The sequence below is a fragment of the Pongo abelii genome, chromosome 10 (assembly GCF_028885655.2).
Source record: "Pongo abelii isolate AG06213 chromosome 10, NHGRI_mPonAbe1-v2.0_pri, whole genome shotgun sequence".
NCBI classification, from domain to species: Eukaryota; Metazoa; Chordata; class Mammalia; order Primates; family Hominidae; genus Pongo; species Pongo abelii.
The window spans coordinates 54326034-54610306 of NC_071995.2; the positions used below are offsets into that span (position 1 = coordinate 54326034).

General features: G+C 45.6%; 8 protein-coding genes, 3 non-coding genes and 1 pseudogene across 59 annotated transcripts; 4 read left to right on the top strand and 8 right to left on the bottom strand.

Annotated features, from left to right (window-relative positions):
• Positions 1-5241: 5241 nt before the first annotated feature.
• Positions 5242-37336, bottom strand: TIMELESS (timeless circadian regulator). Of its 4 annotated transcripts, none has more exons than XM_024257266.3 (29): positions 37186-37336; positions 22039-22196; positions 21738-21891; positions 21503-21617; positions 21346-21408; positions 20990-21091; positions 20343-20498; positions 19445-19578; positions 18849-18936; positions 18082-18198; positions 16867-17084; positions 16530-16633; positions 16216-16385; positions 12975-13112; positions 12722-12873; positions 11757-11854; positions 11535-11667; positions 11225-11426; positions 10800-10945; positions 10059-10144; positions 9852-9969; positions 9680-9762; positions 9305-9447; positions 8917-9088; positions 8767-8835; positions 8523-8641; positions 6261-6486; positions 6034-6135; positions 5242-5913 (listed from the first exon to the last, which is right to left on the bottom strand). In XM_024257266.3, the coding sequence occupies exons 2-29, from the start codon at positions 22133-22135 to the stop codon at positions 5843-5845; spliced, it is 3576 nt and encodes a 1191-aa protein (XP_024113034.2). In that variant the 5' UTR covers positions 22136-22196; positions 37186-37336; the 3' UTR covers positions 5242-5842. The 4 variants fall into 4 exon arrangements, with proteins under 4 accessions (XP_024113034.2, XP_002823445.3, XP_009246183.3 ...); XM_002823399.6 differs by having other exon boundaries at positions 18082-18258; XM_009247908.4 differs by having other exon boundaries at positions 18082-18258; positions 20343-20495; positions 37186-37304.
• Positions 37337-37458: 122 nt separating this feature from the next.
• On the bottom strand, positions 37459-42507 carry MIP (major intrinsic protein of lens fiber). The gene is made up of 4 exons (XM_002823400.5): positions 42125-42507; positions 41462-41626; positions 40943-41023; positions 37459-39352 (listed from the first exon to the last, which is right to left on the bottom strand). The coding sequence occupies exons 1-4, from the start codon at positions 42482-42484 to the stop codon at positions 39167-39169; spliced, it is 792 nt and encodes a 263-aa protein (XP_002823446.1). The 5' UTR covers positions 42485-42507; the 3' UTR covers positions 37459-39166.
• A 13859-nt stretch (positions 42508-56366) lies between these two features.
• On the top strand, positions 56367-58838 carry SPRYD4 (SPRY domain containing 4). The gene is made up of 2 exons (XM_002823402.3): positions 56367-56530; positions 56890-58838. The coding sequence occupies exons 1-2, from the start codon at positions 56446-56448 to the stop codon at positions 57426-57428; spliced, it is 624 nt and encodes a 207-aa protein (XP_002823448.1). The 5' UTR covers positions 56367-56445; the 3' UTR covers positions 57429-58838.
• Positions 58839-58955: 117 nt separating this feature from the next.
• Positions 58956-76535, bottom strand: GLS2 (glutaminase 2). 4 transcript variants are annotated; one of them, XM_002823401.6, is made up of 18 exons: positions 75742-76533; positions 68097-68196; positions 67589-67710; positions 66861-66990; positions 65989-66068; positions 65739-65902; positions 65466-65524; positions 63759-63791; positions 63446-63504; positions 62869-62935; positions 62671-62721; positions 62384-62560; positions 61305-61436; positions 61070-61162; positions 60533-60594; positions 59964-60040; positions 59625-59688; positions 58956-59493 (listed from the first exon to the last, which is right to left on the bottom strand). In XM_002823401.6, the coding sequence occupies exons 1-18, from the start codon at positions 75921-75923 to the stop codon at positions 59337-59339; spliced, it is 1809 nt and encodes a 602-aa protein (XP_002823447.2). In that variant the 5' UTR covers positions 75924-76533; the 3' UTR covers positions 58956-59336. The 4 variants fall into 4 exon arrangements, with proteins under 4 accessions (XP_002823447.2, XP_063567902.1, XP_063567903.1 ...); XM_054528086.2 differs by lacking the exon at positions 59964-60040 and having other exon boundaries at positions 59360-59493; positions 75742-76535; XM_063711832.1 differs by lacking the exons at positions 65739-65902; positions 65989-66068; positions 66861-66990; ... (1 more) ...; positions 68097-68196; positions 75742-76533 and having other exon boundaries at positions 62869-63008; positions 65466-65632.
• Positions 76536-90434: 13899 nt separating this feature from the next.
• Positions 90435-92704, top strand: LOC100937764 (60 kDa heat shock protein, mitochondrial-like; annotated as a pseudogene).
• An 11757-nt stretch (positions 92705-104461) lies between these two features.
• RBMS2 (RNA binding motif single stranded interacting protein 2) lies at positions 104462-199529 on the top strand. Of its 19 annotated transcripts, none has more exons than XM_054528117.2 (16): positions 105730-105991; positions 122908-122977; positions 123066-123199; positions 146318-146484; positions 153995-154053; positions 154919-155010; positions 156714-156871; positions 166139-166218; positions 166354-166463; positions 166788-166834; positions 167010-167103; positions 171805-171882; positions 172511-172616; positions 173248-173328; positions 173885-173971; positions 174093-180572. In XM_054528117.2, the coding sequence occupies exons 1-16, from the start codon at positions 105926-105928 to the stop codon at positions 174194-174196; spliced, it is 1533 nt and encodes a 510-aa protein (XP_054384092.1). In that variant the 5' UTR covers positions 105730-105925; the 3' UTR covers positions 174197-180572. The 19 variants fall into 19 exon arrangements, with proteins under 19 accessions (XP_054384087.1, XP_024112412.1, XP_054384092.1 ...); XM_054528100.2 differs by having other exon boundaries at positions 123069-123199; XM_054528102.2 differs by having other exon boundaries at positions 173885-173967; positions 174093-174556.
• Positions 173472-173575, top strand: LOC112135892 (U6 spliceosomal RNA). The gene has a single exon (XR_002917126.1). It is a non-coding gene; the product is annotated as a U6 spliceosomal RNA (small nuclear RNA).
• BAZ2A (bromodomain adjacent to zinc finger domain 2A) lies at positions 180937-221576 on the bottom strand. 25 transcript variants are annotated; one of them, XM_009247920.4, is made up of 32 exons: positions 221437-221566; positions 220892-221003; positions 215406-215495; positions 211651-211748; positions 202359-202496; positions 199973-200566; positions 198910-199095; positions 197971-198189; positions 196718-197191; positions 196518-196578; positions 195391-195499; positions 195094-195195; positions 194716-194926; positions 191596-191696; positions 191209-191274; positions 190792-191025; positions 190028-190282; positions 189537-189751; positions 189168-189242; positions 188454-188634; positions 188293-188352; positions 187648-187792; positions 186469-187127; positions 186103-186325; positions 185866-186021; positions 185604-185755; positions 185123-185412; positions 184885-185038; positions 184624-184770; positions 184051-184280; positions 183790-183933; positions 180937-183704 (listed from the first exon to the last, which is right to left on the bottom strand). In XM_009247920.4, exons 5-32 carry the CDS (start codon positions 202492-202494, stop codon positions 183539-183541), a joined length of 5745 nt encoding a protein of 1914 aa, XP_009246195.1. In that variant the 5' UTR covers positions 202495-202496; positions 211651-211748; positions 215406-215495; positions 220892-221003; positions 221437-221566; the 3' UTR covers positions 180937-183538. The 25 variants fall into 25 exon arrangements, with proteins under 25 accessions (XP_009246195.1, XP_054384072.1, XP_054384068.1 ...); XM_054528097.1 differs by lacking the exons at positions 211651-211748; positions 215406-215495 and having other exon boundaries at positions 199973-200087; positions 200178-200566; positions 221525-221576; XM_054528093.1 differs by lacking the exons at positions 215406-215495; positions 220892-221003; positions 221437-221566 and adding exons at positions 208077-208182; positions 213309-213371.
• Positions 221577-222870: 1294 nt separating this feature from the next.
• On the bottom strand, positions 222871-231520 carry ATP5F1B (ATP synthase F1 subunit beta). The gene is made up of 10 exons (XM_024256647.3): positions 230825-231520; positions 230166-230348; positions 229776-229950; positions 228834-228955; positions 228400-228584; positions 227669-227827; positions 227444-227566; positions 224718-224930; positions 223827-224028; positions 222871-223119 (listed from the first exon to the last, which is right to left on the bottom strand). Exons 1-10 carry the CDS (start codon positions 230949-230951, stop codon positions 223019-223021), a joined length of 1590 nt encoding a protein of 529 aa, XP_024112415.2. The 5' UTR covers positions 230952-231520; the 3' UTR covers positions 222871-223018.
• On the bottom strand, positions 228677-228747 carry LOC112135968 (small nucleolar RNA SNORD59). Its single transcript, XR_002917184.1, has one exon. It is a non-coding gene; the product is annotated as a small nucleolar RNA SNORD59 (small nucleolar RNA).
• LOC112135967 (small nucleolar RNA SNORD59) lies at positions 230022-230096 on the bottom strand. The gene has a single exon (XR_002917183.1). It is a non-coding gene; the product is annotated as a small nucleolar RNA SNORD59 (small nucleolar RNA).
• Positions 231521-247792: 16272 nt separating the features above from the next.
• PTGES3 (prostaglandin E synthase 3) lies at positions 247793-272636 on the bottom strand (the record flags this gene model as incomplete). Its single annotated transcript, NM_001133615.1, is given in 8 exon segments — positions 247793-248937; positions 249217-249241; positions 250642-250704; positions 254674-254763; positions 256167-256265; positions 257156-257225; positions 257368-257481; positions 272357-272636. Coding segments are annotated over 8 exon segments (483 nt in total). The 3' UTR covers positions 247793-248917.
• Between the last annotated feature and the right edge of the window lie 11637 nt (positions 272637-284273).

Genomic DNA, 284273 nt, shown 5'->3' on the forward strand with positions numbered 1-284273 from the left:
GCATGAGCCACCACATCTGGCCAGCATGTTTTTTACATCTGGCCAGCATGTTTTTTAATCATTGTATTTTTCATCATTGTGTATCCTGTGGATATCAGGTGATGTTTATTTTGGATTTTGAACATCACATATACAGCTTGCCAAAAAATTAGAATTCATCCCTTCTATTCCTATCCAATTTTCCTATAGCACAAAACTCCCAGCCCCAGGCTCTAAGCTATGGCTCTTCAGCGAGACTCACCTCTAGCAAAGAGAACTATCTCTGACCCATTGGCCTTGTCTGACTAGTTCTATCTGAGCAGCACAGTACAAAGCTGTGCCCATTTATAGTAATGTCATGGGATTCTTGGGATGTCACTTTTCCAGCTGGAAACCTCTGTGGCCCAAGTGTTGCTCGGGCTCACTGTGCTTGTTCCACCCACTTGGCCTGGCAGGCTGTGCTCTGCTTGTGCTACTGGCCTGGATTCCATGCCTGCCACGGGTGAACCAGATGTGCAGCAGCAAGGGGTGTGTGAGCACAGGGTCTGGCCACACTGTGCACAGCCAGGCATGCTAGCTGCAGCAGGCAGGCAGCTCCAGGCACCGGCTCCATGTGAGGTTGTGGCTGGACCAGACATACTGCAAGCAGCTTCCACTGCAGGCACCAGGGAATGCAGTGGCACCTGGGAGCTTGGAAACACCAGGAACCGCAGAGCCCCAAAGAGGGTGTCATAGCCCTGGTTCTGGGAGCCCCTGGGTCTGGGCTCCTCAAAGAGCCACAGCTCTTCTCTTCTTCTAGTCGCCCACATAGTGGCAAGCAGTGGAGTGACAGGGCCGGGGGAAGGGGGGGGGCGGCGGGCGTGTTTCAGCCCTGTTTGTGTTACAGCTCTTTCAGTTCCACCATTCCGTGGGTCCTGAGTTCTTGTCCACATCCAGGAAGAATGAGGTACACAGACAACTGGAGGGTAGGGCAGAGAGGAGCTTCATTGAGAGACACAGCAGCCCTCAGGAGACTGGCAGTGAGTAGCTCCTTTCCACAGGCATGTCGATTCAATGTCTCTGTGAGTGGCTGAGTCCAAGGTTTTCATGGGCTTCAGAAGGGAGGAAGTGCATGCTGATTGGGCCATGGACGGCCCAGAATAAGCATCATGAGTTCTCATTCTGGGTGATGGACTCCACCCAGAAGTGACAGTCAGGCACCCAGGCTTCAGGCTGTCCCTGGCTTGAAGGTGGGACTTCACTGGACCCGCACCTTTCCACCCAGGAGCCTGCCTTCTGCCACCATCAATAATGTCATCCACGGGACCCAAGCTGTTCCTGCTGAGGGGCACTTGACTTGCAGGCCCCTGCCAAGTCACCCTTGGCTCCCCCTGAGCCTCTCTCTCCCTCCCATGCTTGTCAAAGTTTAGAGGGGGCCAAGGTGGCAGGGGGCTGGTGTGTCAGCACCGCTGGGACGGCGTGCACACATGGCCAGGTCACAACAGTGCTGGGCTTGGCCTCAACTTTGCTCTAAAAACAGAGTGGGAAGAGGCTAGGCAGTGAGAGCAGGCACTTCTGAGCCTGCGGGGGCAGTGAGGCTTCATAGACCCCTAAGAGCATAGGGATGCCTGGATCCACAGCTGTGGCTGTGCTGCTGTAGCTGCACCCAGGAGGGTGGGGACCCGCCAAGTGGAAAGGGGGCGGGGCTCCTGCCTGTTCCTGGCTCTCCCTGGTTCCCTGGAGCATGCAGCCCCCACCATACCTCCCCGGCTGCAGCTGGCGTCTTTGCAGTGACCACTCCAGATGGGCTGCCACTGCCAGGAGTAGGTTCCCACTCCTGGCAAAAACTGGAACATATTGTGCTCAGGATATTCCTGCCCCTGCTCACAGTACTCAGTGGGAAAGACACATCTGGCTTTTCCTGGGTCTGACTGAAGCCTATCTTAACACCTGCAGAACAGAGGCCATGGTATCACCTGGCATGCTCCTCCTTACACCACTGAAATTCCAGAATCCTTGGAGCTGGTGTGTATGGGACTATGTGGCTTTCACACATCCCACCCTGTATAGCCAAATCTTCAGGGCCTGGCATCAAGTTTAGTAGTCAGCCTGCTCCAGGGCTTTCCTTAGTGCCAGGCCTACTAGATCCTGGGTAGAGAGGACATATGGAAGAAACCAGGCAGGAACTTTGGAAGCCAGGTCTGGCAGAACCAGGGCTCTGCAAATACGAAGCAAGGGACATCAGAGCCTTAGTCTGGGTTCCATATGAAATGGCAGCCAGAGTGTGTGCAACATGTAGCAGTAAATGATCAGCTGAAGTGGGAGTTAGAAAACAGACCGTTTCACTCACCCATTACCTCCAGGCTTGTGTTCATTTTAGGTTAAAGCCCAATTACATAGGAAATGGTACCCCACTGATCTTATTTAACTTCTCCTATTCCCTGGTCACCAGGGCCTTCCTCTGCTTCACTTTCTACTTAAATATTTGAGAGCCCCAAATTACCAGAGGGTAGTCAGTGAGAGGTGGGCTTTCCCAGGTAGGTTGTTCCAGTCCCAGTTCTCTGTCTCATGAGAGGGGACAGTTGCTTGTCTCTAAGGTCAGTAAGGGGCACAATTTTGGCAAACATTTGCCTATTTGCCCTGTGGTGTTCTGCTCAGATCTCCCTTCAAGAGAACACAGAGTGAACATTCTATTTGGCCGACAGCCTTAGGCTTCCACTCTTTAGAATGTTCTGCAGTGATCACAGCAGCATCCCTCTCTACAGGCTGCTCTGAGACAATGACTGGTGGACAGTGTTAGAGCCCAGCCAAGTCGGCCAGATATGGGACTCCTCAGTCATGTAATCTTCACTCTGGGGCTCTGTATCAACTTGGCCAAGATTTTCTGAGTAGCACTGTAATTTTTCTCTTTCTCCCTTTCATACATGTATGACCATCATCGTGATCTATAGGTTCTCCCAATCTACACCTGAATTGATATGTACTGACTAATCAGAGCTTGTTTAGGTGTCAGAAATGCCGCAAAAGCAGTATCTACCTCTTGCTCCCACATTCCCAGCCTAATCCAAGAGACCCAGAAGAAGGAGAAATCAGATGGCTGTGATTCAAATATGTAAGAAATAGCTTTTTACTCCTCTTCTCATTTAAAAATTTCCAAAGGGTAAATAAACGGAAAAGGACAAAAACACTTCTTTTGCCTAATACATAGTAAATTTTCTTTTTTTTTTCTTTTTTTGAGACGCAGTCTTGCTCTGTCACCCAGGCTGGAGTGCAGTGGCACGATCTCAGCTCACTGCAACCTCTGCCTCTTGGGTTCACGCCATTCTCCTGCCTCAGCCTCCTGAGTAGCTGGGACTACAGGTGCCCACCACTGCGCCTGGCTAATTTTTTATATTTTTAGTAGAGATGGGGTTTCACTGTGTTAGCCAGGATGGTCTCGATCTCCTGACCTCGTCATCCTCCCGTCTCGGCCTCCCAAAGTGCTGGGATTACAGGCGTGAGCCACCATGCCTGGCCAATACATAGTAAATTTTCTATGCTGATAAATACTGCTAGAAGAAACTGGGGCTGGAAATTTCAAAGAGGATGGAAAGTCAGGGTCCAGTTCTGGGCATTTCTTAGAAAGGCAGCCATGGCCGGATGCGGTGACTCATGCCTGTAATCTCAGCACTTTGAGAGGCCGAGTTGGGAGGATCATTTGAGGTCAGGAGTTCCACACCAGCCTGGTCAACATGATGAACCCCAATCTTTACTAAAAATACAAAAATTAGCCAGGTGTGGTGGTGCATGCTTGTAATCCCAGCTACTCAGGAGGCTGAGGCAGGAGAATTGCTTGAACCCAGGAGCCAGAGGTTGCAATGAACTGATATTGTGCCACTGCACTCCAGCCTGGGCGACAGAGTGAGATTCCATCACAAAAGAGAAAAAAAAAAGAAAAAAAAAAAAAAGGCAGCCGCTAGGCCAAGCACGGTGGCTCACGCTTGTAATCCCAGCACTTTGGGAGGCCAAGGCAGGTGGATCACCTTTGGTCAGGAGTTCAAGACCAGCCTGGCCAACATGGTGAAATCCTGTCTCTACTAAAAATACAAAAAATTTGCTGGGCGTGGTGGCTCGTACCTGTAATTCCAGCTACTTGGGAGGCTGAGGCAAGGGAATCACTTGAACTTGGCAGGCAGAGGCTGCAGTGAGCCGAGATCATGCTGCCACACTCCAGCCTGGGCAACAGAGCGAGACTTCGTCTCAAAAAAAAAAAAAAAAAAAAAGGCAGACACTGGGGACAGCAGGACACAGCAAAGGAGCAGCACAGCCCGGATCATGGTGGGACAACAGAGCAGCCCTGCTGGAAGGAAGCAGTGCTCAGGTTGCAAAGTGGAGAAAGGCTCAGGATAAAGAGACACCAAGACTGGCCAGAGCTAGAAAGTGTCTAGCCCTTGGAAACTTCAATTACCATGGAAATAGCTTCACTCCCACCTTTAGAGGCTATGGGAGATCCTCATCTTTTCAGGAAAAAATAAAAATAAAAAGTCAAAGCAACAGGACAATCCAAATCCATCCTTTACTTAGAAGTCTTCCTGAGCTGAATGGCTATTTTCTCAATCTCACCTTTGCCCTACCTCAGCTGGAAGTACAGGGAGCAAGAAAGCTGACGTTTCCAAGAATGGGTAAGAACATAATATTTGCAGTATTTATCCATCCTTTTCATGCCTAGATTTTGTGCTTTTCTATGCCCCATGCCAACAAGCTGGCTTCTCTTCCTTTGTGGCTCCCCCTCCTTCGTGCTGCACACTCTTGTCACCCTAAGAACTTACCCTAGACAAAAGGATCTAGAGGCAAAAATGCTTCTCTGTGTCTTCTGTAGGGAAAGTGGAAGAAAAGGGAAGGTTGTTGTTCTTTTTTTTTTTTTGAGACAGAGTCTCGCTCTTGTCGCCCAAGCACATGCACTGGCGTGACCTTGGCTCACTGCAACCTCTGCCTCCTGGGTTCAGGCAATTCTCCTGCCTCAGCCACCCGAGTAGCTGGGATTACAGGCGCGTGCCACCATGGCCGGCTAATTTTTGTATTTTTAGTGGAGACGGGGTTTCGCCATATTGTCCAGGCTAGTCTCAAACTCCTGAGCTCAGGTGATCCACCCGCCTCAGCCTCCCAAAGTGCTAGGACAACAGGTTTGAGCCACTGTGCCAGTTTGTTGGTCTCTTTTTACCCTAAAATTTTTAAGTTCTTCTTTCAAGAGCACAGCAGGGGAAGGGCTGGGGAACTTAGACATATCAACAAGTCAGACTGAGATCAGAACTTCTAATCTTACATGTTTAATACCAAAAACAAAGCAAACACGTTCATCATCTAGAGTACTATATTCCAACCCTATCTCAAATGCAGGAATGGGGCTCTATCTGGTATCTAGAGGATGATCATAGGAAAGAAAATGAGGACAGAGGCATCTGGTATCTTCTAAAAGTGGTACAAAACTCCCACCTGTCATGTCATAAAGCTCCCCATCTGGTGCTGCGACCCACCTCCAAGAGAAAGCCAAAAGCCAAAAGGAACAGACCAATAAGAGGGGTGCAGGGTGCTTTCTCTATTTCACTCACTCCTCTTATTTGCTAAGGAGCTCCAATAACCAAAAGAAATGGTTCCTAGAAGAAGAGGAATAAATCTCCAGAGAGCTGCTGGGGCACACTGATAAAAACTGGGAGAAACAAAGACTGACAGCAGAGAAGTCCAATACTGCTGCTGAAGTTTCTCAGCCTAAATCCGTGGAAGAGCCCGGGATTCTACTGCTCTGTCCAGTAAGAGGAGTTTCTGGGTCCTGTATGACCCTTCCAACTCTGACTTAAATGCACCATCTAAAAACGTGTCTATCTCTACCCCTAGGCTTCTTAGCTCTTCAGTCATCCTCATCATCCTCAATCTGATATCGTTTCTTCTTTTGGATTCCTGGAGCTCCCAACTCTGGTGCTGTGGGAACGATGGGGGTGAGAGAGAGAGTGAATATCTAAATATGTTAAGGGGTAAGGACGTGGTAGAGTTTGTCTTCAGGATTAGAGAAGAAAAAGAAGGTCCCATCAAATTCCCTACCTCTGTTCCTGCCCTCATCTTCTTCCTGTTCCTCGTCACTGTCCAGCAATTGTCGTTTCTTGGGTGCTGCCTTCAGCTGCCCTTTACCAACAGCGTCTTCCTCTGCAATGACCATAAATGACACAAAATTAGGAACTTGGTCCTCATATTCTCAAAATACCTTTCCTGCCCTCTAGACCAACATGGCTGACACGTTAATATTCAGAAGATGGCTGTCGCACTATTACCCTCTGGGGATGCCAGGCCCGCTTTCTTCTTGTGGGCTAGCAAGAGGGCCCTCAGGGCTTGTGCTTGGTGCTCTTTACAGTGCTCCTCATCAGAGCCTTGCTCTCCAGGGACTTCAGGCTGTAGCTCTGGCTGCAGCTTCTGTTCCTCCTCTGGTTGACTCAAAGAAGCTGCTACCCTCCGGAGCTGGGTAGGACTCAGCTTAGCTGGAATTCGCCAGAAGGTTTCCTACAGGGGCCAAGAAGTTGAAAAGGGAGAGGACCAGCCTCTTGTTTCCCAGAGTTTGATATTCATTGAATATATATGACCCAACATTGGTGAAGATCCACAAGGGTTGTGAACTCTACTTATTATAATACTTACTTATCTAATATATACCCAATGCCTAGCACAGTGCCTGCTACATGGTCCACTGTAGTCTCGATCTCTTGGGATCAAGCTATCCTCCTGCCTCAGCCTCTCAAGTAGCCAGGACCACAGGGGTGCATGCTACCATGATGTCCAACTACTTAATAATTTTTTGTAGAGACAGGGTCTTGCTGTGTTGCCCAGGGCAGTCTCAAACGATCCTCCCACCTCAGCCTCCCAAAGTGCTGGGATTACAGGCATGAGCCACTGCACCTGGCTAGAGTTGTCAATTGAATAAATAAATAAATAAATCCTGGGGATGTAAAGGTGAATCAGGTATGATCCTTGCTATCAAATAACCCACAATCCAATGGGAAAAAGAACAAATGTACCGTAATATCACAGGATTTTTTTTTTTCTTGAGGCAGAGTCTCACTCTGTTGCCCAGGCTAGAGTGCCATGGCAAAGCAATAAAGGCTCACTGCAACCTCACCCTCCTGGGTTCAAGCAATTCTCCTGCCTCAGCCTCCCAAGTAGCTGGGACTACAGGTGCCTACCACCACACCAGGCTAATTTTTGTATTTTTATTAGAGACAGGGTTTTGCCATGTTGGCCAGGCTGGTCTTGAACTCCTGACCTCAGGTGATCCGCCTGCCTCGGCCTCCCAAAGTGCTGGGGTTACAGGCGTGAGCCACCATACCCGGCAGATTCCACAGGATTAAGGCTGCATCAGGGGAATGAACAAATCACAGCTGCAAAAGTGATTATTTTTACTTCAGGGGTTGAAAGAATGACAAGGACTGCTTCTCTGACAAGGTGACAATTGAGCAGACTCTTGAAGACTGGGTAGAGGTCCATCAGTAAGACAGATGGAGTGTGTGTGTGTCACCTTGTGTGCATGGTTGCAGCCTTCCAATAGAGGGACTGGCATGATTAACCATTTGGAGGCACGAAAAAGCCTGCCAGGGTGACTATGATGTAAAGTTGGTGTGTGAGTGGTGTGGCTGTGAGGCTGCAAAGGTTGGCCAAGGATGGGGATGCCATTTGGAGTTTGTGGATTCTGTCCTGCAAGCAGTAAGGAACCATCAATGGCTCTGGACAGGGGACTTGACCCTCCATATCCACAAGTTCTGAATCTGTGGATTCAAATCACTGTAGATCGACAATATTAAAAAAAAATTAACAATAAAAAATAACAATACAACATTAAACAATAATACACAGCCTGGGCAACATGGCATAACCCCATCTCTACAAAAAATACAAAAAATTAGCTGGGAGTGGTAACATAGGCCTGTAGTCCCAGCTACTCAGGAGGCTGAGGTGGGAGGATCACCTGAGCCTGGGAGGTTGAAGCGACAGTGAGCTGAGACTGAGCCACTGCACTCCAGCCTGGGCGATGGAGTGAGACTCTGTCTCAAAAAATATATATATATATACATATATATATATTTAAAATACAATATAACAATTATTTACCTAACATTTACATTGTATAGGTATTATATGTAATCTAGAAATGACTTAAAGTATACAGGAGGATGTACCTAGGTTATTTACAAATACTACAAAAAGGGACTTCAGCATCTGTAGATTTTGGTATCTGTGGGCAGGGGGTCCTGGAACCAATCCCCTCTCAGATACTAAGGGACAACTGTAATCAAAACTATATTTTAAGATAAATCTGGGGGCAGTCTGGAAGATGGATCTAGGGAAAGGGGAGATTATAGAGAGGAAAAGAAGACTAGCAGAATGGCTGCTGCAGGAATCTTGGTCAGAGATGACAAGACAATGAGGAGGACCGAGATGACGATGAGGATGATAAGGAGGACCACCGTGACAGTGAGGAGGAGGAGGAGATGTATTTGGAAATAGGACTAACACGCCTTGGTTGACACTGTAACTGGCATATTTACCTGCCCAGAGGCGGGGGGACGAACCCCTAGCTTGCGCAACAGCTGCTGAAACTGTTCGTTTTCCATGGCTTCCTCATTTTCCTCTGTGAGTGGCACCAATGGAACGGCCTGGAAGCAGCCTAAGACAGGGTCAATAGTCATATGGTGAAGATATAAGGGAAGAACTGGTCCTCCATCCCATGACCAGGTAGGTCTCCAATAGCCTCCAGGGCTCTCCTCCTAAAAGTGCCATCTGTCCACTCACCATCCTCTTCCCGATCATCAGCTGCTCGGATCAGACAGTTCTGGAGCCATAGGAGTGGGGTAGAAAAGCCTAAGGAAATGAGGGAAACTTACATTTGACGCTACTCCCAAGCCCTCCACCTGAGACATCTCTCCCAGCCAAAGTCCTCACCTTCCTGATGCAGGCTTTGACCAAGGTTTGCAGTTGAAAGGACTAAGCTACCCTGGACTTGTTCTGCTTCTGAGTCCCCTTCTTCTTCCTCTTCGCTGTCTTCCTCAGGCAGGTTTTCCTCTTCTTCCAGATCTTCCTGGCAAAAATCTTTCAGGCACTCCGCTCCATTTGGCTAAAATTCATCGGGGGTTGGGGGAATGAAAATGAAGGCAACACAAGGAACTTAGTAGAGTCTCCTCATTCCTGACCGCTGCACCCCGCCACGCCTGCTCTCTCGGAAGGACCTGGTCAGAACAGCCTCAGGCAGGAAAAATCCGGGTGGACTGCTCCTAAGGAGCACTTCAAGGGGAGTGGGCCCATGCCAGCAGAGCTAGGGTCAGATTGTTACCAAGATGGAGGATGCCAACTTTTTCCGCCGTTTCTTGTACAGCTCCCGCCGCTCAGCCACCAGTCCCAGAGCCAAGAGTTTATCCACTATTCGGGCCCGTGAGCGTTTGGCTGTGATATTCTTCATGATATGACCCAGGACATCTATAAAAAGCAAGCATGTGAATACCCAAGGGCAACAGGGAAGAGATGAGTAAAACAAATCAGAGGTCTCTGGAAAGAGGGTACCTCAATTCATCCAAAAATGACACTTACAAATATAGTAAGTGAACAGAAGGGATGGGAGAATCTTTGCTTGGGAATAAAAGGCAGCCCCCAAATACATGGATAGCTTGGCTTTCATCTCAAAGGTCCCCTGAGTTTCCACCTCACTCACCATCTGAGTCCTGGAATTCCTCAAAAAGCCGCTGCAGCTCCAACTCCTGATCCCCCGTCCACAGTACAATATGGGTTCCTTTCCTGATTAGGAAGGTGTCAGTGGTAGAGGAAGCCCAGGAAGTGATCACGAGTCCCCATCCCAATAGCCTCCAGAGCATGTGCCTCTCTACCTTTGGAAGTCCTTGACACTGTCAGCCAGCCCCATCTGTACCAGATGGTGGATGATCTGCTTGCGTGTTCGAGGAACAGTATTCAGGTGGGCCAAGATGGCTTCCACCACATCCTGCCCTGGCGTGGGGAAGGACTAAGGCAGTAAAGAAGGTCCCACAGCTCAGGCTGCCCTCCTCACAAACTCTCCAGATCCCAAAGCCTCTCACCTTCCACGTCCTTATGGGCGAGGTACAGCTCCCGAAGATGAGCCTCTTCTTCGGGGCTCCATGTAGGTGTTCTGCGACTGGAAGACCTGAATGGTGAAAGGAGAAAGGGAGCATATAGCTTCTTGGCCCAAAAAGAGGAGACCAAAGGCCTTCTCTGATCAGTTCTGAAAAGAACAGGAAGGACGAGGCAGGTAACTGAAAGAGGCCGGCCAGCAGAAGCCTACAGTGTGCCTCCTTCCCCTCACTTTCCTTCCACGTAAGAACCTAAAAGTCAAACTAAGAGATTTTCCAGGTTGGGCCAATGGAACCCTGACCATTCTGACTCTAGGGACTGAGAATATTATGGGAAAAAGAGACTAAGTGTGAAAGGAGAGGGGCTGAGATACTAAGGGAAAGAGGACAAACATTTCTACAAATCCTCATGGTTTCCCAGCACATTTTGGGACAGGTCGCACACGGACTCTCTCTGGGCAACCACCCAGCTCCCAACAGTGACCACCTCTGTGGAGGCTGGTGATGGAGAAGGAAACTAGATACACAGTAGACTTAGGCTCCAGTCCCTGCTCCTCTCTTGGATAACCTTAGGTAAAGCATTTCACCTCCTGAGCCTGTTTTCTCACCCATGATAGGGAAAGAAACAGTAGGCTAAATGACATGCAAGCTCTTAACAGCTTTGACATTCTGTGACTCTGCATCAAACTTCCCCTACCCCCACCCATCCTTTGCCAACTTCAAGCTCACCTGTCATCCAGGGAGCCATAGCCCTCAGTCATCTCTCGAACCACAGCTGTGTTCTTCCAGAACAACAGCTCCACAAAGGCTTTTTGGTTGACTGCAGCCAGTGCAAAGAATTTGCCCAGGATGTATTTGGCAAAAGTCACTAGCTCCTGTAGGAGAAGGAGGTTACTATGAGGCCTCTGGTCCAATGCAGACCCGAACCTGGCCCTCTAGGTATTTTCTCCATAGCTGTTCCCAGCTGCCCCCTCCTCACTCACTCTCTTCTGTCCTTCTCCATGCAGCTCCCTCAACCTGCCTGTCTACTCTCTCTTTGTTTTCCCATCTCCCAGCCCTTGACACCTCTCAGCACCTTCTATCTCCTGAAGATTATTTATTTACCTGAGGGTTCCCATACCCTTCTAGAACCCCATTCCTTGTTATCCCCTCACTTTGTAGGCTCCAGCAGCAGGGTCACTAAGCAGACGATTGAAGAGGCAGAAGACTGACAGCTGAAAGAGTAGGGCTTCCATTTTGAGGTCATGGGCCAGCCGGTGCAGCATCTTCACAATGCAATGGTTAGTGTGAGTACTATTCTGCTGGTAGCTCCGTAGTAGCAGCACATAGGCTCGAACGACAGTTGAACATGCAAAGCTGCACCAAAACAAGGAGGGAGAGGATGTCAGCATGAGGAAGACATAGCTCATCCTCACAGCCGCACAATCGCCACTCTAGGACCAACTCAGGTCTCTCAGCCCGCACCGTTTCAGGTAGTCCAGAAAATTAAATTCTTTCTCCGACACCTGGACCACTTGCAACTCCTCCTCTTCCTCCTCCTCCTCCTCCTCCTCCTCTTCTTCTTCCTCTGCCCCACGTTCCTCTGGGCCCTGCTGCCCTATAGACAGAGGGAGGATTACTGAGTCTCTTTTATCTTGGTGCTAGAAAAGAGCTGGAAGGAGACAGATGTGAAGGGTGGAGACTCACGGGGAAGTGGAGCAGAGAGGATTTGTTTCAGCAACTGGATCTCTTCCTCTGGAGAAATGTCTTGAGAGCCAAATACGTCTCCTTCAGGCCACACCTCCCTGGAGCACAGATAGAAAAAAGGCTCTACCCAGGGGAAATCTGGCTTTAAATTTATAATTCGAAGTAGAAGAAGGAATTTAGACTTATTTCTTTTGTTGGCCAGAAACAGAATGCAAACTGTTACCTCAAATGAAACAAAGACTCCAGGGGAAATTTTCCTCATAAGGCACAATTCAATAAAAATCAGGTAAGAACAAAATGCAAATAATCTAGATGTTTGACACCTGGTTGAACAAATGTACATATTCACACAATGGTGTTTTAAAGCCATTAACAATTACAGAAATATATCTGATGAGAAATAATGCTCATAATATACTGAGAAGTGAAAAATTACTATAAATCAGCATGTACAGTATTTCATTTTTGTAAAACAAGATATATATGATATTTTTTACATGTAACAGAGCAAAAAAACCTCTGGATGGTTACTCATCAAAATGTTAATGATGCATATCTTTGGCTACTAGAATTAAAGTAAGTCCGCCCTTAATGTCTTTAATAGGTTCTTGGATACTGCCACTTTAAGTGAAACAATGTTTAACAAAACCAGTTTTTTTTCTCTTAATGTTATAAGAAACATGCTGTAGGTCATTTCACTCAAAGCTGCAATTACCAAGGACTTATTGATGATGTCAAGTGAGGATTTGCTTTCTTTATTTTTTTCTCAATTAACTATGCTTTTTTAATGTTTTTCAGAAACAAAAAAACCCCACAAACCAATCAAAATGCCCCAGGAGTCAGTTGGTATACAGTCCCAGAGCCTTGATGAGATGACTCTCTTTCGAAGACTGAGAACCCTGTACCGCAGTGATGGCCTCCTCCTTCCCCCAAAGCCCAAGAGGATAAGCAGGCAGGGTTCTTACCGAGCGGACCTCAGGAGAGTCACGGCCTGTGGGGCCTGGCCAGCCAGGAGACAGTCTTGGATCCGTACCATAGCTTCTGCCCGCTGCTCCTCCACTGGCACCTCTGAGGCCGCATCAAAGGGAACCACGGAGTCCACGCTGAGCTCAGAATTCTAGAGATGGATAAAGTTATGGGAGTGAAGAGAGTGGAAAACCCAGACTGTATACCCTGAGCACTATTCTCAAAAAAGACAGGGTTTCTGTAACCACCTACCTGGGCACAGCACTGTAGCTGCTCAGCCAGGGCTGGCCACACAGCCTCTACTTCTTCTGGGCTAGATGGGACATTACCAGAAACAATGGCCTGGTCTAGGACCTTCTTCTTCTTCTTCCTTCTCTTCTTTCGTTTGTTCTGTGGGGAAAGAATTGTATTAGGATGTCAAGAGAGCTAAAGAGGCCTTTTCTCCATCAGTGTCTTTTCTATTACAAAACTAATTAACCGGACATTCACAGAGTGCCCATTATGTGCTATCCATTGGTAATAGAAAGCAATAGTGAACAGCATATTTCCTTCCCTTTGAGGAGCTTACTCTAGTGGTGGAGACAGGAAGTAGAAAGGTAATTACACTAGAGTGTGGATAAGAGCTATAATGTGAGTGAGCATAAGATGCCATGGCAAAACTCCTGACCCATTTCCTGAGTTCAGAGGTTTGCCAAAAGCAGTGCTATCTCAAGAGGTCTATAGAATAAGCAGACACTATGAGGATCAAATAAGACACATGGAAAAGCTTCATAAAATGCAAAGCACTATGTAAATAAAGTCTCTAATTTTTTCTCCTGAAAAGTAGGACAGCCAGGCGCAGTGGCTCACACCTGTAGTCCCAACACTTTGGGAAGCCTAGGCAGGTTGATTGCTTGAGGTCAGGAGTTCAAGACCAGCCTTGGCAACATAGCGAGACCCTGTGTCAATAAAAAATACAAAAATTAGCCAGGCGTGGTGGTGTGTACCTGTAGTCCCAGCTACTTGGGAGGCTGAGGCAGAAGAATCGCTTGGGCACGGGAAGGAGAGGTTGCAGTGAGCTGAGATTGAGCCACTGCACTCCAGCTTAAGTAACAGAGCGAGACCGTGCTTAAAAAAATAAATAAGTAAATAAGAAAAAAAGAAAAAAAAAGAAAATCAGGAGAGTGAGTCAATACCCAAATCCTGCTTCTCCCAAGTCAGGGCTGTGAACCAGTCTTTGGTGTGGGTACTCAAAAGTCAAATGGGATGAACTGAGAGGCCCCTGAAGGTCATGCTCCATTAAAGAACTTACAATCAAACACACCAAATCTTAGGAGCATGGAGTCCAGCAGATCTGGATTTGAGTATTGAATTAGTATTACTAACAAGACTTTGGACAAGTTGCTTAACCACTTTGGGCACATGTGCTACTGTGAGGATTACATGAAAACATCAGCACAGTGTCTGACACATAGTAAATGCTCAATAAATGATAGTACCTAGTATTACAGATAATACCACAGAGCCCTGAGTGCAAAAATACCCTTTAGCAAAGTCTCATTGGTACTACTGCATCTTTCAAGTCCAGTTATGACAGAATTTTAAGCTGTAGCAACTAGAGTTATAGGAAGGTTCTGGTACAAATTCTTTTTTTTTTTTTTTAAGACAGAGTTTCACTCTTGTTGCCTAGGCTGGAGTGCAATGGCGTGATCTTGGCTCACTGCAACCTCTGCCTCCTGGGTTCAAGCGATTCTCCTGCCTCAGACTCCCAAGTAGCTGGGATTACAGGTGTGTGCCACCACGCCAGGCTAATTTCGTGTTTTTTTTTTTTTTTTTTTTTGAGACGGAGTCTTGCTCTGTTGCCCAGGCTGGAGTGCCATGGCATGATCTTGGCTCACTGCAACCTCCGCCTCCTGGGTTCAAGTGATTCTCCCACTTCAGCCTCCCAAGAAGCTGGGATTACAGGTGCACACGACCATGCCTGGCTAATTTTTGTATTTTTAGTAGAGACAGATTTCACCATGTTGGTCAGGCTGGTCTCGAACTCCTGACCTCAAGTGATCTGCCCGCCTCAGCCTCCCAAAGTGCCGGGATTACAGACATAAGCCACCATGCCTGGCCCAAAATCTGTTTATACAAAGCAAAGTCTCTGTGTTTCCAGCATACAAATTCCTTGGAGTTTTCATTTTGTCCCGGGGTTTTTTTTTATTTTAATGTGAACCAATAATTTTATTTTTCAGAGATAGGGTCTTGCTCTCGCCCAGACTGGAGTGCAATGTCTCAATCACAGTTCACTGCACCCTCAAACTCCTAAGCTCTAGTGATCCTTGTGCCTCAGCCTCCTGAGCAGCTGGGACTACAGGTATGTGCCACCATGCTGGTGAATTGTTTTTGTTTTTGTTTTGTTTTGTTTTTTTTTGAGACAGAGTCTTGCTCTATGGCCCAGACTGGAGTGCAGTGGCATGATCTTGGCCTACTGCAACCTCTGCCTCCTGGGTTCAAGCAATTCTCGTGCCTCAGCTTCCCAAATAGCTGGGACTACAGGTGCGTGCCATCACACCCAGCTAATTTTTGTATTTTTAGTAGAGAAGGAGCTTCGTCATGTTGCCCAGGCTGGTCTCAAACTCCTGGCCTCAAATGATCCACCCACTGTGGCCTCCCAAAGTGCTGGGATTACAGGCATGAGCCACTGTGCCCAGCCTGTCCTAGGCTTTTCACTGATTCCACTTTGGGTTCATGGACAACTGTTACAATCCCAACTTTATGGATTTGGAGACCCACCCGACCAGCTTGAGCTTATTCCAATAATAACCAATACAGGACTAGATTCCAGACTTTCTAAAGTTCAATTTAAGGCTCTTTTTGTGTTGCTGTTGAGACAGAGTCTCACTGTGTCACCCAGGCTGGAGTGCAGTGGCATGATCTTGGCTCACTGCAATCTCCACCTCCTGGATTCAAGCGATTCTGTCTCAGCCTTCTGAGTAGCTGGGATTACAGGTGTGCATCACCACACCTGGCTAATTTTTGTATTTTTAGTAGAGATGGGGTTTCACCATGTTGGCCAGGCTGGTCTTGAACCCCTGACCTCAAGTAATCTGCCCACCTCGGCCTCTTCAAGCGCGGGGATTACAGGTGTGCGCTACCATGCCTGGCCACAATTTAAGGCTCTTTCCACCTCAACACAATGCTTTCAAGGTATAACCAGAAAATGCTACAGCATAATTATTAAACTCTAAAATTATGAATCCCCAGGGTTTTTGTACTTGGCACGTGGTAGGTGTTCAATAAATGTTTCCTGACTGAACTAAAATATTTATGGCAGATCAGAGATTATTCTAATGGGAGAAGGAAACTGTAGTAGACTCACACTGGCCAACACCCACAAACCTCTTGCTGTCGTAGTCCAGAGCAGGTTTAACAGATGAACTTAAGCTGTACAAACTGTGAGAAGAAAGAGCCCCCCTTCCTTAACTCTCCCTCACAGCTCTTTCTACATTGTGGGGCTGTCCAGTACCTGCACCACCAGGTTCCCACGGCTCCGACAGAATCGCTCCAACATTTTGAGGAAGAGGTGGGTGGTCTCCACCAGGTCACGAAGGAAAGAGCGGGGCTGGCATCTCTCATCAAACTTTCGAAAAAGTGCCAGGAATAGTTCTCGGTACTCCATCACATAGAAAATATTGTCTAGGAATGGGGAAGAGAAAGGGATGGAAGGGCTATTCTGGAAAGCTTGGAAAAGGACAGATGGATGAAGCTGGGACTGGGAAGAATGAGGTTCTCATCACAAGACAGGACAGGCTGGGATCGGGGACCAGGCCAGGGCCTCACTCTTGATGATGCGGCTGCTCTCCCTCACAGCCTCATCTGGAGATATGTCCATCTCATTCACTGTTGCCAGCAGCTCCTGATAGGCCTTCAGAGCCAAATGCATCCTGAGAGTTGAGGGGAAAAGGTGAAATGGAGGACAACTTAGGGCAATGGCCCATGGAAACAGCAACCTCCCACAGCCAAAAAAAAAAAAAATGTGCCACCCAAACCAAATTTCCCAGCCAGTCCTTGCTCCCCAGACTGACCACCTGAACCCTGAATCAGGAAAAAAGAACCAGCCAGAATTCAAGCATTCAGATCCCTAGCTCACTCTATCTCCAGTAACCATCCCACTCACCGGCGTGCCCAGGAGGCAGCTTCCTTGCGGTCAGTCAGCATCATCTCATAGTAGTTGGTGAGGTTCTGCTCAATGAAGTGGAAGGTACGGACACTGAGGGTCTCAGAAACCAGGCCTGGCCGGAAGGAGGCAGCTCGGTTGAAGGCCATGAAGAAAGCCAAGGCCCACATATAATAGGTCTCATCATGCTGCTGAGCTTTCTCCCGAAGCAGGTGATCCTAACATTTAAAAAAGAAAAAAAAAGATCACCATGACTTCAGGGCTTCCAACTTCTTCCTTCCTGTCCTATGATGATGGAATGGATGCTGGACACCACTGTCATAATTTTTTTTTTTGAGGCGGAGTCTCACTCTATTGCCCAGGCTGGAGTGCAATGGCATGATCTCGGCTCACCGCAACTTCCACCTCCTGGGTTCAAGCGATTCTCCTGCCTCAGCCTCCTGGATAGCTGGGATTATAGGTGCCCACCACCACACCCAATTAATTTTTTGTATTTTCAGTAGAGATGGGGTTTCACCATGTTGCAGGCTGGTCTCAAACTCCTGACCTCAGGTGATCCACCTGCCTTGGACTCCCAAAGTGCTGGTATTACAGGCGTGAGCCAGCGTGCCTGGTCTTTTTTTTTTTTTGACAGTCTTGCGCTGTCATGATGAGGCTGGAGTGCAGTGGTGTGATCTCGGCTCACTGCAATCTCTGCCTCCCAGGTTCAAGTGATTATCCTGCCTCAGGCTCCTGAGTAACTGGGATTACAAATGCACACCACCATGCCGGCTAATGTTTTTTGTTTTTTTTTTTTGTATTTTTTTTAGTAGAGATACGGTTTCACCACATTGGCCAGGTTGGTCTTGAACTCCTGACTTCAAGTGATCCACTGCCTCGGCCTCTCAAAGCGCTGAGATTACAGGTGTGAGCCACCGCGCTGGGACACCGCTATAATACTCTAGGATCCACAATTTCCAACTCTCTCCTGTTCTCCCTTTCCTCTCCCTCTGAGGCAATCTTTCCAGAGCCTCTTTTGTCATGCCAGGAACCCACTCGCTCCTGGCATTTTCACTATCTCTCAGGGACATCCTAACTGTATATCCTTCCCACCTATGAGTCCACATTCCAGGGGCAGCCTCCCCGAGCTCCTCCCCACTTCTTACCCACCAACAGCTGCATCATCACCTGTCTATTCCATTCCTGATTATCTCCATATCCTTCACAGGTTCTCACCTTTACTGATCCCATGAGCCGGTTGTAACAGTTCTCCAGGAACTCAGAGCAGAAGTCTCTGAGGAAGAGCCTCACATTGAGGGCAGAACGGCGCTGAATGGACAGCTCTCGGGCGGCCTGGCGACGTTTAGGCACCTTTTTCAGCTGCTTTCCCAAATCTGAACTGTAGTTTCGTAGCTGGGTGTGTCAGTTGGGGGATTAGAATTACTCCTAACTACCACCTTCCCCTTGCAGCTCTCATCAATTTTCTCAGAAGAAACTAATTTTTGTTTTTGAGACAAGAACTTGCTCTGTCACCCAGGCTGGAGTGTAATGATGCAATCATAGCACACTGGAGCCTTGAACTCCTGGGCTCAAGCAATCCTCCCACCTCAGCCTCCCAAGTAGTTAGGACCACAGGCGGGTGCCACCACGCTCAGTATTTTTTACTTGTTGTAGGGACAGGGTTTTGCCATGTTGCCCAGGCTGGTCTCGAACTCCTGGGCTCAAGCAATCCTCCTTCCTTAGCTTCTCAAAGTGTTAAGATTACAGGCATGAGCCATTGTACCCAACCTTTAATTTAATTTTTTTTTTAGAGTCAGGGTCTTGCCATGTTGCCCAGTCTGATCTTGAACTTCTGGGCTCAAGCAATCCTCCTGCCTCAGCCTCCCAAAGTGCTGGGACCACAAGTGTGAGCCACCAGGCCCAGCCAAGAACTCTTAAGATGATTACCCTGCTTAAGCTATGCAACTCCACTACGTTCCCACTCCAGATGTAAGAATACTCACGTTGTGAAGGCCTTTGTGAAAGATGAGGTCCCTCTCCCCAATGGATTTCAACCCCTGGACAATAAAGGAGCCCCCAAATTGAGAATGCCTGCAGAAACAAAAAGGTCCAAGGTGATTTTTCAGTTCTCTGGAAACTTTATCTCCATTCTCTATCATCGGTACATTGGAGGAAGTTAAAACTACAAAATGTTGGTCGGGCGCAGTGGCTCACGCCTATAATCCCAGCACTTTGGGAGGCTGAGGCAGGCGGATCACCTGAGGTCAGGAGTTTGAGACCAGCCTGGCCAACATGGTGAAACCCCGTCTCTACTAAAAATACAAAAATTAGCCTGGCATGGTGGCATGGACCTGTAGTCCCAGCTACTGGGGAGGCCGAGGCAGGAGAATCGCTTGAACCCAGGAGACAGAGGTTGCAGTGAGCAGAGATAGTGCCAGTGCACTCCAGCCTGGGCGACAAGAGCAAAATTCTGTCTCAAAAAACAAAAACAAAAACAAAAAAACTAAAATGTTATTCAATCACCCCACCTTAGAATTTGCCTTCTATGCCCTCAGCATTCCATGATGCAGGAAAAAGAACCTGCCTCTCTGTCACTCACCTGTTGCCTCGCTGGAGGGCTCGAGTCTTCTTTTCTGCCATCTCTCGCTGGCGCAACACCTCCAGTTCTGCAACATCTGCGCTCCGCTCCTGAGCTAAGCGTCCCTGCCCTACTCCTGCCAGCTGCTCGGGGTTCTAGATTGGAACAAAGAGGGAAGAATCAGGAGGACAGTCATTCCTTATCCTGAGTTCATGCCTACTGGGGATGTAAAGAGTGAACAAAATAGAACCCCATTAATGGGGCATTGTGCCGTCGTTCTCCCTTATCTGAGGGGGAAATGTTCTAAGACCCCCACTGGATGCCTGAAACTGCAGACAGTACTGAAATGTATGTATGTATATATTCGTATATATATATATATTTGTATGTGTATACACATATACATAGAACATGTACGTTCTATGTTTTATAGAATGTATATATGTGCTGTATATATACGTTATCAGAAAACAGAACATGTATACATATATATATACACACACACACACATTCTATTATGTTTTTTCAATTTGATAACCAAGATGGCTAGTACGTGACTAACAGGCGGGTATACAGTGTGGATATGCTGGGCAGAGGGATGATTCACATTTTGTTTAGGACAGACAGGGACAAAAGATTTCATCACACTACTCAGAACAATGTACAAGTTTAAAACTTCTAAAATGTTTATTTCTGAAATTTTCCACTTAATATTTTCAGACCACGGTTGACTGTGAGTAACTGAAATCAAGGAAAGCAAAACCATGAATAAGGGGGTACTACTGTACTCAAGACATGGCTACTCCTGCTGTCGCCTGCCTTCCCCAAATAATGCAGCCATGATCACAAGAGCAATTCTGGCTGTACAGCAGAAAAGTACATGGGCAGAGGGGACTAGGGCAATAGGCCAGGGTCTCACCTGGTCACGAAACATAAGGGAGACAATCTCTAGCACATGTAGGCTCCATTGCTGCTCAGCAGACGAGCTGGCCAGAAAGAGGAGCAGATCATCCAGGCCGCTGAGGTGAATCGCCCAGAGGAGCTGGTCATGGGCACTGGCGTCATCATCAATCTTCTGAGCAGTGAGTGGTGAGGGTAGAAAGGGAGCTCATTCAATCCCACTGCCCTGCCTTGAAGCTCTCCAACTCATTCTTTGACCAAGCCTCCTCTCCCAGACTTGTCAGAGGACAGAATAGCCCGAAAAGGGCAGCTTGGCTGGGCGCGGTGGCTCACGCCTGTAATCCCAGAACTTTGGGAGGCCAAGGTGGGTGGATCACGAGGTCAGGAGATCGAGGCCATCCTGGCTAACATGGTGAAACCCTGCCTCTACTAAAAATACAAAAAAAAAATTAGCCAGGCATGGTGGCGGGTGCCTGTAGTCCCAGCTACTCAGGAGGCAGAGGCTGAGGCAGGAGAATGGCGTGAACCCAGGAGACAGAGCTTGCAGTGAGCCGAGATCGCACGACTGCACTCCAGCCTGGCGACAGAGCGAGACTCCGTCTCAAAAAAAAAAAAGGTAGCTCAACCTAACCATGCAAAATAACATAGAACACCCAAGACCCTCACCTTCTCCTGATCAAGGTCAGCTGGGACATGGAGAATATTTCTGACCAGCAGTAGGATCCGCTCAATCAGCAAGTTGTCTTCCTCCTGCCGTTCCTCCCAGCCCTAACCAGAAGAGAGTTAAGAGGAAGAGACTCCCTGTGGAAGGCAGGCAGTATGTACTCTGGCTGGAAGACCCAGGCACAGAAGAGAAGCAGGATTAAAAAGAAAGAGTTCAAACAGTACTGAGGCAGCCAGAGACTATGGATTGGACTACCACATCCCCAAGGACTGGGACCATATCTCAGCATCTCCTCCTCTGCCTGGAGAAGGTGCAAAACGCTGTCTCATGGGATCCTGTAAGGTGAAGACTCACTCACCAGCTGCAGCAGCTCATACAAGGTTTCACTGAGGACTCCAAAAGCCTTCTCACTAGCAAAGGCCTGTGAAATAGGGAACCTGATCTTAAGTAGCAGTCATCCACTTCTTCACCACTGCCCCATATTCCGCCCCGGGGACTCCAAAGGAAAGCCTCACCTCTTTGTAGGCCTGCAAATAAGTTAGCACCTGCAAAAAATGGTGCCGAAAGCTGGGCTCCTTAGGCAGATTGCCAAAACAGAGCAAGGCTGGTTGTGTCAAGTTCACCATCAGTCTGGGAGACAATGAAGGAGGGAGAAGTTGTTAAGTTTGCTTACCAGCTCAAACGCCAAACCTATCAGCTCAAACACCAAAGCCTGGCAGGTGGCGAAAGTTTAAAAGCTAGGGAGGCAACCTGATAACAGCATCAAAGAGAGGCTTGTCCTGGCGGTGCTGGGTGAGGATGGGCAGAAGGTCACTCTGTAGGATCTGGGCTGCCCCCAGCTGCTGCCGCACATCTCGTGTCTCATCCTCATGCCTCAAATAGCGGATCAGATCCTTCACACTCTCTTCAGAGACAGAACAAAACATGCATGTGGAACCTTGGAAGAAGCTCCATCCAGACCCACATCTTTTCACACCCATGGTTTGAGAAATTCAACAGACCTCCTTAATTCAAGCACATTTTTTTCCTGTTTCCTCAAAAAGGTACTCACCTAAGCAATCTGGTTCCTTGTGGTAAGTGTCTCCCTCCAAGTACCCAAGGGCACTACATGTGGCTAGAAGTTCACAGTTCATCATGTGCAAGTCCATATATCAGTGGACCAACCAATAGAGAAGGAAGTGGAAAAACAGGAGACAGAAATGATGAGGCCTGGAGAGATACAGAAAGATAAAAAATGTAAGTTCCTCTCCATGAAAAGAAGATAGGAACAGGACAAGGCCCTAATGCTCAGAATATTCTGAATAAGATCCTCAAATGTTTGACTTTTGTCACAACCAAAAGTTCTGCTCTCAGTCCCAGAGAAAGTTTTAAATAATGGCTTCTACCTGATCAAAACCAAAGAGGCTCCAGCCTATGAATTAAGCACCTACCCTGGCCAGGCGCGCTGGCTCACGTCTATAATCCCAGCACTTTGGGAGGCCAAGGTGGGTAGATCACCTGAGGTTGGGAGTTCGAGACCAGCCTGACCAACATGGAGAAACCCTGTCTCTACTAAAAATACAAAATTAGCTGGGCGTGGTGGCGCATGCCTATAATCCCAGCTACTCAGAAGGCTGAGGCAGGAGAATGGCTTGAACCCAGGAGGCAGAGGTTGTGGTGAGCCAAGATCATGCCGCCGCACTCTGGCTGGGCAACAGAGCGAGACTCTGTCTCAAAATAAATAAATAAATAAAATTGTTAGACCCTGGCTGGGCACAGTGGCTCATGCCTATAATCTCAGCATTTTAGGAGGCCAAGACATGATGATCATTTGCCCCAGTGTTCAAGATTAGCCTGGGCAACATTGTGAGACCCCATCTGTAAGACCCCATCTGTACAAAAAGCCAAGCGTTATGGCACACACCTGTCATCCTACCTACTTGGGAGGCTGGCTGAGGCGAAAGGACTACTTGCGTCTAGGTGTTCGAGGTTGCGGTGAGCTGTGATTGCACCACTACACTCCAGCCTGGTCTACAGAGTCTCTGGAAAAAATAAATTGCTCAACCCTGTCACCCTCCACTTTCTGTGGCTCTTCCACGCAGACACAGCTCTGATGTACCACAGGAATTAAAAAAACCGAGCTCTGGCCATACAGTGATTCCACCAAGGATCTAATACATCTCAGGAGCCCTGAGGTTTCTGAGATACTGCAAATGTGTAGAGAAAGGTCCTTCACTCTCCTCTCCAAAGTTATTCTTAAACCTTGGTAATCTCAGTAGAAATCAGCATCTAACAGAACAGGAGAGGAAATGGAGTGAATAGAAACTGGTACATTCCCTATCACTCTCTCCCAAAGAATCATCTTCCTTTAAAAAAAAAAAAAAAAAAAAAAAGACAGGGTTTCACTCTGTTGCCCAGGCTGGAGTACAGTGGCATGATCACAGCTTATTGTAACCTCAAATTCCTGGGCTCAAGCAGTCGTCCTGCCTCAGCCTCCTGAGTAGCTATGACTCTGGGCATGTGCCACCATGCCTGGCCTTTTAAAAAATTTTTGTAGGCCAGGTGCGGTGGCATCCCAGCACTTTGGAAGGCCAAGGCAGGCAGATCACCTAAGGTCAGGAGTTCGAGACCAACTTGGCCAACATGGTGAAACCCCATCTTCTACTAAAAATACAAACATTAGCTGGGCATTGGCGGGGCACGGTGGCTCACGCCTGTAATCCCAGCACTTTGGGAGGCTGAGGCGGGTGGATCATGAGGTCAGGAGATCAAGACCATCCTGGCTAACACGGTGAAACCCCCTCTCTACCAAAAATACAAAAAATTAGCCAGGTGTGGTGGCGGGCGCCTGTAATCCCAGCTACTCAGGAGGCTGAGGCAGGAGAATGGAGTGAATCCGACAGGTGGAGCTTGCAGGGAGCAGAGATTGCGCCACTGCACTCCAGCCTAGGCAACAGAGCGAGACTCCGTCTAAAAAAAAAAAAAAAAAAAAAGAAACAGCTTGTTTAACACTCCGAAAAAGTATACAGTATATGATATAATCTCAGCTATGTCCTTTAAAATCCATAATCACTATGAAAAACTCCATACTGTCTATGGAAAAATCAAATTCTGACAAATATTTAAAGAGACTTATTCTTAGCCAATGAGTAACTGCAGTCCAAGAAAACACTAACTTAAGAAGTCTTGGCTGGGCGTGGTGGCTCATGCCTGTAATCCTAGCACTTTGGGAGGCCGAGGTGTGTGGATCACCTTAGGTCAGGAGTTCAAGACCAGCCTGACCAACATGGTGAAACACTGTCTCTACTAAAAATACAAAAATTAGCTGGGCGTGGTGGTGTGCACCTGTAGTCCCAGCTACTTGGGAGGCTGAGGCAGGAGAATCGCTTGAACCCGGGAGGCAGAGGTTGCAGTAGGCCGAGATCATGCCACCACACTCCAGCCTGGGCCACAGAGCAAGACTCCATCTCAAAAAATAAATAGAAATAAATAAAAATTAAAAGTTGGAGTCAGTAGAAAGGAATGTTTAATATCAGTGTAAGTTAGTTAAGGAAGTCTGCTAACCACCGTGTGATTGATGCTATGCCAGAGTCAAGTTATGAGAGCAAGCTGTAACATACTGGGTCCAAGTGACCTGTTTAGCAAGATGGATGGGCTGCGGACATGGCTCTCTCCAGGCTCCTCAGGAAGGAATTTAGAAAATCGAACAGTGGTCAGAATTCAGTAAGAATACATTACCCTTATTTTTCTCATTTCACTTCAGATGGATGGAAATGTCATCATATATTAGTGTTCTTCTAGCATTTAAAAATCATTGATTTGTATAATAAAAATTGTAAACCAGTCCAACAAAAGGAAAGCTCCATGCTGCAGGGCTTCATTTTGTTTTGCTCATTGCTGCATTCTCCAGTGCCTAGAATAGAGCTTGGCATACAGCAAGCATGCAATTTTTTTTTTTTTTTCTGAGACAGAGTCTCATGCTCTGTTGCCCAGGCTGGAGTGTAGTGGCGTGATCTCAGCTCACTGCAACCTGTGCCTCCCAGGTTTAAGTGATTCTTTGCCTCAGCCTCCCAAGTAGCTAGAATTACAGGCACACGCCACCATACCAGGCTAATTTTGTATTTTTAGTAGAGACGGGGTTTTACCATATTGGCCAGGTGGGTCCTGAACTCCTGACCTCAGGTGATCCACCCACCTCGGCCTCCCAAAGTGCTGGGATTACATGCTTGAGCCACCGCGCCTGGCCGAGCATGCAATAAATATTTGCCAAATTTTGAATCAACAGATTATCCTGGGTCATACCTTTGAAACAGTAAACTCATTTCAGAAAATATAACCCAAGAAAATAATTCATAAAAGAAAGGAAATCATCTGTACAAAACCAAAAATAGTAATACCTTTTCCTAGTACAGTCAAGTTTGCAAAATGATTTTATAGCTTTTGGCACACAGGCTGGCACCCAGGAGTGCAGTGGTACAATCACAGCTCACTGTAACTGAGGAAGCAGAATAGGGAAAATGAGGCAGGATAATAGTAAAGGGAATTTAAAGTTGGATAAAGGGCAGAATGAGTAAGAACATGAGAGCAGAAGCAAGGTGAAGGGGTAGGTGAGCAAGAAGCAAGATAAAAGGCAGAAGTTAAGCAGGCCAAAACAAAAAGTAAGCTAAGAGAAGCAAGCAAGGACCCCATGGCCCGCAGGATCAAGACCAAACCAGCAAGGGGCAGCTCTTCAGGGCAAGGCATATGCATCAAAGAGAAAAAGTGTCCTTATCATGACCCCGTATGATAATCAGCTCATCAACGCTCATGCATATGGACTGCATATCATGCATGTACTTAAAATTATGGGATGGAGGCAGCAGGCAAGCACTAAGCAACACACCCATCAATCAAAAAGGCAGACACTGACTAGAGATTAGGCAGCCAAAAAAACACATAAAAAGACCCAAACTACACCAAACTCATGCTGATCTCATTTTGTAGAGGTCAGTCTGCTCTCTCGCTCCGAGAGTGTTAATACTGGGCTTGATTAACTTTTTTTTTTTTTTCTGAGACGGAGTTTCACTCTGTCACCCAGCCTGGGGTGCAGTGGCACGATCTCGGCTCACTGCAACCTCCGCCTCCCTCCCGGGTTCAAGCGATTCTCCTGCCTCAGCATCCCAAGTAGCTGGGATTACAGGCACGCACCACCACACCCAGCTAATTTTGTATTTTTAGTAGAGACGAGGTTTCTCCGTGTTGGTTAGGCTGGTCTCAAACTCCCGACCTCCAGTGATCTGCCCGTCTTGGCCTCACAAAGTACAGGGATTACAGGCGTGAGCCACCGTGCCCGGCTTGCCCAGCTAATTTTTTGGTATTTTTGGTAGAGACAGTGTTTCACCATGTTGCCCAGGCTGCTCCAGAACTCCTGACTTCAAGTGATCCTCCTGCCTCCTAACTATGCTAACTCAAATTTGAAAGTCTATATTTAAAAAGGGCACAGCCAGGCTCAGTGGGTCATGCCTGAAATCCCAGTACTTTGGGAGGCCAAGGCGGGAGGATCACTTGAGCCCAGGAGTTTAAGACCAGTGTGGGCAATATAGTGAGACCTCGTCTCTACAAAAAATTTAAAAAATAAAATTATCCGAGTGTGGTGGTGTGTGCTTGTGGTCCCAGCTACTAGAGAAGCTGAGGTGGGAGAATTACTTGAGCCTGGGAGGTGGAGGCTGCAATGGGCTGATATTGCGCCACTGCACTCTAGCCTAGATGACAGAGCAAGGCTCTGTCTCAAAAAAAAAAAAAAAAAAAAAAAGGAATGGAATACTGACTGATACATGCCATGAAGTAGATGAAACTTGAAAACATGTTCAGTGAAAGAAGCCAAACACAGCCGGGTGCAGTGGCTCACACCTGTAATCTCAGCACTTTTGGAGGCCAAGGTGGGCAGATCACCCTGAGGTCAGGAGTTGAGACCAGCCTGGCCAACATGGTGAAACCCCGTCTGTACTAAAAATACAAAAAAATTAGCTGGGCATGGTGGCGGGCGCCTGTAATCCCAGCTACTCGGGAGGCTGAGGCAGGAGAATCGCTTGAGCCCTGGAGGTGGAGGTTGCAGTGAGCCCAAATCGCACCACTGCACTCCAGCCTGGGCAACAAGAGTGAAAACTCCATCTCAAAAAAAAAAAAAAAAAAAGAAGCCAAACACAAAAGGTCATATATTGTATGATGGAATTTATATGAAATGTCCAGAATAGGCAAATGCAATAGGCTGATATGAGCACAGTGGCTCACGCCTGTAATCCCAGCACTTTAGGAGGCTGAGGTGGGCAGAAATGGTTGTACAACTCTCTGAATATACTAAAAAATCACAGAATTGTACAGGGTTTTCTTGGGTTTTTTTTTTTTTTTTTTTTGAGACAGGGTCTCACTCTGTTGACCAGCCCAGGCTGGAGTACAGATCAATCATGACTTGCTATAGCCTTAACTCCTTGGCCCAAGCAATCCTCCCACCTCAGCCTCCCAAGTAGCTGGGACCACAGGCGTTCAATACCACACCTGGCTAATTTTTTAAATTTGTGTAGAGCTGGTACCTCCCTATGTTGCCCACACTGGTCTCAAACTCCTGACTGTCCTCAGCAATCCTCCTGCCTTGGCCTCCCAAAGTGCTGAGATTACAGGTGTGAACCACCACACCTAGCCTGAATTGTACACTTTAAAAGAGTGAATTTTACAGTATATGAATTATATCTCAAACAGCTGTTATAAACAGCACTCCACACAATTACTATACACATTCTGTTTCTACCATTTTAACACCAAAAAAACTATAGACAAAAATCTCAGGATAAAATACTGTCCTTTAAATTTAATAAATATGACTTCATGAAAAAATTCATTACATTGACTTTATTTTCACATTTCATCACAGACCAGGTGAGAACTTTGTCAAACACCACAGAGCCAGTGGATTTGGACATTTAAAAGGGATGTTAGTTACTTTTCCTACTCAACTAAGTATCAAGCAGTTCAGATGAAGCAATATGCATCTGAAATCAATGCTTGGAGGCATTAAAATGCAAGAACCAAAAGAAAACAACAGATAAAATATTAAATGTATTTGCAATTCAAATTAACTTACTTTTTTTTTTTTTTTTTTTTTTTTTGAGACAGAGTCTTGCTCTGTCGCCCAGGCTGGAGTGCAATGGTGCGATCTCAGCTCACTGCAACCACCGCCTCCTGGATTCAAGCAACTCTTCTGCCTCAGCCTCCCAAGTAGCTGGGACTACAGGCACGCGCCACCATGCCCAGCTAATTTTTGTATTTTTAGTAGAGATGGGGTTTCACCATATTGGCCAGGCTGGTCTCGAACTCCTGACCTCATAATCTGCCCACCTCAGCCTCCCAAAGTGCTGGGATAACAGCCATGAGCCACTGCGCCTGACCAAATTAACTTACTTTTTGAAGACGAAACAAAACACTCTACCTGCCCCAAACCAACTCTGCCCCAAGGATTCTCTTTGATATCCAGTAGTAAGAACAAAATGACATCTAGCACTTGAATTCCAATTCTGTCTGGTACTAAATTGGTGAACTTGAGCAGGTGGCTTAACTAAATCTCTTTTCTTATCAGCATACTGAGGAAATAATAATAATACCCACCCTCACGAGATATTAGGGAAGTGTAAATGAGATCATGTAAAGCAATGCTACTCAAACCTTGGTCTTCAGACCATTGCCAATCCACTAACCATTAGCAGTCTGCATCAAGGTAAGTACAGAAAGAAAGCATTAGCACTTAGAACATCTTAGGGCAATTTGACAGGCAGTTTACAGTTTTGTTTTGAGACAGGGTCTCCCTCCGTCACCCAGGCTGGAGTGCAGTGGTGTGATCTTGGCTCACTGTAATCTCCGCCTCCCGGGTTCAAACTATTATCGTGCCTCAGCCTCCCAAGTAGCTGGGATTACAGGCCTGTGCCACCATGCCAGGCTAATTTTTTTGTGTTTTGTAGTTGAGATGGGGTTTCGCCATGTTGCCTAGGCTGCTGAACTCCTGGCCTCAAGTGATCCACCCACCTCGGCCTCCCAAAGTGCTGGGATTACAGGCATGAGCCACCGCACCCAGCCAATGTTTGCTGAATCTAATAATGATAATAATAAAAAGCCTGTATTCTCTATGTCTTTTTAAATGTTATTTTTCTAGTAATTTTATTTTACAGAAGTGCTTTTAGAACACTACTGATCTGCAACAGCTTGAAGGAAAAATCTACCTGGTCCTTTACGAAGACAGTTTGAGAAGCAGTGATATTAAGCACTCTACCCAGTGCTGAACACAAAGTAAGAACCCCTGGCTGGACATGGTGGCTCACACCTGTAATACTAATACTTTGGGAGATTGAGGTGGGAGGATCACTTGAGTTCAGGAGTTTGAGACCAGCCTGGGCAACATAGCGAAGCCCAGTCTCTACAAAAAATAAAATACAAAAATCAGCCGGGCATGCTGATGTATACCTTTAGTCCCAGCTACCCAGGAGGCTAAGGCAGGAGGATTGCTTGAGCCCAGGAGGTTGAAGTTGCAACAAGCTGAAATTGTGCCACTGCACTCCAGCCTGGGTAACAGAGTGAGACCCTGTCTCAAAAGACAAACAAACAAAACAAACAGAAAACCACCCCCAAATATTAATTTCCTCTCCATCTGTCAGACTCTGTAGTCAGTTACTAAATGCTTAGGGAGAACCTTCCTGGCAAAAGATAGTGTGCAGGTGCAATGGTAGTGCTAAAGAAATTTAAGAAATGTAGTTGCAGAGGCCAGGCGCGGTGGCTCACACCTGTAATCCCAGCACTTTGGGAAGCCAAGGCAGGTGGATCACGAGGTCAGGAGTTCAAGACTAGTCTGGCCAACATGATGAAACACCGTCTCTACTAAAACTACCAAAAAATTAGTCGGCTGTGGTGGCGGGTGCCTGTAATCCCAGCTTCTTGGGAGGCTGAGGCAGAAGAATCACTTGAACCAGGGAGGCGGAGGTTACGATGAGTCGAGACAGTGCCATTGCACTCCAGCCTGGGCGACAGAGTGAGACTCCGTCTCAAAAAAAAAAAAAAACAAATGTAGTTGCAGAAATAAAATCCACAAATATAGAACAAACAATGTGAAAGATAAGGCAGTACAAGCTCTAAATACATGATACTGAAAAAAACTAAAAAACTAGTACTCTTTTCAGGTTAAAGTGGTCAAGGCGGTTTTGTCTGAGGAAGCATGATTAGAACTGGGCCTTTGAAAACTGCATAGGATTAAGGCAGCTGGGAATAGGAGGGGCATTTAAGCAGAGAACTGCCAGTGCAAAACCAAAGAGGGAGGCATTATGAATAGATGAGTCCAACAGGAAAGCAATGGAAAAGCAGCTGGAACCAGCTTTATGGGAAAAACCTCATCTTTGTCCATCAGTTCAAAGATTTAGAACCTAAGCCAGGGAGCCACTGAAGATTCCTGAGCTAGAAAACAAAATGATCAAACCAGGGTCACACATATCCTACTACTGTATCACTATATACATCAGTTTGGCCATTTTCCCATGTGACCTCTATCTCTTTTCCCTTCAGTGCACTCACCCTGCAAAAGACCATACATAACCTCAGATCAATGCAACCATCTGCTTCCTAGACTTCAATTCAAATCTAGGCCCAGATGTGCTGGAGAAAACCAAACAACCCTGTATAGTGATATAAGATAGATGATGTTGTGGGAAGTCAGGGACCCCGAATGGAGAGACCGGCTGAAGCCACAGCAGAAGAACATAAATTGTGAAGATTTCATGGACATTTATTAGTTCCCCAAATTAATACTTTTATAATTTATTACGCCTGTCTTCACTGCAATCTCTGAACATAAATTATGAAGATTTAATGGACATTTATCATTTCCCCAATCAATACTCATAATTTCCTATGCCTGTCTTTAATCTCTTAATCCCATCATCTTCATAAGCTGAGGATGTATGTCATCTCAGGATCCTGTGATCATTGCGTTAACTGTATAAATTGTTTGTAAAACATGTGTTTGAACAATATGAAATCAGGGCACCCTGAAAAAAAACAGAACAACAGCAATTTTCAGGGAACAAGGAAAGATACCATAAGGTCTGACTGCCTGGGGGTCGGGCAGAATAGAGCCATAGTTTTCTTCTTGCAGGGAGCCTATAAACAGACGTGTGAGTAGGAGAAATATCACTGAATTCTTTTCCCAGCAAGGAATATTAATAATTGATAACCCTGGGGAAGGAATGCATTCCCAGGGGTAGGCCTATAGATGACTGCTCTGGGAGTGTCTGTCTTATTTGGTTGAGATAAGGGATGAAATATGCCCTGGTCTCCTGCAGTGCCCTCAGGCTTACTAGGATTGGGAAATTCCAGCCTGGTGAATTCTAGTCAGACTGGTTTTCTGCTCTCAAACCCTGTTTCCTGTTAAGATGTTTATTAAGACAATGTGTGCCCAGCGGGACATGGACCCTCATCAGTAATTCTAATTTCGCTCTTGCCTTGTGATCCTGCTCTGCCCTTTTGCCTTGTGATCTTTTATTGCCCTTTGAAGCATGTGATCTCTGTGATCCACTCCCTATTCGTACCCCCCCTCCCCTTCTAAAATCCCTAATAAAAACTTGCTGGTTTTTCGGCTCAAGTCGCCATCATGGTCCTACCAATATGTGATGGCACCCACGGAGGCCCAGCTGTAAAATTCTTCTCTTTGTAGTCTTTCTCTTTATTTATGAGACCAGCTGACACTTAGGGAAAATAGAAAAGAACCTACATTGAAATATTGGGGGCTGGTTCCCCCAATAACATGTATAGCCTGCAACCTGAGCAGGGCCTTCAGCCTGGTCCAGCAAATCATTTCGGTATTCTTTTTTTTTTTTTTTTGAGACAGAGTCTTGCTCTGTCATCCAGGCTGGAGTGCAGTGGCACAATCTCGGCTCACTGCAACTCTGCCTCCTGGGTTCAAGCGATTCTCCTGCCTCAGCCTCCCAAGTAGCTGGGCTTACAGGTGCCCGCCACCACGCTTGGCTAATTTATGTATTTTTAGTAGAGACAGGGTTTCACCATGTTGGCCAGGCTGGTCTGCCTGCCTCGGCCTCCCAAAATGCTAGGATTACAGGCATGAGCCACCGTGCCCAGCCTCATTTCTGTATTCTTGGTCCGCTTCATTGTCTCTTCCCAAAGAACCACTATTCCTAACTTTCATCATTATCCTCAAGCCCCTTCACTCTACTGCTTCCTTGCCTCCCACCTGGTTTATCTGCTTCCTTCCTGTTAGGAACAATTGAGGTTATCAGACATGAACTCTTTCAACTCTCTCCACCCAAGCCTAAAAACATACATATTTCAAACACCCACCCTTAGTTCTTTGCTTCTAATCTAAGTACTCTGTGATCCTCATTAATCACTTTCTGTCCCTTAGTTGGTTATTCCTTATTTCCAATCTTCCCTTTATACTAGCCCCATCCCCATATATTATGAGTTGCTCAAGGCTATTCCATCTGTTTTTTCTTTTGAAACAGTGTCTCAAAAGTGTAGTGATGTGCAGTGGTGTGATCTCGGCTCACTGCAGCCTCAAGCCCCCAGGCTCAAGCTATCCTCCAACCTCAGCCTCCCAAAGTGCTGGGATTACAGGCATGTGCCCCCACACCTGTCCTAGCTCATCTTAAGGGGGGAAAAATCCAACATAAAATAAAACTTTTCCCTTTGACCTCTTATTGGCTGTTCCTCCTCCTACTTAAGTGCTGATTTTCCTTAGGCCTGCATCTTTAGCCTTCTTCCCTTCTCACTGTACACGGCCTGATTGGGCAAACTCACCCTCTCCCATGCACTTCAACTACCATCCAAGCCAGAAGCCAGCAAATCTGTATTTCTGGCCCCTCTGAGCTCGAGCTGACAATCTCATATGTTAAACTGACTAACTGAATAGCATTCTCTACCTTTATGTCTCAAAGATACCTTACACTCAATAGGTCTAAAGCTGAACTCATCTTCCCAAGTCTGTCTCCACTTTGGCTCTCTCAAGGACTGACACTATCTCCTCAGTGAAGAAGACTAAGAGTTTCACCTTATTAAAAGAAACCCAGGGCCAGGCGCAGTGGCTCATGCCTGTAATCCCAGAACTTTGGGAGGCCAAGGTGGGCGGATCACCTGAGGTTGGGAGTTTGAGACCAGCCTGATCAACATGGAGAAACCCCATCTCTACTAAAAATACAAAATTAGCTGGGTGTGGTGGCCCATGCCTGTAATCCCAGCTACTTGGGAGGCTGAGGCAGAATTGTTTGAACCCAGGAGGCGGAGGTTGCGGTGAGCTGAGATCGCACCATTGCACTCCAGCCTGGGAAACAAGAGCGAAACTCCATGTCAAAAAAAAAAAAGAGGCTGGATGCAGTGGCTCATGCCTGTAATCCCAGCACTTTGGGAGGCCGAGGCGGGTGGATCACCTGAGGTCGGGAGTTCAAGACTAGCCTGACCAAAATGGAGAAACCCTGTCTCTACTAAAAATACAAAATTAGCTGGGTGCAGTGGTACATGCCTGTAATCCCAGCTACTCAGAAGGCTGAGGCAGAATTGCTTGAGGAGGAGGTTGCAGTGAGCTGAGATCACGCCATTGCACTCCAGCCTGGGCAACAAGAGCGAAACTCTGTCTCAAAAAAAAAAAGAAACCTAGGGGTCATCTTAGCTCCAACTCACTTAACTTCCTTAAGTTCTTCTATCAGTTGCTGTCTATCCTTCTATCCCAATTGCTACTGCCTTAGTTCAGTTCCTGAGTAGCTCTTGCTTAGGCTACTCAACCTCTTCCTACCCTCTTTCTCTGCCTCCAGACTTTTTTTCTTTTTTGAAAGAGGGTCTCGCTTTGTCACCCAGACTGGAGTACAGTGGTGCAATCACAGCTCCCGGCAGCCTCCACCTCCCAGGCACAAGCAACTTTCCCACCTCAGCCTCCCAAATAGCTGGGACTATAGGGTACATCATCACACCCTGCTAATTTTTGTATTTTTTGTAGAGACAAGGTTTTGCCATGTTGCCCGGGCTGGTCTTTACTCCTGGGCTCAAGTGATCCACCCACCTGGGCTCCCAAAGTGCTGGGATTACAGGCTTGAATGCAGCTGCCTCCAGTCTTGTTCAATCTAGCCTCACTATGGTTACCTGATTTAGGCATATAACAATCCTGCTTAAAACACTTCAGTGGATACATAAGAAACTTCATAGTGATCGTCTCTGAGAACTAGGGGATCTAGGATAGGAGAAATATTTGTCTTTCCCTTTGGTACTACTTGAATTCTTTACTATTAGCATGCATTACTATACAAAACTAAAGTTTCAGTGACCCCCAGTGCCTAAATACAAAGTCTTTCATGAATCTCTCTCCAGTTTACCTCTCAGGCTTCTCTCTCAAGCCACTACTCTACCTAGAATGGCCTCCCATCCAAATATCAACTTAGCTCTGAAGACTCTGTCCAGACCAGGCGCAGTGGCTCACGCCTGTAATCCCAGCACTTTGGGTGGCCGAGGTGGGTGAATCGCCTGAGGTCAGGACTTCAAGACCAGCCTGGCCAACATGGTGAAACCCTGTCTCTACTAAAAATAAAAAAAATTAGCCAGGTGTGGTGGCGGGTGCCTGTAATTCCAGCTACTTGGGAGGCTGAGCCAGGAGAATCGCTTGAACCTGGGAGACCGCGCCACTGCACTCCAGCCTGGACAGTAAGAGCAAAACTCCACTTAAAAAAAAAAAAAAAAAAAAGACTGCCCAAAAGGGACTTCCTCCAGACTTCTCTATACAGAAGTGACCTCCTTTTCCTTGATGTCTACTGTGCACCATATTCAGACTTCCAACATGGTACTTACAATTCATGTTGTATATAATAGTCAAAATCAAAGTCTATCTCCCTCCATTAGCCTTAGATTCCCTGAGGACAGGAATTCTTCTTTTTTTTTTTTTTTTTTGGAGACGGAGTCTCACTCTATCACCCAGGCTGGAATGCAATGGTGCAATCTCAGCTCACTGCAACCTCCACCTCCCGGGTTCAAGTGATTCTCCTGCCTCAGCCTCCCAAGTAGCTGGGATTACAGGAACATGCCACCATACCCAGCTATTTTTTTTTTTTTTTTAGTAGAGATAAGAATTCTTATTCACCCTTGAATTTTCAGAGCCTTGTTACAGAATCAGAATTTCCACAGATGGGGCTTAGGCAAGTGTTTTGACAATGTTCCTCAGGTGATTCTAACTATACTATGTTAACTGCACTAAAACGTAAACTCTTTCACATCAGGAATCATCACTACGCAGCACAATGTAAGTGCTCAATAAATGCTTTACTAAATTGAACTGAAACAGACAAGTCTGGAAGATGAGGGAGAAGAGTTTGGAGCTAAAGATTTGGAGGCATCAGGATGTAAGATGGTGTGAGTGCAGTGAGAGGAGGAAGGAAGCCGGGAAGGACTTCTTGATGACCCTTTCACTGTAACCACAGAAGACTCAATTACACGTGTTTTCCTTACGACTTGAGTTCCTTAAGGGACGGGAACTCTCCGTCCTACTCATCTCTGTAAGCCTGGCGCTAAGCACAGTGCATGGTACATGTTAGGAGCTCAGTAATCTTTTACTGATCTTTTATTGAGCTGTATCAGTGCCCCTGGTAATAGAGGGGGGTAAAAAACTTCAGGGACACACAGGAAGAAGTGACTAACTTGGCATAGGAGGCTGGATACATTGATTTTCAGAGGGACAATTAAGCGCAGTCTTCAAAGAGAAGTTCGTTTGGCAGAGCAGTGTCAAGAACTTCCAAGCAGAAGGAACAGCAGGAAGGTAAGTACTGAGATACGAAAGAGGGCAGCCACAATCCTTCCACGTGGCCAGGAGTCAGGTACGTAAGAGATTTACAAAATGAGATTGAGAGGGTTAGGGCCAGACTGAGAGGCCACAGACACCCACCTACAGATTTAAGGCTAACTGTAGGTGGTCAAAGAGGAGTTTTAAATTTAACATCAGATGATCTACCTTTACTTTGTACAAAGTACTAGTAGGGCCAGGCGCGGTGGCTCACACCTGTAATCCCAGCACTGTGGGAGGCCGAGGCGGGCGGATCATTTGAGGTCAGGAGTTCGAGACCGGCCTGGCCAACATGGTGAAACCCCATCTCTACTAAAAATACAAAAATTAGCAGGGCGTGGTGGCGGGCACCTGTAATCCCAGCTCCTGGGAAGGCTGAGGCAGGAGAATCGCTTGAACCGGGGAGGTGGAGGATGCAGTGAGCCGAGATCGGACCACTGCACTCCAGCCTGGGCGACAGAGTCAGGCTCCATCTCAAAAAAAAACCAAAACAAAACAACCAAAAAAACAAAACAGGCCAGGCGCGGTGGCTCACGCCTATAATCCCAGCACTTTGGGAGGCCGAGGCGGGCGGATCACGAGGTCAGGAGTTTGAGATCATCCTGCCCAATATGGCAAAACCCCCGTCTCTACTAAAAAAAATACAAAAATTAGCCGGGCATGGTGGCGCGCGCCTGTAATCCCAGCTACTCAGGAAGCTGAGGCAAGAGAATCGCTTAAACCCGGGAGGCGGAGGTTGCAGTGAGCCGAGATGGCGCCACTACACTCCATCCTGGGCGACAGAACGAGACTCCGTCTCAAAATAAAATAAAATAAATAAAAAATTGAAAGTACTAGTCGAAGCACGAAAGGCAAAGAATTGAGAGACTCAAGGAAAAAAGCTTCATTAGCGGCTGAGGTCCAGGTGACAAACCCAAACAAGGCAACGAAGGGAAGGGAGTGAGAAACCCATTCCACAAAACCCACGATACAAGTAAAGCGGCCTGTGAATTCCGACCCCTGCTGACTGCCAGGCCACACGCCGGTTTTTTTCAGGTCTCAACTAGATGCTAAGCTCCGAAGTGGAACTCCCCCAGGCACTTTCTGTTCTAATTCAGGAGTTCCAAGCCCCTTTCCATCACAACCCCATCGCGCGCGGGAAGCCCAAGCTGTGCGGAGAAACGCAGGAGTAAGCCCGCGTCCGGTGAGACCCGGGAACGCGGCGCGGGAGACTGAGGCGCAGAGTACAGAACTGCGCGTGCGCGCCTGTAGCACGAGCCCCGCCCCCTGGCTCTAAACCGGGTGGCGGGAAAAGGGATTCAGCGTCTCCCGAGAATGCCCCCATAGCTTCGAAAGGATCCCCGTGTCCGCTCAGCGCCCTCTCGCCACACACTCACTCACCCGCTCCCTGCGGGTCCTCAGAAGCCCGGAGGAGCCAGCGGCCCTCTGGAGCGCGGCCGCAGCCTTTCCGCCACCAGGCTCAGCTGGACCGGTCCCCGCCTGCGCGGAGAGCGAGGCGGAGCGAGCCGGGCTGGTCCACGTGACTCCGAGCGAGCTGGGGCGGAGATTGGTGAAGAAGGAAGGAAAAGGGAAGCGAGTGCAGGGACTGTTTTATGTGAGATCGATCTAAAAAAATCACAGCGCTATGAATTTTCTGCTGAATTATAGTAGAATCAAAGTCCGATTAGAGGTGAATTTACAAACATTCTTCCCCTTCTAGTCAAGCGGACTATTCGAAGTCTTAAATAGTTAGTTAGAAAAGTTAGGTTTTATTTGGGAGGAAGTAAAGAGCTGAAGTACAGGGAGGAATGGTCTTCTGGGATAGGGGATGTCCGTCGTATTATAGGTATAAGTTTAAAGCTTTCAAAGTATGCAAGAGGCTCATAAAAGGAAGAAAGCAACCGTAAATATTCATTGAACAGTTGAGGGTCTCTTCTGGCCTCTGCTGAGATGATCTTGTCAAAAGGAAAAGATAATAGGTCTCTGCTCTGGCCCCCTGTAATCCCAGCTACTGGAGAGGCTGAAGCAGGAAGATCGCTTGAGCCCAGGATTTCTAGACTGTAGTGTGTGATGATCGTGCCTGTGAATATCCATTGCACTCCAACCTGGTCAACATAGTAAGACCCCCCCCCACCTCAAAAAAAAAAAAAAAAAAGAAGAAGATAGGGCTCAAATAATAATCTCCTGAATTATTAAGCATTTGAATAGAAGGAATCAATTTCTGGGGTATGAGGGAGTTAGAAGAGATTTGCTTCAAGATGAAAGGACAGATGACAGAGAAATGAAAATACACAGACACAAAACAAGAAAAAAACACAGAACTAGTGATAAAAGCAGAAAGATGCCATTTGAGGAGTGTTTTGATTTGCTCTAAATAAATTAGAACAGAGTCAAAGTCTCTCCCCTCATGCCCCCTACTACCACCCGTTCATTTATTTTCTCCAGGAATCAGATTTCCTGTGTTGGCCTCAGGGAACAATTATGGGGCTTAAATACCATCTGCCAGGCAGCCACAACAGTGGATGTCAGGCTGACCGGTTAAGCTGCTTAATTTTTCTAGATTCTAGGCTTGCCCAAGCCCTATTTAGGTTGGAAGCTCCTTGGCCCAGGACCTCTGAAGAGATCCATTATGCCAGAATGAACACAACCAGCCAGCGGATGTAGACAGGTTTACGTGGCTTTACAGAACAGCTAAATCCTAGTGTTCACTTTTCTCAGAGCTACTTCCCCACCCAAGTCCCTGGGGCAAGCATCCCTGAGATAAGTAGGCTATATATTCCCATTAACTTCCCCCAAATTCTTTGGTACACCTACATCCTGATCTGGGGCTAATACCTCCATTTTCACCACCCACCTCCCTTGAGTCCCTTCTCCTAACCTTGGAAGCCTTGTCTCCTCCACTTCTCTCCATCTGCCTCGTGTGAGGAGTAACTCCCTGCTTCTCTGTTCCCTCAGAAATCAAGAGCCACACACTTGACTGGCAGCAGGGTAAAGGCCAGAAACTTAAGGTGTCGGTTACCCAGTACTCACCATACTGGGTCGAGGAAGGGAGGTATAGGATGGCACCTCTTTTTGCTTCCTTAGCTCTCATGCCCCAAAACTCAGACACAGCCACACTCACATTCATATGCACAATCAGCATACACGGCGAAGAGTGGTGGGATGGGGAGGAAGGGAAGTTTGCACCAACCAGCTCATGAATGCAACTTGAAAGATTTCACACAGCAAAAGGAAAAAAAAAAAAAAAAAAAAACCACATACATAAGTTAAAAAATAAAGAAGTACATGCCCCTCCCCACAGTCTCTTTCTTCATCTAGGGGCTGGCTCAACCCCTCCACGTAAACTCAGAAGCTTTCTACTCCCTCTATTCAGCTGGAGCTTCTACAGGGCCTGGGTGTTCAGTTCAACAGCTTCCCCTGTGACCTCTGGTTGTCCGTTGGAGTCATCGGGTTTGGCACCCTTGAGGACAGACAGTCTCTCAGAAATACTCTTGAGCCGGGGGAAGAGAAGAAAGTCGTACAGGAGGCTGCCCAGACCCCCTCCAATGATTGGGCCTACCCAGTACACCTGTAGGAAGAGAAAAGGAATACTCAGGCTTGGGGAGGGGACAGAGCAGCAACGCTGCTCTTTTTCCAGCCACCTTAGTGGAAAACAAGATATTGTACACTTGATACCTACAATAAACTCATCATTTATTTTCTGATTCATCAAATTACTCCTTTATCCCACACCTTAGCATGTGTATATTCTATTTGTTATCAATTTGCACTAGTTTGTATGTTGCTTTCAAAAAAATTTTATAAATTGTGGTAAAACACATATAAAATTTACCATATTAAATATTTTTGGACAGGCGCAGTGGCTTACGCCTGTAATCCCAGCACTTTGGGAAGCTGAGACGGGCAGATCACAAGGTCAGCCATTTGAGAACAGCCTGACCAACAGGGAGAAACCCCATCTCTACTAAAAATACAAAAATTAGCTGGGCGTGGTGGCAGGCACCTGAAATCCCAGCTACTTGGGAGGCTGAGGCAGGAGAATTGCTTGAACCCAGGAGGTGGAGGTTGCAGTGAGCTGAGATCCTGAGATCAAGCTCCACTGCACTCCAGGCTTGGTGACAGAGGGAGACTCCGTCTCAAAAATATATATATATGTTTTTAAGTGTACAGTTTAGTAGTGTTAAGTATATTCACATTGTTGTGCAACCTATATCTAGAACTTTTTCATCTTGCAAAACCGTAACTCTATACCCATTAAACAACTGCCTATTCCACCCCACCCCCATCAGCCCCTGGTAACTATCCTTCTACTTTACGTCTATGAATTTGAGTACTCTAAATACCCCATATAAACGTAATCATACAGTATTTGTCTTTTTGTGACTGGCTTATTCACTTAGCATAATGTCCTCAAGATTCATCCATGTTGTGGTATGTGTCACAATTTCCTTCCTTTTTATGGCTAATATTCCATTTATGTATATACCACATTTTGTTTATCCATTCATCCACTGAGGAACACTTGGGTTGCTTCTACCTCTTGGCTATTGTGAATAATGCTGTTATGAAAATGGGTGTACAGCTTTGAAAAAATTTTAAATTATTTCCATATGTTTGGCTTGCACAACATCAACATAACCAATATTTATTGAGTGCTTACTTTATATCAGATTCTGTGCTAAATGTTTCTCACATATAACTTTCACACGTTTCTTGTAATGTCCCATTTTCTAGTAAAACAAACTGAAGCACAGAGTGATTATTTGCCCATGGTCACACACAAAGCCGATAACGTATTAGAACTGGAATGGGGCTGAGGCCCATTTGTGCTCACAACACATCTTGATCTCTGAGAGCAGAATTTATTCTGCTCATATTTAGTTGTCTCTCTTCATACCCCCTAGTTCAGCAACCAGTGAATACTCAGTGCATACTCCCTGACTAACCAGAGAAGGAAAAATATGAGCAAGAGCCTCTCCTTCTAGCAAAATCATGAATCCTGCTCACACAGGCATGCCAAACTCTCTGACAGTCCTCTTAGCTGAGTGCTGGTAGAGCAGCCAACACACGCAGAAGGAAAGCAGGAATCCAGCCTGGAACCTGCAGTCCACAACCATCCAGAAGGGCTCCAGGATCTTGCCCCTCTCCCTTCACTCACCCAGTGGTTAGTGAAGTTCCCAGTGAGAATGGCGGGAGCAAAGGAGCGGGCAGGATTCATGCCTGCACCAGTATAATACATCTGCAAAAGAGACAGTTGTAACTGAGACACCCCCCTACTGCACCCCAGCTTCTCTCCCCACATCCCACATTGCCCCTGAGAGCTGGCATCTTTTCTCCAGCCAGCAGCAAGTGGAGAGGGACAGCCTGCATGACTCTCCAGGGGTTCCTGCAATGGGGTGAGGGCAACTGATGCCCTGTCTGGGAACAGACTATGGATCCATAGGCAAAACCCATGTCTAGCCATGATGCATTCATTTCTACCTTGGGGTCAAGAAGGACTAGATATAGCAGTCACAAGAGAGGGATAGGGCAGAGTTGATTCCTTTGTGCCAGTTCAGAGTGTGATGGATAATGTTCATGTTTTACAGTGAAGTAGGCAGGAAGAACCCTTAAAAGTTGGGAAAGATTTAGGGGCCCTGGAATCCTTGAATGAGAAGTTGCTCTCCTTCCTGCTTACCCCAAAGAGGTGCCCCAGGGCAAGGGAGAAGCCAACGGCCAGGGCCACGGAGCCCAGTTGGCCATTCCGCCTCTCGTCGTATGTGGCAAAGATGCAGAGCACAAACTGGAGCGTCAGGAAGATCTCCACTGTGGTTGCCTGGCCCACGCTCACCGCAGGGTGCAACTGCACAAAAGAAGAAGAAGAGAGGCAGCTCATGAGGGCTGCCACAGTGTTACCTCCTCAAGTCTTCCCCGGCAAGGATCTCCTTATGGCATCAGGTCCCTGGAGAGGAAGGATAATACAACCCCCTTCATAATCATTGTATTTGCATCTTAGTATCTCCTAACAGTGCTCCTTCATGATGGAAATGATTGCAGCCACTTACATGTATGAGGAAACTGAGACCTTGAAAGGTAAAATAAGTTTCCTTAAGAACCTGCAAGGAGTTGGAAGGAAAGCTGAAACTCAAACTCAGGTTTCTTAATTCTCAGTCCAGGGCCCTATGCCTTCCTTAAAGATCTAAAGCACCTGTCAATCCTCACCACTTCAACACACACATGCTCACACATGCACATATTGTCCCAGACCCCACGGGAGCTGATTCACCTGCACCAGTCAGGGAGTCAGGGCAACAGAGAGTCAGGACACCAGGTTCCCCATCCCCTCTCAGCCAACCATTACCGTGTTGAGTGCTAGGTTTCCTCGGACGGCAGGTGGGGTAACGCTATACAGCACAGCGGCCCCAGCCACAGCTCCCAGGAGCTGGGCTGCCATATAGCAGAAGGCACGGAGCAGGGACATCTGGGAGCCCACAAGGAAAGCAAAAGTGACTGCAGGATTGACGTGGGCTCCACTGATGTGGCCCACAGACTGCACCAGTGTAGCCAGGGCCAAGCCAAATGCCATAGCCACCTGCAGAACATGCAGGGGTCCAGGAGCCCAGCGCAGTGAGGACCCCAGCCCGAAGAAGACATAGAAGAGGGTGGCAAAGAACTCAGCGAATATGGCCCTCCAAAAGGAGGCTGATCGCAGTTCCCACATGGCAGGGGGGGATGGGCACAGTGCCTGGGTCCCTGCTACCCCCATGGCCTTGTCTGGGTGGACAGTCCCCTTTATAGAGGACTCTTAATCCCTGGGAGGGGCAGGCTGAGGTAGCTGGCCCAGCCTCTTAACCCCTTCACAGCTGTGGAGGGCTAAGTCCCCTCCCATACATGGTAAAGATGCTGGATTTTCCCGCCTTTCTCAACTGGGAGATGAGCCGAGAGAGTCATGGCAGTGAGGGTGGGATTGGGGTCAGAGCAAGAGAGACTACGAGAAGTGGGGGTGAGGAACAGCAGGACTGGAAGAGTCTGCCCTTCTGTGTGTGTCAAAATTGGGGTTCATAGTCCTGATTGACATCAACATTAGAATACTCTTCAGCTCTCTTTGGAAGGTCCATCAAGCTGAGCTCACTTCATGGCATTTGGGGCTGAGCTCCTGGGGGCCTCAGCCTCCTCTGAGTCTGCCAGGGGTAAGGGTGGGGGTGGGGTAAGGAGTGGAGTTCAGCAGGGAAGTTGGATAACTAAAGAGAATTCTTTAGTTCCCAGGGATTAGAAGCCTTTCTCCCATTGGCTAGTTTGGGCTGGAATCTGTGGACCCTGCAGCTCTGGGACAAAATAGTTCTGCTGCGTCTGGCTTTCTCTGAGCCCGGGTTCCCTACCCCCAGTCCATGACAGCACCTCCCTTTTCAAACCCTAGGCCTGACTTTTTAAACCACAGGGACTGACAGAGAGAAGACACTATCATCCCTGCATGGGCTGGGGGTGGGGTTGGAGGGATAGGAATAAGAAGGGGACTCGTAGTTAAATCTTAGAGTCAGCTTATATTTCATCTTTCCTAACTCACATGGTCATAGCAAGAAGTACTGAAAGGAGGGAAACTGAGTCATGGCTATGAAGGAATGGGAAGGTCTAATGTCCTCTAATACAGCCATGATCAGCTGGGGATCAGCCTTGATCCCCAGGGAAAGGTATGGGTGTGCTGGGATCAGATCTGGGGAAACAGCCGGTCAAGGAGAGGGAAAAGGATAATATGGGGAAAGAAAGTTTGGGGAAAGAGGTTCAGTTGTGCTTGGGCTTGGTGAGGGACTTGGGACCTAGGTGTGGGGTTGTGTGGTGATGGAGAAGGTGGAATGGGACATACTGATAGGTTCTACCATCTCCACATAGTGGCAAGTCATACCGGCCACAAACTTTTCTCATGAAGCACCAGAGAACAGAAATTTGAGGTGAGGCCTGCAAGAATGGTGCCCAGCATGGGTCCTACCCAGTACACCTGTGGGGAGAGAGAAGGAACACAGATCAGGGACTGTGCTTTCTCCTCATAATACCCAGCTTGGGGATGGACAGAAAGAGAGTTATAGTGAAGGTAGAGGGTCCATCTAACTTATCCACTGGCAGGAAGAGTTGCTGAGAACAGGTCAGAGAGCACCCAAAGGGTTTGGAGCTCTCAATTACATAGAAGAGAAACAGTCCACCAGAAGTCACTGGAATCTCCTATATTCTAGAAGCCTCATCAGTCTCCTGACTTAAGGCCCTATAACCCTCAATGCATCTCACCCAGTAATGCTCCCAGATGCCAGTCACCACTGCTGGCCTCAGGAAGCATGCAGGGTTCACGCTGCCTCCAGAAAAGTTCCCCTGGATAGGATAAAGAGAGAGGGTAGCACATCATGGTGTTAAGAGCAGAGATTTTGGCCACAGATACTCTGGTCCAATTAGGTGAGGATAAAAAGTGACAGAACCAGCTGGGTGCAGTGGCTCATGCCTGTAATCTCAGCACTTTGGGAGGCCAAGGTGGGTGGATCACCTGAGGTCAGGATTTCGAGACCAGCCCGACCAACATAATGAAACCCCGTCTCTACTAAAAATATGAAAAATTAGCTGGGCATGGTGGCGGGTACCTGTAATCCCAGCTACTCGGGAGGTTAAGGCAGGAGAATCGTTGGAACCGGGGAGGCAGAGGTTCCGGTGAGCCGAGATCACGCCATTGTACTCTAGCCTGGGCAACGAGAGCGAAACTCCATCTCAAAAAAAAAAAAAAAAAAGACAGAACCAGTTACAACTGCTGGTGGGAGTATAAACTGAGATATTACTTTTTTTTTTTTTTAGACAGGGTTTCGCCCTGTCACCCATGCTGGAGTGGAGTGGTGCAATCACAGCTCATTGCATTTTCAACATCCTGGGCTCAAGCGATCCTCCTACCCCAGCCTCCCAAATAGCTGAGACTACAGGTGTTTACCACCATGCTCAGCTAACTTTTTTATTTTTTGTAGAGATGGGGTCTCACTGTGTTGCCTAATCTGGCCTCAAACTCCTGGGCTCAAGTGATCCTGTCACCTCAGCCTCCCAAAGTGTTGAGATTACAGGCGTGAGGCACTGTTCCGCACCTGAGATAATGACTTTGGGACACAGTTTAACACCTACTCATAAAGATGAACAAATTACATAATTTCTTTTTTTTTCTTTGAGACAGAGTCTCACTCTGTTGCCCAGTCTGGAGTGCAGTGGCACAATCAGCTCACTGCAACCTCTGCAATTTTTATGTCTCAGCCTCCCAAGTAGCTGGGACTACAGGTGCCCGCCACCATGCCCAGCTAATTTTTGTATTTTTAGTAGAAACGGGGTTTCACCATGTTGGCCACGCTGGTCTCGAACTCCTGACCTTAAGTGATCTGCCCCTCTCGGCCTCCCAAAGTGCTGGGATTACAGGTGTGAGCCACCACGCCAGGTCAAATTACATAATTTCTGACTCAGCAACTCCACTTCTCACTTATATACCCAGGAGAAACTTGGGTAGCACATCATGTAAATTTATGTAATTGTCGGCTGGGGGCAATGGCTTACGCCTGTAATCCCAGCACTTTGGGAGGCTGAGGCAGGCGGATCACCTGAGGTCAGGAGTTGGAGACCAGCCTGGCCAACATGGTGAAACCCCATCTCTACTAAAAATACAATAATTAGTCGGGCATGGTGGTGGATGCCTGTAATCCCAGCTACTCGGGAGGCTGAGACAGGAGAATCGCTTGAACCCAGGAGGTGGAGGTTGCGGTGATCCTAGACTGTGCCACTGCACTCCAGCCTGGGCAACAAGAGTGAAACTCAGTCTCAAAAATAAAATAAAATAAAAGTAATTGTCAAGGTTCTAGTTTTTCTATTGGATGGATGGTTAGAAATGATGCTTAATCATTATTAAAAACAAATAAGTGGGAGCCATATATAGGCCAATGAGGAGAGGATATCATGAACAACAAAATATTCTGTGTACCCCAAATTAATTAAAAACAGCAGTGACAACAATATATGCTTTACCACTTTCTAGTTGGGCAAGTTATCCCCGCTATATATAGGTTCCAGGAGGGCAGGGACCATGTCTGATTTTTCACCAGTGCAAACCTGGTGCTTAACACACAGAAGGCAGTAAATAAATATTTGTTGAATAGATTAGATTAGCTTAGATTAGCATAAGCTTGCTTGCTTTTTTTTTTTTTTTTTTGAGACAGAGTCTCACTCTGGAGTGCAGTGGTGCCATCTCAGCTCACTGCAGCCTCCACCTCCTAGGTTCAAGCCTCCCAGGTAGCTGGGATTACAGGTGCACGCCATCACACCTGGCTAATTTTTGTATTTTTAGTAGAGACAGGGTTTCACCACGTTGGCCAGGCTGATCTCGAACTCCTGGCCTCAAGTGATCTGCCCGCTGCGGCCTCCCAAAGTGCTGGGATTACAAGCCTGAGTCACTGCACCTGGCCAGATTAGCATAAGCTTTCTGAGTCTCAGTTTCCTCTGTATCAAATAAGATAATGTAGGTAAAGAGCCTAGTACAGTGTCTGGCACAGAATAAAGCACTTAAAAACAGGAGCTACATGCACCTGTAGTCCCAGCAAATCAGGAGGCTGAGGTAGGAGGACTGTTTGAGCTCAGGAGTCAGAGAGCAGCGTGGGCAATATGGCGAAACCCCTCCTGTACAAAAAATACAAAAATTAGCCAGGCACAATGGCACACACCTGTAGTCCCAGCTACTGAGGAGGCTGAGGTGGGAGGATGACTTGAGCCTGGGAGGTAGAGGTTGCAGTGGACTGAGATGGCACCACTGCACTCCAGCCTTGGTGACAGAGTCAGGCCCTGTCTCAAAAAAAATGGAAAATTTGGCTGGGTGCGGTGGCTTACACCTGTAATCCCAGCACTTTGGGAAGCTGAGGTGGGCGGATCATCTGAGGTTGGGAATTCGAGACCAGCCTGGCCAACATGGCAAAACCCCATTTCTACTAAAAATACACAAAAAAATTAGCCAGGCATCATGTTGTTCACCTGTCATCCCAGCTACTTGGGAGGCTGAGGCAAGAGAATCACTTGAACCCAGGAAGTGGAGGCTGTGGTGAGCTGAGATCACACCACTGCACTCCAGCCTGGGAGACAGAGTGAGACTCCGTCCCCCCCCAAAAAAAAATTATAATTAAAAAATTTAAAAAGTAAACAGAAGCCACTCAATGGGGTTTTATTAACAGGAACGGGTTATCTCTACCCACCAATCCTGTAGCCTCTTATAATAAGAGATGGAACAGCAAAGGGCAGTTAATTCAATCTCTTATAGACGACAAATAAAATGGCTAGCTTTCCTTATCTGCAGCTACCATCCTCTTGCCTTTATTCTTCATCAAACGTCGACAAGAATTCCATGGAGAACTAAACCTCAGCCCATTTCCTTTGACATCAGTCTCCCCACTTAGATAAATGCCAGCCTGTTTCAAACCTAACTAGAGATGAACTCTCAAAAGCTTACTTGAGTTTTTGCATAGATTTACATACAATTAGTATGCTTCTTGTTTTCTACTAGCCTAGCCTTTTATTTTTATTTTTTTTTACAGACGTAGTCTCACTGTGTTGCCCAGGCTGGAGTGCAGTGGCGCGATCACGGGTCATTGCAGTCTTAAACTTCTGGGCTCATGTGATCCTCCCACCTAAGCCCCCTGAGTAGCTGAGACTACAGGCACGTGCCACTGCACTCAGCTTATTTAAAATTTTTTTTTAGAGATGAGGTGTTACTATGTTGCCCAAGCTGGTCTCAAACTCCTGGCTTCAAGCCATCCTACCGATTCTACCACCTCAGCCTCCCAAAGTGCTGGGATTACAAACATGAGCCATAGAACCTGGCCTTGTTTTTTTTTTTTTTGAGACGGGGTCTTGCTCTGTCTCAGAAAGGAGAGACTCCAGGCTGCAGTGTAGTGGCGCAATCTCCTAGGCTCAAACAATCCTCCCACCACCTCAGCCTCCCAAATAGCTGGGACTACAGGCATGCACCATCACATCTAGCCAATGTTTGTATTTTTTGTAGAGATGGGGTTTTGCCGTGTGACCCAGGCTTATCTTGAACTCTTGGGCTCAAGCAATCTGCCTGCCTTGGCCTCCCAAAGTGCTGGGATTACAGGCGTGAGGCACCTCACCCAGCCTTAGCCTAGCCTTTTTAAACAAAACAACAACAAAAAACAAATACAATCCAGGTGCAGTGGCTCACGCCTGTAATCCAAGCCTTTGGGAGGCTGAGGCGAGCGGATCACGAGGTCAGGAGATCGAGACCATCCTGGCTAACACGGTGAAACCCCGTCTCTACTAAAAATACAAAAAATTAGCCGGGCGTGGTGGCGGGCACCTGTAGTCCCAGCTCCTCGGGAGGCTGAGGCAGGAGAATGGCGTGAACCAGGGAGGCGGAGCTTGCAGTGAGCCGAGATTGCACCACTGCACTCTAGCTTGGGCGACAGAGCAAGACGTCATCTCAAAACAAAAAACAAAAAACAAAAAAAGGCTGTGTCTCCCTTCAGAAGTGGGATGCACCTGTGATCCTAGTTACTTGGCAGGCTGAGGCGGTGAGCCGTGATGGTGCCACTGCACTCCAGCCTGGGCAACAGAGTGAGACCCTGTCTCAAAACAACACCACAAAATAACCAGGCCTTAGCCTGGTTCACTGAGCCCATGGAGGTTGAGGCTGCAGTGGGCCATGATTGCACTACTGCACTCCAGCCTGGACCACAGAGTGAGACTCTGTCTTAAAAAACAAAACAAAACAAAAACAAAAACAAAAGAAAAGAAATCTGCAAAGGAAGGTGACTTTGGAGAATTGCCTAGGAATAAGGGGATTTCTGGGGTCTAACCCTCCTGGGTGATGCCAGGACACACTCCAATTCATCTTCATCTTTTTTTCTTGTTCACTTGTTCCCCCCTCTGCTATTATTCTGCTTCATTCTCATATTTGGGGTTCTTTTCAGGGGTTGCAAAATGTTTTTAGCTATAGATTCTCCACCTTTCTTTTCTTCTGGCCTTAAGTAAGTATACAAATGTTTTTGAAGTTTTTTCCAACAGGAACTATGAAAATGGAGAAAGGATTTGTAAAATAACAAATTTGAGTAATTACAAAGTTATTATAAATCTTAATGGCTCCTAGCAGTAATCACCCTGAATTCTCACTTATCTCTACACTTAACTGAGTTAGCTCTTGATTACTAATGATCAGTCTTTCAAACTTTAGGACAGAGACAGTGATCCTAGCTTACTTCCCACTTCAGTAAGGAAGGTTCCATTGCTTAGTCCCAGAGAGTGCTATACAACCATAATCCATAGTAATAGAGAGCAAGTGGGTCTATATAGCTTAGGAATTCTGCAGGCAGAGCTATTTTTCTTGCTGTGTTCCTCCACAGTGGGTCCCATGTGATTACCATAGTTACCTCGAAGGATGTCCAGGACTGACTCACCATCTTACTGCAGCTACTCCCTAGCCAGCTCATATTATCAGGACCTGAAGAATATATCAGGTTTGAGTTCCATAAACAATCTACGCTGGACAGGTGTGGTGGCTCATGCCTGTAACCTCAACACTTTGGGAGGTCAAGGCAGGAGGACTACCTTGTCAGGAGTTCAAGACCAGCTTGGGCAACGTAGCAAGACACTGTCTCTATAAGAAATTTTTAAAAATTAGAGGATGTGGTGGCACGTGCCTATAGTCTTAGCTACTCAGGAGGCTGAGGTGGAAGGTTCACTTGAGTCCAGGAATTCAAGGCTACAGTGAGCTATGATTATGTCACTGCATTCCAGCCTGGGTGACAGAGTGAGACTGTGTCTCTTTAAAAGAAAACAAAATAGTATTTTGTTGCCTATCCAGCCAGATTGTAAAAATATAAATAAATGTAAATATATATAAATAAATTATATATATAAATTATATATAAAATAAATAAATAAAATGTAAAAGGAAAAATAGCCAGTCATGGTGACTCATGCCTGTAATCCCAGCACTTTGGGAGGCCAAGGCAGGAGGATCACCAGAGGCCAGGAGTTCAAGGCTGCAGTAAGCTTATGGCACCACTACACTTCAGCCTTGGCAACAGAGGGAGACTGTTCAAAACAATAAATAAAGACCAGGCGCAGGGGTTCACACCTGTAATCCTAGCACTCTGGAGGCCGAGGCAGGCGGATTACTTGAGGTCAGGAGTTCATGACCAGCCTGGCCAACATGGTGAACCTGTCTCTACTAAAAATATAAAAATTAGCTGGGCATGGTGGTGTATGCCTGTAGTCCCAGCTACTTGGGAGGCTGAGGCAGGAGAATGGCTTGAACCTGGGAGGTGGAGGCTGCAGTGAGCTGAGATCATGCCATTGCACTCCAGCCTGGGTGACAGAATGAGACTACGTCTCACAAAATAAATAAATAAATAAATAAATAAATAATAAAAACAAAATAAAATAAATAAAAATAAATGAGCTGGGTGCAGTAGCACATGACTGTAGTCCCTGCTATTTGGGAGCCTGAGGTTAAGGATTGCTTGAGCCCAGGAATTTAAATCCAGCCTGGACAATGTAGGCAGACCTGTCTCTTAAAAAAAAAATCAAAGTATAAATGAATTGACGTGTGAATCACATATAAACATAATTTATTATTATCATATATTGAACATCCTCTCTAGTGATTTCATTGTGGATGAATGGAGATGCAGTCCTCAGGAACTAGGTGACTATCCATCTCTGCTTCCACCATACAGAATCTCTATCCCAGCCCCATACTCAGAATGCCAGGTCAGCATGTAACCCAGCTCCATTGTGTGGACAGTTTCAGCAGGACAAAGGCCCCAGCATAGCACAAGCCAGCCCAGCAGCCCCTTTGGCTAGCTCCTGAGGCCCTCCCCACCCCCTGCCCTTCTCTCTCTTTCTCTGGTTATGCTTTGCTGACTGCTGACTACTGGCAAAGTCCAGAACAATCACCAAGCACTGAGTGCATCATCTTTCTCCCATCCATAGTTAAGGGATCCAATCAGCACTTGGATCAGGCCAGGACTCCCACGAATTAGAAATGGGGTAATCCAAGAAATCAAGTAATAAAGAGATTAGCCCACCTTGCCTCCTCCTTTCTTTTCCTAGGGAGTCAGATACAACTTTAAGCCAGGCAGACCAATGTTCACTATGGTCAGGTTCTGTTCTAAGCATTTTATATTTATCTCATGTATCGGTATTTTTTAGGGTTGTACCTTCCGTTTATTCCCTACTTACCCTATACCCTCTCTTTGGATGACCTCATCTACATCTACATCCACCTCATCCTTGAGATGTGTATCCATATATCTATAGAACATTTCATTTAGCCTGTCCAAAACTGAACTGATTATCTTCTCATCCAAACATGCTTCTCCTTCTGCATTCCCTTATTAAGTCAGAAAGTCAGAAACTTATGAATCAGCTTTGACACTTTCCCTCATCCTCTCACTTCCATCTAATGTCACCAAAGCTCCCAGAATTCTACCTCTCAGTTAACTGAGTCTGCACCACGTTTCACCTGAGAACTTTAGTGGTCTCAGACCCTGTTTGTCCCTGTTTCTAGTCTTGTCCCTTCCAATTCATTCTCCATATTGCTGCCAGCTTTATCTTTATATGGTACCCATAATTTGTAACTTCTCTGTGTTCCCTTCAACAGTTCCTGAATGCCTGAAAGACAGTCTAAACTCCATCTCATGGCATGTAAGCCACTTCATCATCCAGCCTCAACTTTTCCAACCGCTTTCCTTGTCTCCCCAACATGAGACTCTGGCAATATTTTGTTCCTTGTGGTTCCTTTCAATACTCTGTTCTAAATTTCATAACCCAGTGCGTTAGTCTAAGCTGTTCCTGTTGCCTCAATGTCTTTCCCGTTTTGTCTGTTAAGTAAAATTCTATCATATTCTAATTATTTTGCATTAAAGTTAAGAATTATAGGCTGGGTGTGGTCAGCACTTTGGGAGGCTGAGGTGGGCGGATCACTGGAGGCCAGGAGTTCCAGACCAGCCTGGGCAACATGGCGAAACCCCGTCTCTACTAAAAATACAAAAAATTAGCCAGGCGTGGTGGTATGCATCTGTGATCCCAACTACTTGGGTGGCTGAGGTAGGCGAACTGCTTGAACCTAGGAGGCGGAGTTTGCAGTGAGCCGAACTGCACTGCAGCCTGGGTGACAGAGCGAGAATCTGTTTAAAAAAAAAAAAAGAATTATAATTACAATGAGCAACGAGGCAGCTAAATCATCTGAATGAGGAAGGTGAGTTTATCAAATGAATGGTCTGCCTGTAAAAGTGAAATAATACAAGAGATGACAAGCAAGGCTATTCCCTGGATAAGGAATAAAGTAATGGATGTGTCTTAAGTGATGGTGTGAGGGATGTGTAGTGATTGCTTCAGCTCTCTCAGGAACTAAAGGGGAAATCCTACAAAAACACAATCCTGGAACTTTCCCATTACTACCAAAATGCAAAGTATTGACAGAGCAGGACTTTGCTGAAGGAAATCCCTAAGCTCTCTTCTCATGTTATTTAGCTGACTGAAAAGTCTGGGCCATGCTGACCCCTGGTGGAGACAATGGGCCACTGCACTCCAAACTGGTGGCGAGGCCAAGCGGGAGGCCGAGGGGCAGATCACTTGAGGACAGGGGTTCAAGATCAGCCTCGCCAACATGAGGAAATCCCGCCTCTATTAAAAATACAAAAAATTAGCCAGGCATGGTGGTGCATGCCTGTAGTCCCAGCTACTCGGGAGGCTGAGGCAGGAGAATCGCTTGAACCCGGGAGGCGGAGGTTGCAGTGAGTTGAGATCACGCCACTGCACTCCAGCCTGGGCGACAGAGCCAGACTCTGTCTCAAAAGAAAAAAAAAAAGAAAAAAAACTGGTGGAGAGAATGAGCCACTGCACTCCAAAAAATGTGGGAACAAAACTTTTTTTTTTTTTTAGACAGGGTCTCACTTCGTTGCCCAGGCTCACTATAGCCTCGACCTCCTGGGCTCAAGCAATCCTCATGCCTCAGCTTCCCAATTAGCTGGGACTACAGACGTGCACCACCACACCTGGCTAATTCTAAAATTTATTTTGTAGAGGTAGGGTCTCCCTGTGTTGCCCAGGCTGGTCTCGAACTCCTGGGCTCAAGTGATCCTCTCACCTCAGCCTCCCAAAGTGCTGGGATTACAGGCATGAGCTACCATGCCCAACCACCCTCTCCTTTTATACTCATTCATTTTAATGAGCACATATTCTGTGGTAAAGGGAACACTAAGGCCCTGGGGCACAGAGAACACAGTATTTAATCACCTTTCTTAAGAATTCACAACCTAAGCTGGGAGCGGTGGCTCATGCTTGTAATTCCAGCACTTTGGGAGATCGAGGCAGGTGGATCACAAGGTTGGGAGTTCAAGAACAGCCTGACCAAGATGGTGAAACCCCGTCTCTACTAAAAATACAAAAAAATTAGCCAGGCGTGGTGGCGGGTGCCTGTAATCCCAGCTATTCAGGAGGCTGAGGCAGGAGAATCGCTTGAACCTGGGAGGCGGAGGTTGCAGTGAGCCAAGATCACACCACGGCACTTGAGCCTGGGCAACAGAGTGAGACTCTGTCTCAAAAAAAAAAAAAGAATTCACAACAACCTAATGGGTGATATAGGTTTCACTCAGCAGCACTGGAGAGAATGGAGACAAGTTAGAAAGCTGATGCAGTTGATGGTGGGGGCTGGGTAGGAGTAGGGGGAATGTGATAGGGATTCAGTGACAATCAGATATGTGAGAGGAGACAGACAAGCCAAGGACTCCATGGTTTCTGAGCAACTGGCTGAATATGGGTTGCAATTCATGAGATTCCCTCACTTGCTTAACCATTTCTGCTTTTCAAGCCATAGCTATGGCTTTTGGGAAGTCTCTTCCCACCACTCTCAAATATACTAAATCAGAGGTTTCTCCTTTGTTTCCTGAACATCCTGTATGACTTCAATCATGGCACCTAGTGAATTATGCTGCAATGGCCCTGTGAACCCTTGAAGAAATCATGTTTTGTGAAAATGAACAAAGAAGGTAGGCAGCAGTCATATCATGTAAAGCCTTGTGACCATGCAAGGGAATTTGAGGCAGGCACATTAACAGATTTAAGCAGGGAGGTTGCATGTCTGACTGTAATGCTGACATTGAATTAGAAGCAGACAGATAGAAGCTGGCAGATCAGCTTAGAAGCTACTCACATTTCTACATTGAAATGAGAAAGCCTTGGCCGGGCATGGTGGCTCATGCCTATAATCCCAGAACTTTGGGAGGCAGAGGCGGGCAGATCACCTGAGGTCAGGAGTTTGAGACAAGCCTGGCCAACATGGCAAAACCCTGTCTCTACTAAAAATACAAAAATTAGCCAGGCGTGGTGGTGGGCGCCTGTAGTCCCAACTACTTGGGAGGCTGAGGCAGGAGAATTGCTTGAACCTGGGCAGTGGAGGTTGCAGTGAGCCGAGACTGTGCCACTGCACTCCAGCCTGGGTGACAGAGTGAGACTTGGTCTCAATTTAAAAAAAATAATAAAATAAAATAAATAAATAAAAGAAATGAGAAAGCCTTAAGGCCAAGGATGACAGTGGCCTGAACTAGGGCCATGTGCACCATTCAAGGCAGTTACAACTCTGGGAGAGGAGGAAGAATTTTTGGTTAATTATTTAGGCTTTTAAATATCTAGGCCAGAAGCCAGGTGTGGTGGCTCACGCCTGTAATCCCAGCACTTTGGGAAGCTAAGGTGGGTGGATCACTTGAGGTCAGGAGTTCGAGACCAGCCTGGCCAACATGGTGAAACCCTGTCTCTACTAAAAATACAAAAATTAGGCAGGTGCAGTGGCTCACGTCTGTAATCCCAGCACTTTGGGAGGCTGAGATGGGTGGATCACCTGAGGTCAGGAGTTTGAGACCAGCTTGACCAATATGGTGAAACCCGTCTCTACTAAAAATACAAAAATTAGCCGGACGTAGTGGCATGCGCCTGTAGTCCCAGCTACTCAGGAGGCTGAGACAAGAAAATTGCTTGAACCCGGGAGGCGGAGGTTACAGTGAGCCAAGATCGTGCCACTGCACTCCAGCCTGGGCAACAGAGTGAGACTCAGTCTCAAAAAAAAAAATTAGCCAGGTGTGGTTGGCGGGCACCTGTAATTCCAGCTACTCAGGAGGCTGAGACAGGAAAATTGCTTGAACTCCAGAGGCAGAGGCTGCAGTTAGCCAAGATCAAACCACTGCACTCCAGCCTGGGTGATAGAGTGACACTCTGTCTCAAAATATACATTTTTAAAATATATATCTAAATACATTTTAAAAATATATATCTAAAATCCTTTTTTGAGGGGTGGGATGTATGTTGCTATTGCACTGGCCAGCAGAACCTTGAGAAGTGGACTGATTAAAAAAATGTAGGCCTGGCATAGTGGCTTACACCTGTAATCACAGCACTTTGGGAGGCAAAGGTGGGAGGATGGCTTGAGCCTGAGAATTCGAGAACAGCTTGGTCAACAAAGTGAAACCCACGTTTCTACAAAAAAGTTAACCGGGCATGGTGCGTGCACATGTGGTCCCAGCTACACGGGAGGCTGAAGCAGGAAGATCGCTTGTGCCTCGGAGATGAAGGCTGCAGTGAGCTGTGTTTGCGCCACTGTGCTGCATGCAGCCTGGGTGACAGAATGAGACCCTGTCTCAAAAAATAAAATAAAATGGAATGCAGATCGAAATGTTAAATATAGGCTGTCCATAATCTCCTACCTCATACCCTGAACCAAAATATTGCTACTTTTAGTTAAGTTCAGAAAACTGAATGCTGAGTTAAACCATCCGTTCCTAGCCTTGAACATACAAAATCAACATTAACGGTATTTATGTATTTACTATTAATTATAAACAACTGTGAATTACCCAATGGTTGCTATTTGCCTATATATCTAGATTATTATTATATTATATATATATTTTTTGAGATGGAGTCTTGCTCTGTCACCAGGCTTGAGTGCAGTGGCAGGATCTCGGGTCACTGCAACCTCCCACTCCCTGGTTCAAGCGATTCTCCTGCCTCAGCCTCCCGGGTAGCTGGGATTACAGGCGCGCACCACCATGCCCGGCTAATTTTTGTACTTTTGGTAGAGGCGGGGTTTCACCATATTGCCCAGGATGGTCTTCATCACCTGACCTCGTGATCCGCCTGCCTCGGCCTCCCAAAGTGCTGAGATTACAGGCGTGAACCCCTGCGCCCGGCCTAGATTATTCTCACTTAATTATTACTAAGGTCTGTATATAATTTCTATTTTATAAATGAGAACACTAAGGCTCAGAAAAGTGGAGTGAGTTGCCCAAACTCACACAGTGAAGCTGGGATCAAAGCTAATTACAGTACTGTCTAATTTTAAAATCTATACTTCTAAGCATCTGGCTACACTATATCTCTAAAAGTTTTACGTAGTTCAAATGTGAGCAACGTTCGTCTACGCAGAAAAACTGAATGAGGAGCATCAACCGCGGGTAGAAACAGAACAGAAACCACTAACGTGGCGGCGCCCCTCCCCCGGGCGTCACTTACGTCATAACACTGCGCGGCCGCCCCTCGCGCACCACGTGCTAGGGGAGCAGGCGGGCAGATGGCTGAGTCTGTAAGCGGGAGGCGTGCCCGGTTCATCCAAGGCGCAAGATGGCGCTGCTTTTTGCACGTTCTTTGCGCTTGTGCCGCTGGGGAGCCAAACGATTGGGAGTTGCCTCCACAGAGGCCCAGAGAGGTAGGGTTATCTCTTTTTACTCTTTTACCTCCAGAATGGCTTCCGTCTATTCCCAGACCCCACTCCGAGAAGCAACTCCAACCCTCTCGGGTCTTTTCCTTCCCCACCTGCCTTGGTCTCGAGATTCCAAACCTGTGACACCATTTGGTTTCTTTAAATTCCGGGACTTCCTCAATCCGAGTTTTTCAGCTCCTTGAGCTATCCATAGTAAAGCGAGCTCGCGACTCTCTTGCCCGCTTGGCATTCTGACTCTTCCCTAGTTGCTCGTGTCTCATGACTGCCTGCCTCAGATTTGAATATATCACCAGCCCTAGGGTTCTAGCCCCTGTTATTATCCCGTCTTTTTGCTCTGCCTGCAGGCGTCAGTTTCAAACTGGAAGAAAAAACCGCCCACAGCAGCCTGGCACTCTTCAGAGATGACACGGGTGTCAAATATGGCTTGGTGGGATTGGAGCCTACCAAGGTGGCCTTGAATGTGGAGCGCTTCCGGGAGTGGGCAGTGGTGCTGGCAGACACAGCGGTCACCAGTGGCAGACACTACTGGGAAGTGACAGTGAAGCGCTCCCAGCAGTTCCGGATAGGAGTGGCAGATGTGGACATGTCCCGGGATAGCTGCATTGGTGTTGATGATCGTTCCTGGGTGTTCACCTATGCCCAGCGCAAGTGGTACACCATGTTGGCCAACGAGAAAGCCCCAGTTGAGGGTATTGGGCAGCCAGAGAAGGTGGGGCTGTTGCTGGAGTATGAGGCCCAGAAGCTGAGCCTGGTGGATGTGAGCCAGGTCTCTGTGGTTCACACGCTACAGACAGATTTTCGGGGTCCAGTGGTGCCTGCCTTTGCTCTCTGGGATGGGGAGCTGCTGACCCATTCAGGGCTTGAGGTGCCCGAGGGCCTCTAGTATGTCCATTACTGGAGTCCCTAATCGTGCCCTTGGTCAGCCTCCTTTTGAAAGTGTCTGAAGCCTTTTTACTTTGCCTCAAGCAACCTCTAGCTCCCACAATTCAGTGTTGGGTTCTCTGTGCAATATCATAATCATCTTCCTCATCCCCTACCTTGTGAAAGCTAGGCACACAGCCAAACCCTTCTTTTCCCCACCCACCAACTACTGCCAATTTCCTAGGCTACCATGGGTGTATCTTCCCTGACCTACTTCCTTCAGTCCCTCTGCCTCCCTTTGCCCAGGCCTTTCTCAGACTGTATTCCATCCTGGGGTCTTATCATTCAGCTTTGTTTGAATTTATTAATCACCATGATACCTCTCCCTCCCTTTGTCCACATGTAACTTGTTCTTGGGGCTCTACCAGATCGCTGAAGAGTAAATCGTTTCTACCTCTGGCTGAAGGAGTGGTGCAGTCAATGACTTGGCCCTTTTTCTACAGCACATTTAGAGTTTGGGCTCTGGCTCCCTCAGTAAGTGCTTTATTAACTCAGTGTGTCAAAATGAAAACAGAGCCCTCCTTCCCCAGTAGCTCAGTGCCACAGACCTTCAGCCCCACACAGCTGTAGCTATCCTTACCCTGAGTCCATCTACCTTAATCTGTACCTCTGACACCCAGCCAGTCTGTCATAATCATTATCCCAGTTATAACCTTGACCAAAGGGGAAGAGAGACACTTGGGAGATATCTAGGGGATGAGTGCTAGAAACTATTTATTTATTTATTTTTTGAGACAGAGTCTCACTCTGTCACCCAGGCTGGAGTAGTGGCATGATCTTGGCTCACTGCAAACTCTGCCTCTTGGGTTCAAGCGACTCTCGCACCTCAGCCTCCTGAGTGGCTGGGATTACAGGTGTGTGCCACCATGCCCGTCTAATTTTTATATTTTCAGTAGAGATGGGGTTTCGCCATATTGGCCAGGCTGGTCTCGAACTCCTGGCCTCACGTGATCAGCCCACCTTGGCCTCCCAAAGTGCTGGGATTTCAGGTGTGAGCCTCCACACCCGGCCAAAACTGTTTATTCTTGAGAAGTTCCATCTTCATTTCTGCCACAGTTGGAACTTCCTGAGAAAGCAAGGAGGCCTGAGGTTTTGCACAATCTGTTTCAGAACCTGTTTAGACTCAAACCTACACTTCCTTTGGCAGCAGAATACACTTAACCTAAAGCAGTATTTGGAGTTGAGAAAAACCTGGTGGGGTAAGTGAATATGTACTGTTTGGTAGGGTAGGTAGAGAAGCTGTGCTCTGCCCCTGTGATTCCATCTTTTTCTACCTTCTGTGATGGTGATGAAGCTAGATACCCCTAGGGAAGAAAGAAGGACTGGATTTAGCAAAAATGATTTGGTAATTAAAGTTTATTTGAACACAAAATACTTTCTCTGTCTATAAAATTGGCTGTTAGCAGTAGCAGCAGCATGTCCTGGCCAAGGGGAGTAGATCTCTCCAGACTACTAAAGCCATGTATATAGCCATTCCCACGTCCCATATTCTGTGGATATGTACATGTGCATGGTAGCTAGAGTCCCTCCACCAGAGTATCTCTCGCATGATGGTTTCTTCAGGGAGAGGAAGAGACCTGGGTGAAGAGCTGGGATGGTTTTGAGTGGGGCAAGCCATTAGGCTGTACCTTGAAGCCCATTCTCTCTGGATAGCTCTACTGCAGGTGTCCTCTGAGGCCCTTCTCTGTACTCTGTCTGCTGAGGGAATGGGGTATTTTGACTCCCATAGAAAGCACTAGCCTAAGTCACCAAATGACTGCTTGGTCCCCACTGAAGCAGTGTAGCTCTCCATAGTATTTTTGGTGGTTATGGATTACATGTGTGGCCAGCTCATGCTTTTTCTTGAGCAGGGGCTCTCCATGACCTGTGCTCATACCATGCTTTCTAAGTTCTCTTTGGACAGGGCCTCAGCTGCTGCCTCAGCCTGAGTCTCAGAGAGTGTGTAGGAGTCCTGGTAATCTTGAAGCAGTTTGACCACCTCCAGATGGTTGAACTGCACAGCATCATCCAGGGGAATGTTGCCCCACCTGAGAGGAATAATGATATGATCAGGCAAAGGAGACGTGGAGAGTGTGGTGGTTGTATATATTTGCATGGTGGCTGGAGGGTAGGTGGAGAAGCTGTGCCCACCCTCCTCCACTTTTAGCCTATTCCTCACCTGTCCTTGACAAAAGGATTCACTTTGCAAGCCTCGATCAGGAATTTAACAACTTCGATGTGTCCTAGGAATACGGGCAGAAGGAAAATGAGAAGGCGCAGGTCTTGAACCCTTTGGTGCAGACACTTAGCCACTGGTCTTTACCAAGACGGGAGGGGAAAAGGCCTCTTCCCATTTTGTACCCTGCAGCAACTCAGTAATAGTCTAGCTGCAAACTGAAGGGTGTCTAGATAAAACTAGCTGCTGCCCCTATAACCTTGAGGGCACATATAATGAAGGTACTTTTGGTGAAAAAGAAAGGGTCTTATGATTACACTTCCCTCCTTAACCCTTCAGTACCTTCAGCTGCAGCAACATGCAGAGCTGTGCGCGAGTCATAGTCTTTCTGTTCCATATCCATGGCTGACAAGGCAAACCTGAGGGTAGTGGGAAAGCAGCTAGAGTTGCCTAGATCAGACTGGAATCACAGGTGTTCTTTGTGAACTGGTGTCAGACTGGATGAGTTTCAGAGAAAGTGAAACAGCCTATACTCAGATTTGTAGGCTCTGAATAATCTTTTTTCCATACCCAGATGAGACTGTTATACCCATATTAGAGAGATGGGAATGTGATCCTTCCAGAAATATCACTCACTGCCTACCTGTGGTAAGTGCCCATTTGAGGCAGGGTACCTACTTCCTAGGACACTGCTCTTAACAGTCAATAACAATGGCTAACATTAATTATCATAGAGCAGGCAGTTTACTTTTTTTAAAAAAATCTCTTTTTAAAAAAAATTTCATTTAAATGCAATCTATATCCATTCTAATTCCAAAGCTGAAGCACTTAACTATTTTGTTATGCTGCCTCCTAGTAAAATCTCTGACCAGGAGTATTTTATTGTGTATATTTAGTCACAGTAGCATTACCTTCGAAGAGCTGAGACATCGCCACTATAGGCAGCAAATAACAGGTTGACCACAGTCTTGTTCTGGAACACAAATCATACCCACACAACATTAATTGAACTCACCTATGCCAGCTGTGCCCTGTGACCCTCCTCCAGGGATGCTTAGTCCAAGGGTATTGCTGAAGTGTTATGGAATGTGCTACTCTGAAATATTCTTTTTTTTTTTTCTTTTTTGAGACGGAGTCTCGCTCTGTCGTTCAGGCTGAAGTATAGTGGTGTGCGATCTTGGCTCACTGCAATCTCCGCCTCCCGGTTTCAAGCGATTCTCCTGCCTCAGCCTCCCAAGTAGCTGGGACCACAGGCGCGTGCCACCACGTCTGGCTAATTTTTTGTATTTTCAATAGAGATGGGGTTTCACCATGTTAGCCAGGATGGTCTTGATCTCCTGACCTCGTGATCCGCCTGCCTTGGCCTCTCAAAGTGCTGGGATTACAGGCGTGAGCCACCGCACCTGGCCTTTGAAATATTCTTACAAGCCACCTGGAGTTTTCCTTACCCGAACTTCTGCCCCTTCACGCCGTGGGTCTAACTTCCGAGCACAGTGCCTCAGGTTGTCATAGTTGTGGAAATTGAAGAGAGACACCAACTTCTAGAATTGTAAGCCAAATATATTGTTTATTTACTCCTTACACTTAGTAGGAGCTCAAAATTGCTTTATTATAGTAAAAGTGGTACCATTAAACAAATTTATTGCTTCAAAAATATTAAGTACTATATGCAAAGCATCTCACCTGGCAGAAGCTGGTCCCCCTGTGGCTGTTCCCCAGCTTGTCCAATGGGGGTGACAGGCACATCATTCCCATGACATTGGGTACCACCAGGAGGATGGCTCCTGATACAGCTGACTTGGCTGGCAGGCCCACCTGGGGAACAGAACTGAAGCTGAGGATGACGTGGGTGTGCCCCAAATCAGAAAATAAACAAGTTAGGCTATACTCTTAACAAGTTTACAAATGACTGCATGACCACAATCCACCTCAACCTTTTGGCTTGTTAATTAGCTTCTTTTATTACTCCTGTCCTTTCCTTCTCTTAAATTCATTGATTCAGCTAGAAAATATTTTTTGAAATACTTACAGCATTCTGTGCTGGATGCTGTGCTAGAACTAGGATCTTACATTCTGGTGTTAGGAGATAGGTAATAAACAGGTAAATAAATAGACACGTAATTTTTAAAGTAATTGTGATAAATAGTGAGAAGTAGCGTGCTGTAAATAGAGGTAGAGGGTGACCACATGAGATACGGTGGTCAGAAAAGTCTTTCTTTGGAAATGACCTCTAAGCTGAGACCCCAAGGAGAAGCGCCAGCAATGTGAAGCACAATTCAGGAGCTGCAACACCTCTGGTTGTTGTTTTTTTTTTTTTCTTTTTTTGAGATGGAGTTTTGCTCTTGTTGCCCAGGCTAGAGTGCAATGGCACAATCTCGGCTCACTGCAACCTCCGCCTCCCAGGTTCAAGCACTTCTCCTGCCTCAGCCTCCCAAGTAGCTGGGATTACAGGTGCGCACCACCACCCCCGGCTAATTTTTTGTATTTAGTAGAGATGGGGTTTCACCATGTAGGTTGGGCTGGTCTCGAACTCCTGACCTCAGGTGACCCACCTGCCTCGGCCTCCCAAAGACATCTCTTTATATATTCGAGGAACTTCGTGTTTTTGAGAAACTCGCCTAAGGAGTCTCAACCTAATTGCCTTCCTGGAAGTTAGTGAATGAGAGGCAGGAACAAGCTTCCACCTCTATCTTGAGAGAGTCATTGTTCTCTCTTCTTAGCACTGGGCTCATGACAGATGGATAGCAGAGCCAGAAACTCACGTGGAAGGCAAACTGGCCAGAGAAGTCATACATGCCGCAGGAATGCATGAGGCTGAGGGTGTTGCGCACTGCTTCAGCACTCAGCACACTCTCGCCTGTGATGGGGCAGATCCCACCATTGGCGAGGGTGGCTGCCATGACACTGCCTGATTCACAAGTGACCTCCACAGAGCACAGCTATGAAAACAAAGAATAGGTGAAGATGTGACGTGAACCTGCACATGGTACCCTCGGGTGTAGGGTAAGAGTCTGTCCTGTTCCCTCGGCCCTGAGCAGTGTTTTCTTACCTGGAAGTAGAGATCAAGGGCAGCCATCATGTCCACCCCCTTAGGAAAGCACTGCAAGGAAGAGAGGAGAGAGCATTTCTCTTCAGGACATCAGCCCTTTCACACTGTCAGGGTCTCAGCTGAAGCCCCCAACCCCTACTGCCCTTCCACTAGCAGCAGAATTCCCAGGGACTTTCTCTTCCGGCCTCTTCTGGTTACCTTCTTTTCCTTGAGATAATAGCCGATGGCATAATTCCGATCCCCTGTTTCCTTCTCTGACTGGAATCTGAAGCAAACACCCAATTTAGTACTTGAAGTTGGAGGAGTGGGTGTTGGGAGAAGGGGAAAAATTACCTTCCCTGGAGAGACAGAACTACATCACACCACAAACTAAATGAACCCCTTTATAACTTCTCACAGTAATATTAGAGGAAATTTCTGAACCTGAGCAAACACTCAGCATAGCTTTGTTATAAAGTAAACCCAAACCAAACACCCCAAACTGTCTAGTCATCTAGGAAAATTGGTGAAGTTTTTGGCTTTGAAAGTCTTGGCAAGAAAGGGCTTAGGCACAAACCATCACACTGCCTCTCTCATTACGTACTAATTAGAAATGGAACAAATTATTTTACAAGATAAGCAAATGTTAATGAAGGGACTCAGATGAAGCTGGAGGGCCAAAGTTCCCCTGGGATTTCTTCCTCCTAAGATTCTCTCTCCCGCATTCCTCTTGTCCCCATCCTAAGTACACCATACACCACAATGCTTTCAGTCAGTCCTCTGAGTAGGGACTTACGTGGCATTGCTGAAACCCATGTATTCATTCCCAGCCATTTTGTTGAGATACTGCAACACCTGGAAGAGAAAAAGGGACATTGAGGCTCCACTTGGCTAAGAAGCTCTATTAATACCTCACAGGTTGACTAGCCCTTCTGAACTCAGGTCTTGTCAAGAGGCTTTCCTCTCTGAGGCCAGCAGATTTCCACACTTCTGGAAATAAGGCTTCTAGTATGGGCTGGTGCACCTGGTTAGAGAGCCACTGGGGCAGCTGGAGAGGACAGCATGCCATGGAGAAATGCAGCCAGGGGCTAAGTAGCAAGAGAACTTACAAAATCAAACTTCTCTGCTTTGTTACAGTCCATCTGCAGAGAAAGAGAGAGATGTCAGTATTCTAAGCCTAGGAGGATGACAGAGGGAAGGGTCAGAAGGATCTAGTGGAGTTCTAGTGTTAGTCTGGTCCTGCTGCTGCAAATGTGTTCCATTTTATAATGGCCCTTTTTTTATCCTTCTGAAAACACCGCACTTCCATTGGCTCCTCTCTTTCTCTTTTTTTTGAGACAGTCTTGCTTTGTCACACTTGTCACCCAGGCTGGAGTGCAGTGGCACGATCATGGCTCACTGCAGCTTTGACCTCCCATGCTCAAGTGATCCTCCCACCTCAGCCTCCGAGTAGCTCTGATTACAGGCATCAGCCACCTTGCTGGGCCATCCCACTTCCATTCTCAATCCAAACCCTCATCCCTGACTCCCACTTTCATTTTCCTGACTCAAATCCTGTCTCCTAGCCCCACCCTATCCCTGATCTCCATCCCCATTCCTTACACCCCGTGCTGGAGCTTTACTCTATCCCATTGGCCAGCATGATGGTTCATGCCTGTAATCTCAGCAATTTGGGGGTCTGAGGCAGGAGGATCGCTTGAGACCAGGGGTTTGAGACCAGCCTAGGCAGCATAGGAGAGACCCTGTCTCTATTTTTTTTTTTTTTTTTTTGAGATGGAGTCTCGCTGTGTCGCCCAGACTGGAGTGCAGTGGCAGGATCTCGGCTCAACTGCAAGCTCCGCCTCCTGGGTTCATACCATTCTCCTGCCTTAGCCTCCCGAGCAGCTGGGACCACAGGCGCCCACCACCAAGCCTGGCTAATTTTTTATATTTTTAGTAGAGACGGGGTTTCACCGTGCTAGCCAGGATGGTCTCGATCTCCTGACCTCGTGATCTGCCCACCTTGGCCTCCCAAAGTGTTGGGATTACAGGCATGAGCTACCGCGCTCGGCCTCTATATTTTTTAAAAAAGATCCTACTTAGATGGGAATGGGATGAGGCAGGTCCCAGATACAGGTTTGTAGATGGAGCCATCACAGAACAAGGGGAGAGACTCAGCCTCGTTTCCTCACCCAGACTCATTGCTTACTCGTGTCAACTACAGAGTCAATACCACAGGGACTCTGACACCTGAGTCCCTGAGGGGAGGATTCCTAACACCACCTTCCCCGGGAGGGGCTGTGATTGGCTCCAGGGTGTTGCTGCCCAGCTGCTCCCAGGTTCTTGCTCAAGCCCTGGGAGACCTACAGCTGATGGGCTAGTCTGACACCCTGTTCAAGGCCAACTCACAGTTCCAGGTGACGTGAATAACTGCCCTGGCCTGGCCATTCACCCTTCCCTGCAGGTGTCCCACACCTAGAAGTGGCCAATCAGTGCCCAATAGTGCTGTCCTCCCCTTGTCTCTGGCATTTGGCCCTTGGTCTTAGGCAGGGGTCAGGACCTGCTCACTTCTCTAAGGGTCAGAAAGCTCTAGGCTCTAGACTCATGGGTGGGGGCAGGGAACAGTACTGAGTGGGGGTGAGGGAGGTGGTGCAGTCTCTTTTACTGACATCGTCAGCATAACATGTGGGTCCCTGCTGTGCCTCATGTGCCTTCTGGGGACCCTCAAAGGAATCAGAGCCCCACCAGTCTCCCCGGAGAGCTGAACAAATATTAGGGATACAGGAACACAGGAGCTTAGAGGATAATACCTATCAGAAGGTTAAGGTTGCACTGACCTTGATCAGGGAGCTGACAACAATGGCACCAGCATTGACCATGGGGTTATGGGGGATTCCTGGGGAAATACAAACCACCAAGAGTCTTAGCCACTGAACAAAGCCTCCCTGACAGCCCACTCACTTTGTGGGTTAGACAAGAAAGACTGCTAGGGAGAAAGGCATGACAGGGCTAATCAGGAAGGGCAGAGAAACAAAAAAGGCTGGGAGATGGGGTGGGGATAAGGAGAAGGGGACGGCTATAAGTATGGTCTGAGCCTTGGTAGTGCTCACCTTCCTCATTGAGGGAGAGCTTGTTGTAGCGCAGGCCACTTGGCTCTTTGCCCACAAACTTGTGCACGTAGTCAGTGCCTAGGGTGCTTATGGAGATGGCATAGGTGAGGGGCTTCACACAGGACTGCAGGCAGAAGGGGATCTTTGTGTGGCCCACAGAGTGCCTGGAGGCAGACAGATGCCGTGAAAGGGGTTGGCCTGTGTTCGGCACCTGTGCCCAGCCTCCCCTTCCTCTTGCCCAGCATCTCACCGCTGACCATCCACAGTGCACAGGGAGACACCCCACAGGTCTGGGTTTGACTTGGCCAGCTGAGGGATGTAGGCTGCCACCTGGACATGAGTGGGTAGAGAAAAGGGAGATGGATGTGGAGAAGAGGAACAGAGTTGAGGTTGAGGGTCAAGAGAATCTTTTAGGTAAAACCTAAAATTCTGTCTTCTGTAGGGCAGAAGGGTTCCCTCCTGCCTGTTGCTCCCAGAAATGCCCGAGCCTTAAGTCCTAGAAGGCCATATCTTTCTGTATCCCCAATCCTGTAGAGATAGCAGTAAAGCCGATGGAAGTTAAAAAAGGAGAATTCTGAGGTAAACTTCTCCTTTTGGTTCTTAGGCTCAGTTACCCTATAAATCCCTTTGAAGGCTCTATTCGATCTTGATTCCCTCACCTGCTCTAGGAATCGTGAATAGAAACACATGAAGCCATGTCACCATTTACAGAAGTTCTGCTTCTCATCTCTCATTCATAGGATTCCCAGCCCCAGGAAATCTCTGACAAGCGAGATATATCTAGGTGTGGTGGCTCATGCCTGTAATCCCAGCACTTTGGGAGGCCGAGGTGGGTGGATCACTTGAGATCAGGAGTTCGAGACCAGCCTGGCCAATATGGCAAAACCCCATCTCTACTAAAAATACAAAAATTAGTCGAGCATGGTGGCGTATGCCAGCTACTCGGGAGGCTGAGACAGGAGAATCGCTTGAACCCGGGAGGTGGAGGTTGCAGTGAGCTGAGATTGCACCATTGCACTCCAGCCCGGGTGACAGAGCAAAACTCTGTCTCAGGAAAAAAAAAAAAAAAAAAAGATATCTGGCCCAGGTCCCTGACCCCTCCCTTAGTCCCCTGACTCTCACTTTGCCTCCAGTGAGCTCTTTGGCATCCTCAAAGATGCGATCCACATGGCCCGTGAACTCCTCAAAATCAGGAATGACAAACTTCTTTCGGAATGCCTGGGTCAGGAGCACAATGTTGCTGCTCACACACCTGGATCCCAGACACGACTGGATTAGGGGGCTAGAGAAATGCAGCTGGGACTCACTCTGGAGCCATGGAAATTGGGAATAAAGAAGGTTGAGTGGTCTTCAGGTTTGGGATCAACAGCTCTGTTACCTTTGGCAAATCAGTTTACCTTTCTAGGTCTTAGTTTCCTTACCTCTAAAATGAGGGGTTTTAATGATGTGGAAAGACACTATGTCTTGGGATATGAGAAAAAAAATAAATACCAGAATAATATGTATGTATGTTACCTTGATATTTAAAAAATCCTAAATCATAAAAGTATATTTATATATATTCATGTATGTATGTCAGTACATAGGACATTATCTAGAAGATACCTACTAATCTGTTAATATTTACTTCTGGGAAAAGAGGACAGGGATTGAGTAGGGAGGGAAAGGAGAACATGTATTTCTATATTGTTTGAACTCTTATGATGAGTATTCATGTATAACTTATGTAATAAGTAATAAAATAAAATGAGGAATTGAACTATACAATTCTCAAATTACTCCCTGCTCTGAGAGTCTATGTCCACAGGACAGTTTTCAGAGAGCAGTGCCCTTGTTTCTGGGGCCCTCACTTTCGGAAGAGATCTCGGTCCAAGAGGCCACCACTACTGGACTCTTGGACCACGCGGTGCATCTCGCTCATGCAGTCTCGGAGCCGAGGATCTGATGTCTGCAGTCCAGTGGCCTTTAGTGCCTTTAGAGGAAAGAAGAGGCCAGAAAGGTCAGCTACAAGGACAGTGATATACTCCTCATAATCTTTCCCACTGGATACCCAATTAGCTGAACCCCAACCACTACAATAGGTGGAATAAATGGGTTTAGAGAATAAGAAAGGAGGGGATGGAGTAGCTCTGAAGGCTAACAAGGGTTTCCTGTCCTTTTTCCAGAGGGTTTAATCTTCTGACCCTGGGGCAAGGATGGGCTTGTCTTGTCAGCCTAGACATCTGGATTCTCATCCATCTGTATGCTTCACCCTCATGTAGCAACCCATTAGCTGCCCTACACTTGTCATACCCTCCTTTCCCCACTTTTCAGAGATCTTAAGGAATTAGGGTCCTGAACAGGTAGAGAGCAACTTACAGTGGTGAACTTGTGGATAGGGATTCGTTCCTGTCCTTCAGCAATAGTGTAAAAGAGCAAATCACCCAGGCGGGACAGCATGCCACTTTCTGATGAATCACTGTTTGGGGGGCAGAGAATGGGGAGGAAAGTGGGGCCTGAGAACTGCTGCCTACTGCTCCTCCTTCTGCAACATGGGCTTATAAGTAGGTGAGTGTCCTCATTCTATGCCTCCTCCTTAAGCCATCTGATCTATCCCTATAAATCTAACTTTCATGTCTGTCCTAAGAAGTTGTAGATCTTTTCTCTAGCTTTTACTCCTGACCTTCAGATCTTTATTTTTAGCTCCCTTCTCACACTTCCACCTATAGGTTCCCCACAAGCACTGAAAAATATGTCCAAACCTGGGTCATCTCACTTCCTTCCCTCTTCTTCTCCTCTTGTTTCCCACCTGGGTTAACAGCATTACCACCCACCTGGGTGCCAAGCTGGAAATGTGGCATCATTTTGATAGTTGCCACACCTTAAGTCCATGCTTAGTTGGTCACCAACATTGGATGAATCTGCCTCATAATGTCTCAAATCCACCCTCTCTTCTCCTTTTCCCTGTGCCAGCATGGTGTAGTAGACCAGAGTTTGCCCCTTAATAGCTGTGTGATCTTGAGCAGGTCGCTTAATATTGCTGAACTTGCTTCCTATCTGTAATATAAGGGTAGTAATGTCTACTTCACCTGGGTGATGTGAGGCTTAAGATAATATTCTGTGAAAAACTGCGTGACACAAAGTAAATGTTCAATAAATCATGTTTATCATCAGCTCTTTATTCCCTATTACCTAATTGCCACTACGCTCTCTTGACTTTCAATCCATCTTTTTTTTTTTTTTGAGACAGAGTTTTGCTCTTGTTGCCTCAATCCATCTTCTAAAATGTGCCAGTGATCTTTTTCTTTTTCTTTTTTTTTTTTTTTTTTTGGAGACGGAGTCTGGTTCTGTTGCCCAGGCTGGAGTGCAATGGCACGATCTCGGCTCACTGCAACCTCCGCCTCCTGGGTTCAAGCGATTCTCCTGCCTCAGCCTCCTGAGTAGCTGGGATTACAGGTGTGCGCCACCACACCCGGCTAATTTTTTTGTGTTTTTAGTAGAGACGGGGTTTCACCATTTCAGTCAGGCTGGTCTCGAATGCCTTACCTCGTGATCCGCCCGCCTTGGCCTCCCAAAGTGCTGGGATTACAGGTATGAGCCACCACGCCCAGTCAAAATGTGCCAGTGATCTTTCTAAACTCAAATGTAATTTCTCTACTCAGAAACGTTTGGTAGCTCCCCAGTGCCTACAGAATAAGCTCTTGAAATAAGAAGTAGGCTGGGCATGATGGCTGACACCGGTAATCCCAGCACTTTGGGAGGCTGAGGCAGGTGGATCACCTGAGGTTAGGAGTTCGAGACCAGCCTGGCCAACACAGTGAAACCCCGTCTCTATTAAAAAATACAAAATTAACTGGGCATAGTGGCACGTGCCTGTAATCCCAGCTACTCCAGAAGCTGAGGCAAGAGAATTGCTTGAACCCGGGAGGCAGAGGTTGCAGTGAGCCGAGATCACGCCATTACACTCCAGCCTGGGCAAAAAGAGCAAAACTCCATCTCAAAACAAACAAACAAACAAAAACTTGGTAGGACATCAAAAGCTCTTTAAAACCTGCCAATTGGCCGGGCATGGTGGATCACACCTGTAATCCCAGCACTTTGGGAGGCCAAGGCGGGCAGATCACCTGAGGTCAGGAGTTCGAGACCAGACTGGCCAACATGGTAAAACCCCGTCTCTACTAAAAATAAAAAAATTGGCCAGGCGTGGTGGTGGGCTTCTGTAATCTCAGCTTCTTGGGAAGCTGAGGCAGGAGAATCGCCTGAGGCAGGAGAATTGCCTGAGCCTGGGAGGTGGAGGTTATAGTCGGTTGAGATTGTGCCACTGCACTCCAGCCTGGGTGACAGAGTGAGACTTTGTTTCAAAATAAATAAATAAATAAATAAAACCTGCCCACTTAACTTTCCTATTCCCCATCATGCCCACACTCCAGATATAACAGGCAATATAGATGGTTCCCCAAAATGGGCCAGGAACTGTGAGGCTTCCTGGCCTTTGCTTATGCTGTAACTTCTGCATAGAATGACCTTTGCTTAGTATGGTCCTGCTCATTCTTCAAGGTCCAGATCAAATGTCACCAACTCTGTAAAGGCTTCCCCAAATCTCCAGATATTGCTTATGCTGCCGGTTTGACAAAACACACCATCTTACTAACAGAAGAATCTCCCTTGCTCCACTGTTAGGTCTTTGTGTTTTATACATCTTTGTCTTCCTAGCACTCAGCAAAGTCCCTAGCACACAGTGGGTCTTCAATAAGAATTACTAAATTGTATTGCTAGCAAAGTCCCTGTGTCCCAAAGTATCTCTCTGGCTTATAACACCTAAAATTCCAGGTACTGAAGACTTCTTAGTTTTCAAGATTTCCATTAATATGTTAAAATATTTAGAAGAGTTATTGTTTTTTTAAGTAGAAAAGGGGTCTCACTATGTTGCCTAGGCTGATCTCAAACTCCTGGACTCAAGTGATCCTCCCACCTCAGCCTCCCAGAGTGCTGGGATTATAGGCGTGAGCCACCGCACCCAGCCAAGCGGAGTTATTTTATCAATTATTTCCAAATATGACAGCTAGTTGCGATTAAGACTCTTCAAAGATCTTTGACCCAATAATTTGACTTCCAGTGATTTATCCTACAGGTATACTTACACACCTCAAAAATAACATATTTACAATTATTCATCACATTGTTGTTTTTTCTTTTTTCTTTTTCTTTCTTTCTTTTTTTTTTGAGACGGAGTCTTGCTGTGTCACCCAGGCTGGAGTGCAATGGCATGATCTCGGCTCACTGCAGCCTCTGCCTCCTGGGTTCAAGTGATTCTCCTGCCTCAGCCTCCCAAGTAGCTGGGATTACAGGCACGTGCCACCATGCCCAGCTAATTTTTGTATTTTTAGTAGAGACGGGGTTTCACCATGTTGGCCAGGCTAGTCTCGAACTCCTGACCTCGTGATCCGCCCGCCTCCCCCTCCCAAAGTGCTGGGATTACAGGAGTGAGCCACTGCACCCGGCCTTCATCACATTGTTAGTAATAGTAAGATTAGAAACAACTTGATGTGCAACAATAGGGAACTGATTAATTATGGTATATTCGTATAATGCAATATTATGCAGTGTAAAAAAAAAGAAATGGGGGTGTGCTCTAAGAATTGATATGGAATTATCTCTAAGATATAATATTAACTAAAAGAAGTGTGTTGTAGAACAGTATAATATTAACTAAAGAAGCGTGTGGTAGTATTTATGTTTGTTTGTTTGTTTTTAGAGATGGGGTTTAGCTGTATTGCTCAAGCTGGCCTTGAACTCCTGGGCTCAAGTGATCCTTCTACCTCAGCCTCCCTAGTAGCTGGGACTATAAGTATATGCCACCATGCCCAGTTTTATTTATTTTTATTTTTTAATTTATTTTTTATTTCAATAGGTTTTTGGGGAACAGGTGGTGTTTGGTTACATGAGTAAGTTCTTTAGTGCTAGCTTTATTTTTTCATTTGTTTTTTCTTTTTTTTCTTATATCAGTTTTCTCAGGTTGAAGCACAGGTTTAAAAGGGAAAAATATATATGTGTTTGCTTATTCAGGCACAGAATATTTCTGGAAGACCATTTAGGTAGATATAGGTAAGACTGGCCAGGCATGGTGGCTCATGCCTGTAATCCCAGCACTTTGGGAGCCTAAGGTGGGCGGATCATGAGGTAAGGAGTTCAAGACCAGCCTGACCAACATGGTGAAACCCCATCTCTACTAAAAGTACAAGAATTAGCCGGGTGTGGTGGCGCGCGCCTGTAATCCCAGCTACTCAGGAGGCTGAGGCAGGAGAATCGCTTGAACCCAGGAGGCGGAGGTTGCAGTGAGCCGAGATTACGCCACCGCACTCCAGCCTGGGCAACAGAGCGAGACTCCATCTCAAATAAATAAATAAATAAATAAATAAATAGGTAAGATTGATTCATCTCCTTCTATAGAGATGACATAGGTGCTGGGAAAAAGGGATGGGAGGATACTTCTCACTATCTTTTGTATATTTTGAATTTTGAACCATACAGAAAATATTATCTATTGAAACAATGAATTAAAAAATAAGACTCAAACAGCTTGGCATAGACTAGGCATGTGTGTGTTTGGAGTCGGGAGGAGTACCAGAAGAGGGAATACCCGAAGAGTTTTCCTGCTTCTGGGGAAATCCGGTTGTCACAATGAAGCTAGTGCCTATAGCAGGGAGAGGAGGAAAAAAGCTATCTGAGGGATAACTCAAGAAGGAAAGTACATAGGAACACTTTGAAGGCAGGACTCTGCCTGGAAGCTAACAGAAGACAGGAAATAATGCTATACCACTGAATGTATCACAAGCCTAAAAAAACTGCATATCCCTCAGATATGGATGGATCACCAATGTAATGTTGAGGGAAAACAAGCAAGGTACAAGAGCAATGTGTATAGTATGATACCAAAAAAGCAAGGTATAGGAACAATGTTTATAGGATACCATTTGTATAAAAAAAGGTAAAGTAGTATCAGCATGTATTTTATGCATAAAATATCTCTGGAAGACTATACATGATATCAATGACATCAAATTATCTCTGGGGGGCAAAATTTCCTTGGAATTTATGAAATAATTGAACAAGTGTACAAGACTATATAGTAACCAAATTGAAGACTGGTTATATAAACTATGATACCTCAAACAATGGAATCTTTTAAAATGACAAAATGACAATGTCATACACATTCAGTGATATTAAAAGCTGTTCATAAATGAAAAAGATAAGTTCAAGAATATGACTATTATCCCATTTTTGTTAAATTACATATACATATATAGGATATATATGAATATATCACAGTATTAATTGGTTAACTCTAATACTGGGATCTTTTTAAAATTTTTAAGTAATAAACTTATTTATTTATTTTTGAGACAAGGTCTCACTCTGTTGCCTAGGCTGGAGTATGGTGGTGCAATCATGGATCACTACAGCCTCAACCTACAGGGCTCAAGTGATCCTCCCACCTCAGTCTCCCAAGTAGCTGGGACTACAGGCATGCACCACCAGGCCTGGTTAATTTCTGTATTTTTTTTTTTTGGTAGAGACAGGGTTTTGCCATGCTGCCCAAACTGGTTTCGAACTCCTGAGCTCAAGTGATCCCCTTGCCTTGGCCACCCACAGTGCTGGGATTACAGGTGTGAGCCACTGCGCCTGGCTCTAAATTTATATTTTTTTAATTTGAAACATAATTGTACACGTTTATGGGATGCATAGCGATGTTTCAATACACAGAATTATAGTGATCAGATAAGGGTAATTAGTATATCCATCATCTCAAACATTTATCATTTCTTTGTGTCGGGATATTTTCCTCTTGATACTCTTGTTTTTCTTTTAAAGTCATAAATATGGCCTGGCACGGTGGCTCACGCCTATAATCCCAGCACTTTGGGAGGCTGAGGCAGGTGGATTATCTGAGGTCAGGAGTTCGAGACCAGCCTGGCCAACATGGTGAAACCCCATCTCTATTAAAAATAAAAAAATTAGCCAGTCGTGGTGGTGGGTGCCTGTAATCCCAGCTACTCAGGAAGCTGAGGCAGAGGTTGCAGTGAGCCGAGATCGCGCCACTGCACTCCAGCCTGGGCGACAAAGAGACTCTGTCTCAAAAAAAAAAAAAAAAAAAGTCATAAATACAGCTAAATAGCTAAATATTAAACAAACAATAACCTGAATAACAGCGCATTTCCTCTTTGCTGCTCTCTTTCCTCCCCCAAACACAGGAACCCCACCCCATCATGGTGTCACACTGCCAGAGCAGATCACTCTCCAGTGCTCTCAACCCTTTCTGCCTGGGGAGCACCAGTCCAAGAATATGATAGGGGGTTCCCTGGGCAGAAGAAACAAGGTTCCCTAAAAACACTTCCATCACCAGACTCCACTGGATAAGGAGGTGTGTGTGGGGGGAACCAGGGATACCTCTAGTTCCCTACTCTGTAGAAGGCGGACAGATGAGGGAAGTTCACCCTTTGCTGTATCCTACCATTATTTCTCCCATGGTGAATACCTGGGGGGAAGTTGGGGTGGAGACTAGAACAGGAGGGAGAGGGCTTATCCTTTAAATGTTCTGTGTCTCTTTGAGAAGAAGCTGATGGGAAAGTACTGTGTAATATGGATAAGCAGACACCATCACTATGAAAAAGAGAAAAGGGCCGGGCGTGGTAGCTCATGCCTGTAATCGCAGCACTTTGGGAGGCTGAGGCAGGCGGATCACCTGAAGTCCTGTTCAAGACCAGCAGGGCCAACATGGTGAAACCCTGTCTCTACTAAAACTACAAAAAGTAGCGGGTTGTGGTGGCGCGCACCTGCAATCCCAGCTACTCGAGGTAATCCCAGCTATTCCAGAGGCTGAGGCAGGAGAATTACTTGAACCCAGGAGGTGGAGATTGCAGTGAGTCGAGATGGTGCCTCTGCACTCCAGCCTGTGTGACAGAGTGAGACTCCGTCTCAAAAAAGAAAGAAATAAAAGTACTGCATAATGTCATTAATAATAAATAATACCTATTGGTGTCCCTTACGACAGAGACTCGAGTAGTGGTGAGGTAGTGTTGTGTCAGTCTGGCTACTTTACTGATGGTGTCCATGTTTCTGAGTGTCATCAGGGAGATGGCAGCGACGAGGGAGATGGCCCATTTCCTGTTTCTGCTACAGTAGAGCAGGGGCTCTTTGGACAGTGTCTATGCTGGCCCTCTGGGGAGGACAAGATTTCCTGCTCAGCACCCTCTGCGTCTCGGAGAAAAAGGCTCAGCCACCAAGTGTGTCCTAGGCGGTGGGGAAGATAAAGGTTTGGCATCCTGGGTGGAAGAAACACCCAAAGGAAGAGAACCTTTTAGATTCTGGAGCCTGGGCAGCACAAATAAAGGCTCTGACTGGCTCTGGTTTGGGAAATCTGCATCTTAAAGACTTTTCCTCCATTACAAATATTCTCCCCATTCAACAACCAGTTTGGAAATTCCCCCCAATTCTGCTGTTCAGGGAGCACTGCTACGCACACACCCAACATTTATGCACGTACCTGCGCACCAATAATACACGCGCATCACACATTACCTGCCGAGGACACGCAGAAACACAACACACAGACCCCAGTACACCTGGGCCGGAGGCAGGAGGCTGTTCCACACCCACGCATCTCCTAAAATACACACGGGTACTAGGGAAGGTGAGGACTGGCGGCGTGCGCCCGGCCCTGCACTCAGACACGTGAGCCAAGCAACACTCGGCGCGCATCTGTGATCCGGGTTAAGTGCGCACCTTGGACAGGCGCCATCCCCAGGAACCGCTTGCCGGAACGCACTCCCAGGCAGATGGCAGATTACCGCCCAAGCGCGGCGCACCCAAAGCCCCACATCCAAAGGAAAAGGCATCGAGGGCTAGTGAGCGAGGAGAGGGGAGATGAGGGGCGCTGCCTGGGGAAGGCACTCGGGAACTAGCGAGAACCACAGTGGGAGTGGGGGCAAGCCCGTCCCCTGCCCTGTCCCAGGAGCCTTACTGATCCTGGTGCTGCGGCTGGTGGCTGTGTGGCGTCTCTCTGCCCTGCGCCGCGGCCTCACTGAGGTGGTGCCGGACGCCCCCGCCAAGGAGGGGGCTCCGGCTCAGGTGACCCCAGCCTCCTCGCCCGCAGTGACTGCCGGCCCGGCTCAGGGCCTTCTGCAGAGCCTTCATGGAGCGCATGCCCCCAGCAAGCCGCCGGCTCTGCAGGTGCGCCCAGGACCTCCAGCTGTGGCTGGGAAGGAGGGGCGGAGCGAGCGAGACAAGGTGCGGGGGAGTTCTGTAAGGGGGCGCTGGGCCTGGAAGACGGAGAATGGGGGCCCGGTGGGTGGGGCTGGGGCAGGAGAAGGGGCCTGCCCCTTTAAAGCTGGCTCTAGGGTTAGGAGCACCCTCAGGACAGGGGCTAGGTGAGGAGCGTTGGGGATGAAGGAGATCCCGGGTGGAGTTCTAGTGGGTGGAGAGAGGGTGGTGCCTGGGAGCTGGAATGGACAATGCCCAGGTCCAATCACTGAGGAAGCAAAAACATTGAGGCGGGGAAAGGGTAAGGTTGCCCAATGAGAGCAAGACGGTGGGACCTTGCGACAGCCTGCGGATGCTTCCGCGTGGGCCCCGCGAGCCCGGGTGTCCGCGGATGCTGAGGGCGGGAAAGGCGAGGACAAGCTGAGGCGAAGCCCGTGGGGGCGGGAGGCGCTCCCCGGAGACACCGTGGGGCTGTGAACGATGGAGTTCTCGTGTAGAGAGGAGGGTGCTGCTTCGAGCGAGGAGGCTAAGTAAGAGTGAGCCCAGTTCAGGAGGTCACTTAGAGAGCCTCGACCTCCGAAGGCCAAACCAGCGCCCAGTAAGCCGGCGGGTAGCGTGGCGCGCGGCCGACGTGCGGTTGTGCTGAGTGGAGAGTAGGATGGCTGCTGGGTACCCCGGGCAGAAGCCGCCGACCAGCACCTCAGGGAGGCATTGGGCGGCGGGAAGGTCGCTCTGGCGGTTAGGATGCCTGGGTTCCAGTTTGTGTCCCTCTACCATTTATTTGGTGTAGGACTTGTTTTCAAATCTGGGAAGTGAAGACATTAAAATAAGTTGGCACGCAGAAAAACATTTTACAAACCATGAAGTGCTCCCCACATTTTTCCTATTTTAATTGTTTGCCCTTGTCCTCCTCACGGGTAGAAAAGAGGCGATGTACAAAAAGCATTTTGAAATCTAAGAACATTCAGGACTTTTGCCATTTGCAACTAGAACTTTCACCTTGTATCTCAGCAGCGCCTAACCCAGCATCCATATTTAGCAGGGACTTATTATGTAAATGATAACTATTACTGAGTGCCCATGGTGCGCCAACCACTTAGTTTCTCTCTCCCCCTTACCAGAGACCTACAAAGTAGTTATTAGTCTCAATTTGAAGGTGAGGAAACTAAGACTAGGAAATTATGAATTCCCGCATAAGGTAACCCAGCTAGTAAGTACCAGAGCCAGAAATTAGACCCGTTTTTTTTTTTTAACTACAAGTCTCTCCTTCATGCAGCCCTTCTCAAAAATTAAGCATTGAATTGAATTATCCCAGGAGAAATGACCCCATCCCTAAAGGAGGTATTTTATGTGGAAGTATTATAATACAGTACTGGGAGTCTTTTCCTTGTGATAGTTCTTGCTGTATCACAAAATAGTAGTTTTTGTTTGTTTGTTTGTTTGTTTGTTTTTGAGACGAAGTTTTGCTCCTGTTGCCCTAGCTGGAGTGCAATGGCTCAATCTCGACTCACCGCAACTCCGCCTCCTGGGTTCATGCGATTCTCCTGCCTCAGCCTCCCTAGTAGCTGGGATTACAGGCACCTGCTACCTCGCCCAGCTAATTTTTTGTATTTAGTAGAGATGGGGTTTCGCCACGTTGGTCAGGCTGGTCTCAAACTCCTGACCTCAGATGATCTGCCCGCCTCAGCCTCCCACAAGTGCTGGGATTACAGGCATGAGCCACCGTGCTTGGCCCATAGTTTTCATTTTTGGATTAAAGTGAGTTTCAAGGGTACGCTGGGAAAACAAATGCTGAAACCAGTCAGGTGTGTTCTGTGGAAAGGCAGTTCTCCTTTGCCTTGGTTAGGGTTGGAGGGCTTATTTGGCTTAAAACCAGATGGAGTGACATTTGTTTTTGCTTGTTTTTGTCTTCTGTAGTCATTCTGTGTCTGCTGCATCTGTTCTCCTGTCCGTGGAAAGCCCTCTAATTCTGGGAGGGCTTGCTGCTTTATGCTTGGCTTTGCCCAAGAGGCAGAGTTCTGGGTCTCAATACTTAACGTAAACTCAATCCTGCATTAGTTTTTTTCATACATAACAGACGAATCTTATCCTTGTTTCATAGGAATATTATTTATCTGAAACGTTTTGATCTGTTCAAGAGAAAAATACCATCTGTTAGGGAATTTCTAAACATTACCCAGAAGTAATTTGCTTCCTTTTTTTCCTATTTCTGCCTCTTTGAATTAGCTTTATACTCTAATGAGTTCCTTACTCTCTTTCTCCCAGCACTCTTCCACTAATAGGAACTGGTTGGGTAGTGAAGAAGATCTATGTGTGGAAGCAGAGGTTCTTTGCTTAGAGAACTAGCTCCAGCTGCACTTGGACCTTTGGACTAACTGTCTCCAATACAATATTGCTGTCTTTGCATGAGGATGGAGCATGAACTGGTGACTTGGGAGGCCAATGGTACTGTGTAAAGTATAAGATGCTGGAGAAGAACAAGTTTGTTGTCCCAGGTGGTTAAAGCTTGGCAGTGTCAGGTCCTCTTTTTGTTTCTAATTTGAAAAATACTCATCATCTAGTTTAATTTGTGCAAAACTATTAGCCAACTATGACAAGGGCAGCTAGAAATGAAGATTTTCATAACTGAAAGAAAGTTCTTTGTGTCTGTAATAGTGGGCTTTTAGGTTAGTCCATGGCTGTGCCAGAGTTTTGTGGTATGTGAGAGAGGATTAGACTTAATGATTTTGAATCCTTAATAAAAGCTAAATCCGGGCCGGGCACGGTGGCTCATGCCTGTAATCCCAGCTGCTCAGGAGGCTGAGGCAGGAGAATTGCTTGAATCTGGGAGGCGGAGGTTGTGGTGAGCTGAGATCGCACCATTGCACTCCAGCCTGGGCAACAAGAGCGAAACTCCGTCTCAAACAAAAAAAAAAAAAAAGAAAGAAAGAAAGAAAGAAGGAAAAGCTAAATCCTCTGTGATAGGAAATTGATGTTTGGAGTTTGTTTATTTCTTATGATTTAGAGACTCATTTGTTCTACTCTATTTTGTGTGTGTGTGTGTATGTGTATGTGTGTGTGTGATGGAGTCTTGCTCTGTCGTCCATGCTGGAGTGCAATGGTGTGATCTCGGCTCACTGCAACATCCGCCTCCCGGATTCAAGCAATTCTCGTGCCTCAGCCTCCCGAGTAGCTGGGATTACAGGCACCCGCCAATGTGCTCGGCTAATTTTTGTATTTTTAGTAGTGACGGAGTTTCACTCTGTTGGCCAGGCTGGTCTTGAACTCCTGACCCCGCGATCTGCCCGCCTTGGCCTCTCAAAGTGCTAGGATTGCAGGTGTGAGCCACCACACCTGGCCTGTTCTACTCTTTAGACTGTAGCTAGGATGTTAATTGGTCCAAGTAAAAGATTAGTTCATTTTTTTCTTTTATTAATCTTTGTTAATGATACTATTGTTACAAACTCCTTTCTGCCTTAGTTTCTCCATTTGTAAAAGATAAACTTGTATTTTACTGGGTGAAATGTAAGTACTTGGGGCTCTGACATAATCAGCTTCCATTCACTCAATCAATATTTATTTGTTGGCATTCAGTGTGCCAGGTCCAGTGCTGGAGAATCCAGAAATTTAAAAATTTAATAAACCAGTTTCTACTGGGAGAAATGAGAAAGCTTATGTTTAAAATTCCTAATGAAAAATGCTGTGATGTAGAGACATGCAGAAGAAAGTATAAAGAGGGGACATCTAACTAAGCTGGGGGTGAAGGGGCCACTGGAATAGAAGAGGAATGTTGACTGACAGGAGCTGGTTTTTAAAGCATGAGAGGTGTTTCAGACAGAGGGCTCTACAAGAATAAACATAGCCTGAGAGGAATATTCGAGGGACTCTACCTCTAGTTTGGTTGGAATGAAACATGGGTATAAGAATGTGGACCAGCCGGGCGCGGTGGCTTATGCCTGTAATCCCAGCACTTTGGGAGACTGAGGTGGGCAGATCACAAGGTCAGGAGTTTGAGACCAGCCTGACCAACATGGTGAAACCCCGTCTCTACTGAAAATACAAAAATTAGCCAGGCGTGGTGGCATGCACCTGTAATCTCAGCTACTCAGGAGGCTGAGGCAGGAGAATCAGTTGAACCTGGGAGGCAGAGGTTGCAGTGAGCTGAGATCACACCACTGCACTCCAGCCTGGGTGACAGAGCGAGACTCCTTCTCAAAAAAAAAAAAAAAAAAAAAAAGAATGTGGACCAATGAAACTGAGGATGTAGGTATGGGATGCATGTTTTAACTTGACGCTAGACTTTCATGGAGTAAATGAAATTTAATAAAAGTTTAAGCGTGTCTGTGATCTACTCCAGTGTGCTTTCCTAATTCTTCTTTGGTTTAGCAATAACAAAATGAAAATTTATAGGACTGAAAAAATATAAATATAAGCCTATTAAATATCATCACACTGGTCCATTTACGATGCCTAACATGCATTTTCTCTATTTTGCCAAATAATATCTTCTATAATCTGGGTTCTCCAATAGCCATTAAAGTAGATTCTAGCAAGTCTTAATCAACGAAATATACTAAAATAATGTAGATTTTGCTAGAATTCCTAAAAAGGATTTAGAAAAGTCTGTAGGCGAAAGCCAATTTGAAGGAATTTGAAAGCCTTTGCCGACACAGCAAAAAAAAAATACCTTCAGGGTTTGATTGATAGCATTTTCTTTTTTCCCTTCTCCAAGTTATTGCTAGAGAAATAGTATTTTAATACTTGTTTTTCTTTGACTTAAAGACTATGAAAGATGTCAGAATCTTGTATTACTCTATAGTGAACAAATGAGACACTTCTCTAAAAGACTAGGTTAAATTAACTTTTAACCACATTTACCTAAGTGAAACACTCCATAAGCCATATTTTATTAAGATTTTATATAATTTGAAATTTTTTACATCACCTACTTTGACCTGTCAGTTTGCAAAAAAACTGTTGTTCTGGTTTTCTGATTTTCAGGAAAGTTTTAGATAATACAATTTTAGATCATCAGGTAATTTATGTAACTACCACTCAGAAAAGAGATTTTTGGTGCTAAGTATATTTACTCCCTTGTTTGCATTTCTTATTCCAATTTAGTTAATTTAATTAGATGAAAATTCACAATAAAAAGTAGGTGAAGGTGCCAAATTAAAGGAATAATACTACACATAAAATTTCTGTGATAATTACTAACAGTACTGGTACTTGATTTCAGATTTCTCTGAAATATCATCTTAGTTTTGTTTTTGAATTATTATTAAACAAGTCCCTTACTGGTAAATATTTGTGTTATTTTCCTCTTTTTTTTTTTTTTTTTTTTTGAGATGGAGTTTCACTCTTGTTGCCCAGGCTGGAGTGCAATGGTGCGATCTTGGCTTACCACAACGTCCTCCTCCTGGGTTCAAGCGACTCTCCTGCTTCAACCTCCTGAGTAGCTGGGATTACAGGCGCCTGCCAATATGCCCGGCTAATTTTTGGTATTTTTAGTAGATATGAGGTTTCTTCATGTTGGTTAGGCTGGTCTCGAACTCTCGACCTCAGGTGATCCACCCGCCTCGGCCTTCCAAAGTGCTGGGATTACAGGCATGAGGCCACTGAGCCTGGCCTCCATTTTTTATTATTGCTAGAATCACCATATTTCCTAGCTTGCCTGGAACAGTATGAAACATATTCTTATGTTTATAGCAGAATTAGGCCGGACGCAGTGGCTCACGCCTGTAACCCCAGCACTTTGGGAGGCTGAGGCGGGCAGATTACCTGAGGTCAGGAGTTCAAGACCAGCCTGGCCAACATGGTGAAACCCCGTCTCTTCTAAAAATACAAAAAATTAGCCAGACGTGGTGCCGCACACCTGTAATCCCAGCTACTCGGGAGGTTGAGGCAGGAGAATTGCTTGAACCCGGGGAGCAGAGGTTGCAGTGAGCCAAGAGCATGCCACTGTACTCCAGCTGGGCGACAGAGTGAGACTCTATCTAAAAAAAAAAACAAAAAAAAAAAACTGCTTAAAGAACTTTATAGAATCACAATATTTAACAGAATTATTATTATTATAGAAGCACAAGCAGGGAAAAAATATGTCATCAAAATTTTCAAGTAGTCAACTCATTATTGGAGCCATTTTATTTTATAATTTTATTTATTCAGCTGGTTCAGAATTCAAAAGGCATGTAATGAAGTTGCTATCCTGCTTCTGTTTCTGTTTCCCAGCTATCCAGCTTCCCTCTCTGGAGGCAAACAGTGTCATTGGTTTTCAATATATCCTTCCAGATATATGTTGTCCCTATCTAAGCAGTTATATTTATTCTTACTTCGCATAAATGGTAGCATGCTATAAGCACTGTTTTGTATTTTGCCTTTAACAATTTTTATTATACATCTTGGAGAACTTTCCAAATCAGTACATAATGTGCTTCCTTTTATTCCTTCATAGTATTCTATTGTCTGGCCGTATTATAATTATTTAACAAATTCCCTATTGGTGAATATTTGTCATTATTACTAGAATGACTGTATTTCCTTGTTTGCCTGGGACAGTCTAAGCTCATGCCACTTGTCTCAGCTTATTTATTTATTGAGATGGAGTCTTGCTCTGTTGCCCAGGCTGGAGTGTAGTGGCACCATCTTGCCTTCTTGCAACCTCTACCTCCTGGGTTCAAGCAATTCTCCTGCCTCAGCCTCCTGAGTAGCTGGGACTACAGGCATGAGCCACCACGGCTGGTTAACTTTTGTATTTTTAGTGGAGACAGAGTTTCACCGTGTTGACCAGGCTGGTCTCGAACTCCTGACCTCAAATGATCCACCCACCTCAGCCTCCCAAAGTGCTGGAATCACAGGCTTGAGCCACCACACCCAGCCCCAGCTTGTATTTCAATACTGTCCTCTTTCTGTTCCAACAGTATTCCAATTTGGGTAATATATGTTTTATGGTTGCCTTACTTATTACGGACAGTGCTGCAGTAAATAAGCTTGTATATCTTGTCATTTTGCAAGTTTGCAAATATAACTGCAGGATAAATTCCTAAAAGTATAATTGATGTGTCAAAGAGTATACATATTTGTAATTTTTAAAGATGTTGACAAATTGCCGTCCATACTGGTCATGCCATTTTTCAGTTTTACCAGCAATGTAGTAGAGTGCCTGTTTTTCCTCCCTCACTTCAGTTGGTTATCACTTTTTTTTTTTTTTTTTTTGAGATGGAGTCTCTGTCTGTCGTCCAGGCTGGAGTGTAGTGACACGATCTCAGCTCACTGCAACCTGTATTTCCCGGGTTCAAGTTATTCTCCTGCCTCAGCCTCCCAAGTAGCTGAGATTACAAGTGTGTATCACCACACCTGGCTAACTTTTTTTTTATTTTTAGTAGAGACGGGGTTTTGCCATGTTGACCAGGTTGGTCTCGAACTCCTGACCTCAGGTGATCTGCCTGCCTCGGCCTCCCAAAGTGCTGGGATTACAGGCATGAGCCACCGCGCCTGACTTATCTCGGTATTGTTTTTATTTCACTTTTTAAAAATTATGAATGAGGTTGAACATCTTTTATATATTTAAGAACCATTGGTGTTTCCTTTTTTATGAAGTGTTTATTCCTATGTTTTGTCCATTTATCTGTTGGATATTAAAATTTTTAAGTTTTATTATTTTGTTAATTTTTTTTTTTTTTAAGAGACAGGGTCTTGCTCTGTCACCCAGGCTAGAGTGCAATGGTGAGATCATAGCTCACTGTAATCTCAAACTCCTAGACTCGATCTTCCTGCCTCAACCTCCTAGGTAAAGACTACAGGTGAATGCCACCACACCCAGCTAATTTTTGTATTTTTTTTTTGTGGAGAGAGGATCTTGCTGTGTTGTCCTGGCTGGTTTTTAGAATTTCTAGCGTCAAGTGATCCTCCTGCCTCAGTCTCTCAAAGCGCTGGGATTACAGGTGTGAGCCACTCTGCCTGGCCAAATATTAAGCTTTTAATATGGGTTTTTAGGAACTTTTCTTTTTCTTTTTCTTTTTTTTTTGAGACGGAGTCTCGCTCTGTTGCCCAGGCTGGAGTGCAGTGGTACGATCTTGGCTCACTGCAAGCTCTGCCTCCCGGGTTCACGCCATTCTCCTGCCTCAGCCTCCCGAGTAGCTGGTACTACAGGTGCCCGCCACCACGCCCAACTTTTTTTTTTTTTTTTTGTATTTTTAGTAGAGACGGGGTTTCACCGTGTTAGCCAGGATGATCTCGATCTCCTCACCTCGTGATCCACCCGCCTTGGCCTCCCAAAGTGCTGGGATTACAGGCGTGAGCCACTGCGACCGGCTGGAACTTTTCATATATTTTGGAAATTAGCTCTTTATGAAATGAGTTGCATACATTCTCCCCTCCCTGCCAGTTTATCATTTGACTTTGGTTTTCCATTTGTGGATTTGTTTGCCATGTAGAAATGTTTTCTCTTTATGTGGTCAGGTCAGCTTTCTTTTTTCTTTTCTTCTTTTATTTATTTTTTTCTTTTTTCAGACCGGGTCTCACTCTGCCACCCAGGCTGGAGTGCAGTGGTGCCATCATGGCTTACTGCAGCCTCGACTTCCAAGGAGTTAGGTGATCCTTCCACCTCAGACTCCTGGGTAGCTGGGAGTACAGGTGTGTACCACCACGCCCAGCTAATTTTTTGTATTTTTTTTAGAGACAGTATTTTGCCACGTTGCTCAGGCTGGAGACTTACTATCTCTACAATGACAAAAAAAATCCATTGTTCAGCTAGAGGTTCACATGTGATTCTTTATTTCTCCTGCTTCCATATCCTTTACATCCAATAATGGGTCTCAAATCCATCCACTTCTCTTTCCCATTGCTACTATCTTAGTGAAGCTTCTTAATTTAGGTCTCCCATCAGTTTTACTCCCTTCCATTCGTTACAGTATAGCCACAAGTGATCTTGCAGAAATGCAAATCTGATTATGTTGCTTTTTAAATATAACCCAGTGGCCAGGCACGGTGGCTCACGCCTGTAATCCCAACACTTTGGGAGGCCGAGACGGGCGTATCATGAGGTCAGGAGATCAAGACCATCCTGGCTAACACGGTGAAACCCTGTCTCTACTAAAAATACGAACAATTAGCCAGACGTAGTGGTGGGCGCCTGTAGTCCCAGCTACTTGGGAGGCTGAGGCAGGAGAATGGCGTGAACCTGGGAGGCGGAGCTTGCAGTGAGCCTAGATGGCGCCACTGCACTCCAGCCTGGGCGACAGATCGAGACTCTGTCTCAAAAAAATAAAATAAAAAATAAATATAACCCAGTAGTAATTTCCCAACTCTAACATAACTTGGAATACAATTGAAAGAGAGTGGAGAAAAACAAATGAGAGATGAGGACATACAGTTAGCAAATGTAGATTACTCTTGATTATGGGGAAAATTAAGAATATCTAGAGAAGAACCTAGGGTACAGGGAAAGGCTTTTGTTTGTTTTTTATGTATGTTTTCATCTTTCTTTTAATTTTAATTTTTTTTTTTTTGAGACGGAGTCTCGCTCTGTCACTCTGGAGTGCAGTAGCACCATCTGGGCTCACTGCAACCTCCACCTCCCGGGTTCATGCGATTCTTCTGCCTCAGCCTTCTGAGTAGCTGGAACTACAGGTGAGCACCACCACGCCCGGTTAATTTTTGTATTTTTAGTAGAGATGGGGTTTCACCATATTGGCCAGGCTGGTCTCGAACTCCTGACTTCGTGATCCACCCACCTCAGCCTCCCAAAGTGCTGGGATTACAGGTGTGAGCCACCGCTCCTGGCCCTATCTTGTCTTTTTAAAAGGTCATCATATCCACATGTGGAGGAGGAAAGCCAGTAGAGATATCAAGGTTGAAGATAGCAGATAAATACAATATGCTAAGAATGTAGAGTGAAATTATGAGGTAGAAAACTTAGAGTGGTAAATGTTTAGAACAGCTATAGTAGAGACTAGGAGAGGGTACTAACTCTAGAGTCTTGTAGGAATGCTGGGAAATACTGAGATTTTGATGAGATTAGAGATTTTGTAGTTTAAATACTGACACAGAAAAAAATATATACAGAAGGTTTTATGCGGAAGTACTATTGTACTTTTATGTGGCAGTACTTTGAAGACTTCAGTCTCCAAAGAACAGATTTTCCAAGAAATAAAAAGAGAAGGAACACTTCACAACTTGTTTTGTGAAGCTATTGTAAACTTTAAACCCAGAACTAGACAAGGACAGTATAATAAAAGTAAGGTATAGACCAATTTTATATAAAGAAATAAATGCAAAAGTCATAAAATATTAGAAAATTGAACACACACACACGTGGCAAAGTCGTGTTTATCCCAAAGATGCTAGAATGGTGTAATATTAGAAAACATGTAGTCCCACCACATCAACAGATTAAGAGAGAAAAATCTATATGATCCTCTCAAGTCATTGTAGAAAAATTATTTGATAAATGTCTTTCAAGCAAATATTTTCAAAGCTCTTAGCAAATGAGACAAGAAAAGGAATGTCTAGACCAGGCGCCATGGCTTATGCCTATAATCCAAGCACTTTTGGAGGCCAAGACTGGCAGATCACTTGAGGACAGGACTTGGAGACCAGCTGGCCAACGTGGAGAAACCCCATCTCTACTAAAAATATAAAAATTAGCTGGGCATGTTGGTGCATACCTGTAATCCTAGCTACTCAGGACACTGAGGCATGAGAATTGCTTGAGCCCAGCAGGCAGAGGTTGCAGTAAGCCGAGATTGTGGCCACTGCACTCCAGCCTGGGTGACAGAGGGAAACTCTGTCTCAAAAAGAAAAGAAGTGCTGGGCACAGTGACTCACACCTGTAATCTCAGCGCTTTGGGAGGCTGAGGCAGGTGGATCATGAGGTCAAGAGATCGAGACCATCCTGGCCAACCTGGTGAAACCCCGTCTCTACTAAAAATACAAAAATTAGCTGGGCATGTTGGCACGTGCCTGTAGTCCCAGCTACTTGGGAGGCTGAGCAGGAGAATCGCTTGAATCTGGGAGGCGGAGGTTGCAGTGAGCCGAGATCATGCCACTGTACTCCAGCCTGGCGACTAAGTAAGACTCCATCTCAAAAAAACAAGAAAGAAAGAAAAGAAGAAAAGGAATGTCTAAAACCTGATAGAGTTTATCAGGGAACAGGCTTGGTATCACAGCTTCTGTTATATATTTTATTGGAGGCCTTATTGTCCAATAAGATGTTTTTAAATGTTAAAAGGATTAATAAAAAAGATATAAAAAAGATATTTTTTTTTTCAGATGGAGTCTCACTCTGTCGCCCAGGCAGGAGTGCAATGGTGCGATCTCTGCTCACTGCAGCCTCTGCCTCCCAAATTCAAGAAATTCTCTGCCTCAGCCTCCTGAGTAGCTGAAATTACAGGTGCCCACCACCACGCCTGGCTAATTTTTTTGTATATTTAGTAGAGACGGGGTTTCACCATCTTGGCCAGGCTGGTCTTGAACTCCTGATCTCGTGATCCACCCACCTTGGCTTCCCAAAGTGCTGGGATTACAGGCATGAGTTACTGTGCCCAGCCATAAAAAAGATACTGAGTCCAGGAGTTGCTTGAGTGCCAGCTAATTTTTGTATTTTTTGTAGAGACAGGGTCTCACCATGTTGCCCAGGCTTGTCTTGAACTCCTGGGCTCAAGCGATCTCACCCATCTCCACCTCCCAAAATACTGGGATTATGGGCATGAGCCACTGTGCCCAGCTGGTTGTTCTGTTTTAACATGGCATATTGTGTTACTTGATTTTTTTTTTTTTTTTTTTTTTGTTGAGACAGAGTCTCGCTCTTTTGCCCAGGCTGGAGTGCAGTGGCGCGATCTTGTCTCACTGCAAGCTCCACCTCCCGGGTTCACACCATTCTCCTGCCTCAGCCTCCCGAGTAGCTGGGACTACAGGCGCCCGCCACCACGGCCGGCTAATTTTTTGTATTTTTAGTAGAGACGGGGTTTCACCATGTTAGCCAGGATGGTCTTGATCTCCTGACCTCATGATCCGCCTGTCTCGGCCTCCCAAAGTGCTGGGATTACAGGCGTGAGCCACCATGCCTGGCCCACCTTTTTAAAAAAAATATGTTTCTGGGACCGGGTGTGGTAGCTCACGCCTGTAATCCCAGCACTTTGGGAGGCCAAGGCAGACGGATCACCAGGTCAGGAGTTCAAGACCAGGAGTTCAAGACCCAGCCTGGCTAACATGGTGAAACCCTGTATCTACTACAAAAAATCAGCCAGGCGTTGTGGCGTGCGCCTGTAATCCCAGCTACTCGGGAGGCTGAGGCAGGAGAAACGCTTGAACCTGGGAGGCGGAGGTTGCAGTGAGCTGAGATTGCGCCACTGCCCTCCAGCCTGGGCGGCAGAGCGAGATTCCATCGCAAAAAGAAAAAAAGAAATAAGGAACAACAAAAGAGCACTACTTTGCAACCCTTAATAAAGCAGTTGATCAAGGCAATAATTATCAAAGGCTGCTAAAACCATTATATTAAAAATTGATTGTGTATCACAAAAAAGGAAAACTATATACCAATATCTCTTATGAATATAGATGTTAAAAAAAAAAACCCTTAACAAATTATTAGCAAACTGAATTCAGAAACATTTTTTTTTGTTTTGACCGAGTCTTGCTCTGTCGCCCAGGCTGGAATGCAATGGCGGGATCTCAACTCACGGCAACATCCACCTCCTGGGTTCAAGCAAGTCTCCTGCCTCAGCCTCCCGAATAGCTGGGATTACAGGCACGTGCCACCACACCTGGCTGATTTTTTGTATTTTTTAGTACAGACGGGGGTTTCACCATGTTGACCAGGCTGGTCTCGAACTCCTGACCTCGTGATCTGCCCGCCTCAGCCTCCCAAAGTGCTGGGATTACAGGCATGAGCCACTGCACCCAGCCTGTTCCTTATTTCTTTATTATTTTGTATTCATCTATAAAGGAGGATTTTCTTCATCGACTACTTGGTTATTCTGAGAAACAATTCATATAGAAAAGGCAGGCTATATATTCAACTTGTTTTTATTTGCTAGTTTTAGGAATAGTAAATTGAGTGTGTAATATCCTCTTAAAGATGATCAATTAGGGTTTTGAAAAATTATTATGAACTTATGGATTTTATTAAATTTGGCGTGTTTACATTCTTTGTAGTTATTCTTTTTGATGCTCAAACTGTACCATCTTTGGACAATAGCAACCCACTGAAGTTGATTCTTTTTAAATATTATTCATTTAATTTTTGACTTTTTTCAATAGCAACGGTATTTCCCAGGCTGGTCTTGAACTCCTGGGCTCAAGCACACCTCCTGCCTCAGCCTCCTAAAATGCTAGGATTACAGGTGTGAGCCCCCATGCCCAGCTTCTAAAGTTGATTCTTTAATCCTTTTGACATACCCCCAGTAGTCTTTGATAGCTTTCTTGCTTACTGCTGTGAAGATGCCTTATATGTACTGTCTCTTTTTATTGTTGCCATTGTATCTTTTGGATCTATTCCTACAAGTGGGACTGTTGGGTTGAAGGGTAAATACACATATAATTTTGGTAGGTAGTGTGAAAGGTGTTATTTTATTTTGTCTTTCCACAAGCAATATATGAAAGTGCCCTCCCCGCCTTTTTGTTTGTTTGTTTGTTTGTTTGTTTGTTTGCTTGTAGAGACAGGGTTTCGCTCTGTTGCTTATGCTGGAGTGCAAGGGTATGATCTTGGCTCACTGCAGCCTCAAGCTATCCTTCCACCTCACCCTTCTGAGTAGCTAGGACTACAGGCATATGCCACCATGCCTGGCTTATTTAAAAACTTTTTTTTTTTTTTTTAAGAGATGGGGCATTGCTATATTGCCCAGGCTGAAAGTACCTTTTAACCCACAGTCTCACCAACAGTTTGTTGTAAGCTTCTGGATTTTTGCCAGTCTGGCAGGTGAGAAATGGTATCTCCATGTAGTTTTGTTTTTGTTTTTGTTTTTGAGATGGAGTCTCGCTCTGTTGCCCAGGCTGGAGTGCAGTGGCGCGATCTCTGCTCACTGCAAGCTCCGCCTCCCGGGTTTATGGCATTCTCCTGCCTCAGCCTCCCGAGTAGCTGGGACTACAGGCGTCCGCCACCACGCCCGGCTAATTTTTTTGTATTTTTTAGTAGAGAGGGGGTTTCACCGTGTTAGCCAGGATGGTTTTGATCTCCTGACCACGTGATACGCCCGCCTTGGCCTCCCAAAGTGCTGCGATTACAGCGTGAGCCACCACGCCCTGCCTACTCCGTGTAGTTTTAATGTGAGCATATTTTTATGTTCAAAATCACATTTTAATAAGTTGATGATAGCAAACCTGCATTAACATTTAAAGAAGGCAGGCCAAGCATGGTGGCTCATGTTTGTAATCCCAGCACTTTGTAAGGCCAAGGCGGGAGAATCACTTGGGTGCAGAAGTTTGAGACCAGCCTGGGCAATATAGTGAGACCCTATCTCTATAAAAATTTTTAGCCCTCACTCGCCGCCGATGACCTGTCTCGCTGCGTGCACGCCCTGCCGCCGCCCCGCAGAAATGCTTCCGTTACCCACAGTCTTTTGCCAGATGAGACTTGTGTCCAGGGTACTGGCTCCTCATCTCACTGGGGCTTATGCCAAAGATGTAAAATTTGGTGCAGATGCCCGAGCCTTAATGCTTCAAGGTATAGACCTTTTAGCTGATGCTGTAGCCCTTACAGTGGGGCCAAAGGGAAGAAGAACAGTGATTATTAACAGAGCTGGGGAAGTCCCAAAGTAACAAAAGATGGTGTGACTGTTGCAAAGTCAATAGACTTAAAGGATAAATATAAAAACATTGGAGCTAAACTTGTTCAAGATGTTGCCAATAACACAAATGAAGAGACTGGGGATGGCACTACCACTGCTACTGTACTGGCACGCTCTATAGCCAAGGAAGGCTTCGAGAAGATTAGCAAAGGTGCTAATCCAGTGGAAATCAGGAGAGGTGTGATGTTAGTTGTTGATGCTGTAATTGCTGAACTTAAAAAGCAGTCTAAACCTGTGACCACCCCTGAAGAAATTGCACAGGTTGCTACAATTTCTGCAAACGGAGACAAAGAAATTGGCAATATCTCTGATGCAGTGAAAAAGGTTGGAAGAAAGGGTGTCATCACAGTAAAGGATGGAAAAACACTGAATGGTGAATTAGAAATTATTGAAGGCATAAAGTTTGATCGAGGCTATATTTCTTCATACTTTATTAATACATCAAAAGGACAGAAATGTGAATTCCAGGATGCCTATGTTCTGTTGAGTGAAAAGAAAATTTCTAGTGTCCAGTCCATTGTACCTGCTCTTGAAATTGCCAATGCTCACCGTAAGCCTTTGGTCATAATCGCTGAAGACGTTGATGGAGAAGCTCTAAGTACACTCGTCTTGAATAGGCTAAAGATTGGTCTTCAGGTTGTGGCAATCAAGGCTCCAGGGTTTGGTGACAATAGAAAGAACCAGCTTAAAGATATGGCAATTGCTACTGGTAGTGCAGTGTTTGGAGAAGAGGGGTTGACCCTAAATCTTGAAGATGTTCAGCCTCATGACTTAGGAAACATTGGAGAGGTCATTGTGACCAAAGACGATGCCATGCTCTTAAAAGGAAAAGGTGACAAGGCTCAAATTGAAAAACGTATTCAAGAAATCATTGAGCAGTTAGATGTCACAACTAGTGAATATGAAAAGGAAAAACTGAACGGCTGGCAAAACTTTCAGATGTAGTAGCTCTGCTGAAGGTTGGTGGGACAAGTGATGCTGAAGTGAATGAAAAGAAAGACAGAGTTTGGATGCCCTTAATGCTACAAGAGCTGCTGTTGAAGAAGGCATTGTATTGGGAGGGGGTTGTGCCCTGCTTCGATGCATTCTAGCCTTGGACTCACTGACTCCAGCTAATGAAGATCAAAAAATTGGTATAGAAATTATTAAAAGAACACTCAAAATTCCAGCAATGACCATTGCTAAGAATGCAGGTGTTGAAGGATCTTTGATAGTTGAGAAAATTATGCAAATTTCCTCAGAAGTTGGTTATGATGCTATGGTTGGAGATTTTGTGAATATGGTGGAAAAATGAATTATCAACCCAACAAAGGTTGCGAGAACTGCTTTATTGGATGCTGCTGGTGTGACCTCTCTGTTAACTACAGCAGAAGTTGTAGTCACAGAAATTCCTAAAGAAGAGAAGGACCCTGGAATGGGTGCAATGGGTGGAATGGGAGGTGGTATGGGAAGTGGCATGTTCTAACTCCTAGACTAGTACTTTACCTTTATTAATGAACTGTGACAGGAAGCCCAAGGCAGTCTTCCTCACCAATAACTTCAGAGAAGTCAGTTGGAGAAAAATGAAGAAAAAGGCTGGCTGAAAATCACTATAACCATCAGTTACTGGTTTCAGTTGACAAAATATATAATGGTTTACTGCTGTCATTGTCCATGCCTACAGATAATTTATTTTGTATTTTTGAATAAAAAACATTTGTACATCCCTGATACTGGGTACAAGAGCCATGTACCAATGTGTGGCTTTCAACTTAAATCACTGAGGCATTTTTAGTACCATTCTGTTAAAATCAGGATTTTAGTGCTTGCCACCACCAGATGAGAAGTTAAGCAGCCTTTCTGTGGAGAGTGAGAATAATTGTGTACAAAGTAGAGAAATATCCAATTATGTGACAACCTTTGTGTAATAAAAATTTGTTTAAAGTTAAAAAAATTTTGTTTAATTAGTGAGGCATGGTGGCATGTGCCTGTAGTCCCAGCTACTCAGGAGGCATGGGTGGGAGGATCAATTGAGCCCAGGATGTCAAGGCTGCAGCGAGGCACAATGAAGGCACTTCACTCCAGCCTGGGCAACGGAGCAAGACCCTATCTCAAAAAAAAAAAAAGAAGTTTGTCTTTAGCAATCTAAAATTTGACAAGTTTGCTTTGACTCTCTAGCTGCAGGTTCATAACCCAAGTTTATAGTAAAAAATAAGATGGATTTGTTATATTCAACATGGTGTAGTAAATATCAAGTATAGGTGAAAAATATATTTCATATTCGTAAAATACTATATAATAAAGTACTTTTATATAGTAAAATACTATATAATAAACAAAGTACTTTATAGTCACCTGATTTGACTGCCTTGATAATCCCTGAGAGATAAGTAGGATAGATACTTATTAGATACCCATTAAACAGAGTAGTATACTAAGAAGTATACAGATACTACTTAGATGCCCATTTTGTAGAAGAGGAAACTGATGTTTTAAGAATGTGATTTTCCAGTTTAACACAGCAAGTGGGTGCCCCCTTTGTCAGCACATATACTAACACAGCAAGCAGTAGAGCTGGATTTGAATTTCAAACTTCTGATCTACCCACTACAAATTCTGTACTTTCTTTTCCCAGTATTTGCTAAAGGAGACACAACCCGTTTTACCCAGGAGGTGGCAGTGTTTCTCTTACTGTTATATTTATTGGGCTCTCACTTTCCCACTGAAGGTGAAATACTTAAAAAGTGAAAATTGTATTCTTTCAGTGAATAATCTGGAGTTAAATTATGTTTACCTGTTAATGATAATAAGATTGGTAAAGTTGGTGCCTGCCTTCTAGGAGTTGACAATCTAGCTTCTAGGAGTTGACAATCTAGGAGCAAGAGGTGGAGGCGGAACTGTGAAGCAGAGTCCAAAATAGCCTAAAAAGGCTGGCTGTCGTGGCTCACACCTGTAATCTCAGCACTTTGGGAGGCTGAGGCAGGCAGATTACTTGAGGTCAAGAGTTCGAGACCAGCCTGGCCAACATGGCGAAACCCCATCTCTACTAAAAATACAAAAATTAGCCAGGCATGGTAGCGTGCACCTGTAATCCCAACTACTGGGGAGGCTGAGGCAGGAGAATCGCTTGCACCTGGGAGGCAGAGGCTGCATGAGTCGAGATTGTGCTGCTGCACTCCAGCCTGGGCAACAGAGCAATATTCTGTCTCAAAAAAAAAAAATAGCCTATGAAAATTTCAAACAAAGTGTTATAGGAATACAAATTTGTAATGGAGCTCTTGATGTGATGTCTTTAATGGCAGTTTAACTTTAGTCCACAGGTGAGAGTGGGCTTACTCTACTGTTAGGAAACACAGGTAAGTTCAAGCTCTCTGACTTCCAAGACACAAAAATAGGCAATAAAAAAAAATCAGGCCAGGCATGGTGGCTCATACCTGTAATCCCAGCACTTTGGAAGGCTGAGGCAAGAGGATCTCCCTTAAGGTCATGAGTTTGAGACTAGCCTGGGCAACATAATGAGACCCCTGTCTCTATAACAAATTTAAAAATTAGCCAGGCCTGGTGGCATGTGCCTGTAGTCCTTGCTATTTGTTGGGGGGTGGTGCTGAGGCAGGAGGATCGCTAGAGGACCATGTCTCAAAAAACAAAAAAGGAAAAAAAGAAAACAATATATTGTAAACATAAAAGGAAAAGCTCCTAGATGTTCTAATGTGCCATTCCATCACTGCCAGCACTACTTTTACCTTTTTTTTTTTTTATTTTGAATCGGAGTCTCGCTCTGTTGCCCAGGCTGGAGTGCAGTGGTGAGATCTTGGCTCACTGCAAACTCTACCTTCTGGGTTCCCACCATTCTCCTGCCTCAGCCTCCCGAGTAGCTGGGACTACAGGTGCCCACCACCACGCCCGGCTCATTTTTTTTGTATTTTTAGTAGAGATGGGGTTTCACCGTGTTAGCCAGGATGGTCTCGATCTCCTGACCTCATGATCCACCCGCCTCAGCCTCCCAAAGTGCTGGGATTACAGGTGTGAGCCACTGCGCCCAGCCTTACCATTTTTAATTAGTAACATTTTTTTCAGATGTAAATTTTGTGCTCTGAGACAGTCCATTTATTCATTTAACAAATATTTTAAAATTTTAAATTAGCCAGGTCCTGCTGAATGCTAAGGATATAATGGTGTACAAAACAGTCACGGTCTCTGTCCTCATCAAGCTTATGCTTCTGGTGAAGGCTGCTCATGACTAGTGACCTTATAACTAATGTATATTTATATTTTAACAATTACTTTTTCAGCACCATATGAACAGGAAAAATAGAAAAACAATTATTTCTTACATTCAAATCTCTCTCTTTCTCTCTCTCTTTTTTTTTTGAGACAGTCTCCCTCTGTTGCCCAGGCTAGAGTGCAGTAGCGTAATCTCGGCTCACTGCAACCTCTGCCTCTGGGTTCAAGTGATTCTCCTGCCTCAGACTCTTGAGTAGCTGGGACTACAGGGCCACATGACCACGTCCGGCTAATTTTTTGTATTTTTAATAGAGATAGGGTTTCACCATGTTGGCCAGGCTGGTCTTGAACTTCTGACCTCAAGTGATCTGCCTGCCTCAGCCTCCCAAAGTGCTGGGATTACAGGTGTGAGCCACCGTCCCCAGCCCTTACATTCAAATCTTATGTTTCACCTGAGAGTTTTAGTCCTAATTATCTGGAAAGCAGGTTTCAAGCAAATTATCTTCTAAATATATAGCGAATCAAAACTCAGGTAGAATCTTCATTAGTAGTGCTTCTCAGCAAATGTGGTTTTCAACAAACCTCTTGCTGTTTGTGTTGTAAGTTTATCCCTAGAAATATTACCCAGTGTGTAAGTTAAGAGCAAGTCAGAATATTGAATATGACTACTACGTGAGGTAAGGGGCTGGCTTGAGGAAAATAGTTGAATCTTTCACTTCTGGATTCCTAGGATTATTCCTTTATTATTTCTGACCCCAAAGTACATATTTACTGGAATTTTTAATTTTACGGGCAAATAGAAAGGACAGAATTGAGTCAAGAAATCTGAATTCTGGCCAGGAGCAGTGGCTCACAGCTATAATCCCAACACTTTGGGAGGCCGAGGAGGGCAGATCACCTGAGGTTAGGAGTTTGAGACCAGCCTGGCCAACATGGTGAAACCCCGTCTCTACTAAAAATACAAAAATTAGCTGGGCGTGGTGACGTGCTTGTAATCCCAGCTGCTCCAGAGGCTGAGGCAGGGGAATTGCTTGAACCCGGGAGGTGGAGGTTGCAGTGAGCCGAGATCGCGCCATTGCACTCCAGCCTGGGCAACAGAGTGAGACTCCATCTCAAAAAAAGAAAAAAAGAAAAGAAGAAGAAATCTGGATTCTGGTGTCACTTATGCTGCTATTTGACCCCTATGACCTTGTGTAAGTGAGCTTGCCTCTCTGGGATTTGTTTTTTTAATCTGAAAATGAGAGAGGACAAGGGGAAGGAACTATCCAATTAATTATTGTTTTGGCTCATTATCATCCCCACAGTCTCATACTTCTTGCAATATTTAGATTTAACCGTATGAAATTGCTAGTATTCAATGATATGAAAAGATTAAGATTTGACCTACGGAGACAGCAGTTTCCTTTGAGTCAGCCTAATTGTTGAATCAGTTGTGGGCCCTATTGGGATCATCTGAATTATTTATTTTAGGGATAGATGAGGCCAAGGCCAAGCAAAACTAATGCCTCAGGTGTGAAGGAAACACACATTTAGAGAATATACCTTTCTGGTAGGTGATAAAATAAAAATAAAAAGAGAATACAATGAATACCACCATATAATCAATGTAGTATATTCTGGGTTACATAGAATTCATTCTAGTCTTTTCTTTCTACAATATGCTAATTTTCTAGCCCAGTGATTCTAAATGATTTGGTTCCTGTATTCCTTCAGCGTCCAGCAAAGGAAAAGTCCATCTGACAATTTTATTAGAATATTCTCTGTAGCAATGTTTGCCCAGGAATATCTGTTGCTATAGGAGAAGAGAGCCTGTTAGCACTGATATCCAGGTGTGAAAGAAATAATTCTTCAGAGCTGTCTTTTTCCTTGTTCACCAGTGAGGTAAGTCAAAGAGGTAAAAAGACAAACTTTTCCAATTTTTTGTTTTAGACCAATTTTGTCATTCCATCCTACATCAGAAGGGGTCACGGCTAAGCTTTGCTTTATTGTTTGATGTAGCTCATTAACATTTCTTGCCTAAGGAACTGGTATGTTCAATAAACTGTTTTTGTTTGTTTGTTTCTTTTTTTTTTTTTTTTTTTTACTTTCCATAAGACATAATCTCATCTTTTTTACCAGGAAATAAATTCAACTTTTTTTTTTTTTGAGACAGAGTCTCACTCTGTTGCCCAGGCTGGAGTGCGGTGGCATGATCTCAGCTCACTGCAACCTCTGCCTCCCAGGTTCAAGCGATTCTCCTGCCTCAGTCTCCCAAGTAGCTGGGATTACAGGCATGTGCCACCACGCCTGGCTAATTTTTGTATTTTTAGTAGAGACAGGGTTTCACTATGTTGACTAGGCTGGTCTCGAACTCCTCACCTCAAGTGATCCGCCCACCTCGGCCTCCCAAAGTGCTAGGATTACAGGCATGAGCCACCACGCCTGGCCAATAAACTCAACTTTTTGGACTATTTCCGTTACATAGCCTTTTGGACACAAAAGTTAATCAGTGGAATGGGAAGAAAATCCACAGGGAGTACTTATACCTAGGGAAAAATGTTTCTTTGGCTCTAATATACCTTGTTCAGGTCTCTAAGCCACAATCAGAGCCTCACACACAAACTGACCTGTCTCATTGCTTTCAACCACATATACCACCCCAGCCTGTCTCCATTGGAATGTCTGGCTAGGGTCCAGCACATCTACAGGTAATACATTCTTCTGAATTCTCCACTCTGATATGGAGGGGCCAATAGAAGCATGCAAACATTTTTCTTTCTTTTTCTTTTTCTTTTATTTTGAGACAGGATCTCACTTTGGTTGCCTGGGTTGGAGTACAGTGGTGCCATCTCAGCTCACTGCAGCCTCGACCTCCCAGGCTCAGGTGACTCTCCCAACTCAGCCTCCTGAGGAGTTGGGACTACAGATATGCACTACCATGCCTGGCTAGTTTTTTGTATTTTTAGCAGAAATGGGGTTTTGCCATGTTGCCATGTTGCCATGTTGCCCACATTGGTCTTGAACTCCTGGACTGAGAAGCAATCTGCCCACCTCAGCCTCCCAAAGTGCTGGGACATTTTTCAGCTACATTTTGGGGTTGATCTAGCCCCTACTCCTTCACCTTGGACACTTGTTTAAAAGAGTGGTTTTTCTGGAGAAATCACAAACAAGCCTATATTGAATCAGGTACAAATGTCTCTTCCCCAAAGAAGTTACAGATAACTCTCATTTTGTTTTTTTCCCTTCAAAACAATTCCTGATTGCTGGGTTCATGAGAACCAAGAATTAGAGAGGCATTGACTAAATCTGGAAAAATGTGGGCAATGTAATGGGCAAAGCAGAAGGGCGTCAAAGTAAATACACTGGAGGAAGTAGGATTCTTCCTCCCGTATACTTCCTGAATCTAACCACAGAACACCATTACCTTCCCCATCATTTCCACAGAATTCCATAACTCCTTTACAAATATACTCACCTGTAATGCCAGCAGTTTTGGAGACTGAGGTGGGCAAATTGCTTGAGCTGAGGAATTCAAGAACAGCCTGGGTAACATGATGAAACCCCGTCTCTACCAAAAAAAAAAAAAAAAAAAATTACAAAAGTTAGCCAGGTGTGGTGGTGCATGCCTGTAGTCCCAGCTACAGGGTGGGGAGGGGTGGGGTGGGTTCGAGGATCACCTGAACCTGGGGAAGTCAAAGCTGCCTGTTGTGAGCCGTGATTGTGCTACTGCACTCCAGCCTAGGTGACAGAGCGAGATCCTGTCATAAAAAAAATATATGTTTATAATATATATACTCACCAGAATGAAGGATTTAGTTTCCAGTTTTGTTGGTGCTCTTTAACATAATACACCTTTGGCATCAGTTTGCATATCTGGGTCATTTTACTTCTGTGGTCCTAACTTACTAGATTATAAAAATTTAGATTTTTAGGCCGGGCGCTGTGGTTCACACCTATAATCCCAGCACTTTGGGAGGCCAAGGTGGGTGGATTGCCTGAGGTCAGGAGTTCGAGACCAGACTGGCCAAAATGGTGAAACCCTGTCTGTACTAAAAATACAAAAAATTAGCCGGGTGTGGTAGCAAGCGCCTGTAATCCTAGCTACTTAGGAAGCTGAGGCAGGATAATTGCTTGAACCCAGGAGGTAGAGGTTGCAGTGAGCCAAGATCATGCCGTTGTACTCCAGCCTGGGTGACAGAGAGAGACCCTGTCTCAAAAACAAACAAACAAACAAAAATTTAGGTTTTTGTATTAGTTCACATAAGTAGAGCTTATTGAATTAGATCCTTCTTTTATCTCCCTTCTATCTGATATTCTCTACTTGTAGAGTAGAGGAATGGGGTTAAATCTTAGGATGCATGGAAGTCCTCCTTTTTTTCTGCCAGATTTGTTTTTATTTCTTGGATGATGGGACTCAAAGAGAAATTGGAGCTGGGGTGTCTTGTATCTAGTGATTTTTGATTTTGTATTATTTTGTTTCCTTTTTTTTCTAGAGATGAGACATATTCAACCAATTTCCAGGAGACTGAGAATTATGAAAATAATTTATTAATAATCAGGTTGTATGCTTATGGGAGAGAGGGAAGAAATTAGATTGGATGATCCCTGAAACTTTTCGAGGTATGTAGTTTAGCCTGCTTGATTCTAGGATAATCTTTTGAATGTAACTAAGACGCCAGTTTTTGGAATTGCTCACTTCGGATCTTCAAATTTGGGTTATATGATACCCAGAGGGATACACGCTGGCAGGTGGTAGAGTAATTAATCACAATGAAGCTAGCATCTATTGAGTGTTTACCAAGTGTCAGGCACCTTCTTAAGGGCTTTATATGCATTGCCTTATTTCATTTCACTACAATTTCGGGAGTAGATACTATTTATTATTCCATTTTACAGATGAGAAAAGTAGGGTTCAGATATGTGAGGTAATTTCTCCCAGTGTCACTCAGCTTGTGAGTGATAGGTCTGGATCAGAACTTAGGTCTGATTCCAAAGGCTAATGAAGTATTATCTTCATTTTGCACGTGGGTGAATGAGAGATGTTAAGTAACTTTGTCTCAAGTCATATAAGTAGTAACTAACAGTGGTGTCAGGATTTTAATTTTCTTTTTGGAGACAGTCTTGCTCTGTCACCCAGGCTGGAGTGCAGTGACATGATCTCAGCTCACTGCAATCTCTGCCTCCCAGATTCAAGTGATTCTTGTGCCTCAGCCTTCCGAGTAGCTGGGATTACAGGCGTGCACCACACCCAGCTAATTTTTGTATTTTCAGTACAGACAGGGTTTTGCCATGTTGGCCAGGCTGGTCTCAAACTCCTGGCCTAAAGTGATCCGCCCGCCTCGGCCTCCCAAAGTGCTGGGATTACAGGCATGAGCTACTGTGTCCAGCCTGGTGTCAGGATTTGAACTCAGGTCTGCCTTTTTCTAAAACTCATGGTTTCTAACTGTTTTTAATTTTTTCTTAATTTGATTTTATTTTTTAAACTTTTTATTTTATTACATATTTATTTATGCATTTTTTAGAAATAGGGTCTCTCTCTGTCGCCCAGGCTGGAGTGTCGTGACAGATCACAGTTTACTACAGCCTTGAACTCCTGGGCTCAAGTAATCCCTCTGTCTCAGCCTCCCCAGTAGCTGGGACTATAGGGGCAGGCAACCACACTTAGCTGATTTTTTTTTTTAATTTTAATTTTTTTAGAGACAGAGTCTTGCTCTGTTACAGGTATGGTCTTGGAACTCCTGGCCTCAAGCTATCCTCTTGCCTCAGCCTCCTGAGTAGCTGTGATTATAGACACGAGCCATGTGCTTGGCATTAACTATTTAAAACAAATTTTTTTTTTTTTTTAAATAGAGACGAGGCTCTCACCATGTTGTCCAGCTGGTCTTGGGCTCCTAAGCTCAAGCAATCCAACCACCTTAGCCTCCCAAAGTGCTGGATTACAGGCGTGAGCCACTATGCCTGGTCTCTTGCCCCCGCCCCCCCACCTTTTTTTTTTTTTATAGGGGTGAGGTCTCAACTTCTTTAAATTCTAAGGGATCATTAAGCATTAAGGAATGAAAGTGAGAATATAACACACTAGGAATATTAGAATTGGGCTGGGTGCAGTGGCTCATGCCTGTAACCCAGCACTTTGGGAAGTCAAAGTGGGAGGATCGCTTGAGACTATGAGTTCAAGACCAGCCTGGTCTTGCTTGTTCAAGAACAGCAATGTCACTTCTGGGTATTTACCCAAAAGATTTGAAATCAGTTCATTGAAGAGATGTCTGCATTCCCATGTTTATTGCAGCACTATTTAGAGTAGCCAAGTTATGGAATCAACCTAAGTGTTCATCAACAGATTAATGAATAAAGAAAATATGCTATATATACACAATGGAGTACTAGTCAATTTTATTAATTTTTTTGAGACAGGATCTCACTCTGTCACCCATGCTGGAGTGCAGTGGCGTGATCATGGCTCACTGCAGCCTCGAACTCCCGGACTCAAGTAATCCTCCCACCTCAGCCTCCCAAGTAGCTGGGACCGCAGGCATATACTACCATACCTGGCTAATTTTTTTAATTTTTTTGTATAGATGGGGTCTCACTATGTTGCATGGACTAGTCTTGAACTCCTGGGCTCAAGTGATCCTCCCACCTTGGCTTCCCAAAGTGCTGGGATTATAGGTTGTGAGCCACCTCACTCAGCCTCAGCTTTAAAAAAGAAGGAAATTCTGTCATTTGTGACAACATAGATGGAATTGGAGAACACTATATTAAGTGAAATAAGCCAGGCACAAGAAGACAAATACTGTAATTTCTCACTTATACATAGAATCTAAAACAATCAACTCATGGTAGCAGAAAATAGAATGGTGGTTACAGAAAGCTGGGGGACCAGCCGGGCTTGGTGGCTCATGCCTGTAAACCCAACATTTTGGGAGACCGAGGCAGGTAGATCACAAGACCAGCAGTTCAAGACCAGCCTGGCCAACATAGTGAAACCCTGTGTCTACTAAGAATACAAAAATTAGCCGCGCATGGTGGCGCGTGCCTGTAGTCCCAGCTACTTGGGAGGCTGAGGCAAGAGAATCGCTTGAACCTGGGAGGTGGAGGTTGCAGTGAGCCAAGATCACGCCACTGCACTCCAGCTTGGGCAACAGAGTGAGACTACGTCTCAAAAAAAAAAAAAAAAAAAAAAAAAAGAAGCTGGGGGATGGAGGAAATGGGGAGATGCTGGTCAAACTGTACAAAATCTTAGGAGGAATAAGATTGTTTTTTTTTTGTGAGCTCTATTGCACGTGTGGTGAAAATTGTTAATAATTGTGTATTATACATTTCAAAATTGCTAAAAGGGTAAATTTCACATGTTCTCACCACAAAAAATGATAAGTAGGCTGGGCGCAGTGGCTCACACCTGTAATCCCAGCACTCTGGAAGGCTGAGGCAGGTGGATCACTTGAGGTCAGGATTTCGAGACCAGCCTGGCCAACATGATGAAACCCTGTCTCTACTAAAAACACAAAAATTAGCCAGGCGTGGTGGTTGTGCACCTGTAATTCCAGCTACTTGGGAAGCTGAGGCACGAGAATGGCTTGAACCCAAGAGGTCGAGATTGCAGTGAGCTGAGATCATGTCACCGCACTCCAGCCTGGGTGACAGAGCGACACTCTGTCTCAAAAAAAAAAAAAAAAAAGATAATGAGCCTGGGAGGCAGAGGCTGCAGTGAGCGGAGATCGCACCAGTGTACTCCAGCCCAGGCGACAGAGCCAGACCCTGTCTAAAAAAAAATAAAATAAAGTAATAATAAGTATTTGAGGTGATAGATATGTTAATTAGCTTGAATTATTCCACATTATATGTATAAGTCATAACTTCACTTTGTACCCATAAATACATACAATTATAAACTGTCTGTTTACAAACAACAACATCCAGAAAACCTGCAATGAGATACCACCTCACACCTATTAGGATGACTATTATAAAAAAAAAATTCTCTGCTGGTTGCAGTCGCTCATGCCTGTAATCCCAGCACTTTCGGAGACCAAGGCGGGTGGATTGCCTGAGCTCAGGAGTTTGAGACAGGCCTGGGCAACACAGTGAAACCCTGTCTCTACTAAAATACAAAAAATTAGCCAGGCTTGGCAGCGTGTGCCTGTGATCCCAGCTACTCAGGAGGCTGAGACAGGAGAATCGCTTGAACCCGGGAGGCGGAGCTTGCAGTGAGTCAAGGTCATGCCACTGCACTCCAGCCTGGGCGACAGAGCGATATTCCGTCTCAAAAAAAAAAAAAAAAAAGGCTAGGCGCGGTGGCTTACGCCTGTAATCCCAGCACTTTGGGAGGCCGGGGTGGCCTGATCATGAGGTCAAGATATCAAGACCATCCTGGCCAACATGGGGAAACCCCGTCTCTGCTAAAAATACAAAAATTAGCTGGGCATCGTGGCACGTGCCTGTAGTACCAGCTACTCAAGAGGCTAAGGCAGGAGAATCGTTTGAACCCGGGAGGCGGAGGTTTCGGTGAGCCAAGATTGCACCACTGCACTTCAGCCTGGCGACAGAGTGAGACTCTGTCTCGGGGAAAAAAAAAAAGTAGAAAGAAAAATTAGGCTTAAAAAAAAGTTAAATTGGGTTGATTGCCTTTATGAATCAGGCCTTCAAGAGAAAGATTTCTGTACCACATTGTTAGGGTAAAGGAGAAGATATCATCCAAGGGCCTAAACAGCAAGGATAAATTGGTTAATGAGAGTCTCTGAGAGCAGAAAAAGGACTTAAAATATATATATATATATATATATATATATATGGGCCAGGCGCGGTGGCTCACTCCTGTAATCCCAGCACTTTGGGAGGCTGAGGCGGGCAGATCACCTGAGGTCGGGAGTTTGAGACCAGTCTGGCCAACATGGTGAAACCCCGTCTCTACTAAAAATACAAAAAAATTAGCCAGGCATGGTGGCACATGCCTATAATCTCAGCTACTCGGGAGGCTGAGGCAGGAGAATCGCTTGAACCTGGGAGGCAGAGGTTGCGGTGAGCCAAGATAGCACCACTGCACTCTAGCCTGGGCAACAGAGCAAGACTCTGTCTCAGAAAAAAAAAAAAAGATATCACTGAGTGATGCCTTCATTTATTTATTTACTGCATTTGGCTGCTGTGTTTCCAATCTCAGTTGCAATTCCCACACTGAGGCTGTCCCACCCTTCCTGTGTCCCCTGAGCTGAGCAGGCACTTCCTGTCCTATTGGAAATGAAAGTTAGAGATTGGGGGTAGGGTATGTATATTTATTCTGCAGAATACTAATACTGTCTGTTCCATTATCAGCAAAAAAGTGACAGGGAAACTAGAATAGAGACCAGAACTTCATTTGAGGGAGGGTTTGGGCTTAATATTTGTTGTCACAAAACAGACAGGGTTAATTTATATCTCAAGAGACTACTTAGGATGGCAGCAAGGTGGCCTTATGAAGGGATTTGAAGGCTTTCATTTTACATCCCTATTCCACTTGGATTGGTAGGGGTTACTGGATATCATTCTTAAGTTTTTGGTTTCCTTTCTTGTTAAGGTTACGCCTACAAAGACATTCTTTGGAAACTAGTAGAGGTAAGTGTTGCAACTCTATTAGGTTCTTGACTCTGAAATTTATATTCTTTCCTAAGAATTTTGTGTTTTTATTCTGTTGAAGCATATGCTTCTTAAGTAGTTTTGTTTTTTTGTTTTTTTGTTTTTTTAAACAGCTCAAAGACAACTCAAAGCAGACATCCCAACTGTAGATTTCAATTTAGACATAAATTCCAGGTTTGGCAGGTTACTGTAATTGTTTTAGTTTCATGGATCTTAAAGATGAGGAAATAGTAGGGTAAAGTGTTAAATAAGATAGTCTGCAATTGTTAGAGAAATGACTAGGCACCAAGTTTCATGATATAGTCCAATTTGATAACTCCTTCTTAAGTATGAACTCATTCCTCAGAGAATCTGAAATAGGAGTGAGGGGCATCAGCCCACTGGTGTGACCCAAGAGAAACACATCTAAGGATCTGAAACTAGTTATACCCCATACTCTGTTTTGCTTAGCTCTGCTCTTTGGTGTGTTCCTGTTTGTTCCTTTGTACATTAAGATCACTGTAAATGGGCCTGGGGTGGTGGCTCATGCCTGTAATCCCAGCACTTTGGGAGGTTGAGTGGGTGGATCACTTGAGGTCAGGAGTTCGAGACCAGCCTGGCCAACATGGCGAAACTCCATCCCTACTAAAAAATACAAAAATCAGCTGGGTGTGGTGGTGGTCATCTGTAATCCCAGCTACTCGAGAGGCTGAGGCAGGAGAATTGCGGAAGGTGGAGGTTGCAGTGAGCAGGATCCGGGATTGCACCACTGCACTTCAGCCTGGGTGACAGAGTAAAACTCTGTCTCAAAAAAAAAAAAAAAAAAAATCACTGTAAGTGTAAAGTAGGGGAAGCCCTGAGCTTATGTCACACACTCTGTCTCTAACTGGTTTTTTTGTTGTTGTTGTTGTTTTTTTGCGTGTTCTCCAAGGCAATGTTTCAGGAGCCCCTTTAAAATCAAGCTTGAAATCTTATAGCTGAGATCTAAGGGTGGAAATAAAGCCCTCATTGTCTTTACATGAGAATCGGAACTTGTTCATAGAGGAAAGGGGATAAATTTGAAAGGGGTTAGACCTAAGAACTCTTCTTTCTAGCTTTAACTCCTGAGACTATGAAAAACAAACAAAAAAATAACATCTTGGGCATTAGGACCCAGTGGAAGTGCCTCTGCCTCATTCAGACTCTGTTAACTTCTCTCAGTGACGTAAAGGAGCAGCCCGAGCTCATTCTCTGCTCGCAGCCCCCCTTCATCTCTCTCCTCCTGCTCCTTTTCTCCTCCTTTCTCCTCCCCTCCCTTTTTTCCTCCCTCCCTCTCCCCCTTTCCCTCGCTCCCCTCCTCCCTCCCTCCCCGTCTTTCTTACCCCCTCCCTTTCTCTCTCTCTCTCTCACTCGTTCCCTAACATTAAAGAGAAAATGCTGCTATCCGTGACTTCCAGGCCCGGGATTTCGACTTTTGGCTACAATAGAAACAACAAGAAGGTAGGGAAAAGCGCTTTTTTGGTATCTAGCTACTTCTTTTTCTGGGGATTTTGCAATGCCCTTGGTTTTTACATTCTTTTTAAAGAGGGGAAGGGGATTCCTCTCTCAAGATTGCTAATTCCTCACCGCGCTTCTCCGTTTTCCACTACTTCTTTCTGCATCTTTCCTCACCTGGTTCTGGAGTTCAAGGAACTTACAGTCTCTGCGAGGCCTGAAAAGACAGGGGAATTAAAAACAAATCAAGCTTGCAAGTTTGTATCCTTATGAAATGAAGTTAGTTTGACTTCCTGCTGATGTATCAATCTCCACAAGGATAATATGTCATTTCAGACCCTGTCCCCCAGTCCACCCCACCCCACAAGATTATTTTATTTTTTGATTAACTGTTTCCATTCTCTCCCCAACCTTCCCTCCTACACATACCACCAGTAGTATTAGATAGCTGAAATCATAGTCAGAGAAACCACAACAGTTTATCAAGAGCTGGGTATACTCTTCTAGACTACAGATCCTACCCCACCCAGCCTATAGAGAAGGAGTCTTGAGAGACATCGCACCTTGGGATTAAGGCACAGAGCGCTGTGATACTTTGGATCTTGTATTTGAACTGATACTTGGAGCTCTGCAGATAGCCCGACTTTGCAGTGATCCTAGGAGTCTTTATGATTAATCCATGGCTGCCAGAGAATTGTGCTGTCCTTGGGCACATGGGGAGAGATGGACAATCTTGTCCATATTTGACAAGGAATATATCTGGCAGTTTCTGGCATTTCAGGGCGCACAGCATACTGATTAGGAGGAATTTCATGCTGTAGCAGGAAGAAGACTCTTTGCCCTCCCTTCGTGTTGTAGCTGTTCTTTGAAGAAAAAATGTGACATAGACATTTAGGGAATCTTTTGCTCATCTAATGGAATGTTGGAGGGTGAGAAACGATTCCTGCTGCTTTCTCATGTACCTAATGAGACCATTAGAGGTAGATTTAAACGCAAGTGTCTGATCAATGCAGTGGGTAATGTTTAGACCCAAAACACTTAATGTTGATTTATGGGCTTAGTCTGTGTGGTACTCATTCTGTTTATATCCTGAAGAAATATGGGTAGAGGGGAGAGGAAATGGGGAGCTATAGGTCAGAGGATACAAAGTAGTAGATATGTAGGATGAACAAATCCTGAGATCCAATGTACAACATGAGGACCATAGATGATAAAGTTGTACTGTATATGAGATTCATGCTAAATGAGCAGACTTTAGCTCCTCTTGCCACAAAAAGAAACAAAAGGGACAACTATGTGGGATGATTAATTTACTTCACTATAGTAACCTTTCTACTACTATATGTATCCCATAACATGTTGTATACCTTAAATATACACAATAAAATTTACTTTAAAAAAGAAATGAGGCTGGGCATGGTGGCTTATGTCTGTAATCCCAGCACTTGGGAGGCCAAGGCAGGTGGATCACTTGAGGTCAGGAGTTTGAGACCAGCCTGGTCAACATGGTGAAACCCCATATTAGCTGGGCTTGGTGGCACGCGCCTGTAATCCCAGCTACTCAGGAGGCTGAAGCAGGAGAATCACTTGAACCTGGGGGACAGAGGTTGCAGTGAGCCAGGATTGTGCCACTGCACTCCAGCCTGGGTGACAGAGCAAGACTTCATCTCAAAAAGAAATGAAATATGAGTTTATACATATTTGTTGGTTATCAATATATGTTTATATGTACATATGCTGACATCCCTTTATCAAATATATGTATAGATAATACATTATATGTTATACATATATATTTGAAAGGGAAATATTTCATGTGTCTTTATTCTTTTCAAACCTTGTAGAGTACCATGTGAAAATTTCTTTCCTGATTTTTTTCCCTCCTAGTCTCAGGTTACCCAGAACTCATTAAAATAAAATGAATTCCCAAAACGAATTGCTTCCCTATTAGAGGTTTCATGTATTTGAAGCTATCTAAAAATCTCTTTTTGCTCTCTGCTCCCTCTCCCACCTTGGAGTATAGGAAAAAGTTAACTAGCTTCTAAATCTAGGATAGTATAGGGGACAAGAGGTATGGCTGTGGGTTTGGGTTGAAATCTCTTATCTCTTCCTGATAACTGTAAGGTTTGACAATTCAGGAATTGTTGGAATTGGTTGGGGAGGATAGGTAGATACATAATTACTAATTACTAATGTATTTGTCAATTCTTTGGGTTCTTATAAGTCAATGTTATGATCAGATGTAAGGATGCTGTATCTGTGCATCACTTTGTGGCTATGCATATGACTCCTTTTGTGCCTATATAAGTTTGTGAACGTAGAGGGTTTTCATATTTTTATTTTTACTTTTTTTTTTTTTGAGATGGAGTCTCGCTCTGTCACCCAGGCTGGAGTGCAGCGGTGTGATCTCAGCTCACTGCAGCCTCCGCATCCCAGGTTCAAGCAATTCTCCTCCCTCAGCCTCACGAGTAGCTGGAACTACAGGAGTGCCACCACATCCGGACAATTTTTTTGTGTTCTTAGTAGAGATGGGGTTTCACCCTGTTGGCCAGGCTGGTCTCAAACTCCTGACCTCAAGTGATCTGCCTGCCTTGGACTCCCAACGTGCTGAGATTGCACTTTGAGTCGCCAAGCCTGGCCCATATTTTTATTTATTTATTTGAGACGGAGTCTTGCTCTGTCGCGCCCAGGCTGGAATGCAGTGGCGCGATTTCGGCTCACTGCAACCTCCGTCTCCTGGGTTCAAGTGATTCTCCTGCCTCAGCTTTCTGAGTAGTTGGGATTACAGGTGCCCGCCACCACGCCCAGCTAATTTTTTGTATTTTTAGTAGAGATGGGGTTTCATCATGTTGGTCAGGCTGGTCTCAAACTCCTGACCTCAGGTGATCTGCCTGCCTCGGCCTCCCAAAGTGCTGGGATTACAGGCATGAGCCACTGCGCCTGGCCCCATATTTTTATTTTTATTTTACTTAATTTTTTTCCTCAACACTAGATGACCAGGGAGGGTGTTTTTAAACTACAGCATTGTTACCTTGCTCTTTGTCTTGTCAAGTAGGGCTTGCTGTGTTTCTGTTTTGGAAAGTGTTGTAGATGCATTTGCTTATGTAATTTGTGTATTTTCCATACCCAGTTAAATTCTATTTATTTGTTTATTTATTTATTTTGAGACAGAGTCTTACCCTGTCACCCAGGCTGGAGTGCAGTGGCACGATCCTGGCTCCCTGCAACCTCAGTCTCCTGGGTTCAAGTGATTCTCCCGCCTCAACCTCGTGGGTAGCTGGGACTACAGGTGTGCACCACCATGCCCAGCTAAATTTTGTAATTTTATTAGAGACGGGGTTTTGCCACGTTGGCCAAGCTGGTCTTGAACTCCTGGCCTCAAGCAATCTGCCTGCCTCGGGTTCCCAAAGTGCTGGGATTACAGGCGTGAGCCACTGTCCGGCCCATTTATTTATTTATTTATTTTGAGACAGGGTATCACTCTGCAGTCTGGGCTGGAGGACAGTGCCATGATCTCGGCTCACTACAACCTCCATCCCCTGGGCTTAAGCGAACCTCCCACCTCAGCCAACTTTTATATATAACTTTTGTTGTTTGTTTTCGAGACAGAGTCTCACTCTGTCACCCAGGCTGGAGTGCAGTGGGGCGATCTCAGCTCACTGCAACCTCCGACTCCTGGGTTCAAGTGATTCTTCTGCCTCAGCCTCCTGAGTAGCTGGGAGGCCCAGCTACAGAGGCCCACCACCACGCCTGGCTAATTTTTTATATTTTTGGTAGAGATGGCGTTTCACCATGTTGGCCAGGCTGTTCTCGAACTCCTGACCTCAAGTGACCTGCCCACCTCGGCCTCCCAAAGTGCTGGGATTACAGGCGTGAGCCACCACGCCCTACCTATATATAACTTTTATATAAAAGTTACTGTTTCTTACTGAAACTAATGAAAGTTATTGTAAAAATTTAACTTTGGTGCTCACACCTGTAATCACAGCTCTTTGGGAGGCGGAAGCGGGCAGATGGCTCGAGGTCAGGAGTTTGAGACCAGCCTGGCCAACATGGTGAAACCCTGTCAATACTGAAAATACAAAAATTAGCCGGGTATGGTGGTGCACGCCTGTAGTCCCAGCTACTCAGAAGGCTGAGGCAGGAGAATCACTTGAACCCAGGAGGTGGATGTTGCAGTGAGCCGAGATTGTGCCACCGCACTGCAGCCTGGGCAACAGAGTGAGACTCCATCTCAAAAATAAATAAATAAATAAAATAAAAAATAAAAAAACATAAAAGATAGGATTATTTTATTTTGAAATATGTACTTCACTTATCAGGAAAGATGTTTCCTGAGGAGCCCATGACAGTCATACTTTTCTTAGTCTTTATTGGCTGGTGATAAATATGGGAATGCCGTCAACAAATATATAATGCCTAATAAAGGCAGACTTTTTTCTCAGGAAGTAGTGTTAAATTTTTTTTTCCTTTCTTTTTAATTAAAATAGTTACTGAAGGGGAAAAATGTGGATTTCAAAGAGGGATTCTGCAAGATAATTTTGTGTTTTTTTTTTAAACAGCAGTTTTAATGCCCTTCAGTAACTTGGTTCATTAAAAAAAAAAAAAAAGGCTGAAGTAAAAAGAGACAGGGTCTCAACACTGTTTCTTCAATGTTTGAATAAGTTGCCTAAGTAGAGAGATTTGAGTAAAGGTGAGATCGAAAGAGGAAATGTTTGGGACTAAAGGAATTTCAAACTTGTAAAGGGCCTAACCACGCCTTTCTTGACATCATCTCCCTGGCATGTGTTATTATAATTTAACTCCTCATAGGATCAACAACCATTTCCTTTGGAAAAAAAGAAAAGGGGCTGTGTTTAACTTAGGATAATTTGCCTTCTCCAACGTACTTTTCATACATTTCTATTTCTTCTCAATGTTAATATATTGAAGACTGATGGGGAGTAGGAGGTGATGAAAGTAAGGCTGACTGGTGGGTACTGCCAGATCCTCACTCTTTGAGAAGCTTGTTAACTGAGATTGTCAAGAGTGTTTACTCAGGAGAGAGAAGTGACAAACAGTACGGTAATCACTTAGTACTTCTAACAGGATAGAGAATTTTCTCTGTGTATGTTTACTACTTTTCCTTCTAGTTTCCATCAAATCAAATGTAATAGGACTGAGAATTAAGAACTTGTAGATCTAACGTCTCTTGACTGGGGCAGCTGTTCTGTTATCAATAATAAGTTAACTCAAATGGTTAAAGTTTAGTGGTAGGCCGGGCGCAGTGGCTCACGCCTGTAATCCCAGCACTTTGGGAGGCCAAGGTGAGTGGATCACCTGAGGTCAGGAGTTTGAGACCAGACTGGCCAACAGGGTGAAACCCCGTCTCTACTAAATATACAAAAATTAGCCAGGCGTGGTGGCAGGCACCAGTTAATTTCAGTTACTTGGGAGGCTGAGGCAGGAGAATTGCTGGAACCTGGGAGGCAGAAGTTGCAGTGAGCCGAGATCGCGCCATTGCACTTCAGCCCGGGACCGACAACAGCGAGACTCCATCTCAAAAACAAAAACAAAAACAAAAAAAACTTTAATGGCCATATATTACCTGCTGAATAAAGTGCAAATCTCTAGCCCAACACCTACTATCTGTCTGGCCTTTCCTTATCTTCCCCATCCCCCGCCCCCCACCATGCCCCCTTGATATTGTTACATTTGCTCTACTAGCCAGTTATGTTAATGCAGTTTTCTGGATATACCCTTTGGTTGCTGGTTTACATTTCTTATTCCATAGGAGAATATGCAGTATGCAGTATAACAAAAAAATACAGAACAGAAACAGGACAAGGGAAAATATCAATTGGAATAAGAAGTCAGTTGGAATTAAAAGGCACGTATGGCCAGGCACAGTGGCTCATGCCTGTAATTCCAGCACTTTGGGAGGCCAAAGTGGGAGGATCACTTGAGCCTAGGAGTTCTAGACCAGCCCGGACAACATGGCAAAACCCTGTCTCTACAAAAGATACAAAAATTAGCTACGTATGGTGGTGTGTGCCTGTCGTTCCAGCTGCTCAGGAGCCTGAGGTGGGAGGATCACCTGAGCTGGTAGAGGTCGAGGCTACAGTGAGCCATGATCATGCCACTGCATTGCAGCCTGGGCAACTGAGCGAGACCATGTATCAAAAAAAAAAAAAAAAAAAAGTCAAGTGTGCAAATCATAAAATTATAATGCTGGAAGGTGAGGATTGAAGAATAGTCTTTGAATTTGTTAGTGTAAAGGTGGTTGATGACTTTGACAAGCAATTTCAGAGGTATGGGGAGCAAAATCAAGGTTAGAATAGGTTGATGAGTGAAAACAAGTAAGGAAGTATAGATGGTATATATACACTGATCTTTTAAGAACATTCATTAAGAGGTAGAGCAGAACCCAAATAGAAAGTAGGCAAAACATCTGAATCGATGTTTATCCACAGGCTCTATGGAAAGATGCTTAACATCATTAGCCATCAAGGAAATATAAAATAAAGCCACAATGAGATACCACTTCACACCCACTAGGCTGTTTATAATGAAAAAGACAGATAATAAAAAAGACAGTCAATAATCAAAAAGATAATCGAAAGGACAAATATCTCCTCAGCACCATGTTGCCCAGGAGTTTGAGACCAGCCTGGGCAACATGGTAAAACCCCATCTCTACAAAAATACAAAAATTAGCTGGGTGTGGTGGCATACACCTGTAGTCCTAGCTGTTAATACTTGGAAGGCTGAGGTGGGAGGATTGCTTGAGCCCAGGAGGTCAAGGCTGCGGTTGATTGCCCCACTGTTTTCATTCTGGGTGACAGAGCAAGACTCTGTATCAAAAAAGGAAGAAAGAAAGAGAGACATAATATATGTGGAGTAACTGGAACCTTTATACACTTCTGGTGGGAATGTAAAATGGTACAGCTGCTTTGGAAAACATCTTGGCAGGTTCTCAAAAGGTTAAGCAAAGACCCAGGAATTCCACTCCTAGATATATGCCCAAGAGAAATGGAAACATATGTTCACACAAAGACCTGTACATAAATGTTCATAGGAGCATTATTCATAATAGTCCAGAGTGGAAACAACCCTAATGTCCATCAACTGAGGAATGGATAAATAAAATACATGGTGCGCCCATACAATGAAATATTCAACAATAATAAGGAATGGGGTACTAGGCTGAGTGTGGTTTCTCATGCCTGTAATCCCGGCACTTTGGGAGCCCGAGGCAGGTGGATTGCTTGAGCCCAGGAGCTCTAGACCAGCCTGGGCAACATGGCAAAAGCAAAACTCCATCTCTACAAAAAGTACAAAAATTAGCCAGGCGTGCTGGTGTGCAACACACCTGTAGCCCCAGCTACTCGGAAGGCTGAGGTGGTAGGATTGCTTGAGGCTGGGAGGTGGAGGCTGCAGTGGATCACACCACTGTACTCCAGCTTGTGCAACAGAGCAAGACTCTGTCCCAAAAACAACAACAACAACAACAAATCCCTAGGAAAAAAAAAAAAAAAAGAAAAAGGAATGGAATACTGATACATGCTAGATGTGGATGAACCTTAAAAACATTACGCTTATGAAAGAAGCCAGTCATAAGAGACTACATGTTGTATGATTCCATTTATGGGAAATGCCCAGAATACGGAAATCTATAGAGACAGAAAGTCGATTAGTGGTTGCCTAGGGCTTAGTGGGGAAATAGGGAGTGACTGGTAATGGGTATTGTGTTTCTTTTTGGGATAATGAAATGTTCTAAAATTGTGGTTATGGTTGCACAACTCTGTGATCTAAGTACCATTGAATTTATGCTTTCTTTATTTAGAGACAGGGTCTCACTCTGTTGCCCAGGCTGGAGTGCAGTGGCACAATCATAGCTTACTAAAGCCTAAAACCCCTGAGCTCCAGGGATCCTCCTGCCACAGCCTCCCAAGTAGCTGGGATTACAGTGCCACATGCCTAGCTAATTTAAAAAAAATTTTTTTATAGAGACAGGCTTTTGCTATGTTGCTCAGGCTTGTCTCAAACCCCTGGGATCAAGCGATCCTCCTGCCTTGGCCTCCCAAAGTGCTGGGATTACAGGCGTGAGCCACTGTGCCTAGTCCTGAATTTATATTTAAATGGGTGACGTGTATGATATGTGAATTATATCTCAGTAGAGTTGTTATTTTAAAAAAAGGGACCAGAGAAATGAGATAAAAGCTGGAAGAGGATAGCGGTGCTGTCAAGAGAGAATTTTCTTTTCCCATTTTTTTTTTTTTTTTTTTTTTTTTTTTTTTTGAGGCAGGGTTTTGTCTGTTGCCCAGCCTGGAGCACGGTGGTGCAATCATGGTTCACTGTAGCCTCAACCTCCTGAGTTCAAGCAATTCTCCTACCTTGGTCTCCTGAGTAGCTGGGACTACCGGCTCACGCCATCACACTTGGCTAATTTTTAAATTTTTGTACAGATGGGGTCCCACTATATTGCCCTGGGTGGTCTCAAACTCCTGGGCTCAAGTGATTCCCCCCACCTCAGCCTCCTAAAGTGCTGGGTTTTCAGGCATGAGATACTGCACCTGGCTGAGATAATTTTCTTAAAGATGGGAGATGTAGGAGGCAAATGTAAAGAGAATCATGACCAGTTACTTGGTACTTATTCTCAAAATATGCATATTCACATCCCTCCAACTCTGATCTTTTTGTTGTTCTTGTGCCTTATGCATTCAGCCTCTGATCCTTTTTATTGTTGTTGCTTAATTCCGGAATGGCCTTTCGTTTCATTTGTTTACTTCACTCATATTACTTATATTTATTGAACAGCTGCAGCATGCTAGGCCCTGGGGTTAAGGCATGACTGTGGCCCTTTAAGAAGTCACAGTAAAAAATGTCTTTAAAAATCCTACCCATCCCTTTAAGTTCAGTTGAAAATTACCTCTTATATAAAGCTTCTGCTAATCCCTCCATTTCCTAGCCCCAGAGGGGACTGTCTTTTCCAAAGGGGACTTTTTTCTGAACCCCCATAATGTTTTGTACTTCTTATATGGTGTTTATATAATTTTGCGTTGTATTGGAATCATTTAGGTAATTGTCTTATCTTCATTGCTAGAGTGTAAGCTCTTTAAGGTAGAGACAGTGTTATTCAGTTTATTATCTCCCCAAATACCTAATATAGCATCTTAGGCCTATCTAGTAGATACTCAAAAAATATATATCCTAATAAATGTGATTAAGCTATCACATTTATTTAGTGCCTATGGTAGGCACTAAATCAAGGTTAAGCAAAGGAAGGAAGCATTATGTTCTATACAAACCCTGAAATACAGAGTTAGATAGATCTGAATTTATTTTTTAAGTAATTATTTATTGATTGATCTGAATTTAAATGTGGCTTTGTCACGTATTAGCTGTGTGACCAGTGCCAGATGTCTTAGGCTTTCTGACCTTGAATTTTGCATCTTAAAGTACTGATATATTGGCCAGGTGCGGTGGCTCATACCTGTAATCCCAGCACTTTGGGAGGCTGAGGCGGGTGGATCAGAGGTCAGGAGTTCGAGACCAGCCTGGCCAACATAGTGAAACCCAGTCTGTACTGAAAATACAAAAAAATTAGCTGGGCATGGTGGTGGGCACCTGTAATCCCAGCTACTTGGGAGGCTGAGGCGAGGAGAATCACTTGAACCTGGGAGACAGAGGCTGCAGTGAGCCGAGATCTGCCACTGGACTCCAGCCCAGGTGACAGTGCAAGATTCCATCTCAAAAAAAAAAAAAAAAAGTACTGATATATTTTGTCAAATTATTTTGAGGATTGGTAATGTTTATAATCACATATCAGCCTGTATATTGGCTGTTTTTCTCTTACTTAAAAAAAAACATTGTGGGCCGGGCACTGTGGCTCAACGCCTGTAATTCCAGCACTTTGGGAGGCGAGGTGGGCAGATCACCTGAGGTCAGGAGTTCAACACCAGCCTGGCCAACATGGTGACCCTGTCTCTATTAAAAAATATAAAATTAGCTGGGCATGGTGATGCTTGCTTGTAATCCCAGCTAATTGGGAGGCTGAGCCAGGAGAATCACTTGAACCCAGGAGGTAGAGGTTGCAGTGAGCCAAGATCGTGCCATTCTACTCCAGCCTGGGCTACAAGAACAAAATTCTGTCTAAAAATTGTGAACCTATGGAGTATAAAAAAGAAAAAAAAATTGGCCAGGTGCGGTGGCTCACACCTGTAATCCCAGCACTTTGGGAGGCTGAGGCAGGCAGATCACCGGAGGTCAGAAGTTTGAAACCAGCCTGACCAACATGGTGAAACCCCATCTCTACTAAAAATACAAAATTAGCCAGGCATGGTGGCACATGCCTGTAATCCCAGATACTAGGGAGGCTGAGGCAGGAGAATTGCTTGAACTTGGGAGGCGGAGGTTGCAGTGAGCAAAGATTGTGCCATTGCACTCAAGCCTGGGCAACAAGAGCGAAACTCTGTCTCAAAAAAAAAGAAAAACAATTTAAATTAAAAAAAACCTTTTTCTTCTTCTTCTAGCCATTGTTTCATTTCTCTTCTTCCCTTTACAGTAAAACATCTTGAAAGAGCTATCTATTCAAGAATCATATATACTTGCTGTCTCCAATTTATTTCCTTTCATTCTTTTTTCTTTTATTATCTTGAATATATTGTCAGGTAATACAAAAGTTTACATGTAGTTATAAAGTGTAATAATAGAGGAACACCTGTAAGAGGTACTCTCAAGTACTAGACTAGATTCATTGCCTATAATTACGTACACATGAATTTCTCCATCTCATCCTCTGCACCTCTTCTAGAGGTAATCACTGTACTAAATTCTGTATTTATTACTCTCTTGCTTTTTATTTTATTTTATTTTATTTTTTGAGACTGGGTCTCACTTTGTCACTTGGGCTGGAGTGCAGTGGCTCGATCATGGCTCACTGCAGCCTCGACCTCCCTGGCTCAAGCAATCCTCCCACCTCAGCCCCCTGAGTAGCTAGGATTACAGATGTGCGTCACCATGCCCAGCTAATTTTTAAATTTTTTGTGGAGACAGGGTCTCACTCTGCCATCCAGAGTGGAGTGCAGTGGCATGATCGTAGCTCACTGCAGCCTGGAACTCCTGGGCTCCAGTGATCGTCCTGCCTCAGCTTCCCAAGTAGCTAGGACTACAGGCGCTCACCACCACACTTGGGTAATTTTTAAATTTTTTTGTAGACACAGGGTCTCGCTATGTTGCCCAAGCTGTTCTCGAACTCCTGACCTCAAGCGATCCTCCTGCCTTGGCCTCTCAAAGTGCTGGGATTACAGGTGTGAGCCACGGCACCCAGCCCTATTACTTTTTTTTTTTTTTTTTTTTGATACGGGATCTTACTCTGTCACTCAGGCTGGAGTGTAGTGGCATGATCTCAACTCACTGCAATCTTCCACCTCCTGGGTTCAGGCGATTCTCATATCTCAGCCTTCTGAGTAGCTGGGACTACAGGCGCATGCCACCACACCTGGCTTATTTTTGTGTTTTTAGTAGAGACAGGGTTTCACCGTGTTAATCAGGTTGGTCTGGAACCCCTGACTTCAAGTGATTCGCCCACCTTGGCCTCCCAAAGTGCTAGGATTACAGGCATGAGCCACTGTGCCCAGCAGCCCTATTACTTTTTAAAAACATAGTTTTAGTTTTCTGTGGAAGAAAGTGAAGCCAGTTTACTTCTATACTGCCATTTTGGACTGAAAGTCTTCCCCAAAAAACATAGTTTTAAAATCATGTTTAATTAACTTGTTTGCACTGTTCTAAGTACTTTGTATAACTGTATATAATTATATCTACATAATATATAGTTATATAACTATATTTTATCTTATTTAATCCTTACAACTTCATTATTATTGTTCCCATCTTATAGATGAGGAAAAGTGAGTTACAGAGAGTTTGAAAATCATACTGCTAGTGAATGGCCCAACTGGGATTTGAACCCAGGTAATCTAGTTCCAAATCTGTGCTTGCAACCACTGCTGTAGTGTCTTATTGCAGCACATAGTCTTCTGTTTGTTTTTGTTTTTGTTTTTTTACCTTCAGTTTTGTGTTTTCATGATTCATTCATGTTGCATGTAGATGTGGTTTATCCATTTTTCATGCTTTACAATATTTCATTTGTGAATATACTGTAATTTATCCATTCTCCTACCAATGGATTTTTGGATTGTTTCTAGATTGTGTTTGTTCATTTTTGCTATTTTTGAAATTGCTGTTCTGAACATTCTTCTGTATGTAGTATCCTTGTGCTAGAGTTTCTTTTGGGTTTCTACCTAAGAGTGAGATTGCTGAGCCATCAGGTATGCAAATATTCCACTTTAGGAGATAATGCTAAATTTATTTCCAAAGTATTGTACCAAATCTGTTTCCATCAACAATGTATAAAATTTGTCATAGATTTACATCCTTTCCATTTTTTGATAATGTCAGACTTCTCTCATTCCCTCTTAAACCAAACTAATTAGGCTTTTATTCCTACCACTCCACCAAAACTGTTCTTTTGAAAGTCTGCAGTGACTCAAGTTATTAAGTAAATGTTTATTTACTTATTTATTTTTTTATGACGGAGTCTCGCTCTGTCGCCCAGGCTGGAGTGCAGTGGCACGATCTCAGCTCACTGCAACCTCCGCCTCCCAGCTTCACGTCATTCTCCTGCCTCAGCCTCCCGAATAGCTGGGACTGCAGGGGCCCGCCACCACACCCGGCTAATTTTTTTGTATTTTTAGTAGAGACAGGTTTTCACTGTGTTAGCCAGGATGGTCTCAATCTCCTGACCTCGTGATCCGCCCGCCTCAGCCTCCTAAAGCGCTGGGATTACAGGCGTGAGACACCGTGTCCAGCCCCAGTAAATGTTTATTTCTTAACTTTCATCTTAACCTATCGACAACACTTGACACAATTGAGCACTCTATTCCTTGAGAAACTTTCTTCATTTGACTTTATAGAATGCCACACTCTCCTGGTTTTCTTCTCATTTCTATGGCCTCTCTTTTTCTGGTTCCTTTCCTGGTTTCTCCTCATTTTTCTGACCTCTAAACCTTGGAGTACCCCAGGACTCTGTCCTTGAGCCTCTTTTCTGTCTATACTTCTCTCTTCATAGTTTTATCCAGGTCTTGGATGGGTGCAGTAGCTCATGCCTGTAAACTCAGCACTTTGGGAGGCTGAGGTGAGCAGATTGCTTGAGCTCAGGAGTTTGAGACCAGCTGGGGCAACATGGTGAAACCCCATCTCTACCAAAAATACAAAAATTAGCCAGGCGTGGTGGTGCATGCCTGTGGTCCCAGCTACTCGGGAGGCTGAGGTGGAAGGATCACTTGAACCCAGGAGGCAGAGGTTGCAATGAGCTGAGATTGTGCCACTGCACTCCAGCCTGGGTGACAGAGGGAGACTCCATCTCAAAAAAAAAAAAAAAAATTTATATCCAGTCTCATAGCTTTGAATAGCACCTGTATGATGGAACTCTCAACTTGGACTGGAACTCTCAACTTGGACTGCCCTCCTGTATTTTAGATTTATATATTTAACATCACACCTGACATCTCCATTTAGACATTTATTAGACATTTCAAACTTAACATATTTAAACAGAGCTCCTGCCTGCTCTTTTCCTCCCTGCCCTGCCAAAACTGTTCTCCATCTCAGTAAATGGCAACTTCATTCTTCCATGTGCTCAGACCAAAAACCTTAATATTATCCTTGACCTTCTTTTCCCCCCATAACTCCATATCTAATGGCATACTACTAGTATCTACTTTATTGAGCTGTTAGTAATGAATGCCTGGCACATAGTAAATGATCATTAAGGTTAATGATTGGCCGGGTGTGGTGGCTCACACCTGTAATCCTAGCACTTTGGGAGGCTGAGGCAGATGGGTGGATCACCTGAGGTCAGAAGTTTGAGGCCAACATGGCGAAACCCTGTCTCTACTAAAAATACAAAAATTAGCTGGGCATGGTGGTGCACACCGTAATCCCAGCTACTCGGGAGGCTGAAGCAGGAGAATCACTTGAACCTGGGAGGTGGATTTTGCAGTGAGCTGAGATCACGCCATTGCACTCCAGCCTGGGTGACAAGAGTGAAACTCTGTCTCAAAAAAAAAAAAAAAAAAAAAAAAAATCCTAGCACTCTGGAAGGGCGAGGCAGGCAGAATACCTGAGGTCAGGAGTTCTGCCCGGCTAATTTTTGTATTTTTGTAGAGATGGGGTTTCACCATGTTACCCAGGCTGTTCTTGAACTCCTGGGCTTAAGTAATCCTCCCACCTCAGCCTCCCAAAGTGCTGGGATTACAAGCATGAGCCACCATGCCTGGCCTGAGCTTCTTGAAAGAGTAGTCCGTATAGAGTCTCCATTTCCTTACCTCCTACTCTTTTTCTTAGTAAGATCTTTTCCTTCCTTTCTTCCTTTCTTCTTTCTTTTTTCTCTTTCTCTCCTTCTCTCCTTCTTTCTTGTTTTTTTGTTTGTTTGTTTGTTTGAGATGGAGTCTCGCTCTATCTCCCAGGCTGGAGTGCAGTGGCGTGATCTTGGTTCACTGCAACCTCCACCTGGTGGGTTCAAGCAATTCTCCTGCCTTAGCCTTCCTAGTAGCTGGGACTACAGGCGTGCGCCACCATGCATGGCTAATTTTTTGTATTTTCAGTAGAGACGAGGTTTCACCATGCTGGCCAGGCTGGTCTCAAACTCCTGACCTCATGATCTGCCCCCCTCGGCCTCCCAAAGTGCTGGGTTTACAGGCGTGAGCCACTGCACCTGGCCTATTTTTATTTTTAATTGTGACAAATATACATAACATAAAATTTACCATCTTGAACTTTTTTTTTTTTTGAGACAGAGTCTTGCTCTGTTGTCCAGGCTGGAGTACAGTGGCATGATCTTGGCTCACTGCAACCTCCGCCTCCCAGGTTCAAGTGATTCTCCTGCCACAGCCTCCCAAGTAGCTGGGATTACAGGCACCTGCCATCACACCTGGCTAATTTTTGTATTTTTAGTAGAGACGAGTTTTCACCAGGTTGGTCAGGCTGTCCTTGAACTCCTGACTTCAAGCAGTCCACTCACCTCAGCCTCCCAAAGTGCTAGGATTACAGGCGTGAGGCACCCACCTTGCCTGGCTCATCTTGAACATTTTAGTATACAGTTTAGTAGCATTAAGTGCATTTACATTGTTGCATAACCCATCTCCAGAATTCTTTTCATCTTACAAAACTGAAACTCTATACCCATTAAACAACTCCGCATTCTCCTCTCCCTCCAGCCTCTGGCAACCACTGTTCTACTTTCTGTCTCGATGAATTTGACTATCCTATGTACCTTATGTAAGTGGAATCATACAATATTTTTGTGACTGTCTTATTTCACTTGGTATAATGTCCTCGTGGTTCATCTATGTTGTAGCATGTGTCAGTGTTTCCTTGCCTTTCACCCTGAATAATGTTTCATTGTATGTACAGCGTATAGCACATATTTGTTTATTCATTTGCCCATTGATGGATACTTGGGTTGCTTCTGCCTTTTGGCTGTTGTGAATAATGTTGCTATGAACTTGAGTGTACAAATACATTCAAGTGTCCCTTTGAGACATTGCTTTCAATTCTTTTGGGTATATACCCAGAAGTGGAATTGCTACATCATATGGTAAGTCTATTTTTAACTTTTTCAGGAACCACTGTCCTGTTTTCAACACTGCACAAGGGTTCCAATTTCTCTGCATCCTTACCAACACTTGTTGTTTTCCGCTTTTTTTTTTTTGATAAGTAGCCATCCTGATGGGTGTGACGTGGTGTCCCTTGGTTTTGATTTCTGTTTCTCTAATGAAACAGAATGTTGAACATCTTTTCACATTTGTGAAATGTCATTTGTAAATCTTCTTTGGAGATAAGTCTATTCAAGTCCTTTGCTTATTTAATTTAATTAATTAATTTATTTATTTATTTGAGACAGAGTTTTGCTCTTTTTGCCCAGGCTGGAGTGCAATGGCATGATCTCAGCTCATTGCAACCTCCACCTCTTGGGTTCAAGTGACTCTCTTGCCTCAGCCTCCCGGGTAGCTGAGATTACAGACATGCACCACCACACCCAGCTGATTTTTGTATTTTTAATAGAGATGGGGTTTTGCCATGTTGGCCAGGCTGGTCTTGAACTCCTGGCCTCATATGATCCACCCACCTGAGCCTCTCAAAGTGCCTGGAATTACAGGCATGAGCCACCACACCCGGCCCATCTTTGGGATTTTGATAGGGATTACATTGAATCTGCAGATTACAGACATGAGCCACCACACCCAGCCCATTTTTGGGATTTTGATGTGGATTACATTGAATCTGCAGATTGCTTTGAGTGGTACTGACACCCTTTTTTTTTTTTTTTTTTTTTTTTGAGACGGAGTCTTGCTCTGTCACCCAGGCTGGAGTGCAGTGGCGTGATCTCAGCTCACTGCAACCTCCGCCTCCCGGGTACAAGCAATTCTCTGCCTCAGCCTCCTGAGTAGCTGGGATTATAGGCACCTGCCACCAAGCCCAGCTAATTTTTGTATTTTTAGTAGAGATGGGGTTTCACCATCTTGGCCAGGCTGGTCTTGAACTCCTGACCTCGTGATCCACCCGCCTTGGCCTCCCAAAGTGCTGGGATTACAGGCGTGAGCCACCGCACCTGGCCCTGATATCTTAACAATGTTAATGCTTCCAATCCATGAGCATGGAGTGTCTTTCCATATATTTTTGTCTTCTGCAATTTCTTTTAGTAATGTTTTTGGCTTTCACTGTACAAGTCTTTTGCCTCCTTGGTTAACCTTATTCTTAAGCATATTATTATTTTTGGTGCTATTAGAAATGGAACAGTTTTAATTTCCTTTTCAAATCATTCATTGTTAATTATATAAAATTTAGAATTTTTTTTTTTTTTTTTTTTTTTGAGACAGAGTCTTGCTCTGTTGCCCAGGCTGGAGTGCGGTGGCGCAATCTCGGCTTACTGCAACGTCCACCTCCCAGGTTCAAGCAATTCTCCTGCCTCAGCCTTGCAAGTAGCTGGGATTACAGGTGCACACCACCACGCCCAGATAACTTTTTGTATTTTTAGTAGAGATGAGGTTTCACCACGTTGGCCAGGCTGGTCTGGAACTCCTGAACTCAAGTGATTCGCCCACCTCAGCCTCCCAAAGTACTAGGATTACAGGCATGAGCCACTGCGCCCAGCCGGAATTCAGAAATTCTGTAAGTCTATGTTTGTGTATTGATTCAACAAATCAGATATTGCCTTTCTGTTATAGAGGGTAAAGATTTATTTCTCTTAAACCCCGTGCCCTTATGTTCCAGCTTCCCCTTTCTTCCCAGCTTCCGTGTATAAGTTGTATCATGATTTTTAGTTAAACCAGTATTCAGTATTTATATTATTATGATTTTATAAGTATTATTTCTAGCTAAGCTGTATAATATGCTATGATAATAGTTCCTTTGTTCAATTTTTGTTTTCCCTGGAGTTAATAATTACCTTGTTTTCTTAGTTTTATTTTATATAATATACAGTATTTTTACATACCAGTTACTGTTCTTTTATTTTTTTTGAGATGGAGTTTCGCTCTTGTTGCCCAGACTGGAGTGCAATGGCGTGATCTCGGCTCACTGCAACCTCTGCCTCCCAGGTTCAAGCGATTCTCTTCCCTCAGCCTCCTGAGCATACCAGTTACTGTTCTAAGCCCTTTATAAAATTTAACTCACATAAACCTTCTAAAAACTGAGAGGCCGGATGTTTCATTACATTCCAGCTTCACTGGCCTTCTGTTCCTTCCAAAGTCCCACCTTATAGCTTTTAACCGTGTGCTCCCTCTTTCTGGAATGATCTCTTTCATTCTCCGAATGGCTAGTTTCTTCTCATCCTTGAAGTCTTTCATACTTAAATGTCATCTTTCTGACTAGTCTAATGAAAATAGGCCACAGCCTTCTTTTTGTTTTTTGTTTTTGGTAGCCCATTTATCACAGAGGGTAATTATTAAATTATTTTATGATTATTTGATTAATGTCTCTCTCCCCACTAAATACCCCTGAAAATTTTATTAGGGCCAGAACCATGTCTGGTTTAGCTAAGCATTTTGTCCTTGGTACCTAACATAGTACCTAGTACTCTAAAGTGGGCATTGAATATTTATTGAATGACTAGATGTCAGCTCCTTTTATGTTTCAGGCACCATGATAAGAGTTTTACATGTATGTATGTATATATTTATTTGTATTTACATATATGTATATATTTATTTATTTATTGCAGAAGGGGATCTCACTTTCTCTCCCAGGCTGGAGTGGAGTGGTGTGATCATAGCTCACTGCAGCCTCAAACACCTGAGCTCAGGTGGTCCTCCTGGCTTAGTCTTCCATGTAGCCAGGACTACAGGTGTACACTGACACACCCAGCTGATTTTTTTAAAATTGTTTTTTTAGAGACAAAGCCTCACTATGTTGCCCAGACTGATCTTGAACTCCTGGCTTCAAGTGATCCTCCCACCTCAGTCTTCAGAGTAGCTGGGATTATAGGCAAGGATAACCACACCTGGCTACCTGCATTTATTTTAATCCCCACAACAGTCCTATTTAATAGGTGTTGTTAACTGTCCCCATTTTATAGGTGAGGTCAAGCAACTTATCCAAAGTTACACAGCTAATACAAGACAATGGTAGAATTAAACCTAAATATTGGCTGGGCTTGGTGGCTCATGCCTGTAATCCCAGCACTTTGGGAGGTCAAGGCAGGAGGATCACTTGAACCCAAGAGTTTAAGACCAGACTAGGTAACATAGCAAGACTAAGTCTCTACAAAAAATTCAAATATTAGCCAGGTGTGGTAGCATGCGCCTGTAGTTGCAGCTACTCGGGAGGCTGAGGTGGGAAGATTGCTTGAGCCCAGGAATTCGGGGCTACAGTGAACCATGATTGTGCCACTACACTCCAGCCTGGGCAACAGAGTGAGACCTTGACTCAAAAAAAAAAAAAAAAAAAAAAAAAAAAAACCCCCAAATCCCTAAGTCTCTGTGACTTTTGAGCCAATGTTTTAACCATTTTCTGTTGGTTAATGGGATTTATAGTCAAGAAAAATACTTTTTAAAAAATTGAGTAAACATTGATTCCTTGCCTATTCAGTTGCTGAATGAACAGTGAAAAATTAAGTAGTTATATAAAAAGTGAATCTGATTTTCCCTCATTTGTAAAATAAAGACATTAATTAGGAATGAAATTGATTTACTTTAATTCAAATTGAATTACTATTAAATTATTATTTTACAAATAATAGGATTTGCAAACTGGTAGGGCTGTACTCTAACCTTTACCCCACTATTTCAATTACCAAAAATAATATTTGCATAGCTCTTAAAGATTGTTGGGGTTTGAGGGTTTCAATTGGAAGCACTCCTCTTACTTCAATCCAGTTGAGAAATACGAAAAAAGTTTGACAGATGGAAATAAAGTAATACTTATTACTAATAAAACTAATATTCAAGAAGATAGCTTATATTTGTGGGCTAGTAGATGTTCTAATACTGAATCCAGAATTAGACAGATTTATCCACCTAAATACAAGCAGTACTTAAAAACCAAACAAAAACCTATGCACTTCATGTGGGCACTTACCCCTGTAAAATTTGACCAGTTCAGAATAGCAAAGCTGAGTGTATACTCTCTGCAGCTAGCTGGATCTCAAAATAGGAAAGAAGGAGCTGTGTTTTTCTTCTAGTCACTAAGAAGGGAGGGGTGATATGCTAAACGCTTAGCTGTCTACATTGAAAGAAACATCTGGAGTAGGGAATAAGTGTTTTTCCCTAAGATGATAACAATCCAGAGAGAAGCAAGAGTGAAAAAATAAAATAAACATAAAAAATTTTAAAAGATGATACAAGATTCTCTTGATTGGGTTCCATTTTCATTTATTAGATCAATGCTTAAATCTAGTAGATTTATTTTTTTTGAGACAGGGTCTCACTGTCATCCTGGTGGAGTGCAGTAGCCTGATCACCACTCACTGCAGCCTCAACCTCCATGGACTCAGGTGATCCTCCCGCCTCAGCATCCAGAGTAGCTGGGACTACTTACAGGCACATGCCACCATGCCTGGCTAATTTTTGCATTTTTCTTTTCTTTCTTTTTTTTTGTAGAGACAGAGTTTCGCCATGTTGCCCAGGCTGATGTCAAACTGCTGGGCTCAAGGGATCTTCCCACCTTGGCCTCCCAAAGTTCTGTGATTACAGGCATGAGCCACCGCACCTGGCTCTAGTAGACTTTTTGATGATTGAGGTAAAATGATAAACTAAATCCCTTTACCTGTTTTTTGATGTCATTTTAGGCTACTGATTTGAACATATTTAAAATATGGGTTTTTTTTTTTAAATGGGGCTTATAGTTAATGAAAACCATTGACTGTCCCTGTGTTTCTTTTTTTTTGTCTTGTTTTTCTTTTTTTTTTTATTCAGGGTTTCACTGTGTTGCCTAGGCTGGAGTGCAGTGGCCCGATCTTGGCTCACTGCAGCCTCAACTTCCCCGGCTCAAGTGATCCTCGCAGATCAGCCTCCTAAGTAGCTAGGACTATAGGTGCACACCACTATGTTAGGCTAATTTAAAAAATTTTTCGTAGAGGCAGGGTCTCCCTGTGTTGCCCAGGATGGTCTCAAACTCCTGGGCTCAAGCAATCCTCCCATCTCTGTCTCCCAAAGTGTTGGGATTATAGCCGTGAGCCACCATACCTGGCCTCTTTATTTATTTTTTAACCATCCCATATTTCATTTCTTTTTATTATTTTTATTTATTTATTTATTTATTTATTGAGATGAAGTCTCACTCTGTCACCCAGGCTGGAGTGCAATGATACAATCTTAGCTCACTGCAACCTCCGCCTCCTGGGTTCAAGCAATTCTCCTGTCTCAGCCTCCAAATTTCTTTTTTGAAAAATTTTATATAGAGACAGTATCTCACTGTGTTTCTCAGGCTGGTCTCAAACTCCTGGCCTCAATGATTCTCCTGCCTTGGTTTCTCTAAGTGTTGGGATTACAGGCATGAGCCACAGCACCCAGCCCCATACTTCTTTTCAAATTGTCCATGAAGGCCGGGCGCGGTGGCTCACGCCTGTAATCCCAACACTTTGGGAGGCCAAGGCAGGTGGATCACCTGAGGTCAGGAGTTCGAGACCAGCCTGGCCAACATGGTGAAACCTCATCGCTACTAAAAATACAAAAAAATTAGCTGGGCATGGTGGCGGGCCTGTAATCCCAGCTACCTGGGAGGCTGAGGAAGGAGAATCGCTTGAACCCAGGAGGCAGAGGTTGCTGTGAGCTGAGATCATGCCATTACACTTCAGCCTGGGCAACAGAGCGAGACTCCATCTCAAAAAAAAAAAAAACAGCACTGAGAGTCACCAAGACTGGGCCAACAGTCTTGCTCTGTGGCCCAGGGTAGAGTACAGGCTGATCTCGAACTCCTGACCTCAAGGATCCACCCACCTCAGCCTCTCGAAGTGCTGGGATTACAGGCATGAGCCACGGCACCTGGCCTAGAGTCACCTCTTTTTTTGGGGGGGGTGGGGGATGGAGTCTTGACCTGTCCTTCGGGCTGGAGTATGGTGGTGCGATCTTGATCTCAGCTCACTGCAACCTTCACCTCCCAGGTTCAAGTGATTCTCCTGCCTCAGCCTCTCAAATAGCTGGGATTACAGGCGTGCGCCACCACACCTGGCTAATTTTTGTATTTTTAGTAGAGACAGGGTTTCACCATGTTGGCTAAACTGGTCTCGAATTCCTGACCTTAAGTGATCCGTCCAGCTCAGCCTCCCAAAGTGCTGGGATTATAGGTGTGAGCCACCATGCCCGGCCATAGATCATGTTTTAAAACCAGCTATAGGCCGGGGGTGGTGGCTCACGCCTGTAATCCTGGCACTTTGGGAGGCCAAGGCGGGGGGATCACAAGGTCAAGAGTTCGAGACCAGCCTGACCAACATGGTGAAACCCCTCTCTACTAAAAATACAAAAATTAACCAGGCGTGGTGTCGCATGCCTGTAATCCCAGCTATTCAGGAGGCTGAGGCAGGAGAACCACTTGAACCCAGGAGGTGGAGCTCGCAGTGAGCCGAGATCATACCACTGCACTCCAGCCTGGGCAACAGAGCGGGACTTCGTCTCAAAAAAAAAAACCCATCTATGCTGGGCAGTTATGTGGCGTGTATTCTCTGCCTAAGGCTCTGCTTTAGAGATGCCTTTCTTGTTTTACATTGTTGTTTTTAGGAAGAAGAGTTGCAGGAAATATTTGTTTCTTTCTCTTACATGATTTGAGCTTCAATAAAATATATTTATCTTGTGACTGACTTTTCTACCTGGAAATGAAGTAGAGTGATGCCACCTAGGCTGAATTCTGTGCCAGTTCATGGTAACCTCTGGTAACCTAACGTCTCAAGATAGTTTTAGTGGTTGGAATGTCTTCTTCTGTCTACCCATCCTCATCACATTTTGTTGTTGTTGAGACAGTCTTGCTCTGTTGCCAGGCTGTAGTGCAGTAGTGCAATCATGGCTCAATGCATCCTCAGCGTCTCAAGTTCAGTGATCTTCCCACTCCTGAGTAGCTGGGACTACAGGCACATGCCACCATGCCCAGCTAATTTTTAATTTTTTTTTTGGTACAGCTGGGACTTTGCCATGTTGCCCAAGCTGGTCTTGAACTCCTGGGCTCAAGCAACCAAAGTGTTGAGATTATAGGCATGAGGCACCACACCTGGCCCTCATCACATTTTTTTAAACTATATATTTAAATTTCAATAGTTTTTGGGGTACAGGTGGTTTTTGGTTACATGGGTAAGTTCTTTAGCGGTGATTTCTGAGATTTTAGTGCACCTGTCACCTGAGCAGTTTACACTGTACCCAATATGTAGTCTTTTATCCTTCACACCCCTTCCAGCCTTCCCCTCCCAGTCCCCAAATTCCATTATATTACTCTTGTGCCTTTGCATCCTCATGGCTTAGTGAGAACATGTAATATGTGGTTTTCCATTCCTGAGTTACTTCATTTAGAATAATGGCCTACAGCTCCATCCAAGTTGCTGCAAAATACATTATTTTGTTCCTTTTTATGGCTGAGTAGTATTCCATGGTGTATATACACCACATTTTCTTTATCCACTTGTTGGTCGATGAGCACTTAGGTTGGTTCCATATCTTTGCAGTTGCAAATTGTGCTGCTATAAACATGCACTTCATCACATTTTTATAACAGCTCTATTGAGATATAATTCACACATCATACAGTTTAAAGTTCACACATCACACATTTAAAGTATACAATTCAGTGGCTCTTAGTATATGCAGTTTTGCATCCACTACCATAATCAATTTTAGAACATTTTATTATCCCCCAAAGGAAATCCTACCCACTTACCTATCACCACTTAATCCTCCCATTACTCCTCTCCCATTGCCCTAGGTAGTCACTAATTTACTTTCTATATCTATAGATTGCCCTATTCTGGACATTTTATATAGATGGAATCATGCAACATGTGGTCCTCTGTGATTGGCTTGTGTCTCTTTGCGTAATGCTTTTAGGCTTACTTCACATTGTACCATGTATCAATACTTTCTTCCCTTTTATGGCTGAATAAATATTTCATCATATGAATACATCACATTTTATTTATCCAGTTATCAGTTGATAAACATTTGTCTTGTTTCCACTTTGGGCAATTATGAATAGTGCTTCTGTGAAATTTGTGTACAGATTTTGTGTAAGCATATGTTTTCTTCCCTTTTTTTTCTTTTCTTTTTTTTTGAGACAGGGTCTCACTCTGTTGCCCAGGCTGGAGTGCAGTGGCACAATCTTGGCTCACTGCAATCTCTGCCTCCCGGGTTCAAGTGATTCTTGTACCTCAGCCTTTCGAGTAGTTGGGATTACAGGCATGCACCACCACACCTGGCTAATTTTTGTATTTTTATTTATTTTTATTTTTTTTTGAGACAGAGTCTCGCTCTGTCGCCCAGGCTGGAGTGCAGTGGTGCGATCTCAGCTCACTGTAAGCTCCACCTCCCGGGTTCACGCCATTCTCCTGCCTCAGCCTCCTGAGTAGCTGGGACTACAGGCGACTGCCACCACACCTGGCTAATTTTTTTGTATTTTTAGTAGAGACAGGGTTTCACTGTGTTAGCCAGGATGGTCTCGATCTCCTGACCTTTTGATTCCCCCGCCTCGGGATCTCAAAGTGCTGGGATTACAGGCATGAGCCACCGCGCCCGGCCTAGTTTTTGTATTTTTAGTAGAGGCAGAACTTCACCATGTTGGCCAGGCTGGTCTTCAACTCCTGGCCTCAAATGATCCGACTGCCTCAGCCTCCCAAAGTGCTGGGATTACAGGCTTGAGCCACCACACCTGGTCCTGTGTGGGCATGTTTTCAATTCTCTTAGGTGTATACCTAGCAGTGGAGTTGCTAGGTCACATGGTAACTTTATGCTTTAAACATTTGAGGAACTGCCCAACTATCCTCCAAAGCAGCTGCATCGTTTTACAATGCCATAAGCGGTATTTGAGGTTTCCAATTTCCAATTTCTTTACACCCTTACCAGAATTTATTTGTCTTTTTTATTATAGCCATTCTAGTAGGTATAAAGTGATAGCTTGTTGTGATTTTGATTTGCATTTCCTTGATGGCTCTCCATTAAAAGTTTATTATTCTGGGCCGGGTGCAGTGGCTCACACCTGTAATCCTAGCACTTTGGGAGGCCAAGGCAGGTGGCATCATTTGAGGTCAGGAGTTCAAAACCAGCCTGGCCAACATGGTGAAACCCCGTCTCTCCTAAAAAATATTTTTAAAATTAGCCAGGCATGGTGGCGGGTGCCTGTAATCCCAGCTACTCAGGAGGCTGAGGCAGTAGAATCGCTTGAACCCAGGAGGCAGAGGTTGCAGTGAGCTGAGATCGCACCACTGCACTCAGCCTGGGCAATGAGAGCGAAACTCCATCTGAAAAAACAAAAACAAAAAAGTTTATTGTTCTGGCTGGACATGGTGGCTCATGCCTGTAATCCCAGCACTTTGGGAGGCCAAAGTAGGAGGATTGCTTGAGTCCAGGAGTTTGAGACAAAACTGGGCACATAATGAGTCTCTGTTTCTATTAAAAAAAATAATTATTGTTCTGCTTATCCTTTCAAGGCCCAAGTGTCTTTTTTGAGAGACTTCACCCTCAGGAATTAATTGTGTCTTCTTTCATATTCTTATACCATTAGCACAAATATTTTGTTCTGCTACTTTTCTTTTCTTTTTCTTTTTTTTTTTTGAGAGACAGTTTCGCTCTTGTTGCCCAGGCTGGAGTGCAATGGCATGACCTCAGCTCACTGCAACCTCTGCCTCCCAGGTTCAAGCGATTCTCCTGCCTCAGCCTCCCAAGTAGCTGGGATTACAGGTGCCCACTACCACGCCTGGCTAATTTTTTTGTATTTTTAGTAGAGACGGGGTTTCACCATGTTGGCCAGGCTGGTCTTGAACTCCTGACCTCAGGTGATCCACCCACCTTGGCCTCCCAAAGTGCTGGGATTACAGGTGTGACCCACCGCGCCCAGCCCATTCTGCTACTTTTCTAGATTGTAAGCTCTAGTTTGTGAACTTGTTAGTGACTCCTTGTGGATGTGCATTTAAATTTATTATGTACCTCCCTGTGGAGCATGTTAATAAATAAATATATTATGAAATATTTCACTGATACACCATTCATCTATGAGTCCCCACAGCATCAAGCAGTGTTTGTACATAGTTGGTATTCAAATATTTGCTTGGCTGGATGTGGTGGCTCACACCTGTAATCCCAGAACTTTGGGAGGCTGCCAAGGTGGGCAGATCACCTGAGGTCAGGAGTTCGAGACCAGCCTGGCCAACATGGTGAAACCCCATCTCTACTAAAAATACAAAAATTAGCCAGGCATGGTGGCGCATGCCTGTAATCCCAGCTACTTGGGAGGCTGAGGCAGGAGAATTGCTTGAACCTGGGAGGCAGAGGTTGCAGTGAGCTGAGATTGCGCCACTGCACTCAAGCCTGGGCAACAGAGTGAAACTCTGTCTCAAAAAACAAACAAACAAACAAGTATTTGCTGAATGACTGAAATAGTGCAAAGGATCTCATGGGTAATTATTATGGGGTCTGTTACTTCTCAGAGAAAGTGGACTTTCTTTTATTAGGTGATACAATGACTTGGAACCCAGGAAATAATGTATTTTAGGCAAATATTTAGATATATTATATGTCCTGGAGACCACTGGCTCCAGGAATATGTCTTATGGATCATCCACATTCCTGTTGCATTAGGAATTTTGATGTTAGGCTGCTGGATTGTGTATCTGTGAGACTTTTTAGGGATTTATTAACATGATACACAATTAGCAAACCCTGTGTTTATTTCACTCATTTTAACAAATATCCATGCCTATTATGTGCCAGGAACTTAGCTAGGTATCAGATGTGGGACTGAGTTTTCTACTGCTCTGGCAGTTCATAGTTAAGGGCCCAGGGTGAGGATGACTTTGATGGCAAATGAATGGATAGAGGATTCATACATTTTATGAAACTAGACTAATGAGCACTTGATCAGAGAGCTTAATTTTCAGAAATACAACTTCTTTATTTGTTTTGATTTGTTTTCTTGAGACAAAGTCTCACTCTGTCACCCAGATTGGAATGATCTCGGCTCATTGCAACCTCTGATGCCCAGGTTCAAGTGATTCTTGTGCCTCAGCCTCCCAAGTAGCTGGGATCACAGATGCGCACCACCATATCTAATTTTTTTATTTTTAGTAGAGACGGGGTTTCACCATGTTGGCCAGGCTGGTCTTGAACTCCTGGCCTCAAGCGATCCACCTGCCTCTGCCTCCCAAAGTGCTCAGATTACAGGCTTGAACCACTGGACCAGGCCAGAAATACAGCTTCTTTAAAGACAATGTTTTACTTATACTAGATTATAATTACAAGTAGCTGATCTGATTGGATCATTCTCTTAAAAGATCTGATGAAAACCTAGTGATTGGGAAGTAGGCATTGTGCCACCCTCCTTCTATCATTATAATCTCTTGAGAGAGCAAATGGAAGGACACTGTCTTTTTTCCTAGTTTCATGCGACTCAGTAAGACAGGAAACATGAAGTTTCTGCTACAGGTACAGGAGAATTCGATTTTTCTTTTTCTGGGTGAAAGATGAAGGAGTTATATATTTTTATGTCCATGTCCCACCAGCCTTTCCCTCAGATTAATGAATGTTCTGGGGAAGGGAAGGATAGGACTGTATTATCACTCATACTAGTTTGAAATGGTTCTCAGGGGCCATCAGTCTTATGTCAGGCCCTATGCTAGAAAATGAAGAGCCAGGCAGGTTGCGGTGGCTCAAGCCTATAATCCCAGCATTTTGGGAGGCTGAGGCGGGCAGATCCACCTGAGGTCAGGAGTTCGAGACCATCCTGACCAACATGGAGAAACCCCGTCTCTACTAAAAATACAAAATTAACCGGGCGTGGTGGTGCATGCCTGTAATCCCAGTTACTCAGGAGGCTGAGGCAGGAGACTCACTTGAACCCAGGAGGTGGAGGTTACAGTGAGCTGAGATCATGCCATTGCACTCCAGCCTGGGCAATAAGAGCGAAACTCCGTCTCAAAAGAAAAAGGAGAAAAAAAGAAAATGAAGAGACAGATTTTTTCCTTAATCCTCCTGTACTATGGTGGATTTCATAAACTGCAGCAGATTCTAAATCTTAAATCTCATTTGCTATTTATTGGTATGTCCTAAATGTCATTTTCATGTGAGAATCAATGTCAGGGTTATTAGAAGACCTGAATTGGCTGAATTGTCAGTTCTCCAGTTTTCTCTTAAGAAAGGGATAGACTAGACCAGACACAGTGGCTCATGCCTATAATGCCAGCCCTTTGGGAGGCTGAGGTGGGCAGATTGCTTGAGCTCAGGAGTTTGAGACCAGCCTGAGCGACATGGTGAAACCCTGTCTCTACAAAAATACAAAAATTAGCCAGGTGTGGTTGCGTGTGCCTGTAGTCTCAGTTACTCAGGAGGCTGAGGTGGGAGGATCACTTGAGCCTGGAAGGTTGAGGCTACAGTGAACTGTGATCATGCCACTACATTCCAGCCTGCCTGGGTGACAGAGTGAGACCCTTTCTCAAAAAAAAAAACAAAAAACAAAAAACGCCAGGCACAGTGGCTTACGCCTGTTATCCCAGCACTTTGAGAGGCCGAGGTGGGTGGATCACATCAGATTGGGAGTTTGACAGCAGCCTGGCCAACATGATGAAAACCCGTCTCTACTAAAAATATAAAAATTAGCTGGGTGTGATGGCACACATCCGTAATCCCAGCTACTTAGGAGGCTGAGGTAGGAGAATCGCTTGAACTCGGGAGGCAGAAGTTACAGTGAGCCGAGACTGCGCCACAGAGCAAGACTCTGTATCAAAAAAATAAATAAATAGATAAAAAATGAAGAGAGGAGCTGGGCGCGGTGGCTCACGCCTGTAATCCCAGCACTTTGGGAGGCCGAGGCGGCGGATTACGAGGTCAAGAGTTTGAGACCAGCCTGACCAACATAGTGAAACCCCGTCTCTACTAAAACTACAAAAATTAGCTGGGCGTAGTGGCACGTGCCTGTAATCCCAGCTACTCGGGAGGCTGAGGCAGGAGAATCGCTTGAACCCGGGAGGCGGAGATTGCAATGAGTTGAGATCGCACCACTGCATTCCAGCCTGGGCGACAGGGCAAGACTCTGTCTCAAAAAAAAAAAAAAAAAAAAAAAACAAAAAGGAAGGGAGGAAGGGAAGGGATAGGCTGAGGCAGGAGGATTGCTTGAGGCCAAGAGTTCAAGACCAGCCTAAGCAACATAGCAAAAAATTTAGAAATCAGCCAGGTATGGTGGCATGCATCTGTATTCCTAGCTACTTGGGAGACTGAAGCAGGAGGATCACTTGAGCCCAGGAGTTTTAGGCTGCAGTGAGCTATGATTGCGCACCACTGCACTCCAGCCTGGGTGACAGAGCAAGACCCTGTCTCAAAAAAAAAAAAAAAAAGAAAAAAAAAGGGATAGATCTCTGCTCTAACATCCATCAATTTGCTTCACTCCTTTGAATGGCATGCGGTTTTATTTGGCTCCTAGAAAACGAGACCTTGCAGATTTTTACTCATAAGCTTGTTTTATGCTCATGAGGTGGAATGGCGGAAGTCATTTGAATTAGTGGTATTTAGAATAGGACTCATAATTGTACTGTGCCCCTCATGATTTCAAGATTTAAGCAGAGCCATCACATGTGGCTTAAAATCTTAGATGTCTGGGATGATATTAGATTTGCTTTTAGAAGTAAGGGATGGTAGCATATCATCATGTAGCAAAGAAATATGTAAAGAAATCCAATAAAAGAGTATTCTAGGTATGAGTCTTCTTATGAAGTAGACTGGAAGTGAATGGGCAACATTAATGCGTTTATATAGAGAGAAATGACATGATCACATATACTTGAGAAGGCTAATGCTAGCTGCATTATTGAGGGTGGTTTGGAGGTGTAGGAGAACAGAGGCAGTCAGACAAGTTAAGAGATACTAGAAATAAGGGAGTTCAGAAAAAGGTACAGAAATTAATTTTAGACTTGCAGAATTTGAGATTACCTGCTTGATGTATATATGTTGAATGCTTTCAGAATAAACATGGGTTAATTCATTCGCTTAGTAAACATTTGAGTACTTGAGGCCAGGCATGGTGGCTCACACCTGTAATTCCAGCATTTTGGGAAGCTGAGGTGGGCAGATCACCTGAGGTCAGGAGTTCAAGACCAGCCTGGCCAACATGGCAAAACCCAGTCTCTACTAAAAATACAAAACAGCCGGGCATGGTGGCATGCGCCTGTAGTCCCAGGTACTTGGGAGGCTGAGGCAGGAGAACTGCTTGAACCCAGGAGGTAGAGGTTGCAGTGAGCCAAGATCGTGCCACTGCACTCAGCCTGGGTGACAGAGGAAGGCATGAAAAGCCTGGTAGTATGATGACGAGTCTTGAAGTTTGATTTATCAACTAAAAGCTAATGTATTGCCTTAGAAATGTAGGCATGTAAAGGAGGTAATGTTTTTAAAAAGTTCTAGTATTTCACTGATTTTTTGTGTGAAATGCAGGAATTTCAGTTTTATTCCCTGGAGGTGGGAAGTAATCTCAAGGCTGGGGATTTTTTGACTTTGGACCTGCCAGTGAAACCTAGACAGGTACCCACTTGGTTACCAAGGCAGAAAAGGAAACTTTGATTGATTATTCAAATTCAAAGCAGGATGCTAGGGAACAGCAGATTTAAGGTTAGTTGGATGACTGGAATTTAGCATATAAAGATGTGTGAAGACACCTGTGTGGAAAGGACATTTCTATTTCCCAGAAGCATCACTCCCTTCTCAGAGTGAGCAGCCACACGTAAAAGCAGAAGGAAAGCAAGAGAGGTAGGATAACTGAGATGGTAGATATAAAATCCTTAGCACAGGCCGGGTGCAGTGGCTGACACTTGTAATCCCAACAATTTGGGAGGTGGAGTCAGGAGGATCCCTCAAGCCCAGGGGTATGAAACCAGCGTTGGCAACATAGCGTGTCTCTACAAAATTAAAAGATGTAGTGGCAAGTGCCTGTAGTCCCAGCTACTCGGGAGGCTAAGGTGGGAGGCTTGCTTGAACCTGGGAGGTCAAGGCTGCAGTGAGTCATGATCATGCCACTGCGCTCCAGCCTGGGTGACAGTGTAAGACCCTGTCTTAAAAAATAAATAAAATACTTAGCACCATATACAACAAGTGCCAAATATCAGTAATAGTTATATAGTTATTCTTTTAAAATTAAGAGTCTTTTTTTTTTTTTTTTTTTGAGACAGAGTCTCGCATTATCCCCCAGGCTGGAGTGCAGTGGTGCAATCTCGGCTCACTGCAACCTCATCCTCCCGGGTTCAAGTGATTCTCCTGTGTCAGCCTCCTGCGTAGCTGGGATTACAGGCGCCCGGCTAATTTTTGTATTTTTAGCAGAGACAGGGTTTCACTATGTTGACCAAGCTAGTTTCCAACTCCTGACCTCATGTGATCTGCCTGCCTCGGCCTCCCAAAGTGCTGGGATTACAGGCGTGAGCCACCACATCCTGCCAGGAATCTTTTTTGAGACAGAGTATCACTCTATTAAGCCATCCTCCCACCTCAGTCTCTTGAGTAGCTGGGACTGCAGCCATGCACCATCATGCCTGGCTAATTTTTGTATTTCTTTTTTTGTGTGTGTATGTGATAAAGATTGTTCTGTCGCCCAGGCTGGAGGGCAGTGGTGTGATCTCTACTCACTACAACCTCCGCCTCCCAGGTTTAAGCAATTCTCCTGTCTTAGCCTCCCCAGTAGCTAGGATTATAGGCACACACCAGCAAGTGTGGCTAATTTTTGTACTTTTAGTAGAGATGGAGTTTCACCATGTTAGCTAGGCTGGTCTCAAACTCTTGACCTCAGGTGATCTGCCCACGATGGCCTCCTAAATTGCTAGGATTACAAGCATGAGCCACTGCACCCAGCCTAATTTTTATATTTCTTTTAGTAGAGGCAAGGTTTTACCATGTTGCCCAGGCTGGTCTCAAACTGCTGGGCTCAAGTGATCCACCCGCCTCGGTCTCCCAAAGTGCTGAGATTACAAGTTTGAGCCACTGCATCTGACGAAGAGTCTTTAAAAATTGAGTCTTTTTTAAAAAAAGAATTCTTGTAATTTAATTTTTTTTTTTTTTTTTTTTGAGATGGAATCTCACTCTATCACCCAGGCTGGAGTGCAGTGACACGATCTTGGCTCACTGCAGCCTCCGCCTCCTGGGTTCAAGCGATTCTCCTGCCCCAGCTCCCGAGTAGCTGGGACTATAGGCACATGCCACTACGCCCGGCTAATTTTTGTATTTTTAGTAGAGACAGGGTTTCAGCATGTTGGCCAGGCTGGTCTTGAACTCCTGTCCTCAAGTGATTCACCCACCTTGACCTCCCAAAATGCTGGGATTATAGGCGTGAGCCACCGCACCCGGCCGAATTCTTCTAAAATTAGAACGAAGGACAAAATTCTCCTTCCTTTGCGGATATAGATAATTCACCCATATTGAGCTGTCATCTGTCTGCAGAGGCTTGACGTTTCCCCTATCAGCTGTCAAGGATCCAGGAGAACTTGAGATGCCTTTGTGGAAAGCACATTTAAAGATTTAGATCTTTCTCTTCACAATAGAAAAGACATGGAATCAACCCAAATATCCATCAATGATAGGCTGGATAAAGAAAATCTGGTAAATATATACTATGAAATACTATGTGGCCATAAAAAGGAACAAGGTTATGTCCTTTGCATGGACATGGATGGAGCTGGAAGCCATTATCCCCAGCTAACTAATACAGGAACAGAAAACCAAACACTGCATGTTCTTGCTTATAAATGGGAGCTGAACAATGAGAACACATGGACATAGTGGGGGGAACAACACACACTGGGGCCTGTTGTATGGACAGGTGGGGTAAGAGCATCAAGATAAATAGCTAATGCATGTGAGGCTTAGTACCTAGGTGATGGGTTGATAGGTGCAGCAAACCACCATGGCACCTGTTTCCCTATATAGCAAACTTGCATATGTATCCTGGAACTTAAAATAAAATGTTTTAAATAAATAAATAAAATAAAATAATAATATTAACATTGGTAATAGTGGTACTAAACAGCTTAGTTTTTTCATGTAATAGTATATTTTTAGTATCCTTCCAGGAAAAGACACATGGATGTGCCATATTATTTTTAATGGCTTACATGGTACTCCTTTTATGTATGCACTATAATTTATGTAACCAGTTTTCTCACTGATGAGTATGTGCTTTTTCAGTATTTTACTATTATAAACGAATGATGCAATGAATATCCTTGTACATATATATTTGTGCACATATATAAGCATCCCTACAAGTGGAATTTCTGAATAAAAGGATATATACACTTAAAAAAGAAAGATTTAGGGCTTTGAGGAAGGCAGCCAAGTACCTGGATACCTACTCAGTGAGCTGGCCCTCAACATCTTGAGGACTACCTCTCTCTGACTCAGAAAGTTACTTTTGTTTAAATTATATAGCAATTCCTTCTGTTTTGTTTTTCTTTAATTGTCTGGGACTGAGACTGAGATCTTTAAGACATAATATTAAGAAGACCTTGGTACAAAATTAGCCGGGCATGGTGGCACATGCTTGTAATCCCATCTACTCGGGAGGCTGAGGCAGGAGAATCACTTGAACCCAGGAGGTGGAGGTTGTGGTGAGCCAAGATTGCACCATTGTACTCCAGCCTGGGCAACAAGAGCAAAACTTCGTCTCAAAAAAAAAAGGAAGAAGAAGACCTTGGCCAGGTATGGTGGCTCATACCTGTAATCCAAGCACTTTGAGAGGCTGAAGTGGGAGGATTGTTTGAGGCCAGGAGTTCAAGATCAGCCTGTGCAACATAGCAAGACTCCGCCTCTACGAATTTTATTTTATTTTGAGACCAGGTCTCACTCTGTCACCCAGGCTGGAATGCAGTGACACGATCTCAGCTCATGCAACCTCCACCTCCTGGGCTCCAGTGATCCTCCCACCTCAGCCTCCTGAGTAGGTGGGATTACAGGTGCCCACGACCATGCCCAGCTAATTTTTGTATTTTCAGTAGAGATGGGGTCTCACCATGTTGCCCAGGCTGGTCTCAAACTCCTGGCCTCAAACAGTCCTCTCACTCAGCCTCCCAAAATGCTGGGATTACAGGCATGAGCCACCACACCCAGCCGAAAATGTTTTTTAAAATTAGCCATGTGTGGTGGTGTGTGCCTGTAGTCCAAGCTACTTGGGAGGCTGAGGCAGGAGGATCACTTGAGCCCAGGAGTTTGAGGTTACAGTGAGCATAATCATGCCACAGCAGTCCAGCCTGGAAGACAGAGCTAGACTCTGTGTCTTAAAAAAAAAAAAAAAAAAGAGAGAGGGAGTGAGAAATACCTCAATTCCCTATAAATTGGTGGTGTGGTATTTAAAGAATAGACAGGGTAGTCACAGTGGCTCACTCAGGCCTGTAATCCCAGCATTTTGGGAGGCCATGGCTGGAGGATTGCTTAAGCCCAGGAGTTCAAGACCAGCCTGGGCAACATAGCGAGACCTGAAAAATAATAAATAAAGGATAGAGAATTATGCTGTAAGATACCCTATAAAAATCTCTGGGGATCATAGGATCTAAAGTATTTAATGTAAAAGTATGTCACTGTAATCTCCTCTTATACTAAACATTACTTTGTCTTTTAGTTTAGTTTTTTTTTTTTTTTGAGACAGAGTCTCACTCTGTCACCCAGGCTGGAGTGCAGTGGCGTGATCTTGGCTCACTGCAACCTCTGCCTCCCAAGTTCAAGCGATTCTCCTGCCTCAGCCTCTGGAGTAGCTGGGATTACAAGCATGCACCACCATACCCAGCTAATTTTTGTATTTTTAGTTGAGACAGGGTTTCACAACGTTGGCCAGACTGGTCTTGAACTCGACCTCAGGTGATCCACCCGCCTCAGCCTCCCAAAGTGCTGGGATTACGGGTGTGAGCCACTGTGCCTGGCCTGTCTTTTAGCTTTTAAGCAGCTGCTGGGAACTAATACTAACCACATTCTGAACTATATTTAAGGCCAAAATAACATGAAAGAAGTATACAGGTAAAACTGCTCCCTTGGTAGTTCACTTCATCAGTGATTGAACAGAGCTGAGAAGGCAGCTCATTCATGATGATGATATTAACTGATAATATTAACTGATGATATTATTTATTCATCAATAAAGTCACTATGGATTCAAAGATAGGCAACTCAGACAATTTTCTGCCTTTATGGAGCTTACAGTCAGCAAAAACACTGTGGGACTGGACCCTCTAATCAGGAGGTAAATTCTTTAGGCTTTTTGCTCTATAGTAAGCCATTGCCTACCCTAGCCTTCATCTCTCTATCAATTTGGATATAAAAGCATTTATGATGCTCTCTTGTTGAAGAATTAGAACTTCCTCAGCTGAGAAACATAAGGAGGGAATCCATGGTAGAGCTCTGGAGAAACCATAGCTTCTTTTTATTCTTCCCTTCTCCAGTAAGAATATGTCAGTTCCCTGGGTGCTCATACGTATTACCCTTTTCTCTCTTACATATTATAGGTAAACATATTATTAGTTTACAGGGTCTTTGTCTCCAAATTGTTTTAGGAAGTCAGATAAGCTTTACTTAGGGGCTTTCTTAACCATTTCTCCCCCCTTGTATTCTCTTGCCCTTAAAAGTGAATATTTTTCTACCATTTTTCTTTGGTGTCAAACCTGTGCAGCAATTTCAGAAGGTATGTGAGAATAGCAAGAGATAAAAGTTGTTTTATAGTAAGCAATGGCTTACTATAGAGCAAAAAGCCTAAAGAATTTACCTCCTGATGAGAGGGACCAGTCCCACAGTATTTTTGCTGACTGTAAGCTCAATAAAGGCAGAAAAGTTGTTTTCTTCTGAGCCATATCTTCTTTTCTAAGAATTTTTTCAGGCCTTGTAGTAAGTTTATTATTGACTAAGTCATATTTTTAAACTATAGCTAAGACCTTAGTATTAAAACCAAGATGGTAAGCATGGTAGCAAACCAATAGCCTCTTTTTTTTCCTTTTTTTTTTTTTTTTTTGAGATGGAGTTTTGCTCTTGTTGCCCAGGCTGGAGTGCAATGGCACGATCTCAGCTCACTGCAACCTCTGCCTCCCAGGTTCAAGCGATTCTCCTGCCTCAGCCTCCTGAGTAACTGGGATTACAGGCATTGCGCCGCCACGCCCGGCTAATTTTGTATTTTTAGTAGAGACGGAGTTTCTCCACCTTGGTCAGGCTGGTCTCGAACTCCCGATCTCAAGTGGATCCACCTGCCTCAGCCTCCCAAAGTGCTGGGATTACAGGCATGAGCCACCTCGCCCGGGCTTTTTTTTTTTTTTGAGACGGAGTCTTGCTCTGTCGCCCAGGCTGGAGTGCAATGGCGAGAACTTGTCTCACTGCAAGCTCTGCCTCCTCCCGGGTTCACGCCATTCTCCTGCCTCAGCCTCCTGAGAAGCTGGGACTACAAGCACGCACCACCACGCCCAGCTAATTTCTGTATTTTTAGTAGAGACGGGGTTTTGCCATGTTGGCCAGGATGGTCTCGGTCTCTTGACCTCATGATCCGCCAGCCTCGGCCTCCCAAAGTGCTGGGATTACAGGTGTGAGCCACCGCGCCCGGCCTTTTTTTTTTTTTGAGACAGAGTTTTGTTCTGTCACCCAAGCTAGAGTGCAATGATGCACTTGGCTCACTGCAACCTTCGCCTCCCGGGTTCAAGCGATTCTTCTGCCTCAGCCTCCCGAATAGGTGGGATTACAGGCATGTGCCACCACGCCCGGCTAATTTTTGTATTTTTAGTAGAGACGGGGTTTTGCCATATTGGCCAGGCTGGTCTTGAACTCCTGACATCAAGTGAACCACCCGCCTTGGCCTCCCAAAGTGCTGGGATTACAGGCGTGAGCCACCAGCTGCCTCTCTTCAATTTATTTATTTCCCCAGTAACCCTTGTATTCTTGTTTGGACAGTCCTGGCATCATTGATACTTTCTTTCAGAAACATTATCTCACATTGAGAATGGGGATAGATGAACACCAACTGAGGCAGGTGGTCTCTTCATCTGCTCGTGCTTGGCACATAGTATGGTGCTACTAAAGTTGCTTTTTTTTTCCTTCCCTCCCTCCCTTCCTTCCTCCCTTCCTTTCTCCCTTCCTTCCTTCTTTCCTTCCTTTTTCTTTCTTTTTCCTTTTGTTTTTTTTTGAGACAGAATCTTACTTTGTCACCCAGGCTGGAGTGCAGTGGCATGATCTTGCTTACTGCAACCTCTACACCTCTGCCTTCCAGGCTCAAGTGATCCTCCCACCTCAGCCTTGTGAGTAACTGGGACTACAGGTGTCTGCCACCATGCCCACCTAATTTTTGCATTTTTTTATAGATGTGGGGTTTCACCAGGTTGCCCAGATTGGTTTCGAACTCCTGGGCTTGAGGGATCCGCCTGCTTCAGCCTCCCAAATTGCTGGGATTACAGGCCTAAGCCACTGTGCTTGGCCTCTTTGTTTTTTTAAGAGATAGGGTCTCACTATATTGCCCAGGCTAGTCTCTAACTCCTGGCCTCAAGCCAACCTCCCACCTCAATCTCCTGAGCAGGTGGGATTACAGGCTTGAGCTACCGCGCCAGCTGACAGTTGCTTTTATTATCATTGTTACTGTTGACATCGTGGCTATCATCATCATCACCCTCATCACTGACAGACCTACAGTCTCATATTCAGAGAAGCAGCTTTGTTTTCTCAGCTAAGGATCAATAATAGCAACTCCTTAGAGATAAAGAAGGACATTTTTTTTTTGGAGACGGAGTCTCGCTCTGTCGCCCAGGCTGGAGTGCAGTGGCGCGATCTCGGCTCACTGCAAGCTCTGCTCTGCCTCCTGGGTTCACGCCATTCTCCTGCCTTAGCCTCCCGAGTAGCTGGGACTACAGGCGCCCGCCACTAAGCCCGGCTAATTTTTTTGTATTTTTGGTAGAGAGGGGGTTTTACCGTGTTGGCCAGGATGGTCTCCATCTCCTGACCTCGTGATCCGCCCGCCTCGGCCTCCCAAAGTGCTGGGATTACAGGCGTGAGCCACCGTGCCCGGCCAAGAAGGACATATCTTATTTAATGATCTCCAGCAATGAACTCCTTATTCTAAACTCAGGAACTGTGATTAAGAATTTAGGTCACGGCCGGGCGCGGTGGCTCACGCCTGTAATCCCAGCACTTTGGGAGGTCGAGTCGGGTGGATCACGAGGTCAGGAGATCAAGCCATCTTGGCTAACACGGTGAAACCCCGTCTCTACTAAAAATACAAAAAATTAGCCAGGCGTGGTGGCTGGCGCCTGTAGTCCCAGCTACCCTGGAGGCTGAGGCAGGAGAATGGCGTGAACCCGGGAGGCGGAGCTTGCAGTGAGCCGAGATCGGGCCACTGCACTCCAGCCTGGGCAACAGAGCAAGACTCCGCCTCAAAAAAAAAAAAAAAAAAAAGAATTTAGGTCACAGTCTTCTTCTTTTTTTTTTTTTTTTTTTTTTGAGACAGAGTCGCCCTCTGTCACCCAGGCTGAAATGCAGTGTCACGATTTCGGCTTACTGCAACCTCCGCCTCCCAGGTTCAAGCATTTCTCCTGCCTCAGCCTCCCAAGTAGCTGGGATTACAGGCATGCGCCACCACGCCTGACTAATGTTTGTATTTTTAGTAGAGACGGGGTTTCATCATGTTGGCCAGACTGGTCTCGAACTCCTGACCTCAAGTGATCCACCCGCCTCGGCCGCCCAAAGTGCTGGGATTACAGGTGTGAGCCACCGTACCCAGCCATAGGTCATAGTCTTCTTGACTGTGTTTTATCTTTATGAAACATATATTTATCACAACCTTCATAATTTTTTTTTTTTGAGACGGAGTCTCTTTCTGTTGCCCAGGCTGGAGTGCAGTGGTGCAGTCTCGGCTCACTGCAACCTCTGCCTCCCGGGTTCAAGCAAGTCTCCTGCCTCAGCCTCCTGAGTAGCTGGGACTACAGGTGCATGCCACCACACCTAGCTAATTTTTTGTATTTTAATAGACAGGGTTTCACCATGTTGCCCAGGCTGATCTCGAACTCCTGAGCTCAGGCAATCCACCCACCTTGGCCTCCCAAAGTGCTGGGATTACGGGCGTGAGCCACTGCACCCTGCCTCAACTAATTTTTGTATTTTTTGTAGAGATGGGGTCTTGCTATATTGCCCAGGCTGGTCTCAAACAATTCTCTCACCTCAGCCTCCCAAAGTGCTGGGATTACAGGTGTGAGCCACTGTGCCTGGACCAGTGTATTAGTATTATTGCAGAACTAGTAATTAAATGGAAATTTCAAAGTGATTCTTTTTAAAATTTATTTAACTTTTAAGTTCATGGGTATATGTGCAGGTTTGTTATACAGGCAATCTTGTGTCATGGGGGTTTGTTTTACAAATTATTTTGTCACCCAGTTATTAAGCCTAGTTACCTATTAGTTATTTTTCCTGTTCCTCTCCCTCCTCTCACCCTCCACCCTTGGACAGACCCCAGTGTGTATTGTTCCCCTTAATGTAAATATGTGTTCTCATCATTTAGTTCCCACTTTATAAGTGAGAACATGCGGTATTTGGTTTTCTGTTCCTGTGTTAGTTTGCTAAGGATAATGGCCTCCAGCTCCAACCATGTTCCTGCAAAGGACAGGATCTCATTCTTTTTTATGGCTGCATAGTATTCCATGTGTATATGTACAACCTTTTCTTTATTCAGTCTACCATTGATGGGCATTTAGGTTGATTTCATGTCTTTGCTATTGTGAATAGTGCTGCAGCAAACATACACATGCTTGTGTCTTTATGATAGAATGATTTCTATTCCTTTGGGTATATACCCAGCAATGGGATTGCTGGGCTAAATGATATTTCTGTTTTTAGGTCTTTGAGGAATCACTACATTGTCTTCCACAATGGTTGAAATAATTTACACTCCCACCAACAGTGTATAAGTGTTCCCTTTTTTCCATAACCTTGTAACCTCACTAGCATCTGTTATTTTTTTACTTTTTAATACTAGCCATTCTGACTGTTGGAAGATGGTATCCCACTGTGGTTTTGAGTTGCATTTCTTTCTTTTTTTTGAGATAGAGTCTTGCCCTATCACCCAGGCTGGAGTGCAGTGGCGTGATCTTGGCTCACTGCAAGCTCTGCCTCCCAGATTCACACCATTCTCCTGCCTCAACCTCCTGAGTAGCTGGGATTACAGGCGAGTGCCACTACACCTGGCTAATTTTTTTTTTTTTTTTGCATTTTTAGTATAGACGGGGTTTCACCACGTTGGTCAGCTGGTCTTGAACCCCTGACCTCGTGATCCGCCCCCCTTGGCCTCCCAAAGTGCTGGGATTACAGGTGTGAGCCACCATGCCCAGCCTACAGAGTGTTATCTGGGAAATCCTAATGTAAGTGCTGGCAAAAAGAGGGAAAAGGGAATAGGAAATATAAAGGATGTATTAAAAGCTACAACAGGATTTTAAGTCTTTGGGCTATCTCAGAATGTGGTGTTAGATTTCTTCTTCTCTGCTAAAATATGGAGCTAAGGAACAAACTGTGTCCAAGTGAGTGCACATTTGTGGTTATATATAGTTTGGAATCATTTTTTCAAGAGGTCCAGGATCTTCCTCACTCTCCAACATGTAAATGGATAATCCTTCTACCTCTTCCTCATGTCTCCCTGCAGCCATATGTGTCATTGGCTCAGCAGATGGCACCACCTAGCCCAAGCAACAGTACACCTAACAGCAGTAGTGGAAGCAATGGAAATGACCAGCTGAGCAAAACCAACCTTTACATCCGGGGATTGCAACCAGGCACTACTGACCAAGATCTTGTCAAGCTGTGTCAGCCGTAAGTTGGAGTACATGTGGGTAGGCTTCCAGGGACAGTATAGATTTGGTTTTGAGACAGGGTCTCCTTATGTTGTCCAGGCTAGTCTTGAACTCCTGGGCTCAAGTGATCCTCCTGTCTCAGTAGCTGGGATTACAGACGCATGCCACCACTCCTGGCCTTGCCAGCTCACTTATCCTAAAAGGCAATGGCATTTTGTTTCTACTCCATAGACACAAACTTTCTCAGCAGCCTCTTAAAAAATTCTACCTGCTACTGGCCGGGTGCGGTGGCTCACGCCTATAATCCCAGCACTTTGGGAGGCCGAGGCAGGCGGATCATGAGGTCAGGAGATTGAGACCATTCTGGCTAACATGGTGAAACCCCGTCTCTACTAAAAATACAAAAAAATTAGCTGGGCATGGTGGCGGGTGCCCGTAGTCCCAGCTACTTAGAAGGCTGAGGCAGGAGAATGGTGTGAACCCTGGAGGCTGAGCTTGCAGTGAGCCGAGATCATGCCACTGCACTCCAGCCTGGGCAATAGAGTGAGATTCCATCTCAAAAAAAAAAAAAAAAAAAAACTACCTGCTACTGATATACATTATAAAGCCTTTATGTGTTTCTCTAAGGAAAGCCAGTGTGGGACTGGCCTTTAAAGCCTAATATCCAATTTCATTTCCAGCACCTCCCCCAACCTGATGGTCTTAGTGGAAAGATTGCTATCCTTACACCTTGAATAGAAAAGTCTAATATCTCTATAGATGTTAATTAGAAGGCATGAGAGAGCTGGCAGTGGGGATGGAAGAAAGTGGGACTCGCCAATCAAATCATGCCCTTCGGAGACTTTCTGCTGCTGGAGATATTCCTTGGGAATGGAGACCTCAAATTAGCAGATAAAGAAGATGGAGATAGGAGCAATTACTCTGCATCTACCCCAGGAAGACCCTTCGGAGTTCTTTTTAGTAGATTTGAATCATGGAATTGCCCAATTAGGAATGTTGGAAAAATGGCAAGAGTGCACAGATATCCAGCTCAAAAAATAATAAACAATAAAAAATAAAGTCCGGTGTATATACAAAACTGGTCCTTGGGCTGGGCGTGGTGGCTCACACCTGTAATCCTAGCACCTTGGGAGGCCAAGGCAGAAGGATTGCTTGAGCTCAGGAGTTCAAAACCAGGCTGGGCAACATAGTGACAACTTGTCTCTATACAAAATATAGTAAAAATATATATTTAAAAAATTTTTAAAACTGGTCCATTATCCCAGCTTACCTTGCTAGAAAGGTATGTAAGTGGAACTAAGGGGACTGTCTTGGACTAGTAATTTTTGAGAGGTGAGAATTAGCAGAAATGTTGGTTTATGAGGGAGTGAAAGAGTATCATATTAATATAGGTCCTTGATTTCTAAATTTTGTTTCTTGTACTAACTATAATGTGCTACAAAAATTCTCTCACCTCACAAGACAGAGAAGAATCTTTTTTTTTTTTTAAGACTGAGTCTCAGCCTCCCAAGTAGCTGAGATTACAGGCGCACGCCACCACATCTGGCTAATTTTTGTTTTTTTTGCTAGAGATGGGGTTTTACTGTGTTGTCCAGGCTGGTCTCGAACTCCTGACCAGGTGATCTGCCCACCTCGGCCACCCAAAGTGCTGGGATTACAGGTGTGAGCCACCATGCCTCGCTCAGAGAAGAATCTTGATTAGACTTTACCATATATTCATTCCTCAGTATCTGTGGGGGATTTGTTCCAGGACCTCCTCTGTCCCCCTGCGTGGATATCAAAATTCACCAAGCTCATGTCCCTACGCTTTTTTTTTTTAAGACAGGATCTTGTTCTATCACCAAGGCTGGAGTGCAGTGGTGTAATCACAACTAACCGTAGCCTCCAGGGCTCAAGCAGTCCTCCCACCTCAGCCTCTTGAGTAGCTAGGACTACAGGTACACACCACCATGCTTGGCTAATTTTTTGTAAATTTTGTAGAGATGAGATTTCATCATGTTGCCCAGGCTGGTCTCAAACTCATGCGCTCAATCATTCCTCCTGCCTCAGCCTCCCCAAAAGCTGGGATTACAGGCATGAGCTACTGAGCCTGGCCTCAAGTCCCTTAGATAAAATGGTGTAGTGGCCGGGCATGATGGCCCACGCCTGTAATTCCAGCATTTTGGGAGGCCAAGATGGGTGGATCACCTGAGGTCAGGAGTTGGAGACCAGCCTGGCCAACATGGTTAAACCCCGTCTGTACTAAAACTACAAAAGTTAGCTGGGCGTGGTGGTGGGCACCTGTAGTCCCAGCTACTCAGGAGGCTGAGGCAGGAGAATCACTTGAACCCAGAAAGCAGAGGTTGCAGTGAGCCGAGATCACGCCACCAGAAAGCAGAGGTTGCAGTGAGCCGAGATCACGCTACTGCACCACAGCCTGGGTGACAGAGCAAGACTTCGTCTCAAAATAATAAAAATAAAATAAAATAAAATGGTGTAGTATTTGCATATAACCTATGCACATGCTCCTATATACTTTAAAATTATCTCCAGATTACTTATGATACCTCAATACAGTACAAATGCCATGTAAATAAATGTTATACTGTATTGTTTAGGGAATAATGACAAGAAAAAAGTCTGTACATGTTCAGTACAGATGCAACCATCCTTTCTTTTAAAAAACATTTTAACTTTTATTTTAGGTTAAGGGGTACATGTGCAGGTTTGTTACATAGGTAAACTCGGGACTCAGGTATTTGGTGTATAGATTATTTTGTCACCTGGGTACTAAGCATAGTACCCAACAGTTATTTTTTTAGTTTTTTCTCCTTGAACCTCTCTTAGAAGAAAGACCTTTTTTTTCGTGTATATTTTCTTTTTATTTTATTTTATTATTATTATAGTTTAAGTTTTAGGGTACATGTGCACAATGTGCAGGTTAGTTACATATGTACACATGTGCCATGCTGGTGTGCTGCACCCATTAACTCGTCATTTAGCATTAGGTATATCTCCTAAAGCTATCCCTCCCCCACAACAGTCCCCAGAGTGTGATGTTCCCCTTCCTGTGTCCATGTGTTCTCATTGTTCAATTCCCACCTATGAGTGAGAATATGCAGTGTTTGGTTTTTTATTCTTGCGATAGTTTACTGAGAATGATGATTTCCAGTTTCATCCATGTCCCTACAAAGGACATGAACTCATCATTTTTTATGGCTGCATAGCATTCCATGGTGTATATGTGCCACATTTTCTTAATCCAGTCTATCATTGTTGGACATTTGGGTTGGTTCCAAGTCTTTGCTATTGTGAATAGTGCCGCAATAAACATACGTGTGCATGTGTCTGTATAGCAGCATGATTTATAGTCCTTTGGGTATATACCCAGTAACGGGATGGCTGGGTAAAATGGTATTTCTAGTTCTAGATCCCTGAGGAGTCGCTACACTGACTTCCACAAGGGTTGAACTAGTTTACAGTCCCACCAACAGTGTAAAAGTGTTCCTATTTCTCCACATCCTCTCCAGCACCTGTTGTTTCCTGACTTTTTAATGATTGCCATTCTAACTGGTGTGAGATGGTGTCTCATTGTGGTTTTGATTTGCATTTCTCTGATGGCCAGTGATGATGAGCATTTTTTCATGTGTCTTTTGGCTGCATAAATGTCTTCTTTTGAGAAGTGTCTGTTCATGTCCTTCGCCCACTTTTTGATGGGGTTGTTTGTTTTTTTCTTGTAAGTTTGTTTGAGTTCATTGTAGATTCTGGATATTAGCCCTTTGTCAGATGAGTAAGTTGTGAAAATTTTCTCCCATTTTGTAGGTTGCCTGTTCACTCTGATGGTAGTTTCTTTTGCTGTGCAGAAGCTCTTTAGTTTAATTAGATCCTATTTGTCAATTTTGGCTTTTGTTGCCATTGCTTTTGGTGTTTTAGACATGAAGTCCTTGCCCATGCCTATGTCCTGAATGGTAATGCCTAGGTTTTCTTCTAGGGTTTTTATGGGTTTTTTTTCCTGTATATTTTCAATCCGTGGCTGGTTCAATCCACAAGTGGGAAACCCACAGATACAGAGGGATTTTTATTTTGCCTTTCTGAACAATTGCCTTATCTTTTGCTGTGTCTGAAGCATAAGTATAGTCAAGGGCAGCATGTAGGATTGAAGTAAGGAGCCCAAAAGGGGACTGTGGAGAGGCAGGAGTGAGGCAGGGATGAAAGAGGTGCTGGAAGAGTCCTGACTAGGAGGCTGAGCAGAGCAGGTGGGTGGAGCCCTCTGTCCGCTGTGAGCAGGGAGTTAAGCCTTTCTAGGAAGGATGTTTCTCATGCGTAGAAGGACTTCCTGCCTTTGTCCCAGTTGTCTCTCCCTGGGTTGTAGAGGAAGTAAATATTGCTGGATCCTAAAGTCTGGTATGTGGGAAGGAGAGACGTGGAGTCTAGGACTGGAACTCCTGGTTCTTGGAGGGGTTCCTTCAAGGAAGCAGCAGCAGTGACCCAGCTGTTGCCAGCTGCAGTGGAAATTCTGAGCTCAAAGTCTCAGCTGCTAGACCACAGCAAGCTCCACCCTGGGGCCTTCATAGGGATAGCAGCACTTGTGTCCTCTGCCCCACAGTCAGACTTCTCATGAGTCCCTCCCCTGCCTAAATTTGGGAATGAATCCAAGTATGTAGCCTGGAAGGGCTAGGATAGCCACATCCATCCTCACCCTCCTTTTAATGTGTTCTGTTCCCAGCTTTCAGGGCATTGCTTGGCTTATTCTGTCTAATCCTTTGGATCACAGAAGTTCCACTAAAAAAGTCAGTGAGATGCCGCCAAGGAGTGAAAACAAATCAATCATCATATGTTCGTTAGGGATGGAAGGAGAGATGGGAAAATTGCTTGTTTGGGGTATTATTCTCAAATTCATTCCCTGACAACTATTTTCAGTTAGCTCTTGTACTTCTGACTTTGTTAGTGATTTCTGTTCTGTCTCTTTAATATTTTCACCCTCCTGGAGTGGAATGTTGAGGCTTTTTTCTAGTGGAACACCTCTAATATAATCCCTGATCTGTGATACACTACTATTCAAGTTTTAGAAGTTCCAAGTGACTCTGCTACCAAATTATAATTTTCAGAAAGTTGAAAAACACAACTGTTAGGCTGGGCACAGTGCCTCACACCTGTAATCACAGCACTTTGGGAGGCTGAGGCAGGTGGATCACTTGAAGTCAGGAGTTCGAGACCAGCCTGACCAACATGGTGAAATACCATCTCTACTAAAAAATACCAAATTAGCTGGGTGTGGTGGCGCATGCCTGTAATCCCAGCTACTCCAGAGGCTGAGGCAGGAGAATCGCTTGAACCCGGGAGGCGGAGGTTGCAGTGAGCCAAGATAACGCCACTGCACTCCAGCCTGGGCAACAAGAGTGAAACTCTGTTTCAAAAAACAAAAAGAAAGAAAATACAACTGTCATGCAAATATAAAATGAATATGTGTCAAAGATTTTTATAACTCATTAATGAGGGAACCAGCAGGATGGCAAAATGAGTTCAAAGAGCATTTGAGGAACTATTTATAGGAAATAAAGAAAGAATGTTGGAATAAGATTGCTACATTAGATAAAAAACTGGTTTATGTCCTATAGGATAGTAAAGCCACTAACCTTTGCAATTATTTTATCTACTGCACAGAAATAATTTGCATTTTTACTGGACAAAAATCTATAAGTTGGCCAAGTGTGGTGGCTCATGCCTATAATTCCAGCACTTTGGGAGGCTGGGGCGGGTGGATCACCTGAGGTCAGGAGTTTGAGACCAGCCTGGCCAACATGGTGAAACCTCGTCTCTAGTAAAAATGTAAAACTTAGTTGGGTGTGGTGGCAGGCGCCTGTAATCCGAGCTACTCGGGAGGCTGAGGCAGGAGAATCACTTGAACCTGGGAGGCAGAAGGTGCAGTGAGCCGAGATCGCGCCATTGCACTCCAGCCTGGGCAACAAGAGCAAAACTCCGTCTCAAAAAAAAAAAAAAAAAGAAGAGGAAGGAGAAGGAGGAGAAGAGGAAGAGGAAGGAGAGGAAGAAGAAGAAGAAAGAAGAGAAAGGATATGCAGCCCTTTGACCTTATCACCAAAATTTAGATGGATTTTGTTTATCAGATGATTTTCTTAGAGCTGGGCATGGTGGCTCTCAGCTGTAATCCCAGCACTTTTGGAGGCCAAGGCAGCAGGATTGCTTGAGGCCAGGAGTTAAAGACCAGCCTGGGCAGCATAGTAAGATCCTGTCTCTACAAATAATTTTTAAAATTAGCCAGACATTGTGGTACACACCTTTGGTCCTCAGGAGGCTGAGGCAGGAGAATTGCTTGAGCCCAGGAGTTCGAGGCTGCAGTGAGCCATGTTCACACCACTGCACTCCAGCCTAGGCAACAGAGCCAGACCCTGACGTGCACACACACGCAATTTTTTTTTAATACTACAGTTCCCACTCCCCTCCCTAACACTCTCAAATCTTGACAATGAGAAATAGAGGTCTTAGAGTAAGGCAAAGAGATACTAAAGTTGAGGTTCCTTGAATATAATAATAATAGCAATTAAAATTTTTAAGTGCTTACCATGTGGTAGACATTAATGATTTGTGTTTATTAACTCAATTCACACTCCTAACAATCCTATCTCCATTTTACAGATGATGAGGCTGAGACACCAAAAGGTTCAATGACTTGTTCAAGATCACACATAGCTAAAAAGTGGCAGAACCAGGATTTGAACCAAAGCAATTTGGCTCAGGTTGACCTTCAATTAAAGGAGTCAGTGGAGGGGTGATGGAAACAGGATATCAGAGAAGAAAAATGTCTATAGTTTTTTCATAGGATCAGTGGTGTTTTCCAAAAGAAAATAAGTAATGGCAAGGATTCTTTTTAGTCCTCAGGGAATTCCAGCCAGAGCTCTGCCTCTACACACTCTTTTGTGTGGACATTGCCAAGCTTCTTTCCCCAAAAGACAGTCATCTCTTTCCAACTAGTGTGTGAGTCTTAGCTGGGAAAGAAGAGAGAAATGTGTTGGTATTATAAGGACTACAGTTACCTTATTTCTTTTAGGTACCTTTGGGGAGGATGGGTTTATATGAAGTGTGGCATTTTTAACCCATTTCTTTTTTTTTTTTGAGATGGAGTCTCGCTCTGTCATCCAATCTGGAATGCAGTGGCGCCATCTTGGCTCACTGCAACCTCTACCTCCCAGGTTCAAGCAAATCTCCTGCCTCAGCCTCCCAAGTAGCTGGGACTACTGGCGTGACGCCCAGCTAATTTTTGTATTTTTAGTAGAGATGAGGCTTCATCATGTTGGCCAGGCTGGCCTCAAACTCCTGACCTCAAGTGATCCTCCATCCTCGGCCTCCCAAAATTCTGGGATTACAGGCGTGAGCTACTGCACCCAGCCCCCATTTCTTTTTTATTTTTATTAAGGTTTAAGTAGGAAAAGTTAGATCATGGAAAGGGCATGGATTTGTCGAGATGTCTGAATCTCTGTCCTATTCTTAGTCTCTGCCCCCAGATTATTACTTTGCGTTTTCCTCTCCCTTAGATATGGCAAGATTGTTTCCACTAAGGCCATACTGGACAAGACCACAAACAAATGCAAAGGTGAGAGAACAACTTCCTTCGTGTTGGAGAGCACCAGTAAGTGAGGCCATCCCTTGACACTGCCCTTTACTGCTGAGAGTCCTGAGTCTACAGTGTCAGCGAGAAGTCCCTGAAATTTTTAGGCTTAAAAGATTAGGAGATATTTAGATTCTTTGGTGACCAGATAGCTAGAGCTGAAAATGCTGTTTAGGGGCCCCAAGGCCAGAAGACTGTACAAAACACCTTTGAGTCTACTGAGATTATTTTGGACTTTGTATTTCCCTGGATGATGTGGTAGAAGTGGGTAAGTGAGATTTTCTTCTGCTTAGCAAAGCCACGTAAATGCCTTTTTTGGGGAGTGTTTTGGTGGGTGTTATTTTCTGAGGGTGAGTAGTTTTATTGGTGTTTTGAGCAGTTCTAGATAGAGCTGGAAGAGTGGAAGGAAGACAAAGGGCTATAGGTTGGAGTGGTGAGGGTCTTCTTCCAGCAGGTGGCTGGTGGTCTGCTCTGGAGAGGCTGCATTCCCTACATGCCTAGCATTTCTGGGATATATCAAGAAAAGAGGGGAGTGAATTCTTTTAGAGGTATAGGGGGGCTTTGGGTTATTAGAAGAGCCTAGTTCCTGAAACCTCAAATTTCTTAAGGGGGAGGGAGAAGGGCAGGGACACCAGAGTAGCTCATTGCCTTGGCATTCTTAGCCACAAAGTAGATCACATCTCAGGGTTTGAGGAGCATGTGGATAACTACCTGAAACCTCTCAATAGCTCTTTCTCCCTCCCATTTCTGTTACATGGATCATAACTCTTCCTCTGTCTCCTGAAAAGCCTGGACCTCTCTATGTTCCTTACACCTCCCACTTCCTAGTGATGCTGTTTCTCTGTTGCAGGCTATGGCTTTGTAGATTTTGACAGCCCTTCAGCAGCACAGAAAGCTGTAACAGCACTGAAGGCCAGCGGTGTACAGGCACAGATGGCAAAGGTAAGGGTACTACCCTATGTCTGTTCCTCCAAGGGGTTTGTGGTTAGCACCAAAGTTCCAGTTCTAAGGTTTCCAGAGGGCTTAAGAACCATGAAATTGAGTGGGCAAGGGCTATCCGTGGTGCTTTCTAGACAGTCCATGAGCACCCCTGGCTGCTGGAGGAAGATGTATTCAAATTCTATGGCAGGTAGCTCTATCAGCTCTCTTCCTCTCACCAAGTTATTGGCAGCAAGAAAGGTAAGGTGGCCTCTTCCAGTACTCCTGCTGCTTCCCTGTGTTCCCTATATTATTCACCCTGGCCCCACTTCCCTACCAGACAGCTTGTGGTGGTTTTGCAACATTCTCTGAACAAGTCAATTGTGCAACTCAGAATTTCAGAACAATGCTCTCCACCTCCTAATGTTGTTCCCCATACGGGCCGGGTAGTGGGCTGGGGAGGCAGGCGGGAAGCCACATCAAGGGAGGAAACTGTCTCTTCTCCTCAGATCTGTCTGAAACTGCTGTCTTCACCTAGACTACTAGAAATCTAGAAGCTTTTCTCTCACTTCTTCTGTTAGGTGGGATTGTCCCCTTGCCTTTCTATTTTATTTTATTTATTTATTTATTTTGAGACAGAGTCTTGCTCTGTCACCCAGGCTGGAGTGCAGTGGCGCAATCTCGGCTCACTGCAAGCTGCACCTCCCGGGTTCACGCCATTCTCCTGCCTCAGCCTCCCAAGTAGCTGGGGCTACAGGCACCCGCCACCACCCCAAGCTAATTTTTTGTATTTTCAATAGAGACAGGGTTTCACCGTGTTAGCCAGGATGGTCTCGATCTCCTGACATTGTGATCCACCCACCCCAACCTCCCAAAGTGCTGGGATTACAGGCATGAGCCACCACGCCTGGCCATCCCTTTGCCTTTCTGAAGCTGTTATGAGTATTTATTATACATAGAGCTTGTGAGGCAGGCCTGCTAGACACCTTTTCCGTAATGGTTAAAGAAAAGGAAAACAAAAGGAAAAGGCAGAAGAGGATTAAGGTTGCTGGTGACCACTGTTTAGGGCAGAGTGACTGCTTAAATTCTTAAAAATACAACTATTGGATGATATTGCCATTTTGCACATTCTGTCCCCTGGAAGGGCTCTCCTACCTCTTCTTCCAGGAGTAAAACCCTCTGACAAAAGCTCAAAGGTTTAGGAGCCTTCAGGGTCCTAGGAGACTATAGCTTTCAGGGCTCCGTGGTGACCCAGTGAACTCCGCATCTGGCTCTTTCCCTGTTCCCTTCTCCTCTCCTCCTGCTCTTCCTCCATCAGGGAGTGAACAGGAATTCCTACTTAGAGGATTCTGCGTGGCCGGAAGAGAAGTGGGGAGGGGCTGCTCAAAACAAGCCAGCCAAGGAGCAAGGCAGTCTGAGGGAATCCAGCTTCTGGGACTGGCTGCTGGGGGAGAGCGGGAATGCTGCTCTGCCTGTTTCTAAAAGAGACAGCCAAACACCATTTATGACTTGCATGATGGGCTTGTATAGTACTAGAAATATTAAATCTGCACTTCTCGTCCTGGAACTCAATATACAACCCGTGGTAGTGGGACTGGGTGTTAACAAATAGAATAATCTTTGTTTATGTAGGACCCTTCTTTTCTGAAATGTCATTTGTGAGGAGGGCTGAGGGTGGGAGAGAGATAAGAGATGTGAGCCTCATTTTCTCACTGTTATTTCCATAGCAACAGGAACAGGACCCCACAAATTTATACATCTCAAACCTCCCACTGTCAATGGATGAGCAGGAACTGGAGGGGATGCTGAAGCCCTTTGGCCAGGTTATCTCCACCCGTATCCTTCGAGATACCAGTGGGACCAGCAGAGGTGTTGGCTTTGCAAGGTGAGGATGGCAGGAGTGGGGAAATAATGAGGTTAATAACAAATGTCACTTGGGGGTCACCAGAAAACAAAATCTGTGCCTTTCCCACACAAGGTCAAAATACTTTACTATTGTTCAAAAATACTTGATGGTAAGTCAAAAGTTCATTTTAGGCCAGGCGCGGTGGCTTACACCTGTAATCCCAGTACTTTGGGAGGCCAAGGCAGTCACATCACCTGAGGTCAGGAGTTTGAGACCAGCCTGGCAAACATGGTGAAACCCCGTCTCTACTAAAAATACAAAAATTAGCCAGACGTGGTGGCGCATGCCTGTAATCCCAGCTACTCGGGAGGCTGAGGCAGGAGAATTGCTTGAACCTGGGAGGCGGAGGTTGCAGTGAGCTGAGATCATGCCACTGCACTCCAGCCTGGGGAACAGAGTGAGACTCTGTCTCAAAAAAAAAAAAAAAAAAAAAGAAGTTCATTTTATTATAGGTTACAATACTCAAAAACCCATTAGCCCCTACCTAAATTTTTTTTATAAAGATGAGGTTTTACCGTGTTGCCCAGGCTGCTCTTGAACATCTGGGCTCAAGTGATCCTCCTGCCTCAGCCACCTAAGCAGTTGGGATTACAGGCATGAGCCACCACACTCGGCTAAACTCCCTACTACTTCCTGCTACTCTAGGCTTTGTTCCTTTAATCCAGACCCAACCAGAGTAAAAAATTCTGTATATTCTTATAGTTTATTGAGTATTTCTCATCTTGTTGTCTCATTTAATCTTTACAACATCCCTATGAGATAAATATTCTCTATCTTATGAATGAGGAAAGTGAACTCTTCAGTAGAAATGATTTGCCCAGGGTCTTACAGGAGTGGGTGTTAGAGCAGAGCCCTGATCCTTCTGGCTTTGAGAGTAGTAGGATGAGGTAGAAGTTTTTGATCTTCCTTTTCAGATCTGTTGGGAGACCTCTATTCCATAACAATTCTGCACCTGTGATATCAGAGTTGTGAGCCTTGGTTCACTCTCTGAAGTGGAGATTGATTCGGATGAGTAATTTTCCCACAGTATTCCCTATACCTGCAGTTTTTTTTCCAGGTGCCCTTCTTTGGGCTTTGGTATCTGCCCTCACTGTCGTAGGGCATCAGCCTCCCTTAGCCCACTTATGAAATGGCTCTGCTTGTATTTAAGATTTTATTTGAAAAGAGATTCTTTTGACTTTTTTTTTTTGTAGTTTCAAAATGACTGCACTAAGTGAGCTAAGCACCCTTTTTTGCTTTATAATACCTTGTCCGGTCTGTGAACACCCCCTTACTCTGAGTGTTTCAGACCTTGTGAACAAGAAATATTTTCTCTTGGTCGGGCGCGGTGGCTCACGCCTGTAATCCCAGCACTTTGGGAGGCTGAGGCGGGTGGATCACTTGAGGTCAGGAGTTTGAGACCAGCCTGGCCAACCTGGTGAAACCCTGTCTCTACTAAAAATACAAAAATTAGCTGGGTATAGTGGCAGGCTCCTGTAGTCCCAGCTACTCAGGAGGCTGAGGCAGGAGAATCACTTGAACCCGGGAGGCGGAGGTTGCAGTAAGCTGAGATCGCGCCATTGCATTCCAGCCTGGGCGACAAAGCGAGACACCATCTCAAAAAAAAAAAAAAAAAAAAAAAAGGAGAAGAAAAGAAATAGTTCCTCTTCCTCAGCTGACTCAAGCTTAGTAGCACCACCTGCTGGCAATCCCGTGTATATCTAAAGGAGAGTTCCTGGGCTTGGGACCATCGAACTTATTTTGCAGGTTGAGCAGAGGTTCTCAACCTTTCTCAGTTTGTGGCACCCTTAGTTATCTAATAGTTTTTCACCCTAGACCAAAAGAAATACCTAACAGTTCAATTTATTGAGTAACTGAATGGTCCACACTTTTTTTTTTTTTTTTTTTTGAGGCGGAGTCTCGCTCTGTCGCGTACCACAGGTGCGTACCACCACGCCTGGCTATTTTTTGTTGTTGTTGTTGAGACGAAATCTCACTCTGTTGCCCGGGCTGGAGTGCAATGGCACAATCTTGGCTCACTGCAACCTCTGCCTCCCGGGTTCAAGTGATTCTCCTGCCTCAGCCTCCTGAGTAGCTGGGATTACAGGCGCCCGCCACCATGCCCAGCTAATTTTTGTATTTTTAGTAAAGATGTGGTTTCACCAGGTTGTCCAGGCTGGTCTCGAACTCCTGACCTCAGGTTATCCAGCCGCCTCAGCCTCCCAAAGTGCTAGGATTACAGGCATGAGCCACTGCGCCCAGCCAGTCCACACAACTTTTTAAAAAAATTTCCTGACAGCAGTAACTTCATGGTCCATACAGCTTAAGAAGTGTTTATACTTTAACAACTTTGTAGCTGTTTGAAAAAATAATACACAAACATTGAAAGAGAGCATGTCTTTATTTCATTCTAACTATACTTACTAATGGAATATGTGCCTGTTGGAATTGCACAACTTCTCAAAATTTGGTATCAGAATGGACACCTACACACTCATTTCCTGTTACGTATTGGTTTTCTTATGGTATTTGCTTTTGCCATAGCAACTATTTAAACCTAGCTTTGTGAAAATATAATGTTATCTATCAAAAGGATTGTAGGGGAAACTAATGTTGAAGCAGTGAACAATTTTGAGTTAGTAATGCACACATTCTCCAACAGATATTGCTGTTTTTCTTCAAAGAGTTAAAATAACCCTCATTGTGCCCCTCTGAGTTCACCACAGCCACCCACAGTGCCTGAGAGCACGGTTTAGGAACTGTGGCTTTAGAGGCTTTTGAAAAACTATGAAATCTCTTGTATGTTTCTATGTTAATGTCTACAAGTTTTCTTCATATATTCAGATTCATGCAAAGTATGATTTCCAGCAAATTATAAGTATTGGCATTTAAAATAAAACTGTTACCTCATTTAAAAATGTATTCAAATGAGATCTAAATATCATAGCAATCTGATACACAAATCATTCATTTAAAAAATACCTGACTTTGGCCGGACTCGGTGACTCACGCCTGTAATCCTAGCACTTGGGAGGCGGAGGTGGGAGGATCATGAGGGCAGGAGATCGAGATCATCCTGGCTAACACGGTGAAACCCCGTCTCTACTAAAAATACAAAAAAATTGCCGGTCGTGGTGGCGGGCGCCTGTAGTCCCAGCTTACTCGGGAGGCTGATGCTGGAGAATGGTGTGAACCTGGGAGGCAGAGCTTGCAGTGAGCCCAGATCACACCAAGGCGCTTCAGCCTGGGCGACATGCACTTCAGCCTGGGCGACAGAGTGAGACTTGTCTCAAAAAAAAACTGGACTTTGGGAGGCTGAGGCGGGCAGATCACTTGAGCTCAGGAGTTCAAGACCAGCCTGGGCAATATGTGAAACCCCATCTCTACAAAAACAAAACAAACAAACAAAAAAATTAGCTGAGCATGGTGGCATGTGCCTATAGTCCCAGCTACCTGGGAGGCTAAGGTGGGAGGATCACCTGAGCCCAGGAGGTCAAAACTGCAGTCAACCATGATCACACCACTGCACTCTGGCCTGGGCTACAGAGTAAGACCCTGTCTCAATAAATAAATCAATACAGGAATATGGGTAGGGCTGGAGGCAGATGGGGTGGGTCTTGCCCTGGGGATGGAGCTATGGGCCCATAGGACCCCCAGCCACTTCCTAGTCCCCCTTACCCCTACACCCCCCCTCAAAAAAAAAGGGCTATTTTTAAAAAAATTTAAATACAGTAGTCTCGGCCGGGCGTGGTGGCTCACGCCTGTAATCCCAACACTTTGGGAAGCCAAGGCGGGTGGATCACCTGAGGTCAGGAGTTCGAGACCAGCCTGACCAACGTGGAAAAACCCTGCCTCTACTAAAAATACAAAATTAGCTGGGCATGGTGGTGCATGCCTGTAATCCCAGCTACTCAGGAGGCTGAGGCAGGAGAATCACTTGAACCTGGGAGGCGGAGGTTACGGTGAGCTGAGATCACGCCATTGCACTCCAGCCTGGGCGACAAGAGCAAAACTCCATCTCAAAAAAAAAAAAAAAATAGAGTTGTCCCCCCTTATTTATGGTTTTACTTTCTATGGTTTCAGTTACCCACAGTCAAGTGAAAATATTAAATGGAAAAGTCCAGAAATAGTTACAAAGTTTTTAAATTGTATGCTGTTCTGAGTAGCATGATTAAATTTCAGGCCTGGCTCGGTGGCTCACGCCTGTAATCCCAACACTTTGGGAGGCCGAGGCGAGCAGATCACTTGAGATCAGGAGGTCAAGACCAGCCTGGTCAACATGGTAAAACCCCATCTCCATTAAAAATACAAAGCTAGCCAGGCGTGGTAGTGTGCACCTGTAGACCCAGCTACTTGGGAGGCTGAGGCGGTAGAATTGCTTGAACCTGAGAGGCAGAGGTTGCAGTGAGCCGAGATCACACCACTGCACTCTAACATGAGTGACACAGTGATATTCTGTCTCAAAAACATAAATAAATAAAACATTTCATGTTGTCCGCTCCATCCCACCCTTTGTCCAAAGTATCCACACTGCAAATGCTACCCACCCATTAGTCACTTAGTAGCCATTGTGGCCATCAGATGAAAAAGCATAGTATATCTAGGGTTTGGTACTATCCATGGTTTCAGGCATCCACTAGGGGCCTTGGAATGTATCTCCTGAGGATAAGGGGGGACTACTATAGTCATAAATCTCATATCATTCTTAGATTCCTTTTTTCTTCTTGATCTTGTGTTTCTATTCCATTTCTCTATAGAATTTTGTTTCTATTCCATTTCTCTATAGAATTGTATTCTAGTGTAAAATATTTTTATAAAATCTTTATGGATCATCTTGTCATACTTCTCTGCAACAAAAATATGTATATAAATTAAAAATTTTGGCCAGGCATGGTGGCTCATGCCTGTATAATCCCAGCACTTTGGGAGGCTGAGGTGGGCGGATCACTTGAGGTCAGGAATTTGAGACCAGCCTGGCCAAAATGGTGAAACCTCATCTCTACTAAAAACATAAAAATTAGCTGGGTGTGTTGGTGGGCACCTGTAATTCCAGCTACTCAGGAGGCTGAGGTGAGAGAATCACTTGAACCCGGTAGATGGAGTTTGCAGTGAGCTGAGATCACACCACTGCACTCCAGCCTGGATGACAGAGTGAGATTCCCAAAAAAAAAAAAAAGAAAGTTATCTTTACAATGATGAGCTCACAATTGCCCAGACAACATAAATATATTAAAATGTTCATACAAGGCCAGGGGCAGTGGCTCACGCCTGTAATCCCAGCATTTTGGGAGGCCAAGGTGGGTGGATCACCTGAGATCAGGAGTTGGAGACCAACCTGGTCAACTCGGTGAAACCCTGTCTCTACTAAAAGTACAAAAATTAGCTGGGCGTGGTGGCAGGCACCTGTAATCCCAGCTACTCAGGAGTCTGAGGCAAGAGAATCACTTGAACCCAGGAGGCGGAAGTTGCAGTGAGCCAAGATCGCACCACTGCACTCCAGCCTGTACAACAAGAGCGAAACTCCATCTCAAAAATAATAATAATAAATAAGATAAAATAAAATGTTCGTAGAAAATTATTATTATTATTATTATTGAGACAGGATCTCACTTGGTTGTGCAGGCTAGAGTGCAGTGGTACGATCCTGGCTCACTACAGCCTTGACCTTCTGGGCTCAAGTGATCCTCACACCTCTGCTTCCTGAGTATCTGGAACTATAGGCCCCCACCACCATGCCTAGCTAATTTTTTTGCGGGGGATGGTGGGGGCAGCAAATTTTTTAATTTTTTAATTTTTTTTTTGGAGATGGAGTTTCACTCTGTTGCCCAGGCTGGATTGCAGTGGTGCAATCTTGGCTCACAGCAACCTCTGCCTCCCAGGTTCAAGCAATTCTCCTGCCTCAACCTCCCAAGTAGCTGGGACCACTGGCACATGCTGCCACGCCCGGCTAATTTTTTGTATTTTAGTAGAGACTGGGTTTTACCATGTTGCCTAGGCTGGTCTCAAACTCCTGAGCTGAGCTCAGGCAATCCGCCTGCCTCGGCCTCCCAGAGTGCTAGGATTACAGGCGTGAGCCACTGCACCTGGCCTAATTTTTTAAATTTTTTTGTAGAGTTGGAGTCTCACTGTTTTGCCCAAGCTGGTCTTGAATGCCTGGGCTCAAGCAGTCCTCCTGCCTCAGCCTTTCAAAGTGCTGGGATTTAGGCATGAGCTACTGTGCCTGGCCCACATTTTTTTTTTTTTTTTTTTTTTTTTTTTGAGATGGCGTCTCGCTCTGTTGCCCAGGCTGGAGCACAGTGGTGTGATCTCAGCTCACTGTAACCTCCGCCTCCTGGGTTCAGGCGATTCTTGTGCCTCAGCCTCCCAAGTAGCTGGGATTACAGGTGCACGCCACCATGCCCAGCTAATTTTTGTATTTTTAGTAGAGACAGGATTTCATCAGGTTGGCCAGGCTGGTCTCGAACTCCTGGCCTCAAGTGACCCACCCACCTCGGCTTCCCAAAGTGCTGGGATTACAGAGGTGAGCCACCGCACCCAGCCAAATTATTTTATAGAAGTAAATTTTATTGCATATACAGAAGCATCTATGACATGGATAGGTTTTGTTTTGTTTAGATTTTTCTAATTAGGTCAGGTAAGCATAAATTAATATTGTTTATTACTGTAACAAGGGAGAGTTTAATGCCAGTTCTGTTTCTGCTTTTTGTTTTTATGCTGAGAAACCTTGTTCTCATAAAAAGTAGATGGGAATGGAAAGAATTTTGTTAAAACAGGAATTTTAAAAATTTCTTCTGGCCAGATGTGGTGGCTTGTGCCTGTAATCCCAGCACTTTGGGAGGCCGAAGCAGGCGGATCACTTGAGGCCAGGAATTTGAAACCAGCCTGGACAACATGGTGAAACCCCATCTCTACTAAAAATACAGCAATTAGCCAGGCGTGGTGGGACATGCCTGTAATCCCAGCTACTCGGGAGCTGAGGTAGGAGAATCGTTTGAACCTGGGAGGAGGAGGTTGCAGTGAGCCGAGGTTGCACCACTGTACTCCAGCCTGGGCAACAGAGCGAGACTCCATCTAAAAAAACAAACAAAAAATCCTTCTGAATTATATGCCAAGAACCAAGGTGTTCTGTCATCAAAATTGATTTTTTATGTGTGAATTGACAACTTGCTAAAGTCCCCCAACTTTGTTGTTTCTAAAGAATTGGAAACCATTTGAGAGGAGCTATTATAAGAGGGGACTTCAGCCTTGATCATTAGCCATCAGGAACTCTCCCTCAGGAAGATCAGATTTAACAGTTTTTGAGAAAGTTGAGATTCTGAAATGCTCCACGGCCTGCTTACCCTTTGGAAAGACTGTAGGGGGTAGAAGTACCCAACAGAAGACCACAGCTCTACGATACCTAATGTGTGGTTTTCTCTAAAAGGCTCAATTTGAGGACTTTTAAAAATATCTTCTTTTGGCCGGGTGCAGTGACTCACGCCTGTAATCCCAGCACTTTGGGAGGCTGAGGCAGGCAGATCACGAGGTCAGAAGATGGAGACCATTCTGGCTAACACGGTGAAACCCCGTCTTTACTAAAAATACAAAAAAAAAATTAGCCGGGTGTGGTGGCAGGCGCCTGTAGTCCCAGCTTACTCAGGAGGCTGAGGCAGGAGAATGGTGTGAACCCAGGAGGCAGAGCTTACAGTGAGCCGAGATCGCGCCTGGGCGACAGTGAGACTCAGTCTCAAAAAAAAAAAAAAAAAAAAAAAAAATCTTTTATAGGAATGGTTCATATTTCTGGTGGTCATTGGCACAGAAAATGTGAGTCTTACTTTAAATATGGAAATAGATTAAATATACTGAGTTACTTTAAATATGGAAATAGGTGAAAATACTGTCCCTTATAATTTGTAGAGCGCATTTATATACATTATCTCCTTTGATCTACACAACACCATGTAGTAAGGTAGATGGATGTTATCTCTAAAGCACAAATAAGGAGTGAATCAGAGGGATTTTTTTGTTTTGTTTTGTTCTTTGTTGTTGTTTTTGAGACGGAGTCTTGCTCTGTCGCCTAGGCTGAAGTGCAGTGGCGTGATCTCAGCTCACTGCAGCCTCTGCTTCCTGGGTTCAAGCAATTCTTCTGCCTCAGCCTCCCGAGTAGCTGGGACTACTGGCATGCACCGCCATGCTCAGCTAATGTTTTTTGTATTTTTAGTAGAGATGGGGTTTCACCATGTTGGCCAGGATGGTCTTGATCTCCTGACCTCGTGATCTGCCCGCCCCAGCCTCCCAAAGTGCTGGGATTACAGGTGTGAACCACTGCGCCTGGCCTTTTTTTTTTTTTTTTTTTTAACACGGATTCTCGCCCTGTTGCCCAGGCTGGGTGCAATGGTGTGATCTCGACTCACTGCAACCTCTGCCTCCCAGGTTCAAGCGATTCTCTCACCTCTGCCTCCCGAGTAGCTGGGACTACAGGCAAGTGCCACCACTCCCGGCTAATTTTTGTATTTTTAGTAGAGATGGGGTTTCTCCATGTTGTCCAGGCTGGTCTCAAACTCCTGACCTCAAGTGATCCACCTGCCTCAGCCTCCCAAAGTGCTGGGATTACAGGCGTGAGCCATTGCACCCCGCCGATCAGAGGGTTTTTGTGAGTGTCCTAACTCACAGAGCTCTGGGTGGCGCACTGGTGCTGGAATCTCAGTCTTCTGATTCCTTATTTCTCTTCTCCAACAAGAAACTAACTCAGTAGATTCCAACATTCCTTTTTCTATCACTATGGGCCATGAACTCTTTCTTACTGCTTTTTCCTTCCACAGATTCATGAAATATTAATGATATTATCAATAGCTAATTAGACTTTGACCTTAATTACAACAAGAAGCAAAAAATAAATATTGGCAAATTCTTAGCTTGTACAATTTTATCAAATTAAAGGAACAATTTTCATTCAGAATTTTCTAATAAAAAATAATGGTAACAACCTCTATTTCTTGTATTCTTATTTATATGGCAGACACAAGAGAGGGCCCATGTTAATAGTCTGAAGACCGCCATTCTTCCTATGAGGATCCCATACAGGGACCAGTTGAGAGAACCTTCATTACAAGCTGGGGTTACCTCTTCAAGAACCTTGAATTTGTGTGGCAGACACTCTGTGTTTCTGTAGTCGTAACATTCGGAGCAGTTGTGGGGCTGGGAACTTAGAGCTTTGCTTTCTCTTTCAATGTGTACAGAGCACAGATCCTGGAGAAGCTAGAGCCTAACCCCTCTTATGCTCCTTAGGATGGAGTCCACAGAGAAGTGTGAAGCCATCATCACCCACTTTAATGGAAAATATATTAAGACACCCCCTGGAGTACCAGGTGAGGCATCTGGGGCTCAGGCTGAGAGGGCCACAGGTTGTTACTTCCAGTGAAGATTCTGGAGCAGCTTTGCATGAGTGTGCCCGGGCCACATGAGGTGGGACTCAGCTGCCCATCTGCCTTCTCTCTCGGCAGCCCCATCTGATCCCTTGCTTTGCAAATTTGCTGATGGCGGGCCAAAGAAACGACAGAACCAAGGAAAATTTGTGCAAAATGGACGGGCTTGGCCAAGGAATGGAGACATGGTAAGAGGACCTCTGAGGAGACAGGAGTACTAACGATATTAAAGTGGAATGGAGATGATCATGGCATGATTTCTGTGAGCTTAGGTGGAAAGCTTGAGAGCTACAGTATGTAATTGAGAAATGCTGGCTGTTAACATACTGCCAGTTTGTTCTCGAGTGTGGCTTTCTGGCCTGCACAATCAGAAAAACTCTGAAACAGCTGTAGTGGGACTTGTCCAGGCTTTAATTTGTTAAACTAAAACATTCCCAGCCTTGGACATTCTGGGCCAGCTCCTATTCTCACTCAAGGGCTCACAATGTGAACACTGTGTTCTTTCTTTATAGGGCGGCATGGCCTTGACCTATGACCCCACCACAGCTCTTCAGAATGGGTAAGGTTTTATATAATCAAGCCACCTGAAAATGATAATGGCCTGTGTCCAGAAACTCAAATGCTTCATCTTGATTCTATTTGAAAGTCAAGGGAACGTTGGCTGTGCCTATCAGTTGGGGCCCTTCCCTTGTGGTTTCCTGTGACTCAGTACTGATTGAGGTTCCTTCCCACAGGTTTTACCCAGCCCCTTATAACATCACCCCCAACAGGATGCTTGCTCAGTCTGCACTCTCCCCATACCTTTCCTCTCCTGTGTCTTCATATCAGGTATGTTCATGCCTGAAAAATGGTGTGGTGGTTTTCCCTACTACTGTGCTTTAAGTGAAGTAATATAAGGCTAGGAACTACTTGTTTTTTGTTTTTTCTTTTAATCATATTACACACAATTTTACATAACAGTGTAAAAGATGATCTGTGCGTGCAGTCGTATATATGGTATACAGTTTCAGTGGTGTCCTCTTACTCTCCCTCCACCACCTCCACAAGTGAACTCATGTTAATGTCCTACTGTGTAGCATTTTGTCATATTTTTTCACATGAATATACACATATGTATAGCATTTGGGGAGTTGTTTATTTTACAAAAATTGGACCAGATTAAATATATTTTTTACATTCACTCATCTCACTTAACAATATCCTACACCAGTGATTCTCAAAGTGTGGTCCCTGAACAAGCAGCATCAGCATCATCTGAGAATTTTTAGAAACAGAAATTTTGGACTCCCCTCTAAATCTACTGAATTACAAACTCTAAGGATGGGGCCCAGCGATCTGGGCTTTTGTTTGTTTGTTTGTTTTAAGAGGGCGTCTCGCTCTGTTGCCCAGGCTGGAATGCAGTGGTGCAATCTCGGCTCACTGCAATCTCCGCCTCCTAGGTTCAGGCGATTCTCCTGTTTTAGCCTCCAGAGTACCTGGGATTACAGGCATGCGCCACCACGCCCAGCTAATTTTTGTTTTTTTAGTAGAGACGGGGTTTCACCATGTTGACCAGGCTGGTCTCAAACTCCTGACTTCAGGTGATCTGCCCACCTCAGCCTCCCAAAGTGATGCACCACGCCCAGCCGTGATCTGGGTTTTAACAAGCCCTCCAGGTGATTCTGTTGCAGCTAATGTTGAGATCCTCTGCTCTAATTTTATCTTTTTTAATGGTTGCATTATATTTCATGCTGCAGATATGCCAGAATTCTTTAGCTATACCCAATGGGGGCATTCACTTAGATTCGTTTTTTTGCTGCTATCAATAATGCTCCACTAAACACCCTTGTGCTATATTTTTATATATGAGTGCTTCTATTTCTGGGGGCTAGAGTCCTAGGAGTTGGATTGCTAGGTTGAATGCTGTATGGATTTTCGGTTTTATAGATGTTGCCAGATTGCTTTCCACAAAGGCTGTGTCACCTCACATTTTCACCAGCCATGTATGAAAGTACCCATTTCCCTCCAGGCATAGGTGCTACTGCTCTTTTAAAATTGTTACTGTCTTGCTGGGCACGGTGGCTCACACCTGTAATCCCAGCACTTTGGGAGGCCGAGGCAGGTGGATCACCTGAGGTCAGGAGTTCGAGACCAGCCTGGCCAACATAGTGAAACCTAGTCTTTACTAAAAACACAGAAATAAGCTGGGCATGGTGGCGGGTGCCTGTAATCCCAGCTACTTGTTAGGCTGAGGCCAGAGAATTGCTTGAACCCAGCAGGCGGAGGTTGCAGTGAGCCGAGATCGCATCACTAAACTCCAGCCTGGGCGACAAGAGTGAAACTCTGTCTCAAAAAAAAAAAAAAAATTGTTCCTGTCTTGACGAATGTAAAGTACATTGTTATTTTAATTTGCATGTCCCTTACTATAGGTGAATTTAACCATTTCATTTGTCATATTTTGATTGGCTTCTCTCTGATTGCTATTCATATGCTTTGCCCATGTTTCTATTTGGTTATTTGTTCTTTTCCCATCAACTTATAAAAACTCCATGTAAGTATTAATCTTCTAAATGTTATCTTTGTTACAAATTTTTTTCCAATTTTATTTTTTGGCTGTTCAATTTGTGGTCCTCAAACTTTAGTGATGTATCAGAATCATGTGGAAAGCTTAATGAAACCTGGGTTGCTGGGCATCACACCCAGTTTCTGGTTTAGTAAGACGGGTGGAAGGCAAGAATTTGCATGTCCAACAAGTTCCCAGGTGATGCTGCTGCTACTGCTGCTGGTCCAGGGACCATACTGTGGGAATCACTAGTTTTTGCCATATAAAAGTTTAAAATTCGGCCAGGTGTGATGGCTCATGCCTGAAATCCCAGCAGTTTGGGAGGCAGAGGCAGGCAGATCACTTGAGCTCAGGAGTTCGAGACCAGCCTGGGCAACATGGCAAAACCCCCGTCTCTACAAAAAATACGAAAATTAGCCAGGCGAGGGGGTGCATGCCTGTAATCCCAGCAACTCAGGAGGCTGAGGTGGGAGAATTGCTTGAGCCCGGAGATTGAGGTTTCAGTGAGCTGTGATCGCACCACTGTACTCCATCCTGTGCAACAGAGCAAGACCATATCTCAAAAAAAAAAAAAAAAAAGTTTAAAATTTGTATATAGTTAAATTTGTCTTTTTCTTTTATAAATAACTTTTGAGGCCAGGCACAGTGGCTCACGCCTGTAATCCCAGCACTTTGGGAGGCTGAGGAGGGTGGATCACAAGGTCAGGAGATCGAGACCATCCTGACTAACACGGTGAAACCCTGTCTCTACTAAAAATACAAAAAATTAGCCGGGCGTGGTGGCGGGCACCTGTAGTCCCAGCTGCTGGGGAGGCTGAGGCAAGAGAATGGCGTGAACCTGGGAGGTGGAGCTTGCAGTGAGCCAAGATCGCGCCACTGCACTCCAGCCTGGGCAATAGAGTGAGACTCTGTCTCAATAAATAAATAAATAAATAACTTTTGAATTTCTTGTCTTTTTTTTTTTTTGTGACGGAGTTTCACTCTTATTGCCCAGGCTGGAGTACAATGGACCAATCTCAGCTCACGGCAACCTCCGCCTCCCGGGTTCAAGTGATTCTCCTGCCTCAGCCTCCCAAGTAGCTGGGATTACAGGCATATGCCACCATGCCTGGCTAATTTTGTATTTTTAGTAGAGATGGGGTTTCTCCATGTTGGTCAGGCTGGTCTCAAACTCCCAACCTCAGGTGATCCACCCACCTCGGCCTCCCAAAGTGCTGGGATTACAGGTGTGAGCCACTGTGCCCAGCTAAATTTCTTGTCTTAATTTAAAAAAGTATTCTCTGTCTCTATACTGTGTATCTGGTCTCCAAGATTTTATGTTTTACATTTACATTTAAATGTGTAATCATCAGGAATTTATCTTTGTGTATGGCATAAGATAGGAATCTGTTTTCTTTCAAAGTGTTAACCAGTTGGCCTAGCACCAAATTATTAAATAATCTAACTTTTTGGATTATTTAATCCAATATTGGATTATTTCAAATCCAATTTTAACTGAAATGTCCTTGCAACCCATTATATACTTCTGTGTCTATGGATTTGCCTATTCTGGATATAATAGGCAAAGCTCAGCAAATTGCATGATTGTGTGATTACACATAAGTAAAATCATACAATATGTTTTTTTACATCTGGCTTCTTTCACTTAGTATGTTTTCAAGATGTATCCATGTCGTAGCATTTATCAGTACTTCGTTCTTTTTATGGCTGAATAATATTCCATTATATGGCTATACCACATTTTGTTTATCCAGTTATCAACTGGTCATCATTTGAGTTGTTTCCTTTTAGCTATTATGAATAATACTGCTATAAACATTGATATACAAGTTTTTGTGTGGACATATGTTTTCATTTCGCTTGGGTATATACCTAGGAGTGGAATTGCTGGGCTACATAGTAACTCTATATTTAACTTTTTGAGGAACTGCCAAAGCATTTTCCAGAGTAGCTGCACCATTTTACATTCCCACCAGTGGCAGTGTAAAACACTTGTTATTCTATCCTTTTCATTGTAGTCATGCTGGCCTGGCACTGTGGCTCATACCTGTAATCCCAGCACTGTGGGAGGCCGAGGTGGGCGGATCACTTGAGCTGAGGAGTTCAAGACTAGCCTGGGCAACATGGTGAAACCCCTTCTCTACAAAAAGTACAAAAAGTAGCCAGATGTGGGCCAGGCGTGGTGGCTCATGCCTGTAATCCCAGCACTTTGGGAGGCCGAGGCGGGCATATCATGAGGTCAGGAGATTGAGACCATCCTGGCTAACACGGTGAAACCCTGTCTCTACTGAAAATACAAAAACAAAATTAGCCAGGCATGGTGGCGGGCACCTGTAATCCCAGCTACTCAGGAGGCTGAGGTGGGAGAATGGTGTGAACCCAGGAGGTGGAGCTTGCAGTGAGCTGAGATCCTGCCACTGCACTCCAGCCTGGGTGACAGAGCAAGATCCTGTCTCAAAAAAGAAAAAAAAACAAAAGTAGCCAGGTGTGGTGGCGCACACCTGTAGTCCTGCTACTGCTCTCTAGCCTGGGCAACAGAGCAAGACCCTGTCTCAAAAAATAGGAATAATAATTGTAGCCATCCTAACAGGTATGAAGTGGTATCCCATTGTGGTTTTGATTTGCATTTGAACCTCTTTCATGTACTCATTGGCTATTTGTATATCTTCTTAGAGAGATATCTTTCCAAACCCTTTTTTTTTTTTTTTTCCTAATTTTTTTAGTGACAGGGTCTCACTCTGTCGCCCAGGCTGGAGTGCAGGGTCAGAATCATAGCTCACTGTAATTTTGAACTCCTCTTTGCCCTTTTTTAAACTGGATTATTTATTGAGTTTTAAGAGTTGCTAATATTTTAAAAATAGTTTTTCTTAATGTTTCTATTTTGAGTGGGGCATTCGAACTTTTCTGAGCTTCATTGAACATTATTAGATCCTTGGGCTGAATAATAGTTTCCAGGCAATTAACATTTTTGTTTTTGCTTGTTTTAGAGAGTGACTCAGACATCTCCTCTACAAGTACCTAACCCATCTTGGATGCACCACCATTCATACCTCATGCAGCCTTCAGTGAGTGTTCAGAAGTGGGCAGAAGCCAAAGAGGCAATTTGATGTAAAGAAAAAACTGGCCGGGCACCGTGGCTCATGCCTGTAATCCCAGCATTTTGGGAGGCCAAGGCAGGCAAATCACCTGAGGTCAGGAGTTCGAGACCAGCCTGGCCAACATGATGAAACCCCGTCTCTACTAAAAATGCCAAAAATTAGCTAGGCGTCGTGGCGGGCGCCTGTAATCCCAGCAACTCAGGAGGCTGAGACAGGAGAATCGCTTAAATCTGGGAGGCGGAGGTTGCAGTAAGCTGAGATCGTGCCATTGCACTCCAGTCTGGGCAATAAGAGTGAAACTCTGTCTCAAAAAAAAAAAAAATGGCCTTTGATGCCAGGAGATGTGGGTGTGAGTTCTGGCTCAGACCCTTGTGCAACCCAGCAGTAAGACCTAAGCTTGTTATTCTTAGACGAGGGTCCTTCCACACTGACAGGCAGAGTTCCTATTCTTGTTGCATAGTTGGGTTGCTGCTCACTTACCGTTTCCCAGGATTCTTAAATGTCTGTCTCCAGTGGTCCTAACAGCCACCAATCACTGCTTTAGGCAGCCTCACAGGATGCTGCAGCTAACCCTGTCCTTTGTTGCTGCCTCTAGGGTTCAGTTCTGACACCAGGGATGGACCATCCCATTTCTCTCCAGCCTGCCTCCATGATGGGACCCCTTACCCAGCAACTGGGCCATCTCTCCCTCAGCAGCACAGGCACGGTAAAGCAGGATATTTCTGATCGTAAACTCTCCTACTGAGCAAGGCATACCTGTGTAATACTCTTCAGCATAAGTAACTTATGAATAATGATAGAATTACTTCAGTGTCATCCAGGGCACACTCAGAACAGGACATAAACTACAATGGTAGTGCTCCATGAGCCAGGAATACAGCCATTCTGCTCTCCAGCCCACCCCTTTTAACTGATTCCTACTCATGCACCTCATGAATAGTGCATCTGTCTGCATATTAGTTTAAGATACACACATGTCCTAGGAATCCTCATCAAAATAGTACCTGGAAGGATGGAGGAAGCTCATTAGGTTTCTTTTAGGCCTACTACATTCCTTTTTGCATAGAAAGGGCTCAAGGGTAGAGAAGGGAGTGTGTTGAGGGAAGCAGAAGAAAGTCAGGAAAGAGGAGGAAAATAAGTCATATAGGGAGACGTCTCCCTAACAGTGTACTTTAGAACCACCTGAAGTGCTTTTAAGATGCTAATGCTCAGACCAATTAAAATAGAATCTCTGGGGTAGAATACAGGTGTCAGTATTTTTTAAAGCCCCCCAGCTGCTTCAAATGTAGCCAAAAATCACTGCTGTAAGCCTGTTGATGTTTCTCTTTCTAGTATATGCCGACAGCTGCAGCTATGCAAGGAGCTTACATCTCCCAGTACACCCCTGTGCCTTCTTCCAGTGTTTCAGTCGAGGTAAGGGTGTTATCATTTATTTGGATTGAGATTAGGAAAACGAACGGAGGTAGGTTTCCCCCTGATCAAGATCTTTCTCTTAGAATGATGCTGATTCTGTGTTCACAAATAGCTGGTAGGTATATGAAGAACGTAGGAAGGATGTGCTCGCTTCGGCAGCATGCATACTAAAATTGGAACAATACAGAGAAGATTATGGCCCCTGTGCAAGGATGACATACAAATTTGTGAAGCGTTCCATATTTAAAAAACAACAACAAAAGATGTAGGAAAGAAGGACTTGGTCTGAGTTCATGAATGAGGCCCTTCCTTACATTTGGCCAGCCAGTAGTTGACACCAGGATGCTGGCTTGTATTGACTAATGTGTCTTGGGAAGAGGACAGGCTGTAGGAAGGTTGGGGAAGTGGTGGTGTGGGTGGAAACACTCACACATGAGTGTGGAGAGTGGGTAGGTTTGGGAGGGCACTCGATGTAGGGTGGGCTTTGGTGAGGCTGCTGTAGTGGAGGTGAGGAAAGGAATGCGCAAGATGACTCCCCTCCTTGGCTATGGCACAGGAGAGCAGCGGCCAACAGAACCAAGTGGCAGTGGACGCACCCTCAGAGCATGGGGTCTATTCTTTCCAGTTCAACAAGTAACAGTGGGTAAGAACCACATGCTGGGGGGCAGGGAGGGCTGCACTGGCAGACAGCAGCTCAGCCCGGCCTGAAGTCAGACAGGTTCTCATGTTTGTCTTGTCTCCTCTCTGGCTTGTGCCTTCTTTAGGATTCCCCTCCCCATCTTTACTGAATAGAAATGAATTCTTGGAGATACTCATGCTCCCAGATTCCAGAGGGTTAACCGGGAATGGAGACCATCGGCCCTGCTAAGGACTAACACTTAGCCATCGTTTTTCACAGGCCTGGGCCTGGAAAAAGAAATCTCTACGTTCCTGCCCTTTACTATTTCTCCATTGCTGATGGGGCCTGGGGGAACCATCACTTTTTTTGTGTGCTACATTCAAGGAGATCAAAAAAACTTTTTTCTTTTGCAAAGAAAGCTTTTTGTTTTTAACTGCAACGTACTTTTCCCCTACCTTGAAGAGACATGGTGGTCGTAGCTTCTCATCTATATGAAAAAGTTTTTGATGTATTGGAATTATTTGGGAATGCTTTTAAAAAATTTGTAATTATTTCTTTACAAACCAAAACAGAAAGGTGTGGTGCTAGAACATTGATGAAGGAGCCCTACTTACTGAGCTTAGTTATGGACTTTTTTGATGTGTGTATGTGTTTTAAAAAGTATGCAGACTCTAAAAACTTTATTTTGTAAAGCTCTCAGCTCATGCACCCCATCTCCTCTTCACCCATATTATGCCTTCTTTCTCTTGTCCAGATTCTTCTTTTTCTCTTTTCTAAACAGCTGAGCCTGCCTACTTTGCCCTTTACAGCTTTTAATTTTATGCCCTTTACAGCTTTTAATTTCATTTTTAAAAATGAAATTTCATGTGGAATTTGGGGTTGGGGGGCAGGCTGGGCAAGGAACAAGGCAGAACACTAAGTAGGCCATGGAGGTGGCTGTTCTTTCCCCCACCCTGCCACACCCTGGGAGAAAAAACTAGACTTTGGCTTCAGAAAGCACAGATGTGACCCAGGCTTACTAAAGAGACAGTTCCACAGCCCTGGGAACACACCCTTGAGCCAAATTTGGTTGAAGAACTAGGTCTTCCCTGGCAAGTTCCAGAAGAATGGACTTACTGACTTTTACCAACTCTTCTCACTGCCAAGGCCAACAGCATCTGAGAAACATGCCAGGTACAGCTTTTTGGGAGTACCTGCTTTCTTGCCTCCTGGAGGATATTTTCTGTCCTGGCTTCATGGCTCCTCTCTTCCCTGTTACACATTGCTGTGCTCAGAGCCTTTGCAGCTGTGACCTAGTTGAATCCACATAGGCTCCTTCCACACAGTGGAAGATCTGCTGCTTCACTCACAGACCAGGGGTTCTCAACCAGAGGTGGTTTTGTCCCTCAGAGGCCTTTGGCAACATCCAGAGACAGTTTTGATTGCCACGCCTGGAGGTGGGATGTGTGTGCTACTGGCATCTAGTGGCTGGAAACCAGGGTTGCTGCTAAACATCCTACACTGCATAGAATAGTCCCCACTACCCCCAACCAAGAATTATCTGACTCCAGAGGTCAATATTGCCAAGACTGGGAAACACTGATATAGACAGTGTTGTCCCTGCCTCCTGGGTTAGGGTAAATTCTCACCCCAACCCTGGACAAACAGTGCCTTTTGACACGCATCCAACTGTTTGGGAAGGACTGGACTGGGATCCTTGAATTCTCCCCAGACTTTGACTTTTGATAACTCTGCATATAGCAAGAGTGATTCTTGAAAGAGTTGTGGCTCCATGCTGAATGCACACATGTACTCACAGGGATTCAGGTGGGCATTGTTCTGGTGTGTGCTGTGCGATGGTGGGAAAGGACAAAGCTCTCTAAACTGTCCAGAGCAACATGCCCTGCCCCGGTGTGCTTGGACCCTTTGCCCAGGGAGCCAGGACATCAGAAATAATGTTCCTTCTGTGGAAGGACAACAGGGAGCTAGGGTAGAAAAGAGCAATAAATTCCAACTCTTTATGAGGTCAGGAGTCCTTTAAAAAAGCCTATGTCTTGGTCTTTAACTGTCCTCTTCTGCAAGATGTGACTCTATACACATGGAGACAGATTGAAGAAAGACTTCACCCATCTTCTAGGAAATAAAATCCTGCTCGTATCTTCTCCCAGTCACTCCCTTATGCACTGAAAGGAGAATTTGACTCCCTTGCACTTCAAGGCCAGGTGCCTCTCCACCAGACAGTCAGACAAAGGCAAATAATGGAGGATAGAGAGACAGGTGTTCATTAGGCTGGCCATAGGGAGAGGAAGGGGGTGACAGCAGGGGAAAAGACACCGTAGTATCAGTTGTCACAAGTAGAGCTTGGCCCAGCTTTCCCTCCCTTCCCAGCCACCCCAGAATTGAGAGTCCCAGTGCCCCCTAGTGTCGACTTTCTATGTACAGCCTAGGGGTGAGGGAGTGCGGGGCAATGGGTAGGATATAAAGCGTAAAGGACAAATTGCTGCAGTCTTCTCATTGATGCTTCCAAACTCAGGAAGGGCTTATCCAGTGTAAAATAGCTGCAAGCCCAGCAACCTTCTAGAGGGCTCTGGCTGGGCAGAGAGCTTTTGTTTTTGAGTCTCCAGCCCTCAGTCAAGGAAAATATACCATAGCTGCTTTCTTGTCAGTGGCCTTTGAGAGAAAGAGAAAACAAATCTAGAATTCTGTTCATTTGATAGACCGGGGGAGCTTTGCTATGGTAGGAGGTTTAGGAAGGGCCTTTGACGCATAGAAACCATTGTTGATATTGCCACTCCCCTCTCCTCTGCCTCACAGAACTCCTGATTCTGTCTTCTTTCTCTCCCTATATATATATTTTAAAATGTTTAAATGGCTCTAATTTTTTGTTTTGAATTTTGAATTTACCTTTTGGAGTTCTTCTCATGTGAATCTACTTGTTAGATTGTATTAATGAGTGTTTCTGGTTTGGGCATGGGAAGTGATGGGGACCTGAAGTTATTTTGCAGTGGCTAATGGCACTGAGGAATTTCTTTTTTGGTGCATTTGGTTTACACTCATTTCCCCCTCTAATTGTTAGTTCATTTGTAACAGTGGGTGAGTGTTTGGAGGAAAGGAGGGATACTGTTTCTCCCATGAAATAGTCCAATTGGTTGGGGTGATGGCAGAGGGAAACATAGGGGAGCCTTCCAGCTCACAGCCGAGGGTTGGGCTCTTAAACACTATGCCTAGTGTTTTCTGAATGCTATCTTCATGGAGCCCAGCTCTTACTCTCTTTGTACTTTACATCTCACCCCCACTCATTACAGATGCTCATAACATTCTTAAAATATTTTAGTACTTGGCATTTTTCTGTTTTCAGTCAACTAGAACACACTAGAGTCCCTTCCTCAGATGGCATAATCCTTTATAGGCTCTGAGCCTGCCTAGCCATCTCCTATCGGTGTTATTACTCCTCCTCTCAGGCTCTGAGATGATACTCAGACCCTAAACTGATTGGACTTTTTGGAGGAGGATGCCAGTAGAGGTCAGGAAGATGTGGAGATGATGATGGAGAGAGATGTTTTTATTTTATTTTTTTCAGACAGAGTCTTGCTCTGTCGCCCAGGCTGGAGTGCAATGGCACGATCTCGGCTCACTGCAACCTCCGCCTCCCAGGTTCAACCAATTCTCCTCCCTCAGCTTCCCGAGTAGCTGGGATTACAGGTGCCCGCCACCACGCCCAGCTAATTTTTTTATTTTTAGTAGAGATGGGGTTTCACCATGCTGGCCAGGCTGGTCTCGAACTCCTGACCTCAGGTGATCTGCCCGCCTTAGCCTCCCAAAGTGCTGGGATTACAGGCGTGAGCCACCGCACCCAGCTTTTATTTTATTTTTTAGAGATAGTCTTGCTGTGTCACCCAGGCTGCAGTGCAGTGATGCAGTCGTAGTCCACTACAGTCTTGAATTCCTGGGCCCAAGGGTTCTTCCCACCTAAGCCTCCCAAGTAGCTGGAACTACAGGCACGTACTACCAAGGCACGTACTACCAAGCCCAGTTAGTTTTTGAAGTTTTTGTAGAGACAGGGGTCTTACTATGTTGCCCAGACTGGTCTTGAACTCCTGTCAAGTGAGCCTCCCACCTCAGCCTCCCAAAGTGCTATGATTACAGGTGTGAGCCTCCATGCTTGGATGAGATGTTGTTTTTAATGTTTTTGGTTTTTTGGTTTTGTTTTATTTTGGTTTTTTGAGACAGGGTCTCACTCTGTGGCCCAGGCTGGAGTGCAGTGGCACCATCATGGCTCACTGTAGCCTCGACCTCCCAAGGCTCAGGTGATCCTCTTGCCTCAGCCGCCCCTTCCCCGGCCACCAAGTAGCTGGGACTATGGGTATGTGCCACCATGCCTGGCTAATTATTTTTAGTAGAGATGGGGTCTTACCACGTTGGCCAGGCTGGTCTCCAATTCCTGACCTCCAAACGGCTAATTTTTGTATTTTTAATAGAGACAGGGTTTTGCCATGTTGCCCAGCCTGGTCTTGAACTCCTGGGCTCAAATGATCCACCTACCTCGGCCTCCCAAAGTGCTGGGATTACAGGCATGAGCCACCACACCTGGCCTTTTCAGTTTTTTTATTTTTATTTTTTCTTTGAGACAGAATGTCACTCTGTCGCCCAGGCTGGAGTGTAATGGCGTGATCTTGGCTCACTGAAACCTCCATCTCCTGGGTTCAAGCAGTTCTCCTGCCTCAGCCTCTTGAGTAGCTGGGATTATAGGTGCCTGCCGCCATGCCTGGCTAATTTTTGTATTTTCAGTAGAGACAGGGTTTTGCCACATTGCCCAGGCTGGTCTTGAACTCCTGGGCTCAAATGATCCGCCTGCCTTGGCCTCCCAAAGTGCTGGGATTACAGGTGTGAGCCACTGCACCCGGCCCTTTGTAGTGTTTTTAACCAAAGAATTTGTAGAGTTGCCCAGGCCAGGAAGCCTGGTGGCTCTAAAGGGTAATAGACCTTGTCAGTAACAGGGAGTGGTAAGAGGACGTTACTCATATTGAAGATGAAGACCAGACTCTGCTGCTTCACAGGCCATGCCTTGGGTTAGGCCACTTCAGCTCCACTCCATTCGTTTTCCTTTCCTAACTTGACAATCAGTGAGCTCATTCACCCTCCCTTAGTGCCTCCAGTGCCTACTCCTGTCACTCCAATGTCAACCCACTGGGAGTTGAGGCCTGCACGTGGGCTGTTACTTTGCATCATACAGATGCTGTGAAAGGCCTTGCTGGATGTCCTAGGAATCCCTAGTAGCAGTGGCTATTAGTCTTCTAGAAAAGAACTATTGCCGCTGCCTTGTGCACATGCCCCACCTTCTGGGAAAGTGGCAGCATTGCGCTCATGAGGGGCTTTGCATTCTTAGCCAAGGGCAATAAACTGGGTGGGTGATCTGGCCCAAACTTGCCCCTAGGCTCTGCTAGCCCTGAATCAGCAGGCTTCAGAGAGGAGGGTGGGTGTTATAAAAGTCAGTCTGTAAAGGGTAAATTCCAAATCTTGTGCCTTGTTATACCAGTCCTTCCTGATTCCCGTTTAAACCAACTACTCTATTTCTGTGCTGCCTACATTTTCAATCCTCCCAAGCATTAGCAAATTCCTGAAATTTCCTCATTTGGTAGGCCTTCCATAGGAGCCAGCTATGGACTTCCATAGGAGTTGGCAGCTAAAACCAGACTGTGAGCTTGTCTTCCTTCTGATCTTTGCTGCACCTCCCAGGGGACAGTCCCCACATGACTACAAAAGCCAGGTGCCCTCATCACCCGTTACCCCTGACCTGTCCACTTGTTTTGAATAAACCTTCATTCTCCAAGCAGATCCCCAAACTTCCTTGTCCTTGCTACACATCTACCTCACAATCTCACAATTCAACAATAGGTAAATACCTGGATTCACTGATTTCTTTACTGTCCTTCTCTCTCTGAGGGTTGGGAAGGTGGGGGCTAGAAAAGGCTCATAATTTGTAAACTCTTGGGAATTTAAAAACTTGGGAATTTCTATTCCTACAGTGTTTTCTCTGGGATTTTTAGCTGACTGATCGCCCTAGAATAGTGTGAACTCTCCAGATAGGTCCTGCTGTGATAGGCCAGGGGAGTAGGCTGTGCAGTGATGGCTTAGGGTAATAAGTAATGGTTGGAGGACACCAGCATAGGAGCAGAGTTTAGAACTTAAGAGGACAAGAAAGCTGCTCGGTGGCTGGTGTATAGCTGTGAAGGTAACCAAACACCAAAGAGGGAGTCTGTGATTTTTATAAGGCTGGAAGTGATATGTTCCTTTTCTACCTTAATGTACAGTTTAGGGGGTTTCACCAAGACAGTTTCCAGGCTGGAGGGTAATACATTTCCAGCCCGAGTGAAGTCCCCACTCCAACATATACCCTTTTTGGGTGGGTAAACACTTCTTTGCATGTGGACAGAAAATGTTTAATTTATACTTAAACACATTTTGTACATTTTTATCTGGAGACTTCTAGTTTTATACTCTTCCCACATCTATGCCAATGCCACCATTCTAACTTATGCTCCTTTACTACCCCTGGTCTTTTCCTTGTCCTTCCCTACAACTTGGTAGAGGTCCATTTTGTCTTACTTCACACTTTTTTTTTTTTTTAATAAAACACAAAAGTCTACGTCTTGGTGTCTTATCCGTGAGTGGGAAGTGGTAAGCTGGTGATGGTCCCATATTTGCTATGACAGGAACACAGAGGTGGCAGCTTAGGAAGCTGGGGCCGCATCTCACAAGGCAGGACCTGGATGCACTGAATCCCACTTTGCTCCAGCAACTCAGCCAGACATTTAGACAGGAGCACTAATGACCCTTTCCATCCACATGGAGGGTGTGGAACAGGAGTCCGGCTTTTAGTACTGTTTGCACAGAAAAGGCGAACATGTTGTTCCCCTGCCTGTGGTCTCTTAAGCCAGTCACACCCATTCCAACGCCGTCTCCCCCTCAGGTGTGTAGAAGGGAAGATGAATACACAGAGTCTTTTGAATCTCTATCAAATGTGGTTTTTTTATTCAACTGACAAGCACTTTTCTACAGCTGCACTTGTGGAACATCACATGGCAAAAACAGGAGTTTTTTCGCTAGACTTTTTTTTTCTTTTTAACCTTATTAAAAATGAGATTGGTCCTAAAAATATAGAAAGAAATAAATTTAAATTCACAAAAAACTGTACATTATCAAAAAGTCACTAAAACACCACATTTGGTTATATAAAAAGTCCCTTTTGCTGTAAAAGGAACACAGAAACTTGTTGGTGTTGATGGTGTGGTTTCTTCCTGTCAACCAGACTGATGGGAGGGAAGCAAAAGGGCAGGGGGTGGGTTGTCTTTTTATTTTAAACCTGCTTTCCCTACCAAATACTCTTGTCATGAAGAGAAAATCCACCTAGCTCAAGGGGGCAGTGAAGATGAGGAAAGAAAAGCAAGAAATGGCCCCTTTGATCATGCCTATCCCTACCACCCCCAACCCCGCTCCAGCCCCCACTTCTTCAAACTGAGGCTAGGACCCCACCCCGCCATATGAGTGCCTGGTCCCTAGGGAAAGAGATGGAGCTGGGAGAGGAACACAAAGCAGGAACCATGGAGATTTCACTCCCCCATCTACCTCACCTCCAACAATGAAATTAATCTAGCACATCTTATACCAGGGGAAAATTGCCAGGGGGAAAAAGCAGAGCCCCCAACTCTAACAGTTTCAACTGTCTAACACAAAGTTTGTTACAGCGCAGTTATTTAGATAAAATATAAATATTTATGCATAATATAAAGTCAATTCAAATATTCTTCAATCCACCTCTTAAAAGCAAAAAAAAAAAAAAAACTCAAATAAAATTAAAAGTTTTGAGGTTTATCTGACAGAAAAGGCGACTTTAGAAATAGGCTATGGGGGAGAAGGGGCATAAAGGAATAAAGGGGCTGCCCCAGGACCTACACTGCCCCTACCCCCCCCCTTCAGTGGCTCTTCAGTGCTGCCAGAATACAAGGAATGCTCCACCTCACCTGGCACCCCCACCCCCAACGGAACATTTCTTGGATGCCTCAGCTCTCTGCTTGGGCCAGCCAGCAGCCACCTCCCCAGTGCAAGTACCCGTAATCTCTGAAGGGAGGGGCTCTGCTGAGCAGGAAAAGCAGGGGGCCAAGCGCCCATGGCTATAGCTGGGAGTCAGCAGCTTTCCTCTCATGTTGGGGGCTTAACTTGGACATAGTCACATGTAGGGCAGTGATGGACCCAGAACCCCTCCTCCCTACTCTCCTGTGCTCCAGGGTCTCTGCTGCTGGGGAAGGGGTCCTGGGGTATGAAGTAAATGAAGAAAAGCACAACTAAATAGGATTAGGAAATGATCCAGTTCTACCACTCTCCAGTAGAAGCTTAAGATTCAAAGCTACCAAGAGGAGAGGGAGTTCCTGCTGAAAGATTGCACAGTCTGAAGAGGCTGGAACAAAAATGACCAGGAGAGAGACACAGCCTTGTCTCCAGAGAAATTGTTCCTGTGGTTTCCCAAAGACAAAAAAGTGATGGTTTTAAACAATGGGAAAAATGGGAATGAAAACAGATACTTGGGGAAACTGAATGGATCCTATCAAACAATACAGGGTCACAAGCACAGCATCTTCTCTCACACACACACACTCACACACAGCGCGCTCTCTCTGAGGCCGGCCCCATTGCTACCTGGCCTCCATCTTGGGGTGCACCCAAACTCAGCAGTAGTTGTCCCTGAGGAGTTCCCAAGAGGGTTTGGGAAGGAGGTGGGGAAGGAGGCTGGAAGGCCCAGGAAGCCTCCCTGCCCTCTCCCCAGCTACTGAGTTTCAGAAAAGGCTGGAAACTCAGCATGTGAGGAGCATCCAACATCATACAGGGGATAGCTATCGGCAGGAAGATGGGGACAGAAGACGGGGACCTCTGAACGTTTTTTTTTCCTTTGAAGGGAAAAGATTTGGGAGAAGAGAAAAGGAGGGAGGAACCCGTACACAATAGTTTTACATTACTGGATGAGAGAAAATCTGAAAACTGGGGGGTGGGAGGTGGGAAAAGAAAAACAAGACAGCGAGAAGCAGGGAAGGGACTGAACATGGAAGCAGCATGTCCAGGGCCCGGTGTCCGGCGCGACACACTTGGGAGTTAAGTCCACTTTACTGGCCGTCACTGCGGGTCCGCACACAGTACAGAGTGTTTCTTGGTTTCACACATTCACTAGAACTATTGCTATTGTTAAATAACCCCAGAATGCTGGGGCACGTACAGGGGAGGAGAGGAAGCAGGGAGGAGGAAGTAGGGACTTCTTTCCCCCTCCCCATTTTTAATTAGCAAATAAAACAGAAAAGAAAAATTATTTTTTTTCTTTCTTTTTTTGGCTTTTAGTCCAGAAGGACCTCATCTCTGCACCTCTTACTTGAGGAGCAAGAGGAGGAAAGGGAGAAAGGGATATAGGAATAAGAGGATGTGGGGCGCTGCCAAGGGCAGGGTCAAAAATCAGGGTTGTATCTGACTTGAGTCTGGACCCAGGGCAGCATCAGCAGGTGAAAATGGCAGGTTTTTGTTTGGAAGGTGGGGGGAGATGCCACAAGGTGACTCCCCACCTCCCTTGCCTCACAGATTGGCCTGTTTTCCCTGATAAAACTCCTCCCAGCGGCTCTCGAAGAAGCGACGCATGATGTGCCCAGCCTTGCCTACTTCCGAGTCATCCTCGTTGAAAGTCTGGCAGTTGTCAAATACCAGGAGGGCATCAGCCGCAAACTCCTCTGAGCTGGTGTACCTGGACAGGGCAGGGGCAAAGCTGTGAGCTGGATAGGAGTTGCAGCAGTAGCAAAGACCAGGGGGGTTCACCCACATCTACTTACCCTCCCCTGAGCAGCCGCTCCCGCATGGTGGAAAAATCCATAGGATTTTTGATGATGCGCCGGTACCCACTCACCAAACGTGGGTTCACAGGCTCTAGGAAAGGCCAGGCTGCATCATGGGACTCCATCTCCATCAGGATAATCCTATCATTACAGGGACAATGATGGCTCCATCTCAGGAAGCAAATATACCGACCCCTCCCAGCCCTTTCCTCTGGCAGAGGTAGAGCCAACTGTCCCCAAAGGATTCACTCAACTCACTCGCAAAATGTGAGATCACTGTGGTGGTTCCGCATTGAGAGTCGCCGCCGCTTGGAGGGGGACAGCCCTTCTTCCGAGTACCGAGGCCCTGCTGCTGGGCTTTCTCGGCCCCTCAACAGTACCCGGCGTCGGCGGCCATCACCCTCTGAGAAGTTCAGCGAATAACCACTTTTCCGCTTCTGGCCACGCTTTGGGAAACCAGGCTTCTGAGTGAATTCTCCCTCCACCTGCTTAGTATAGGAAACAGGTGAGATTAGCAACAGTTGGAGATGCACTGCTTGCCCTACTACAATCTCTGCCTAAATATGATTTAAGGCTTCAAAATACTATCATGCATAAGCCGGCATTGGTTTATTCACATAACCCAATGAAGTAGGTAAAAGGGAAGGTATAGTTATTCTCATTTTATAGAGAAAGCAATTAAAGCTATAGAATTTAAGTGACTTGCCCAAAAAAGGACTTAGAACCCAGGTCCCCTAATACCCAGTCTGGGACTCTTTCCAAGGAGAGGAAAGATTGAGAATAATCTCTGATTTCTGTTTGAGTGTGGGAAAGAAAGAGCAGAAACCTTACCTGAGCCAAACAGACAGTACAGAACCAATCTCCTTCTGGGACAGCCTCCATCTTGGGACGATGGCAGTAAATGTGGCAGCCACGGTCACACCCATCACAAAGCAGAAGAAACTCATCATTGTCACCCTTCCGGCAGACTAGACATGTCTGGACCAAGGTTGTGAGGAGGCAGAATGAGCTCTCCAGCCTCTACCTGCCAGTGACCCCACCCGCCCCTGCTGGCTGGCCCCTCAGCCTTTACAGGCTCTCTCAGCCTCTTACCACTTTGTTAACAGACTTCTCCCAGGCAATGGACCTCTCCAGCTGGCCCAGGCACAAGCACACCTGGGCTGCGCTCCGGCACCGCTCGAGGGTCTGGCGCCAGACACGAATGCGAGGGGTGATCTCATATGATCTGGAGGGAGAAAGTGGTGATCTTTGGATGAGAAGCAGGATCCACTAAAGAGGGAACTTATCCCTTTCTCTCCAAGACCAAGAATGGAGGGTGGGAGTCACTCACATCTCTGTAGTGGTGCCCTCAGGGGCACCATTAGGCGTGCTAAGCAGGGCCTTCTCCAGCACAACCTCATGAGTTGGCCAGAGGGGCTCCCGCAGGTACCGCCGTTCTACATTCTGTTCCAGGGCAGCCAGCCGCATCACAGCCAGGTCCAAAGGGTTGGTAGTTTTACGCTGAGGTGCCAGTCCTTCCCTGCCCCGACCTCGCCAGGTGATATCCTCCTGGGAGTCGGAGAGGTGCTCACAGTAGGCCAAGTCTTCACGGGTAGAGTCTGGGCTAGGACATGTCCAGCCCTTCAGTTAAGAGAGAGGAATAAAACTCACTGTAAAAGGAGGAAAATTTGGCATAGAAAACAAAACAAAACAAAACAAGACCCACTTAAGGTAGGTCACCTGTGAAGTAGGGACCCAGGGTTTTTTCTAACAGGGCATAAGGGACTAATGCTTTTCCCCAAACTTCCTACACAGTGCCAATCCCAGCATACCCGAATCTGCAGATCAGACATGATAACCCGCTGCTCCAGCTCCTCTACCCATTGAAGCACTGCTAGGTCTGTCTCGTATGTCTTCTCTTTGGGGGACCAGCTCATAATCCCTTCTTGAAAGGCAGGTAGTTGCCTGGGCTCAAAGATGGGGTCTGAGAAGAGAGGTGGCAGAGGGAGAGGCCCATCAGGCTGTTGTCCCTAGCAGCAGCTCAATGCTTACCCTGGGCTCTTCAGCTCAAGCTGGGTGTAGGAATGTATTTACCAGCTGAGGGCCGCAGGCAGACTTCCTGCAAGAAGTCCCTGTGCTTGTTAAGGTGTTTGTGAAGTGCCTTCTCCCGGATACCTCGGGGATGTAGGGCCTTGAGCATGGCATCCAACGTCTCAGGATCTCGTATCCACCACCAGCCTGAGCACATCTCTGTGAGCAGATGAGATATATGTGGGGTGCCAGCTGTGAAGCACTGCCCACACCGGATGCCCTCACTCCAAGATCACTCACCAGGTGGGACAGGCTGGGCTGTCAGCTGGGTTAGGTAACGCTGTTCCATCTGTTTGAAGAACTTACTGGGAGGTCTCCCTCTCCGTTTGGGCTGTCCCAGCCCTGTGGGACTCTGTGGCATTTCTCCAGGGTCTCCTGCTCGCCTCTTAGGGGCCAACCCAGCCAAGGGCGTGGAAGAGAACTGCACTGGAGAACAAGGGTTGGCAGCACTGGGTCTATTCATCTGTGAATAAAATGAGACATAAGGAAATGAGGATGTTTTCATGTTTATAGGTTCCCTCAACTTCAGGCAGCAGCTCCACACCCAGGCAATGGTGCCTGTGGCAAGATGAAATCAAGTGCATACTACTAATTCTGGCTACTTACTGGCTTGGAGGAGGCAAGCTGCTGAGGGGAGGGAGTGGGTTGGTCCTCAGAAACTGCAGGGGGCGGTGTAGGGGCAGCATTGCAGGGCATCTGGGCTGAGATGTTAAACCAGAGTGCTTGAGGATCAGGGCTGGATTCTGCCTCATCAGGCTCTGGCTCCTCCGGGGGCTGTGATGGAGCTGGGTCTAGTTTTCCCGGACTGCTATCAGGCGTGAGGACTGAGCTGCTCAACAGGGAGCTATGGCTCTGAGTCTGGCTCAGCCAAGACAGGAAGGCTGACTGGCTGAGGTCATGCTGGCTCTGACCCAGTGACAAAGGGGAGCCTTCTTGCTCCAGGAACCCCTTATGGGACTGAGGATGGGACTGAAGCTGAAGCTGAAGCTGAGGCTGGGGCTGGGCAGGAGCATGAAGCTGAGCCTCAGGCTGAAGCTGGGCCTGGGGCTGTTCTGAATCCTGACCCCTGACAGGGGACTTAAGATGCCTAGGTTGCATAGACCCAGGCTTAGTTTTTCGAGGTCGGCCTCGGGCCCGGGCTGGAGAACTGGCAGTGGGGTTGGAGCCAGCTAACTCCATCTTCATAGAGAAGAGGGCAGGGTTGAGTGACACATGGGCTGCCACTTTTAAGGAGTCAGTTTCCTTCTTTATCACATCCTCAGGAACTGTAAAGAGAAGTAAAGAGTTAAGCCATATGCTGACATACAAGGGAAAGGTAAGAGGGTGTATAAACTTAGGACCTATACTTTCTTTTTCTCTTGGACTTAGTCCCCCTTTTTTGAGATTCCACTGGGAAGAGCTTATATGCCAATGAACACAGTATCTGGGGAAGAAACACTATTCTCCCAAGTAATCAGCAGCAGCAGCACAATCATAAGCTAACATTTATTACGAACCAACTATAGGTTAAGTATTATTCTAAGAGACTTAACTCATTTTAATTCTCTCAGTAGCCTTATGAAGTACATATACTATTATTATCTCAACTTCACAAATGAAGAAACAGAATCATACAGCTGGAAATGGCAGAGGAGGTGGGTAGACAGCTTTACTCTAAAATCTGTGCTCTTAACCATTACACTATATTATCAGAAAATGAAAGAAGCCCAAGACTACTAAGGAAAAGGAATTATTTCATTCTTGTTTGATAGGACTCAGAATCCACACTCCCACAGACACACCTACCTAAGTTCCCCTCTGTTCCTTCTACAAAGATACCAGCCAAATACGGCAATACCCAGTAGCGACGTCTGTAGCGGTCCTGACCCAGGGAGACCGCCCGAAGCATCTGGGATGATTGAAGCAGCTTTTTGCGAAAGAAAAGCTGACGCTGGGTAGACAATGAAAATGAAGATGAATAAACACATTTCCAGAGTGACAGTGGTGAATTCATCCAGTATATCAGAGAAAGGCAATGGCTCTCAGCCCCTCTATAAAAGTGATGCCATCTGGGCCTAATTCAGAAGGTGATTAAGGTTGGGAGCGGTGGCTCACGCCTGTGATCCCAGCACTTTGGGAGGCCAAGGCAGGTGGATTGCTAGAGCCCAGGAGTTCAGACCAGCCTAGGTAACATATGGAAACTGTCTCTATAAAAACACAAAAATTAGCCAGGCATGATGGCCCCTGCCTGTAGTCCCAGCTACTTCGGAGGATCACCTAAGCCCAGGAGGTTGAGGCTACAGTGAGCCATGATCGTGCCACTGCACTCCAGCCTGGGTAACAGAAACCCCAACTCAAAAGAATAAAAATTAAAATTCAGTTTAAAAAATAAGCTGATCAATTCTTGCCCAGCCCATATCTCCAACTCTTGGGAGGTTAGAAGCACAATACCTTACTGAGTTTTTCTATCTGGCGCTCTAGCTCTGGGATGCTAGATGCTGTGGCATCAACCTGGGGAGAAACACGTGGGCATTAACAAAAAGGAGGTTATCAGATTCAAGAAAGAGGAATCTATTTTCTAACTCCCACTTTCCTTGATCTTGGGCCAGTACCTCTCCATCTCTTCGATTCCTGCGGCCATGGACAGCTGCTATAGACTCCTCTTCTTCCTCTTCTTCCATGCCACTGGTCTCCTCCATGATCCGAGAACTGCGCCTCCGTCCCAGGCATTCCTCTGGCCCTTCCATCTCTACTTCAGACCGCCCAGTTCGCTTGGCCAGAACAGTTTTCAGCCTTGAAATAGATGGAGAAAGATTAAGGGAAGGCCAAGCGTGGTGGCTCACACCTGTAATTCCAGCACTTTGGGAGGCCAAGGCAGGCGGATCACCTGAGGTCAGGAGTTTGAGACTGACCAAACCTGGCCAACATGGTGAAACCCTGTCTCTACTAAAAATACAAAAATCAGCCAGGTGTGGTGGCATGGGCATGTAATCCCAGCTACTTGGGAGGCTGAGGCAGGAGAATCGCTTGAACCTGTGAGGCGGAGGTTGCAGTGAGCCAAGATTGCACTATTGCATTCCAGCCTAGGTGACAGAGGAAGACTCCATCTCAAAAAAAAAAAAAAAAAAAAAAATTTAAGGGAAACTGGTGAGGAACATGGTAGTGCCACAAAAGAAATACCTTGACTCTAAACCATCCTGGGCCCTGGTAAGGTCCCAAACCCAGGGAAGGGGCTAAAGCATCGCATTTCAGGCCAAAACCCTGGCTATGCTTCACCCGCCCCACTTCTCTCCTCTCTGGGGCTCTACCCTCTGTCTGGTCCCTACCTCCGGAGCCGGCCTTCAACAATCCACTTGTTTTTCCTGTAGCTGGACATACTCTCCAGAGTCTTGTCAATCTCACTGCAGGGGAATAGGGAATAGGATGAAGTGGCAGCACAAAAAAAGGGAAAGGAGGCTCAAAGGTAAAGGGGCTGCAGCTGAAAAAGGAGTTCCAGCCTAGAACCCAGATTGGATGAATGGCAGAGGAAGGCTTAGGCTCTCCCAGGGAGGGCACTGCAATTCAGTCCCAAGTCATTCCAGCATCTTCAGAACATGGCAGTGAACACATTTCTGAAGACTTCTGGAAGGCTAGAAGTCCTCCACCCCATTCTGATGTAAGGGATACAATGACCATCCCCACTCCCAGCCTCTCACTTGATGATGAGGGTGGAGCCATTGAGCTCATGCACAAGGAAGGCCAGGACAGCAGCCTTCTGCTGGGGTGGCTGGGCCTGAAAAGGCTGGGTGCGCAGGCGGTCACAGAGGGCTGGCTCTACTCCGTATGCCATAAGGAAGCAGCGCAGGATCTCCGACACATTGTCTCTTGTCAGTGGGATCTCAGACACCTTCTCCCCCAAGATCTTTAGGGACTGTGTGGAGGAGAGCATAATGGGGGTGAGCAGGGAAAGACGAACAACCAAGTTGGGTGAATGTGCAAGAGGAAAATACATCAGAAGAGAACTATGGGGGTTAAGACAGAATACGAAAGAAGACCACAAGAGAAAAGGAACAAAATAAAGAAAAATAAAATAAGGAGAGAAGAGTCAGGAAGAAAAAGAAATGGAAAAATATAAGGAAAAGAGAAACACTAAGTAGTTACATCTCCTTTACTTGTCCTGGTTACTTTGGGAGGGACTTGCACTCACCTGACAGTAGGAGGGCAAGCCAGGATCATGGAGTGCAGCCTTCAGCAGCCTCACCAGCAGGTCTTGCACCTCACCCAAGCTGTCACCTTGACACAGGAGTCCCTCCTGCAGGACCCCCAGGCTAGGCACATCTTTGGCAGGATCAAAGCCCAGCACCTTGCCAAAGCTATGCAGGAACTCCACAATGGTCAAGCAGTCTGAGAAGGCTCCACTGGGCAATGTCAGACCAGGGACTCGTGAGAAGTCAGGCAGGGGCTAGAGAGAGAAAAGTGAGTACGGAGTTCTGTTAAACATAACAGAAGGTGACAATTTGGATGTCTACAAGAGGTTCTCCCTTTAATCTTTATGTAATTTTATTTTATTTTTTTTTTGAGATAGGGTCTCACTCTGTCACCCAAGCTGGAGTGCAGTGGCATGATCTCTGCTTACTGCAGCCTCGACCTCCTAAGCCCAAGCGATTCTCCCACCTTAGTCTCCCAAACAGCTGGGACTACAGGTACATGCCACCACATCCAGCTAATTTTCGTATTTTTTGTAGAGATGAGGTCTCGCCATGTTGCCCAGGCTGGTCTTGAACTGCTGGGCTCAAGCAATCTGCCTGCCTCGGCCTCCTAAAGTGCTGGGATTACAGGTGTGAGCCATGGCACCCGGCCTTCCTTTAATCTTTAATGGAAATGTCTCTCCCATTGCAGAAGTCCGTTTTTTTTTTTTTTAAAGGAAAGTCTTCCCAACTGACCCAGGAACTGTTACTCTCTCCTCACTACCTGGTGGTCAGTCAGACACATATCCTCTGTCGGCTTCTTCATTTCCTCCAAGATCATCTGTTGCCTCTGCCGTTCCTCCAAGCGCCTCTGTGTGACCAGGGTCTTATCTGCTTTACAGGCTGGCTTGGCTTTGGTCACCTCCTCCTTTTCCTTCATTTTTACCTTTTCCTTCTTTTCCCTCTTGACTTTTTCCTTCAGTTTTTCCTGCTTTGTCTTTCCCTTTTCTTTCTCAGCCTACCCAAGGAAGAGAGGAACCAAGAGTGCCATAAAGATATCAGTTACTATCCTTCCCTGGTCCCAGTCCTCCCAACCTCACAGCCTAGAAATCTCATTATAAAACAAGACTGACGTACATGTCTTGCAAAATCAGTTTAGTGGCTTCGAAATTATACTTGGCAAGTTTGTACATGCACCTACCTTGGATTTCTTCTTAGCTTCCTTCTGCTTTAAGCTCTTGGTCTCTTGTTTCCGCTTATTTCTGGCCTGTAAACCATAAGGGAAGTCATTTCTCCTCAAACTCTGAAAGCATCTCTGCTTGGGCTAGGATTCAAAAACAGACAAGGGTGCTGGGGAGGAGAGGTGAGAGATGGAATGAGGGGTTGGCAATGGATTAATTCTCTCACCCTAGAGATGCCCACGTTATTTTTGAACAAGCCCAATTCTCTAAATCAAGCGCCAAGAAATTTCAGGGTAATGAAGATATGCTGCTACACAGGGAGTGACGGATGTGGGAAATGAAAATAAAAGATGAAGTAGGTTGTAGGAAAAATTAACCTACTGTTTCATCTCTCTGATGTCCCTCACCTGCCCTTGGATAGTAGTCTGACACTCTCCTCGTTGAACCTTCTGCCTCATCTTCTTCTTGCTTTTAGCAATCTTTGCTTTATCCTCCTCATTCAATGTTTCTGTGAGAGCAGAAAGAAAAATGAAACAAGTGAGGCAGGAAGGCAGTTCTCTAGCATCCAGGGCAACACATGCCCGTCTCAAAGCTGGCCTCCCAAGCAGCTCCCTGAAGAATCTAGAGTAGTTTTTTTTTTTTTTAAGTATACATAATAAAACATTGGGGGAAAAAATGTAGGAGAGGCACCTGCTGTGGGGGTGGCACAAAGAACTCAAATGACATCTCCTGCCCAGAAGCACCAGCCCCTGGCTCCAATCAGACTGCTTTAGAAGGTGTCCTGCTGACAGAAAAGAGGCCACAATGGCAGAGTAGCCTTGGAGCCAATCTCTCTCCCCGGATACCTGACAAGAGCAAAAACCCATGGACTGATTTTAGAGCAGAAAGCAGAGAAAGGATACAGCAAGCCAAACTGCCAGGGAAAGAGGGTAGTAGTTAGAAGCACTGATTAGCTAACGATGTGCCAGAAAAAAGGCCCACACAGTGGACACCTCAAAAGAATCACTGACATAGTTATTGATCATGCTCAGCTCCGTGTCTTGCCTCACTAAAAGTTCTGAATTTCTTCCTTTCGGGAAGACTTGTGGAAGTATAATTCTGCAAACAAGAGTATTTCATAATTCATGTTTCTGACATGACTATATATACATATATATATTTTTTTGACACGGAGTCTCACTCTGTCGCCCAGGCTGGACTGCAATGGCACAATCTCAGCTCACTGAAACCTCCACCTCCCAGGTTCAAGCGATTCTCCTGCCTCAGCCTCCCGAGTAGCTGGGACTACAGGTGCGTGCCACCACGCCCGGTTAATTTTTAGTATTTTTAGTACAAGCGGAGTTTCACCGTTTTAGCCAGGACGGTCTTGATCACCTGACCTCATGATCTGCTGGTCTCAGCCTCCCAAAGAGCTGGGATTACAGCCATGAGCCACCGTGCCCGGCCCTGACATGACAATATTTATTATTTTGTTTCTGGTATAGAAACGCCACCACATGTCTACGTGACAACCTTCTAAGACACATATTATGGGCAGATGAACTACCTAAGGCTTTGATTAAAATATGAGACTTGGCCAGATGCAGTGGCTCACACCTGTAATCCCAGCACTTTGGGACGCTGAAGCGGGCAGATCACCTGAGGTCAGGAGTTCGAGACCAGCCTGACCAACATGGAGAAACCCCATCTCTTCTAAAAATACAAAATTAGCTGGGTGTGGTGGCATATGCCTGTAATCCCAGCTACTTTGGAGGCTGAGGCAGGAGAATCACTTAAACCTGGGAGGTTGCAGTGAGCTGAGATCGTGCCATTGCACTCCAGCCTGGGCAACAAGAGCAAAACTCCATCTCAAACAAACAAACAAACAAACAAAAAAAGGCCAGGCGTGGTGGCATACGCCTGTAATCCCAGCACTTTCAGAGACCGAGGTGGGCGGATCACGAGGTCAGGAGATCGAGACCATCCTGGCTAACACGGTGAAACCCCGTCTCTACTAAAAACACAAAAAATTAGCCAGGCATGGTGGCGTGCACCTGTAGTCCCAGCTACTTGGGAGGCTGAGGCAGCAGAATGGGGTGAATCCGGGAGGTGGAGCTTGCAGTGAGACGAGATCGCGCCACTGCACTCCAGCCTGGGCGACAGAGTAAGACTGTCTCAAAAAAAAAAAAAAAAAAAAAAAAATGAGACTTCTTCTAGGTCATTTGGTTGAAACATGACACAGCTAGATGTCTGAGTGAAAATCAAAAGACTAAGTTTTTTCACATTCTTCACACTACACCAGGGTAAACGCACTATTTACTGAAAAATGTAGGTATTTCTCACCCGTCCATCCACTAAAACAGTGCCTATTATTATTATTATTATTATTATCATTTTGAGATGGAGTTTCACTCTTGCTGCCCAGACTGGAGTGCAATGGTGTGATCTCAGCTCACCGCAACCTCTGCTTCCCGGGTTCAAACCATTCTCCTGCCTCAGCCTCCCGAGTAGCTGGGATTACAGGCATGCGCCACCATGCCTGGCTAATTCTGTATTTACAGTAGAGACAGGGTTTCTTCATGTTGGTCAGGCTGGTCTTGAACTCCCGACCTCAGGTGATCTGCCCTCCTCAGTCTCCCAAAGTGGTGGGATTACAGGCGTGAGCCACCATGCCTGGCCTTTTTTTTTTTTTTTTTTTTTTGAGACAGAATCTAGCTCTATCGTCAAGCTGGAGTGCAGTGGCGCGATCTCAGCTCACTACAACCTCCACCTCCCAGGTTCAAGCTATTCTCCTGCCTCAGCCTCCCAAGTAGCTGGGACTACAGGCATGCACCACCACGCCCAGCTAATTTTTTTTTTTTTTTGTATTTTTAGTAGAGATGGGGTTTCACCATGTTCGCCAGGATGGTCTCAATCTCTTGACCTCACGATCCGCCCGCCTTGGCCTTCCAAAGTGCTGGGATTACAGGTGTGAGACACTGTGCCCGGCCTATTATTTTTTTTAGAAACAGGGTCTTGCTCTGTTGCCCAGGTTGGAATGCAATAACACAACTGAAGTTTACTGCAGCCTCCAAACTCCTGGGCTCAAGTCATCCTCTCCTGCCTGCCTCAGCCTCCTGGGTAACTGGGATTATTAGGCACACACCACTATGCCTGGCTCCCAATTATCTTTCGAATTCAGATATGAATTCTGAACCTCCATGATAGTAGAAATGAGTAAGGTAAGAGGGTACAACTGAACCAGTATATGATAAGGAGCTAAAAGATGGAAAGAAAGGGCAAGAAAGTCCTCTCCTCTGGGCTAAACACACCTGGGGGCAGCCCAAGGTTTCACTGGTAACAGCAACTCAAGAAAGAGCATGGCTGGAAAAGTAGTATTCCCAAGCGCTGGGACTAGGATGCTGGATTCCAAGGAGAAGCTGATTCAGATTCATTCTTCCCAGATAATGTTAGTCACACTCCTGGGAAATCCAGGTATTAGCAATTCATCAACATTTTAGATACCTCATGGAGGGAACAGAATCCCAAAGTAAGAAACACTACTGTACCTTGGGCCTCCAGTTTCTTTAGGGGGCGGTTGTCTGTCTTGTTCAATAGCTCAGTGATTTTGACCTTAGGTGGCCGACCTCGACCCCGTTTCACCTTGGGGACCTCCTTAGTCTTAGCCTTCTCAGTGTTTCGAGGTCGACCCCGTTTGCCAGTAATTGCCTGAATCCTCGACGGGATCTCCTCTGCTGAGAGCTGCACCCACTGCAAGCCCTAAGGTAGCAAGGGAGACTGTTACAGTGGTAAGGAATCAGTGCAGGCCACGAGGCCCTCAGAACTATTCAATGCCCCAGAACCTTCAAACCCCACAAGAGGAAGCTGCAGCTTGTCCACCAACTCTTCCTCAGGGACAAAAGCATATTTAACCCTTGGGTCTGCACCTCTGGCGTGTCTCTTTCTTCAAAGAAATCTCCAACAGGCATACGGGGACTGAAGCTGAAGTGCTCACGGCGGACACTGTGTACCACGTTGCGGCTCAGGTACTAAGAGGAGGAAGTAAAGTAACATTAATAAAGTTGGAATCCTACCATGTCTTTGGCCAGCAAACGCACAAGCAGAACAGGCCCAGAGCAGACAATGCCAGCCTGTTGTCACTGAGCCCAAGAACGGAGTCTTGGGCAGTGGAAAGGAGTCCACTGAGCCCAAGAAAGGAGTCCTTTAAAAAAAAGCTACATTACCTTGATCACTTCTGGAAATTGCTTCATCCTCTTCCCACAGGGGCCATAATACCAGGTCTCCCCCTGCCATCGGTGGCTGCCCTTCTTGATGCGCACCTCTCTCCGCCACCTGCCAGAGAAGCACATGGGCCCTGCCGCCAGGTCACACCCCTACCCACTCCCATGCCACCTAAGAGCGAAGCCCTTTGAGCAGATGGCCCTCCCCACATTTGTATCTCTAGAACTGCATGCAGATGCAAAAGCACCAAGAGAGATAAGCTTGGCTAGAAGGCTGACTTGAGCTCCAGCAAATACATCAAGGCCCTTAGGAGAAAAGCAAAACACCAAACTGCACAAGCTCAGAGAGATCTCCATCCCTCCTTTACAAAATCAGTGAGATAAGCTGCCAGAAACCCCTCCCTGAGCCATTCAGGGCAGTTACTGGATTTCCAGTAAAGAGAATAAAGACCTAAGGGGAATAAAGACAGAAGACAAAGGGCAGGGAGGCAAGCAGAAAAATAAATTTGCTGCTGATTCCATGAAAAGACTCAATATGCCAGGGTTTAGTTAGAGTTAGTTCTAAGACTAACTCTAATCTTTCTCTCAAAATTTTAAGCAGTACTCAGACTTGGTGACCACAAGTAGCCTTGAGGGGCAGGGGTGGGGAAGATCCAGGAAGGCAGTTATTTCCACAAGGCCCTGGTGTCAGCTAGTTTGTTCATTTTGGTCATGTACTGTTCCTGCCCTTACCTCTTCTAAGAGCATTAAAACAACAAAACCACCTCAATTCATTAGTACTAAGTCACTCCTCATTCATTACTATCCCTTCTCCACAGAAATAGGACAAGCCAGCTAGTTTGGATGTGAGCCCTAGGGTTTGGAAAAGATAATAGCTAGAGCTCCTTGGGCAAAATTGAATCACTACAAGATGAAGAAAGAATAGGTGATGGAAGACAGACCTTGAGAGAAGAAGGAAAACCTAGGAATCTCATGCCAAGAAACATTATCACTGCAGATAACTGTCCTGTAATCTACTCTTGTCTGGCCCATTCCTCCCCCACCTCAGAGGAAAAGAGGCATTCCCTCCTTTCTAGAGTTGTGCATTAAACTTGTCAAGGTCAATAAATGCAGCAAACTAGAGCATTTACCCATGTTGGAGGGGAAGACGAACTTCTTCTGGGGTAGCAATACGTCTCCTCATGACATCACCTTGGGAAGAAGGGATACCCAAGTTAAGAGTTCAAGCAAAATATTTAAACAATAGGCCAGCAGGGAAAGGCTAACTGCAACATGGGACAGAAAAGTTTCTTGGAACCAGACAGGGATAGAATAGAATCTGGATACTCACCACTACCAGAAGTAGTGAGTCCTTCTCCAGTGATCTCTTCCAGGTCAGCAGTGGTTTCTAGAAAGCTGCTGACATCCTTATTTGCTGGGGAGGCTGTCGGAAAGGCAGCTGCTGGGGAAGTTACGGGAGAGGCTTTTGGGGATGTCACTGAAGCCGTCAAGGGGATTTCTGACGAGACTGCTGGGAGGACTGCTGAGGAAGCTGGAGAGACCACTGAGAAGACTGCTGCAGAGACAACTGTAGAAGCTGTGGGACAAACTTCTGGAGAGATTTCTGGGGAGGCTGCTGGAGAAACCACTAGGGAGACTGCTGGGGAGGTTGTTGGCGAGACTGCTGGTGAGGTTGCTGGATGTAGCTGAATAGTGGATGACTGATCAGGAGCTGGCTGGGTCAGGGATGGTGGGAAGTCTGAAGATTGAGTTTCCATTTCTTCCTGTTCAGCGTCACTACCATTATTCAGGTCAAAGCTGTTATCTAGAATCCAAAGGGACAGGATAGGCTTTAAAAAAAAAAAAAGGCATCACATAAAACAAGAGAATCTACTCAGTCAAACCTGGACCAAGCTAAACAGGGTTACTTCAAGGGGTCTTCCCTAGGGTTGGAAAAAGGAGTAGCTTTTTCTCCCAACCAGTCATGAAGATTAAAGGGTAAAGTTGCTACAGATGTCATTGTGTGAAGAAATACCTTTTACCTGGTGCCAATAAAGCCTCTAGCCTCCTTCTCCCTACAAATTCCAAGTCTCACAAGTTCTTCAAAGCAGAGGGCACGGGTCAGAGTATAGCAGCCTATGCCTCTTTTAGTTCCACCATACACTATCCCATAGCCCCTCAGCTCCCAGCAAGGTGCTCTTGCTTTCCTACCTTTTTTTTTTTTTTTTTTGAGATGGGGTCTTGCTCTGTTGCCCAGGCTGGAGTGCAATGACACAATCTCAGCTCACTGCAACCTCTGCCTCCTGGGGCCAAGCGATTCTCCTGCCTCAGCCTCCCGGGTAGCTGGGATTACAGGCACATGCCAACACACCTGGCTAATTTTTGTATTTTTAGTAGAGGCGAGGTTTCACCATGTTGGCCAGGTGGTCTCAAACTCCTGATCTCAGGTGATCCGCCCGCCTCGGCCTCCTGAAGTGCTGAGATTACAGGCGTGAGCCACTGCGCCCAGCCAGATTTCCCACTCTTAAGGCCCTAACTATGAAACTTATTCTCTCATCTTTTCTCAGGTAAAGGTCTTTCTTTGTCCTACCTACCCTCACTTACCTTGCAGGACAGACTCCCCTAGGACAGATGGAGAGGTGGGACTGGCAAAGATAGAGGTTGATGTTTGACTATCATCTGCCAGGAGACTGAAGGCAGTAGCATTATTGAGGGAAGGGCAATCAAGGGCAGAAATCACAGGGCTGTCCTCAAGAGGCAGCTTGTCCTCTGCACCCATCAGCTCCGTGTCATCAATACCATATAGTCCTCCACTCACTGGCTCTGTTCACAAGGGTAGAAAAATCAGAGCAGGATAATGAGAAAAAAAATCAGAAAGCAAGATTTAAGAAACATTGGTCAGAAAACATCCAATTCCAGTTCCTACAATGTGAAGATTATTCCTAATATTAAGTTAGGTAACAAGTAAAGCTTTCTCCCTGAAAGAGTAGTCATGAGACTATAGGGATCATAAAAGTTTGAGGGGAGGCTGAGGCAGGAGAATTTCTTGAGGCCAGGAGTTCAAGACCAGCCTGGACAACATAGCAAGACCTCATCTCTACAAGGTGAAAATGAAAGGAAAGGCATTAGTGGTATTATCTACCCAGAGACCTATGCAAAATTCTAGGATTTATCATAAAATAGGTCTTTCTTGTACTTCAGTGGAGTAAAAGGTAACTGCTCACTGACAAATGTTTTCTTCCTAGTTTGTTAGAACCCAGAAAGATCAACTGTGTGGTAATAAGTCCCTATCCAGTGAATTATTACAGCCCAGAGCTCTTGGCCAAAAGAATACTGGGAAAGAACCTGGGACGTGAACCAATTCAGCTCAGAATTCAGTTAGCGCAGCAAGTCCTGTGGCATGTAACTGTGGTCTGCCTTAGGCCTACCTGGAAGCCCCAGTGCCTCTGATTGCCTAATACTTTTCCCATTTCACTGTCTCTTTCAGGTAAAGGTTGGCTACTCTGCATGGATAAGTTAAAGGGACCCAGCCTCCAAACCTACCTGGTGCCAGAGAGTTGAAGGGCTCCAGAGAGTCTTCACTGAGGATTGGAGTGTCTTCCAGTTGATCAGGAAGATGTGAAGGATCATCTAAACAGCTCACTGTGGGGTCAGGGACCAGGACTGAGACCTCTTGGTGTAACGATTCCACAGAAGGGACAGAGCCATTGTAGCCACACATCTTCAGTTCTAGGAAATCCCAGGAGAGACCAAAAGTCAAAATCAGTGCTTTATATTGGTTCATTTAGCTATACTAGGCAGTCAATCTTTGCTAGAAGGATGTTCACTCATTCAACATTTATTGCGGCCAGTTCATTGCTGGGAACCGATCACATCAAGATACTCTGAGCAGAGAGACGTGCTGGTAAAATCAATCCTACAGCAGGCAAAGAGAGGAAAAGAGAGTGGGGTCTGAGACAAGATCTCTATCATGTTCTCAGATATCTCCCCCATCCATTGGGAAACAGAGAAAACATCCTGTAATTTTACAGAGTGGTGGTTACCCTTGTACCAGGAATCAACTGGAAGCTAAGCTTTTATCTATTTTGAGGGAAAAGATGAGAGGGGCTGTCACATGTACTAATGCTAAACAACAAAAAAAAGGAAACTGAGTAGACAAATAATGATATGCTCTGCCTGCTTCCTTCCCTCCTTCGCATGCCAATCACTACATTGGGCTCAGATGACTTTAGCAGCCAGTCTGATCCTGCCACAGTCAATTTAAACAGCCTCAATGCCCACTGCTAGACCCTAACCACTCCGTATGTTTTGAAAGAAGCCTTTCTTGCTGCAGGGTGTCTGTTGGGGCTGTTTCGGGCTCGCCCACCTGCCCTCTCCAGGCCAGAAGCTCTGCATGAGCTTGAAATAATTTGCACTCCCACTCGCGAGCTGGTGCTGCTGCCACAAAAACACCAGCCACTTGGCTCTGCTAATTGCTAATCACCAACATGAAAATCAGCCTCCACTGCAGAGAGCTGGAAAGACAAGTTTTTCTCACCTCAAAAAGCCACTATCCCCCCGAGCTCCATTTTCCCTTTCCCCACCCAGTTCACCAACCCAGTTATACCTGGCTGCTCTTCTTCCAGCTCCAGGCTGCCTACCAAGCCAGTGCCATTCTCTGCCACAACTGAAGTCATCTCCTTTTCTGCTGCCTCATCAGGATGGATACCACTGCCTACCTCCTGGGAGGGTGCAAAGGTTTGAATGCTAGATCCCAACATAGGAGAAGTCTGTGGGGAGGTGAAAAAACTAGGGGGTCCATTGGGCATCACCTCAAAATTCTGGTCAGGAAAGGAATCATACAGTTCTTGTGAATCAAAGTTAAGCCCCATGGGACTCTGGGTACCGTTGGCCCAGAACTCTTGGCTCCCAGCCCGAAGGTTAGTGTTGTGACTTGGGGATGAAGGTTGCCGGCTGCCCCCAAGGATGCCGTTGAGTGGGTATTGTCCCCCCGAGAACTGGGAGAGAAGGGGTGGGTCCTTGAGGTTGCTGCCAGGATTGGCAGATGGGTACTGTGAGTAGTTCCAGAGACAGTCGTAGGCCACGCTGGGGTGATGGAGGTGTGAGGTGCTGGAGGAGTGGGGAGCAGAGTTCAAAATCCCTGAAGTAGTAGTGTGAGATACAGTAGATAAGCCATTAACATTCACATCCCCATTCAAACCTGGCAGAGAAGGAAAGAAAAGGTCAGTTACAGATATGTAGGCAAGCAACTTTACCAAAACAAACCCAAAGTAATAGCACTGACTAGAAAAAGACATGGTAAAGGGAAGGGGGATTTCTCCCCTGCTATATTTAGTTTTTGGGTCTCTGGAGAACACTAAGCCCAGAGGCTCCTGGATGTAGGTTTAGCAACTGCTGCTGAGGCTGCTGAGTCGGGGGCTAGAGAGTTCTCCAGGCCTACCACGAGAGCCACCAGCAGAGCTGGTTGCTGCTGCTTACTGCTGGCTTTTTTTTGGTTTATTTTTTGTTTGTTTTGAGACAGAGTCTCGCTATGTCACCAGGCTGGAGTGCAGCGGTGCAATCTCGACTCACTGCAACCTCCGCCTCCCGGGTTGAAGTGATTCTCCTGCCTCAGCCTCCCGAGTAGCTGGGACTACAGGCGCCCACCACCACGTGCGGCTAATTTTTGTATTTTTAGTAGAGACGGGGTTTCACCGTGTTGGCCAGGATGGTCTTATCTCTTGACCTCGTAATCCACCTGCCTCGGCCTCCCAAAGTGCTGGGATTACAGGCATGAGCCACCACGCCTGGCCTTTTTTGTTTTTAATTAAATGAAACTGTTTGCAGACTCCCTACAGTGACTTGCATTCTGCCCTACTCTCATTCCCTAGGGGATTTCTTTCCTTGGAGGGGCATGACTGAATTCTCCAGGGGCCCCCTTTCCCCAGTGCCTATTTGGCCCCACAGTGGTACCAAAAGGAACAACCTCCACCTCACTGGCACATGCAGATCCAGCACTTTGTGCTGGGCTAAGAATAGAATTTGCAGTCACCACAGCGACAAGAACCCAGCTCAGAAGGCTGGGCTTGGCCCTTCCGTATAGGCATTGGAAGGTAATATGCCAGCTGGGGGTGTGGGGGGGAACTTTGCATGCAGTACTGTAGAATTCAGCTCTCAATATCAATGGCAACCTCTGGGATGGAGGACAATCAATCAAAAAGAACCAAGATATTAATGAAGCTTGAGGGTAGGGTGGAATCCAATCAAATAAGGGAGCTTCTGCCATCTGCAACCCTCTTCGAGAGGATCGGAGGGAGAAGTAGCAGTATTTTTCTGCTGCAAGAAAGGAGGGAAGCATGTGGGCTTCTCTCTGCTTCCAAGTATAAAGGACTTGAAACCCAAGCAAGATTATAGAGGTACCTGGCGAGTCATGGTACAGAGCAACTGGTAAGCCAAATCCAGGAAAAGACCCAATCCTGGCAGCAACACCTCCATATGGAATTATGAACTTCTCTCTGGGGAACTAGGTAAGCATTAAACTTTCCCTTGTCCCTACCTTCCATCCAAGGACAGAAGGTGGAATAAGTACTTCTAGCATCCGCCTTTCTCTGATGTACAAACTAAAAGGAAATACACTGCAAACTTCATTCAACTCTCAGTCCTGGCCCAGTGTAGCTTCCCTAACCTCTAAAAACAGCTTCTTAGAACACTAGCACTTTATCTCTCTCATGGGTCCAACCTGGTTATCAGCAGCAGTAGCCACCTCACTGCTCTGTCAGCAGCCAGGGGAACAGGGCTGACAGAAGAACAGGCTAAGATGAAAAAGCCAGTGGGTTTTTCTGATCTCTTCCAACCTTAAGTCAATATAAAAAATGTTTCCAAAAAACTCTAGAACTTGTTCTTAAAAGTTGATTTCTCTCCAGCAGCAAAGTAGAGCAAAATATCCCCCCGTGAATCTGCCCTAAAGGGATGATGCCCATTCCCTCCCCAGGCCAAGCAGCCCTCACACTCACTTTTCCCTTGCTGGGGGAAGTTCATGGGAGACCCGTTAGTGTAGAGGCCCTCCCCTGAGGAAGGAGAGGGTTTCAGTCCTGAGGCAGCAGGTGCAGGGGGAAGGCCAGTAAAGTTAAAATGGTCGTTTGCCTCCATTTCTGCAGGAGGGGAGAGAGAGGGGAAAAAAAATACTGGCGGTTAAACAAAGTTATGTCACCTGGAATCTTCCAGGGGGAATGACCCCTCCCCTCCACCTACTTACCCTTCTCCTACCTAAGTACTGTGTGAGGGAAGGTACAAGCTAAGAAAAGAGAAGGAGAAAATATGCCTCTAGCCTGAGCAATGACCCTATGAAAATAGTCTTTTAAAGCCAGCTTTGTAGATTAAAAAACAAAACAAGTTAGCGAAAAAAACCAAGATACAAGCCTGGAGGAGTCTTCCCTCTGTGTAAGCCCCACTCAGCCCAGGTTACCCTTCTATATTAGATATTAGCCCTCTACTGTAACACTTAACATTCTCCATCCTTTTGTTTTTATCCTCAAGGTAAAGTCTCCCTCCCAGGCCCACAAAAGGTTCTCAAAGCCATCTTTTTGACAGAAAAGCATATTTGATAAACACTGTTTGTTTCATTATTAAACTTGAGCTAAACATAATTTCTAATTATCCTATCCATAGCCCTAGACATCTCAAGATAGTAGTTACATTAGTAAAGGGATTTGAAAAGGAGAATACATTTCAGAAAGGTGATCATAATGGCAAACCTCAAATCATCCAGCAATACTTCTACTCTTTATGCTCCCCAAGAACACAGGTCAGAAAAATGTCAGCAGTGGAAAATTGATTAAATATGAGGGTATCCCAAAAAATATTATTCTGTTATGTCTATTATGGTTATTTCCCAATGTTTTAGTTTTGTGGCTTAAATATAAAGAAAGGGTCACAGAGAAAATAGCAAGATACTTATATTTGTAAAGTGCAATGGCTCATTGAGGTATGGCTAAAAAGTTTTTCACCCTTTCTGAATACTACTAAGCATGATGAGAAGCCCTTGATCGGAATGAATTTAACTTTGACAGAGGAAAGAAAACAAAGCAAGCAGAAGCCAGAATTATTGATAAAGTCTAACATATCAATTGGATTCTTGTGATATCCTAGTGCATACCAACTTGATATGTGAGAAACATAATCTGTCTTGATACAGAAAAAGCAACTCCTTGAATTATGTTACTACATTTTAAAAAAGAGAAGAATTCAGGACGGGTACAGTGGCTCACCTGAGGTCAGGAGTTCGAGACCAGCCTGACCAACATGGTAATACCCTGTCTTTACTAACAATACAAAAATTAGCTGGGTGTGGTAACAGGCGCCTGTAATCCCAGCTACTCAGGAGGCTAAGGAAGGAGAATCATTTGAACCTGCAAGGCAGAGGTTGCCGTGAGCCGAAATTGCGCCATTGCACTCCAGCCTGGGCGACGAGTGAAACTCCATCTCAAAAAAAAAAAAGAAAAAGAATGAATACACTGGTTAAGTACATATATGATGAGGCCTGGCATAGTGGTTCACACCTATAATCCCAATACTTTGGAAACCAAAGCAGGAGGACTATTTGAGGCTAAGAGTTTAAGACCAAGCTGGATAACATGGTGAGACCGATCTCTACAAAACATTTTAAAAGTAGCAGGGTGTGAAGGCTGGGCGCGGTGGCTCACACCTGAAATCCCAGCACTTCAGGCGGATCACCTGAGGTCAGGAGTTTGAGACCAGCCTGGCCAACATGGTGAAACCCTACCTCTACTAAAAAATACAAAAATTAGCCGGGCGTGGTGGCAGGCACCTGTAATCCCAGCTGCTCGGGAGGCTGAGGCAGGAGAATTGCTTGGACCTGGGAGACGGAGGTTGCAGTGAGCGGAGATCATGCCATTGCACTCCAGCCTGGGGAACAAGAGCGAGACTTCATCTCAAAAAAAAAAAAAGTAGCAGGGTGTGGTGGGGCACACCTGTGGTCCTAGCTTACTCGAGAGGCTAAGGCAGAAGGATCACCTGAGCTCAGGAGGTCAAAGCTGCAGTGAACCATGATCATGAAACTGCACTCCGGCCTGGGTGACAGAGCATGACCCTGTCTCAAAAAAAACAAAAAAAGAAAAGAAAAGAATATATACGCCCACTGGCCAAAGTCTGCAAGAGTTACATTCATAAATATGCTACATTACTAAAATTAGATACCACTAGTATAAATGTGAATATAATATAATTCTGAGCATGATATATAAACCCTGCATAGTATGTGGGAATTGTCTGTATCTTAATCAATTTTAACTGAAATTTTAAAAATAAAAATAGGCCAACCATGGTGGCTCATGCCTGTAATCCTAGTGCTTCAGGAGGCTGAAGCAGGAGGATTGCTTCAGGTCAGGAGATCAAGACCAGCTTGGGAAACATAGCAAGGCTCTGTCTCCACAAAAAATAAAAAAGTTAGCTGAGCATGGTGGTTCCTGCCTGTAGTCTCAGCTGCTCAGGAGGATGAGGCAGGAAGATTACTTGAGCCCAAAAGTGCAAATCCAGCCTATGCACCATAGCAAGACCCCATCTCTAAAAACTAAAAGCAATTTGCATTTTGTTGATTTAAGGGAAAAAGTTTTTAGGACTTATCTCCCATATAGGATATCTCATCTTTAGTCTAAATAGGGGTGTCCAATCTTTTGGCTTCCCTGGACCACACTGGAAGAACTGTCTTGGGCCACACAAAAAAATACACTAATGAGAGCTGATGAGCTTTTAAAAAAAAAAAAAAACACACACACAAAAAAATCTCCATGTTATGTTTTAAGAAAGTTTACAAATTGGTATTGGGCCAGATTCAAAGTTGTCCTGGGTGGGTTGGACAAACTTGCTCTAAATTAAGTAGCAGACCTAAACCTGCTATGCATCAGTGAAAAAATGGAGTCTTTATAGTGAAAAGACCCCAGGTTAGCCAGGCATGGTGGTGAGCAGTTGCAGTCCCAGCTACTTGGGAGGCTGAGGCAGGAGGATCGCTTGAGCCTGGGAAGCAGAGATTGCAGTGAGCCAAGATCATGCCATTGCATTCCAGCCTGGGTGACAGAGCGAAACCCTGTCTCAAAACAAAACAAAACAAAACAAACAAACAAACAAAACACACAGGGCCCTCCAGGATTTCCCTTTTTTTTTTTTTTGAGACAGAGTTTCCCTCTCGTTGCCCATGCTGGGGTGCAAGGGTGTGATCTCGGCTCACTGCAACCTCCGCCTCCCAGGTTCAAGCGATTCTCCTGCCTCAGCCTCCCCAGCAGCTGGGATTACAGGCACCCGCCAACACGCCCAGATAATTTTTTGTCTTTTTAGTAGAGACGGGGTTACACCATGTTGGCCAGGCTGGTCTCGAATTCCTGACCTCAAGTGATTGACCCACCACAGCCTCCCAATGTGCTGGGATTACAGCCATGAGCCACTGTGCCCAGTCAGGATTTCCCTAGTATAGTTAACAGCTACTCCTCAGCAGTAGGGGGTCTGAAAAATAAGCATCATGAGATAATAATCCTTCTGAAGTGCAAGAATTAAAGGAAAGTTCATTCCTTAGTCTCTAGTTAGGTTCCTTCCAAAGCTCATACCACAGAGCAAGGAGGACATTCTTCACTTCAGAAGTCCTGGAAATACTATGCCTAGAGGGCCACTTTCATCTGATCCTCACCTCTCCTCTCCCCAGTTTTTTGTACACCTCCCCTGGTGTAGAGGACACATGCAATTTCCATCCTATGTGCAGTGGACTATATCCTCCTCAATGAAGGGTCACAGTTCATTTTTCCATTCTCTATTTGAATCCAAGAACAAAGCTGTGACAGCCTCTCTGCTGCTCTGGAAAAGCACAGCATATCCTGTTTTTGTAAATATTAATAACAACATGTCGATGGCTCACAGAAATCAGAGAAGTAAAAAGAACGGGAAGTTATCTAGTATGTGAGATCGGTTTCTCCACCTGTCTCTTCTGAACTGTCATCAGAACCACAACCACTTCATTTACAAGAAGCTTCCTAGACACATAAAATTGTCTTTGTGGCTGTGCAATGTGGTCAGCACAATGTAGTGGGGTCCAGGTTCAAATCCCAACTCTACTATTTACTAGCTAGCTGTTTAACCTTGGACAAGTTACTTATACTTGCTGGGCCTAAGTTTCATCATCTGTAACAATTTTTGTACCCACTTTTAAGGACTGGTGAGGATGAAATGAGAAAATCTAAATTAGAGCCCCAGCACATTGTCTGTCATCCAGCAAGCACTCCATAAACGTTAGTTTTTTTTTTCTTCTTCTTGAGACAGAGTCTCACTCTGTCATCCAGAGTGGAGTGCAGTGGCATGATCACAGCTCACTGCAGCCTGGAACTCCTGGGCTCTAGTGATCCTCCTGCCTCAGCTTCCCAAGTAGCTAGGACTACAGGTGCTCACCACCACACCTGGCTAATTTCTAAATTTTTTTGTAGACACAGGGTCTCGCTATGTTGCCCATGATGGTCTCAAATTCCTGGCCTCAAGCAATTCTCCCACCTTGGCCTCCCAAAGTGCTGGGATTACAGGTGTGAGCCACTTTACCAGGACTACATTAGTTACTATTATTAGATAAATGGTAAAAGACTGTGTAGTTTTCAAAAAGATAATCAGGCCTGGCCGGGCGCAGTGGCTCACGCCTGTAATCCCAGCACTTTGGGAGGCCAAGGCAGGTGGATCACCTGAGGTCAAGAGTTCGAGACCAGCCTGGCCAACATGGCGAAACCCCATCTCTATTAAAATTACAAAAAATTAGCTGGGTGTGGTGGCGGGCACCTGTAATCCCAGCTACTCAGGAGGCTGAGACAGGAGAATTGCTTGAATCCAGGAGATGGAGGTTGCAGTGAGCTGAGATGGCACCATTGCACTCCAGCCTGGGTGACAGAGCAACACTCTATCTCCCAAAAAAAAAGATAATCAGGTCTAAACGGTCTACATATAATCTAAATATAATTTAAAACTAGGGATGATCCAGCCAGACTTCCTCATATACAATTTGACTCCTGATTTCAGATGTCACTTAAATATGGAAATTAATTATGTCACAGTATGGGAATACAAAAAAAATGTGAACACCTCCTCTCAACAATAAACCTAGGTTTATTTCATTTTAACCTTCCTACTCAAGATGGTTTTCACAATAAACCCTAAAGGTAAACTCTGTCCTCCCATCCAGAGCTAGTAAGAACAGTAAAGCAAAGGAGACTATCTCCCTTTGAACTAATAGGATTTTCGCCAACTGAGAAAAGAAATCAGCTAGTGCCCAACCCCTAGAGTAGCAGATGACTCTCATACCAGGAAGTACATTCATGCAAGCACCCAGCCCAGTCCCAGCTGTACATAAATGGATCTTTTAAGAGCTCCTATGTTTCATTTATAAGAGTAAGGGACATTGCCCTATAAGCTTAAAGCAATAAAGCCCTCCCCACAGGGTCGAATAGGTTGCTTTTCTCCCAGTTCCAATCAAAGAGCTGCTACCCTGTGGGCCTGTGACATAGTTTAATAGAAAAAGGCTGACAACACCGGGAGCAGTGGCTTGCGTAATCCCAGCACTTTGGGAGGCCGAGATGAGCGGATCACGAGGTCAAGAGATCGAGACCATCCTGGCTAACACGGTGAAACCCTGTCTCTACTAAAAATACAAAAAATTAGCCAGGCGTGGTGGCAGGCGCCTGTAGTCCCACCTGCTCGGGAGGCTGAGGCAGGAGAATGGCTTGAACCTGGAAGGCAGAGGTTGCAGTGAGCCGAGATCGCGCCGCTGCACTCCAGTCTGGGTGACAGAGACTCCGTCTCAAAAAAAAAAAAAAGAAAAAGGCTGACAATGCACAAAGTGTTGAAATAAATATTATATATTTCAACACTGTTACAGGTGTCCTCCCTGACCAATTCTAACCCTCCAGCCTCTGAGGCTACCCCCCGGGACAATAAGACACATTAACACCCTTCAGCTGGATATTGCAGTGGTCCCTGCAGCTCTTCGGTTCATTCTTCTCATGGAGTACACCCAAATCTCACAAATGGGGTGGGGAGGTGAGAGAGATTTCAAATGTTTATCTTGACTAAACAGCAAAGGCAAATTCTAGAGTAAAAATCACACCACTACATTTTAGCTTTGTAATTGTGAACATCATGAAGGATATTTCTTAACTCTACACATCTCTGGATTACCCACCACACTCTAATGCAGAGGTTCTCATCGGGGCAATTCTGCCCCGTAGGGGACATTTAGTAATCTCTGAAGGTATGTGCTACTGGCATCTAGTAAGCAGAAGCCAAAGATGCTGCTAGGCATCCTTCAACACACAGGACAGCGCTCCCCCCACCCGACAACGAAGATATTATCTGGCCCACATATCAATAGTGCCAAGGCTGAGAAACCCTGTTCTAATGTAAAAGCTGTCCCATTCCTGCCCACACCTTGGGAAAGTTCCAAGTTTTCACTGTTCCCAGTTCCTGACACTGCAAATGAGGATGCTTTGGCTTTTGTATCTAAAAACCTCGTCTCCCTGGCTAAGCCATCTTCTTCCACCAATAAGAGCTCCACGTAGGCTGGGAGAGGTGGCTTATGCCTATAACCTCAGCAGGATCACTTGAGGCCAGGAATTCAAGACTGGCCTGCGCAACATAGTGAGACCCCATTCTCTACATTAAGAAAAAAAAAATTCCAAGTACCAAGCCACAGAATAAATATGCCCTCTTCTCCAATCATGATAACCCATTCTGAGTGCCCTGGTAACAAGCTTCCTTTGAACTCTGACTTGGACAAACTATATCATATACTGACTGAGGCTCAAAATATCCATCCTCTCCTTAACTACCTTCCCTAGTCAGGACTCCAAGTGAGGCAGAACAAAGATAATGAAAGAAGGAAGATTATACTAAGAGAGGGCTACTCAGAGAAAACTGTCACATCCAGGCTGTTCAGAAGAATTCAAAAATGACTGTTCTCTGTCCTTATTTCTTCTACATTATGTCGGTTCCACAGCATCAGTTGGATATAAGTTCCACCATTATATCTCCAGCACCTAATTTAGTGCTAAGTATTCAAAAGAACCAAAGGAAATATTTGTTGAGTCCATGGACTGAAGAAATGAATGAGTAAATCTACCTTTTCTGCCACTACCAGCTTACTCATCCAATGAAGGTCATGGGCTTTGCTCTTACTATTTTCAGAGAACAAAAAAAAACTCAGCTTCATTCTTCACAGAGATAAAAATTTCAAGAGAGAAGAAAGGCCTCAAATCTTGACGTACTTAAAATAGCCATTCCTTGAAGAAAATAAGGCCTGAAAATAGGGAAGAACTGATAATGTAAAAAGCCAATAAATTAGCTAGGTGTGGTGGCATATGCCTGTAGTGCCAGGTTCTCTGGAGGCTGAGGTGGGAGGATTATTTGAGTCTAAGACCTGGAGGCTGCAGTGGCCTATGATCGCATCACTGTTCTCAACCAAACAAAAAAATAAATAAATGTAAGCTCTGAATTAATAAAACGTTCTGCTTGGTTTAACTGAACACTCGAGGCATATAATAGGTTTTTATATATTTGTTAATTAAAGAAACTACAGGTTAAGTTTTCTGCCACATTTCTGGTCATTTTACTCTCAGAAGACCAGGAATGCCTCTGAAATTGCAGGACACTAAAAGCCACAGTCCAGAGGTTATATTAAGGTTATTTCCCTCTTTCAGCTCTGATTGTTTCTTAGAATTTATTTATTTATTTATTTATTTTTTGAGACAGTGTTGCTCTGTTGCCCAGGCTGGGGTGCAGTGGCACAATCTCTGCTCACTGCAACCTCCATCTCCCCGGTTCAAGCAATTCTCCTGCCTCAGCCTCCCAAGTAGCTGGGATTACAGGCACCTGCCATCATGCCCAGCTAATTTTCATATTTTTACTAGAGACAGGGTTTCACCATGTTGGTCAGGCTGGTCTTGACCTCCTGACTTCAGGCAATCCACCCGCCTCAGCCTCCCAAAGAGCTGGGATTGCAGGCTGAGCCACTGCACCCGGCCAGAATTTAAACTCTAACAGTTAAGGACTCTACCCTTTCCACCCCCAAAAATGAACTAAGCAGGCAGGTTAAGGACCCCATTCATGAGGCAGGTTACAGAGTCCAACCTCAAAAGACTAAAAGTAGGAAGACCATCTATCTCTTAAAAACTTCTTCCTTTCTTTGGTAAATTTTTGGCAAGATTACAGTATTTTAGTCTGCAAAATGCCCCCATAATAACTGTTCTCTTTAATGAGGAGAAAAGACAAAACACTAAGCCAATGCTACTTTTACTGCTAGTGACAGTATCTTCAAAGTATCAGATATCTTCAAAGATGGGCTTTTTTGTTTTGCACAATTTTTTAAATTTCAAAATTAGGCAGACTGACAATAACAAGCTGGTGAAAAATAGTCCTACTGACCCACATGAGATAATACTGAGAAACTATTCATCTTGGGCTATATATAAGGCATATGAGGACACCAACATCCTAAGAAACAAACCAAGATTATTTGCCCCAGGAATTATCTCAAATTTTATACTTGGCATTATTGCTGCTCTTGATACATCTCACACAAGGTCAAACATCATTATCAATGACTAACTTCTATACTGTTTTAGCAGTAAAAATAGCAGTTTGGTGCTTGACCTCTTCAGTGGTGACAAGAAAGGTCAACAGCAGGAAGACACTGTCAGTAACCCTAACAAGCTTTGTTTCTCTCCTAGTAATACTTGATTCCAGAGCCGCAAGACTACAAGATGAACCTTTCATTCTAGACTGGCTCTGGGGTCAGCCCATACAGCTCTCTTTACACCTCAGATTTTTTTCTTTCATCGAGAAGCTTGAAATATTAAGAAATATATTTCTCTGACAGAAAAATGCACCCATTTTATAAGAAGGCCATGAAAGGTTTGCTTCATTCAGCTCCCAATTCAATCATGTATCAAATGAAATCACTATTTTCTCAAAATCAGCTTTTCTTTTAAAAGTCCAAAGACTCAAGAGTAGTTATTTCTCCTTTCTTTACTCTTTTAACCCCCAACAGGGAAAATCAACTTGCTGTTCTGTCAAGTGCCAATTCAGGTAAGCAAAGGCTGAAAAAAGGGGAACTTAAAATCAGCATCAAATCAACCCCATCAGACAGCAACTTAAAGGAACTAATCAGGGGCAAGAAAAAGGATGCTGACATCAGATGGACTTCTTTTTACTGTTTCCAGAATATCAAAAACCCCAACAGCCCCAGTGAGAAGAGCAATGATGCTATCTTACTAGTGATGATGCCACTTTCACACAATCATAAGTGTTTATCTGCTCCCATACTGGATCTTTAATCTAGGGATCTTCATCTAGGTGGGAGGGGTTTTTGCCTGGAAAATAAATAGTGAAAAGATGATTTAAATGACAGGCTTAGGTAGTTTTCAGAATAGTCCAAATAATCTTAAAATGTTATCTTTCAAGGCTTGGCACGGTGGCTCACGCCTGTAACCCCAACACTTTGGGAGGCTGAGTTCGAGTTCGAGACCAGCTTGACCAACATGGCGAAACCCTTCTCTACTAGAAATACAAAAATTAGCCAGGCATGATGGCGCATGCCTGTAATTCCAGCTACTGGAGAGCTGAGGCAGGAGGATCACTTGAACCTAGGAGGCGAGGGTTGCAGTGAGTCGAGATGGTGCCACTGTACTCCAGCCTGGGCAACAGAGCGAGACTCCATCTCAAAAAAAAAAAAAAAAAAATTTTATCTTTCAAAATCGAAAATCCTGTGGTCCTGGTGTCATAGGCCGGGCACGGTGGCTCATGCCTGTAATTGCAGTACTTTGGGAGGTTAAGGCAGGCGGGTCACTTGAGCCCAGGAGTTCAAGACCAGCCTGTGCAAAGTGGCAAAACCCCACCTCTACAAAAAGTACAAAAAATTAGCCGGGTGTGGCGGTGCGTGTCTGTGGTCCCAGCTACTCAGGGGGCTGAGGTGGGAGGATCACTTGAGCCAAAGAGGTTGGGGCTGCAATGAGCTATGATGGTGCCACTGCACTCCAGCCTGGGCATCGGAGTGAGACCCTGTCTCAAAAAAAAAAAAAAAAAAAAAAAAGAAAAGAAAGAGAAAAGAAAAGAGAGAAGAGAAGAGAAAAAAAAGAAAAGAAAAGAAAAGAAGACCAGGTATGGTGGCTCACACCTGTAATCCCTGCACTTTGGAAGGCCGAGGTGGGTAGATCACCTGAGGTCAGGAATTCGAGACCAGCCTGGCCAACATGATGAAACCCCATCTCTACTAAAAATAAAATAATTAGCTGGATGCGGTGGCGGGCTCCTGTAATCCCAGCTACTCGGGAGGCTGAGGCAGGCGACTCGCTTGAACCCGGGAGGCAGAGGTTGCAGTGAGACAAGATCACACCACTCCAGCCTGGGCGACAAGAGCAAAACTGTCTCAAAAAAAAAAAAAAAAAAAAGAAAGAAAAAAAAAAAAGAAAAAAGAAAAAGAAAAGAAAGAAAAACAAAATTCTGTGGCCAACTGTTGCCCCTAACCAAATCCAGTGTGCAACAAAATGCCTGGGGACATAGCACACAGTCCATCACTATATGTTACAGGAGAAATATCCTGGGATTATCAAGTGAAAAGAAAGAAAAAAAAAATCTGGGCACAAGACTTTACAGGGAACAGAGGAAAAGCTTACCAATCTCCAAGAAGAATAAGAGGGGAGACGTTCTTTTATGGATTAAAGAGTAAGTCATATGATAACTAACTGTACTATTCTAATTAGTTGATTCTGCAGAAGGCAGTATCTCCAGCACCCTTAGTCAAATAACAAGCTTCCCACAGGGGCTGCCCTTAGGCTAGAATCACCACCAAGGACCGAGTTCACCAATCTCAGTCTGTAAATCAGTCCCTACCCCCAACACACAAATCCATCTAATAGTTAAATCTTCCTCACCCCTTCCTCTTCGTCCATTTCTCAGAATCTACCCTTCTTCACAAGCTCACTCGCTCAGGTGCTCTGCAATATAGAAACTGTCATAATAACTATACTAAAGTAGGACCCCAAGAAGCTACTCGTGCCACAAAAGATCTCTAGTCTCCCTGACAGCTCTCTATGCTGAGGGAATTTGCATCACTTATATAGAGTGTACCCCGCTGGTAGATAACTGAGTTTGCTTCTCTATGACCTCTAGCTCAAGGGAAAACAAAACGAAACCAGACAGGAAGACAGAGATGTTCTGGAGGAGGGATTGGGATACGTGAGTCAACTGAAGTTGACTACTTCCAGTTGACAAGTTTACAAAAAAAAAAAAAAAAAGTCCAACGAAAGGTCTCTCGGACCACATGGTTGGCAAGATCCAAGCTTGCCCAGAAGGCTTCAGAAAATGAAACCAAATCTGACTAAAATGGACATTTCAAAACAACAAGACACGCAGCAGCAAACGCACAGCTGCCATTTCCCGGCCACTTCCTGCGGGAGGCTGGGGGAGGGGCTGTTTGTGTACAGATGGAGGTGGAAGCTATCCCCTCCGTCGTCCCCCAAAGCAGACAAATCTCTCACTCCAATAAACCCTACAAAGGACAACTGCTATTGGCATTGCCTCCTCCTGAAAACTGGGAACACCGGGAAAGAAAGGAATGATGCGGTATCATCTTTCTGCCACGGAAGCGGGGATCCCCTCAGTGAGGAATATCCTTGGAAAAAGGAATTCCTCTTTATTCTTCCCTTCTGCCCCTCAGCCCAGCTCAAATTCGAAAGCCTCAGCGGAAGCCCTATCAACCTCCATCCCCAGAGTGGGGGATTCTCCCGGGACGCGAGGGCGCCGAGCCAAGCGCAGCACCACCCTCAGCAAGGAAGGCCCTCTCCTGATCTCCACGCTCAAGAGAATGGGTGCGCTCCCCGAGGGAGACACCCTCAGACCCCTAGAAACCCCTTCCGCCCTCCACTCACCGCAGTCAAAATGCCCAGCTCCCCGCAAGCGGAGCGTTTAACCCGCCAAGGGAACCCCCTCACCCACCCCTCGCGCTCAGGCAATCCCCACCCCCACCCGAGGAGGTGGAGCCCCTCCCGGGGATTCCATCCCAAGTCCCCCACAGGAGTCATCTCCACCAGCCAGGCGGCTTCTCCGCCTCCTCACTGTCGCCGGGAGCCCCTACAGCTCCTCCTGCCCCCGCGGCCCGTCCGGGGTCCTCAGCAGCCCCACCAGCTCTGTTCTCCTCCCAGACCCCAGAGCAAGGAGACCCTCGCCTCGGGTTGGATCCTCGCAGGAAATAAGCTCCCGTCGGCTTCCCGCCCCGGCAAGGCTCAAGCCGGCTCTGGAGCCTCCGTTCCCCGAGGGAAGCCTCGGATGAAAGCAGGGCTCTCTCCCCCTCAGGCCCCTGGCCACAGACCCCACCAACCTGAGGCAGCGGCGTCCAGCCGGGCTCGGGGCTTGTCTCTCCCCGGGGTACAGGCGGTTCACATGGCCGCGCTCTGGGCGCCAGAAGGGGTGGAGACGCCCGCTGGGGAGGGGGTCTGGGGCCCGGGGTCCGGGAAGGGGGAGGGGGGACGCGGCTCAACCGCGGGGCCCGAGAGGAGCCAACATGGCCGGCGGGGGAGGAGTGAGTCGGAGCCGGAGGGGGCGGAGAAGCCTCGGCCGGGAGAGTCTCCCCACGCGGCCTCCGCCACAGGGTCCTAAAGCCCGCCATCCTCTCTTTCCGACCCAGACCTGGGTCCTAGCGCCGCTGTGTCTCCTGCAACCCTGGCCACCTTGCCCACCTGGCAGCTCCCTCTGCACCCGCATCTCATGGCGGCAGTAGTCCTGCTTCACACAGGGCAAACTGAAAGGCATGCCACAGTCCCAAGGTTAACCTAAAAGACTAGACCAAAAGTCTAGGGCCAAAGGCATGTGCCACTTCTCTAACAGGCTGGTAGGGGGTAAGAGTCAGGGGAATTTCCGGGAGCAGTTATTTCCCAGGTAGGGTAATGGAAACGTGGAAATAGAAAGGTTAGTCACTCAGGGCGCGATTCAGTAAAGGGATGTGGAGAGGCAAGAGTCGGCCACCCACTCACCTCTGTCCCTTCAGTGCAGCCTGGTCCTGCCTGGATCACCACTTTCCTGGCGACATCTGCAGGGCCCTGGTCACCGGAAAGGAAAGATTCCTGTGCGTGGGGGAAAGAAGGTTCGGCTCTGGAACCAGACAGCAAAGACCTGAGTGTAGCCTAAATGCAGTCAGAGAAGTAAAGGATAAGCTGAAAACTAATCAGCAAAAAGATGCCACAAATGTCCACCCATTCTATGGTTCTGGGAATTTTTTTCTGACAGGGCTACATAACTGTGTGAAAACTCAGAAAAGTAAAATCTAGCAGAGGACTAGAGTTTGGCTGCCACCTAAAATGTCTACTGCAGGGCACCAGGATGAAGAACAGTGTCATATGATGTTAGAGCTTAGAGAATTTCTAGTTCAGGCCGGACGCAGTGGCTCACGCCTGTAATTCCGGCACTTTGGGAGGCCGAGGCAGGTGGATCATGATGTCAGGAGTTCAAGACCAGCCTGACCAACATGATGAAACCCAGTCTCTACTAAAAATACAAAAATTAGCTGGGCGTGGTGGCGTGCCCTGTAATCTCAGCTACTCAGGAGGCCGAGGCAAAAGAATTGCTTGAACCCGGGAGGCGGAGGTTGCAGTGAACTGAGATCGCGCCATTGCACTCCAGCCTGGGTGACAGAGGGAGACTCCATCTCAAAAAAAAAAAAAAAAAAAAATTCTAGTTCAACCTTCTCTCCTTCATCAAATGAAGAAATTATGACCCAAAGAGGTTCAATGACTTCCTCAAGGTCAAACAGTGGATAAAATATGACAAGAAAGGAAACCAAGTTTCCTTTCCTTGCAACTCAACACTTTGCAGGCTTCAAGATAATTCCCATTTAATTCAATGCAATGCAGTTCTAGAAACAATTGCCTAAACTGTGCAAAGCTCAGGCTGCTGAATATTCTGGAAAAGCAACAGAGTGGGGATGATGAAACTCTGCCAAGTTGAGGGGTGTCAATAAATACGTTTTCCTCTGGGGGTCTGAGGAGGAAAGAGATCTGAAAAATGGGCAGAGTTGGGGGGTGAGATCCATCACTCTACATTGGATTTTCTTACTCCACAGAGGGGTGGGCTCTTCCTGAATTTTGGGGAAAGATTCCACCCCTCCCCCCCACTACAAATGGCTCAGAGAGGATAAGAAGGAAGCTAGCTTTAGCAAAGGCTCACAGAGTGTGTGGGCCACAGACACAGAAGGCTAAGGGGGTTTCTTTTCCTCTCTCGAGATAAGTAGATTACCAGTGGAGGGAATAGGCAGGTGGAAACCAAAACCCTTCTCTCCTCCCTGTCAAAACAACAGATTTACAGGTCACCTTGGGGAAAAAAGAATACTCCTCCAACAGCCTGCTGACCTCAAGTCCCTGAGTAAGTGGAGGTCACACTCAGGGGAGAGGTTTCCTTCCTTCTGGAGAAAGGAGGGCTCTGGCAAACTTCTGCTAAGAAATGCCTTTCTATCCCCAAATAAAAAATAAAGGCAGGTGAAGAAACGCATAAAACTGACGCCTCAAGGGCGGCGGGATGGGGGTGGGGGTAAGGAAGCTGGTATCCCTTTGTCTTCCCTGCCCTTTTCCAGGGCAGATGAGGGAGACTCATCCTACCTCCTGCTCCCAATCTTAAAGGGGACCAGTCGGGGACTGGGCAGGCAGGGGAGGAGCCTGCGCCCGTCAGACGGGTGTAGCCACGCCCCTCCCCACACCCACACACACCCGCCGCTGGCTCCACTCTGCTCCGGAAGAGCCGGTTATACTGTGCCCCACTGACCGCCCCCACCCCTTCCGAGCCCCAGGCCTAGTCTCCAGGGCAACCTTTAGGCCTTATTCCAGCCAGGAGCGGTTAGGAAGAGGGGTGTTGGATAGGAGAGGACCACTTGGGATTAGAAAAGAAAACGAGGTAGGATCTATTCATCCCATCTGGTGCAGAAAGACTACAATCATCCTCATCCCTGAACGAGACCCCGCCTCATCTCATCTAATCAGGATCTTCCTTGCTCTGAGGAAGGATGAGGTTGGGGTGACAGTGTGCCCAACAGCTGGATGTTTACTTCCTGCTAGAAGTCACCTCATGCTGCAGCTGTGCTTCTCCCCCCATCCAGACAACAGAGGGCAGACTGACCCCAAATGTCCCAAAACATTCCTCAATCCCATCAGATGTGGCTGATCACCCACCCACCTCTCTTTTCCCCACCCATTTCCCTTCAGGAAGCTACTAGAAAGGAGAAGGGGCAAATGGTCATTTTATCAGCAACTTGTAAGGAGAGTCTCCAGGGAATAGGCTGAACCTCCCTCAAGCCAGGCCAGTGGACTTCTCATGAAGAGAATGGGGAGGGACAAATTAGCACCTGCTCCCCCTTTCTCACCCTCCCTGTGTTCCTGCGGCACCTCCCTGACTCTGGGGTCAGCTGCCACAGTGCCTGGCTCCACTCTGTAGCCAGATGGCTGGGGCTGGGAGGAGGAAGAGAGAGAAGGGGATTTGTTTGCATCCCTCTACGTCCTTCCCTCTCCCCCACCAGATACTCCTGGCATCCAACCCCAAACACCACTGCTGAACACCCTCTCCTCCCCCCAGCACCCCCTCCAAACATGACTTAGAAGAGTCTGAAGCAGATCCTGGCACCCAGTCCCCTAATTCTGGAAGTGAGGAGTGGGAAATGAAAGAGCATAGCTAGGGGCGCAGCTGGACTGGGGGAGGAGGGGGAATTCTCTAATGGAGGTGGGATAATTATTAAAGACCTCCCTTCCCCTCACTGGCTGAATGGATCATACTGTTAACAGGATCTGTCTAGCAGGGAGATGGCTCTTAGCCGGGTAACCATTCCAACTAGACCCCCCCCGACCAGGTTAAAGCAAAAGTCTTCACCCCCTCTACATTCTGGGAAGGCTAGATTCTCCCATAACACATCACAAGGACCATACTCCTCCCTTTCTTCCCCCACTTTTTTTTTGTTTTGTTTTTTGTTTGTTTGTTTGTTTTGTTTTGAGACAGTCTTGCTGTGTCGCCCAGGCTGGAATGCAGTGTGGTGATCTCAGCTCGCTGCAACCTATGCCTGCCAGGTTCAAGCGATTCTCGTGCCTCAACCTCCCGAGTAGCTGGGATTACAGGCACACGCCACCACGACCGGCTAATTTTTGTATATTTTGCAGAGACAGGGTTTTGCCATGTTGCCCAGGCTGGTTTCGAACTCCTGACCTCAAGTGATCTGCCTGCCTTGGCCTCCCAAAGTACTGGGATTACAGGCGAGCACCACTCCACCCGGCCCCCTTCTCCCCTTTAAGTCGAGAGGTGGCTCCTCAGATTCACAGTCTTGTTTCCAAACTTCTCAATGGGATTCTCTATGGTGGTCCTGGAAGTTAGAGAAAGCCCCTATTTCCTAGGGAGTCGGGGGGCTTCCTTTGCATCTGAACAGAGAAGACCGGACTTCTCTTGCCTTCCCCATCGCCCCAACTCCCTTAGAGATTTAGCCCCAGCTCCCCACGCACTCTCTCCCAACTGTCCCTGAGGCCCTGAAGCACAAGACTCCGACAGCGCCCTGGCCCCCAGCTCCCAGGTTCCGGGGGAGGGGCCTTCCTAGGCTGCACCGACCAACCCTAGGCCCAAGAGGAGAGCCATTCCCACCTGGGCTCAGTAGGCGGTGCTGAGGTTGGACCCCAAGCTCCCGGAGATGTAGGGTGGGGTGAGGACTACAGAAAAGGTTTAGATGGGACTTAGCTGAACTTAAAGGGCTGAGCGGAGCAGGGGCAGATAGTGCTATCGATGTTGCTCCCCCACCCCCCTTACTACGGGGAAGGAGAGGAGTTGGGGTGGGTATCCCCCCTCCCATTGGGGTTAGGAAGGCGTGGGAAAGCGCTAGTTCCAGAGGGGAGGAGGCGAAACCCAGACCGCGGGAGATTTTTCTGGCGAAGAAGGCGCGGGGGAGGGGGAGATCCTGGGCCCAGAATAGGAAAGGTACTCGGGAGAGGATGGCGGAGAGGCGTGAGAAGCCTCCGGATTCCGGTCGCAGAGGACAGGGGGAAAATGGGCGAGTAGATAGTTCAGGGGCGAGAGGAAGGGCAGCTCCCTCAGGGGGAGAGTCAGATCCCGAATCCCGGGGCAGCAGGGATCCCGGGGCAGGATACCGCAGGAACGGCCCACCAGGGTACTCCGGAGCTGGAGGTGGGTGCCCCGGAGCTGGAGGTGGGTGCCCCGGAGCTGGAGGTGGGTGCCCCGGAGCTGGAGGTGGGTGCCGGGCCTCACCTGGAGCAGGGCCGGGCCGCAGGCGGCGGCGGCGGCGGCAGCGGCGCAGGTGGCCGAGCCGGGCGGCGGCGGCGCCTCCTCCCCCAGCCCTGGGCCGGCGGCGGCGGAGGGGAGGAGGTGGTGCTTAAAGGGGCAGGAGCTACCGAGGTGAGGACAACCGCTCAGGAGAGCAGTCGCGAAGGATCCACTGGGTGAGAGGATAGCGGGTGGCGTCTCCTAGGGGCCAGAACCAGGAAGGATCCCAGATGGGAAGAAGAGAACAGATCCCAGAAAGAGACAGAAACTTCTGCGGTGAAGTGGGGGATGGTGGTAGGTCCGAAAGGAAGGACTTGGGAGAGCTCTGCCCGCGCTCCCAGGGCACGAGCAAAGACCGCTTCACAAAAGAGGCCGGGGAAGGCAGAAAGAGCTACATGGGCTCCTAGGAGGCCTAGGGGTGCAGGAGAGGGAACTCAAGGCCGAGCCTGCTGGGGGTCACGCGCAGCGCCCTACTAGGTGAACTGGTTCCCCGTGTTTCAGCTCCTCAGGGCCCCATCCCTACAGCTGTGGGGCCTTTGGAATCAGGAAGCCACGAAGGCAAAAACCTCCTATCCTCTCAACCTCAGTCCTGCCTCCCACTCAGTGCCCTCAGCGACTGTAGTGTGGGGGCCATCAATAGCAGCCCTAGTGAGGCTGATGTGGGACCATGAGAATCGACTTTGGTTCAGTTTTCCCCCAACCACCACCACCCTTGCTTCAGTCTCTGGGGCAACAGGAAGCAGCTGCTCAGTGCAGCCCCCACCTGAAGGTGGGTCAAGGTTGGGGAGGAGAGAAGACAGACTTAAAAGGCCTTAGAAAAATGAGAGGGAGGGGAGGCATTTTAAAGACCTTCCAGCACTGCCAAAAGCCGGCTTTACTTTTGTGGGGGCTAGCAGTGAGTACTGTCAAAATTTCCTTGAATCTCAACAGCTTAAATGGGGAGGAGCAGGGGCAATCCTCCACGGGGCGGCGGGGAGGGGGCTGGGAAAGCCCTGGCCTAAGGTGCGTCTCAGGCTCTTCCTTAGAACTGGGGCTTGCCCATACTCAGGATCCCGTGGTCGGCAGCCTCGCCAGCTGAGCCCTGTGCCCCCCATCCCCCAGAGTCCTGTTTCCTCTCCTTCAACCCCCAAATGAGCAAAGGTTAGGCCCCACCCCTGCTGAGTCAGCCAGGGAGGGAGTAGGCATCCCTCAGGCCTTCCCCGGGGCTGGTCCCCATACTCACCCATGTCAGGCTGGCAGAGCTCCAGGCTGGGACCACCCAGCTCCTCACTGTCCTTGGGCCCCTACTTCACGTAAAGATTGTTGTTGGATCCTCCCAAACTGTGAGCTGGGAACTAGCAAGAATCAAAAAGCCAGTGTATGCTTCCTGCGAACCACACAGCCTGAACTGCTGTAGGGTGATGTCCCTGTATGACAGACTGGGGTGGGGAGGGAGGAGGGAAGGGCGGGGCTTTCTCTGGGTGGAGAGAGGGAGGAGGCGAGGACAGGGCAGACCAGGAGAAATATGGAGGAAGGTGAGAGCTGTGTTGACACTCCGGTGGCATGATAGAAGAGGCCGGCAAAGGGGGAAGGAAACAAATAGTTGCAGCTACTGAGAGGGAGAAGGTTCTCGATAAACGCTGAAGGACGTGAACGTGTTGGGGGAAGGGGTGGAGGGATGCAAAAGACCTTTAGGATTTCAGTTCCCAGGTCTGTATCGGGTGACGTGAGAAAACAAAGCAGAAAGGGCTGACCTGTACCCTAGGGCTTTTTCTGCCAGCTTCTTACCCACTCCAGAGTCAGGACCTAGAGGAAGTGTCCCCACCCCCGTAACTCAGCATTTCCCCAAATTCCAGCTTTTCTGGGAGCAAACTACCAGCACAAGCAGCTCAGGGGCTCCACCTTCTGTCCAGATAATGACACAGGAGAGACTGCGGGAGAGGCTGCTGCCAAGGACGTCATAGGCAGATGGAAGGAAGCTTAGAGGCCCCTACTCCACCCCTGGCGCCGCGCCAAAAAGCTCTCCCCAACCTTCAGCCCCCAGGGGCCTCTGAATTGGGAGCTCAGCTTGTCCCCGCCCAGCTTCTACCTAACTTGATGGCCTCAGCGGGTGGAGCTTATAGATGCAGGCTCCTCCCCAGGACAAAAGCCCCAGCTGGTCTGTAAACAGTCTTTAACTGAGAGCCACATCCCAACAAATGGCCTTCATGGATTTGAAAATGGGATCAGAGTTCTTGCAGTCTCCAGTGCTACCGAGAGAGGGCAGTAGGATGGGTCTGGTCCCGGAAAAGAACACGAGGGGAACCCAATCTGACCTTGCACAGTTCTTTTAAATTGAAATGGTGAAATATACCTTCTACCCCTGCACCAGTCGGCTAAAATGAAGGGAAAATAACCTAACTTCATTAGTTTAGAAGCCCAAGCCAGCAACCCTGAAAATTGCTATTCCCTTGTAAGATTATCCTTTCTGGACTTTCATAAGGGGATCTTCACAGAGGGTGGACTAGGCCTTATGGTATTATATGCCTCTGCATAGCCTCAAGGAATCACAAGCAACTTTTATTTAGGCTTGCCCAAAATGTCAGGAAGTAGTTAAGTACACTTTCTGAAGACATGAAGGCCTAACCAAGATGTAGAGAACCCTTTTGATTCAATTTTAACAAAGATCAGTATTCTTCATCACTATTTCTTGAAAATTTAATTCATTAAACTCAGATTAACCCCTGGAAATAAGTTATTTCTAAAACGAGTTTTTCCCAATATGCCCTTCAAAAAAGGCCTATTTTTAACCAAGAAGTAGGGATGTGCCACATGGAATAGAGGCCAAAAAAAAAAAATCAATTTGTATTGAACAAAAGGCCCCAAACTGAGGCCCTACTAAGATCACACTACCCACAGGAAACCCCTCACGAGAGGTAGGTTGTCCATCAAAAGAGAATGGCTATTTTCAAGGACTGATTTCAGACATACATGGCCCACTTCATGCTGAAACTGCTTCTTATAGCCACTCTAAAAATCTAATTGTTGAAAACAGTGCTGGTGATGTGAGACTACATACACCTGTAGCCCCAGCTACTCAGGAAACTGAGGTGGAAGATCTCGAGCCCAGGAGTTAGAGACCAGTCTTGGCAACACAGCCAGACACCGTGTCTCTAAAACTAAAACTAAATACATAACCCTTCAGTGTTGACTATGTTGTCAGAACCAAGAGAATCAGACAAATTCTGAGGGGTGTACATTTTATTGGAAACCTTAAATACCATTCAGAAAGAATGTATGTTCAATCAAGGCTCTTGTGCAGCCTACACAGAAAAATGAAGCTTTTTGGGTTAGGGGCAAGGAGAGGGACAGTACAGAGGACAAAGACCCCTCACGATGAATGCTCTTCAGCCAGCTTATCAGCTTTTGCCACAGCTTCTTCAATGGGTCCCACCATATAGAAGGCCTGTTCTGGGAGATGGTCATATTCACCTGTATGATGGGGGAAAAAAAAAAGAGTAAGAAGTGGAGGGATATCAACTTTCTGCATCGTGTAACATTCCTCACCACTTGAGGCCATCAGTTAGAATGTGATGAATTCATGTCATCCTAGAAAGCTTAAATTTCCCTCACAAATCAAATTTACAAGACATGATACAGTACGAATTAAGAACACATGGGCCAGGCACGGTGGCTTACACCTGTAATCCCAGCACTTTGGGAGGCCAAGGCAGGCGGATCACCTAAGGTCAGGAGTTCGAGACAAGCCTGGCCAACATGGCGAAACCCCATGGCTACCAAAAATACAAAAATTAGCCAGGCGTGGTGGCATGCGCCTGTAATCCCAGCTACTTGGATGGTTGAGGCTGGAGAATCACTGGAACCCGGTAGGTGGAGGTTGCAGTGAGCCGAGATTGCACCAGTGTACTCCAGCCTGGGCGACAGAGACTCAGTCTCAAAAAATACATATAAAATAAAAGGGAGCTAGAGAATCAAGTAACAAATCACACTCAAATTAAATGTAGAGTATTTTCAAACAAAATTAATGGGAAAGTTTGTTTTTTAAATTAAAAAATATAATTAAGCATAGTATATTATATATTGCTTAACGGTTGTTGGAATGGGACCACAGCACAGTAAACATTCAAGATTTTGGCTTTTCTGTGATCTTATGTTCAGCTTTGTACTCAGAATCTCACCTGCCAAAATCTGCTGGAATCCTTTGATGGTCTCCTTCAGGGGTACCAGCTTCCCCATATGACCTGTGAAGACCTCAGCAACCTGGAATGGCTGAGACAAGAAACGCTGTATTTTCCGTGCACGGGACACGGTCAACTTGTCTTCCTCAGAAAGTTCATCCATACCCAGGATGGCAATGATATCTTGGAGGGATTTGTAGTCCTATGAGAAAAAAGAAGACTGAGTTAAGTATTCTCATTCCTTTAATTTGGACAAGCTAACAAAGGGAAAATTACATGCTAGGGGGCAGAGAAGGTGGTGGTGTTATGAGGACCCTCAGCCAAGAAAGATCAGTGTCTTGTTCCCCATAGTCCTAGTTTGGTGCTGTTAGAAAAATATTGCATTCTGCCGGGTGCGGTGGCTCACGCCTGTAATCCCAGCACTTTGGCAGGCCAAGGCGGGTGGGTCATGAAGTCAGGAGTTCGAGACCAGCCTGACCAACTGATGAAACCCGGCCTCTACTAAAAATACAAAAAGTAGCCAGGCATGGTGGCGCGCACCTGTAATCCCAGGTACTCAAGAGGCTGAGGCAGGAGAATCGCTTGAACCTGGGAGGCGGAGGTTGCAGTGAGTCGAGATGGCGCCACTGCACTCTAGCTTCGGCGACAGAGCGAGACTCGTCTCAAAAAAAAAAAAAAAAAAAAAAAAGAAAGAAAGAAAAATATTGCATTCCAAAGCGTACCTGGAAACTCAAGAGACCTCATTAGCTCTCACTAGCAATTGCTAGCCTTAACTTTCCTTGCTCCAAAACAAATCACACAAATCACTAAGAAAGATCCAGTCCTAACATAGTCCCCACAATCCCTCATTTTGACTTTCCGGACACTGATCCCACATAGTAATATACTCACCTGCAGGATCTTTTGCACCCCACGGGCAACATCGTAATGCTCACTGCCAACAATGTTGGGATCCATGATACGAGAGGTGGAGTCTAGAGGATCCACAGCTGGATAGATGCCCAGCTCAGCAATGGCACGCGACAGTACAGTGGTAGCATCCAAATGGGCAAACGTAGTAGCAGGGGCAGGGTCAGTCAAGTCATCAGCAGGCACATAGATAGCCTAAAGTGAGATCCCATGAAGAACCGGAACCAAAGTAAATTTTTTTTTTTGAGACAGGGTCTCACTCTGTCGCCCAGGCTGGAGTGCAGTGTGCAATCTCGGCTCACTGCAACCTCTGCCTCCCGGACTCAAGCAATTCTCTGCCTCAGCTTCCCTAGTGGCTGGGACTACAGGTGCCCGCCACCACACCCGGCTAATTTTTTTGTATTTTTAGTAGAGACGGGGTTTCGCCATCTTGGCCAGGCTGGTCTTGAACTCCTGACCTTATGATCCACCCGCCTTGGCCTCCCAAAGTGTTGGGATTATAGGTGTGAGCCACCACGCCCAGCGAACCAAAGTAATTTTACTTAAGCCATCCCCCTTTCTGACCTATCTTTATTATCTCACTCCATATTCTTAGCACTCAAAAGACCCTTCTTACCACCCCTAATACCTGCTGAATAAGCTGACAGATTATCTGGTCTCTCAGCCATGATGGAATAATTTTTAGTATCATTCTTTTTGTTCTTCATTTTTTAACTATTTTAACGCCCACTTTTAGAATTAAAAACAAGAGGCTGGGGGCTGGGCACGGTGGCTCACGCCTATAATCCCAGCACTTTGGGAGGCCAAGGAGGGCAGATCACAAGGTCAGCAGTTCGAGACCAGCCTGACCAACATGGTGAAACCCCGTCTCTACTTAAAAAAAAAAAAAAAAAAAAAATTAGGCGTGGTGACGCATGCCTGTAATCCTAGCTACGCAGGAGGCTGAAGCAGGTGAATCGCTTGAACCCAGGAGGCGGAGGTTATAGTGAGCCAAGATCGTGCCACCACACTCTAGCCTAGGCGACAGATTCCGTTTCAAAAAAAAAAAAAGAGGCCGGGCACAGTGGCTCACGCCTGTAATCCCAACACTTTGGGAGGCTGAGTCAGGCAGATCACCTGAGGTCAGGAGTTCAAGACCAGACTGACTAACATGGCGAAACCCCGTCTCTACTAAAAATACAAAAATCAACCGGGCCTGGTGTTGGGCATCTATAATCCCAGCTACTCAGGAGGCTGAGACAAAGGAATCACCTGAACCCAGGAGGTGGAGGTTGCAGTGAGCCAAGATCGCGCCCACTGCACTCCAGCCTGGGCAATGAGAGTGAAACTCCGTCTCAAAAAAAAAAAAAAGAATTAAAAACAAGAACAAAAAACTTCTTGCACAGTAGTTCATTACACTGAATCATGAAAAGTTCCTACAGTTTAGCCACATTTTTTACTATATGTAAAATTTATGTAATTTTACTATATATCCTATCTATATATATTTGAAAATGTATAGTACATTAATGCAGTAAATTTTTTTTTTTGTAAACGGATTATCACTCTGCCGCCCAGGCTGGAGTGGCCCAATCTCAGCTCACCACAACCTCCTGCAACCTCCGCCTCCCAGGTTCAATTCTCCTGCCTCAGCCTCCCGAGTAGCTGGAACTAGACAGGTGCCACCACGCCCAGCTAATTTTTTGTATTTTTAGTAGAGATGGGGTTTCACTGTGTTAGTCAGGATGGTCTTGATCTCCTGACCTCATGATCCACCTGCCTCAGCCTCCCAAAGTGCTGGGGTTTTTTTTGTTTTTTTTTGTTTTTTTTGAGACGGAGTCTCGCTGTGTTGCCCAGGCTGGAGTGCAGTGGCGCGATCTCGGCTCACTGCAAACTCTGCCTCCTGGGTTCACGCCATTCTCCTGCCTCACTCAGCCTCCCAAGTAGCTGGGAATACAGGCACCCACCACCACGCCCGGCTAATTTTTTTTGTATTTTTAGTAGAGACGGGGTTTCACCATGTTAGCCAGGATGGTGTCGATCTCCTGACCTCATGATCCACCCGCCTCGGCCTCCCAAAGTGCTGGGATTACAGGCGTGAGCCACCGTGCCCAGCCCCAAAGTGCTGGAATTACAAGTATGAGCCACAGCACTCAGCCCTAATACAGTAAATATTTAATGCTCAGTTTCCATATAGCTCCGGACTCCCCTCAGACTAGAAACCATTACTTTGTGATCTACATTTAAATGTATACCTTCATTTATGTTTTTTTTTTTTATTTTTTTGAGGCAGAGTCTTACTCTGTCGCCCAGGCTGGAGTGCAGTGTCACAGTCTTGGCTCACTGCAACCTCTGCCTCTGAGATTCAAGTGATTCTCCTGCCTCAGCCTCTGAGTAGTTAGGATTACAGGCACCTGCCACCACGCCCAGCTAATTTTTTGTATCTTTAGTAGAGACAGGGTTTCACCATGTTGGCCAGGCTGGTCTTTTAACTCCTGACCTCGTGATCCGCGTACCTCAGACTCCCAAAGTGTTGGTATTACAGGCGTGAGCCACCGTGCCTGGCCCAGTAAGTTTTATACATCTCTCTACATACATACAGCTTTGTTCCCCAGGCTGATCTCTTGGGCTCAAGCAATCTTTCAGCCTCAGCCTCCTTAGTAGCTGAGATGCACCACTGCACCCTGCCTTTATACAAATCAGATCTTCATCTATGTAATTTTTCTTACCTGTACAGAGGTGATAGATCCCTTCTTGGTAGTGGTAATTCTTTCCTGCATAGTACCCATGTCAGTGGCCAGGGTAGGCTGATAGCCCACAGCAGAAGGGATTCGGCCCAATAATGCAGACACCTATAAGAAAAAAAGGTCTTAGGTGTCTACATCCTTAGCCTCATCTGAATAGCTCCAAAGAAAGGCCAGATGAACCGGGTCCTCTCAAGCCTTCCCTCTTACCTCTGAACCAGCCTGGGTGAAGCGAAAGATGTTATCAATAAATAGCAGTACATCTTGACCTTCTTGGTCTCTGAAGTATTCAGCCACAGTCAGTCCAGTCAGAGCTACCCGGGCACGAGCACCAGGTGGTTCATTCATTTGACCATATACCAGCGCTACCTGCAATAATCATACATAATTGTAAAACCTGACAAAGGAGTAGAGAAGCCACATACTGAAGGTTCCCAAATCGGAGAAACGACCACAGATCCTTTCTCAGAAGGTGTCAATGTTTTTGTGTGCAAGTTTCTTTTCCCTATTAGAGATGCAGTTCAAAACAAAAAAGACAGCTTCTTATATTAGAAAGGCAAAACTATAGTAGAAAGGAAATAAAAACCTATTCAAGTTAAGTGAAAAATACAAAATAGGCTTAACTGAAACATATGTACCATGTCCAATCCAGCTCTCCCAAAATTAGCTTTCAAATGACGGGACTATCTACCAAAAAGAAAACCTGGAAATGTTATTTAATGTCAGTATCAAAGAGGAAAGAAAATGTCCATTTGTGTATTAGAAGTTGGGGGGGAAAACACTAACAGGTTTCCTTTGTAGGTCCTGGGACACGAAAATGAAAATATTAAAATTTTCTTAAAAAGAAAAATAAATTAAATAGAAAATATAGAACATGGCTTCAGTTGGCAATAGTTTCCTGGCATAACTACCACGTGGACGTCAATTAGCTCAATGCTTACCTTAGAGGTGGCATCTTTTAAGTTGATAACACCAGATTCAATCATTTCATGGTATAAATCATTGCCTTCACGGGTCCTCTCACCAACACCAGCAAACACAGAGTAACCACCATGGGCTTTGGCGACATTGTTGATTAACTCCATGATCAGTACAGTCTTGCCAACTCCAGCACCACCAAAAAGCCCTATAAGAGGTTGAAAAGAAAGAATATTTAAGAATTCTGCTTTCCTAAATAAGCAAACTTCAAAAAAAGGAATTGCTTCCTTCCATCCTATTCCTTCTCAGAAATTGCATCTGGCTTCAGCAAACTCAGAAGAACGAAAGTCAGAACGTACTCATCAGTGAGGAATAGATGTCAATATCCACTCATAACATTGTATGAGTTTTTCCTCCCATATTAGGTTTGGAAAATATGTACCCCTTAATAACATACCAATTTTGCCACCCTTGGCATAGGGAGCTAGCAGATCCACAACCTTGATACCAGTCACCAGAATTTCCTGCTCAACACTCATTTCCATGAACTCTGGAGCCTCAGCATGAATGGGAGCAAATCTGTAAAGGTAGAAGAGAGGATGGTATCTACTCACCTTGTTGAAAGCAAATGATAATCTTATATATCCCTCCCTATCAACTCTCAAGTCCATCCCTTTACTTGAGGAACCACAGTCTTATCTCCCCTTTGTTACATAAATTAGATAAACTATCATCTAGGATCTACCCCAACTTTCTGCAATAAAGAAAATCATTATCTTAGGAAACAATAATCCCATTCCCTGACTTTAACTGTCATAAATTTTTCATTTTACTGAGCCTTAACCTAACAGCATTCCCTCACATAGCAATAGCAAATACAAAAACCTACAAGTTTTGGAGACTCCTAAACCTAAGCCATAAGACCGAGTCTTAAAAATACTCAACTAGCTGGGCACAGTGGCTCATGCCGGTTATCCCAGCACTTTGAGGGGCCGAGGTGGGGGAATCACCCGAAATCAGGAGTTCGAGACCAGTCTGGCCAACATGGTGAAACCCCATCTGTACTAAAAATACAAAAATTAGCCGGGCATGATGGCATGCACCTGTAATCCCAGCTACTCAGGAGGCTGAGGCAGGAGAATTGCTTGAACCCGGGAGGTGGAGGTTGCAGTGAGTCGAGAGTGAAACTCCTTCTCAAAAAAAAAAAACCTCAAGTAGTAGGCTTTTGTCAATCAGAAATTCTGCATCCTAATTTCTTCAGGTGAAACTGCACTGTGTGATTTTAATAATCGAACATATCAGAAGAAAAATTCTGCTTTAGGAGAACGTATCACCTTAATGTGTAAAACTGCAAATAACAGAAGTTCCTTTGTGCATAGATGCAATAAGAGCAACTTACTGTTTGGTTTTGATGGGACCTCTTTCATCAATAGGTTCTCCAATGACATTCATGATTCTGCCCAAAGTCTCAGGACCAACAGGAATTTTGATTGGTGCACCAGAATCCAGTACTTTCTGGCCTCTAACCAAGCCTTCTGTACCATCCATAGCAATAGTCCTTACTGTGCTCTCACCTGTTAGATACAGGCATTGCAGGGTTATACATAAGGATAAACTGGTATCAAGACCTAAGTCGACCAAGACTCCTTCTCAGTACCTAAATGTGGCTTCAGCAAACTCAGAAGAACGAAAGTCATTTTGATAAAATCATCATAGAAGGGAGACAGCTTGGTTTTTGGGATATTTGGGCTACACAAGGTCTTTACTATTCCTAACAAATTCTACTTACCCAAATGCTGGGCCACCTCCAAAACCAGTCTGGTCTCCCTGCCTTGCACTTCCAGGGCATTTAGAATTGGTGGTAGCCCCTCATCAAACTGGACGTCCACCACTGCGCCAATGACAGCCACGATGCGCCCGGTGGCGGCGCCTGCTTTTGGCGAAGGAGATGTTTGCACCGCATAGTCCCTGACTAACAAAAGATATTGGAAGGAGCTGGGGTCAGGCCAGTTAAAGGTCATCGGAAGCCAGGACTTAACACACAAGGAGAGGAAAACTCAGCCGAAGTCAGGCCTATTTCCGCTTGTACGGAAGGCCTGTCCAAGAGGGAAGGCCGCGCAGCGATCGATAAAGCGCCTGCACAGCTTTCCCATCCGCATGCACAAGATCCCATTTTTCGAGAGTTCAGTACCCCTATTCAACCGGAAGGTCAACGCACCTGCCCGCACCTTTTCCCTCACACGAACTTTATACAAAATGGGACAGAGCTGGGTCGAAGAAACCTCCTATGGGTGTCCCATTCTTGTTCTCCCGCCATTAGAGAGCAAGACGCGGCTCCAAGCATCCTTTTAACACCACGGATCCCTTAGGCCCGAGCTACCATCGTTCCCCGGCTCAAGGTCATGGGGCGGCAAAATGGAACGTTAGCTCCTAGAGAAAAGCACTTACCAGGATGGACCACCGTCGGAGCGGCCCGCAGTAAGAGCTGACCTGGGGGCAGCGACGCTGAAGGGGTGAGTCCTCTCAAGGCCCCGGAGGCCGAAGCAGCGGCCACCCGACCCACAAGCCCCAACATGGCGTAGTCCGGGTGGAGACTGAAGGCTGCGGCAACCGTAGCCGCCTGCTCTCCTGCAGTTGAGGCGAGGCCTACGCTGCAGTAGGCAGGTCCATTGGGTGAATTGGCTGCTCATCATTCTCTGTGCTGCTTCTACAGGTTAATACACGCTGATCTTCTCATCCATTGGTCAAAACTGGTGCTAATCTGAAACTCCTTTTTTTATTGGACAATGTGAGGTTAGAGGGCGTCACTCTGAGCCTCGAAACTTAATTGGATCATAGCGACGTCCATTGGACAGGGTAATCAGAGGAACTACGTTGAGGAAAGGGGCCGAGTTCCTGTTGAAAGTGCGTGGGCGGTCTTTGCCTGTCCTTGGGCTTTCTCCTTAGATAGGTCCATGATCTAGGTGACAGCCACAGGGGCGGGGGTTAGGGAAGTGGTAGTGCCTTGAAGCACCACTGAAGGTGAGCGTGGCGAAGTCAGGAGCCCTCTGTAGAGCCAAAATACGGTTTCTCTCTCGAAGTAGTGAGACTGGAAGATCCCAGGCGATTGCACAGATTAGCAACCTAGACAAGATCTTTATCATTTAAACCTATTAAAATGAAAGAAACTAATGTAACCAGTACTTTAGCTGGGCATTGAGGAGACTCAATAATAAGATAAATAAGACTAAGGACCTTCCTTTTAAGGTCCAGGTGAACAAACAATGCAATAATGTGATGGTTCCTGGTTAGCATAAACTGGGTGCACGAAAGAGGAGGGGATAAATTTGGGTCACCTAGAGATACAGAATTGTCCACCTTGAAGGAAGCTGAGAGACCTCAGCTATGAAATGTGAATAGAAATTCTTAGGGTAGGCTGGAAGCGGTGGCTCACGCCTGTAATCCCAGTACTTTGGGAAGCCCAGGCAAGTGGATCACCTGAGGTCAGGAATGCGAGACCAGCCTAGCTAACATGGTGAAACCCCGTCTCTACTAAAAATACAAAAATTAGCTGGGCGCGGTTGCTCACGCCTGTAATCCCAGCACTATGGGAGGCCGAGGCGGGCGGATCACGAGGTCAGGAGATCGAGACCATCCTGACTAACACAGTGAAACCAGGTCTCTACTAAAAATACAAAAAATTAGCCGGGCGTGGTGGCGGGCGCCTGTAGTCCCAGCTACTTGGGAGGCTGAGGCAGGAGAATGGCGTGAACCCGGGAGGCAGACCTTGCAGTGAGCCGAGACAGCGCCACTGCACTCCAGCCTGGGCGACAGAGTAAGACTCCGTCTCAAAAAAAAAAAAAAAAAAAAAAAAAAAAAAAATTAACGGGGCGTGATTACAGGCGCCTGTAATTCCAGCTACTCAGGAGGCTGAGGCAGGAGAATCTCTTGAACCCGGGAGTCAGAGGTTGCAGTGAGCTGAGATCGCACTCCAGCTTGGGCGACGGAGTGAGACTCTCTCAAAAAATAAATACATAAAATAAAATAGGCTGGGCACGGTGGCTCACGCCTGTAATCCCAGCACTCTGGGAGGCCAAGGTGGGCAGATCATGAGGTCAAGCAATCTAGACCATCCTGGCCAACATGGTGAAACCCCGTCTACTAAAAATACAAAAATTAGCTGGGCGTGGTGGCAGGCGCCTGTAGTCCCAGCTACTCGGGAGGCTGAGGCAGGAGAATGGCTTGAACCTGGAAGGCAGAGGTTGCAGTGAGCCGAGATCGCGCCACTGCACTCCAGCCTGGTGACAGAGCGAGACTCTGTCTCAAAAATAATAATAAACAAATAAATAAATAAATAAATAAATAAATAATAAAATAAGTAAAAAGGGCTGGGCTGGGCACGGCCAGCCCAGTAATCCCAGCACTTTGAGAAGCCGAGGTGGGTGGATAACTTGAGCCCAGGAGTTCGATACCAGCCTGGGCAACGTGGTGAAACCTCGTCTCTAAAAAATATGTAAAAATACACACACACACACACACACACACAAAATTAGCCAGGTGTGGCATGTGCCAGTAGTCCCAGCTACTGGGGAAGCTGAGATGGGAAGATGGTTTGAGCCCAGGAGGTGGAGGTTGCAGAGAGCTAAGATTGCACCACTGTACTCCATGCTGGCTGACATCGTGAGACCCTGTCTCTACAAAAAAAGAAAAAGAAAAAAGAAGAAAAAAAAATTAGGGCTGAAAAAAATCCTCTGGGTTTGGGTTTGGTAACTAGGAAATCATTCCATGGTGGAGTGGGATCAAAAGTAATTTCAATGGACTGCATCAAAACATAGGATTTTGGCTGGGTGTCGTGGCTTACACCTGTAATCCCTGAACTTTGGGAGGCCAAGGCCTGTAGATCACCTGAGACCAGCCTGGCCAACATGATGAAACCCAGTCTCTACTAAAAATAGAAAAAATTAGTCCGGGTACGGTGGCTCACGCCTGTAATCCCAGCACTTTGGGAGGCCAAGGCGAGCAGATCACCTGAGGTTGGGAGTTCGAGACCAGCCTGACCAACATGGAGAAACTCGGTCTCTACTGAAAATACAAAATTAGCTGGGCATGGTGGCACATGCCTGTAATCCCAGCTACTTGGGAGGCTGGGACAAAAGAATCACTTGAACCCAGGAGGCGGGGGTTGCGGTGAGCTGAGATTGCACCATTGCACTCCAGCCTGGGCAACGAGAATGTAACTCCATCTCAAAAAAAAAAAGAATATTGCATATTGCCACTGGAGCCAGGCTGGGAATCTTGTGTTTGCCGCTCACTAGCTGTCATTGGGCAAGTTATTTAATCTCTTTACATCAGTTTCCTCATCCATAAAAGGGATACTACTACTAACAATGGGGATGATATCCTAGGATTGTTTTGAGAATTAAGTAGACTAATATAAGAAAGAAGCATTGAGAACAATGCCTGGCACAAAATTAGCCGTATATATACATGATATTATTATTTTTGTTTACTATTGACTAATGTCAATGGGATCCTATCCAATCCATTCAATGATTTGTTCCTCTTATACATTTTGTGAACAGAGTCTGTTTAGTATAATGCCCTTGAAAAAGTAATATAGGGCAAATAATATTGAGGATGTTTTTTAAATTCTACACAATGTGGGTTGCTTAAAAAAAAAGCAGAGATGAAAAAGAAATCAAAATAAAGATTCCTTTTGTCATTTGTGAGCCTGTTATATCATATCTATGGCCTCATCTGTTTCTGACCTGAACAAGGATAATTTTACAGGCTGGGCATGGTGGCTCACGCTTGTAATCCCAGCACTTTGGAATGCTGAGATGGGGGCATTGCGTGAGTCCAGGAGTTGGAGACCAGCCTAGGCAACATGGTGAAACCCTGTTTCTACAAAAATACAAAAATTAGCCAGGCATGGTGGTATATGTCTGTATTCCCAGCTACTGGGGAGGCTAAGATGGGAGGACAGCTTGAGCCCAGGAGGTAGAGGTTGTAGTGAGCTAAGATTGCACCATTGCAGGAGGCTACTCAGGAGGCTGAGGTGGGAGGATTGCTTGAGCCTAGGAGATGGAGGTTGCAGTGAGCCGATATCTGCACCACTGCACTCCAGCTTGGGCAATATAGTGAGACCCCCATCTCAAAAAAAAAAGATAATTTTATATAAAAGTGAAGAAGCTCCAAGACTTCCTCCCTCTCCCCCCTTTCCAGCAAGACTTAATCTGATTTGAGAACTTTGGTTTTGTATCACCAATTTGGGTCTTGACAAAATTAGAGTATTATTAACCATTAAACACATTACTCTGACATTTTTTTCTTTTTTGTGAGATGCAGTATCAATCTTGTTGCCCAGGCTGGAGTGCAATGGCATGATCTCAGCTCATTGCAACCTCTGCTTCCCAGGTTCAAGTGATTCTCCTGCCTCAGCCTCCCAAGTAGCTGGGACTACAGGAGCGCACCACCATGCTTGGCTAATTTTTTTGTATTTTTACTAGAGACAGGGTTTCACTATGTTGGCCAGGCTGGTCTTGAACTCCTGAACTCAGGTGATCCGCCCACCTGGAACTCCCAAAGTGTTGGGATTACAGACGTGAGCCACTGCCCCCGGCCTACTCTGACATTTCTTTTTTTTTTTTTTTTTTTTTTTGAAACAGAGTCTCGCTCTGTCGCCCAGGCTGGAGTGCGGTGGCACGATCTCGGCTCACTGCAACCTCCGTCTCCCAGGTTCAAGCAATTCTCCTACCTCAGCCTCCTGAGTAGCTGGGATTACAGGCGCACACCACTACACCTGGCTAATATTTTGTATTTTTAGGAGAGATGGGGTTTCACCATGTTGGCCAGGCTGGTCTTGAACTCCTGACCTCGTGATCCGCCCACCTCGGCCTCCCAAAGCACTGGGATTACAGGCATGAGCCACTGCGCCTGGCCTACTTTGACATTTCTTTTTTTTTTTTTTTTTTTGAGACAGATTCTTGCTCTGTTGCTCAGGCTGGAGTGCAGTGGCATGATCTCGGCTCACTACAAGCTCCACCTTGCGGGTTCATGCCATTTTCCTGCCTCAGCCCCCCGAGTAGCTGGGACTACAGGCGCCTGCCACCACACCCGGCTAATTTTTTTTTTTATGTATTTTTAGTAGAGACGAGGTTTCACCATATTAGCCAGGATGGTCTCGATCTCCTGACCTTGTGATCCACCCGCCTCAGCCTCCCAAAGTGCTGGGATTACAGGCGTGAGCCACCGCACCTGGTAACATTTCTTAATCCAAGTTTCTAAGAAAAACATTCATACCAGGTAACCGAAGATCGTCACTTTTTGAAATGTATCACACATTTATTTGTTCTCTTATCAAATTACCAAGTAATTTAACTTTTCTTGGGCATTAGGGTTATTCATTCAACAAACCTTTTTATCACATTGCAGTGCTAAATGCTTTCAGTGTTAAGGAGGTGGGGCTCCGTGGCTCATGCCTGTAATCTCAGCACTCTGGGACCCCAAGATGGGAGGATTCCTTGAGCCCCGGAGTTTGAGACCAACCTGAGCAATGTAGGGAGACCCCATCTCTATTAAAAAAAAAAAAAAAAAAAGGGCCGGGCATGGTGGCTCACACCTATAATCCCAGCACTTTGGGAGGCCAAGGCGGGTGGGTCAAGAGGTCAGGAGATCGAGACCATCCTGGCTAACACGGTGAAACCCTGTCTCTACTAAAAATACAAAAATTAGCCAGCGTGGTGGCAGGCGCCTGTAATCCCAGCTACTGGAGAGGCTGAGGCAGGAGAATGGCGTGAACCCTGGAGGTGGAGCTTGCAGTGAGCCGAGATCACGCCACTGCACTCCAGCCTGGGTGACAGAGGGAGACTCCATCTCAAAAAAAAAAAAAAAAAAAGTTAAAAGTTAAAAAGAGCTATTTCTCCATGAGATCATTAAGCTGAAGTTTGTGAACTCTTAATTTTTCTCACTCTGTTGCTATCAATGTTGGTCTTTAACAACCTCCTCTCCCTCTCTTCTGAAATCAGTTAAATTTTTTAATATAAATAATAATGTCTAAAATAGAATAAGCTTGATTAGCTCAGATCAAGATATGCCTTAACCGGCATTCTGAATAAATAATGTAATCTATTTTAGAGTTGTAACATGTTTTTGTCCTACATATTTTTTTTTTTTTGAGATGGAGTCTCGCTATGTCGCCCAGGCTGGAGTGCAGTGGCACGAGCTCAGCTCACTGCAAGCTCCGCCTCCCGGGTTCACGCCATTCTCCTGCCTCAGCCTCCCGAGTAGCTGAGACTACAGGCACCCGCCACCACACCTGGCTAATTTTTTTGTATTTTTTTTAGTAGAGACAGGGTTTCACCATGTTAGCCAGGATGGTCTTGATCTCCTGACCTCGTGATCCGCCCACCTCGGCCTCCCAAAGTGCTGGGATTACAGGCGTGAGCCACCGCGCCTGGCCTTTCCTACATATTTCTTGATTGAGACCCAGATTGTCCAAGTGATATTTTATATAAAGTACAAGTTATTTTTCACAGGGGAATAGGAACCACACAGACCCACCCAATCTGGTTTCTTACCTGAAGTTAATTCCAAATGACTGTGCTCTATAATTTAAAATTCATCTTGAAGTGAAAATTACATTTTCCACCAACTCCTTTCATTACCGCTATCCACATTGGTCATACCCCCACATCCTTCCAGTACTCTGGTAATTGGTGGAATGTGTTTTTTTGGTCTCTACTACATTTCTTGACAATCATCCCGGATTATTCTAAATTCCATGAAAATAACCCATTCAATGCCCTAGCTTCAGAGATCCTCAACCACTTCAATTCCAATTAGTTTTTCACATTCCCATTTCACATAAGCAGCCTACTTCCACAGCCATTCCCAAGTTGAAATATTCTCCTTCAGAAATCCAATATTCCCTTCTTAGGTCACAATTTGGAAGCACTATTTATTACACAAGTAACATATGAACATATTCTAGGTGTACAGGATGAGTTCTTTCACCATTACTTCCAAAACTTCCACTGTCCTTCCCAAAAATGACCATTGAAAAAACTTTTTGCATACATTCCACTCACTTTCTGTTTCATATACATATAATGCAGGGTTCCCCAGTGCCTGGGCCACGGACCAGTACCTGTCCATGGCCTGTTAGGAACCAGGTCACACAGCAGGAGGAGAGCTGCGGTCGAGTGACCAAAGCTTCATCTGTATTTACAGCTTCTCCCCACTGCTCACATTACCACCTGAATTCCGCCTCCTGTCAGATCAGTGATGGCATTAGATTCTCATAAGAATGGAAACCCTATTGTTGCAGAAGTCAGGGACCCCAAATGGCGGGATCGGCTGAAGCCACAGCAGAAGAACATAAATTGTGAAGATTTCATGGACATTTATTAGTTCCCCAAATTAATACTTTTATAATTTCTTACACCTGTTTTTACTGCAATCTCTGAACAGAAATTGTGAAGATTTCATGTACATTTATCACTTCCCCAATCAATACTCTTACAATTTCCTATGCTTGTCTTTACTTTAATCTCTTAATCCCGTCATCTTCGTAAGCTGAGGATGTATGTTGCCTCAGGATCCTGTGATAATTGCGTTATCTGCACAGATTGCTTGTAGAGCATGTGTATTTGAACAATATGAAATCTGGGCATCCAAAAGGAACAGGATGGCTGCGATTTTCAGGGAACAAGGGAGATAACCATTGGGCATGACTGCCTGTGGGGTCGGACAGAACAGAGTCATATTTCTCTTCTTACAAAAGCAAATAGGAGTAATATCGCTGAATTATTTTTCTCAGCAAGGAACAGCCCTGAGAAACAGAATGCAGTCCCATGGGGAGGTCTCTAAAATGGCCGCTCTGGGAGTGTCTGTTTTATATGGTTGTAGATAAGGGATGAAATAAGCCCTGGTCTCCTGTAGCGCCCCCAGGCTTATTAGGATTAGGAAATTCCTGCCTAGTAAATTTTAGTCAGATCGGTTGTCTGCTCTCAAACCGTCTCCTGATAAGATATTATCAATGACAATGTGTGCCCAGTGGGACATGAAACTTCATCAGCAATTCTAATTTTGCCCTTGTCCTGTGACCTCGCTCTGCCCCCATTTGCCTTGTGATATTTTATTGCCCTTGAAGCATGTGATCTCTGTGACCCACACCCTATTCGTACACCCCTCCCCTTTTGAAATCCATAATAAAAACTTGCTGGTTTTGCGGCTCAGGGGGCATCACGGATCCTGCTGACATGTGATGTCTCCCCTGGACACCCAGCTTTAAAATTTCACTCTTTTGTACTCTTTCCCTTTATTTCTCAGACCAGCTGACACTTAGGGAAAATAGAAAAGAACCTATGTTGAAATATTAGGGGCTGGTTCCCCTGATACCCTATTGTTTTGTTTTGTTTTGTTTTTTGTTTTTTTTGAGACGGAGTCTCGCTCTGTTGCCCAGGCTGGAGTGCAGTGGCATGGTCTTGGCTCTCTGCAAGCTCCGCTTCCTGGGTTCACGCCATTCTCCTGCCTCAGCCTCTGGAGTAGCTGGAACTACAGGCGCCCACCACCACGCCCGGCTAATTTTTTGTATTTTTAGTAGAGATGGGGTTTCACCATGTTAGCCAGGATGGTCTCGATCTCCTCACCTTGTGATCCACCCGCTTCAGCCTCCCAAAGTGCTGGGATTACAGGCGTGAGTCACTGCGCCCTGCTGGAAACCCTATTGTTAACCGAGCAAGCAAGGGATCTAGGTTGCACTCTCCTTATGAGAATCTAATGCCTGAAGATCTGACACTGTCTTTCATCACCCTAAGATGGGACTGTCTAGTTGCAGGAAAACAAGCTCAAGGCTCCCACTGATTCTACATTATGGTCAGTTGTATAATTATTTCATGAACCATATCCCCCACCCCCATCCATGGAAAAATTGTCTTCCACAAAACCAGTCCCTGGTGCCAAAAAGGTTGCTCACTGCAACCTCTGCCTCCCAGGTTCAAGTGATTCTCCTGCCTCAGCCTCCCGAATAGCTGGGATTACAGGCCCATGCCACCACGCCCAGCTAATTTTTGTATTTTTAGTAGAGACGGGGTTTCACCATGTTGGCCAGGCTGGTCTCGAACTCCTGACCTTGTGATCCGCCTGTCTTGGCCTCCCAAAGTGCTGGGATTACAGGCATGAACCATCGTGCCTGACCCTAGTACTCCTTTAACACATATTCCTAAACATGTTGGCTTAAAATATGTTCACTTAAATAAGATTCTGCCAAATTGCCTTCCCAAACCATCTTGCTAATTTACCAGGTTCCCAGCATCCTTGCCAAAACTTTATTTTTAAAGGTGGCTAATATAATGAAATTATTGACTTAATTTACTTTTTTTTTTTTGAGATGGAGTCTCGATCTGTCACCCAGGCTGGAGTGCAGTGGTGTGATCTCGGCTCACTGAAACCTCTGCCTCCAAGTGATTCTCCTGCCTCAGCCTTGTGAGTAGCTGGGACTACAAGCTCCCGCCACAATGCCTGGCTAATTTTCTTGTATTTTTAGTAGAGAAGCGGTTTCACCATATTGGCCAGGCTGGTCTTGAACTCCCGACCTCAAATGATCTGCCTGCCTTGGCCTCCCAAAGTGCTGGGATTACAGGCATGAGCCATTTTTTTTTTTTTTTTTTTTTTTGAGACAGGGTCTTGCTGTATCTCCCAGGCTGCAGTACAGTGGAGTGATTACGGCTCACTGCAGCCTTTGCCTCCTGGGTTCAAGCAGTTCTTGAACTAGAACCTCCCAGGCTCAAGTAATCCTCCCACCTCTGCCTCCCGAGTAGCTGGGACCAGTCATATGCACACACCACCGGGCCCTGCTAATTTTTGTAAAGACAGGATTTCAGCAGGACGTGGTGGCTCACGCCTGTAATTCCAGCACTTTGGGAGGCCGAGGTGGGCGGATCACAAGGTCAAGAGATCGAGACCATCCTGACCAACATGGTGAAACCCCAACTCTACTAAAAATACAAAGAATTAGCTGGGCGTGGTGGTGTGTGCCTGTAGTCCCAGCTACTTGGGAGGCTGAGGCAGGAGAATCGCTTGAAACCACCAGAAGGTGGAGGGTGCAGTGAGCCAAGATTGTGTCACTGCACTCCAGCCTGGGCAATGAGAGCGAAACTCCGTCTCAAAAAAAAAAAAAAAAAAAAAGGGGGTTTCGACATATTGCCCATGGCTACCTTCAAGTCTGGTGGTGGGACGGGGGGAAGCTCAAGCAATCCATCTTCCTTGGCCTTCCAAAGTGTCGAGATAACAGGCATGAGCCACCACGCTCAGCTCTAATGGCTAGTAAGGTGGAATATTTTCATGTTTGGTGGTCAGTTGTGTATCTTCAGTTAATTACTTGTTTCCATCTTTTGTCAATTTTTTCCTTTTGGCTTGTCATGATTAAGTGTTCTTCAAATGCTCTGTTAAACATGTTGTAAATGTTTCCTTCTAATGTTATCTTTTAATTTAGTGCTATGTTTTGACCTATTATTTGTTTGTTAATTTTTTTTTTTTTTTTTTTTTTTTTTTTTTGAGACTGAGTCTCGCTCTGTCACCCAGGCTGGAATGCAGTGGTACTATCTAGGCTCACTGCAAGCTCCGCCTCCTGGGTTCACGCCATTCTCCTGCCTCAGCCTCCTGAGTAGCTGGGACGACAGGCGCTTGCCACCATGCCTGGCTAATATTTTGTATTTTTAGTAGAGACGGGGTTTCACTGTGTTAGCCAGGATGGTCTCGATCTCCTGACCTCGTGATCCGCCCGTCTCAGCCTCCCAAAGTGCTGGGATTATAGGCATGAGCCACTGCGCCCGGCCTGTTAATTTTTATTGTTATTATTTTTTGAGACAGAGTCTCGCTCTGTTGCCCAGGCTGGAGTGTAGCAGCGCAGTTTCGGCTCACCACAACCTCTGCCTCCTGGGTTCAAGCAGTTCTCCTGCCTCAGCCTCCCAAGTAACTAGGACTACAGGCACACACAACCTTGCATGGCTAATTTTTGTAGTTTTAGTAGAGACGGGGTTTCACTATGTTGGCCAGGCTGGTCTTGAACTCTTGACCTCGTTATCTGCCCGCCTCGGCCACCCAAAGTGCTGGGATTATAGGCATGAGCCACCTCACCCAGCCTTAGTTATTCACTTACTTATTTGTGAGACAATGTCTTGCTCTTTTGCCCAAACTGGAGTGTAGTGGTGGGATTGCGGCTCACTGCAATCTCCAACCTCCCTGGTTCAAACGATTCTCCTGCCTCAGCCTCCCGAGTAGCTGGGATAACAGGTGCCCACTACCACCCCCAGCTAATTTATTTTTAGTAGAGATGGGGTTTCATCCTGTTGGGCAGGCTGGTCTCAAACTCCTGACCTCAAGTGATCCACCCGCCTTGGCCTCCCAAAGTGCTGGGATTACAGGCATAAACCACCTCGCTAGGCGACTTTTTTTTTTTTTTTTTTTGAGATGGAGTCTCACTCTATTGTCCAGACTGCAGTATGGTGGCATGATCTCAGCTCACTGCAACCTCTACCCTCTGGGTTCACATGATTCTCATGCCTCAGACTCCCAAGTAGCTGGGATTACAGGTTTGTGCCACCACGCCCAGCTAATTTTTTTGTTTCTAGTAGAGAGGGGGTTTTACCATATTGTCCAGGCTGGTCTCGAATTCCTGGGCTCTAGCGATCCACCTGCCTTGGCTTCCCAAAGTGCTGGGATTACAGGCGTGAGGTACTGTGCCTGGCACATTGAACTATGTAATTTTTGATGTTAATTTTTTCTCTGTAGTATCCAAATTTATCATGCTTGGATTTCCTCATATCATCTCAGGCAAGTCAGAATTTGGTTAATGAATTATCAGTGGACCTGAAACCACCAACATCAGTATCATGAAACTCTGAACTATCTAATATGGTAGTAACTAACCATATAGGATTATTTAAAAATTTTTGTTTTGTTTTTTGAGACAGGGTCTCTGTCACCCAGATTGGAGTTCAGTGGCATGATCTCAGCTCACTGCAATCTCTGTCTCCCAGGCTCAAGGATCCTCCCACCTCAGCCTCTGGAGTAGTTGGGATCACAGGCATGCACCACCACACCAGGGTTTGTTTGTTTTTTTTTTTTCGGTAGAGATGGGGTTTCACCATATTGCCTAGGCTGGTCTCCCTCCTGAGCTCAGGCCTTGCCTTCCCAAAGAGTTGGGATTACAGGTGTGAGCCACGGTGCCCGAACTGGATTATTTAAATTTAGTAAGATTTAATGTAATGGGTTTTTTTTTTTTTTTTTTTTTGAGACGGAGTCATGCTCTGTCGCTCAGGGTGCAGTGGTGCGATCTCTGCTCACCAAAACCTCTGCCTGCCGGGTTCAAGCGACTCCTCTGCCTCAGCCTCCTGAGCAGCTGGGACCACAGGCGCACACCACCACACCCGGCTAATTTTTTATTTTTAGTAGAGACAGGGTTTTGCCATATTGGCCAGGCTGGTGTTGAACTCCTGACCTCGTGATCTGCCCACCTTGGCCTCCCAAAGTGCTGGGATTATAGGCGTGAGCCACTGCACCTGGCCTGTAATGATTTTTATTTAAAAATCATTTTTTAGTTGCACTAGCTTTTCAGGTCCTCAGTAGCTCTATTTGGCTAGTAGTTACCTATCAGACACTGGATATACAGAACATTTCCTTCATCACAAAACATCACACGGCACATGGCTATCTCAGTAGGACCAACCGAATGAGAACCTACGTTTTAGATCCAGAACAGTAATGAGACTTTGGCATACGTCAGAATCACCCGGAGAGGCTTGACAGATCACTTGACCCCACCTCCAAAGTTTCTGATTTAGTAGGTCTATTTGGGGGCCAGAATTTGTATTTCTAATGAGTTCCTAGGCAAAACTAATCCTGCTAGTCTGGGGATCATATTTTAGGAATCACTGGTTTCTAGTTATCAATAATATTGCAAATCCCTGGCCCCACATGGACACGCTTATCTCAGGGATAGGACCTAGGAATCCACATTATCACAAAGAACTCCATGATTTTGATTGTTTGAGAATAGGTTCAAGATGAACCACAGGGCAATAGAAATAGGGAAGGAACTAAAGCTATAAAGGCTAATTAGCTGTGAGGCCAGAGAAGGAACAGTGGTTGAGGGACAGTTAGACTGCATAACACTTAGTTGTAGTATAAACAGCTTTGCAGTTCTTTCACTCATGATGATGAGATACATAATGGGAATGGGTTGCTAAGTACTCAACTGAAGGCCATTGGATTTGAGGTTAAGAAATTTAGGATTGGGGCTGGGCACGGTGGCTCATGCCTGTAATCCCAGCACTTTGGGAGGCTGAGGTGGGCAGATCACCTGAGGTCGGGAGTTTGAGACCAGCCTGACCCACAGAGAAACCCCATCTCTACCAAAAATACAAAATTAGCCAGGCTTGGTGGCGCATGCCTATAATCCCAGCTACTTGGGAAGGCTGAGGCCAGAGAATCTCTTGAACCTGGGAGATGGAGGTTGCGGTGAGCTGAGATCACGCCATTGCACTCCAGCCTGGGCAACAAGAGCAAAACTCCATCTCAAAAAAAAAAAAAAGAAAAAGAAAAAGAAAAGAAATTTAGGATTGGCCTGGCACAATGGCTCAATCCTGTAATCCCAGCACTTTGGGAGGCTGAGGTGGGTGGATCACTTGAGGTCAGGCATTCGAGACCAGCTTGGCCAACCAGGTGAAACCCCACCTCTACTAAAAATACAAAAATTAGCCAGGAGTGGTGGCACATGGCTGTAATCCCAGCTACTCAGACAGCTGAGGCAGAAGGATCGCTTGAACCTGGGAAACAGGCTGCAGTGAGCCGAGATCATGCCTCCGTGTCAAAAAGTGACTCCGTGTCTAAATAAATAAATAAATAAATAAATAATTTAGAAGTGAGTTCTGGGTAAGTTCTTCACATGAACAATGAAATTACCCAGACTGACAATACAACTTGCAAACAAATGATCTGTCACTTTAGACTATCTGGTAAGAGCAAAGCAAGCCTGGCTATATCATTTTTTTTTCTTTTTGAGATGGAGTCTAGTTCTGTCCCACGGGCTGGAGTGCAGTGGCTTGATCTCGGCTCACTGCAACCTCCACCGCCTGGGTTCAAGCAATTCTCCTACCTCAGCCTCCCGAGTAGCTGGGATTACAGGCGCATGCCACCATGCCCAGCTAATTTTTGTATTTTTAGTAGAGACAGCGTTTCACTGTGTTGGCCTGGCTGGTCTCGAACTCCTGACTTCATGATCTGCCCGCCTCGGCCTCCCAAAGTGCTGGGATTACAAGCATGAGCCACCGTGTCCGGCCAAGCCTGGCAATATCTTAAATGAGTTGTCACCAAGCCTTATTTGACGACCTACATATACCTGGATTCCAGATCCCATTACCATTGCCTAAATTTAGCCCTTCATCTCTTACCACTTGAATTACTGCACAAACTTGTTTCTTTACCTCCAAATCCAGCTGCAAAACATTACTCATGCTATGGTATTTCTGAAATGTATTTTACCATACTGTTGAGGGAAAGATATTTGGTAGCGATATACGATGCTTTTTACTAGCAGGAATAGACATTCAACATTTAATTGTGGTCAATGTTTAAATGAAACCCACAGGTCTAAAAAACACAATTGGCCAGGCGTGGTGGCTCAAGCCTGGAATCCCAGCACTTGGGAGGCCAAGGCGAGTGGATCACCTGAAGTCAGGAGTTCGCTATCAGCCTGGCCAACATGGTGAAACCCCATCTCTAGTAAAAATACAAAAATTAGCTGGGCATGGTGGCACATGCCTGTAGTCCCAGCTACTCAGGAGGCTGAGGGAGGAGAATCGCTTGAACCTGGGAATTCAGAGGTTGCAGTGAGCCGAAATTGTGCCACTGCACTCCAGCCTCAGCGACAGAGCGAGACTGTCTCAAAAAAACAAAAAACAACAAAACAAAGAAACAAACACAATTGTCCCTTGGTATATTCCGGAGGAGTGGTTTCATGACCCCTCCACCACCAAGCATACCAAAATCAGAGCATACTTAAGTCCTAAAGTTGGCCCTGCAGAACCCTCCGTATTCATGGGTTTGGCATTTTACAAATACTGTGTTTTTGACCCGCATTTGGTTGGAAAAAATCCACCTAAAAGGGGTTCAAACCCATGTTGTTCAAGGTTCAAGTGCACAAGGATGACAGAATGTAGGGGTTAAAATAGGCCTTTACAAAAATCATTAGTATTCACTGTTAAAATTCTCCATCCTACGGCCACCCTAGAACTCCATTTCAGTTGTCCTCTTATTTGCATAGGCTGCTAGAGTTGACCAGGAAGTCCTACTCTGTATTTCCTATTACACCCTTAGTTATCAATTTACTTAATCACCATCAAAGCAACTAGATGTTGTTTTTCACAAAGTGCCAGCCTCCTCCCTATCTAGCCTACATCTTTTCCTATTTGGTACAATGCTGGGTGATCCACAAATAAAAAAAATATACTTTTTCAAAAATTTCTCAAAAGAATTCCTGCTAAGCAGGAGAAATTTCAATTAGCCTAGAACTGATACGGGGGAGAAAACCTTCATGCTACTGTAGCAATCACCCTCAATCTGTACTCCTTGAAAATAGCTAAGTTTAGGAAACTGTATAGCACCAATATCATGACCTATCAATATGGACAAAAAATATGCTATACCCATTCATCTAAACTTAAAAAATTTCACTGATAATCCTAAGTTGATAATTTTTTTTTGAGAGGGGGTTTTGTCATGTTGGCCAGGCATGAGCCACCATGCCCAGCCCAGAACATTTTTTGTTTTGAGACAGTCTTGCTCTGCCGCCCAGGCTGGAGTGCAGTGGCGCCTCAATGCTGATTACAGAATTGAGCCACAATGCCCGCCCCAGATAATGTTAACAGAAGCTTTGAATTAGAGATGAGGTACAATGCACAAGGTTTGGTACCTAAGCAATAAGGACTGATGAGAATCTGTTCAAGTGTTTGAACACAAAATATTTAAAATTATAGCCAGGTGACACACAGTGACACATACCTTAATACTGGCACTTGGGGAGGCCAAGGCAGGCGTTATCACTTGAGCCTAGGAGTTTGAGACCAGCTTGGGAAACATGGAGACCCGTCTCTACAAAATGTATAAAAGTCCTCCAGATGTGGTGCTTGAGATATGATTGCACCACTGCACTCCAGCCTGGGCAAGACCATTTTTTTGTTTTGAGAGGGGAGTTTCACTCGCAGCCCAGGCTGGAGTGCAATGGTATGATCTGGGCTGACTGCAACCTCTGCCTCCTGAGTTCAAGCGATTCTCCTGCCTCAGCCTCCTGGGTCGCTGGGGTTATAGGCATGTGCCACCACACCTAGCTAATTTTTTTGTATTATTAGTAAAGGCGGGGTTTCACCATATTGGGAGGTGATCATCTCAGGTGATCCTCCCACCTCAGCCTCCCAAAGTGCTAGGATTACAGGCGTGAGCCACCGTGCCCAGCTTTTGAGACACTTCTGTCTACCGAAAAGTTCGTGGTGCAATCTTGGCTCACTGCATCCCCAATGGCCCGGGCTCAAGTGATCTTCCCACCTCAGCTTCCAGAGTAGCTGGGATTACAGGAAGATGCCACCATGCCCAGCTTTTTTTTTTTTTTTTGTCAAAATCGGGTTTCGCAGGCCGGGCGTGGTGACTCCTGCCTATAATCCTAGCACTCTGGGAGGCCGGGGCAGGCTGGAGTCTGAGACCAGCCTAGCCAACATGGTGAAAACCCAGATCTACTGAAGATAAAATTAGCTGGGCACGTGGAGTCCGCCTATAATCCCAGCTAGTCAGGAGGCTGAGGCAGGATAATCGATTGAACCCAGAGGGCGGAGGTTGCACTGGGCGACAGGGCGAGACTCCATCTCAAAAAAAAAAAAAAAAAAAAAAAAGGGAGTTTCACCACATTGCCCAGGCTGGTCTCAAACCATCTGCCCACCTCAGTCTCCCAGAGTGCTGTGATTAAAGGCAGGTGGGAGTTACCGTGCCAGCCTGTATAAAGCGTTTCAAGGCTGGGCAGTAAGCCAATGAATCATTAATTCCCAAAACTGACGTATAAATTTTTTCAAGAAAATCAAACAAGTTTTTTAAATGTTTTTCCCCCGAAGCTAAGAACTACACATCGTAATACAATTATGCGTTATCTATTATCGCACTTCCCATCAAGTTTTTGTCTCGTTTGTCCCCCCAGCCTAGCTTGTGAGCTCTCTGAGCTCAGCAATCATCTGAAATATTAATCTTTGTATCACCAGCACTTTAACTGCCTGCAACACAGGTCCTGAATATCTGACATAAAGAAATACTAAAATACATAGTGTTTCTACGTTATGACAAATACAGAAGCTGTGAGGGAATGAAAACTGCCAAAATGCAGAAGTTCAAAGATTTAGAGGAGGACAACACATTTAGTTTTATTTCAATCAAATCACAACACTTTCTTTTCCAACTGCTGCAAAGTGCATCTACAATATGCTATTACAGATACACTTTTAAAAGGTTTCCTGTGACATTACAGCAAGCCTCTTTTTCAAACAGAGGAATAATCCCAAATTCTTCCTCAAATAAACTCCATTCCAGTAAATGGTAAATACATAAAAATTACAGTAAGCCAGACACTTAAAAGGACAGCCAAGAAGTCTTCCAACAGTTTATTAGAAAGAATGTAGACATTTAAAAAAATCCCCACTGTCATGAACATAAATTGAGGTTTTCAGCCCTGGTATAAGCTGAATCAAAAAGAAAAATAAAAAATCCAATAGTGTATTAAACATTTTTCACTCATTTGCCATACTGACAGTGCAAATACAAATCTGGACTAAATGTACAGACTCTCAAGCAACAATGTACAGCTTTCTTCGTCCTCCATGCTAAGAGATGTAAAAGCTTAAGGGTCAAACGATACCAAATGTACAGGCTTCAAAAACCATCTAAGTTAGGGCATTCTCTAGTTTTAGCTAAGATACACCTGGAACACTGACAAGTGATCACTTACATAGAATAATGTGAAGTAAATCTTTTGAAAAATAAATTTTAGTGGAACAATCCTGAAGGATAACACCAGAGGAATAGCAGGTTACCAGTAAGGTGTCAGCCAATTTGTTCCAGCCACTTTTGAATCCATGTTCTATAATCTAAAATTTATTCTCTTTCCCTAAGCTGAGAGCTTCCTATCATGTCAGTATCTATGTTATGAAGAAAAGGAGACTTAGGTGAGATTTTTTATTTATCACAACTGCTGCATTAATTGCCTAGGACCTCAACAGCTTCATGAAAGTCTGGGAAATGTTCATGCATAAGGTTATTGCCTTAGCTGACTTAAAATTGCCCCATACAATGGTACATATCAACCCTTAGTGAAGCCTTTTAAAAAACAAACAGGTTGAAAAATGGGTTAAAGTAGGCAAATACAGCATCTGCCTTTAGAGCTATCAACTCAGGAATTCTCTCAATTATGAAATCTTGCAAAGAAGTTATTTTTCTTTCTCAAAATCCAGGTGATGACAATATTCCTTACTCCAGATCTGGCATTTCTGCAAGAATTTTTAAAAATATTAGTATATAGTACAAGTGAATAATCTACCAATTTTACTGTCTTAAAGGAAAAGCAACCAAAAATCGAAATATATAGTTCCCCAACGAATTAATAGGTTGTCTTGCTATCTCAAGTTATTCACATTTCTGCTTTGGTTATTTATTCAAGGTCATAAAGAAAAAATTACTTTACTTCCAAAGAAGTTGACATCTCTATTTTGAGTTTGTTTTTTGATGCAAAGTATCACTGTATAAACATACTTTTTATATACACTTACTTTCATCATCACTGTCTTGTGAATCCTGAAAGAGGGAAAATAAAGTTACCGAGCTGATCAAATATTCGTTTGCTAACTGAACAGTTTACCTAAAAAAGTTCAAGTGCTGTATTTTTGACTAAAGCAGCACAGGTAGGTAGTTATATCAAGCCTAGAAATTTAGTCATTGGACTTGACTAGGTTTAAATAAGGTGAATGGATGTACAGCAGAGGATCTATCTACCTGTAAAAAACGATGTGTGCCTTTTGATTACAATCTAGCCCACCCATTGAATCCATTCCTAAATTAACCTATCTCGGCATTCAAAGAGAAAACATGGATCAATATGAAGAAAAATGGACTGATAGAAGACGGTGAACTCTAATCCTAGCTGTTGAGTGAATATTAAGTATTTTTCTAAATAGCATTAAATAACTTTCTGGGAGATGTTAACAGGATGCTGGGGTTGGAAAGATGTTGAGAAAAGTAGTTTAAGTATATCCTCCTCTTACAGATTTACAATGTCCATCTTTTTTTTTTTTTTGGGTGGGGGGGAGATGGAGTCTTGCTCTGTCACCCAGGCTAGAGTGCAGTGGCGAGATCCGGCTCACTGTAACCTCTGCCTCCTGAGTTCAAGCAATTCTCCTGCCTCAGCCTCCCAAGTAGCTGGGATTACAGGCACCCGCCACCATGTCCGGCTAATTTTTGTATTTTTAGTAGAGATGGGGTTTCGCCATCTTGGCCAGGCTGGCCTCAAACTTTTGACCGCATGATCCACCCATCTCCGCCTCCCAATGTCCATCTGTTTTATCGGTCTCTGACCAATCCTGACATAAAACCTATTTAACTTACTTTCTTAGTCAAAATCATACCTATAAAATGACTCTTTTCTTTCTTTTTGAGATGGAGCCTCGCTCTGCTGCCCACGCTGGCGTACAATGGTGTGATCTTGGCTCACTGCAACCTCCGCCTCCCAGGTTCAAGCGATTCTCCCACCTCAGCCTCCCCAGTAGCTGGGATTACAGGCACCTGCCATCATGCCTGGCTAATTTTTTTAAGACAGGGTTTCACCATGTTGGCCAGGCTGGTCTCGAACTCCTGACCTCAGGTAATCCGCCCACCTGGCCTGCTGGGATTACAGACATGAGCCACCTCGCCCAGCCTAAACTGACTGTTGTAATTGAGTACGGTATTAATATATAATGTCTCTATACAATGATTCTTTGGAAATCTAATCCATTTAGGAATGGTCTACAGTACAACCAGTTCCCTGATACCCATTCCTCAAAAATGGGCACATTTTAAAAATTGCTTTTCCCTTTGTTTTTTTTTTTTTTTTTAGAAAATACAAAGTAATCGTGAATCTATATAAAACCATTTGTAAATATGTTGTTTATTACTATTTAATAGTATGAAAGTAAACAGAAAAAAATTTTTAGACTTACATCATCTGCTCCATCTACTTCTGGTAAATCTACATCCTCATCACCACCCATGTTGTTCATCATCTATTTGAAGTATAAAAATTAGTTTTAAAAATGATGTTAAGTTAGGCCCTAATTATTAATGCTGTATGCTTCAGAATAAACCTTAAGTCTGCCACAGATATCAAAAAATGAAAAATGCAAAATAAATATAAGAATTTTCCCTTCTGGAAAAGGAAGATTATAGGTAATTATACAAAATCCTAAAAACCCATATGGAAATTAAAACTAAATTTTCCCTAAAGAAAAGCAAAGCTATTCATGCACAGCAAGGTATCAATGTAAGACAGACATTAAAAATTCTACTTGAATAGTGGTTACCTCTGGTGGTTAAGGAAAAGAACGGGATTCATTTGTAGTTGCACAGCTATCTATCTTAAGTTAGGTGGAACGTGTATTGAGGTATTCTTTTTTTTTGAGACAGAGTCTAGCTTTGTCATCCAAGCTGGAGTACGGTGGCATCATCTCAGCTCACTGCAACCTCCGCCTCCGGGTTCACGCAGTTCTCATGCCTCAGCCTCCTGGGTAGCTGGGATTACAGGCGCGCACCACCACACTCAACTAATTTTTTGTATTTTGGTACACACGGGGTTTCACCATGTTGCCCAGGCTGGTCTCGAATTCCTGGGCTGTAGTGATCCACCCACCTTGGCCTCCCAAAGTGCTGGGATTACAGGCGTGAGCCACCGTGCCCAGCCTTTTTTATTCTGAGATGGAGTCTTGCTCTGTTGCCCAGGCTGGAGTGCAGCAGCACAATCTCGGCTCACTGCAACTTCCGCTTCCTGGGTTCAAGGGAGTCTCCTGCCTCAGCTTCCTGAGTAGCTGGGATTACAGGCAGATGCCACCACGCCCAGTTAATTTTTGTATCTTTGGTAGAAACAGGGTTTTACCATATTGGCCAGGCTGGTCTTGAACTCCTGGCCTCAAGTGATCCCCTCGCCTCGGCCTCCCAATGTGCTGGGATTACAGGAGTGAGCCACCGTGCCAGGCCTGGTATTCTCATCATGGTTTTAGATATTGTGAAGAACCAAGAAATGATTTAAACCTAAACTATTACCAGATGATGAGAAACTTATTTTCTCAAGTTTTAACCATTTTTGTAATGTTTAAATTTTAGAAAAATAAAATCACATATACATGGAAAAAAATCAGACTTCAAAAATACATGATTACCCAGATTTTAGAATTGGAAAGGACCTTAAAAAGATAGTCAAATATACAATGGAATGTGTTCAGCCTAAAAGTATCATTCAACCTTAAAGAAAAAATCTGCCTTATGTGACAAAACACAATGAAGAATCTGAAGCACGTCATGCTACGTGAAATAAGCCAGTCACAGGACAAATACTGCATGATTCCACTTATATGAGATACCTAAGATTATATAAGATACCTAAGATAGTCAGACACACAAAAATAGAGAGTAGAATGGTAGATGCCAGGAGTTGGAGGGAAGGAAAATGCAGAGTTGCTACTGTTAAATAGGTATGAAATTCCAACTACACAAAATGTATAGTTCCAGAGACCTACTGTACAGCATTATGCCTATAGTTAATAATACTGTATCATGCACTTAAAAGTCTGTTAAAAGATAGCTGGGCGTGGCCAGGTTTGGTGACTCATGCATGTAATCCCAGAACTTTGGGAGGCCAAGGCGGGTGGATCACCTGAGGTCAGGAGTTTGAGGCTAGCCTGCCCAACATGGTGAAACCCCGTCTCCACTAAAAATACAAAAATTAGCCGGGCGTGGTGGTAGGCACCTGTAATCCCAGCTACTTGGGAGGCTGAGGCAGGAGAATTGCTTGAACCCAGGAGGTGGAGGCTGGAATGAGCCGAGATCGTGCCATTGCACTCCATCCTGGGCAACAAGAGCAAAACTCTGCCTCAAAAAAATAAATAAATAGTCTGTTAAAAGAGTAGGTTTCATGTGAAGTGCTCTTACCTCAATTAATTAAACACACACAAAAAAGGATTCAGTATAAAAATTTTGGGCAATCTATCTTGAACGAAATGAGTAACTGGGAAAGAGTTCCCCTACCACCAAAAGCACTACGGAATACTTTAAGTTTCTTTGGGCAGGAAAAATGCTAAATGTACCAAGCACAACGCTACGTGCTTAAGATAAACAGCAAGAGAAAACTAAACATATTGAAGAGATATTTAGGAGATATTAACAAAAACTGGACAACAAAGATAGCAAAAAAAAAAAAAAAACAGGGTTACAAGGCTGGGGGTGGTGACTCAGGCCTGTAGTCCCAGCACTTTGGGAAGCTGAGGCAGGAGGATCACTTGAGCTCAGGAGTTCAAGACCTGCCTAAGCAACACAATGGCTTGCACAGCTAGGTAAATGGTGGCACCAATTTCTACAAGGAAAATACAATTAAAAAATAATATGAATAGAACATCCTTCCTTCCTGTTGAAATCACCATGCCAGAGTCACGTGTGGAGAACTGTTAAATAAGCAGTTGCATAAAGCTGGAAACTTATCTCCTTTTATTTAACTCTTAAGGTCTCAAAATACAAAATCTAGTTAATGAAAAATTTCAAATAGCAACAAGAAACAGATTTCATCAGTATGCATTCGACTTACACACTAATGTTCTTTCCGTGCTTAATGTTATTCTACTACATTTGATAAAGTCTATTCTGCCTACATAGAGATGAATCATTTATTCTTTGGCCATGGCAACATGTTATTTGGGTAACATCTTAGAAAACAGACTTTCTTAAACTTTTTTCCTTGTATACCTCATGGTAAACATTTCACCATGAATTTTTTTTTTTTGAGGCAGAGTCTTGCTCTCTCGCCCAGGATGGAGTGCAGTGGTGTGATCTCGACTCACTGCAACCTCTACCTCCTGGGTTCAAGCAATTCTCCTGCCTTAGCCTCCGGAGTAGCTGGAATTACAGGCGTGCACTACCACACCCAGCTATTTTTTTGTAGCTTAATTATTTATTAATTTAGAGACGGCGTTTTGCTCTTGTTACCCAGACTGGAGTGCAATGGCGATCTTGGCTCACCGCAACCTCCACCTCCCAGGTTCAAGTGATTTTCCTGCCTCGGCCTCCCGAGTAGCTGGAATTACAGGCATGCGCCACTACGCCCGGCTAATTTCGTTCACGCCTTCTGGGTTCACGCGATTCTCCTGCCTCAGCCTTCTGAGTAGCTGAGATTACAGGCGCCCGCCACTGCACCCGGCTAATTTTTGTATTTTAGTAGAGACGGGGTTTCACCATGTTGGTCAGGCTGCTCTCGAACTCGTGACCTCAGGTGATCCGCCCACCTCAGCCTCCCAAAGTGCTGGGATTACAGGCGTGAGCCACCACGCCCAGCTATGATTCTTGTGTTTAACAGTTTATTGTTCTTTATTTATTAGACCGAGTCCTGCTCTTTCGCCAGGCTGGAGTCCAGTGGCACGATCTCGGCTCACTGCATCCTCTGCCTCCAGTGTTCAAGCAATTCCCGCTTCAGCCTCAGGAGTAGGTGGGACCACAGGTGCACGCCACCACGCCCAGTTAATTTTTTTTGTATTTTAGTAGAGATGAGGTTTCACCAAGTTGGCCAGTAGATCTCCTGACCTCGTGGATCCGCCAGCCTTGGCCTCCCAAAATGCTGGGATTATAGGTGTGAGCACCGCACCTGGCCAAAAGTTTATAGTCTTATTTTACGACTTCAAAATCCAAGTCAACTACTGCAATCATGCTTAAAAAAAAAGTCCCAATGATGAAATTAGCAAACTAGCTGTGTTAGTTTGTCTTAATACATTAACTTTTGTAGCTAACACTGATTCCTTTGAAAATCATTAAAATGGTTCAACTTCAGGATTAAAATTGCCATTGTTAACATCTATTTACTATTACTGCAAAATGGTCTTAAAAATAAAATAACGTGCATCATGAATACCATTAGGTGCCCAAAACCAAATTAAATTGACTACATAGACAGGTACCGTGTACTTCGAATGGGGACAGGTCCATTTAAAGGAACTTACCTCAGAGAAACGATCAAAATTAGACATGTCTTCATCTGAATCATCTTCCCAGTCTTTCCAATTATTGAAGTCGACACTAAGCCAATTAAGCTATAAATCAATACAAATATCACCCTAAGATTAGGCTAATTTGCATCTGGCATGAACCTTAAGACTATATTTTCTTTTCTTCTAAAGAGACCAGGTCTTGCTATGTTGTCCAGGCTGGAGTGCAGCAAGCATTCACAGGTGCAATCCCACTATTGATCAATATGTGAGTTTTGACCAGCTCCGTTTCTGACCAAGGGTCTTGTTTAGCCTCTTCAGGCAACCTGGTGGTCCCCGCTTCCCGGGACAACATCGTACTGATGTTAACTTAGCGTGATTACCTGACTGACATAGCAATGCAACCCACAACTGGGCGCAAATAGTTCTCCCACTTCACCCTCCAGAGTAGCTTTTAACTACAACAGGCACATGCTACTGGTGCCTGGCAAAACAGTATTTTTTGAATTGTGACTTTGTAGTTTTAGGAGGGCATGTAATTAGCACACAAAGAACAGACTAAGCTAAATGAGGTGGCTCACACCTGTAACCCCAACACTTTGGGTGGCCAAGGTGGAAAGACTGGTTGTGTAATCCTTCAGTTCAAGACAGCCTGAGAAATAGTGGATCCTGTATCTGGGGAAAAAACAAAAAAACAAATTTCCTGGGCGTGGTGGCACATTCCTATAATCCTAGCTATTTGGAGAGGTGAGGTGGGTGGGAGGATCGCTTAAGCCCAGGTGGAGGCTACAGTGAGCCATGTTCACACCACTGTACTCTAGCATGAGTGGCATGAGACTACCTAAAAAAAAAAAAAAAAGATTAGGCCGGTGTCGTGGCTCATGCCTGTAGTCCCAGCACTTTGGGAGGCTGAGGTGGGGAGATTGCTTGAGCCCAGAAGTTCAAGACCAAGCTGGGCAACATTGTGATACCCCTTCTCTACAAAAAATACAAAAATTAGCCAGGTGTTGTGGCATGCCCCTACAGTCCCAGCTACTTGGGGGACTGAGGCGGGAGGATCACTTGGAGCCTGGGAAGCTGAAGCTGCAGTGAGCCGAGATCATGCCACTGCACTCCAGCCTGGGTGACAAAGAGAGACCCTGTTTTGGAAAAAAAAAAAAAAACACTGAAAATTGTTAAACATACCTTTTGAAAACAAATTTACTAGTAAGAACTATTTTCAGTTAATTATTTTTTTCACCAAGTTTTGTCCCCTCCCATGTGACAGCTGAGTAATTTATGCAAAGCCTATCTCTTAAGTGCAAAAGATTCTACACCAGTTAATAACTGATATTCTGATCACAATTCGTATTAAGTTAAAACTGAGTAGACAAAAAACATGAACATGAAGCTCTATACTTAGCTGTGAAACAAAAACACAGGAGTATATTCCTTACATCAAATAAGTATATCTTTTATTACCAAAAATAAAAATATCAAACTTTTCAAAACAGGAAAATGAAACCTACCTTTGCCCTTTCTTTTGTTAACCTTGGCCATGACTGGCCAGATTCTCCTTTTCGTAAACAACATAAAATTGATCTGTCCGTTCTTTTATGCTTGGAATCCTAAAAACAAAACGACCATCATACCGTTTATCTTTCCAGCATCACTACATGATAGAAAGTAGCTTGTCATTTCTCACCTTTTTCATTTCTTTACCTAAATTTTCTCTGGACTCTGAAAGAAACATGCCCTTGACTACTAAAAACTTCAAACTATCCAATTGCCCCAAACCCCTGTAAGTTTCATTTTTAAAAAAAATTTATTTTTTTCCATTTCCTACTGAAACAATCTGCACAACAACAAAGTTTCAAGTTTAACCTGGTGCCATTTTTTTCTTTCCTGCACATGGTAAACAGAATAAAACCTTAAAAACTTTAACTAAAAATGATATAACCACAGAATGGTTTAAAGATTCTATTCTTAGATAAGGGAAGCCTTGGCCGGGTGCAGTGGCTCATGCCTGTAATCCCAGCACTTTGGGAGGCCGAGGCAGGTGGAATACCTGAGGTCAGGAGTTTGAGACCAGCCTGACCAACATGGTCTTTACTAAAAACACAAAAATTAGCCAGGCGTGGTGGCATGTGCCTGTAATCCCAGCTGCTCCAGAGGCTGAGGCAGGAGAATCCCTTGAACCCAGGAGGCAGAGGTTGCAGTGAGCCGGGATCGCTCCATTGCACTGCAGCAGTCTCAAAGAACAAAACCAAACAAAAAAACAAAACAAACAAATAAAAAAGATGAGACAAGCCTCAAGGATACTACTCTAAGCCCAAACAGTGATAGCAAAAACAAAAAGTATGCAGAAACCAATTTTGGAGGAAATATTCTACAAAATGTAAATATACGTAGTTTGCCTGTTAAGAAAAACAGAACTAATGCTTATTGCTAAACAGAATACTTGGTATGTCTGTTTCCTTACAACTAAAATTTGGATTAAAGCATAAAGACTACTTACATTTGGATCAATACAGTGAAAAAGATCAATTTCATTTAAATGCTTAAAATTATCACTTCCTCCGAGACAACTGTATAAAACAATAAAGAAAGAATTAAGCCTCTTCAAAGAGACAAAGAATAATAATAACTTCAACGAAAAGACAAGCCAGTCAAAGTTATTCAGTTGTGTGAATGACTATTTTACATCATTGGATAAAAAGCTTAACTTACCTGAATGTAAGTTTGGATTTTTCAAAATTTACATTAACATCCTTACTGTCTTCAACACAAAATTCAATGAAGACGTAGTCCCTTCGATCGTACCACTTTGCAGAAGCAGGTTGCCTACAAAAGGATAAAGTAGGGAAAGTCAAGCTGGAATTCATTAACTAAATATTTACATACTAACCTGCGACACCATTATAGCATTATTTCAGGGCAGTTTGTTACAATTTTAAACAAAAACTACATTTTCACCCTAACAGCTACATTCCAAGTTAAAACCTATGGGTCTAACAAGATTTAGTTTCAGAATGATTCCCATTTCATAATAGGAAGGATTTAAAAACCAAACAATGCTTAGTAGGAGTTAGCCGTTTATCTAGTCCTATCAAAAATTATGTTACTTGGCTGGGTGCAGTGGCTCACACCTGTAATCCCAGCACTTTGGGAGGCCAAGGCAGGTGGGTCACTTGAGGCCAGGAGAGCTAGAGACCAGCCTGGCCAGCATAGCGAAACCCCGACTCTACTACAAATACAAACACACACAAAAAAAGCCGGGCGTGGTGGCTCACGCCTGTAATCCCAGCACTTTGGGAGGCTGAGGTGGGCGGATCACCTGAGGTCAGGAGTTCGAGAGCAGCCTGATCAACATGGTGAAACCCCGTCTCTACTAAAATACAAAAATTAGCTGGGCGCAGTGGCAGGCGCCTGTAATCTCAGCTACTTGGGAGGCTGAGGCAGGAGAATCGCCTGAACCCGGGAGGCGGAGGTTGCAGTGAGCCGAGATCGCGCCATCTAGCCTGGCAACAGAGCGAGACTCTCTCAAAAAAAAAAAAAATAAATAAATAAATAAAAATAAAAAATTTAGCTGGGCATGGTGATGTAGGCCTGTAGTCCCAGATACTTGAGGGTTGGGACTGAGGCACAAGAATCACTTGAACCTGGGAGGTGGAGGCTGCAGTGAGCTGAGATCATGCCACTGCAATTCAGCCTGGGCAACAGAGACTCTGTCTCAAAACAAACAACAACAAAAAAAACACTGGTACATCAGAGCTTTACTTTTTACATTAAGTTCACTGAAACCAGGAGAATCAATCTCCTTTCCTCAAATTAAGCAATCTAGAATTTTATCATTGTTTCCTCAAAATTAATACATTGAAGTCCTAACCGCCAGTACATCTTAAGAATGTGATTGTATTTGGAGAAAGTGTCTTTAAATGACAAGTAAATATGAGGATTAGGATAGACCCTAATCCAATGACTGTTGTCTTCCTATATGAAGAGATTAGCACAGAGGGAAGAAAGAAGATAGCTATCTGCAAACCAAGGAAAGGCCTCAGAAGAAACTAACCCTGCTGACACCTTCGCCTTGGATTTTCAGCCTCGTGGAAATAAGAAATAAATTTCTGCTGTTTAAGCCACCCAGTGTGTGATACTTTCTTATGAAAACCTTAGCAGGCCGGGCGTGGTGGCTCACGCCTGTAATCCCAGCACTTTGGGAGGCCGAGGTGGGTGGATCACCTGAGGTCGAGAATTTGAGACCAGCCTGACCAACACGGAGAAACTCGTCTCTGCTAAAATTACAAAAAATTCAGCCGGGCACAGTGGCTCACGCCCGTAATCCCAGCACTTTGCGAGGCCGAGGTGGATGGATCACGAGGTCAGGAGATCGAGACCATCCTGGCTAACAGGATGAAACCCTGTCTCTACTAAAAATACAAAAAATTAGCCGGGCATGGTGGCGGGCGCCTGTAGTCCCAAGCTACTCGGGAGGCTGAGACAGGAGAATGGCATGAACCCGGGAGGCGGAGCTTGCAGTGAGCTGAGATCGCACCACCGCACTCCAGCCTGGGTGACAGAGTGAGACTCCATCTCAAAAAAAAAAAAAAAATTAGCCAGGCGTGGTGGTGCATGCCTGTAATCTCAGCTACTCAGGAGGCTGAGTCAGGAGAATCGCTTGAACCTGGGAAGTGCAAGTTACGGTGAGCCGAGATTGGGCCACTGCACTCCCGCCTGGGCAACAAGAGTGAAACTCTGTCTCAAAAAAAAAAAAAAAAAAAAAGTGCTGGTTCACACACCTGTAATCCCAGCACTGTGGGAGGCAGAGGCAGGCGGATCACGAGGTCAGGAGTTCAAGACCAGCCTGGCCAATACAGTAAAACCCTGTCTCTACTAAAATTGCAAAAATTAGCTAGGCGTGGTGGGACGCGCCTGTAGTCCCAGCTATTTGGGAGGCTGAGGCAGGTGAATCAGTTGAACCCGGGAGGTGGAGGTTGCAGCGAGCCAAGATGACGCCACTGCACTCTAGTCTGGGTGACAGAGCAAGACTCTGTCTCAAAAAAAAAAAGAGAGAAAAAAAGAAAAAAAAGCCTTAGCAAGCTAATATAATCATGACCCAGATAATAAAACAAATTTAAATGATCAAAACCTGTAGTTAGGCCATGAGCCAAAAATGATTCCTACATTTTTTAAATATATATTTTTTAAAAAACCCAGGAGGTGGAGGTTGCAGTGAGCTAAGATCACACTGCTGCACTCTAGCCTAGGCAACAGAATGAGACAAAAAAAAAAAAAAAAAAAAATGTGAATGAGATAAGAAATATTTGTGGCCTGCAAAGCTGAATATTTACTGGCTGACTCTTTATACAACTTGGCTAACACATTAAAACTACAAACGGGGCCGTGTGTGGTGGCTCACGCCTGTAATCCCCAGCACTTTGGAAGGCCGAGATGGGTGTATCACCTAAGGTCAGGAGTTCAGAGACCAGCCTGGCAAACACTATGAAACCCCATCTCTACTAAAAATACAAAAAATTAGCTGGGTGTGGTGATGGGCACCTGTAATTCCAGCTACTCAGGATGCTGCAGCAGGAGAATCGCTTGAACCAAGGAGGTGGAGGTTGCAGTGAGCCCAGACTGCGCCACTGCACTCCAGCCTGGGCAACAAGAGTGAAACTCCGTCTCAAAACACAACACAAAAACTGCAGACCAGGCGCAGTGACTCAAACCCATGATCCCAGCACTTTGTGAGGCCAAGGCTGGTGGATCACCTGAGGTCGGGAGTTTGAGACCAGCCTGACCAACGTGGAGAAACCCCGTCTCTACTAAAAATACAAAATTAGCCAGGCGAGGTGGCACATGCCTGTAATACCAGCTATCTGGGAGGCTGGGAGGGGGAGGGGGAGGTTGCGGTGAGCCGAGATCACGCCACTGCACTCCAGCCTGGGCAACAGAGTGAGGCTGTGTCTCCAAAAAAAAAAAAAGCCAAAATAGGATTGGAACCCAGCATTTCTGACAGAAGGCTTATTTTTTTCACTTCACAAAAAGGGACAATAATTTCTCCAGCAGTCTTTTTATTGCAAAGTAACTAACCATGTCTCTGTACTTCCAGTTTGTTTTATTATATAATCTAAACTAGCTTCTGCATACTTGACAACATGATAATGGAGTCCTGAGAGTCTAAAATTTGTTATGGAGGCAGTGAGAGAGTGATATTTGACCTTGAGTCTTTCTTGAACAAAGAAAAATTCTTTTATCTCCTGGGGATGTTAAAAGAAGAATGCTTCAGGGTCTAAATCCAAAGCAAGAAATTAATTTTTTTTAAAAAAGAGTGCTCAAAAGATGGAATCTGGAAAGCCACAAGAGTTGCTTGATAGAAAAGTGCTAAGTGGGTATGCGTGGTGATTCATGCCTGTAATCCCAGCACTTTGGGAGGCCAAGGCAGGTAAATCACTTGAAGTCAGGAGCTCCAAGACCAGCCTGGACAACATGGTGAAACCCCATCGCTACTAAAAATACAAAAATTAGACAGGCATGGTGGCGCGCTCCTATAGTCCCAGCTACTTGGGAGGCTGAAGCACAAGAATCCTCGAACCTGGTGGTGGAGGTTGCAGTGAGCTGAGATCGTGCCATTGCACTGCAACCTGGGTGACAGAGTGAGATTCCAACTTAAAAAAAAAAAAAAAATAGTGCTGGCTAGGAGTGGTGGCTTGTGGCAGTAATCTCAGCACTTTGGGAGGCTGAGGTGAGCAGGTCACCTGATGTCAGGAGTTCAAGACCAGCCTGGCCAACCACCGTGGTGAAATCCCATCTCTACTAAAAATGTAAAAATTAGCTGGGCATGGTGGCACACACCTGTGATCCCAGCTACTCAGATGGCTGAGGCGGGAGAATTGCTTGAACATGAGAGGCAGAGGTTGCAGTAAGCCAGATCGCGCCACTGCACTCCAGCCTGGGCGACAGACTGGGACTCCTTCTCTTCCCACAAAAAAAAAAAAAAAAGTGCTACATTTTCCATAAAACATTACCTTGAACAGCTCTCACCTTTGTATCTTAGAGTGGAAATTACCACATAAAAGAACTCGCTAGCACAGAGGTTCACAAGCCTTCCTGGTATATAGTGCCCTTGGTGTTTGAGTTTTGTTGTGCTCTTAGGCCAAAAGGAGTAACTAGCAGTTGCTTGGATGACACAGCTGTATCCAAGCAACATAACTATATTGTCTTAACAGCCTAGGAGCTATTGGAAAAATGAATTTACATTATTGGAAAGAAAAATATATATAGTTTCTTATATAACCATACCTATCAATGGAATGTGTATGGCTTTTGGATACTATATAACTTCTCAAACTTTGAAATGACTTCTATCATCTCACTCCTTGTTTCCCATTGGTTTTTTTTTTTTTTTTTTTGGTGGGGTGGGTTCCTGTGTTTTTTTGAGTTACAGCAACCACCAGAAATTCAGTTTTGAGAACATGAAACTTAATGGAGGGGTTTGCAGTACAATCTCATACTGAAACTGAACAACCTCAAACTAATAGTTTGCTTGGTGTCTTGGCTAATGTTGAGTATCACTGAATTACTCTGAAATTTAAAATATCCCAAGGTAGCCGAGTGTTCCTCCATGCCTGATACATCTTGGCACGTGATTTGGTAGCCACAGGCCACAGGACTAGCAGGTTTATTCAGATCACCTTTTCAGAAAGTTTTATAGTACTACCGCTGATTACAGAAGATCTCAAATATCTTATGGTTTCCCTGAGCAATGAGTATGTGGGAGACAGAGAGCTTGGTGTCAAACATTTATAAGCAGAGTGTTTGATACTTTAGAAGGAAAAACCACTTATGAACTCCGGAACTACTTTTTTCCTTTCCATAGTAGAACTTTGATGTCTCATTCCTCACATATTACAAATAGGTATTTTTTGTTTTATTTATTTATTATTTTTGAGATGGAATCTGGCTCTGTCGCCCAGGTTGAAGTGCAGTGGCGTGATCTCAGCTCACTGCAGCTTCTGCCTCCTGGGTTCAAGCAGTTCTCCTGCCTCAGTCCCCTGAGTAGCTGGGATTACAGGCGCCCGCCACCAAACCCAGCTAATTTTTGTTTTTTAGTAGAGGCAGGTTTTCACCATGTTGGCCAGGCTGGTCTCGAACTCCTGACCTCAGGTGAGCCACCCGCTTCAGCCTCCCAAAGTGCTGGAATTACAGGTGTGAGCCACCACACCCAGCCTGTTTTGTCTTTTGTAATAAAACGTGCATTGCACATAGTAAAACTATCAAATGGATTAAAATAACTGCGACACTTTTCCTAACAAACTGTTTCTATCTAGCTTCTCTGGTGCATCAATTTTTTATAGTGAAGGGTGCCTGCAGTGTTTTATAAATTAGAGTTAAAACTCAACAGATACTAACATATTAAAATTATGGTATTTAGGAACAAACACAGTCTGTCCTTTTAAGGCTAAGAGACCTTTTACACAGGACTATAGAGGATTTTAGGTTATGCAAAATGTAATTGCTTGGATTGGTGTATATAGCCCTTCTATTGAGCTTAGAAATGCTTGTCACATCAGCATGGAATAGGCTGGGCACTGTGCCTCATGCCTGGAATCCTAGCACTTTAGGAGGCCAAGGTGAGAGTATCATTTTGGGCCAGGAGTTCAAGACCAGCCTGGGCAACATTGCGAGACATCTCTGCCAAAAAGAAAAAATTCGCTGGCCATGGTGACACATGCTTGTAGTCCTAGCTAAACTGGGGGGTACTGAGGTGGGAGAATTGCTTGAGACAAGGAGTTTGAGGTTATAGTGAGCATGGTTGTACCACTGCACTCCAGCCTGGGCCACAGAGCAAGACCCTGACTTAGAGAAGCATGGAGGCCAGGAGTGCTGGCTCACATCTAATCTCAGCACTTTGGGAGCCCAAGGCTGGCAGATCACTGGAGGTCAGGAGTTCAAACCAACCATGCCAACATGGCAAAAGCCTGTCTCTACTAAAGATACAAAAATTAGTTGGGCATGGTGGCATACCTGTAATCCCAGCTACTTGGGAGGCTGAGGCATGAGAATTGGTTGAACCCAGGAGGTGGAGGCTACAGTGAGCTGAGATGTGCCCCTGCTGCACCCCAGCCTGGGCAACAGAGTGAGACTCTGCCACACACCCACACCCACACCCACACAAAAGCATGGAATGTCCACCTGTGGGGTTTATTGTTGTTTTGCTTTAAGTAGTAGATTATTTACATAATGTATGCAGAGATGGAAAATTTTGAATCTATAGGTATATTACTATTAAAATGAATTAACAGTCTTACACAATGGTTATGAGTTTAGCCAGTGTTAGCAGAAAGGCTAGAGATAAATCCAGTATAATTAAGTTTAGAAGCTAGAGTTAAAGCTAAACTCAGCCCCCTCTCCATATGTTTTGGGTTTGTTTTTTCAGACAGAGTCTCACTCTGTCACCCTGGAGTGACAGGCTGGAGAACGGTGGCATGATCTTGGCTCACCACAACCTCCACCTCCCAGGTTGAAGCGATTGTTCTGCCTTAGCCTCCCGAGTAGCTGGGATTACAGGTGCCTGCCACCATGCCCGGCTAATTTTTGTATTTTTAGTAGAGACGAGGTGTCATCATGTTGGCAAGGCTGGTCTTGAACTCCTGACCTCAGGTGATCCACCTGCCTTGGCTACCCAAAGTGCTAGGATTACAGGCATGAGCCACCGCACCCAGCTCTCTCCATATGTTAATAGGAGAAAAAGACATGGTGTAATCCTCACGGAAGGCAAAGGAGATTTCATAAACGCTGGTTTTCCATTTTTGTTTTGTTGGTTTCTTTTTTCTTTTTGACAGTCTTGCAGTCGCCCAGGCTGGAGTGCAATGGCGCAATCACAGCTCACTGCAATCTTCACTTCCTGGGTTCAGGTGATCCTCCTGCCTCAGCCTCACAATGAGTAGGTGGGACTACAGGCATGCGCCACCACACCTAGCTAATGTTTTCATATTTTTTTACTAGAGATGAGGTTTTGCGATATTGGCCAGGCTGGTCTCGAACTCGGCCTCAAGTGATCTGCCCACCTCAGTCCCCCAAAGTGGTGGGATTATAGGTGTGAGTCACTGCACCCAACCCAATTTTCTTTCTTTTTTTTAAGACAGAGTTTCACTCTTGCTGCCCTGGTTGGACTGCAATAGCGTGATCTTGCCTCCCTGCAATTCCTGCTTGCCAGGTTCAAGCGATTATCCTGCCTCAGCCTCCCAAGTAGCTGGGGTTACAGGCATATGCCGTCAGGCCTAGCAATTTTTTTTTTTAAAGTACAGATGGGGTTTCACCATGTTGGTCAGGCTGGTCTCAAACTCCTGACCTCAGGTGATCCTCCAGCTTCAGCCTCCCAAAGTGCTGGGATTAACAGGCGTGAGCCACGCCTAGCCCAGTTCTCCTTTCAAATGAGGGAGTACGTATGTGTTTATTCCTGATTCAGGATAAGCGTAGGGCACCCTCCACCCACTTGTAGTTTTTGTTTTTTAAAAGTTTTTTTTTTTTTTTTTGAGACCAGTTCTTGCTTTGTCATTCAGGCTGGAGTGCTGTGGAGTGATCTCAGCTCACACAGCCTTGACTTCGCAGGCTCAGGTGATCCTCCCACTTCAGTCTCCATGGTAGCTGGAACCACAGATACATGCTACCACACCCAGGTTATTTTTTGTAAAGATGGGGTCTTACCTTGTTGCCCAGGCTGGTCTCAAACTCCTGAACTCAGGTGATGCATCCACTCCGGCCTCCCAAAGTGCTGAGATTACAGGCGTGAGTCACCATGCCCGACCCCCCATTTGTAGTTGTGTTTTGTTTTTTGTTTGGACAGAGTTTTTGCTCTTGTTGTCCAGACTGGAGTGCAATGGCTTGATCTCGTGAGCCCCAATCCTATTTCAGACAGCCCCAATCCTATTTCGGACAGCCCCTTTATGATTCTCAAATTAGTGCTGTGTAAATGCGTATTTTAAGAAACGGGCCGGGCGCGGTGGCTCATGCCTGTAATCCCAACACTTTGGGAGGCCGAGGCGGGTGGATCACACGGTCAGGAGATCCAGACCTTCCTGGCTAACACAGTGAAACCCCGTCTCTACTAAAAATACAAAAAATTAGCCGGTTGAGGTGGCGGGAGCCTGTAGTCCCACCTACTCCGGAGGCTGAGGCAGGAGAATGGCGTGAACCCGGGAGGCGGAGCCTGCAGTGAGCCGAGATCGCGCCACTGCACTCCAGCCTGGGCAACAGAGTGAGACTCCGTCTCAAAAAAAAAAAAAAAAAAAAATCAGCCGGGTGCAATGGCTCATGCCTGTAATTCCAGCACTTTGGGAGGCCAAGGCGGCAGATCTCCTGAGGTCAGGAATTTGAGACCAGCCTGACCAACATGACGAAACCCCATCTCTACTTAAAAAAAAAAAAAAAAAAAAAAAAAAAATTAGCCAGGTACGGTGGCGTGCGCCTGTAATCCCAGGTACTCAGGGGGCTGAGGCAGAAGAATCGCTTGAACACCCAGGAGGCGGAGCTTGCAGTGAGCCGAAATCACACCACTGCACTCCAGCCTGAGGAACAGAGCAAGACTCCATCTCAAAAAAAAAAAAAAAAAAGAGTCTCGCTCTGTAATCCAGGCTGGAGTGCAGTGGCGCATTCTCGGCTCACTGCAACCTCCTCACCTACTGGGTTCAAGCCATTCTCCTGCCTCAGCCTCCCAAGTAGCTGGGATTACAGGCACCCGCCATGATGCCCAGCTAATTTTTGTATTTTTTAGTAGAGACAGGGTCGGCCAGGCTAGTCTGGAACTCCTGACCACAAGTGACCTGCCCGCCTTGGCCTCCAAAAGTGCTGGGATTACATGTGTGAGCCACCGTGCCCAGCTAACATTAGCACTATCAAATGAAGTGTGGCTTCATGTGAATGAACACCTGCGGCACAGAAAAGTCCCAACAGCACATTTTATTCAGCTTCAGAATACAAAATGGGAAGAGCATATGCTGAAGGTGAAGTTAAAATATCAATCAGCAAGTGGCTCCAATTCCAGCACTGTGGGAGGCTGAGGAGGGAAGACTGCTTGAGCCCAAGAGTTTGAGACAAGATAAGCCTAGGCAACATTGTGAGACCCCTGTCTCTCAAAAAATTAAGTTAGCTGGGTGTGGTGGTGCACACCTGCAGTCCCAACTACTGGGGGGCCAAGGCAGGAGGATGGCTTGATCCCGAGTTTGAGGCTGCAGACAGTGATGACACCACTGCACTCCAGCCTGGGCAAAACAGTGAGACAGTGTCTCAGAAAAGAATAAATATTCCTGGAAAACCCCAAGTTCAAAGGTATACCAAGGATCGGGTGCAACAGCTCACACCTGTAAACCCAGCACTTTGGGAGGAAGATCACTCGAGTCCAGGAGTTCAAGACCAACCTGGACAACACAGTAAGATCCCCCGTCTCCATTTAAAAGAGAAAAAAAAAAGGCCGGGCGTGGTGGCTCACACCTGTAATCCTAGCACTTTGGAAGGCCGAGGTGGGAGGATTGCCTGAGCAAAACGGTGAAACCCCATTTCTACTAAAATACAAAAAATTAGCTGGGCATAGCGGCACATGCCTGTAGTCCCAGCTACTTGGGAGTCTGAGGGAGGAGAATCGCTTGAACCTAGGAGGCAGAGGTTGCAGTGAGCCAAGATTGTGCCACTGCACTGCAGCCTGGGCAACAGAACGAGACTCCGTCTCAAGGAAAAAAAAAAATTTACAAAGGTATACTGAGGAAGCAGGGAAGCAGCCTCATTCTAGAATCTATCACTGCCGGCTGGGGCAGTGGCTCACGCCTGTAATCCCAGCAGTCTGGGAGTCTAAGGCGCATGGATCACGAGGTCAGGAGTTCAAGACCAGCCTGGCCAAGATTGTGAAACCCTATCGCTACTAAAAATACATAAAATTAGGCCAGATGCAGTGGCTCACACCTGTAATCCCAGCACTTTGTGAGGCCTAGGCGGGTGATCACCTGAGGTCGGGAGTTTGAGACCAGCCTGACCAACATGGAGAAACCCCATCTCTACTAATTAGCCGGGCATGGTGGCGCATGCCTGTGATCCTAGCTACCCGGGAGGCTGAGGCAGGAGAATCGCTTGAACCCAGGAGGCGGAGGTTGCGGTGAGCCGAGATCGTGCCATTACACTTCAGCCTGGGCAACAAGAGAGAAACTCTGTCTCAAAAAAAAAAAAAAAAAAAAAATAGCCGGGCATGGCGGCAGGCACCTGGAATCCCAGCTACTCAGGAAGCTGAGGCAGAGAATTGCTTGAACCCAGAAGGCGGAGGCTGCAGTGAGCCGAGATTGCACCAGTGTACTCCAGCCTGGGCGACAGAGCCAGACTCCGTCTCAAAAAAACAAAAACCAAAACTATCGGCCAGGCGCGGTGGCTCACGCCTGTAATCCCAGCACTTTGGGAGGCCGAAGCGGGTGGATCACGAGGTCAGAAGATCCAGACCATCCTGGCTAACACGGTGAAACCCCGTCTCTACTAAAAATACAAAAAATTAGCCGGGCGAGGTGGCGGGCGCCTGTAGTCCCAGCTACTCGGGAGGCTGAGGCAAGAGAATGACGTGAACCCCAGAGGGCGGAGCCTGCAGTGAGCCGAGATCGCGCTACTGCACTCCAGCCTGGGCGACAGCAAGACTCCGTCTCAAAAACAAAAACAGAAACAAAAACAAAAACCCAAAACTATCATTGCCAATCCACACAGTAAATAGTAAAAAATTCAATACACTATTTCCATAGCAAAATACGCTCACTAGAGTATTTTTTGAACTCACGTAAATATGATCTTAGGTGTTTAACAGCTAGATTGGTTCTAAACAGTTGATATTTACAAAGGTTTTTTCTTTTCCTGAAAAGAGACAATTGCTAACCACAAGACCCAAAAATGATATAGCTTGTAGAAGATTTTTAAACCGAGAAAATCCAATTAGGCAGGAGAATCTTAATTTAGCAATAAAACGCTGGCTTGCACTCAAGAGATTTTTCACTTCCAGTTTCTACTGCCTTCTAGTTAAAGTCTAACTGAACACAGGAAGAAAAATTAAAAGTCCAGTTGCCAGGTTACAGTGCACAGGATATCAATATTAACAAAGGCCACCCACCATCAGATACTCTTCAAGTTATAGCAATTAACAATATAGCATATGTCCACTATGACAATTTGTTTTGCAGGCTAAAGATGGACAATTTTATTTTGGGGATCCATTCCTACACAGCTGAATGACAGAAAGTAAGATTTTTACCAAAATCAGAGATGTAAGTTTCTGGACAACTTCCTAATTATATACAAGACATTAGACAGGAAAAACAATAACTTCAAACATCTCTAAAATAAATAAAACATTTTACTTTTTCTCTATTTTTAATCGGTCCAACGACAATGATTCAAAAAGAAAATGCGAAGTAGCACCCTCTGGCAAGGTTAAGCGGAAAATCTTAAGTGGAGGACATCCCAGCCTTCTCCAAGATAGGTCCGAAATTAAGAGCTTTTATGTAAACTATGAGACACACTTTTGTAACTTAGGATTTAAAGAAACGTAACTACGAAATCGCTGAAGAGCAAATGAGTAAATCAAATGAGAAAACACACTCCCAAGCCTTTAAGGCATCCAGCATAAATATCTCTCTCCCCAGAGCTTAAAAAAAATTTATTAGCCAGGCATGGTGGTGCTTGCCTGCAGTCCCAGCTACTCGGGAGACTGAGGCAAGGAGGATCGCTTGAGCCCGGGAGGTAGAGATTGCAGCTGCATTCCAGCCTGGGTGACAGAGGAAGACCCTGTCTCCAAAAAAATACCTTTTAAAACAAGTTATCAACAAAATAAACCCTTATCAGCCAGATTCTTCTTAAGACTGGATGACGACCCATTAAAGGCTTCTTCCACTTCAAATAACTGACTTACAACTTTCATTTTAAAATTTCATTTAAGTCTTTAGCTTGGTAAGAGTCCCTGAAGAATTTACTAAATGGCATATATTGAGTATTTTTAAAAGAATATTTTAGCTGGTCTCTTCAAAACACTTGCTTTCCCCCACCCAACACCCTTCAAGCGGCATCGAATCACTCGTTTTGAGGGTAGCATTTTTTTCTTTTCTTTTTTTTGAGACAGTCTCGCTGTGTCGCCCAGGCTGGAGTACAGTGGTCGATCGCGGCTCACTGCAAGCTCCGCCTTCCGGGTTCAAGCCATTCTCCTGCCTCAGCCTCCCAAGGAGCTGGGACCACAGGCGCTCGTCACCACACCCAGCTAATTTTTTGTATTTTTAGTAGACGAGGTTTCACCGTGTTAGCCAGGATGGTCTCGATCTCCTGAACTCGTGATCCACCCGCCTCGGCCTCCCAAAGTGCTGGGATTACAGGAGTGAGCCACCCCGCCCCGCATGAAGGTAGCATTTTTATTTTTTAACTAGGCAGACTACTTTTTGGAATAGTCTCTCTACTGCTACACTTACTTTTTTTTTTTTTTTTTTGAGACGGAGTCTCCCTCTATTGCCCAGGCTGCAATACAACGGCACAATCTCTGCTCACTGAAACCTTCGCCTCCTGGGTTCAAGCGATTCTCTTGCCTCGGCCTCCGGAGTAGCTGGGACTACAAGCATGCACCACCACACCTGGCTAGTTTTTGTATTTTTAGCAGAAACGGGGTTTCACCATGTTGGCCAGGCTGGTCTCTAACTCCTGACCTCGTGTTCCACCCGCCTCGGCCTCCCAAGTATTCGGATTACAGGCGTGAGCCACCGCGCCTGGCCTTACACTTACTTTTCACCCAAGTTTTTAAATCTACTTTCCTAATAGCCGTTCCTTACCTATTTAAATATCTCATGTGGTCTCCAGGAGGTGCTTCTACTTCAAGCCAATTTTAAACATTTTTCGCGAAAAGATACATTGTTTGGCTCTATTATTAAAAGCTGCTTAATGCCTCATCTGCCAAAAATTTTCCCCTTACAGATTTTCAGAGTACGAAAGGTTGACTGATGTCCTTTCTACATTACTTAGGAGAGATTTCAAAGGGAAAAGCAAAAACTATTTTATATACACTCAAATTTTTTTATTATTATTTTTTTTGAGACGGGGTTTCACTCTTGTTGCCCAGGCTGGAGTGCAATGGCACGATCTCGGATCACCGAAACCTCCACCTCCCAGGTTCAAGCGATTCTCCTACCTCAGCCTCCCGAGTAGCTGGGATTACAGACATGTGCCACCACGCCCGGCTAATTTTTTTGTATTTTTGCAGCGACGGGGTTTCTCCATGTTGGTCAGTCTGGTCTCGAACTCCCGACCTCAGGTGATCCGCCCGCCTCGGCCTCTCAGAGTGCTGGGATTACAGGTGTGAGCCACCGCGCCCAGCCTGATTCAAATTTTTAAAAACCCCGGTTACGTACCACTTTCGGGGAGCGGGGCTCCTTCAAAAATTCTAACATGCTGTGCTCTAGAAGCTTGTTCCCAGTGATAAACTCGCTTCAGCCTCACGCATCCCTTTAGATTTCTAGCCAATATACTCTGCGTCAGTATCACGACTTGAATCAAGTAAACTCTTATTACTTTTCCAAAGACATATAGTCACTCCCCTCTTCTCTCTTCTGAATGGAGTCTTAAAAAATAGAAAAAAAAAGGTTCCCCCTTAATTGTTCTCCATGCCTTTTAGGACGTAGTACCTTAAAAAATAACCTCCCGTCAAAAAAAAAAAAAAAAAAAAAACAAACCTGTAAAACCGGCAGTTCCCACTGTACGCGGCAGTGCCAAGAATTCTTACTCGGTTAAAATCGCCAAGGCTTTCCTTTATCATCGTAAAATGAAGATTGCCATAGATCTGTATTCACCTCCACACAAATTTAAGCTCTTTAGGACAACTGTAGGTTAATTACATGCCTACTACATACCTATTTCATCCTACACTGTAACAGGATAGTGAAACCTCACCTGAAGTTGAACATGGAACACAGAAAATGTCCGTATCTTTCCAAAGTCGACACGTGCGGAACTACCTGCTCAATGGTAACTCCTCCTCGCTGCCAGGGAAGCAGCTGAGTTTTGGCAACCTCCCGTGTTTTCAAGAGACTGGAATTAGGAGGCGGACTGGAAGTACCCACACTCAAGAAACCCAGACACTGGAGAGGGAAGTATGTTTCGGCGTGGGCATGGCTTCCTTCTAGTTGCCTAGCAGTACCTGCCGCTCATGGCGAGGTCCGCGTGGGGCTCTCCCAGGAGCTCCGCCAGGCACCTGGCGGCACCCACCACACGTGCACTCGACTCAGGGCCTGGCCCCGGGACCACAGAGCAACAGAACCGAAGCGCCCAAGCAGCCGAGAGGCGACCCACGAAGGTTCACGCTTCAGGGCGCCGCATGGCGAGCAGCTACCGGGATCTTAAGGCCTAGGGTGAAGTTACCGAAAGAGGCGAGTAGCCCAGACAGCCAAAGGGGTAAAAGTAGGATTTCCCGCATGGGGAAGCCAAGGGACGGTTCAGGGGTGGGGGAAGCAGCCATCTGGAGGAAAAATGTCCTCCACCCGCCAACAGTAACCGGAACAAGGATCCTGGACCTCCCGCCCCCAGGCAGGAACGACTGCCACCACCGATGCGAGAAAGGCTAGGGGGCCGTTTCCAGGGAGCCCCCAACGCGGCCTCGGCCTCACTCGGCGACCTTCCCTCGGCCTCACTCGGCGACCTTCCCTCGGCGGGGTGTCGCACTCACATTGTGAACGGGGCAGGGGGACGGGCGAACGGGTGGGCGGGCCTCTCTGGGGCGGCTGCTGCTAGGCAGTCGACTTCTCTCCAGTGGCGACTCCGCTTTTTCTCTCCGGTCGCGGCCTCTTCTCGCTTCCCTCAGGCGACGGCGGCAGCGGCGGGCTCGACCTCGGTCCCCAGAATGCACCGCGCGGAAAGAGCGGCTCCTCCGGTCGGGGAGAAGAGGAAAGTGTAGGAAAAGGGGCGCGAGGACGGAGAACGAACGTGCGTGCGTGCAAACGAAGGGTGGTGAGGCCGGGCGGCGGCTGGTGACGCAGCAAAATGCCCGGGCCCTGCCGCCGCGCGTGCGCAGTCCTTGTTTTCGGGCTCCGGCGCGGCTTTCTAGAGATATCTACGGAAAGGGCGGGGCCTCCCAGCTCCTTCGCGATCCTTCCTGGCGCCGGCCCCGCCCTTCGTCCGCCACCCCACCCCCACCCCGTCCCCTGCTAGTCCCTACGCGTTCCCGCCTCTCCTCCCGCGCTGTCCTCTCGCGTTAGAAAACCGTTAGTCGCCCAACTGCCCTGCCATGCGCCTTCGGCGATTTCTCTGAGAAACGGCTGCGTTGGCAGTGGGAGGCAAGGCCGAGGCGGAGGGACACGGAGTTGGGATCCTGGAGAACTGAAATGGAGCGTTGGTTACTCTTGAGGGAGTAAATCAGCTCACTGAGTAATCATTCCACCACAAAAACCTGTGAAAAGCCTGTGCTGTGGAAAAGGGCTCACTTCAGAATCAAGGGCCTGGGTCCACCTCGCCATTTTTCTTAAGGTTGGAGGCTCTGTCCAGGGACAGCGGAAATTCGAGGTTCTTGGCGGAGGAGGAGCATTTGCCAATTGGGGCGGGCTTTTGCCCCTACCTTGAGACCTTAGGGCTGTAGATGAGCCAGGAAGGATATTTGAGGGGAGAGTCTATGTTTCTGGGAATGGAGAGAGTAGGACATTGTGTTTCCACTCACATCGTTTGGGGCAGAAGGGTTCCCCGTCGCTTCGTGCAACATATTAGTAGGGTGTAGTAGGGGATAGCAACCAAGAGACCCAAAACAGTCCTGCTTAAGAAGAGGTCGCTTAACGGTGGAGTAGGGGAAAAATACTCTAGTGCGCTGCATTTTGAACAGGAAGGAGGTTTAACGAAAGTGCTATAAAACCTTTCTGAAGAATGGGGCTTCATAATAAGCAATAAGGTATTTAGTGTCTGTGTTGTGCAGGACAGGTAGTGGGAGCTAGGAAACCTGGACCCTAGCTCAAATGTCATTAAAAAGGGAAATTGGGCAGGGCGCCTGTGGCTCACGCCTATAAGCCCAGTACTTTGGGAAGTTCGGTGGGCGGATCACCTGAGGTCAGGAGTTCAGGACCAGCCTGTCCAACATGGTGAAACCCCATCTCTACTGAAATTACTAATTAGCAGGGCATGGTGGCACGTGCTTGTAATGCCAAATACTAGGGAGTATGAGGCGGGAGGATAGCTCGAACCCCGAACCCGGGAGGCGGAGGTTGCAGTGAGCACTCCAACCTGGGCGACAGAGTGAGACCCTGTGTCAAAAAAAAAAAAAAAAAAGGAAGGAGCCGGGCGCGGTGGCTCACGCCTGTAATCCCAGCGCTTTGGGAGGCAGAGGCGGGCAGATCACGAGGTCAGGACATTGAGACCATCCTGGTTAACATGGTGAAACCCCGTCTCTACTAAAAATAAAAAAAATCAGCCGGGTGTGGTGGCACACGCCTCTAGTCCCAGCTACTCGGGAGGGCGAGACAGGAGAATCGCTTGAACCCAGGAGGCGGAGGTTGCAGTGAGCCGAGATCGCGCCACTGCACTTCAGCCTGGGCGACAGAGCGAGACTGGTTCTCAAAAAAAAGGAAGTTGACTTGGCGCAGTGGCTCACGCCTGTAATCCCAACACTTTGGGAGGCCGAGGGCAGTGGATTACTGGAGATCAGGAGTTCAAGACCAGCTTGGCCAACGTGGTGAAACCCCGTCTCTACTAAAGATACAAAATATTTGGCCAGGCACAGTAGCTGACGCCTGTAATCCCAATACGTTGGGAGGCCAAGGCGGGTGGATCACGAGGTCAGGAGTTCAAGACCAGACTGGCCAAAATGGTGAAACCCCATCTCTACTAAAAATACAAAAATTAGCCGGGTGTGGTGGCGGGCGCTGGTAATTCCAGCTACTGGGGAGGTTGAGGCAAGAGAATTGCTTGAACCCAGGAGGCGGAGGTTGCAGTGAGCCGATCTTGCCACTGCACTCCAGCCTGGGTGACAGAGCAAGACTCTGTATGGGGGGGAAAAATTAACAGGGCATGGTGGTGGGCCCCTGTAATCTTAGCTGCTACTATGGCTGAGACAGGAGAATCGCCTGAACCCGGGAGGTGGAGGTTGCAGTGAGCCAAGAAACTGCCATTGCACTCCAGCATGGGCAACAGAGGGAGACTTTGTCTCAAAAAAAAAAAAAAAAAAAAAAAAAAAAGCAGGGCGCCATGGCTCACGCCTGTAATCCCAACACTTTGGGAGGGCAAGGCAGGCGGATCACGAGGTCAAGAGAGAGACCATCCTGGCCAACATGGTGAAATCCCGTCTCTACTAAAAATACAAAAATTAGCTGGGCATGGTGGCGTGCCTATAGTCCCAGCTGCTCTGGAGGCCGAGGCAGGAGAATCGCTTGAACCAGGGAGGCTGAGGTTGTAGTGAGCCGAGATCGCGCCACTGCAGTCCAGCCTGGGCGACAGAGCGAGACTCTGTCTCTAAATAAATAAATAAATAAATAAATAAAGTGAAAACTGTAACTGTTACATCAGACAAAAACTGACAGCGGGGCTGGATTTGGTATGCAGGCTGTAGTTTGCCAGTCTCTAGCCTAAGTAGTCCAGAGTGTAAGGGAATAATTCAAGATACGTTCAAGAAGGTGGGTCATGGCCGGGCACGGTGGCTCATGTCTGTAATCCAGCACTTTGAGAGGCTGATGCAGGCAGATCACTTGAGGCCAGGAGTTCGAAACCAGCCTGGCCAACATGGTGAAACCGCATCTCTACTAAAAATACAAAAATTAGCTGGGCATGGTGTGCCTATAATCCCAGCTACTCAGGAGTCTTAGGTGGGAGAATCTCTTGAACCCGGAAGACGCAGGTTGCAGCGAGTCTAGATTGTACCACTGTACTCCAGACTGGGTGACAGTGAGACTCTGTTAAAAAAAAAAAAAAAAAAAAGGGTCACAACCGAATAATGGTGGCACTGAATGTCAGGCTAAAATTATTATTTTATTTTTTTATTTTTGAGACAGGGTCTCACTCTAACTCAGGCTGGAGTGCAGTAGTGGTATCACAGGTCACTGCAGGCTTGACTTCTGGGTTCAATTGATCCTCCTGTAAGGACTGAATTTAAATATATGTCCAGAGTCACAAATTGCAAAAGAGAACTTTATAGACTGACTTGAGCAATTAAAAAAATTGTTAATTGAAGGTGAGAACAATCCTATTTTGTAAGGGGTCTTTCTAATAAGATAACAACTTAGAAGTTGTTAATTTTATATTAGGAAGTCAAAGGGAAAGGGTGCAAAACAGTAAAAATGTCTCCTGGAGGCCGGGCGTGGTGGCTCACGCCTGTAATCCCAGCATTTTGGGAGGCCGAGGCGGGCGAATCACCTGAGGTTGGGAGTTCGAGACCAGCCTGACCAACATGGAGAAACCCCATTTCTACTAAAAAACACAAAATTAGCGGGGCGTGGTAGCGCATGCCTGTAATCCCAGCTACCAGGGAGGCTGGGGCAGGAGAATTGCTTGAACCCGGGAGGTGGAGGTTGCAGTGAGCCAAGATCATGCCATTGCACTCCAGCCTGGGCGACAAGAGCGAAACTCCGTCTCAAAAAAAAAAAAAAAAAGTTTCCTGGGTATAGGGAGTAAAAATTGGGCCGGGCACAGTGTCTCACGCCTGTAATCCCAGCACTTTGGGAGGCCAAGGCAGGTGGATCACCTGAGGTCAGGAGCTCAAGACCAGCCTGGCCAACGTGGCAAAACCCCATCTCTACTAAAAATACAAAAATTAGCTGTGCGTGGTGGCAGGTGCCTCTAATCCCAGCTACTTGGGAGGCTGAGGCAGAAGAATTGCTTGAACCTGGGAGGCAGAGGTTGCAGTGAGCTGAGATCATGCCATTGCACTCCAGCCTGGGCGACAAGAGCGAAACTCCGTCTCAAAAAAAAAAAACAAAAAACGGTGAGGCGCGCATGGCTCACGCCTGTAATCCCAGCACTTTGGGAGGCCGAGACGGGTGGATCATGAGGTCAGGAGTTCAAGACCAGCCTGGCCAAGATGGTGAAACCCCGTCTCTACTAAAAATACAAAAATTAGCCAGGCGTGGTGGTGGGCGCTTGTAATCCCAGCTACTCGGGAGGCTGTGGCAGAACCTGTGAGATGGAGGTGGCAGTGAGCTGAGATCTTCCCCACTGAACTCCAGCCTGGGTGACGAGACTCCGTCTCAAAAAAAAAAAAAATTGGCCATAAACCTTAAAAGAGATATTATGACCCAGCTTAATATAAATATCACTAGTAGCCACCTGTAGTCCCAGCTACTTGAGAGGCTGAGGTGGGAGGATTGCTTGAGCCCAAGAGTTCAAGTCCAGCCTTGGCAACGGAGGGAGATCCTGTCTTTGAAAAAATAAATTTTTTTTTTTTTTTGAGATGGAGTCTCACTCTGTCGCCCAGGCTGGAATGCAGTGGCACGATTTCTTTTTAGTAGAGACGGGGTTTCACCATGTTCACCAGGCTGGTCTTGAACTCCTGACCTCAGGTGATCTGCCTGCCTCGGCCTCCCAAAGTGCTGGGATTACAGACGTGAGCCACTGTGCCCGGCAAATAAAATCATTTTTAAAATTACTTATGTTTTAGGCCAAGCATGGTGGCTCATGCCTGTAATGCCAACATTTTGGGAGGCCAAGGTGGGAGGATGTCTTGAGGCCAGGAGTTCAAAACCTGCCTGGGTGGCCGTGAGCAGTGATTCACGCCTGTAATCCCAGCACTTTGGGAGGCTGAGGCAGGTAGATCGTCTGAGGTCAGGAGTCAAGACCAGCCTGGCCAACATGGTGAAACCTCATATTTACTAAAAATACAAAAATTAACTGGGTGTGGTGGTACATGCCTGCAGTCCCAGCTATTTGGGAGGCTGAGGCAGGAGAATCGCTTGCACCCAGGAGGCAGGGTTGCAGTGAGCCAAGAACGCGCCACTGCACTCGCCACTGCACTCCAGCTGGAATGACAAAGCGAGACTCTGTCTCAAAACAAAAACAGAAACAGGCCAGGCGTGGTGGCTCATGCCTGTAATCCCAGCACTTTGGGAGGCTGAGGCAGGTGGATCACGAGGTCAGGAGATCGAGACCATCCTGGCTAACATGGTGAAACCCCGTCTCTACTAAAAATACAAAAATTAGCCGGGCGTGGAGGCTTTGCCTGTAGTCCCAACTACTTGGGAGGCTAAGGCAGGAGAATGGTGTGGACCCAGGAGACGGAGCTTGCAGTGAGCTGAGATCACGCCACTGCACTGCAGCCTGGGCGACACAGTGAGACTCTGTCTCAAAACAAAAGAAAAAAAACAGAAACAAAAACAAAAACCTGATCGGGCGTGGTGGCTCATGCCTGTAATTCCAGCACTTTGGGAGGCCGAGGTGGGCAGATCACCTGAAGTCAGGAGTTCAAGACCAGCCTGGCCAACATGGTGAAACCCTGTCTCTACTAAAAATACAAAAATTAGCTGGGCGTGGTGGCAGGCGCCTGTAATCCCAGCTACTCGGAAGGCTGAGGCAGGAGAATCGCTTGAATCTGGGAGGTGGAGGTTGCAGTGAGCCAAGATTGCACCACTGCATTCCAGCCTGGGCGACAAAGCGAGACTTCCTCTCAAAAACAAAAAAGCAAAAACAAAAACCTGCCTGGGCAACATAGCCAGACCCTGTCTCTGGAAAAAAAAATCTCTGATGCCATTATTATCTTCTCAACAATGTAGAAGCATAGCCTACTGGGGCTGGAGGCAGTGGCTCAGACCTGTAATCCCACCACTTTGGGAGGCCAAGGCAGGTAGATCACCTAAGGTCAGGAGTTCGAGACCAGCCTGGCCAACATGGTGAAACCCCGTCTTTACTAAAAATACAAAATTAGCCAGGCATGGTAGTGTGTGCCTGTAATCCCAGCTACTTGGGCGGCTGAGGCAGGAGAATCGCTGGAACCAAGGAGGTGGAGGATGCAGTGAGCCGAGATCATGCCATTGCACTCTAGCCTGGGCAACGAGAGCACAACTCTGTCTCAAAAAAAAAAAAAAAAAAAAAAGCATAGCCTATTCATTTGGTTTGGGAAGAGTTTTAAAAAGAGTACTGTATTTTGTGCTGAGTAGTTTTCTCGTATCTTTTTCTTTTTTTTTTTATTTGGTTATTTTTGAGACAATCTCTCTCTGTCGCCCAAGCCGGAGTACAGGGGCAGGATCATGGCTCATTGCAGCCTCGACCTTCTGGGCTCAAGTGATCTTCCTACTGCAGCCTCTTGAGTTGCTTGGGCTACAGCAGTGAGCCATCATGCCTGACTGAGTTTTCTCATATTCTGAGTTTTTTGTTCTTGTTGTTGTTGTTATGGTTGTTGTTCAAACAAAATGTCTCAGATATTTATTACTGAACCAGTCTACTAGTGCAAAGCGTATCAACAAAGAGAAAAAACATTTTCCAAGAAAACATATCCGACTGTCCAGATATTTTCAGCTTGATGTGGTAAGATCATAGTGACCTTGATACAGCAAAAATGTGTACCATCTTATGTGCAATTCCTTATATTAAGGAGTTCTTCTCTAATGTCTTCTGTTGGAGTAGTACCTGATTTTATTGTAAGTTTTCTTCCAAATCCACTGGGGAATGGGATGATTTTGATTTTGTTTCTTGGCCAGGAATCACTTGATTCTTAAAGTCTCTTGAGAAGACATGACCAGAAACAGAGTCAACCACACACACTACAATGGCAGAGAAAAGACAGGGGAGCTCATATTCTGAGTTTTGGTTTGGTGCTACCCGTGTGTCTTGGGCCAGCATCAACATGAACATCTTTACAGGAAAGAAGAGCCTTTTAAAAGCTATTTACCCGCTGGGCGCTGTAATCCCAGCACTTTGGGAGGCAGAGGCGGGTGGATCACAAGGTCAGGAGTTCAAGACCAGCCTGGCCAATATGGTAAAACCCCGTCTCTACTAAAAATACAAACATTAGCCGGGCGTGGTGGCGTGTGCCTGTAGTCCCAGCTACTCAGGAGGCAGAGGCAGGAGAACCACTTGAACCCGGGAGGCGGAGATTGCAGTGAGCCGAGATAGCACCACTGCACTCCAGCCTGGGCAACAGAGTGAGAGTCCGTCTCAAAAAAAAAAAAAGGTAAAAAGGTATTTACCTGTAAAAATGACATGCATTGAATGAAGTATTTTTAAAATGGTGGCCGGGCGCAGTGGCTCAAGCCTGTAATCCCAGCACTTTGGGAGGCTGAGGCGGGTGGATCACAAGTTCAGGAGATCGAGATCATCCTGGCTAACATGGTGAAACCCCGTCTCTACTAAAAATACAAGAAACTAGCTGGGCGTGGTGGCCCATGCCTGTAGTCCCAGCTACTTGGGAGGCTGAGGCAGGAGAGTCACTTGAACCCGGGAGGTGGAGGTTGCAGTGAGCCAAGATCGCACCACTGCACTCCAGCCTGGGCGACAGAGCGAGACTTTGTCTCAAAAAAATAAGTAAATAAATAATATAAAAAATAAAAATATAAATGGTCTTCTGCCAGGCACGGTGGCTTATGCCTGTAAACCCAGGACTTTGGGAGGCTGAGGTGGGTGGATCACTTGAGGTCAGGAGTTTGAGACAGCCTGGCCAACATGGCAAAACTCATCTTTCCTAAAAATACAAAAATTAGGCCAGGTGCAGTGGCTCACACCTGTAATCCCAGCACTTTGGGAGGCCAAGGCAGGTGGATCACCTGAGGTCAGGAGCTCAAGACCAGGCTGCACAAGATGGTGAAACCTCATCTCTACTAAAAATACAAAAATTAGCCGGGTGCGGTGGCAGGTGCCTGGAATCCCAGCTACTCAGGAGGCTGAGACAGGAGAATTGCTTGGACCCAGGCAGCAGAGGTTGCAGTGAGCTGAGATCGCACCATTGCACTCCAGCCTAGGCGATAGAGGAGTAAAACTCCATCTCAAAAAAAAGAAATAAAAAAAATCAGCTGGGGGTGGTGATACATGCCTGCAGTTCCAGCTACTTGGGAGGCTAAGGCAGGAGAATTACTTGAACCCGGGAGGTGTAGGTTGCAGTGAGCTGAGATTGTGCCATTGTACTCTCAGCCTGGGCAACAGAGCAGGACTCTGTCTCAAAAAAAAAAAAAAAAAAAAAAAAGATCTTCTACCCCACGTCCCCAGCCTCCAGGCTGTGGCAATCCCCAGGCTGTGGATAGGTACTGGTCCATGGCCTATTAGGAAAGCAGCCACACAGCAAGAGATGAGCGCTCCGTGAGCCAGCATTACTGCCTGAGCTCTACCTCCTGTCAGATCAGTGATGGCATTAGATTCTCATAGGAGTGCGAACCCTATTGTGAACTGCACATTCGAGGGATCTAGGTTGTGCTTGCCTTATGAGAATCTTTTTTTTTTTTTTTGATACAGGATCTCTGTCGCCCAGGGTGGAGTGCAGTGGCGTGATCTTGGCTCACTGCAACCTCCGCCTCCCGGGTTCAAGCGATTCTCCTGCCTCAGCCTCCTGAGTAGCTGGGATTACAGGTGCTTGCCACTGTGCCCAGCTAATTATTTATTTATTTATTTATTTTAGATGGAGTCTCACTCTGTCACCAGGCTGGAGTGCAGTGGTGTGATCTCAGCTCACTGCAAGCTCTGCCTCCCAGGTTGGTGTGATCTCAGCTCACTGCAAGCTCCGCCTCCCAGGTTCATGCCATCTCAGCTCACTGCAAGCTCCGCCTCCCAGGTTCATGCCATTCTCCTTCCTCAGCCTCCTGAGTAGCTGGGACTACAGGTGCCTGCCACCACGCCCAGCTAATTTTTGTATTTTTAGTAGAGATGGGGTTTCACTGTGTTAGCCAGGATGGTCTCGATCACCTCTACTTCGTGATCCGCCTGCCTCGGCCTCCCAAAGTGCTGGGATTACAGGCATGAGCCACTGCACCCTGCTGTGCCCGGCTAATTTTTGTATTTTTAGTAGAGATGGATTTTGTGATGTTGGCCAGGCTGGTCTTGAACTCCCAACCTCAGGTGGCCTCCCAAAGTGCTAGGATGACAAGCGTGAGCCACTGCACCTGGCCACGTACGAGAATCTAATACTTGATGGAACGGTTTCTTTCCAAAACTATTCCCTCACCGTGGAAAAACTTGTCTTGCATAAAACCCATTTCTGGTGCCAAAAACATTGAGGACCACTGTTCTACCCCAAACATCACCTTATCTTATGTTTACATCTGAAGTTTATATTATAGAAAATAAGACCATTGAGTGGGCAGGGTGGCTCATTCTTGTGATCCCAGTACTTGGGGGGCCAAGATGGGAGGTTTGCTTGAGCCCAGGAGTTTGAGACCAGCCTGGACAACATAGGGAGAGCCTGTCACTACAAAAAATAAAAAATTAGCCAGATGTGGTATATGGTGATGCTGGGATTACAGGCATGAGTCACTGTGCCTGGCCTAGTGGACACATTTCTTGAGTGAGAGCACTGCTGTCATACTTTTCTCACTATTCTGAGTCCCTGGCACGTAGTAGATGCTCAAAAATGTTTGTTAAATATATTAATAATTTAGCTGTAATGGAGAAAAACTATGGACAAACCAGTCGTGGTAGTTTAGGCAAGAGATTAGACCCAGAACTAAAGCAGTGGCAGTAGGAGTGGACAGATAAAGCTAACCCAGAATTTTGATGTATTTCTAACCTTGAAGACCAGTTAGAAAAGGAATCAGATAAGGAGGTTTCTAGTTTGGGAGACTGGGTGAAATGCGACACCATTAGCTGAGACTGAAAGGGACAGATGGAGGAGTAGAAATATAATTTAATATAATTTATATTTAGTAGTTGAGGAAAGGGATTTTTTTTGTTGTTGCTTGTTTAGGAATGGGATGTTTTATCATGTTTGATGGGTGAGAAAAGAAGCCAGTGGAAAGAGAGGAGGGATTGAAGAAAACAGGATAACAGGGAGAACAAGGTCTGGTATGAGGCAGGAGAGGATAAAAGCCAAAGGAAACAAAGAGAAGGCATAGGAAGAGGGAAGGAGATGAAAGTCTAAGGGAAGGGCTTTTAAATTTGATTCTGGCGCTTGCACTCTCTCTCTCTTGCTCTGTGTGTATCTGTGTGTATACACACACAAAAAGAATATACATACATATATACACACACCCACATATATATATATACATTTTTTTTGAGACACAGCCTCTGTTGCTCAGCCTGGAGTGTAGTGATGTGATTATGGCTCACTGCAGCCTTGACCTCCCCAGGCTCAAGTGATCCTCCCACCTCAGTCTCCCAAGTAGCTGATACTACAGGTGTGCACTACCACACCCAGCTAATTAAAAAAAGTATTTTGTAGAGACGGGGTTTTGCTATGTTGCTCAGGCTGGTCTCAAACTCCTGGGTTCAAGTGATCCATCCATCTCGGCCTCCCAAAGTGCTGGGATTACAGGTTTGAGCCACCGTGCCTGCCCGCTTAATATATATTTGTTGAATGAATGAATTAGGTGCCAGATCCATGACAGAAATATATTTTACAGCAAAGGAATTCAGATCGCTTAAGCTTTTTGTTTGCAGGTTTGTTGGGTACTACAACCTGGAAATTAGTATCTAACTCCCATGTAGTATCTAACTTGTGAAATCTTGTTTTGCTTCCATCTCCAAAGAAGTGTCCTTCTGGAGGTTGCAGGGAGCTGAGATCATGACACTGCACTTCAGCGTGGACAACAGATCCAAACCTTGTCTCAATTAAAAAAATAATAATAAATTTTTTTAAAAAGTGTCCTACTTCAAGCACAGGATGATCTTTTCTGCCTGTGTTCTCTTTTTTTGAGACGGAGTTTCGCTCTTGTTGTCCAGGCCGGAGTGCAGTGGCACGATCTCAGCTTGCTGCAACCTCCGCCTCTCACGTTCAAGCGATTCTTCTGCCTTAGCCTCCCACGTAGCTGGGATTATAGGCATGCACCACCACGCCCAGCTAATTTTTTGTATTTTTAGTAGAGATGGGGTTTTGACATGTTGGGCAGGCTGGTCTCGAACTCCTGACCTCAGATGATCTGCCCACCTCAGCCTCCCAAAATGCTGGGATTACAGTGTGAGCCACCATGCCTGGTCATCTGCATGTGTTCTTAATGTCATTGTCTCTAGCCTTTTCCAGGAGTATGAATCTTCAATTTATTCCCTTAATCTTTCCATTTTGTCTACAAATATGCTTAGGTGTTCCATTCTAAAAAGCAAGACAAAACAAACCTTTCCTCAGGCCTCCTTTTTTTTTTTTTTTGAGATGGAGCGAGCTCTGTCGCCCAGGCTAGAGTACAGTGGCGTGATATTGGCTCACTGCAAGCTCTGCCTCCCGGGTTCAGGCCATTCTCCTGCCTCAGCCTCCCGAGTAGCTGGGACTACAGGTGCCCGCCACAGTGCCCGGCAAATTTTTTGTACTTTTAGTAGAGACGGGGTTTCACCGTGTTAGCCAGGATGGTCTCAATCTCCTCACCTCATGATCCGCCCACCTCGGCCTCCTAAAGTGCTGGGATTACAGGTGTGAGCCACGGCTCCTGGCCACCTCAGACCTCCTTTTTATGCTGTGGTCTGTTAAACTTTTTCCACATTTCTAAGATTACTCCACAAACTATTCTCGCTAAAGGTACTTTGCTATCCATTCATTGGTTCCCACTCCCCCA

Coding starts and splice junctions, on each gene's coding strand:
- TIMELESS (XM_002823399.6), bottom strand. CDS start 22,135: ATGGACTTGCACATGATGAACTGTGAACTTCTAGCCACATGTAGTGCC. Junction 10,145..10,799: donor TATGGCTCCCTGGATGACAG/GTGAGCTTGAAG, acceptor TTCACCATTCAG/GTCTTCCAGTCGCAGAACAC. Junction 9,089..9,304: donor AGTTGGCATCCTCCATCTTG/GTAACAATCTGA, acceptor GATGAATTTTAG/CCAAATGGAGCGGAGTGCCT.
- MIP (XM_002823400.5), bottom strand. CDS start 42,484: ATGTGGGAACTGCGATCAGCCTCCTTTTGGAGGGCCATATTCGCTGAG. Junction 41,627..42,124: donor GAAACCTAGCACTCAACACG/GTAATGGTTGGC, acceptor TCTTTTGTGCAG/TTGCACCCTGCGGTGAGCGT. Junction 39,353..40,942: donor GGAACTTCACTAACCACTGG/GTGAGTGAAGGG, acceptor CTCTTCCTACAG/GTGTACTGGGTAGGCCCAAT.
- SPRYD4 (XM_002823402.3), top strand. CDS start 56,446: ATGGCGCTGCTTTTTGCACGTTCTTTGCGCTTGTGCCGCTGGGGAGCC. Junction 56,531..56,889: donor CTCCACAGAGGCCCAGAGAG/GTAGGGTTATCT, acceptor CTCTGCCTGCAG/GCGTCAGTTTCAAACTGGAA.
- GLS2 (XM_002823401.6), bottom strand. CDS start 75,923: ATGCGCTCCATGAAGGCTCTGCAGAAGGCCCTGAGCCGGGCCGGCAGT. Junction 63,505..63,758: donor AAGCAGAGAAGTTTGATTTT/GTAAGTTCTCTT, acceptor TTTCTCTTCCAG/GTGTTGCAGTATCTCAACAA. Junction 62,722..62,868: donor ATTATCTCAAGGAAAAGAAG/GTAACCAGAAGA, acceptor TCTTCCTTGCAG/TGCTTTCCTAAGGGGGTGGA.
- RBMS2 (XM_054528117.2), top strand. CDS start 105,926: ATGCTGCTATCCGTGACTTCCAGGCCCGGGATTTCGACTTTTGGCTAC. Junction 122,978..123,065: donor CTGCAACGTCCACCTCCCAG/GTTCAAGCAATT, acceptor TTGTATTTTTAG/TAGAGATGAGGTTTCACCAC. Junction 155,011..156,713: donor TACAGGCACAGATGGCAAAG/GTAAGGGTACTA, acceptor TTATTTCCATAG/CAACAGGAACAGGACCCCAC.
- BAZ2A (XM_054528087.1), bottom strand. CDS start 203,826: ATGGAGTTTCACTCGTCGCCCAGGCTGGAGTGCAATGGCGCAATTTCG. Junction 188,635..189,167: donor GTTGAAGGCCGGCTCCGGAG/GTAGGGACCAGA, acceptor ATCTATTTCAAG/GCTGAAAACTGTTCTGGCCA. Junction 183,705..183,789: donor GAGCGGCTGCTCAGGGGAGG/GTAAGTAGATGT, acceptor TGCCCTGTCCAG/GTACACCAGCTCAGAGGAGT.
- ATP5F1B (XM_024256647.3), bottom strand. CDS start 230,951: ATGTTGGGGCTTGTGGGTCGGGTGGCCGCTGCTTCGGCCTCCGGGGCC. Junction 227,567..227,668: donor TCACCCAGGCTGGTTCAGAG/GTAAGAGGGAAG, acceptor TTTTTCTTATAG/GTGTCTGCATTATTGGGCCG. Junction 224,029..224,717: donor GGGTGCAAAAGATCCTGCAG/GTGAGTATATTA, acceptor TTTTTCTCATAG/GACTACAAATCCCTCCAAGA.